The 288,358-nt window shown below is 45.4% G+C and overlaps 4 protein-coding genes across 7 annotated transcripts in view; 2 read left to right on the forward strand and 2 right to left on the reverse strand.

The window, feature by feature from the left end:
• The first annotated feature begins 1,338 nt into the window (after positions 1–1,338).
• On the forward strand, positions 1,339–5,539 carry LOC146205914 (uncharacterized). The gene is made up of 11 exons (XM_084608236.1): positions 1,339–1,459; positions 2,449–2,593; positions 3,246–3,379; positions 3,442–3,549; positions 3,684–3,813; positions 3,894–4,036; positions 4,119–4,242; positions 4,308–4,477; positions 4,559–4,603; positions 4,683–4,836; positions 5,311–5,539. The coding sequence occupies exons 1-11, from the start codon at positions 1,339–1,341 to the stop codon at positions 5,537–5,539; spliced, it is 1,503 nt and encodes a 500-aa protein (XP_084464362.1).
• Positions 5,540–21,724: 16,185 nt separating this feature from the next.
• On the forward strand, positions 21,725–30,075 carry LOC146205915 (uncharacterized). The gene is made up of 4 exons (XM_084608238.1): positions 21,725–21,932; positions 28,249–28,326; positions 28,455–28,596; positions 29,871–30,075. The coding sequence occupies exons 1-4, from the start codon at positions 21,725–21,727 to the stop codon at positions 30,073–30,075; spliced, it is 633 nt and encodes a 210-aa protein (XP_084464364.1).
• A 35,912-nt stretch (positions 30,076–65,987) lies between these two features.
• On the reverse strand, positions 65,988–197,630 carry LOC146205916 (eukaryotic translation initiation factor 4E-binding protein Mextli-like). Of its 4 annotated transcripts, XM_084590578.1 has the most exons (19): positions 197,475–197,630; positions 195,993–196,146; positions 194,668–194,826; positions 188,182–188,348; positions 185,345–185,526; positions 185,160–185,221; positions 176,715–176,786; positions 173,980–174,040; positions 169,757–169,811; positions 169,516–169,689; positions 152,579–152,635; positions 152,288–152,403; positions 114,875–114,968; positions 106,538–106,613; positions 102,295–102,380; positions 102,042–102,227; positions 71,922–71,991; positions 66,222–66,306; positions 65,988–66,156 (listed from the first exon to the last, which is right to left on the reverse strand). In XM_084590578.1, exons 2-19 carry the CDS (start codon positions 196,126–196,128, stop codon positions 66,045–66,047), a joined length of 1,950 nt encoding a protein of 649 aa, XP_084446704.1. In that variant the 5' UTR covers positions 196,129–196,146; positions 197,475–197,630; the 3' UTR covers positions 65,988–66,044. The 4 variants fall into 4 exon arrangements, with proteins under 4 accessions (XP_084446704.1, XP_084446706.1, XP_084446708.1 ...); XM_084590580.1 differs by lacking the exon at positions 176,715–176,786; XM_084590582.1 differs by lacking the exons at positions 65,988–66,156; positions 66,222–66,306; positions 71,922–71,991 and adding an exon at positions 94,654–95,899.
• Positions 197,631–240,213: 42,583 nt separating this feature from the next.
• Positions 240,214–288,358, reverse strand: part of LOC146205917 (protein APCDD1-like) — a 214,952-nt gene continuing 166,807 nt past the window's right edge. Inside the window, exon 6 of the mRNA XM_084590583.1 lies at positions 240,214–243,085. Within this exon, the coding sequence (XP_084446709.1) occupies positions 242,339–243,085 (747 nt within the window). The 3' untranslated portion in view covers positions 240,214–242,338. The remainder of the gene's footprint in view (positions 243,086–288,358) is intronic.

Here is a 288,358-nt window from a genome sequence, read left to right on the forward strand (position 1 = left end):
CATGAGGTCGTGCCAGCTGGTTGAGTATCAATTTAAGTCCGACCCGCCTAGTAATGCAACTGCGAGTTTATCCTTGCTTACTGGTAGCCCGGGATCGTTACAGCAACATTAACTCCAGTGTAGTTTAAGACGATACCGTTAAAGGCCTCGTTCACCAAAAATCCGGTGTCGGCGGCCGTCTGCCGGCGCTTGAAGGCGGTAGCTGGCAGCTGACATGGCTGGGCACTAACTGGACGTAGGGTTGCATGAAATTACGTTTGACAGGAGATGCCAACTCGGACCTCTCCCTTCATATGGGAGGATGATATCAGAATCAGCCTGTCAGGAGCGTTCCTTTCACGTTCCCCCAGGCCACGCAAGCACGTTCTTACGACTTTGTTAAAGCGGGGCTTTATATGTGGATTGGTAGCCTACGCCATCGCGTTATACCTTTAAAGGCGGAGCTTAAGTGTCCCCCATAATTTTGAGGCTCTGCTCTGAATGCACTGATCTTGTTGTCTGATTAATTTTACATGCGAATTCATCGGGTGGTAGCAGATAAGGAGTCCTATATATTACTGAAATTGTCTATTGTACTTCAGCGGAGGGACATGAATATTTTTAAGGATAATTAGCTGACCAACCAAGTCCTATATGCGGTAAAACTAACACGCGAAAACAATTAGCCTGAGGTGAAGTGAAGGAAGATGAAGTTGCGCGTGGAGGCAGCGCGCGCCGCCCGTGACGCTTTGCTGGCAGTTCGGTGGTCGAGGACGAAGAGGAAGCCGCACTAGTCTCGCGGATCGGCCTGGTGCGCACGCTCTTGGAACGCTCGAGGCCACCGATCAACGTCTGGCCCCACCTCAGCCTCCAGGCTGCGACTTCTAGAGGTTCCTCAGTCTAGGTAAGGTGAGTATAGTCATCTCCTTCACCTAGCGCATCACGCCGAGGCGTGCAGTCAGACCTTTTTAAGCGCTGTGCTGACTTCTTATCGCCATCGTTCTAGCGACACGTATGCATTGAGCGGTCTTTGAGGCAGGAGCTCATCCGCCCGCTTTTCTTTAATATTGCTCGCTCCTTGGACGCTCGCTGCGCTCCTCCTGCTCTCCTATCACAGCAAGATCGCGAGCAGGTAATTTTGTTTGTCGTAACCTGGATTCTTTAACTCTGTTTCTCAGCACTCTATCACCAGGCTTCGGCACGAACCGGCGAACGAGCGTCAGGAATCGACGTCCGATTATACCGCTTCTTTCTTGTAGCCGAATAGCTAGCGAGGGCCTGTAACCTGGGGACTTCTTGTGCACCATCTCAGGTACGCGTCATCACCTCGACCGTTGCTTCGAAAAGACAGCGCATGACATGAAGCCCATCCACGCCCTCCTGCTAGCCATGGCGGTCGCCACGAGCAACGCTGGCCGCTCCCTTTTTGAGGATGTCAAGCGGCTCGACGCACTTGGAGTCGATGACAAGACCAAGCCTGCGGGAGACGCACTTTCACTTCGTGAGTTACCTTCGCCACTCACTCTAAGAAACGGAAGCGGCCCTCGTACGGGCAAGGCAGCTTGAAAACCCATGAGTTATGTTTCCAGGGGAGAAAAAAAAAAAACATCGGCAACCGGAGACTAGACACCGCGGACCGAGTGGAGCTTGATTAGCTTTCTCTGCCAGTTCGAAAAAACGTCCACTGGGTGGTCAGTGGGTAACTTTCGTTCACCACTACCTAACATCACGCTTTCAGCAATCGTACGGTTTCGCAGTCTTGAAAACGTTGTGACGATTTCATTAACGTCACTCAGTGTGAACAGATGACGCCATGCGTTATAACCGATTGTGTCACACTTCTCGGTATGTCCACGAGACACTAAAGCATTTCTAATCATTTTGAATTTGAATTTGGAGAAGATGGTAGCTAGTTTGTCGTAGCTGATCGACAGCCACGCACCCCATTGCGGGAAGTTTTTTCCCAATTACTGTGTCGCATTGCTTGTTAGACAGCTAACGTTAAAAGTTGCATCGCGTCCTTTGTGGAAACACCCCAACTGTATTTCATCAGGATGAAGAGGCCTTGCTAGGTTAGTGACACTATGGAAAATACACAATGCCTCAAGTGTATTATCGATGACTGCATGGTATACGTCTGGTGAGCGCATGCATGAAGTGTTCCCAACCTGTCAGGCACTTTTCTACTTCCGCGAGAGACATGTAACCAAGAAGGAACAAAATCACTATACGTGTACTTCATGCTCCCACCCCAATAAAATTACAGCCGGCGAGGCAAGTCAGGGGCCAAATACTAAAATCATCTTGCGTGTAGCAATAGCTCGTGGCTGACGCGCATCCTCACTTACTGGTCAGTGCTCTTAACACGCAGCTTTGTCTCAATGAAATGGCAGAAATTAAGGGGTGTACAGCATAACTGTAACAGTAATGAATCAATAACTTCTTTCTTTTGTATTTATTTTTTCGTTCGTTCTGCAGGAAGTGAACACACAGAAAAGCCGGGTGCAAATGACTGCGACAAGAACAAATTCAGGGAAGGCATCAATAACTGTGAGAATGGGCTGAAGCCTTTGGAAAAGTACTTAACCGAGAAGAAAAACGACGACTCCTGCAAGTGAGTATCTTTACCAACCATCAGTCTGAACGCGCTGTACATTTGAAGTCAGCGCCGGTAAAACTTATTTATACCTCACTTGTGCGTGTATGGGTCGGAGAGATTACGCAGCATGTAGTGTGATTAGTGCCAGTGACTCCAAGCGGAGAGGGTTCATGTTAGCAGCATTCAAGCTTTCTGAAAAGTACACCGAGTGGTGACACGATTTGTGCTAAAAAAGACTCGTGTGAAGCATCCCACACACGAGATAGACCGTCAGCTAACTCACCTAGGTTCGAAAACGATAGAAGATAATATGAGTGGTCAGGCTTATCTAATAAATCAATTGAAAACAAGAACCTCATAAGTTATGGCAAGAAAGTACAGCGCAGCAGACAGGAAGGGACTACACCAAACGAGCTGCATATAGCGCTTGTGATCTATGGCCAGCCTCTGTCTGCTGCGCTGTTTTTGGACTAGGCATAACAAACTGGCCAACTCACTACATTGATACGTCAGAACTATTCGCTGTTCGTTGCGATCAAGCTGAGACGGGACGGCTACTTACTCGCGAACAGACTACAGTGCACCTTGCTTGCCTTGGTACCGTTGTAAATATATATATATATATATATATATATATATATATGCCACGTCGTTCTGCACTTTTCAGGTTACTGAAGATCTACTTGTCCTGCATTGAAGACTTCCAGCTGTTTTTATCCTGCGAGAACGACCCGGCCTCGCAAAGAGAGCTAGCTAAGGCAACCAGTATCATCGTCAAAAACCGACTGAATTGCACCGAACGTATGTACATAGTTTCTAAACGCTAACAACGCTTGCTAATCTGTCTTTTTCCCCTCCCTTAGTGGCCTTTTTGACGGCAAACCTGACGTCCAAGCCCCCCACCCAGAATGCAGCTGTTGTGGTGAACAAGAGTACGCAGACAATGACAATGCCAACAGCTGTGACTAAAGGTATGCACTGTTTCTTCGAGAGAACGAGTCGAGCGCTGTATTTTGGGGCGGTCATTGGAGGATTGTAGCTGTAGGGAGAGTGGGTCATCTGCGAGCTAGAAAGGCTATACGAACGCTCTTATAACTCCGCGCAGTCCCCTTGGTGAGCAAGAAGTGCAGCGAGCGAAAACTCATGCGTCGCATGGTTGATTGCCTCAAGTCTATGAAGGGCAACTTGGAGCCCTTGCTGGACAACAAAAAAGCGAACCAGAAGCTCATTTGCTCGTAAGCAATTTAGTCTTCCTACCAAGTTTCTACAAGCGATTGGCAGAAGGGTATAAAAATGGAATCTTTATATTTCAAAGGCAAACCGAAAACTTCAAGTCGTGCGTGAACATTGCTCTCTCCCACACGGACTGCAACTCTGACGAGGAGGTACTGGACCAGACGACGCATTTCATCGTCCATGTACTCTACGAGCACCGATGGGCTTGCAAAAACATTCAGAGTGAGATGATAACTCCGCGTAACCACTGCGCTTGCCCTTCGGGAAGCAGCGGCGTCAAATCCCGGTTTTCATTTTCTTTCAGCGAGCGATAAGAAATGCGAAGAGCGTTCTTTGGTGCTCAAGCTCAACCAGTGCGTCCGCCTGCTGAACAGGACCGTTGAACCCATCCTGGAGGACAAGGAAAACAACAGGCTGAACATATGCAGGTGAGTGACAGGGCCACGACATCTTTGGGGGCAATTTTTCATCTTCCTCGTTCCTTCCTTTCCAGGGCAAGCGACACATTCCTGCTTTGCGTCAACGAGGCGGTTTCTGAGACAGCGTGCCGTGAGGACTCGGAAGTCATGTTCCACGTGTCCCATTTCGCGGACAAAATCCTGCGCCACCACAAATGGTCCTGCGAACAAGGAGCGGCCTCTTCGAACCAGCCCAGGATGGAGAGTAAGTTTCAGTGACTGTGCAGTGACGTGCACAACAGGCCAGTTGCGCACCTAATATGCGTTGAATCTTCGCCTTGCCCAGATCTTCGTCAGAAACTGGATGGCAGTGGGGCAGGAAACTTAACTGGTAAGGCAAATAGAACCAAATTATGCACCGAGCTTCAGTTTTCAAGCAAATATCTCACGATATCTTCTTTGAACCGCAGCACTCCGACCATTTGGTGGAGGAATACCCATGTCCCTGACCCCCCCAGACAAGTGCAACTTTGAAGCTGTCCGGACGTCCGTGGATACCTGTCAGCAGTCCGCCTACGACCAGATCAAAAAGAAGGGCATCTCTCAGCCGAAGCACCTCTGTGTGTAAGTTTCTTGGCAGCGTGTATTCACACCCTTCTCGTCACTTCTCTTACGTTGCTCGAATGCAACTATCGCCAGTGGTTTAGGACCGATTTCAAGAGTTCGAAGAAATTTTAAATCTCATAAAACAGAGCAAAGTCAGCAGCAGAATGAGTGCTACGCGCATGCTCACAATTCGCACTTGTTTTAAGGTGTTTACGAATACTGCGTTGAAGCCCTTGCTATATTTTGCGGCAACCTTAGCATGATTGCTAGACAAAAGTTATTGGACAATACTTCATTTTACTGTACCTATGCTTTCATGTCAATGCAGTTTCTTATTATTCGTTATCAATGTAAGAAACCAAACTATGTTCGATCAGCAGTACTGCTGTTCTCGCCCGTATAACCACGATCCGCGGCACTACATTCCTTCAGCGAGGCCTACCAGTCACGTAAGTACCTATAGCCAACTAACTTCTTCTGCCGCTCCTCCAGAGAGCTGCGAATCTTCAAGGACTGTTCCATCGAAGCAACGAGGAAGCACGGATGTGCCACTGACAAGAATGCCGAGACGTACGTGTACGACCGCGTGAAGGATTCCTTCTACAAGTACCTGACCGACTGCCGCCCGCTGTGGTCTGCTGCTACACCGCTCTCTGCTGCGGCCAGCTTCTGGGCACTCGCCCTCGCCGGACTGGTGGTGTTCGCGCAGGGGCGTCGCTGAACAACACGCGCCCGAAGAGGGACGGTGCGCAGACAAGCGCCGCAGCCTCACCGCACCACTTGGAAGGAATAAACACCAAAAAAAAAAGAAAAAAGCAGTAGTTGATGCGTCGATTTTTTTTTTTTTTTTTTTTTTTTTGCATCCCGCTACATCGGCGCCACGCGTACGGCGACTTGTTCAACTCTCACCCTCACACCTTAAATCCTGTACGCTAACGAGCAATTCATTACCCCTGAGAGCTTTAAAAAAATCCATTTAGCGCCACACCAAGCGGCAGCACTATAGTCTGCTTGTAACAGCATGCTAGCAAGGAGTTTGCAGTGTACATTGCGAGCACAACGCGCATAGTTTGTCGCTTAAATCGTGACGCTAATAACGCAGCTCTCGCAGAGAAAGGATGACCACCGCTGTGAACACCGTGGCTGCGACAAATGACTACGGGCATGGTTCTCTAAGCATAGACGAATGCAGAGAACAGCATGCGATAGCTTCCACAACACAGGACCGCACATTTGAGGCTCAGTATAGAAGCTTCTAGAAAGAGAAAAATGCAGAGGTTCAACTGTCTTTAAGCCAAGTTTCGCGAGCGTTGGCCGTCAGTCGGAGTCGCTTGCTGCCGCTTCGATCTTTGCTCGCTTCCGCGCTGGTTAAGCTTCTCGGCAACGTGATAGCAACGGGTAGTCTGGCATCTCGTTGTTGGACGGTGCCGGCAGCTTGTCGGCACGGCTATGATTTCTGTCTTTAGTAAGATGGCGTATATGTGTATGGCGCATTGACTTAGATTAAATGAAGGAGCGGCGCAGCTGGAACTTCATGAGGATAGGATAGGATAGGATAGGATAGGATAGGATAGGATAGGATAGGATAGGATAGGATAGGATAGGATAGGATAGGATAGGATAGGATAGGATAGGATAGGATAGGATAGGATAGGATAGGATAGGATAGGATAGGATAGGATAGGATAGGATAGGATAGGATAGGATAGGAAATACGTTAATTTCTCTAGGAAGGTCTTCTGCTATGTAGAAGAACAGGTTCATCTTCCTTCTTTTCACAGGGTCGGTGCCCCTATTCCAGGGCTCCGCTGAACTTGGCTGCTCGCTGGGCGTGCTGGATCAGACCTAGTTGGCAACCCAGATCGCCGCTGGAGGACCGGCTCTCCCACTGTTCCGCACTCGGGTGCTTAGGAAAGCTATCGTTATTTCTGCAGTCCCACGTGATGTGGATATGATGAAGATGACGACGACGATGATGGTGATGTATTAGTGGCCGGCCCCTCTACAACGGGTGGACATAAACGATGTGCTCTGGTCAGAAGAAATAAATATAACAAGAAAGGAAAAACAAATGAAAACCACTAGACGGAAAAGAATAAAAGATAGTAGCGAGGTAACAAAAAAAAAAAAAAGAACTGGCAATGGCTTAACTCAGCTAAGCCAGGATATACTAAGCGAAAGCAGTGGCAGTCGTGGATGGGACCGAATCGTTTCTGTGTTGTTGTTCTTGTCGCACCTTCTTCTGCGCCGTCTTGCGTCGTCGCTTTAAAATCTCTTTTCTCGCTTTTCGGGAGTTTCCATCGCTCGTTTAGATCTCTCAGCTTCATTTATCCTACGTGCAGCTTCTTGACGGCGAGCGGTGTCAGCAGGATGGCTATAGATTCAGCTTGTAGGAGAGCGTAGCAAGCACTCGCACTAAGCGTTGTTGCCTCAGCCATGACATAACTCAACAGCCGCCGCAATTATCAGCGTATATATATATATATATATATATATATATATATATATATATATATATATATATATATATATATATATATATATATATATATATATATATATATATATATATATATATATATATATATATATATATATATATATGTATATATATATATATATATATATATATATATATATATATATATATATATATATATATATATATATATATATATATATATATATATATATATATATATATATATATATATATATATATATACACGCCTTCGCAAGTGAGTGGCTTCTCTACGGCTTATATCGCCCGCTGCGGCGCAGTAGCTGAAGAGGATCGCGTATGCGCAGTGAGGCGCACAGCTAAGTGATGCGGCAAGGGCCACCTGCTTGGTGACCGAAAATGTAAGGAAATATTCAGGACTCCGTACGAGGTGAAGAAGAAGCAATGGGAGCGAAAAGTCAAGGAGAAGCCAGCGCACGACGACAACAGAGGGCGACCGAAAGTCAAGCAAGAAGGAGGAGGAGACTTCCGCGTTAGAGAAGACTCCTTCCCAAGTTTGGAATCTACCACCAACGAGACGCCACCGCAGCAGCGAGGGCGTTCCAGTTCTCGCTCCATGGGACGCTCCAGGTCTGGGTCCAGGAGACGCTCGAGTTCGAAGGACGCGGCCAACCCATGGACCAAGCGGAACGCCAGCGGAGACCGCAAAAAAGTAAGCTTCAACAGCGGGGCCTCCCAGGCTAAACCTAGGAAAGATAAGAAAGACGAGGAAGTCGAAATTCTTAAAAAAGAAATTGAGGAGCTTAAGGGGGTGATTAAAAAGCTAACGCAAAATCAAAATTCGAAACAGCATACGGAAAAGCAAGGGCCTCCCACTCCCGCGAAGCAGCTGCCACCTGCTCAGCCAGTCGCCCCGCCACAAGCAGCGCCACCGGCGAAAGGGGATGAGCAAATGGCGACTGAGGCGTCTCGCCCGCCCCCGGTGAAGCGCAAAATTAATGAAACCGACCCGTTTCAAGCGCTCGAAAATAGGCTTGACGAAAAATTGAATTCATTCATGAGCCAAATGACCCAATTCATGAACCAAATTCAGAGCCAGGTACAGGCACTTGCAGGGGAAGTGCAAAGAGTTCGAACTGAACTCGTAGCCGTCAACACGTGGCAGCAGAATGTCCAGCAAACGCTAACCCAGCTGCAAAATGGCCAGGAAAACCAAATTTGGCAGTGGAACTGTCGCGGCTTCCAGCGCAAGAGAGCGCTACTGCAGCAATACCTTCCATTCATAACTGAGACCCCCCTCGCAATCGCCCTTCAGGAAACAGGGAAGGGAGCCAAACTAATGGGATACCAGGTATTCAACAGCGATAGAGGCGTGAAATCGACGGTGGCGACCTTTGTCAAGCGCAATGTAGCGGTGGTAGAACACGATTTGAATTCGAGAGATATCTAAAACGTATTCCTCGAGATATTAACGGGACGAAAGAAGGATCCCAGTCTATTCCTTCTTAACATTTATAGCTCACCCAAGCAAAAGAAAATTAGATTTAGGGCCCTTATGCGCAAAGCCATCAAGGCGGCCGGGAATAATCCCTTGCTGATCGTTGGTGACTTTAACGCCAGACATCAAGAATGGGGCTATGCTTTACAGGACAGCAAAGGTAGGCAGCTATGGGAGGACACGCACGAGCTAGGTCTCACCCTCCATACGGATCCCGATCATCCAACGAGGACGGGTAACAGCGTATGTGCGGACACATCCCCAGACCTGACATTTTCAAAAAACTTACAGGGCTTAGACTGGCAAAATTCTGAGCAAAATTTTGGCAGTGACCATTTCATTATCGTTTCGGTCCTCAAAGAGGGCGTCAAGACGCACAAGGCGTGCCAACCGGCCGTTACAGAATGGGATCAATTTAGAGAAATCAGGGCAACCGCGCAATTAGAACGAATTGAGAACATTGAGGAATGGACAGAGGCACTCAAACGCCACGTTGGTGAGGCGACAAAGACGCTGGTAGGAGACGACGCTCCTGGTATAGCAAATAGCCGACTGCTCCACATGTGGGACGCTAAACAAAGCATGGAACGCAGGTTGAAGAAACAAAAGTGGAACAAGAATCTTAGAAGACGAATCGCGAGGCATAACAAGGAAATTGAAAGCTACGCGATCAAACTGTGCGAACAAAACTGGCTCAGCAGATGCGACGAAATGGAGGGAGGCATGAATCTCTCCAAAGCGTGGGGCATGCTCCGGCATCTGCTGGACCCAACAAATTCAAAAACTCAATCGGGAATAAGATTGGCAAAAGCAGGCACACCTTTGAAGGTGACGATGCGGCGTTTATGAATAAGTTAGTAAAAACGTATGTTGCAGACAACCAGCGTTCCCCACTCCCGAGCTACGGTGGCACGCCCAATGAGGCGCTTGACACCCCCATCACGGAGGCAGAGGTAAGGGCGAAAATTGTAAGACTAAAAACTAAATCAGCCCCGGGCCCCGATGGGATCACCAATAAAATGCTAAGGAATCTAGACGATGACTCTATTAGTCTACTAACGGAATTCATTGGAAAAGTTTGGGAAACGAGCCAGTTGCCAGATCAGTTGAAAACGGCAAACATAATACTAATACCCAAACCGGGAAAACCCCCGCAATTGGAAAATTTGAGACCGATTTCCCTAACCTCATGCGTAGGGAAGTTGCTGGAGCACGTAATACAGACAAGATTAACGTGCTTCATGGAGCAAAACAACCTGTGGCCGCACGAAATGGTCGGTTTCCGACCACACTTGTGCACGCAGGACGTAATGCTCCGACTAAAGCACGATATCATAGACTCGCGATCGAGAGATGCCAAAGTGATCCTGGGCCTAGACCTCACCAAGGCCTTCGACAATGTCAGGCACGAGGCTATCCTCGAAGGGCTCGAAGTGCTCGGAGTAGGGGAGAGAACGTACAACAACATAAAAGACTTCTTATCGGGCAGAAAAGCCTGCATGATATTTCAAAATTTAGAATCTCCTACTATAGAGTTAGGAAGCAAAGGCACACCGCAGGGCTCAGTGCTATCGCCTTTTCTATTCAACGTGGCAATGAGAGGCCTCCCGGGTAAACTTAACCAAATCAAGGGGCTAAATTTTAGCATGCATGCGGACGATATTAACCTCTGGATTAACCATGAGAGCGATGCGAGTACGGAGGAACGCCTGCAAGCAGCGATCGACATCATTATCGATTACGCGGCTAAAAGGAGACTTTCGTGCTCCCCGCATAAATCTGAGTTGTTCGTTTATAACCCAAAGTACCTCTGCTGCAAGAATAGCGGGGAGTTTCATATTCAGGTGGAGGGCAAACCGGTGCCAAAAGTAGATCAGATCAGGATTTTGGGGATGGTCATTCAATCCCACGGTCACAACGGAGAGGTCCTGAAAAAATTAGAAAGTTACGCGATGCAAACCCTCGGGCTCTTGAGGAGGGTCGCCACTAGAGGAAGAGGCCTCAAGGAGAGAAATTTATTAAAACTAATCCAGGCATACGTAATAAGCAGAATCAGTTACGCCACGCCCTACCTGGACATCAAGGCCGGCGAAAAAGAGAAGTTAGACTGCCTGATTCGAAGATGCGTTAAGAAGGCGCTAGGACTGCTCATGGGTACCTCGAGCGAACGACTGCTCGAACTCGGGGTGCATAACACGTGGGCAGAATTGGCGGAGGCAGTGCGAGTCTCCAAATTAGAGAGACTAAGCACGACCGAGACGAGCAGGGTAATCCTTGCAAAAGTAGGCCTCAACCCAGACAGGGGAGTTCAAAAAAAAGTCACAATTATTAGTGAAATTAGGAATGCCTTGGTAGTCCCCCCCCCCCCCCCCCCCCCTTCCCTAGGAATATGCATCCAGAATTTAATGTCGAAAGAAGGGCCAAACGAGCTGAAGCTCTAGAGCGACGGTTCAAGAATATGGGAGCAAAGGAAGTAGTCTATGTTGATGCGGCAAGTGGCAGAACAGGTGCGGCGGTAGCTTCGGTAGTCGATTGCCGAGGGGCACCGGTATCCGCGGCAGCCATCAGAGGCCGCAACATAGAGACTGCGGAGGAAGTTGCGATAGCGCTAGCTTGCGTAGGAACAGAAGCCAAGTTCATAATTAGCGACAGCAAAACTGCCATTCAAAATTTTGGGAAGGGGAGGATATCGTCGGAGGCGGCCAAAATCCTCACCCAAAGAACAATAAATAGGAAAATTCAGTTAATTTGGACACCCGCTCACGCTGCCGTCCCTGGTAACGAGGCGGCTCACGAGCTAGCCCGAGCTCTCTACTTCCGGGTAGCCGTCGAGCCCCCCGAACACTGGGCATACGACGAGCGTCTGCAAAATTACGGGGAAATCATCGACCATTATAAATTCGGACGTAGACTGGTACCCCCGCCAGATGTTAGACTAAACACTCTAAGAAAAAAAGGTGTGATCTTACCCCTTTAGGGGGGTAAGTCCACTGACGCACTGGGGAGCCCCTTTGGGTGCAAAGTTACACCCTCGACGGGGGCTTAAGTGTAGGTGGTGTAAAGTTTACGCTGCAACGAGGCTAACGTTATGCCATGTGGTGAAGTGCAAGTATATGCTTCTGAGGAGTAACGTTGCCCTCTCTCAGAAGGACTTAAGGTTAGGCCACGAAAGTGCAAATATATGCTCTAAAATCTGGTGCATGTTTGCTCCCAGCTGGAATAAGGTTATGCTTAATCCTAAGGCGTAAACTTACCCTCACAGGGTCTGTATTTATGCCAGCGTAATGAGCTTACTACAGCACCCCGTGAGTGCACCTTTGCACCCTATGAATGGGCGTAACTTTGCACTTTTACGGTCATATTTATGCTTCGTTTGGAAGGGTAATATTACCCCCCAGAGGAATAAAATAAATCCATACAATAGTATGTTTTTACACCCTTTTAGGGTAACGTAGTTTTCCTTCAAAGGGCACATCTGCGCCCTTTTAAATATACTCTAGGTGCACACTGGTACGCTAGTAATTTGAAAACTACCACACTTCGACTGATTGTGCAATCACAAGACGTCGCCGCTATCGAAGCGATACGAGACATCCATTTTCTTTATTTGCAATGGAAGCGACCCCGTTTGGCATATGTGTGGTAATGCTGCCTCCGCTGCAATATTAGACAGCCTTAACATACGCCCTATACAAAAGAAAAACGTTTGGCGAAAAAGTGTATGACGTCTTCGTCAGCCGGTCACAGACGCCCTCACTTCCGCAATGTTGGTTTCTTCGTGCTAGAGCGACATATTGTGACGGGCCATTCAGGGTGCAGTTTGCACACCGATATTATTACATGAGGACGGAAGGCAGGGTTTCACTTTTTATTGCGTTTGAAAATGGCAGGATAACCGAGCAGTCTTTTGTCATCGTCGTGGTTGAATCCATACACCAAAGGAACCTGTGTGAGAGAAAAATGAGATGGTGAGGGAGTACACACTTTCAAAATGGATACACATGCAAGCAATGGAAACACCTCGGCGACTAAACTGCGGCGACGTGGCAAAAAAAAAAAAAAGAGAAAAATGGAAGCGTGTTGGAACCGCGTCACGGCTGCAGCTACCGCAAGCGCTTTCTCTTGCATGGCAAACATTTTTCCAGCAGCGCACTCTTCTTGTGGCCGCCAAGCGAGGAACGTCTGATGGGGCGGGTTACCGAGGATCGCTCCTATTTTTTCTGCACAAATTCTTTCGCAGTAGTGGTGCCGACCTATTTTCCAAGCAGTATATTTAAGTGCGGGGCTACTTTCAGCTAGCATGTGTGTGTAGGGATGCTTGAGGCATCTGTGGACGCACCCTGTTATATCTTCCACCTGCACTTGACCTGCTTCATCCATGACAGCCCTGCATTCAACTACTGCACTACTGCTCAGAAAATAAGCCCACGCAACTATAGTAAAAAAAATTTGCTGGAAATATTCTCGGGAACCTCGGTAAGCCATCCCGTCAAGGGTACTTCACCTGGTGGTCACAAGAGGGGTGCGCCGCTGAGAAAAGGTCCGTTATTGTACAGCAGGTTAGGGCGTCGATAACTGGAAAATCGTGGAAAATCACGCTCAGAAATCTCCTCCATTTTCGCAAGCATGGTCATCAAAAATGGTAGATGAGGGGGCTTTGTGAAATCGCAGGAAGCTACTGCAAAAATGTCCTTTATGAGACATATGAAATTAACCTGCGCGAACTGGCCTAAAGTGCAAAGATGTGCGCATTATTCTGTTAAGCGGTTTTACTGCAGGAGAGAGGATATGGCCAGATAACTCTTGAAGGACATGTCCCAAAACTAGACCAAACTTAGGTGTGCCTAAATAACAGTGCGATGAACAAGGAAACACACAGAAGAATGGACGGACACAGGCGCTCAATAACAAACTAAATTTTAACATATATTAACATGCATAAAGGTGTGCAGCCAAGGTGATACTGTGCGATCACCGAAAACAGTCTAGTAATCGCCCTGGCCCACCTCTTTATGCATGTCAATACATGTTTTGCTCGGCAATAAAATTTGAGTTGTTGTTCTTCGTCTCTCAAGTTATCTGTAACACTGCAAAAGGCAGAGGAGCCCTAGAATTGTGCTCCTATACTGTTACTCCCGCCAGTTTGGTGGCGAGAGCCGCGTAAGAGCACAATTTGCCTATTCTAGTGCGCGTGATCCTGCTGCAAGCATCTTGTGAGACGAAGTAGTGAGCGCCAGTGTCCATCCATTCTGTGTTTCCGTGTTGTTCCTTGCGCTGTTCTTTAAGAATGCAGTACCGACTGGCCCGGCATCTCGCACTTGCAAACTTAGATAACCACGAATATTGATTACGTAAGTGCAATAAGAAGTAAATTGTTACGAGTTTAGTTAACCACCAAATTAGCTTGATTAGCCGATTAACCTGTATCCTGATGCAAACAATTGCAACTTGAAACCATTTCAATATTACAAAAAGCAGTTTTAAAACTTCTGGCTCACCTTCGCTGAAACACATGGTATATGTATGGGGGGTCACTCAAATGCAGTCATGCTTGCTGATCAGATTGGGACCACTTGAACCTCTGACTCAACACTGTGCTCACTATTGCGACGCATGCTCATTAAATGAGTACCGGCTTAAACCCACAATAAGGGCAGCAAGAAGTTTGAAAAATGAAACTTACAAGCACCATGTGCCGGTTTACGTTGACCGCTGCCGCCGAACCTGCTGCTGTCGCCCATCATTGGCATGCGTCATGGAGTCCGAAGCTGGTCTTCGTGACACGGCGCCACCGCTGCAGCAACCTTTCAAGTCCATACTTGTTCTCACCGCTGGCCCAGGGAATCTTTTAACGTGCCCTCTCCTCCGCTGCTGCTTTTCGGCAGCCCAAGACTGTGGCAGCACTAGAAGATGCGTACCTCTTGCTTTATCCAAGCTCCACGTCGTCGCTGATTGCAGAGTCGTCGTGAGCTGGTGCCCTTAACAAAATTCTGCCGCGTCAGTTAATTTAAGGTTACGTCTCTATAGGGGGTAGTTCCCTGCAGTGACAACGAAGGACTTTGCTCGCACATATCTATTTGCATGTTGAGTATGATGCAAATATTTACAACTCAAGGGCAGTGCAGCCCATAGGCATGAGACCGTTCGATGCTTCCGCGTCCGGACAGGACATCGCTTCTGCTGGAATGACTCGTGGCCCCACGGAGCCTTGAGAGGAGTATGTGTCCAGAGCCACCACGTGCTCGCCGTCGAAAAGAGGCACGCATTTTGGGCTCCCTGGGCCCTGCCATATTGTTCACAATGAACAGTCTTGTGTACCCCGCGTAGGCACTGTGGAAGCTACAGCCAAACTGGTTTCCGAAAGTCCGGCGAAAAATGACTTCACGCTGTGAAGAAAAGAGTTCCGGGGAGCAACAGGTTCTTCTGATTGTTCCTTACCGCGCCTCCGTCATTGGCGCTTGAGATTCAGTGTCCAAAATTCCCATGTTCACTGGAGGGGCAAGCTTATATGTACAAAAGAGCGTGCGTCACCTTTGCGCTGTGTCATACGGCGAGCAAAGGAATCAATGCCCAGTTTCCTGAATTCTCGGAACTAGAAAGGATAAGTGACCGCGTGCAAGTATCACAGGCTGTACGTGGCTCCGCAGGTGGCCAGCTAGCTGGTCTTTTGTAAGTTTTCCACTCAACTTATGCTCGAAGGTATCGTGTCGCACAATGCTGCTGCAAACACGTGTGTGCTGCATTGAAAAACGCGAAGCGCATGGTGTGCAGCGTGGCGGAAAACATGCATGCGTCGTGTTTCATCACGAAAGCACCCGAGAAGCTATGATTGCAACCACCCGACAGCGTGGTGCAGCAAGTACGAAACACGCCGAAGCACTGCGAAAAGAAAGAGCCCTGGTAAACTAGGAACAATAGAGCTAGCTTTTGGGGCAGTTTGTGCACCTTAAAATTGTAACAAAATAGAGGTACCAGCTGAAACAAAAGACACAAAGGACGGATATAAAAGAACCTGCTTAAATCGGAGCCAATGAAAAAATTATGAATGATGATATGCCAAAATAACGTCTCCTGCAATATTAATGAAGAGCACGACGACACGGTGTACGCATTCTGTTTTCTTCACCTTCCAAACTGATTAGCCTATACTTGAAAATTGGACAAAAAAAAGGAATGAAGACGGGAGCATGTGTGTAAATCAAGCAAATGAAAACCTTGGTCGAGGCAAGATGGGTTATTTACCGCATTCCGATGACCCGTAGAAAAGTGCGTTTATAGGATAGACAGGCAGGTAGGTGCCTCAACTGCGTTTGCATAAACATAAGAACTCTCTAAAAGAAGAGAGCCAGGAATATACAGGGCACTGTACAATTACCAGCGTGCTGTAGAATGCTCCTCCCAGCTAAACCGCAAAATCCTCGCAGCTCAAACTTCGCGCAGAAATGGCATTTTGCCGTTAGTATTTGTATTACTAAATTTTTTTGAAGAACTTGCTTGCTTCGATCAGATGAAGTCGAATGTTCCCATTATATGCGGCGGCGGCGATGCAAGACAAGCCCCTGCCTCAGCGATAGCACCGGCATCGCCGCCCCATACGACGGGAACATCCGACTTCTGATCGAACCAGGCAAGAACCATACCACCGACAAAATCCCATTTCTGCCCGAAATTTGAGCTGCGAGGATTCCACGGTTTAGCTGGGAGAAGCATTTTACGGCACGCCGGTAATTGTGCAACGCGCTCTATTTGGCAGTTCATTGCAGCAGGAGCAACGAGATGAAAAAAAAAGGAAAAACGTACCGACGTTCGAGCGTGTCATCATTTTGTAGAAGGAAAGGACCGGACGAGGTGTGTGTGTATATATATATGCACGCATGCATGCATACGTGTGTGTGTGCGTCCATTTGCAAAATAAGAATGTCCGACTGACATACTTTCTGCGGTACGGTAAATCAGGGTGAAGAAATCCTTATTTTAAGTGTAGCTGGTCGCATTTAACAAAAAACGAGTAGAAAACAACAACTTTTGATGAAATTTGTCCTCGAGTGTCCCAGCTTTCAGCTGCCCATCAGCCTGCCTCTAGTTAACGCTATGAAATAAGTAATCTAAAGCCAGGATGACACCAAAGCCGTAGACGCGATAGCGCCTTTAACACGGAGTTTTCATTCTGCGAATGCTTGCCGTTAAGAGACGCAGAGTTTGGCAATGTGATTAACGCCTTTAGTTGGCTTGATTTGGGGGAACGGAAGGCGCTGTATCTGTCTCACTCGGTGAACGCTGAGCTTTAAAATGAAAAGCATAAAACCGGAGGTAGAGCCGCCCAAATATTTAACTGGCGTGCGCATGACGACCTCCTATTCTGTGCTCCTGCGCCTTAATGCGGACAATACTTGCCAGAAGATCAAGATTACGCAAGAGCTTGGTGAGCGCTTTCTTATACTTGAACTTTTCGCAGGTAAGCTGCTCTGTAACGCTCAGAATCACAGAAAGTGCTGCCGTCACGAACGTCAGTTAAGATTTTGGCAGCTGTACATATGTCGTTGGTTCGAATCTCTGTCGCAAACTAACCTTCAACATGACTAGCAGGTAGATGCTAAATGTGACGCGAAAAGGGTATGACACCACACTGAAAGCTGTATAAAGAACCGGTTTTATCACGATTTTAATATAAATCAGAGCATATATTTTTCCACGAGTTGCGAGTTTCGGCGACGACCATGGCAATGGCGATGCCTTTTCGACCGAACGAGCTGCATGCGTTTCAGGTAAAATCAAATATGTGCATAATTTTGTTGCTGAACATCCCCCCCCCCCCCCCCCCAGCACCTCTTTCTCTCTTTTCTTTTAATCCACCTTCCTTCTTCCCCTTACGGTGTGATTCAGGATTCTATCAAGTGTGACAGATACTGTGCCTTTTCTTTCTTTTAAGAAGCTTAGGAAATACGTTTGCACAACGGCCCGTGACCGCTGTGCAGTCGGAGCGGCTCCACTAAGCCTGAAACAGGCTGTGTACTGCCAGAGCATTATTCACACAAGCAAAACAAGAAGTATCTGCTGTTTCATTACAATTTAGAAGCAGTTTTGCAGTCATGACGTCACCCCACAGAAAGCATGACACACCTGCAGCTTGCAGTTCGTGACCGGAGAGAGGTAAACATGGAGAGGGACCCAAACCACGCGCGAGAAATACGGTGGCGAGGGTGGCACAAAAGGCGTCCCCTCTCTGAAAGCGACGGTGCGGGAACCAGACATGATGGGACAGAGTGCTGCACGAGCGCCCCATCGCGACATGTGCCCAAACTAATCACACCGCTGTCTAAGGGGCACGAACACACACACAAACACACAAACGCTGGTAGAGAGGGTAAGTAGGGTTACAGTAGGGTGCAAGTTTTCTAAGAGGGGGTAAGTGAAAAGGAACCTGCTTCCAGCAGGTGCAAAGTTACCCCCAAAGCCTTCTAAAGGGGGTAAGTGACCATGCTATGCCCTTTTTACCCCTTTCGCACACCCTTTTTTCTTAGAGTGAATAATAGAGAAGCTGTCGCGTGGAGGCGGCTACAAACTAATACGTTCATGAACCCGGTCTGGGCGTTTCACGCGCTACCAGACTTTAGGGACAATGATCTCTGCAAACACTGTGGGGCGAGAGGGACCCTCGACCACATAATTTGGGAGTGCCCAGAATCTCCAGGGATAGGGCAAAATATTACAAGTAGAGAAGCCTGGGATACCCTGCTGCGAAGCGCGGACCCTGCGATCCAGCACCGCACCGTCCATCTGGCGGAAGAGGCCGCAAGAAGCCAAGGGCTACCTGCCAGCCTCTAATCCGCGGGCGCACGACTCCCCGTTTCCGATGGAATTAAAAGTTGTACAACCAACCAACCGCGGAAGCCGGCGATATGTACCCGTACGAATGAAGTTTGCCAGGTGTATGAATAAGAAGAAGGAACGCGATGTAGAAGAAGAAGCGAAGCAGAAGCAGAAGAATGGAGTGCCGTCCACTCCGTGCACCACACGTGCGAAGAAGCGAGCGGCGAGCATGCCGCGCGCCGCTACCGCTAGGCACGCGGCTGAAGGTCAAACTGCGGCGTAATGCCTGTGGTTGTTTCGACTCCTAGCTGTCCTAGCGTCAGGCTCTATAGATTCAGGCTCGGCGCACAATGGTCACAGCGGTCCACCACTCAGATAGGCGCTGCTAGGTAGCAGCTACAACGTTGGTCTCCTGCTGAGTGCGGCCGTAGTAGTTGTTGTTTAACAAACAACATATGGCACATACCCACACAGGGGGATCGACCAAGAATTGGGCAGCAGAGAAAGATTTTCATCTATACTTACATTAAAAAATAATTGGAGGGGTAGAGCAAAAGAAACGGAAAGGTGAAAAATGAAAATTCACAACGCACACGTGCACGTGGATGGCGTACTGGGCGTACCTTTCACTATCCTACTCCTCCTTCTCCTCGTTGTTACGGAAGTCGAGCGCCTCTGGGAGAGTTGCGGCCTTCACGACGTTCAATGCACAGCACGGGAGTGTTTGCAGTCGGAACTTGAAGACGACGATGTTTGTTTTGGATTTTGGATGGGTACTGAGGCTTCCCTTTTTTACTAGGTGGACCAGAAAGGTCCTAGCCAAGTCAATTCCCTACTATGACGGAGTCTGTCCCGCCATGGCGCAACGCCACCAACACTATTTATCTAGTATGCCTTATCCAGTTCTCAAGGCGTCGTTTGGTTGCCTCCACAGCCACAGCCCTCTCATCCCGCTGTGTCGCATCACTGTCCACCGCAGCGTCTCCTTGCGGCTATCCAGACGTGAACCCCAGCACCTGCGGCAAAGTTGACCCGCTAGCGACGCGAGATGACTATGATGATGTTTGCTGCCAGAGCGAGATGAATCAACATGCAGCGCACTAGAGTTACAGCGCACGAGTACGTGGCGCCATATGTGGAAGACATGAAGTACTAGGGGTCGGAATAACGCGAAACTCGCAAATGAACGCTATAAAGCTAACGCTGCAAAAACATCGCTACAGTTGTCTTGCAGCTAGGTCCCCAACTTTAAATTTTTTTTCCCGCCCTTGCCCTTTTAACGGCCAAAAATTAAACTTATCTGCTGACCATGCATATTCTCCGTCCCGTGCTATCGTAGCCCGTTCATATATTTTTTTGCCGCTTCAGTAGTAGATATGATGTTACTGACTGCCTAGGCTCAAGGCCTCTAGGAGAACCAGACTTTCCTAACGGTTCCTTAAAATGTTATAATGCTCATGAAAATCTGAAAAGAAAAATACATGAAAAATAACTAAAATTTATTATTTTTGCAGAAGTTACAACAGTCACAATACACGCTTATGAATACGTGTTAAGAGCCCAAAGCTTGGTCTACACCTCCTCATGAATATTCCTCAATGGAAAGGAAAACGAAGAATGAGGGCGCTCGAGCTTGAGGTTGCTCTAAAAGAGACAGAAGCCAGACGTGTGAGTACTTCTTGGGCTCTCGTTCACACCATTAGTTTTAACCGTTTTATTTCACTCTGAGAAACGTCAAAGAGCTCGATGAGTCTCATGCGAGAAAACACTGAGATTATGTTCGATTTATCCAGCGCAGGCATTTATTGTGCCCTGCGACACCTTGCACAGCTAACTAGCGTCAGTGCAACTAAATTTTCTTTTTGTTCCTTCTACACCTTTCAAGCCAAAACATATTATCTGTAGCGACGTTGCGCTGGCGAAACAATGGTTTCATTCCATATAACCCGCCGGGGTGGCGCAGTGGTTACGGCGCTCGACTACTGTTCCCAAGGGTGCGGGATCGAATCCCGGCCTCGGCGGCCGCTTTTCGATGGCGGCGAAAAGCAAGGCGCCCGTGTGCTGTGCGATGTCAGTGCACGCTAAAGAACCCCAGGTGGTCGAAATTTCCGGAGTCCTCCACTACGGCGTCTCTCATAGCCTGAGTCGCTTTAGGTCGTTAAACCCCACAAACCAACCAACCATCCCATATGCATCACGTGACCTTTGACAGACTACTTCGCATTGGGCAATACGAAAGACAGACACGAAGGCTTGAATCAAGACACAGAGCGTCCTATATACCATCGGTAGCGCTTCGTACAGGTCGTTAAAAGCGATTAGAACAATAGATAACGTCGCTCTTTGTAACGCAAAGCAGAGTCCAAAGCGAATACTTGTTAGTTATTACTTTGTTGAAATGGTTGACTTCGTAAAAAGTATTTCAAGTGATGTCCTTTCCAACAGCGCTTTTTAAACAGTTAACATGTCTGCATTCATGTCGAAGCATATCTGACACGTCTTAAACGGAAGTGAATGAAGAAAAAAAAAAACTTACATACTGATACTGATAGTATACTGATGATATTGTAGGAAATAGTCACTAAGTGCTACCAGGTTGCTGAGAACAACAACAACAAAAAAATTGCAGGCTGCAAGACACCATTATCATTGTGGGGACTGACCGCATCCAGACCTTTAACGCACGTCTCATTTTGCTCTCCTGTCATATTAAGATATTACAGGGCATTCATGGGGCTTTCTTCATGGTCCTCACACTTCGGTACAATTCGACTAACGAAAGCTAACGAGGTATGGCACTGCATATTGTTTGCCTCCAACAAACCAAAGCAGAGAGGGGCGTTTACGAGCACGAAGATAACAAAAATTATGAACCATAAAAAAAATTAGGTCAATCTACGGAAGGAAAGCACATTTTTAATGCATTGTCATTGATTGTCGAAGAAATATTGAGAAAAAATCCGCGTAAACGAAAGCCCTACATTGACCTACACGTCCCTTGCTCAGACCGAAGAAGCGTGCGAGCCATGAAATTAATGTAAAACAAAACAACGCAGCCGGGACTCAAGCTGAGCACACGAGTGAAATGCGCCTTTACATTTCGTTGCAGCAGCGGCAAGGGCCGGCATCGCGACGCCATGCGATGGCGATTCGCGCTGCTTTCTGTGGCCTGGCTCCAAGGTGTGGCGTGCCTGAAGCTCTTGAGCGGCGCTGCAGACAAAGGTGCAGCGGCCACGGAGTCTCCGATGCACGCTGGCAACGACGATGACGAGTATTACCTCGAGGACACGGGCGAGAAGGAGTACTACTACTACGACCAGGATGAATACTACGAATACTTCCAGGGTGAGACGCAGCAAATCCGAGGCCAGACCCGTGAGGCTGTTCGCACACGAATACGGTTCTTGACATGGTCATCGCATAGGTGGTAGTCATGAAACGAGCTATAAGCTGCCCGCTTTAGCCTGCTCGGCTCGTGAGTCTCTGACGCCCGCTGTCAAAAAATCTTGAACAAAAACTATGGGGCAGACTTAAGCTCCGCCTTTCAGGATATGACGCGATACTTTTAAACACTAAGCTACCACGCTATCCAGCTACAGGCCGTGGGTGACCACCCGAAATGCAGCCGTACGAACGTCTCGGCGTGGCCTATAGGAGTAGCGTACCTGGTTCAGCGTCCAAAAGCACTGGAAGGTGGATTGTTATTTCACCTTAACACCCCAAATGAGCAACGCGAGTTGGTAGCTCCTCCCAGCTTTCTGATATCACGTGGTCTCGTCAAGTCGCATTGAAGAATGAGCGCCTGGCCATGCCAGCCACTCTATATACCATCCGCCAATTCCATGCTCCTGATTTTTTGCTCACGACGACGATGCGGCATTTTCTGGTGATCGGTGAAAAGCAAGGACCTCTGCCTGCTTCGGTGGCGCAGGTTGGTACCTTTTGACGCGATAGCGTAAGCGCGCCGTTTTGCAGAAAATCAAGCGTCGGCGTTGCCGCTGTTTTCATCGTTGTCGCCGTTGGGAGCTAAAAATCACGAGCATGCCCCCAGCAGGAGGTAGATTGCAGGTGACACGGCGGGGAACTGATTGGTAGGCGTGGTGAACTAAAGACGACCAGGCATATACGTAAAGCCCCACATTAACAAAGTCATACGAACGTGCCTGGGAGTAACGTAGCTGGCTCGTAATCCAATTGTATCGGAAGGTTCCATTCCCACTTCATCCTGGTGTGCATTTCGGAGAAATAAAACCAGCGGAAGGACGCAGACAAGAACACCGAATCAATCCGATCTTAATTCTTATGAGAAAGGTCTTAAGCTTTAGCCCCTTGTGCTTCAAGCGTTAAAGGAAATGAAGCATGCATGCTTCGTGAACTTACGTGGGGTAGAATGCATCCTGCGCAGTGGACCTATATCTCTCTAGTTTACTTTTGCTGCGCCCTAAACGTTTCTCCCAAAGATAAAGAAAAAATTTTGCGGACTTAAGCATGGCTTGAGCCTAGTTATACGAGCGAAATCTCTGCTCAGCATTGTTTCGCACGGTTCAGCAAATTTGTACACTGTTGGAAGCTTCGACTTAAGAGTAAATGTGATAGCGCCTTTAGCGCCATCTTTTCATTCCGCAATTCTTTTATTATTTTTGTTCAAGTTAGTTTTTGGGGAAAGGAAGGCGCAATATCTGTCCCGCGTTTTTGGGTGGGCGCCTACACTTGATTAGGTCAAAGCCTTTATTTTGCAATTTCCCTATACATTTTTGTTAAGTAATTGGTTCACAGGAAAAGAAAGGCGCATTATCTGCCACACTTGTTATGTGGACACCTGAACAGCGCCGTAGAGGGAGGTTAAACCAGCTTTGGGGGAGATGAAGGCGCAGTATCTTTCTCACTTTTCAGTGAATGCCTACACTTATTAGATCAAGGTCATTTGGTCCGAGTTAGACGAAATATTGCACCCCGAGTGTAGGGTCAGAGTTAATCTCTAAAGGCAGCGGCCAGGCGCGTGTAACTAAGCGATGACCATGCTGCTGGAGCGTAAGCCCGTCTTCTTTACACGATTAGAAGCTTGCGCTTTGAAAACATGTTTTTGGAGTGAAGTGCATACAACACCAAGATATCAAGATCTAAGCGAACAGAGCCAAACATTGGCGCTAAACTTGTCATCTCCGCAGTTGTAATGTAAAGCCTTTGTACTGTGTGCACACAGCTGCTGGCTTCCACTTCACGTTTGGTAGCCACCACGCTACTGCAGAGAGCTGTAGTATTCAAAAGCGCCTCCGAGTGCTTCGTGATCACGACATGATAGCTCTACAGGTTGCTTGGTTTCATTTTTAAAGATTTTGTATATTGTGGAGTTTAACATACTGGAGTGACGCGTGGGTCGTCAGGGCGCCACAGTAGAGGGCTCCGGAACAAGTTCGACTTCCTGCGGTTTTTCGACGCGCGCTGACATTGTACAGCACTCGGGCGTTTCTGTACTCCGCCTCTATCCGAAATACGACCACCGCGACCGTGATGGAGCCCGCGACCTTGAGACCAGCAGCCGAACACCAATCATACTGATCACAGCCGTCCACTGCTGCTTGTCTCTCAGTCTACATGCGCCGGTACGTTAAACTCTACATGTCATATCCCACACCAAAAATGTGGACTGGAGGACTCCGTTGGCGCCAAGAATGAGATCGTCCAGAAAATACCCTGGTTTATGGAAGCCTGAAGCTTCGGCAACTCTGACTGTACCTTTTTTTAAAGCTGCCTTGAGTTCTTTTATTAGACGCCACAATGTTATTTTATTTTTTATTTTTACTTTTTTTTTCTGGGGAACTGCTATCTCTGTCACGCTATTTATATATGCTATGGCCTTTTTAGTAGCCCCCACTTCCTGATCCTTTTTCTCACTTCCTCGTATACATGCTTCGAATAAACACTGTCTCCCCCCCCCCCCCCAAAAAAAAAAAAAAGTACAGGAGAGGGAGAAGGGTATGGTTTTGTTGTGGCGTCTACAAGTATCTAAAAGATAAAAGCGGCGGGTTAACGATTATACTGGCACCAGGGTTCAATTAGTCTGGGTCGAGCCGGTTCCGCACTGTACTGCGAAAGGGCGTCAAAAAGTTAACTTCACACAGATGAGGACCGTCTTTTTTATTTTTCTTGCTTTCGTGGATCAAGTGTCGCAGGCCGGAAGGTTTCACACTTTTTACGGTGACAGGAATCAAACAATGCGCGCTCATTTAAACGAACTGTTCAAAAAGGGCCGCGGTCTGTGGTAGCTTCTACCTTCGAGGCATTAACGCGAGTATAATGCTCCGAGACATAAGCACTGACACCCCACTTGTAGCATGGATTGTATCCATAGTAGTCGAACGCGAGCGCTTAAATTTAGACATAATTGCTAATACTGAACTTCAAGAATTCAATACTGCGTTTTCTTTTCCCTGCAATAAATTGTTCGTAGGTTATTAGCGTTGTGGTTTGCTTCGCTCCAGATTTCTCTTGAATTACAGATTGCCATGTCTTTTTTTTTTTCTTGCTTTTCTCGTATTTTCTTTCGACAGCAAGTTAGCCTTTAACGCGTGCGTATAGTATCGGGTAATCTTATTTTATTTGACTTTGACTGTAACTCCATTACTTTTCATTTTATTAACCTGACTTTGCTTGCTAAATCCCTCTTACTAGTTTCAATATATTGACTATCAGCTTATAGAGGCTACTGAACGGCGGCTGAAATTCGCCTCATTGCCTCTAGAACGTTTACCGGTGCTGTGGCAAAGGAATGACGGCGATAGGCAGGTAAAACAAAAACATTCGCGCTCGCGTCACCTTGTAGAATTTTCATTTATTATTGTCTCTCTGAAAGTGCACAGCCTTTTTGGATCCTGCAGGGCAAGCGTCATAGCGACTAATTGACAAATCACTTCGTGATTAAAATTTACAATTTGCCACCGTTAGGAAAACAGCTATTACCCAAGTTGTTGGCCTACTATTTATTGTTTTTGTATGTTACACCTCAAATCCTTCGTATTAATGTGTGCTGTCTGTCAAATGTTGTGTTGACGACGCAATATACTTTTCTTGCGTGTGAGGAGACAGAGGGCAGAGTGGTTGATGAATTCAGTCTCTTCCCAAACGCAACATGGTTGAATATTCTCAAATTTAGCAAACGTTTACACGTACTTACGCATTGCGCGATGTTAACTGTAGATTGGTTTGCGTCTTTGAAGTGACCGTCATAGATTGTCATGAGCTGCTTGAAGCGCAGTTTATTACGCGAAGCACTACTCAAACCATTCTGAATCTCAGTATGGGAGATTTTCCCTGCAACTTACTGCCGATTTTACTAGCACTGAGTAGACTGCACAAAAAAAAAAAAATCCTTAAGTTATATCTTCATTGTGAACCTTCATGAGTGCAAATCATTATTCAATAATAGTGGCATTTGTTGAGGTAAGAAGCTGGCATTTTATCGATACAAGCCAACTCGATTTTCTATCCAGCGTCCCCTTAAAAATCTAGGTAGGTGTATTCTACACACTTTTCAAGGTATGCCTGCGAAATGCGGTCTTGGTGTGACTGAATAAGTGCGTGAAATGCGGACAAAATTCAATTTCGCCCAGGCACATATTCAAGAAAAAGAGGGGAGGAGGAGGGTAGGTTATCCACCGCCAGAATCAAGGTATATTCCCTTCCCATTTTTTTATGGGCCATGTGTTTTTTTTTTTTTTTAGCATGCACCGTCAAGCCCCCCCCCCCCCCCCCCCCCTCGTTCGATTTAGCACAATAATAAAAAGTTGATGAAAACATGATTGCAAGTATAGAAACGTCCACTGAAAGAGCCCGGTGTTAGCGGTGAAAATATTGTTTATTACTTCTTCTTAGGTGGGAGCGAAGCGGAAAAACTGATGTAGCCTACGCGCTTCCACAACAGAATGCAAGCTGTGGGGGACGTCGGGATTTCACGCATCACACGCTTTAAAATGGGTCGGATCTGCAATTCTCACAGCCAAAATTTTTTCTAAATTTCCCGAATATTTCTTGCTCGGTATGTGAAAGAGCAACGAACAGTTTTAACAATGCTTGATTTTTCAAGAAAAAGTGCTGTTTTTTGGCGAGAGTTTCCTCTTAAGTCATTCGCAAAAGTGGCAGTCACATTCAAAAGTGTCGGGAGCATGCTTCGAAAAGGACACCGGATGGCTTCAGTATCATAAACCCTCAGGAAATTTCTCTACCGAAGCTCTGCGTGCCGAATTACGGTGCGAATTTTATCTCTGGTGCATATGGCAGTTCCACCGCAGCACTATCGCGTGCGCACACAACCGAATGCACGAAAACGAAACTGCCGCGAAAGAGAGAGAGAGAGAGAGCGTGCGCTGCTCTCTTCTAGCTAGAATCACCGGCGCTGTCTGCGCTCTGAGGCTTTTGTTTCAGACACCTGCCTTTCCATACCCGTGTTGTCTAAGGAACATTTTACTCGGGGAAAGTGCACCCGATTGAGTAATAGCGTGCCGCAGATGCACCCGCTCAGCTGCAGGGAACTAAAGTCTGTTCGCATTCTTGTTTAGCACGGCCAACATTCGGCTGCATCGCGCTTTTTCGCTGCTCCGTCTTGTGGGCCACGAGATGGCAGCGCCTGCCGCGGCTATCGCAGTGGCCGGCGCTTTCACGCACAACCGACCACTATCGTGTGCGCGTTTTCTCTACACGGGGTAAGCTCAAGTTCAATTTATGCGACAAGCTTCACATCGCGCATGTCAAGCTTGTGAGCGCTGTTTAGAAACCCCACAATTTTTTTTTTTTTTTTTTTTTTTTTTTTTATCACGGTTTCCCGGCAGCAGAAAGCATCTGGGATATCGAAAGTAAACGCGCGGTACAACTCAAATCAAAGAGGAGATACTATTCACAAACTACGCAAACTTTCGAATATGTCCTGAAGGCTCCGCCTTCTATAAAGAACAGATCCGCGAGCATTGCCCTCGCCCGACGAATGACACACCCACAGTGCACGTAGCTTTGAAGACTAAAAGGGGCCGCGGGAGGCCCGCATAACATGTCCCTACTTCCTGGATACAATCGTGGCAGCAACGCGCAGGCAGCATTTCAAGGTTTTAATGCCCTTTTGGCTCAGGTGTGGCACAAAAGTGAGAAGAAAAAAAGAAAACTTATGCAGCAGCATGTAGAAGGAATTGTTATTTGGCGTAGCTTGGCACGACTGGTGCAGCACGGACGTTTCAAACGTGCCAAGTTTTAAGAAAGTATGGGAAGGAAAAGAAAGTTTGTCTTCCCGTGAATTTTGTAGGTAAGGGTCACGCAAGCCTGCTTTTGAATTAAATGCATTGGTCGCCAGTATACGTTGATATTGGCAGATGTATACGACATATCGCTGAAGATCTGAGAGAGCAATGCTACCAAGACACGTAAATGCGAATACACCTTTCGCGATCGAGATTTGGCTGCATCGGTGCAGTATTAGTGGCTACTTAAAGGTCATTAATAGCATTAAAGGTGTTTAGATTTGAAAAGAGGTGGCAGTGTCAAACTCGGTACCAAAGTGTAGCTACGACAAGGGACCAAACCTACGATGTGATCCCTGAGCGCTCTCATTAACGGTGCAGTTACAAATTGTAAACACCTCGTGACGCCATTATTTTTCTGCTCAATTCACTTTCAGACAGGAAACCAATTGCAGCTTTGCGAAACCGCAGACTGGAAAAATCTCTCAAAAAGCTCCGGCGCATAATTCAAGCAGGTCAGTAAACACCATAGCACAAACGCCTGCAACTTTTCGAAGAGCGTTACGTCAAAATGATGCTAGTGAAAGCAATCCTTCGAAATAAACGGATCATGTCAATATTTTGTTCAATTTGTTCTCTGCAGCGGCCGTACAAGGATGCAACGAAACGCAACTTATCAATGTAAGAAATCTGTGCGAGAGAAAAATGACCTTAGCTAAGAAGCTCCGCGACAGAAGACCACACAACAAGAAAGTCCGGTCAGTTCAATGGCGAAAAGTTTGCAGGTAATATCTTGTTTCCTTCTTCGAAAATATCTGGCTTTTATTTGTTGTTCCAGGAGCGGAGGGGCCGAGAAGTAGTAGTTCTTTGGTCAGCGATGGTTCACACCACTGCAGCCAATTATCTGAAGAAAAAAAAAAATTTGCATATGCTGATAAGTAATTAGGAGAACCTTATTTTTTAAAACGTCTTTATGTACTATTTGTTAAGTAATAATTAGCTAACATTGTATGATTAGGAGATACTTGTTTTCTTTTTAGACATATAACTGCATTTCTTGTTAATTATTATATCATTTTGACCCCTCCCCTCTGTAATGCCTCTGGCCCTGAGGTTAAATAAATAAATAAATAAATGTACACAGAAAGTTAGATAAAAATATACAAAGGCCTCCTTTGAACATTTCTGGGACAAAAACATGCCAGTCAAGCAAATTTGCCCCTTTTTGCTTTTTTAGGAAGAAATTAGTTTAATTGGTTCATTCTTTGACTTTTATATTCGCGAAAAATTAACCTTTTCCTAGGTGCAATTTTGTGTCCCTAATGGAGATAAACACGATTAATTATCTTGCCTGTGCCCAGGTGCGTAGCAAGCAATCTTTGCCGATGGGACCATGATAATTTCTTGTGCCAAATGGGCTAGCGGGCGAGGTCAGTCCCTTTCATTCCCCCTCCTTTCTCCCCTCTCCACCCACCCCTCCCCCCTCCCCCTTCGGATACTCGCCTGCGTGTAGAGCCGGTTTAGAATGCATTCGTTATTTTCTGTTGTGAATTAGCTGGACGCGAAAGCTGCGAGAGAAATCCTATCAGAGGTTTATTAACGCTATATAGCTTTCACTGGTTCATCTCCGCAGATTACTTACTTAGAAAACAAACCGCTTCACAACTACACAAATGGCTTAATTGGGAAACAACATTGGAAAATTCACCGGAAATATTCTTAGGCGTCGCTGCTTTCGAAAATCGTATTCGGCAGTGAGGTTCTAAGGTTGCCAGCTTCAGACTGCTCTTACATGTTACTCCAAACTGAGGCGAAAAAATAACTTAACAGTGACACGTGGCATAGAGGAAAATAGCGTTGCAGAGGCAATTTCTTGGCAGCGCTGTGAGCCGAGCCCGTTTGGATCCTGAACAGGCGTTCTGCTTTGAAGGCGGCTGATCGGAACTCTGCAAGTTATCTGAAATCAGTCTTTTGTGGAAAAGGAACGCAGCTTCTAGTGTGCCACGCAGTGAACTACAATTAACCAATTCAGCATTCGCACTATTTGCTTTCTCGACAGGTTAGTGACCGACTACGCAGACTGCATATCGGCCATTGTGCCCAGCGGGGAGTGTCCAGACATTGCTTTCAAACTAAAGACGGACGCCCAGCGCAGTGTCCACACCCAAGGGTTCCAAGTGTGTCGCTCCTCGAACGTGCGTCCATTCGCCTGTCTCGTCGTGGCAGCAGTCAGCACTTACGTTCAAACGTTGTTCCAGAATTAAAATTCGAGAACCAGACTGATTTATTGAGTAAAAAGGCCTTTTTTACTTCACGAACAGCTTGGTAGCCGAGTCAATGAAGAGGCCGAGCGCTCTGTGGCGTTTCGTAAAAGCAACATTTCACATTTACAGAAATATACATGTGCATATACATATATAATAGGTTGGGCTCCCTCAAAACAAAATAAAGCCTTCGGCGCTGCAGGCACAATGGGTTATTCAAGTATACTGGAAATTACAGGGGGACAAAGCAAAAAGAACTATCTACCGTCGGCATAGAGCCGACCGCCTAAGAATTTGAACACTGGTAGCTGCGTGCTTACCAGCAGGGGAGTAGCATGTCCTTCAACTGCTCTCGGAAGAGCTCTCCTAAAGGTGGATTCGAACGACGGACCATCAGCCTGTGGACTCTTGCGGGTCAGGTGTCACGTGACATTTCAATTTCGCTCCATGAGGCTCTCTCCTCGTCCACAATGTTTGTAAACGTAGCATAGTGGTGGCTACAGAGCAGTACTAGCCGCATGGCGAAAGACCGGGCGCGTCGGTCGAGTCGGTAGGTCATGATAAAAAAGGGTGCTGCAACGCACATATAGACCAGGACAAGAAAGGTACACAAGCAGCGCGTCCCGCGGCTGATTTTGTTCGAAAGAAGACGCATCCTCTACATTTTCAAATGTTGTATCAATTACCATGCGCAGACCAATAACCTGCCTTTATTTTGATATAAATTGATTGATGGGTCACTTAATAATTATTTCCTATATTATATATATATATATATATATATATATATATATATATATATATATATATATATATATATATATATATATATATATATATATATATATATATATATATATATATATATATATATATATATAAAGAACGCCTCTGCAAGCTCACGTGTTACCTTGTCACCGCTCCTCCTCAAAACTTATGTTTGCCAGCAAAAGCAGGCATGGCTTACATGTGCAGCATACGGTCATTGCAGTGGTAAATTTGACCCAGTCTTTTTTTTTTATTCAGCGAAAGCTGGCGTTTTCTTTAACAATCATTTAAACATCGGCTCGTCTGACTGGTGTATACCCTCCCAAGGTTAGCGAGACTTCATACACAACACCCGTCAGGCACCTGATGAAAGGAGGGGCATGACGCCTTACTTAGTCCACCACACACTTCTCGTTGGACATGATCCAAGGGCGAAATGAGGCCAACTTGCAGAGAGCAGAACAAAATGGACACAACATAGAGATTCGTCACGTTCTTCAAATTGTCGAAAACCCTGTGGACAGAGGGGGGAGAGGGTGGCACTGCGGGCCTCATTTCTTTTGAATGTCCTAGCTTGAAGCTTGTTTAGAAGCTTCTTTGCCACAACGATAATGATCCAAAGAGGAAAACAAGCCTTCGTCAACTTAATGTCCTTATTATTGGGACACTCATATTACACGTGTATGCAAGACTTAGACAAGGCGCCCTACAAGCAGTACGTTACGATGACCCGTTTCGCAGTCTTGGAATGTGCCGACCCGAACGGCAACAAGTCTTTTTGTGCTCATGGCGAGTGCATCGAGCAGACGGGATCATGTTATAATTAGGCCTATATCTAAAAACTATTGTTTGCCCTGATGTCGTAATTCGTGATTAAAGTTTGGACCCTACTCATGTTGTCTAAAAATCGATAAAAACCTCTTCCCCTCTTCCACGGTTACAGTGTGTGCCACATCCGGTTGATTTAAAAAAAAAAACACCAAAAGATCGTGTATATATCTAAAAACTTTCAGAGTTGTCTTGTCGTTCAAAAAGCGCACGAGATTACGGTCAGTCCTTGCCAGGAAGATGCCACTGAGTACAGATACCACAGACAAACCGAAGCAAATACATTTACGCTCAACAAGGCTACGACTGTTAAAAGCTAGAAAGGTTGCGTGATGATAAAATACGCGCAAAGGCATAAAATTGTTCAGCGTCAAATCGCAGGCGTTCTGAACACCTATCATAACCCCTCATTTAAAACAATACCAACGGTGCAAAACGGGTATCGTGGCGTATAGAAAAAAAAAAAAGTTTTCTATCTCAATAAAGAACGTAGAGCCCATAGATACGAAAATATATATTTCTTGAGTTTCTCGTAAAGAACGAGTCTTCCCCTACTAACAGTTTCAAAAACTTTTGAAAAAAACCCGCTTATTTCACGTTGACAGGTGCCCTTTAGAGAAATTCCTCCACTACTACACATGATGTCCGTTTCCTTCCTGTATATGCGAGGGTGTCAAAATAAACCTCTAGCGTTAATTACTCAAGACGTCGTCGCAGCCGTGAACAGTTGAGTTACCAGAAATCGTGGCCACACTTGCGTCTCTCCCCGCCGCGGTGTTGCAGTTTTTTTTTTTAATTGTTATTATTCTTGGGTACGCTACAGGAAAATAGGCAGACACTACTTGGACCCATAGCCAGCGGCTATAGTACACGAGTTGCAGGAACCCATTCGTCAAAGTTAGAGACATCAAAAGAAGGAACTTTGCAATAAACGTGAAGAAAGTTAGTTACCGCTTATACATTCGTAATACTACCAATGAAGAGAATAAAATATAAACGAAAACCTTACAAATCAACTTTGTGCCCAAATTACTTCTGTGCCCAAAATGTGGGATCGAAACTCTGCCGCGACGACCGCTTTTCGATGGAGGCGAAAAGCAAGGCGGCCGTGTGCTGTGCGATGTCAGCGCACGTTAAAGAACCCCAGGTGGTCGAAATTTCCGGAGACCTCGACTACGGCGTCTCTCATAGCCTGAGTCACTTTGGGACGTTAAACCCCACAAACCAAACCAAATTAAACTTGCGTCTCTACACTGTTGTCGCTATAGTAATTCCATTGTCCACTGGAAAACGTTCCACTACAAGGGCAGCTCAGGCGATATGCATATAACGCATCTCAGAATATTCCTCTCGGGCGTTTCTCCTCTATTTATCCGCAAGTGAGAAGGAAGACGAACAAAGCCGCGTGTCGTGGGTGCGCGCGCACCCGCTCCGGAGGCCTGGAACGGAACAGACTGGGCTTCGCTTTGCTCCGCCAAGGCTTCTGGTCAGCGGGCCCGATGACGGTGCCCACGGGAAAGCAAACGAGGCGGAGCGATGACCTCGGGTACACTCGTCGTTAACGGTAAGCAGTGCGGCAGCCATCTGGCCGGGAGCTCGTTGCAAGTGCGGCCTTTTTGCAGCAGCCTTGATCGCCATCTTGCTACCCGGTATCGTCCAGCTAGCACGCCAAATCAGGCCCATCGACGACTACTACGACGAGGAGACCTACTACGATGAAAAGGCCGTAGACGGTGCCGCAGATTTCAGCGAGGACCTGACGTTCGCGCAGTACGACCTAGGTGTGACACAAAGTACGTCCACTTTCCCTCAATTTCGTTCAGCTTTCTGGTTGTGGACATGCTATTCATGCTCATTAAGTGCGATGCCAATTAGCTTACCAGTCACCGAGAACGGACGAGATTTTTTTTCTCAGTCAGTGTTTTATTTCCTGGCCTATGGTATAAAGAACAGAGGTCTGATACAACTCAAGATCAAAGCGTCAGATGCCTCTCGAATGTGTTCCTATATAGAGCAAATTGTCCTGTTGTCATGATGTGGTGGACAATGCACCTTGCAGACGGCTAGCATTTGACAAGCGGTTGACCTCAACATCGTGGCAATAGAGAACAGTTAGAGGGGCTTATTTGAAACCCATTTGCCGAGTTGTTCGGTCGAATTAGATTGTAGAAGAGGAGGTAAGCCCGCGGGCTTTAAAGAGCCTCAGAAGCCTATTTTTCATATATATATATATATATATATATATATATATATATATATATATATATATATATATATATATATATATATATATATATATATATATATATATATATATATATATATATATATATATATATATATATATATATATATATTAATAATTCCGGCCTTGCGTAAAATCAAGCTCGGGGGCTGAGTCATGCGTGGTACATGCAGCTCGCGCAACGCATTAAAGTTCAGTCGCGGTCAGATTGTTTTTCCATAACACACGCACAGATGTCCTATTTATGAATTTGTGGAGGGCACTAAAAAAATAGGCATACTGCTTCAAAAAAAAAAAAAATACTTTGTTGCGTAAGCGATATCGACGTTATGTTCATTGTAAGCCTTCGATATATATTTATATAGCATATTTGATTTCCTTTTTTTATCTCGCATAATGTTCCATATTAAAAATCAGAATATGTTTTGTAAGCCAGAAGGTGCGGGCAAGTGGTCGCAGTTTGCCCATAGACAAATACACCCTAAAGATCTCATTAGCACCCCTTTAATGAAGCGAATAACGCTGAAGTTGTCTGCACGCGACTGAACACAAAGCAAGTTTGTAGCTTTAGATAAGGCAGCCCATCTGTTAGTTAACTTAGGGGCCCCACGCAGTTAGCGTTTTATGCATATGAGCTTGATTGAGTTAAAGGTGATGAAATAGTCCCACTGCCCGGTGATGCCCGTTTATTTTACGAATGCAGCCATCCGGGCTAGTTTCATTTGTCGATTGCAGTGCGTTGCCACTTATTTTGGATGTTTTGGCTGTGCTGAGTAACGTTATTTTCCGGTTTACTAAATGTTATTTGGTTATTGAAAGTTCTAACAAGCGATTCAGCATGCTGCTTTGAATTTTTTATCTTGCTCACTTGTAAATGTTCGTGGAGATAAGTTGTGGAGATCAAATAGGTTTATCGGGGCTTTGAACGCGCACAACAGTAGGGACTCTCCTGTCCCTGCTGTTGCGAGCACTGCTGTGCCGGTGGTGATTGAAAGGACTCTCCCACAAAGCTCAGCGACAGCGCTGCTTATATTAAATTTTATTAAGTTACTAAAACACAGTACTTTTGACTAATGATTAAGCATGCTAATTTGAATTTCGAAGCTTGCTTGATTGTAGCTTTTCGCTGGGCTATGTGGTGGAGTTCTGATAGCTTTATGGGGGCTCTAAACCCGTACAACAGGAGTGACACCCCTGCCCGCGCTGAGGCAGGAAGCGGAGTGCCGGCGGCTACCGGAAGGACTCCACCACAAGGCTTGGCGACAGCGCTGGTCGTTCACTGCGTGGACTACGAACATTGACAACCGTGGGTACACAAACGTTTTTTCATTCTCTCGTGCTTGAAAGTGCACATTGTGAGTATATATAATGCGCCCACGCAGGAACTGCGACGTCGCCGTTTGCAAAGAAGGACTCGACCACGTCCGAGTCCACCCCCATCACTCCAGCGAAGCCCGGCACACGTCGCGTACACGTCGCCAAGCAACAAGATGTGTCCACACCCACAACAACTGAGCGTGTCAGGACGACAACGACCAAAAGTGCACGATGTAAGTTCTTCGATGGTGTCAGAGCGGGCGACTACCGGGTTGACGGTGGTGGCTATTTCGCGCCAAGTTGGCTACTTCACGACCCTGTCTGGCGATAAAAAAATTCAGTTTGGCTCTTTGAATACTTTCTGGCTAACTTGAACGTTTATTTTGGCGCATTAGCTACGGAAGATACAATTGCAAGCGAATAAAAGCTATTTTCAAACTTTGCTGTCATTGTAGACAATGCGCGTGCGCGTTGTCCCCGCCAGTGGGGGCGCTCTGCATTCACGGACGCTTCCGCTCGCCTATAGTGGAGGAACGGCATCGACTTTGCAGCTTTAGAAACTTGCAAGGTTGTAGACCTCGGAACTAAAACATGAAGGTTCAGTTCATGCAAAAAATTAAGGCGAAATAAGCAAGCTGCACGGCCTGTATTAATAAATGTATACTATCATTTCGCCATGTTGCTCCAGCGCTTGTCAACGAAAAGGACCTAATAACTGCAGGGCGAGAAAATAATGACCACAATGAAGGATTCAGACGTGTCCGTCCATGAGCGTGTCCCTCCTTGTAAATGTCATTTCTTCGTGCTGCGGCTGTCCGAAAATTGAAACCGACTCGCTAAAGACCTCGTCTCAGTCAGCAGAAATGCGTTGAAAATTCAAGGTTATGGACTCAATAATTAAATTCATGCGAAATGGTTAGAGGAACAGTGTGACCAGTGCTTTCATAATCGTGAAGAAATCAATAACAGCGCAAGGACACAACAGCCGCAGCATTAGATGCGAACACGATGTTGAGCTGTCCACTGGTCGTTGTCATTTCAACAGACCAGATTCCGGCGCCCAGTATCAATATCACGGGGGTGTGCCGCGTCGTGCACTCCGAGGCGTGGCGGCAGGTCACCCTGCACGCAGACTGCCTCCAGATGTCGGACGTGAAAAGAACTGAACATCGCGTGGGCGAGCTGTACTTCATCCGGCAGTTTCGTATAGCCTCCGAAACAACGCACCTACTGTGGCACTACATGGTGAAGTACGTAACCAAGAGCAACCGCTCAACTGATTGTCAAGGTTAGTAAGTGGTTTTGCTAAGCGCCATCTTTGTGCCTCTCCTCTCTTCTCGTCTTGATCTAACTATTCGCTGACCAAACCTACTTGAACGTCAAACTGAGTCGACATATTTTTTTTTAACAGCGACTCGTAGAACTCGCTTTCTTTCTGCATGTCATAAATCTACACAAGCTTAACTTGGCTACATTTCTCGCACCTTGGCACCATGACAGGTGGCTTCTTCGCTCTCATTTCTATTGAGATCGCTTAGTCACACTCACATGTGTCCAAATTTTCGCGGGTGCACTATTACGGACCTGTGTTCCTTTTAATCCTCAAATTCCTGCTTTTATCTGTGAGATAAGGCTCACGTTATTTGGTTTTGACCGAACTGCATTTGCCTGTCACTTAACTTTCAAGAATTTCCGATGTAATTAAAATTCTGTCGGCCGAATGTGGCAGCTGATTACCCAGCCAAAGTGCCTAAGGTGGGGTTATCTTTATGCGGCACTGGTAAGTTGAAGCGCCATAAAGGAAAGAAATCGTATCATGCCGTAGATAGCAAACAGTTTGTGGGGCATTTATGTAACACGCATGACGTAGTATGTGGGCTAACTGAGCGTAACATATAATGCTAACCACAAGCACGCTCATATCAACTGTGCTCGATACAAAATGGCCATAGAAAAAAACGTTGCATGTCCTAAACTCATGACTGATCCTTGCTATTTCCAGGCGTCATTAGCGATACGAATTTTAGATACACAGCTTGCGTTTCATGAAGGCAATAATTAGAACGCTCGTTAACGGTGTGTGCTCATTCGATTAATTATTTTCTGCCTCCATCGCGCACATGCATGCCAATAAATTTTCAACATTTTCTGAGAAAGAGAGTTTGAACGTAATTTTCTCGCATATTGTAATGTTTCACTATATCTATCAATCTATGCGCAGGTCTTTCCTACACAGGCTTGCAGTTGTTCACTACTAATTTTCGAAAATGCACCACGTTGACATTCTACAGTAGCCCGACTTCGCCTTGCACTTGTGAGTGCGTGCCAAAATTAGAAGCAAAATTTTCCTACATATCAAAAGCTTGGCCATTTTTATTAATATGTTCAAAAACGTTTTTTATAGAATTCCACAGGTGCCTCAAAATTATTTAAAACTCGCCTCATTGATTTTATATGGCAATCCTAATTAGTCTGGAGCGCAGGATAAACTTCTGAAGCGAAATTTTCGTACGCATTGGAAGCTTAGAGCATATCTATCAATATGTTCGTAAAAGTACACTCATCCAAATCTTTAACTGGCGTGCGTGACTGTCGCATTTTTGAAAATTCTGAGCGCTACAGAGGAGTTAACCTGCAAAATGTCGAAGTATGAGCAAAGGCTGACCAAGTCCTTGCTTAATTTCCACCTTCCGGCAAGTTGTATCCGCCCTGGGGAACAAAAGCACAGAAAAAATTCTAGAGGGCACTTTGGACCACTAAAGTGCGATGAGGCGAAAGTCATTATAGCGCGGTGGATCGTAGCCCTTCACTACGGCACCTCTATCTCCCTCTCTTCTTTCACTCCCACCTTTCTCCCTTCTTTTACGGCGTGGTACATGTGCCCGCGGAGAATGTGACAGATACCGCGCCTTTTCTATCCTTTAAATCAATTTCAAACGCCGCTGATGCCTGCTGTAACAACACCTCCTAAACATCTGGGTGTGCTTCTGTTTGCTGTGTGATGCAGAGTTCGAGGAAGCGGCAAATGAATGGCGCCGCACGGACGCCTGGATCGGACGCTTGGGGGTCCAGTATCGTATATGCATGAATCGCCTGGTGACGTCATGACCTGTCGTAACGGTACATCGCGCGCCCCTTGTCGAACATAACCAGCATTTCATAGAACGCATCAAAGTTGACTGGTTTTGTATAATTCGTTTACAGTAAAAAAAAGGCGCAGTATCTGTCACTCGCGGAATCCCGCTATCATCCTCACTGTAGACAAGGGGAATTATGAAGACCGCTTCACGATCCGGGGCGTGGCGCAGTTGATATAGCGCTGGACTGGCGATCGAAGGGAAGGAGGTTTGATTCCTGGTGGAGACAAGATTGATTCATTTACTTTGAACTCACGGCCCGGTGATCTAATGGTTAGGGCGCTCGACTGCCGTGCCCAAAGATGCGGGATCGAATCCCGGCCACGGCGGCCGCTTTTCGATGAAGGCGAAAAGCAAGGCGGCCGTGTGCTGTGCGATGTCAGTGCACGTTAAAGAACCCCAGGTGGTCGAATTTCCGGAGTCCTCCACTACGGCGTCTCTCATAGCCTGAGTCGCTTTGGGACGTTAAACCGCACAAACCAAACCAAACCAAACCTAAAGATACGGAAAAGAATCCAACTCTTGGCGTCTTTCATGTATGCATTCACGAGCTTCTCCATTCCGTTCACGTTGAACCGTACCATAATGAAAGTGTTGCTTTTGGCAGTCTTAATTCCATATGTTACGTAAGCCACATATCTGCCTTTCTGTACCTAAGACGTCCACGTGAAAAGTGGGGTATACTACGATGCGTCATGGCCACCTCTATGGATTGGCGTGGCACCAGTGAATACGCCAAGATAAGCGTATAAGTTGATTGGGCAGCTTTCGTGTTGAATATATATATATATATATATATATATATATATATATATATATATATATATATATATATATATATATATATATATCTATATATATATATATATATATATGTTTTGTGTGTGTGTGTGTGTGTGTGTGTGTGTGTGTGTGTGTGTGTGTGTGTGTGTGTGTGCGTGCGTGCGTGCGTGCGCGTGTGTGTGTGTGTGTGTGTGTGTGTGTGTGTGTGTGTGTGTGTGTGTGTGTGTGTGTGTGTGTGTGTGTGTGTGTGTGTGTGTGTGTGTGTGTGTGTGTGTGTGTGTGTGTGTGTGTGTGTGTGTGTGTGTGTGTGTGTGTGTGTGTGTGTGTGTGTGTGTGTGTGTGTGTGTGTGTGTGTGTGTGTGTGTGTGTGTGTGTGTGTGTGTGTGTGAGTGAAAAGTATCGAATATACATGACATCCGTAGGGCGTGGGTTCGTTTCCCAATGGTGGCGAAGGCTTTCTGATCTAAGGTCAGAACAGATCGATGATGAGGCCTCTGTGTCCAAGCATCACAGGACACGGCACTGCCCATCCAGAGATCGATTGCTTCCAAGTGGATACCGGCGCTTTTATTCATCGTGCTATAAATGAGACTCAAGAACTTCGGCACAGACTGCCGGTGCTGTTTTACGTGTGTGGTCATGCGTTTGTCAGAAAGCATAGTAAGTGCCAAGCTAACCATTGCAGTACTCTGCGATGCTGCAACGGACTCTCGAAATAGCTACATTCCGTCTCCCTTAATCTCAATTTTCCGATCCACAGACTGCAGGCTGTCGACAGTGAAGACAACTGGATTATGCTCCCGCACCTTGGAGAACTCAAAGGTGGTGATACAAATACTGAGAAGCAAAGACCTCCCAGCTGGCGAGCCCGCTCATTCGTGGCACTTGGTTTGCAGGTATTCCGCGTACCTGCTACACAAAAGCCGCATAATATCCGCAGTGCATGGCAACTTGCCTTCAATTGTTGTTGATAATGATGATTGTTGTTACTTTATTCATAACAGTAATACAAAAAAAGGAAGAAAACTTTTGTGTCAGCCGTGGCATGTGCTATTGAAGAATGGAGCACCTCAGTTGCGGCGGGCAGAAATAAGGGGAACGACAGGGAAATAGGATAATGGTGCATTAAAAATGACAATAAAGTCTGTAAACGAACACGACGCCCACCCGCGAGCGTCTTATCTCAGTTCAGCTCGTCAAAGCGTGTGGGGGTCATCTGGTGTCCGGCTCGGGCGCGGAGTTCATCGAATTTCCTTTCCTCCCGTCGCGGAGGGGGAGGAGCGTGCTGCCGCTAGAAAGCTGGCAATGTTCTGGCCACTGGGATTCAGTGGCCAGACGTATGCCAACACATGTGAACCAATAGTTCTCTTTGAAAGCTGTGTCAAGCCACGGTGCATCAGTTCAAACTCTCATTGCTGCATAGGCGAAGCGTATGACCTCTGGAATTCGGTCATATGAACAGCTGGTCATTTTTTATATAGGCGTATGTCATCGCGCAATTAACCAACTAGAAGAGAGTAGATGCACCAGCACATATAGAGGGAATTTCACGCAAATTGAGTCAGAGTCTCTCAATGCATTGAAGGACTCTGCTTGAGCTAAGAATTAAAACCAAAAGTGGCGCGTGACAATTGGGTGAAACCAACGACATATGGTTTGCTGGTCATGCGCTCCTCGGGGAGTTCTTTTTTTTTATATTACGCTTGATTAGCTCATTACTTTGGTTTAAATATGCGAAATTTTTAATATTGAGTTTAAGGTTATAAGAGGGCTCAGGAAAAATCGATCCTTTAATTTTTTTTTTCTATACCAACGTAGTACCTTCTAGACGAACCCGTTTGTTTTTCCTACATCTAAAAACTCGCGAAACGCTGCAGAGCTCTCAATTCCTTTTGAAATGAACGAAACGTGCGCGCTGATCGTGTCCAAATGAGCGGCCCATTCCCACGTGTTGCACAATGATACATATAAAATGCGGCCAGTCTTCAGCGCTTTCTCTTGCTTTCTGTCAGCGGGGTAGCTCAATAACATCGTCTCAGTGGGCTGTAGGTGGCCTGCCCATCACTAATCGCTGAATACAACTCGCGTTTTCTATCTTCCGGCAAAATGTGCTGATGCACTTTCAAACTATCGTGAAAGCTGAGACATCGGCCGCTCACTTCAATACTGCGAGCGCTCACGCTTCGTTCATTGAAACGCGTTTGATAGTGCTACAATATACTTGCGCAAGACAGCAGCTACACTGTATTTATTCACATTTCGCGGTATTGATTTTTTTTTTTTTGCCGAAAAAAAAAAAACGACCACATAGGAGTTACAGTGAGATAAAGAAAAAAAAACTACCGATTGTTTTTTACCCCCTCTACAACTTAATCACGTTCGACAAAGAAAGCTGTTGGACTAGTTGGTAGCTATGAGAGGAGGAGGTGGTCGCACACTTGGCCCTAAACTAATGTCAAACGTTTTTTTAAATAATCAATTTTAGTTAAACAACTAATAAAGCGGAGCACGAAAGAAATGTTTGAGGAGCGCTTAATGCCGCAAACAATATATATTAGTTTCACCCAGCTGCCGGGCACAGCCTTTTGCTTTATTCCCTGACTCAAGTTACGTGAAACATCCTGCATCTTCGATATATGTAAAAACAAACCCTACGATGATGAATACAAAGCATTCGCTCAAGCTAGGACCCACTCGCATGCGCAGTACAAAGTCATTACCCCAGATGTTCAGGTTATGGCACTGCGGGAATCGGGAATGCAACGCTTCCTATGCGATGGAATCGAGCAAGCAATCATAGACGACAAGCACAGAGTTATAAAAGAAACAACACTTAGTCGGAGTTGGCTTCATAAAATATTTAATGGGGAAAATAGGAACCGACTGTGGCCCTGCAAGAATCAACCAAACTTTAACCTTTCTCATTTCCAGGCTACACTTTTTCTATTATACTTGAAAGCACATATTTTGAGGTTTCCAAAGTGTTTGGTTTAGTTTATAGGGTTTAATGTACCAAATCAATTGAGGCTATGAGGAACGTTGCAGTGGAGGGCTCCGGGAATTTTAACCGAGTAACACGTGAAGAAAAAAAAGGAAATTACGGGATATTTTGTACTCACAGTAATAGCGCCCTGATTACGGCCCCCTCCTACGCTAAGGGCGAAACCGAAGAGGTGCACACTTCTATGCTAACTGTCAACTCATTTTGACATGGCATTGTGTCAAGTGAATCGTCCTTTCTAACCAGTCCAAACAGTCATAGCATGCTCTGCCACCTAGCCGCGTTGGCTTTTAGAGGGCTGTGACCTGCTCCTTGGCATCTTGCAGGCTGGTGAAGGAGTACAAGTTCTGCGTGAGTGAGATGATGACCGACTGCAACGTCATCAAGGTGGAACGCAAACCCCATGTTCCGATGAAAGCGAAAACAGTGTCTTTTACCTTTTCCTACGCCCGCTCCGCCAGCATCTTCTCCACTTCCGCACTGTGGGCTTCGGCGTCCGGAAACCTCGCGCTCTGGTGTCTTGCTTTATGGATGCCGTGAGAACCACAAGAGCCCCAGTAGCAGCTTTAATAAACGGAATCGATGGCCAGAGGAACTTTGCTTCCGGAACGGCACATCAGATCCAAAAGTACCCTCGGGTTCTTATTATAGTGTGCGATGCTAAATTGTGAATCCAAGCTGCACCGCATCTTCTAGCGCACACCATGCGCGAGTTTTTTTTCATACGTTGACAGTCCTGGCGCAGATCTTCCCTTCGTTGTCCACAGGCAGACGGTAGTCTCAATAGCAATCAAGCCTCGTTTCGCAGCAATCAACTCATTTTGTTTCAGAACGCCATGAAATATAGACCGTTTTACCGAGAGCAAGCAGGAGAGGAGGAAAATACTTTCTAACCAGATTCCTTGCGCCGGCCCATTGTTGCCAGTACCGAGTGGGCTGTGCATTGGCACGCTTCATGCATAGCAGAACGGCCTTGCACCTCGGTATATTGTCGTTTGAGAGACTTAAATACCTTTATTGGCGCCAATTTTTTAATGGTAATGTCATCTGGACAGCAATGCGTGATTCCGGAATGCACAAACAATGAAAAAAAGCGCAAGGTGTTTGCGGAGAGCGTATGCGGGAAGCATGTATCGACAGTCCAAGTTCAGGTGTGATGTTTCTGCTTCACCACTTTCCAGTCTATCCTGATTAATTTCGCCTATGAACGTTTTATGTAAGCCAGATAGACTTAGTACCAATGACGGACTCACGAATATGATGCCCATTCCACTTCCTACGCCGTAGTAACCAGGCACGCCGGGCAGGCCGTGCCTGCCCCAAGCCCTCTGCGCCAACGATACGGTGGATCTCTTACCCCAGCGAAAGAAGAGCGTGCTAAAATCTGTTCTTCACTTAAACAATAAGCCAACAGCAAAAAATCTTTCTTGCAGATTTCTGACCCATACCGTGTTATTGATAATTGCAATACAAATAAATTACGCAACACATTGCCGCTGGTGCAGCGCGCGGGTCATCGTCTGTACACTGGCTCTGCTGCTAAGGCGTAACCGAAATTTACATCTTTCTTTTACTGATACTATGGGATCGGCGGTAAGGCAGTTCCATGAGAGACCATTTACTCTAGCGCTGAGCAATTACAAAGCGCCGTCGCATGTGCTTTCGATTCGAAATTAGACCTATCGGCGACTAGGGTGTAGCGCTTGACGAGAGGGTCGTAGTCCGCCGAGTGCTGCTGTATGTGCTGCGAATTTGTCGTCTTCGTTCATGGTGCAGCTGAGAGTGCAAGTTTTTCAACGTTTTGCTCAACAATACGTCGTGCAAACGATGCTGCGGGACGAACACTAAGGCTGCATAAAAACGTCGACGGATGCTACTTTAGACACTTCTTTTATGTGCTGGTCTTGAACCGTGGTTTAACGTGAAAGTATACATTGTTGAAGCACGACAGCTCGATCGTATATCGAAATGGGTCGCACTTCACGTTAAATCAATGCGGCGACAACTGGAAAGCGTCTTTCGTAATATCTGCATTCCGCGTTCGGTAGCTGCCCGTACGGTTCATTAGCTGTGCGTTTGTATGTACCGTTACCATTGCGATTATAAAATATAATTGAAAATACATCTATCATGAAAGATACAACGGATACACCCTCACTGCGGAAGTGAAGCGCAGTCCTTCGCAGTCACTCCGGCCGCTGGTGCTGTTTCCAACTGCTGCCGCCATGCCAAACGGATGCTCTACGGTTTGCTCGCGCGCTCAAACAAAGCACAAATAGCACCAAGGTGTCGGATAGCTTTTACGAGCACCGCGAAACAGTACTTTTATACTACCGCACCGCAGCATCAACACGAACAGCACAACCCAAGATGGCTGTGCTGTTCGGGAGCGGACTTTCCCAGTTTGGCTCATACGGGGCGCCACCATCAAACTAAGATGGCTGCACCCAGGCGTCGAAACTAAAAAGGTCAATCCCCCAACTTCTCGACGGATGCAATCATAATAACGACTACACTAATCACTTTAAGAAAGGAGGATATATCCTCAACCAGACAAGAAGCTTGACAAAAGGCAGCAGGTAACTTGGCGTCAACTGCAGACACGAGCCGCCTTTAGCCCGTCGAAATCACAAATGTACCCAACACAATTCAACATGTAAAGAATGCGGCGAGATAGCAGGATATGATCACATAGTATGTAGCTGTAAAACGCCGCCACCATTCATTCATTCATAAATCTTTATTCATAAAGATGACCTGAGGCCTATATGGGAAGCAGGTGCGTTAGGTGAGGCTGAGGGGCCCAGACTCCGAGATAGTGGGCACTAAGCTTGCGCTTGGCATCGATACTAGGCTGTACAGTCTTCGTATGTCTGGATGTGGTGAGCAGATGTGTAGCGGGCGCGGAGGCTCACCGAGCCAGGTCAGGTCCAGATCAAGTGCTCCAGGCCAACGGAGTCAGCAGGGAAATTGGTGCAGCCGATCCTGGCTCGGCACCATCTCAGGATGTCTGTGTGTACGCTGCACCGGCTCGCGCCTTGTGAGTGAGAACTTGGGCAGGGCGAGAAAGACAGGAAGGAATCGGAGGAGTAATGTCGGGGACACCACCGGTGGACCTACTACCCCTAGAATGTTTTCAATATAGTTATATATTTTTCAACAGAAGCGGAGTAGCGCTATTTAGATATAGCGAGCGCCACGGCGTAAGAATATTTAGATGTTGTCACTGACCGCCGGCCGAGGCGGAGAGGGTGTACAGATTGTGTTCGCCCTCTAGTACATGAGCCTAACGCAGCGGTGTAGGGGCGTTGAGTCACTGTACCAAGTAGGAAACCTACATGTTGCGCCGCGGCGCTCGGCTTAGGGTGGTGCCATCCTTTGAAGGGGCACTTGCCGCCGCCCGCTAAAGACCGGGAGGATGTTTTTGCAGACCCGAGTGCGCAATCACGTGACACAAAAGTGACATAGGGTCTACGTCACTCCTGCGCGCCCTATGGATGTTCATCTTTTTTTTTTCGTTTTACTGGAGTGAATGAGAGGTAGGCTGCAAGCTGTTAAAGCGCCGGAACGATGAGGCGCTTGGTACTTGGTCGTCGGAGCGGGGCTTCGAGCTGGAGGATGGGGAACGCCTAGCCGTCCTGCGAGCAAATCACACAGCAGCACGCACGTACGCCCGCTTTCTGAAGGGATGAAAGGAGAAGCGGGCAGGCTAGCCAACGTAGATATCATCATCATCAGCCTGACTACTATAGACTGTTTTCGCGGCGAGGAGGAAACTAGCCTCGAACCGGAACGCGCTGCGCGGCTCCTCCTGTCTGGTATGTGGGGACGCGGGGATAGCAGCGGGGGCGGCGGGGCATTCTACGGAGAAAGGGCACACGTTGCAGTCTTTTGCACACAGAGTGTCTTGAATAGCCGCAAAGTATCTAAGCCGATTAGCTGATGTGAGCGATGTGCTTTCTTTCCCTATTATTTCTTTTTTCGCCCCTTTCTTTCTTTCATTTCCCTGATCGTTTCATTTCCGCCGGCCGCAGTTTAACTGCTAAGAGCTGCCGCGGTTAACGCAATCTTTTTTTTTTCACTCAGTTGTTTACATAAACAAAAAAAAAGCAAACAAAAGGAGAGGATTAACAGACGATAAAATATTAATAGCGGTGGTATGCGCGTGTGTTGCTCTACACTGTTCCACTTGCAACTCACTCCATTGGGCGAAGACGAGCAGCTTCTGAATTTCAAGCCGCAACCGAAAATGTTTCGCTTTGGCAGCCTTTCGTGCGAGTTCCGAACACTGTGTTTGTAGAGTAGAGACCGAAAAAACTGAATACCCGTGCAACAACGGCAGACTCTGGGCAACAAGTGGATGATATTCCTTGCGGCAAATATTTACGAGATGCCGCCAGGTAAAGAACTATTTCGATTCAATCGCCTGAGGTTAATGCAAGTATGAAAGAACCTGTCCCACTTGAAGACAACGATATACTAATAAATTTGTTGCGAACTTATTTAGTGAAACAGTGCTAAAATATTTTTTTTAAACACGCATCTCGTAAGATTTTGTTGTCTATAATAAAGGAGAATATGATCATAGTAATAGCAGCGATTGCTTGCAGTAAGCAAACCTTGCGACGAGAAATGGACTATATAATTGTTGACAAAAGCAACTTTTGATGAGGTCATTATTGGACATAATTTAAGGTCACTATTTCATAGGTATCAATTGTCCATTTTATCTTGTATTTGGATGTCAGCATGACGGCAGCGTCAGACAAACGCAACTAACGCCCAGTCAGAGAAATTGCAGGATAGCAGCTCTCGCCATTGACAAGTCATCGCCACTCCCCGCACATACCAGCAAACAGGTGGTTGAGTCATGTAGGTAATGCTGAAATCCGAGTGCCTGGTAGTGGACGCTTGAACACCCTGCCTGATTGTCACCCAACAAAAGTAGCCAGGGTAGAGTAAATGGATCCAAAATGGATAATGGATATTTAAGAATAGAACCCCAGTGGAGGTGTGGGAACTTCCGCAGTAGCCGCTCAAGCAGTAAAGAGTATATGAATGATCGGTTGACCCAACAAATCTAGCGCGATTAGCATTGCTCCTAAACGTGACATGAAACGGCTACATTCGCTTTCTTTCTTTCCTCAAATTGTTACGGTAAGCCGTCTCTAGAAATCATTTAAGAATAAAAAGATCAAAAACTGCCATCACTGCCAGTGGTGCGCCGCCGCCTCTCTGTGCCACATAAAAGTTACACACTAATTGTAATCAGGCTTGTAGCCTTCAGCCGACCTGATCAGGAGCATAATTTTTTGTCATTTCTGACCGAATGGCTTCGCTGCTACTGAAAACTTTCTTTTCTTTCAGATAGGTACTTTCAGAAAGCAAAAATTTGCAAGCGAAAGCTCCACAATGCCGATTTACGCTACTTGTCGCCTGTTCCGCGGATGGGACCCCACATACCAGCATGGCGGTTGTTCACAGCTCGGCCGCTAGATGGCGCCACATACGCAAAATGGCATCGCCCATGATAAAACGGTCTATATCCACTGCAGGGCGAAGGCCTCTCCCATATTTCTCCACTTAACCCGGTTCTGTGCTAGCTGCATCCACTTGACCCCTGCGAACTTCTTAACCTCATCCGCCCACCTAACTTTCTGCCGCCCCCTGCTACGCTTTCCTTCCCTTGGAATCCAGTTTGTTACCCTAAGCGACCATCGGTTATCCTCTCTTCGCCCTACATGTCCTGCCCACGCCCATTTCTTCGTGATTTCCACTAGAATGTCAGTAACTTGAGTTATTTCTCTGACCCAATCTGCACGCTTCTTATCTCTTAATGTTACCCCTGCCATTTTTCGTTCCATAGCCCTCTGCATTGTCCTCAACTTAAGTACAGTTGAATCCCGCTATAACGAAATTCACGGTGCACGAAAAAAAATTCGTTCTCGCGGAACTTCGTTATCGCAAAAATTTGACGTGAAACGCAGAAAGAATTGTCCAAGCAGCAGCAAAGGCGTTTAATGCCAAAAATCTGTAAGCTTGGTTTGCTTACGCTTCACGGCGAGCAACGCCGTCACGCGATTTTCGCACTCGGTCAGCAAACCCATTGCAACATCGTCGTCTCGGACAGCAACGAAATTCCTGATGACATCAAAAGCGTCCATCACCTGTACGGCGGTTGCCGCAGCCGGCGCTTCCTGTACGTCGTCGTCTTCTTCATCGGAAGAGTCCTTATCATTCCGGGCAGCTTTTATGATCTGCTCATCACTCACATCTTCGTGAACAACAACACAAGCGTCAGCGCCGATGTATTCGTCGAGCTCGAGATTAGGCGGCACGGTTCCTATTTCTCCCAGCGTTTTCCAGGCGGCCGCGATCCCCGGAGCCGGTGACGCCTCTTCGTCGTCGTCTGTAACGCCTGGTGTTAGGCCAGCAGAGTGTACTGGTCGACCTTCGGCAAATCCGGCGTGCCTGAAACAGTTCACAATTACTGAGCGCCCCAGTGTGCTCCAGGCAGCAGACATAATCTGCAGTGCCACGTACAAGTCCACCTTCGTGTCTCGGCCGGTTTCAGTGTTAAAAAGCAGCCGCTGAATTAACCTCCCGCGGTAAGCGCGCTTCAGGCTAAGAATCACGCCCTGATCGAGAGGCTGTAAGACAGACGTGCAATTGGGAGGGAAAAACCTCAGCTCCGTGTTAGTGAGCTTGACTTCGTCGGAGTGATGCGCTGAACAATTGTCCAAAAGCAAGCAAACTTTACGGCCCTGCCGCTTCATGTCGCGGTCGAATGCCATCATCCACTCGGTGAAAATAGCGCGGGTCATCCATGACTTGTTGTTCGCCTTGTACTGCACAGGTAGGCTACGAGTTCCCTTAAAACAGCGCGGCTTGGCACTTTTGCCTATGACTAACGGCGGACGCTTGTCCGAGCCATCCATGTTTGTGCAAAGCAGCACTGTGATGCGTTTTTTGCTGTGTTTGCCGCCGTGACAGCGCTGCCCCTTGAAGTCGAGCGTCCTAGCCGGCAACATCTCGTAGAATAGCCCGGTCTCGTCGGCGTTGTAAATGTCTGCAGGCGCGAAGTTGCTTAAAATTCCGGCCATGTTACTCGCCTTCCAAGCAGCTGCTCCGTCCACGTCTGCTGACATTGACTCGCCGCACAACACTTTTCCAACGATGTTATGGCGGGCCTTGAAACGGTTTAGCCAGCCAATGCTGGCTTTAAAATCATCAATGCCAAGTAGGCATGCATAGTTCAAGGCTTTCTGCTGGACGATGCTTCCGGACAGGGGGACGTTGCTGGCTCGTGCTTCCACAAACCACGCATGCACTGCTTTGCCCAACTCTTCATGGAGGGGCCGCGTCACCTTTTTGTGCTTCGAGGATGTGCCTGAAGCAAGTGCCATTCTCACGCTGTCCTTATTGCCTAGAATCGTTGACAGCGAACTTGCAGGAATTCCGAAGTCTTCAGCAATTGCCGCTTTCTTCCTTCCGCTTTCTGCTTGGGCGATTATTTGAGCTTTTTGCTCAAGGGAAAGAGTTTTGCGTTTTTTCACTTGCGTTGCCATCGTGTCCTGCGGATGAAAACTCGTCGTTGTCGAAGAGAAAGGCAGCGAGTGAACAAGGCGACCACGACACAAAGCCAAAATGGCGGAACTGCAATCACGTGATTTCATGCTTAATGTGGCTTTGGATTTGACTTAAACTTCTCGCCAATAAAACTAGTTTCGGTTTCGATTTTGAACGCGAAAATTTCGTTGAAGCGGAAACGCTCTGCAAAAATGGTTCATTGTGCAGAGAAATTTAGGCCATTAATTCTTATAGGATACTCGCGGGGAATAAAAAATTATTCGTTGTCGCGGAAATTTCGTTGTGGCGGTATTCGTTGTGGCGGGATTCAACTGTAGAACCCTTCTGGTTAGCCTCCACGTTTCAGCACCATAGGTGAGTACAGGTAAGATGCAACTGTTGTATACTTTCCTCCTGAGCGATACCGGTAAGCTGCTAGTCATAATCAGTGAGTGCTTGCCAGATGCGCTCCATCCCAATCTTATATTCTTGATATTTTCTTTTCATGGTCCGGATCTGCGGTTATTACCTGCCCTAAGTAGACATATTCGCCTACTACTTCCAGTGCTTCGCTACCTAACGTAAACTGCTGTTCCTTCTCGAGGCTGTTGAACATTATCTTAGTCTTCTGCATATTCATTTTCAAACCTACCTTTCTACTTTTCCTGTCTAGGTCATCAATTATTATTTGCAGTTCATCGCCCAAGTTACTTAGCAAGGCAATGTCATCAACAAATCGCAGATTACTGAGGTATTCTCCATCTACCCTTATCCTTAACTGCTCCCATTCCAAGTCTGAATACTTCCTCTAAGCAAGCTGTGAATAGTACTGGGGAGATCGTGTCTCCTTGCCTAACACCTTCTTTATGGGAATTTTGTTACTTTCTTTATGCAGGACTGTGGTTGCTGTGCAGCCACTATGTATATCTTCCAGAACTTTCACGTACGGCTCGTCTACCCCCTGATTTCACAATGCCTGCATCACCGCCGATGTTTCAACTGAGTCAAATGCTTTTTCGTAATCAATGAATGCTATGTATAAGGGATGGTTATATTCCGAGCATTTTTCTATCACCTGATTGATGGTATGGATATGATCGATAGTAGAGTACCGTTTCCGAAAACCTGCTTGATCCTTTGCTTGATTGCAGTCTAAGGTTGTCCTGATTCTATTAGCGATTACCTTAGTAAATACCTTATACGTAACAGACAGTAAGCTGATTTGTCTGTAATTTTTAAGGCTCTTAGCGTACCCTTTCTTATGAATGAGGATAATGTTTGCATTCTTCCATGGTTCCTAGTTAACAGTTCCTAACTATACCGGCAATTAGTGCAGTGCAAACATGCTCTGCATGAGCTATCCAATGATATATGACCTGGTACTGTAATCTGAAGTTAAATATTTAATCACAGTTCATTGAATAACGGTAATTAACAAAGACCGGCAATTAGTGTATTGCAATCATGATGGATATAAGCTGTCTTGTGATATATAACTTGACATAGCCTAAATTTCAAGTGTTAATCACAATTATCTAATTAACAGTGATTAAATAACATTAACTGAACTACAGCTCAAATGTTAATCACCACTAGTTAGTAATAACTAAACCGTCAATTGGTGTAGTGCAAACGTGCTCTGTATAAGCTATCTAATGATATATGACGATTCTATAGTCTGAAGTTAAATTTTTAATCATAATTAAATAACAGCTATTAACAAATACTGGCAATTAGTGTATTGCTTTCTTGCTAGATACAAGCTTTCCTGTGATATATAACTTGGTGTTGTAGCATAAAGTTCAAGTGGTAATCACAATTATCTAATTAATGGTGATTAACTATAATGAACTAAATTTTAAATGTTAATCTCAATTAACTGTTAACAGTTCTTAACTAAACCGGCATTTAGTGTAGTGCAAACATGCTCTGTATAAGCTATCCAATGATATACGACTTGATTCTAGTCAGAAATTCAATTTTTAATCACAGTTAATTACCAAATGGCAAGTAATTAACAATTGCAAATAGTCAAGCGCAAATATAGTCAACGCAAGGTATCCAACGATATATTACTTGATATTGTAGCACAAAGTTCATTTTTATTCACAATTAACTATTTAACTATTTGTACCTACAATAATTTTATTGCTATTATACTCAACATAAGCTTTCAATTTATATAGCAGTCATGGTATTGTAGTTAGAATAAAGCACAACTACACAGTGGCCATGGATACGTTACCTATACATTAGGATATGATGCTCATCAACCAAGTATGATACACATTGAAACAATGCATTGGCTAACGATATTTTCTGCTAAGGAATGTCATTTTGGTATAATTACCAAGCTGTGATCCCCACAAATATCCATGTAATGTTCCTTATCAGTTAATTTGGCCAATTTCTTCTCTTAGCTCACCCTGGTTCTACATATACAAAGCGTGCCACTCCTAAGCTGGGGACCAAAATGGTGGCCCACCAAGCTTGACGGCCGTTTTTGGCCAAAATCGGCAACCCTGGCAGGAGATGTTACCACCCCAAGCCGGGTGCTGCGGCGAACCATGTAGGTTCCCTAGGGCCAAGGAGACCTTCCATGACAACTCAAGAGACAGTGGCCTTCTCTTTGAAGCTAGATCAAAATGTCTTTGAACTTGAAGCTACAAAGGGAAGTTTAATCAAGAAGAAACATGTGCTATATGTGGTAGATGCCCAGAAACAATTGAACATCTTATGCTGGAGTGTGACAGTATCCATGCGGACACAGTCACCTTAGGCGAGGCCCTGGGATTTAGAGGTAATAAAGGAAACGTGAATGAACCTGCGGTAGAAAGGCGTTTTAAATGCTGGTGGATAATAGTAGGAAGGGGGTGCATGGAAGCTAAATCGAAATTAAATAAGGGTATTTAAAGATAACCTGGATCTAAAAGTAAAGGTGCTAAACTTGTAGACTTGTGTAAATTAAAAAGCATAAAAAAGTTTGAGAACAGTGCTGACTATCTCTCCCCTCCCCCCTTTATTTCAAAGGCGACACCCTTAACATCCATCCATTCGCTTGCTGATCGGCGGGCGCGGCTAAGTGGCCTTTTAAGCGACGTGGCCGGCTTTCGGTTCCGTTTAACTATGGGGAAAAGCTACAAATACGGAGGACTTAAAGAGCGCGTTTGCTGGCGGAAAGCTTCTTTCTCAGAAACATGGTACAGAAACAAATCTGGGGCAAGAGGGGTGCGGCAGGTTGTCTGATATGTCAAGGTGTGTCATTGTATCCCCATGAATATTATACTGATCGGATCGTAAGAATAGCCGTGAATCCATAGTATACGCACAGGACAGGGGTATTTTGTGTAGAGCTTGTAAATGGATTGTGTAATTTAGAATGTGTGCCGAACAACCTGAAGCTGCTTATGGCGGCGAGGAAGTCAGTGTAAATATGAACAATATCAAATGTTGGTACGAGCGGAAGGAAAAGATTGTATTAAAACCTGCATTTATTTCAGTGCAGTTATACTCGACATTAGGTTTCCAACGATATGTTACTTCCTGCCGTAGCAAAAAGTTCAATTTTCGGTCACATTAACTGCAAATAAAGGACATACAATAAGTCCAATGCAATTATACCCGACATAAGTTATCCAATGATGTAATGCTCGTGACTGTTATGCTCGGCATAAGTTGCACAGGTGCTGCGGACATATTCTGTACACACAATCCGTACACGTCATCCATGAGAAAACTAATGTTACGCATTGAAGTAATGCTCCCCTGTGATTCAAAAGGCAGTAGTCGTGAAAAAAGTTCCCCGGTAAGCTGACACACAAAATAGCTGTACCCGGCAAGGTTTTGAAGCTCAAGAGTCTAAAAACAAATCCTCAGATCGCCCTTTGTTTCACTTTTGGATAAAGAGCTCGCATTTGCTGATGGTTTTATATGACTCTACCTTAACCTCGCAGGCAAATTTGGACCCCTAAAGTGCGATGAAGCGAAAGCCTCTGTTGCACGGTGGTCCGAAACCCTCCACTACCCCCCCAGCTCCTTTCTTTTTTTCACTCCCACCTTCCTCTCTTAAGGCGTGGTTCAAGTGTTCGTGGAGAATTGCGACAGATACTGCGCATTTTCATAGCTAGCCTTCTGGCGCACAACAAGCCCATTCCATCAATGTCAGCGGCACGCATGCAACGCTGGGTTTTGTTGCTAGCGGTGTACGAATACAAATGGGTGTATCGCAAAGGCAGCAATGTTTGGAGTACGCTGATGCGCTTTCGCAGTTGCTGTCGACAAATGATAAAGATATGCCTAAGATTACGTACACTTCTTCTCAAGTGTCGATAAACTTCCCTTGTCTAGTGACGCAATCAGGAAAGATGGCGTGCTATCGAAAGTGCTGATCTACACAAGACACTGAATTGTCCCCATCTTTGTATGTGGGCATGAGCTGTCCGTAGATCAGCAGTGCGTTACGTGGGTAAATCGTGTGGTTGCTCCTCACTGTGGTGTCGCCATGGTCATGTTCAATAGTCCACGACAACCCCCTTTATTCGGAAAAGCAGGCTACAAGTCTAGGCGGCTCGGAGGTCGGCACTGGCGTCTGCTTCATGTGGTCATCATGGGTTGCACGTGCGCCTTGTAAGCCCTGTCGATGTCAGCACAAGATGCGATCTGGGTTGACACGTTGCTTGTGCTACGGTCCCGTAGGATGCTGTTCCACAGTGGATTCGGACGGCTATCTTCGGCAGGATGCGTTCCCGACTCGGTGCCCTATGTCGCATATTATAGGTGCAGCGAACCTGGGATTTGTACGCTTCATTCTTGCTTCTGAACTCACTGTCATCCCACTTTGGCTTAAGCATTTTAGTTGTGGGTGGCACAGTTGTGTTGATGCGGCGACCATTAGAAGTTCTGCAGGCAAGAACCCTTCCTCTACTGGTGTGGCTCTGTGGGACAGCAGTTTATGCTGGGAGATTTCTTCAGGAGCTGCTTGGCTGTGTGTACTGTGCGTTCAGCCATGCTATTACTTTGGGCGTAGTACGAACTTGAAGTTATCTAGTCTGAGCACCATTGTTTCACTAGTTCCTTGAACTCGAACGGGGTAAACTGTGGACCATTGTCCGTGCAAACTGTTCTCGGCACTCAAAAACGTGCCATGATTGGTTCCAGAACACGGATGACATCTCTTGTAGTTGTGTCGTTTAGTTTCTCGAGCTCAAAGAATCTTGAATAGTAGTCTACAACTACGATGTAGTCTTTCCCTTCTATTGAGAAAAGATAAATGTCGATGGTAGCCCACGGACGTGCAGGCACTGTCTGGAGAAGAGGTTCAGTGAAAGGCTTTCTGTGTTCTTGGCACACCCGACATTTAAGCACATAATTTTCGATCTATTTTCCAACGCCAGGCCACCACACTGACTGTCTTGCTCTTGCACGACACCGAGTTGTGCCCTTCGACCTTCGTGACCTTCGTGAAGTCTTTCGAGAACTTCTAGCCTGAAGATGGGTGGAATGACGAGTCTATCATTTTTTAAACGAAGTGTCTAAAGGTACGTCCGACGTATCCATTCGATTCTCGTAAAGATACGGCGGACGTCGATATACAGGCTCATGGCTATATGCACGTCGAACACGGCCACATTCCGCTTGCTACGCGTGAATGAATCTTATCCTCTATGATATATCAGCTAGCCGCAACTCTCGATGAGGTGCTACGAAGAGTGCATCCGCGTTCTAACATAGATCACGGTCTTCACGTAGGGTTGTGTACGGCAAGCATCGCTGTCACGCACATAGCTGCAGGCGATGCTACGTACTGCACCAGCTCCACCAGCTGGCATCGAGATACGCACATTCACGAGCAGCGCTTCGCTCTAAACTGTCACCTCGATCTGCCCGTGATGCGAGCGAGCTATTCCTAGCATTTACGCTGTCTTAGGTCCTGCATCGACCTCCGAAGATCTAGCGCCGGCACAACACACACACACCTCGCCGTGCAGAACATTCGGCAGTCCGAAGTATGTATGTGAAATGACATTATGCTCGTTCCTCACATGCAGACCGAGGAAACAGGATGTTTCTAGCTAAATTCTTCGTTTAAATTCTACCTCAGAGCCGTGGCAGAAGACATGCCGAATCTACTAGAGGCCTGCGCTGCTACTGCGGCGAGCTGCACATCGACTCGTCGAGGGGAAGACCTACTGCACCGTACCGCAAGAGTGCACAACCGGAAAGCCGGAAGCGCGAATGATCCGAATTCCCTGTGAACAGCAATGTTCTCTGGTATTTAGGGGAAGACTAGACTAAAGTGCTTAGCCTGCATCTTTTTCTTGTCGTTGAATTTTGCGTACATGTAGTTTAAACCCCCGCATGCTCGAGGTTAGCGTGACCCGACTGAACGGCCGCGCAGCTTTGAAACGATCGGGATCGATATGCATGCATCGCCGGACTTAGGTACGGGGTAGAAAATGTGCGCTGCACATTTCGTTGCAGAAGCTGACTCTTGGAATTTTTCAGAGTGTGCCATGCAAGTGATCGTTGCTACAACCACGCATCCATGTTCCAACGGCTGGCCTACCCCGAGGCGCATAAATGTTCAACCGTGGACGTATCAATGATTGAAGAGAGGACAGATTTTCACAATATTGGGCGCGAAATCGATAGCTAACAGTGCTCAGTGTTAGAGAAATTCTGCCTTGATCATGCGCAATTTAGTGTTTCAGGTGTGGTCAGTTTGAACAGTTCGCCTGTCAAGTTAGCGGCGTCATCGATGGACCGGCGGAGCGATTTTTCACGCTACACCGCTGTCTTGCTAGAAAGCCTACCTAGGCGGCGTTTGACATTCAGCTGCTTTTTGTGGGCCCCGTAATTGAAAGCAACGCCTTCAGAAACACGTTAAATGTACAAAAATGTATTCTCTTCAACAGTTTCACTCCAGGCTGTCAAAGCATGCGGACGTTGATAAAACATTTGAGCACTCCAGTCTTTAGAAATCTGTAGAATCGCTTTCAGTTTGTAAAATTATTGGAATAGGTCACTTTCTGATTGATGGGACATAGACCCTCATGACAGCGCTGTCACGTGAATAAGGACCACAGCAGACCGAAAGCTTGTCTCATATAACATAGCTAACCTTACAGCATTGTGTTGATTTTTATGGTGCATAAGCGACTAATGCTGCCATGCACCAAGAACAAGGTTTAATGTATTTATTTTGTGTGTAATGACTAAAATGTTCTTTAGGATGTAGCTTGTTTAGGAACATTTTAGGAAATCAAAAATGCAGGAAATTTGCACGTCTCTCCTGGAATCATGCTGGGATGGAAAGGGATCTGTTGCAAAATTGTACAAAATGTTCTCGACTCTGGCGCACGTGTAAGATATGGTTTATTGTTAGTTCATCCCCACACTCCTTGCATATTGGTTTGTCCTCTTTCATAAGTATGAAGCTGTGTGTGAGGTGTGGGTATGTGTTTTGTGAAGATGACCTAATGGCCTCCATGTTGTGTTTTTGATTACTGCATGATTTCCATTCCTTAATGACAGGTTTGACAAGTATAGTTTGTAGTTTATTTCAATGTTTCAAAAATCCTGCCATTTCACTCTCACTTTTCTTTGTACAAGCTTGTTGTTATCTTCATGCAGCATATTCACCCTCTGTAATTTAGCATTGCGTCAAGGTAACCTGGTTATTTCTTTTCATCACCTTTCAAGACAGCTGTCCCGATTTCATAAAGTGTAGGGTTTCTGATTTCAGGAACGCCTTGGAAGTCATAGAAATAAATGAGATCCACAATCATGAGCTATCTAGGGTATGCATATACATGTCCATCGCTCAGTGGAATGGTGTCAGTATGCTGTTAGAACAGGCTTTGTGGTAACAGCAACCATTGTCTGAGGTGGTCCTTTAATGGGCATTTAAATGCTATGTAACTACAGGTACTGATAGAACTCTTGATCATGTTATGTGATGATGCGATCCTTGCATGCATATAGGTATACATTTCAGAATCTGCAGTGCGCCACTTGACCATTTGCCACCAGTTTGTGTGAAAATGTATTTTTCATGCATGTTAACCAGTATTTAACAGATGACCCCTGTGCACAAGCCAAAAGTGCCATGAGCCAAATGTCACGAGGCCGCACGACATGGCAGGAGCTGTTAAGTCAAGCTTACAAAGTTATATTTGAAATATGTTCTGGGACGTTTCAGCTCCAATTAAGAAAGGTTGAGGCTTACAGAGGTCTATGCCAGGTTGTCTATCACCTAACAGGGCAGCCTACGACCGTATGCTAATGAGTATATCTGAGATAACAGAGACATGAATTAAGGAATTAGTAATTATGTTTGTAGCAAAGGGCATGTAAATTAACGGGAATCCACTGTGGGATCTGCAGACAAGAACCATTAACGCTGGCACACCATACCCTTACAGGTGGAGATTAGGAGTCTCCCTAATTTTTTTTTCTGCTCAAAGCTTGTCATTTCCCTTGTTCTTCCAGATGAGGAAGATGTGAAAATGATAGCATCGAAAATTCCCGAGACCATCGTTAACAAGGATGCTGATCCCAACAGCGTAAAAAGGAACTTCAGAAAAGATGGGTGACTAGTAATGCTGGCAACAGTTGAAGCTAAGTGGAAAGGCATGAAATTGAAATGCAACATATGTAGAGATATGTTGCGAGACGACCAGTCTGTGGTGTGCGACATCTGGCTCCGTTAGTTTCATCAAGTGATTGGCCAAAGCAGATGGGGCTTGTGGTTTTGTGATAAGTGCAGTGTAGTAGCATAGATGCAACCTTGCCCATTAATAATTGGAGAGGAGTAAGTGCATTGTTTTGTTTTTGTAAGATGTTCATGGTTTCCATGCAAACATGAGAAATTTTTTCCTAGAGAATGTTTGCTGAAATGTGAATATAATGTGCAATAAAACTAGTGTTTTCTTGCTATTTACTTTTCCTTGTATACATTAGTTCTGTGAAGAAAACCACCGGCTAGAAGGAAATGTAATGGCATGCATTTTGATACTTCGTCCCGTTGTGCTGGCTCAGTAGTTAAGAGTGCTTGGCTGCTGAACCGAAAGATGCAGATTTGGTTTCAGCCACAGCAGGGGCATTTCAATAGAGGCGAAACAATAGGCCGTCATGCACCGTGCGGTGTCAGTGCATGTAAAAGAACCCCAGGTGGTCGAAATTATACCGGAGCCCTCAACTATTGTGTTCCTCATAGCCATAGTTATTTTGGGATGCTAAACCAGATATATATCACATCATACTCTGAGTAAGATGCTATTCATGGTCAGTTAATCATACACTAAATGATCAATTTTTTTCTGCATGGTACAGCAGCTGTTGTGCAATTTTACTTGAGCCTTCATGAAGAATATCACACTGGCTCCACATGGCCTTCTGTTGACCCTTGATATGCGTCACAATCACACACCCGAGTATGTATTTGTCTAAGGGCACCTATGCATGCAAGGAGGGGACTGTTACTTTCCATTTGTCAGAAGTGAAATGCACGATCCACATCATTTCTGTAATTTAACTGCCTGCTATTTGAACTGTCCAGCATTGATGCAAGTTTCAAAGAACTGCAATTAGCAAATTAATCCAAGCAGGAAACCATGCCAAGAACTGCTTCGGTTTCATCCTTAACAACTGTTTGAGAACTAAAATTAGCCAAATGTTGCAAGACATAGATGAGAGGTTACAAAATCTAAAAAACAATGCAGCCTACCTGTGGCATGTAGGGTTTCACATCCTAAAGTGACATATGTAGCTATGAAAAATACTGTAGTGGAGAGCTCCAGACTAATTTGACTGCCCGGGCTTTGTACTTTGCGTTGACATATTGCAGGAAACAGAAGCATTTGCATTTCACCTGCACCAAAGTGTGACTGCCATCACTGGCATTAAACATCACCACATTGGGGCAAGTAGCCGAACGTGCCACTAAGATGTCGCAGCGTCTACGTACATGCTATACACATCAACCTTTCTAGCATTAAAGCTGTCACATGCATGGCAGATATTCATGTTCAGCTTTGGACTGACAAGTTTAAAAGTGTACTATTTGTGTTTGTCTAGCATGAAAAACAAAGGAAACTAAAGAAAAACGAAAAAAAAAAGAACATATGTTGAAAAAGCACTAGTCATTAACACATAAAGCATATTCGTTCCTTTATTAATGATAAAGTGGCCTTCAACAATAGTACAAAGCCTGAACATTTAGGAAGGTGCTGTGCCAGGCAGCTATTTTACAGAAACCTGAACCATTTCACCTGTAATAATGCGCATCCCGGCGGTGTGGGCTGGGCACTTATTTTTCGGTCCACTCCAACATGCAAAAACTGCATCATGTGCATTCCCGTTTTCCGAGTTTTGAGCACTGTAGTGCAGGCTAACAAATTGTCGATGACTTATTTTCGTCTGATTGTTGCACAGTGCGTGTAAATAAATTACCACTGCACCTAATAAACACTGACATGCACGTTCAACATCGCCGATCATAAACGAACACACTGATGTCCGTCCGGACATCGGCGCACTTATCACAGCACTCTTCGTAGTCTCACACAGCACTCTAGTAGGACGTAATCCGTACATCACAGCATCTCACGGTAAGCACAAACCACACCTCCAACAAACACGAATGACGCGATGCTTGGGCTAGAGACACGCCGGCGGCACCCAGCTTTTTCAGCGCCGCTTGTATATGTACTACGTAGAACTTGCAGCACCAAACGTCAATGCGAGCAGAAAGCGATGCGTTACGTGACGCATCTCATCACAGATGGAAGTGACGAAACTTTGAAGAATCAAAACTACATAACTACATAACGACCATCGTAGACGTTAATCCACATGACAACGAGGACCAAATGAGCAGGCGTGCGGGCCGCGGGCTGGCCGTCAACACCGCGATTACATGCGCTTGTGCTCTGGTCGTGCTTGCCACCCTGCCGCGGTCCAACTCACGTAAACCTATCATCATGCCATCACGTAGTATATCACCCATTCTAGGCACTATTCTTTGTAATTTCACATTTGACGCATGCAGTATGTAGTACATACTTCTTGCACCTCGCACGTACACCTCATACCAACTTCGATTTGGCTACATATGGCTACCATGTTGTTGCTACCAACGTTACTGGTTGCTACAACCACATCTGGGGATCTCGGATCCGTCCGGCTTTCCCGACGGATCCCAAGGCCCATGTCGGAGAAAAATGCGCTGGGTCCGTCGGAAGAACCCTACCGATCGGGTCCGTCCGCCGTACCTCTGAAAAATATTTTCCGGATCCGTCCGTCGTATCCCGAAGAAAAACGCACCGGGTCCGTCGGACGTACCTTTAAGACCATCGATCGGGTCCGTCCGACGTACCTTTAGCCACAGCCTTTTTTTAAAAGTAGACCTTCATAGTGAAAGTTGACTTGCCACTTCTGCATAACGCTTGAGGTCTGGTGCTAGACTATGTACCGAAGGCCATTCTGTGGTGCATAGGATCGTCACTGTGTTTAGCGTAGGGTCCGCTTGGATGCTTATCTTAATTTTGTCTAGTATCTGATGCTAGCAGCTGCTTCAAGATTAGGGCTTCAAACTCTTCCACTGCCCTCTCGAGGTCTCTGTCGTCTTTAACTGGGCTCTGTTGCGGCTATCGAGACAATAGGTCAATCTGTGAACAGCTCGACTCCTGGTGTGAGAAACTGTATTGGCCTCGAGATCGAGCAGAGTCGCCACCTTGCGGCTCAGCGGCGAAACCTACTCAGTGTGGATGCGTTTTCGCGTCGCGTGCCAGCCCGCAGTGATTTACGCGCGCGTGCGGCGTGTACAGGAGTGTTTTTGTTTGTTTCGCGGTTCCTGTGAGCTTTTGCTTACTTAAATGCCTCTTGCAAAATAAATATGAACAGTCTATAACCCCATGCTTCAATAAAAAATATATATAATTGTCCTTATCGAGCATTTTATGCTTGGATAAGGACATCATCCATCGCGGTCTTCGGCGCTTGAGATCCTTTGACATGCAGTGTCTCAAACGAAGTGGTACTGTCGTTACCGCCGTCTCAAAGCAAAACAGGTCGTTGCTGTCAATAAAAGTTAATGCAAACGCTCAGAAACCGCATATTCCAATTTCTGTTTGGAATACCGCAGCTACTAACATATGCCACCGCAGACTGCTTCATATAGCAGAATGCAGTTTGAACAGACCACTCTATGCCTACTATGCCGTCTGTATGCACGATAGAGTTGTGTGAGTACTTTTTTTTTTGCCTGCTTTTAAACCTCTGTCGCGGTGTGTCAATGGTAAGGGCGCTCAACTGCTGATTTCGAGAATGGGGGATTCAATCACAACCGTTTCGAAAGGCGTTTCTCTGTTGTGGGATTTGACGGCAAAATAAAAAAATCCCACGCGGTAAATGTGGTGTTAATAATAAAAAAAAACGACACCAATACCAACCTCTGCAATCATCCGTCATAGCCGATTCCGCTTTCATGCGTTAAACCCGGGCCAATGTGCATTTGCTGTTGTTGAAGGCTTCTGTGCATCCGTATAAGTTTTAGTGAGCACATTTTGCTTTAGAGAAATGCTCTAATGTTTGGGAAACATATTCCCTGCTCCTAATTGTTACCCTAAATATTACATAATACACCTAGATCAATGTACTTTACTGGTAGCCTATTATAATCATTATAATCCCTTTTCGTCCAAGTGCTGTCTTTCGAGCAAACTCGTCATCTCTGACAAGGGGAGTAAAACAGCTTCATGCCGGCTTAAATATCGGTGTTTAATTCGGGAATAAATACATTTTTATAGTCGCATGATAAGATGGCCTCCATTTCTTTCGGAATAGTTTTATATCCGGCATCTGTTTTGTAAGCAACCCTAATATTTTACTTCGCATAAGATTCGGTCACTGCTAAATAATTAATGATAAAGAAATTTTCAGCCTGTAAAATTGCTTCCCAGAACATGACAGTCCCCATGCGCAGTTTATAACGATGTCTTCGCAGCGAGTAATTCGTAGCTTGCACTTTAACGTTACTGAAAATTAATCGCTGATTACTGTAAATTCTGTCAAGTGGGTAAAAGTTCTCTCACACGGTGAAATTTATTCCCATAGCAAAACAAAATAATTACACTACTAATTTAACATTATATATTAACATCACACACATCAGAAATCCCTTATACTTTCCTCGGTTTCAGGAAATCATTTACAGTTAGTGGCGCATGCAGTAATACACTATCACATTCTATGACAGTGGCCACAAAAAGCATCTCGGCGAATGCAATCCACTTAGCGCTGTACACGTGAACAATCAACTTTCCTGTGCGGCGAGGTTTCCTGTATATTGTCGGCGTGATCTCATTTTTGGGGAATACTTGTGCGTGGTTGTCTGGGCCAGAGCTGATGTGCACTCAGTCTAAAGCAACTCGCCATGCAGAGCGCTGCTAATGCTACATTTAACCTGCTTAATCCTCGAGTCAAGTACGGTATAGTGAACCAGGCTGCCTCGATTCAATCTAAATTACTGCAGATCAGAGCACGAACCTTGTATCTGCGTGGGCTTGACGCTAAATTCGCCGGTCTCACTCGCATGAGACACGTGCAAACTGTTTAAAAGTCGATAAGAAAAACAAAGCAGTCATAAGGCAGGCCCAAGCATTAGGCGCGTGAGCGCGGTACAGCGCAAGAAACGTACAAAGTAAATCTAGAAGAGTGGCGGTTGCGTGCTTTGTTTTCCTAAAATCCGCTCTTCTTCTGCTGCATTGGCGAAATCCTTGGATTTGTTTCTGCAATATTGCAGAAATACTGCAGAAGACACGTTTACATCGCCAACAAACCCGCCGTAAACTCGGAAGCAGACCTACGCAGCGTGGGTTTCTGCGAGCGCCGCCGGCTGCCGATCCACACTGCCGGAGTGATGGTGGCGCCACCTCTAGGTCGATCTCGCGGCGAATAATCATATTTAAGAAAGCGCATGCGGAAGCGCTGGAGTCTCGGACTCAGTTCGTCCAAGCGCTTGGTTGTCAGCAGAGGAACCAGAGGCTTGTTAGCTGTTTTGATGTGAAATGATGACCCAAGAATTGGTACTTGCGGAAAAGTTCACATGCCCAGGTGATAGCTAATGCTTGCTTCTCAATTTATGCATACCTCTGTTCCGTTTCCGACATCGAATGTGTGCATATGCGACTGTCAGCAGCCTTTTTTGTGACTGCTGCAACAAAACTGCACCTACGCTGTAGGACAATGCATCTACTGACAGCGTGTGTAGCCTCCTTGTTTCGTAGTGCACAAGAACTGGTGTTGCTGATCTGCGGTCTGATCACCCAGTGTATAATGGCACAGCAGAAATAGTAGTTCAAACCCACAAGGAGAAACTAAAAAAAAAATGCCTGCAAGCATCTATGATGAACTAGAAATTCACCAATTTAAATGTTGTTAAGGTTATTAAGTTCCTCATTAACATCCTGCAGTTCTCAATTGAACTGTCTGTACAGTTCTTGCCAGCATGCAGAAAATAACAATTGATATACTATACAACCTTGCTTATAGCAAAAAAAAGTCATGCACCATTCGTAATTCTCTCAATGATTGCAGTAAATGAACCAGACACGAGAGATCCAACTTCCATAAGTTGTAGCCTTGTAAAACATCTCCTACGTAGTATTTGAGTTCACAATGAATCCAGCTAAGTTTTCATGCCATTCAGAACATTTCAACATAACAGCCTATTTGAACCTCTACTAAAAGCAATGAAAGCAGACCATGCATTGTGATCAACATGCCAATTGTCACTAAGAGGCATGCATTTAAAGCTAGAATATATCAAAGTTGCTTTTAATTATGGGGCATACTAAAGAGAACAAAGATCATTTTGCTCCACAGGAAAGAAAAGGCACAGTATCTGTCACATGTTCTCTGGACACCTGACCCGCGCCATAAGGGGAAGGAAGGTAGGAGTGAAAGCAAAAAGAGAGAAAGGGGTGCTGTAATGGAGATCTCTGGAGTATTTCGACCACCTGGGGATCTTTAATGTGCACTGACAACAGATACAAATCATATTGTTACGAAGCAGCAAGCCGATGAAGACAGGAGACAGAACATGACCGATGACTATGGTAGATGACGTTTAATGAATGTTCGTAGGCCTAGCGCGAGCGCTCCTGCCCGCGCCACTGCCCGCTTCTTCTTCCTTGTCGTCCGTAACATGACCCGGGGTCACCAAGCGATCGTCCCGATCGTGGACGAGGAAGTTTAGCGATGTTAATGATTTTATGGCATGATGATGGGCGTGTCTGGATGCTTGAAGAAGAAGAGGAAGAAGGAAGAATAGAACGGCTTGCCGGTACGATGTATGATGCGTGGGTGATCCGCCTCCCTTGGAGCTGTCAACCATCTGTCACCAGAGTCCATGGGGCCAATGGCTCGAGGTCACGTCGGGCAGCTTGGGCGGGGGTTGCGTGTTCGTGTCCATCGGTTCCTTCGGGTCCTTCATATTGGTTCTGATTGGTATGTCTGTTCTTGTCTTCAGGTCCGGGCTGGGGGCTGGGCGGTGGTAGTTGTTCAGGTCTGGGCTTGAAGGGCTGGGGCGAAGCTGCTCGGTGATGTCCCTGGGCCCTCGGTGATGTTCCCGGCTTGAAGATGGCGTCGATGCTCCAAGGCGAGGATGGGGATGCTGTACGCCGCACCTCCAACTAAATGTTACGAAGCAGCAAGCCGATGAAGACAGGAGACAGAACATGACCGATGACGATGGTAGATGACGTTAAATGAATGTTCGTGGGCCTAGCGCGAGCGCTCCTGCCCGCGCTACTGCCCGCTTCTTCCTTGTCGTCCGTAACAATATCTTCAATTATTTCTTTACCGCACCTAGACCTTTTACACTGATTGGTTAGCTTCCTTTCCATTGTGTACATCTTTAGGCCTGAGGCGCCATACTTGTGGGTCAGTATGCTGACACGCCTTGGCCACTGCTATACTCCGAGTCATGAGCTGCAAATTACAAGGCTGATCTTTTTGAGCACAAGTGTGCCACCATCCTTGCAGGGGCCCTGTAGTCACTTCCTTGTCAATTTTCTGCTCTCCTTTTAATAGGGATGTTGTTTATCATACTCTGAGCATCATACACACCTGCTCCACCATTAAATTAGGAACTCCAAGGTCCAGTACAGGAAAATCCTGTGGCGGCTGTAAGGCAAATGATCACTGTGAATGTAGTGTTAGCACGCATGCAGTGCACAGAGAGAACGACCGATACGTTCAGTGTCATCAAAAGGTCTTTATTCTTCAAGCCCTGCAGTGTCGTCAGCACCGCAAGTTACTAGTGCCGCAGCCTAAAGCACTGTGAGCACTTCTGGGGCTCAGCAGTTAGATGGTGCATCATCGAGCTCAGCAAAATAAGACAGCAGAAAACACTCCAGAGGATGATTGGCCTGAAAAGAAAGCAATAAAATGTAAAAATGAAACTGTGAATGCATAATGCGTGCACAAAGCGTACCTCGACTGAAAAATATGGCGAGCTTCCAGTTCTCTTGAATGTCTGGGTCTGCACACATGCCCCACAACAGGCGATGCTTGACTGGCTGCAAGGCATGTAGGTATATCATACAATGTCCCTCTGAAAACACTTGAGTTGCATTGCTAAAGTGCATGCAGCCATAGCATAGAGCTGACAATTACTATATACTCTGAACACATCAAGAAGAAAATTTTCACTTGGTGCCACTAAATTCATTTTGTCCTGATGATAACAGATAACATTGCAGTATCTTAGAATACAATAAAATAACTGCATCTCGAAATGAAATAATACATGTCGAATGCAAATTTCTAGGAATAAAATTTCACTCAGCTCTAAAATTGATAACTAGTATATATACAACACAGATGATTATAGATTAAAGCTATATATGGATTGCTAAAATTTTATAAGCACAATGGATGCTATGATTTCATCATCATCATCATCAGCCTGATTATACCCACTGCAGGGCAAAGGCCTCTCCCATATTTCTCCACTTAACCCGGTTCTGTGCTAGCTGCATCCACTTGACCCCTGCGAACTTCTTAACCTCATCCGCCCACCTAGCATTCTGCCACCCTCTGCTACGCTTTCCTTCCCTTGGAATCCAGTTTGTTACCCTAAGCGACCATCGGTTATCCTCTCTTCGCACTACATGTCCTGCCCATGTCCATTTCTTCTTCTTAATTTCCACTAGAATGTCGTTAACTTGAGTTATTTCTCTGACCCACTCTGCACGCTTTCTATCTCTTAATGTTACCCCTACCATTTTTCGTTCCATAGCCCTCTGGGTTGTCCTCAACTTAAGTAGAACTCTCTTGGTTAGCCTCCACGTTTCAGCCCCATAGGTGAGTACAGGCAAGATGCAACTGTTGTATACTTTCCTCTTGAGTGATACCGGTAAGCTGCTAGTCATAATCTGCGAGTACTTGCCAAATGCGCTCCATCCCAATCTTATTCTTCTTGTTATTTCCTTTTCATGGTCCGGATCTGCGGTTACTACCTGTCCTAAGTAGACATATTCGCCTACTACTTCCAGTATTTCGCTACCTAATGTAAACTGCTGTTCCTTCCCGAGGCTGTTGAACATTACCTTAGTCTTCTGCATATTGATTTTCAAGCCTACCTTTCTACTTTTTCTGTCTAGGTCATCAATCATTATTTGCAGTTCATCCCCCGAGTTGCTTAGCAAGGCAATGTCATCAGCAAATCGCAGATTACTGAGGTATTCTCCATCTACCCTTATCCCTAACTGCTCCCATTCCAAGTCTCTGAATACTTCCTCTAAACAAGCTGTGAATAGTACTGGGAAGATTGTGTCTCCTTGCCTAACACCTTTCTTTATGGGAATTTTGTTGCTTTCTTTATGTAGAACTATGGTTGCTGTGCAGCCACTATATATAACTTCCAGAACTTTCACGTACGGCTCGTCTACCCCCTGATTTCGCAATGCCTGCATCACCGCCGAGGTTTCAACTGAGTCAAATGCTTTTTCGTAATCAATGAATGCTATGTATAAGGGCTGGTTATATTCCGAGCATTTTTCTATCACCTGATTGATGGTATGGATATGATCGATAGTAGAGTACCGTTTCCGAAACCCTGCTTGATCCTTTGCTTGATTGCAGTCTAAGGTTGTCCTGATTCTATTAGCGATTACCTTAGTAAATACCTTATACGTAACAGACAGTAAGCTGATTGGTCTGTAATTTTTAAGGTCCTTAGAGTCCCCTTTCTTGTGAATGAGGATAATGTTTGCATTCTTCCATGCTTCCGGTACCGTCGATGACACCAGGCACTGCGTATACAGGGTGGCCAGTTTTTCTAGCACGATATCCCCCCCGTCCTTCAGCAAATCTGTAGTTATCTGATCCTCTCCAGCTGATTTCCCCCTTTTCATAGTTTCTAGTGCTTTCTTGACCTCGTCCTTCGTCACTGGTGGAACGTCTGACTGTTTTTCCCTGCCGCCAATCTCATTACGGTCCTGACTACTTTGGCTACTGTAGATATCTGTATAGAACTCCTCGGCTACTTTGACTATCTTGTCCATATTAGTGATGACGTTGCCCGCCTTGTCCCTTATCGCATACATCTGGTTTTTGCCTATGCCCAACTTTTTCTTTACCGCTTTAAGGCTTCCCCCGTTCTTTACAGCATGCTCAATTTTCTCCATGTTATACTTCCTTATATCGGCCACCTTGCGCTTATTGATTAGCTTTGATATCTCGGCCAGTTCGATCTGGTCTGTTCGATTGGAAGCTTTCATACTCTGCCGTTTCTTAATCAAATCTTTCGTCTCCTTAGACAGCTTACCGGTATCCTCTCTAACTATCCTACCACCTACTTCTACCGCGCACTCAGTAATGATATCTCTGAAATTATTGTTCCTTGCCTCTAGGGTAATGTCGCCATCCTCAGTTAGAGCTGAATACCTATTCTGTAGCGAGATCCTGAACTCTTCTGCCCTCCCCCTCACCGCTAATTCGTTGATGGGTTTCTTTCTTACTAATCTATTGCGTTCCTTCTTCAGATTTAGGCTAATTCGGGACCTCACCATCCTATGGTCACTACACCGAACTTTCCCGATTACCTCTACATCCTGCACAATGGTGGGGGTTGAACACATTATGAAGTCGATTTCATTTTTAGTCTCTCCGTTAGGACTTTTCCATGTCCATTTCCGGTTCTTCCGTTTGCTGAAGAAGGTATTCATGATTCGTAAGTTATTGCACTCTGCAAACTCAACTAGTAACTCCCCCCTGCTATTCCTAGAACCAATGCCATAGTCACCTACTGCTATGATTTATTTATGTTTAAAAGCAGTGGATCATTTCTGAAATCGAGCATAAGTAGCAAAAGTTCTGTGCAGTTTTGATCACCCAGCTTTGTTCGGTGATAGCATGGCAACCCCAAGATGAAGTGTGAACACTAGCATATGGTCATCGGCCAATAACAGAATGGCTGAAATCACTATCAGTCCTCTGCTTCTAAAGGGTAGAACGAGAGAAAGAAGATGGCTACACAGTATGAAAGAGCACTGAACAGGGGTAGAGGGGGAGCCTCAGTTCGCAAGTTGAGCCAACATTTTGACAAGTTGACTTGTTTCCATCTGGGCTACACAATCATCACTGGTGGGGTTTAAATACCCTTTTGCTTCTGAAGAAAAGCTAGGCAGGGAGGAGGGTGGGAGAGAAAGAAGTAGGTCAAGGAGTGAAAAAATGTTCCTTTAGTGTGTATTTCTCTGGCTGGAAAGGGTAATCTCATGACCTGAAAAAGAAAATAAAAAGTAGCTGCAACAGGAAAAACTACTATGCCGAGGGGATGATCACTTAAAGCAGGTACGATGCTAACACGCCTTTCTTGAAAAGGGACAGGCATTCCAAGGGCCGGTCCCGATAAGGAATATATCTGCAGGGGAATTCAATTCTCAAGACCTTTCCACAAGGAGGGGAGGACAAAGAAACAGAATAATAACAGGTCAAGTGAACCACACCTGCCAGTTCTTGAAGAAAAGGGTTCAATGGGCCAACCAAAGTAGGAAGTGATAAGATGGAAACATGCTTGGAAAAACATGTGCAGCTTATGATATTGCAGGGGGGTGGGGGATAGAGTGTAAACATGCTATGAACAAACTGAGCTGCATTCTAAACTGTAAAATTAACACTGTGTGTGATTGTTTTCCCAACTATTGTAGTTATGGTGCAGAGAGAATATATTTAAGGGATTTTAATGTTCCTTTCGATATTTATTCCTGTTGTATACACTCTTATCCCCCTTCCGCAATAGAATAAGCTGCACGTGTTTTTTCCAAGCATGTTTCGGTCTCCTACTTTGGATGGTCTTAATTGAACCCTTTTCTTCAGGACCTGGCAGGTGTGGGCCACTTGACCTGCTATTATTCCGTTTCTTTGTCCTCCATTCCTTGTGGAATGCTTTTGAACATTGTTCCCATGCAGATGTATTCTTTATCAGGACCCTTTGGAATGCCTATCCCTTTTCAAGAAAAATGTGTCAGCATCGAATCTGCTTTAGGTGCTGACTCATTATCCACTCCGCATTGTAGTTTTTCTGCTGCAGCCGCTTTTTATTTTTCAGGCCACAGGATCGCCTGTTCCAGATATTACACACAGAAGGAACAGTTTTAAGGTGAAAGCCTTTCTATAGCTCATGGAACGAAATTCCGTGTGCGTGAATAGTGCGCGAGATCTGTCATATTAAGAAAGATTCCGTGAGATGCGTTCTTGTCCAGTGTTCCTGCCATCTGCAATCCCACACTTGAACATGCGCCAAGGAACGCCGCGTGACAGATGGGATGATATGTACCATCCAAACTAACACTTGCCAGAAAGTGTAACAGATACTGCACCTTTCTTTTCCTCTAAACCAATTGTAAATATGTAGCACTGCAACGAATGCCAATGAGAGGCAAATATAGAAGGTTAGGCTTCTGCCATTTTCTTAAGAGACATCTAAGAGACCCTGTAATTTTTTTCACTCCTTGACCTTCTCCCCCACCCTCCCTTTCCCCTAGTTTTTCTTCTTCGGAAGCAAACTGTTTTCACTTCATGACCTTCTCCCCCACCCTCCCTTTCTCCCTAGCTTTTCTTCTTTGGAAGCAAAAGTGTATTTAAACCCCTACCAGTGATGAATAAACTACCTAGATAGAGAAGTCAATTTATCAAAACGTTGGCTCGACTTGTGAACTGAGACTCCCCCTCTACCCTTGTTCAGTGCTCATTCATACTTTGCTCCTAGAGCAAATTACCCTTCAACAAACGTTTTTATTTTTCACAAAACAAGTATGAAGTAGATCCAACATGCTCAAATTACCAGAATAGTAACAGCACAGCCTCAAAGAAGGAATGAGAAGTTTCATACGAAACTATAGCGTGCCTATTTGCACGAGCTACATGTGTAACAATGAACTAACTCATCATTAGTTAATGGACCAAACCAGACTATATTTATTGCTGCAACAGTGCTTAAGAAGTGTAGATTTCAATTTTATACTATCACCTTTGTTGACAGACTCCAGCCTACAAAAGCCCAGAGCAGTGATACATGTGAAGAGACATTTATCATACATGTGTGCAACAGATGAAAAAGAAACCTAGCCAGAATGCATGTTAGTGTAAAGTGCAGGGCATGGGTAGCATTTGAGTAAGCTCAAACAGAGATCAAACCAACAGGTTTTTCATTACCTAGCATAGCTCCACTAAACACCCACTTGAAATCATGAATATATAAACTGCTGCAATTCAAGGTGAGACAATAGGTAACTGGTATGCAAAGACCAAGTACACTTGAAGAGCCTTTGATTGCCTAAAAAGTGCAGCATAAGAGCCATACAAAGATGTCTAAGGTGAGATGAAGCCAAATTTAGAAAACTGGAAGGTGCACATTGCAAACACTCTCCAAAAAATGTGACATCTGACAAAAAAAAGTTCCCATTCTGCTGTGCTGGGTTTGATAGTGATTTTGGAAAGCCGATGTTAGAGATGTGGATGACAAGAAATTTTCTATAATTACTCTAAAGCTGATGAAGAGGTGCATGCTGTTGATGGTGCTGAAGCTGGTATGTTTTTTGTTTACATGAGGAGAGCTTAACACTTTACAGCATTTATAATTTTAAGTATTTTTCATTCTTAACACCTTACTGCAGTCAAGTATACGTACCAAGCAGTGGGGTCCAGTTTTTCACTCTGCTGCCAGACCGAGAAACATGGTTTGGTGACTGGGTTGGTGCCTTTTCATAAAAAAAAACATTGAAAAATCTATCAGTACAAATACTAGCAGTCATTTTATTAGTCACACAACACTTGGGAAATATAACCAAAACTAAATTTAAGAAATCATGCACACAATACTAAAGTTGTATACAGTTGCACAGTTACTTATTCAGAAGCAACAGACATGTAAAGAATACTCCACAAGTAAGAGCACTATATATAGCTGGGTACAAAAAAACATTGTCCTAATTAAATACTGTTATTTACTGAACTGCAACAAAAAATTACACTATAAGCTACAACATCACGCCATAAATAATTGGATAGCTTATGCCGAGTATAATTTCACTGGACTTATTGTACATCTTAACTGCTGTTATTTAGTTTTGCAACTAAATTGAGTTTGCTTTTAAAAGTGATGCTTTTCTAAGACTGATACCAAAATGATATATGCTTTTTCCAAACAAAACTGAAATCGAGCGCAAGAAGCTCTTCACGATGTTCTGTTATAGTTCGGTCATGGTGTGTGCAGTGGCTACGGTGCCAAATTTAAACTGCCCGTTCTGTTACATGTCATGCCCTTTTCTTCGTTCCATCGCGATCAAAAATGCCGATCATGAAGTTCTGGTGTTTTCTTTACCTTGTGTTGTGATGTGAATGTACACGACGTAGCGTAATGCCGGCTGCAGTTCGAATTGAACTCTATAACCACTGCACACATCACCACCAGACGACAGTAACGAGCTTCTTGCACATCTCTAGCATTCAGTTTCGGTTTCGTACGGAAAAAAGACATCTGATTTCCTTGCGCTACAGTGCATTAGAAACTAAATTTTTCTTCATTTCAAAACTGATATGGCATATGTGAAGGTGCATCCAGTGTACTTTCCTTTTCCATGTCTGGTAGGAGGTGAAGCTCGACGCCAATGGGCGTGCGCACTGTCACCTGCACCTGCAGGCCGCAGCTAATGGTGTGCTGCAAGCGGTAGCCGGCAGGCATCAGTTCGCTGCACGGAGCGTGCCGCTAGCATAGGTGCATCGTATCGTGTTTTATATATCAGATTACTGATATATAAAACTATTTCGTGATACCTTTTGAGTTCGATATATTGAGGATCGACTGTAGCTCGACAAGAGCTTCATTCAAGTTGACTGTCAGTGAATCGTGGCTCGCACTGTCTACACACCTCAAAAATATACCAACGCACCTTCGAGACTGCTAACAACGGCTTCGGACGCTCATTTCGAGGCGGTGAGCATCTGAACGCATTTACCAGCGCTACAATATGGTAGCGCAAGACTGCAGTCATGCATTTCTTATTTAGTGGGCTTTAAATAAATTCAGGAAAAAATGATCACTGAAGAGATACTTAAGTCGAAAAATAGTCTCTTTTAAACCTCTCTACAACTTAATGAAAGGCACATGGTTACAAAAAATATAAAAACTGAGGGGCACTGTATGATGGCTAATATGTCACTGGTTTCAGCCAGCTGTGGTACTCCACTTTTAAATCATTAGTTCAATTGAATTGAAACACCTGTGTCTGCACACACTCACACAGGTGTCCTGGAACTCCGATTACGGGAGACTGGAATGGCCTAGGGAAGTCCCAAAGAGATCCTAAAAACGAAGTGAAGCAACTTCTCTAGGACGTCCCGAACAATACCACTGTGGGACGTTTGGAGTGTTTTGGGAGCTTATTGGGACATTTATGCTTTAATTGGTAAATTGTTATTTGAGGCACTGCCTTTTACAGGGGCTTTATAAGAAGCATACAATTATGTCCTTCAAAAATGCTGCTTCCAGTTCTCCCTGAACTCGTGTTCTGAGCAGACTTAACATGCCATCTCTGTGTTGGGAATGGGCAGGGTTGGTGTGAGCAGAATATTGAGGTAGAGTTGAATTTCAACGAAAAAGTGGCAACCATGCTGGAGTCACTATTCTCAACATTGTTATTTTTCGTGTGGAATGCATTTAAATTATGGCCATTCAACACTGTTGCAACCTGTAATTCAGTTTTATACGCATGCTTAGTCCTGGGGTGTTTTAGCCACACAAGAAATGTTACTATGCATAAATATATATATTATACCTTAGTCACATGGTCACTTCTGGTGTCATGTCGATTGAAATGGAACGCAATGTAGATTCGGCACTGCTACACGTCGAATTCAACTACGATCGCTCATGATCCGGCTCCATCGCCTTAACCATGCTCGAGCTGTCATTGCCCCTTTCTTTCGCAGACATTAATCAAATACACGCCTGACCACGTTCGCCACTTTCCACGTGTGCTAGTCATCTGGTGCCGTCGGCGTGCGCAACGACATAACTGCTGCTCATTCACAGCTGTGGCCAGAAAAAGAACAAAGTAACAAATCACGATGTTCAGCATCCACACAGTGCCACCTCTTGTGTAGCGAGCTAGCTTGATCGAAATCGAGTGGGTGCGTGTAGCATGGTCTATCTCGACTGCGCTTGAAACGTTAATCACGATCCGAAGCGCCCGTGTGACAGCTGTATTAAAAGCATACACTCCTATATCTTACACACACACGTCCACCAGTTACAAAGCTGAAGGAGCATGTGCATTTCTCAAGTACTTCTATATATACTCCTCCACAAGGGCATCCCGGTAAGTGCAAAAACTGGCCTGCAGACCAGCAAAGTCCTATAGGTAAATTATTTTCGTGAAGTTATCTTATTTGCAGTACAATTAATCAGGGTCACATGCATTGTTACTTGAGACCTTCATTTCTTTGTCAACAATAAAGCATTAAACTAGAGCTGTTCTGTGTTCTTCACAGGAGTTGGGCACAATGCTGAACTATCGCAACATATGCTTTTCTTTGCAAACCTGATTCAGATCGGACTTCACCCCTGATATCACGGTATGCTGCTTGTATTTTCCATTAATTAACAGCGCTAATGAAGTTATGAGCTTACATTTGCTATTGTATGTTCTAAAAAGCACAACGAAAAAGCAATCCCGGGGAAGCAAAATTGAAATTTTAGCTCGCAATTAAGTCTCGTAGTGGGGACAGAACTTTTTTTAGTGACAACAGAATGCCTTTTGCTTTTGTCATTAATAGCAAAATTGTGCAACTCTCGTTCACTCGCTTTCAAGCAAGATGGTGCATGATCCCAGAAACTGGTTGGTTTATTAATAGGGTTTAACGTCCAAAAGCGACTCAGGCTATGATGAACATCGTAGTGGAGGGCTTAGGAAAATTTGACCACCATGGGATCTTCAACGAGTACACAAGCACTGAACTTTTTGCCTGCAGCAAAAAGTGACCACTGAAGCTGGGATTCACTCCCGCATCTTTGGGGACAGTAGTAGTGCCCTAACCACTGCGCCACCCCGGCAGGTCATTCATTCCCAGGTCCCTGTCCTGGAATGTATTGTGTGGTACTAAAGGGAGAAGTAAATTGAACATCCCACAGATCCTCCTTTGGAGGTTAGAACATATCCCTGAAGGGAGCTCACAGGGACATCTTATAGATTACTGTTAGGATGTGGGGATTTAAACGGGATGTCAAAGGGAGTTGGCATATGAGCACAAACGGCATTTTGCAAAACCACACCGGAAAATAAGTTGCAGTCCTGGGGAAGCGCAACCGAAATTTTAGCTAGCAATTATCCAGTCTCTTAGTAGGGACAGCACCTAATTTAGCGACAGTGATGAACAGAATGCCCTTTGTCAATATTAGCAAAACTGTGCGACTCGTTCACTTGCTTTCATGCGACATGATCCCAGATAACTAGCTAGTTTATTTATAGGGTTTAATGTCCCAAAGCAACTCAGGCTGCTGTGAGGAACATCGTAGTGGGCTTTATAGGGTTTAATGTCCCAAAGCAACTCAGGCTGCTATGAGGAACATCGTAGTGAGCTCCGAAAAATTTGACCCCCATGGGATCTTTAACGTGAACGAACATTGCACAGCACACGTATGCCTAGCTTTTTTCCTGAAGCAAAAAGCGGCTGTGAGGCCGGGATTCAATCCCACAACCTCCGGGACAATATAGAGTGCCCTAACCACTGCACCACCCTGGTGGGACATTCCCAGGCCACTATACTGGAATGTATTTAGTGTGGTACTAAAGGGGGGAAGTAAATAATACATCCCATGAAGATCCTCCTTTGGAGGTTAGAACATATCCCAGAAGGGAGCTCGCGAGGCATCTCGTGGATTACTTGTTCGAATGTGGAGGTTTAAACAGGAGGTCCCTGAGAGTTGGCTGAGCACAGTATGTTGCAAAGAATGATAGCTAGCTTTAAATAGAAACATATTTGAAGGAACCTCAGGAACAGCAGACAATTACTGCAAAACTCTTGGAATTATAAATTAAATTTCATTACCCTTTTAATTATGTTTTGTGGGAAGTCCCAAAGAGGAGTTTGATGCTGTGAGCAAAATGATGCACCAAATTTTTAAAACCAAGATTTTTTCTAAAGCCTTGCAGGAAGGAAATATGTGCAAAGACTGAGACCCGTCCAGTCACGGCTGCTGCTGATTTCATTTGCTCAAATCACGATTGAGAGCAGCACTATTGTGGCACGCATCTCCTCCCCCTGGGACTCGAGCACTCTATCCCCCACCTCACCTTACCCTGCAACCTAGGTGGAGAAGCTACATTGCACTCACGGAAATCCACCCCCAGCAAAGGGGCTCTGCAAAGCAGTGCGACACCTTCAGACAGGTATGTACAACTCACCAGCCCTTTAAACATAACACATCCTGGGTCCTGCAACCCCAAAAGCAAACCTTGTGAGAAGGAGGCAGATTTCCACTACATGGTATAGACCTATTGAAACACCTGATGACCCAAACACAGAGCCAATTATTGAGGGGTGGGAGGCATGTCCTATACAGCTGCAGACTCAACTTGGAGCCCTCGTGGCATGCATGGATTGCAGCGGCAGCAACTGAGTCCTGGACTAGGTACCCCACCTTTATTCCTTTCCCTTATCTCAATAAGTTTTTCAGTCAGCCTGCATGCCATCCCAGTCAAACAGTTGTTCCCAACTGGAAAATTTCCAATGGGCACCATGTGATTTTTCTAGTTGTTTTGCCCCGTTTGACCAGTTGGCACCAAATAAAATTTGGACAAACTGGGATCAATGTGCCCCAGGCAAAAAAAACTGCATCCTGGATTGATACAAAATATACCTCCTGTGCAAATTAAAATGTTCGTGAAACTTTGCATCTTTGCAATGTTCAGGTGACATGTCAATAGGGATGTACATGGGAGGTGCTAGTTGATATTTTACAACACACGTAAGTTCTGAAATAAATCACTGAAACAAGCTACATATATATCACACAAGCCACAGACACATTGCATAGACAGGCACATACTGAAACATACTTTGTACACGTGTAGTATGCTTTAGAATTTATTATATACTCTAGTTATTAGACCTCAGTGGTGAAGCCAGAGGCATTTGCCCTCTAAGCATGGATATCGAATTTATTTATACTGCGGTGGATGGCATAAGTTGCGAGTATAGTTCATTAGGTAAAATTACTGACCTCTATTACAAAATCAATACTTGTTCTAGCCTGTGTTTATAATGAGCCACAATTGCCAAATGGAACTGTTGAAAAACCCTACTGGAACCAGTTGGATTCATATTCCATTTGAATCATTTTGAAACCAGTTGGAAAACCATTTCTTTGATAAAGTCCAACTGGCTTGAGCAATGGGAGTGGTAATCCCAACTGGAATCAAATGGAACCAGTTACACACCATTTGAGTCCATTCGGAATCTTGAAAATCAAACTGCTTTTTCGACTGGAACTTTCTTTGCATTTCGCTGACTTTGGACTAGAAAAAGATGTAGTCAAGAATTTTTTTATTGCAAATAATGGATGTGGGTCTCTGAAGGTGTTCATCCAACTTTGCAAATCACATCTATTGTCTAAAGTCAACATTTAGTGATTTAGAAAAACCAACTTATTCAACAAATTGAAAACAAAAAAAGCCTATGGTGTGCAACATGGCTGGCAGCTGTCTGTATGTAAATGGACTGCCTGGCCAAACACAATAAATTTTTTAACCCTGAGCTCAAATTAGCTGACATACCTAATATGCATGCAATGCGTACTTCTTTATATCATATACACACACATACATACAAATCTTGCACGCAAATCGATGTGCAGAATGCTTTAAAACATTTAGCTACGCCACTGGAAATCGCGCATCCTCGACAGAACAATTAGTGGCAGATGGACTGCATTGCTGACCAGTCCGAAGCATGTCATTTCAAGGCTTAAATTTCTAGACAGAATGGTAGGCAGTGCTTTTAACCTGTTTTATACCCATATCTTGCTGCAACCAATTGGCAACTGCTTTGTATGTATTTGACCTGCAGACTGCCCACAGCCTTCTACAGTTGCGTCCATATTTGCAATATATTTTACTATAAAGCCGTGCACTAGCTCCATCTAAAAGCATTAAGTTCACCCAATGCTATACATCCCCAAGTGTCCCACTTATCACTTTAATGCTAAAAAAAGTAATGTAGCCCCTTCAGAGGCAGTGTGTACAATTGTTTATATCAAGGTGTATTTCCTATTACATATGGCTCAGTGTGGTACAGTGAAAAGGCATGAGTACACATGGCACCCCAAGGCTGCTGTCTCACATAGCATTGCTATTTTATTTAATTTCAAAGTGGCAGTGCACAACTTATAATATATATATATATGCATTCTGGATCTTAGAGGGCAACTGCGGTGTTTTTATTTTCATCATTTTGTGCTTTTAGTTGAATTACATTCCTCGACATGTGCTGACTCCAACACAAAAAGTTTTTCGAAATTCCAACTAGAAGTATTTTTAAAAAAGAAAAATAGCAAATCGAAACCGAAACTGCTTTCCCGGCCAGAAACGATGTCCCAGTTGGTGAAATGGCGACGTCACACTCAGTATTAGAAAAACACTCGTACGTGTGCTGGATAGTGAAAATAAAGTATGGAAATCATGACGTACTGCATAAAATGTGTGAGGTAGTTCAATATAAGCCTCATAATTTCATAATCACGCGGGAAGTGGACAGTAACGGCGGTATACTGTTTGCGACATCAGAAACTCAGTGTTGCCCGCAGAAATACTCTCAACTTAAGCCATGAAAACGGCATATTTTAAAGCCGTGTTGCGCGTGAACGGATTATTGCACAGTGCCCAAATTTTTTAGAATGCATCAGGACGGAGAGGAGCATGTATGGTAAAATTTTTACTAGAATATTCAAATGTCAAAAAACCTCCAGAGTTGCCCTTTAAGAGTACTCAGCAGCCACCATAAGGCATTGACACCGGCTCAAGCTTTTTTGGCCGGAATAGCCAATGGGAACCTCAGATCAATACAGAGTGAATTTGAAGAATCTACCGAAATTGTGATCAGCAAGGCTCTCCATCACACAAAAGCAATTTGTAACTTTTGCTCTTATTTACTACTTTAAAAAGAGACTGCAGCAGTTTCCCAATGTGCTAATACTCAAGATTTTTTAAGTAGATTAGTTGATCATGTCTGTGAAGTTATTTTTTTCAATTATGCCCAAACACCTGTGCAATCGCCGACTGAAAATGCACAATTCAAATCTCCTGTGCCCCACGCGACTACTACAGAGGAGGAAAGCAGAGAGAGAAACCTCACTTCTCCATCCATAGTCACATTGAAGAGCCGGAGGCATTCAGAGCCAACTGAGACAGCTTTTGGCGTGCCCTGTTCGTCTTGCATGCACTGCAGGTATACAAAACACGTCAGCTTAGTGTTGTGCACCTGATACAACACAGCTCTGCATGTGTTCGGATGCACGAACAGCTGTGGGTGCAACGATGCCATCTTCCATCGTTTCTCGCAATGTCAAAAGCTCACGGCACAATGCGACGCTGCTGAGAGATAAACTCAAGTCGACCAAAGGAAACATTCTACTCGAAGAATTTTGGTGACTTTCACTATGTGCAGTTTGTTCCTGATTTCTATAGGGCTTTGTCAAAAAGGCATGGCTGAAACATGACGCGGTTTTTTATATTTTCTTGCACAAAAGTCTTGCTAGTCACCATTCCCTAGAACCACATCAAAGGAAGGGCTTGTACTTCTGATTGTAGTTCTATTGCTGTATGACTATTCAGGTCTCTTGTATGTGAACCGCCGCATTTAGCATCGATTGCAATCTGTTCATGGACGGCAATCTCATGATGGGATGGGCACACAGCATTGGTGCATAGTTGTACTTGAGTCTTCTTTTTGCGCAAAGGTAAGTGCAACAGCTTCTGTGCTAAACATCGAAGTCATCAGCAGCACAAGAAGATGATCAGTTACGAACGAGCAAATGATTAAGAAGAGCCCACTGCTGTGCCGCAGCTAGGTTGTGATTGCTTTCAGAGATCCTTTTCAGCACTGCACGTGCCCAATATGTTTGTGGAATCCTTATGGAAGCATTATTAGAAGGTAAGGCATGTACCACTCAGCTGAGCATTGGCACATTCAGGCATGGAGTACACTGAGCGAGGTTTCCTTCGATGCGTCCAAGCAAGCAATCATCAAAGTTCGTATATGGCCTCGTGATTTTGAACCCCTTGCTGGCTCGTCATTTTACATAGCCCTGTATCACTGCCTTGTCGTGGCGGAGGGGCTTGCGAAACTCAATGAAGTCGTGAGCTCTGCTGTGTAGGGCCACCCAAGATAGACAGGTCACGGCAGAGTTCTGACAAAATGTGATTCACTGGAGAAGGTAATGGCAACACACTCCAGTATTTCCTGCCAAGAAAACCCTATGGCCAGTCACAATACTATTAATGATATGGCGCCAGAAGATGAGCCCCCCAGGTTGGAAGGCGTCCCACATGTTACTGGGGATGAACAAAGGGCGATTCCTAGTAGCTACAGGACGAATGAAGCGGCTGGGCTAAAGCCAAAAGGACGCTCAGTTGTGGATGTGTCAGGAAGCGACCGGAAAGTCCGATGTTGCAAGGAGATATATCACACAGCAACATGGAATGTAAGATCTATGACGCAAGGTAAACTGGATGTCGTCAAGCGAGAAATGGACAGATTGAACATTGATATCTTGAGTATCAGCGAGCTCAAGTGGACCGGAATGGGAGAATTTAACTCCGGCGACCATTATGTCTTTTATTGTGGGCACGAATCCAAGAGAAGGAATGGGGTCGCTCTCATAGTAAACAGAAGAATGGGCAAAGCAGTGCTAGGGTACAACCCCAAAAACGACCGAATGATTTCACTTCGGATCCAAGGTCACCCTTTCAACATAACAGTTATCCAAGTCTATGCACCGACCACTACTGCTGAAGAAGCTGACGTTGAGAGATTGTATGCGGACCTACAATGCCTTTTAGACCGCACCCCATCATCAGACGTCGTTTTTCTCATAGGAGACTGGAATGCTAAGGTCGGGAGTGAAGAAATATCCGGAATTATAGGCAAGTTCGGTCTTCGCGAGCCAAATGAAGCTGGGCAGAGGCTAGTAGAGTTTTGTCAAGAAAACAACCTGACCATAGCGAATACTCATTTTCAACAGCACAAGAGGCGCCTGTACACATTGACTTCACCGGATGGTCTGTACAGGAATCAGATCGATTATATTCTTTGCCGGAAGAGATGGAGAAGCGCTATACAAGCAGTAAAAACAAGGCCTGGGGCCGATTGTGGCACCGATCATCAGCTTCTTGTTGCCAAAATTAAGCTTTGATTGAGGAAAACGCAGAAAACTAGAAGGCCTTACAGGTATGATCTGGATCAAATTCCATTAGAATATGCTGTGGAAGTGAGGAATCGATTTCAAGAATTAGGTCTAGAAGACAGAGAGCCTGAAGAGATGTGGACTGATGTTCGTGATATAATACAAGAAGTTGCTACTAAGGTAATTCCAAAGCAAAAGAAATGCAAGAAAGCAAACTGGTTATCTGAAGAGGCTTTGCAAATAGCTGAGGAAAAGAGGATGGCAAAAGTTATGGGGGAAAGAGAAAGATACAAGGTTCTCAATGCGGATTTTTAGAAAATAGCAAGGAGAGATAAGAATGCCTTCCTGAACATACAGTGCCAAGCAGTTGAGGACAACAGCCAATTAAGGAACACAAGAGCTCTGAATAAGACAATCAAAGATATCAAAGGAAGCTTCTGTTCTAAGCTGGGCGTGATAAAGGACAAACGAGGCAAGGACCTCACTGAAGCCTCAGAGATAAAGAAGAGGTGGCAGGAATACACATAAAAACTGTACAAGAAGGACCCGAATGTGCAAACCCAACATAAGACGGTTGTGATTAGTGATCTCGAGCCAGGCATCCTGAAGAGTGAAGTTGAATGGGCCTTAGCCAGCCTTGCTAAGAACAAAGCTAGCGGAATTGATGGCATTCCAGCTGAGTTGCTTCAAAACCTCAACTATGACGCTGTTAACATTCTGCATACATTATGTCAGAAAATTTGGACAACCCTGCAGTGGCCACAGGATTGGAGGAGGTCAGTTTACATCCCCACTCCAAAGAAAGGCAGTGCCAAAGATTGTTCCAACTACCGCACGATCGCGCTTATTTCGCATGCTAGCAAGGTGATGTTGAAAATCCTCGAAGGTAGGCTGCAGCAGTATGTGGATCGGGAGGTTCCGGACGTGCAAGCTGGGTTTCGCAAGGGCAGAGGAACTAGAGACCAAATTGCCAACCTTCGCTGGATCATGGAAAAAGCAAGAGTTCCAGAAACCTATCTACTTCTGCTTTATTGATTATGCAAAAGCGTTTGACTGCGTAAATCTCAGCAGATTGTGGCAAGCTCTCCAAGAGATGGGAGTTCCAATTCACCTCATCTGTCTCCTCAGGAACCTTTATGAAGGACAAGAGGCCACAGTCAGAACTAGGCAGGGTCTTACTGATTGGTTTCCGATTGAGAAAGGAGTGAGGCAAGGCTGCATACTGTCGCCCTGCCTGTTTAACCTATATGCAGAGTGGTGCATCATGAGGAAGGCCGGTCTGGACGAGTCCTCAGCTGGAGTGAAGATTGCTGGAAAACGTATCAACAACCTTAGATATGCGGATGATACTACTTTAATGGCAGAAAGTGAAGTGGAACTCAAGAGACTTTTGATGCGCGTACAAGAAGAGAGTGAGAAGTTTGGGCTTAAACTGAACATTAAAAAGACAAAGATCACGGCGTCTTGCCCTATCAAGTCCTGGAGCATCAATGGACAAGAAGTGGAAGCTGTGACAGATTTTCTCTTCTTGGGCTCCAAGATTACCTCGGAAAGAGACTGCAGCCATGAAATTAGGAGACGCCTGCTTCTGGGAAAGAGACCAATGGTTAGCCTTGACCGTCTAGTAAAGAGCAGAGACATTAGTCTGCCAACCAAGATCCGTATAACTTGCGCTATGGTCTTTCCAGTTGTGATGTACGGATGTGAGAGTTGGACTGTGAAAAAGGCTGACCGCCGAAGAATTGACGCATTTGGATTGTGGTGCTGGCGAAGACTCTTGAGAGTTCCTTGGACTGCCAGAAGATCAAATCAGTCGATATTGTCGACCATAAACCCTGACTGCTCATTGGAGGGTCAAATTCTAAAGTTAAAGCTCAGCTACTTTGGTCATCTGATGAGAAGAGAGGAGTCGCTGGAGAAATATTTGATGTTGGGAAAGGTTGAGGGTCGCCGGAGAAGGGGTAGGCAGCGAACGCGATGGTTAGATGGCATCCTCGAGGCACTGCAGATGAAGTTATGTGATGTTAGGAAGATAGTGAGAGACCGGAAAGAGTGGCGTGACATGGTCCATAGGGTCACGAAGAGTCGGACACGACTGAACTGAACTGTATTGTTTGGGGATGAAAGTTAAATATGAAATGAAAACGAGGCTCTTGTAAGAAAACACAGCTCAGAACATGGTTTCCTCATAATGGTATGGGTGCAGCGGAGCGGCAGCTTGACTTTCAGCATACGTCAGCCGTCAATCCACTAAACATATTGTGAGTGTACAATAAAAGGGAAAGGTTCTCCAAGTATGCTAAATGTCCCATGACTCAAGCAGCATTCTGTGTGTTTGACTTGGTCTCAAGCACAATAGCTGTCAATGCTTCGCACGCATCACACACTTCGGCAACCACGCTTCATTTGCTATTCATTTGTCTGGTGGCAGCAGTGTACTGCTTCACCCTTTCTATAAAATTTTCAGTCTCCCCCAAGTATGACAGCTGGCACTCAAAGCAGGATTTGGTGCACCACACCTTGGGCCCTTTTTTCACAACAATGACTTTTCGGGCGGGGGGGGGGGGGGAAGGCCTGAGGCGGAGAAGACGGCTAGTGCATTGTTTGCTGCCTTTCCTTCCCAAGAACATGTGTGCCAAGGGCCATGCAGTTTCTGCTAATAATGACACATACTACTTTTCAATATGCCTTACTCTATACTGAAGCAAGGCTTCATGCAAAGTCTACGCTCACCACAATTAAGTGTTGTACTGTTTGTGGGCGCATCTGGTAGATACATGTGGTCAAAAACCCGATGGTCATTAGTGTGGAAAAGGCGCACCATAATGAATTTCAAAAAGTCGCAGAGGGCTATGATCAGCATGCAGCGCAACAACTAAGCCGCATCGGCAGCTTTCCCGGTTCTCAAAATGTTGTCAGACGACGGCCAATCACAGGCGACGGCGCGACCCGCGGTGAGCTCCGTCGCACGGGCTGTGCATTTCTGCTGGAAAAAGGCTATTTCTGCTCTTTTCTGCCAAATTTCAATCCAAGATTCGAGTTCAAAGCATGAAAAATGAAGTTTCTGCTGAAAGCCCGATGTTTGCAAAAAGTGCCGGACAGATGTAACAATCGGGCATACTAGACATTGTCACTTAAATGGTTTGGTTCGTGAGGCTTAACGTCCCAAAGTGACTCAGGCTATGAGAGACGCGTCAACTAAATGGTTGGCCACCTTACGACTTCGATTAATTGGACCTCTTTTAACAGACATTGGATGTAGAAGACAATCGGTTGTTATGAACAAGTTAGCCTTGAATTTTGGTACTTGGGCTTGCTTGTAAGAGACATATTAACATCAAATGCACCATCCATCGCCAGTTCGTTATAGCCAGTGAAACCAAAGGCACATACACCATCATTATTAACTATAACTTCAGCAAACAGCACAAGCCAGTCAGCTATAAAATTACTAAAAATGTACTTGCTGTGGAAATGAAACGTAGAGCTCTTCAGGCTTGCCCTCAAAGAGCGCAAGCAAGACTGCACATGTGAGAGCGTTTGAGCAAGCCTACCGAGCACGTGTTGGGTTCTCCAATTAGTGAAGCTTATCAAAAAGCACCACAGGTGTGTCCGCTAGTCTGAAGAATGCAGCAGATATTGTTGATTAAATTACATTTAGTACAAATGACAAATCTACGCAGTAAATGCAAAGAAAGCCATCAGCTGGTGCCGCTGACGTAAAGAAGCCATTGTGCCTAGAAAGTGATATACCCAAGGTTAAAACCAACGACATTAAAATAGAAGTGGTTCTGCTCTGGTTGCTATTCAGACAGTTTCAACTCCACTCAGAAATAAGCCATGTTTTTTATTTTCCGTCTGAGTATTGGCATTGACTGTTACCCATTGTCAAACAAGCATAAATGTCTGATATTTCTGCTGGTTATGTTTCAGCCTTGGCTGCACCTTGGTTTTAAGCTGGCTTTTATGATTTAGTTTTTTTTTTTGAACTCCAGAGTTGCAAATTACTAGTTGCAGTGTCACGTCACATCGCAATGGCACTTTGCAATCACTTTGGCCCACAGCGGCCATGAGGCTGTTGGCCCGTTTTTCAAGCTGGAAGAAGCTTGTTGAAGAATAGCATGAATGCAGCCATGAAGCAGACCAAAATTTACAATTATCTCAATAGCAAATGTAAGATGCAAAGCATGTGGTGGACCAAGCAAATGCAATATGTAAATGACAGCTATAATAATTATTTTACTACAGGATACACCCTTAATTTGCACATATTTTAGCCATAGGATGCTTAGTCAAAATAAGGTCTGGTTAGAAAATGGGAATGTGGTACCCTGCTTATAGGGGCCTCTCAAAGAAAAGACAAAAACTGCTCCTCAGTGCATATCTGTTATAAAGGGGGTTCAACTGTACTTCATATCATTCTAGGGTACTTCAAATGAAGATTCTTTGGAAATAGACCACAGAATTGGTAGAAGCAATAGAGAACATCGAGCCGCTGCCAACAAAAAATGAAACCCCGGTGAAGTGGATCAGGACGAAATTCTTACGGGGTAAGCTCTGCGTGCAGCTCCACCCTTGAGGCCACTGTCCACCCTCCGGTCGAAAATATTTTCTTCCCCGTGACTGTGAGGCTTCGCCCCCAGAACGCAAGGCCGAAAATATTTTTTGAGAAGAGTAACTAATAATGCAGTTACAGCCACTGCAATCTCTTGATTCTGTCGTATTTCTCTCCTCCCGTTCCCTTGCAACGATTTTTCACTCTCCCGCCCGGTCGTCTAGCCTCCACAAGCCAAATTCCCCTTCCTCCTCCGCGTTTGGTGGGAGGGGGGGCGTGGCACTCTGCGTGCGCGAAAACGATACGGGCGAGGGAGTGCACACCGCTGCATTCATTGCATTCAGTGTGGCCGTGGCGAGGGAAAAGCGCGGTTGTGCACGCCCATCCTTCACCTGTTAGCGAGACGGACCAATTGGATGGACTTGTACAGAACGGGGAAGCTGGTTACCCGAAGGGGAGGATGGGAGAGCTTTGATTTGCATTTTCGTTGCTTTGCGGCGCGCCTATCGCTGTAGCATTTTGCACAGGCTATCTCCGGTACCTGATCGAAGCATTGGGCTCCTTTGTTTAAAAAGTCATACCCTGGACAGTGGCCCTTTAAGTACGTATGCCACCACCTTTTTGGAAGAAATCTAACTTATTTTCATATTTTGAAGTTTGATTATTCAAGAATGCTCAGAGAAAAACTTTTTTTAACTCGAACCATCCAAATGTTATAGGCATTTGCAACCCCTTCAGCACGCATCCGAAACTAATAACTACTGACTTGACAATATGTGCAATTTCACTCCAAAAATTGCTTCGTATGCCTATTTCTATATATTTTCTTGCAGTATGTTCTTAGTTTCAGGAGCATTTTGCGAAACTTGATACTTCTAATGTAGTTCAATATTTCCACTTGAAGGCTACAGAGCAGACCAGAATTCCGTTTACATTTATCACATTTGTTTTGTAAGTTGTCTGTGTTAGTCTGATACAATTAGCTTAGTATTGTTTAGCAATGTTACAGTAATCCTGTAAAGATGGTTATGTTCAGAGCAAAACAACGATGTCAACGCAAGTGTTTACATAACCAACACATCAAGTGTGAGCCCAATATGGGGCACGTGGACTCTTGACGAGAACAGCAAAACTAGCCAAAGTGGAGAAAGACTGATGTTACACTTAAGGTTCATCGCTCGAAGGTAACGGGATCATAGACATTGAGATCCTTTCACCATTACCTGATCTTTGGCCTGCACAGAATTATACTGCTTAAAACATACCAGGCACTATACCAGAATGCAAGAGGACTTCACTAAAACTCGAGAAACGCGCTCGCTGTGGTGTCTACTTTATGTATGGCATTACCTGCGATTCCTGCAGCTATGAATTTTCATTCGTCTTGAAAAAAAAAAAAAATTGCCAGCTGCATAGACTTTTTTTAACGAGCGGAATTCAGCATTACAGTCAGCTGAGGATGCAAAAGAGGACAGAAAAAACAAACATGCTTTAGCTCGCACAGAAAGAAGACTGCTGCTTCTAAGGAGGGCCCAAGCTATGAGCCCGGTGCTTTTTATGCATATTGCGCATTTTGTAGACATTTGTTTCAAATCTTTAAGCGCGTTTTTCTCAAAACATGCATCTTTGATAAATAGTTACTCGAGCAGTGATAACTTCAGTTCTAATGAAATCTGTGCAATGAAGCAGAATGAATGAAATAATTGGTTCACAGGAAGGGAAAGGCGCAGTATCTGTCACACTTGTTTCTGTGAACACCTGAACCACGCCGAAAGGGAAGTTAAAGTGGAAAGAGAGAAAGAGGAGCCGTAGTGGAGGGCTACGGAGTAATTTCGACCACCTAGGGATCTTTAACGTGCGCCGACGTCGCACAGCACACGGATGCCACTTCGTTTTGCCTCCATCGAAATGCAGCCGTTGTGGCCTGGTTCCAACCCGGGCACTCCATCCAGCATAGTAGTCGGGCGGCTTACCACTGCACCACCCCGGTGGGGCATTGAAAACTAGTGGCAATTTTGTTTTGTGGTTAATTGTATGAAAAAAAAAAACTGCCAGTTGTATATCAGTATTTCTACGATAATGCCCTTTAGTAGAGGTATGGCAGGTATTGAGGTTGACTGCGCAGATTATCGACATCTGCATGAAACTGCTAACTTAATTTTGAATCACACCTCCTATTTCGGAGTTATGACTGTTGATGCAATACCCACATTTCAAAAAAACAAATTTTTTAGCCAAACAAGAACTGTATCTTTTAAACAAAAATTACCAATTTTTTTCTTATAGGTGGTGACATACCTTAAAAGGCCTTTGCAATGCTACTTGGGATAAAATTCTAATACAAGTAATACATAGAGGTGTTTTGCGAGTAGTTGAGTCAGGTTTGATAACTTTACGTGGAGCTGATAATTTGTAAATCATTTTACAACAGTGGTCCTGGCGACCACTCGCTGACAAAGCGTGGTGGGGCGTAGTCTTGCGCGCCAGCAGGGACTGAGCTGAGGGGGGAGAGCACAATTTCCAATCCCCCACATGTTCGGTGCTAATGAAGCCGGCTTAAAAATTTGTGTGTTGCAGAGAACTGATGGCATACATACTGCTAGTGCGAGTTTTATAATTTTAGTAAATAGCTTTTCATGGGCCCTTTAACCAAGTATCATCTACTCGAGCTGCTTGATTAATTTATGAAGTGCTTTTCAGAGAATGATATGCATGGCAGTCTAGAAATTTCCAAGGATCCATATGTATTGGCGAGACTAGAATGCTGTGCATTGCTGAGGCAACGACATCCAAACAATTTTTCAAGCTTTGAGCAGCACTACATGTCTCTGGCATCGATGCTCCGCATAATTCCTCCAAGAGCAAGCTTTGGAAAGTGGCACTAGTAATTGCTGTTGTCAGAAGTAGGTCTAGAATTGGAACCCCATTTCAGAAAGCAGTATTAAAAGATGGTGTCCTTTATACGAAGGGTCTCCACAAGCAGTTGATGATAACAAGCAAAACCAATAATGAATTAAATATTTGTCCACTGCACTGGGTTGGATGGCAACAACTACTGCCCACTTTAATTTCTACTTCCTTCCCACAAAGGTGCTGAAACACTGGTTGTTTCATGGTTGCTTACATAAATGCGGAGTTTTCCTCAGCTGAAGTGCTGCAGAGGTCTGCTACTACGAATTATACCATAAAAATTAGCAGCAATCGAAGCAGGCAAGCTGAGAGGCTATAAAAATGCCTGATTATATATTTCTGCAACGTTACAACTGACTACAACTAGTTGTTCCATTGTAGGCGGTCATAAGGTGCAGCGGTGGCGTAGCGGTAGAACATCCGCCTCGCATGCAAGAGGACCGGGGTTCAAATCCCGGTGCCGCGCAATTCTCCTCCGGATTTAAAAAAAAAAAGGAAGAAAGAAATCCGCGTGTCGATGGAATTGCATAAACAGGTTTGGGGTGCGACCTGATGCCGGTGAACACCTCCGGCAACGCACTTCCTCACCAGAACAGAAGTTGGCCACCCTGGTGCAGTAAATGGCCGCAACCTCTCATGATAAGCTCCACAAAACCCCGGCCCTCAGTCACCAGCAGCTGCGGAACAACTGACCACGGCGGCGTTCAGACCTGTGACGCAGCAGGGGGTGCTAAGAAAGCCTGGCTCCACTGGACAGGCCGCCATTGGAAACTGACCCTGGCAATGTTTAATGCTAGAACCCTAGCTAGTGAAGCTAGTTTAGCAGTGCTCTTGCAGGAACTAGAAGGTATGAAATGGGATGTCATAGGGCTTAGTGAGGCTAGGAGGCTGAAGGAGGCATATACTGTACTGAAGGATGGGCATGTTTACCGGAGAGGTTTACCGGAGAGGCGAGAACTAGGAGTAGGTTTCCTTGTCAATAAGTATATAGCGGGTAATATCGATGAATTCTATAGTATTAATGAGAGGGTGGCAGGCATCGTAATTAGGCCTAATAAGCGGTATAAACTGAAGGTTGTACAGGCCTACGCACCTACATGTAGTCATGATGACCAGGCAGTTGAAAGCTTCTATGAAGATGTAGAATCGGCAATGCGAAAAGTAAAGACGCAGTATAGTGTACTAATGGGCGACTTCAATGCCAAGGTAGGGAGAAAGCAGGCAGGAGAGAAGGCAGTTGGTGACTATGGCATTGGTTCTAGGAATAGCAGGGGGCAGTTACTAGTTGAGTTTGCAGAGCGCAATAACTTACGAATCATGAATACCTTCTTCAGCAAACGGAAGAACCGGAAATGGACATGGAAAAGTCCGAATGGGGAGACTAAAAATGAAATCGACTTCATAATGTGTTCAACCCCCGCCATTATGCAAGATGTAGAGATAATCGGGAAAGTGCGATGCAGTGACCACAGGATGGTGAGGTCCCGAATTAGCCTAAATCTGAAGAAGGAACGCAACAGATTACTAAGAAAGAAACCCATCAACGAATTAGCGGTGAGGGGGAGGGCAGAAGAGTTCACGATCTCGCTACAGAATAGGTATTCAGCTCTAACCGAGGATGGCGACATTACCCTAGAAGCAAGGAACAATAATTTCAGAGATATCATTACTGAGTGCGGTAGAAGTAGGCGGTAGGACAGTTAGAGAGGATACCGGTAAGCTGTCTAAGGAGACGAAAGATTTGATTAAGAAACGCCAGAGAATGAGAGCTTCCAATCCAACAGACCGGATCGAATTGGCCGAGATATCAAAGCTAATCAATAAGCGCAAGGTGGCCGATATAAGGAAGTATAACATGGAGAAAATTGAGCATGCTGTAAAGAACGGGGGAAGCCTTAAAGCGGTAAAGAATAAATTGGGCATAGGCAAAAACCAGATGTATGCGATAAGGGACAAGGCGGGCAACGTCATCACGAATATGGATAAGATAGTCAAAGTAGCTGAGGAGTTCTATACAAATCTCTACAGTCACCAGTGACGAAGGACGAGGTCAAGAAAGCATTAGAAACTATGAAAAGGGGGAAATCAGCTGGAGAAGATCAGATAACTACGGATTTGCTGAAGGACGGGGGGGATATCGTGTTAGAAAAACTGGCCCCCTTGTATACGCAGTGCCTGGTGTCATCGACGGTACCGGAACCATGGAAGAATGCAAACATTATCCTCATTCATAAGAAAGGGGACTCTAAGGACCTTAAAAATTACAGACCAATCAGCTTACTGTCTGTTACGTATAAGGTATTTACTAAGGTAATCGCTAATAGAATCAGGACAACCTTAGACTTCAATCAAGCAAAGGATCAAGCAGGGTTTCGGAAACGGTACTCTACTATCGATCATATCCATACCATCAATCAGGTGATAGAAAAATGCTCGGAATATAACCAGCCCTTATACATAGCATTCATTGATTACGAAAAAGCATTTGACACAGTTGAAACCTCGGCGGTGATGCAGGCATTGCGAAATCAGGGGGTAGACGAGCCGTACGTGAAAGTGCTGGAAGATATAGTAGCTGCACAGCAACCATAGTTCTCCATAAAGAAAGTAACAAAATTCCCATAAAGAAAGGTGTTAGGCAAGGAGACACAATCTCCCCAGTACTATTCACAGCTTGCTTAGAGGAAGTATTCAGACTTGGAATGGGAGCAATTAGGGATAAGGGTAGATGGAGAATACCTCAGTAATCTGCGATTTGCTGATGACATTGCCTTGCTAAGCAACGCGGGAGATGAACTACAAATAATGATTGATGACCTAGACAGGAAAAGTAAAAAGGTAGGCTTGAAAATCAATATGCAGAAGACTAAGGTAATGTTCAACAGCCTTGGGAAGGAACAGCAGTTTACATTAGGTAGCGAAGTACTGGAAGTAGTAGGCGAATATGTCTACTTAGGACAGGTAGTAACCGCAGATCCGGACCATGAAAAAGAAATAACAAGAAGAACAAGATTGGGATGGAGCGCATTTGGCAAGCACTCGCAGATTATGTCCAGCAGCTTACCGGTATCGCTAAAGAGGAAAGTATATAACAATTGCATCTTACCTGTACTTACCTATGGCGCTGAAACGTGGAGGCTAACCAAGTGAGTTCTACTTAAGTTGAGGACAACCCAGAGGGCTATGGAACGAAAAATGGTAGGGGTAACATTAAGAGATAGGAAGCGTGCAGAGTGGGTCAGAGAAATAACTCAAGTTACCGACATTCTGGTGGACATTAAGAAGAAGAAATGGACATGGGCAGGACATGTAGTGCGAAGAGAGGATAACCGATGGTCGCTTAGGGTAACCAACTGGATTCCAAGAGAAGGAAAGCGTAGCAGGGGGCGGCAGAAAGTTAGGTGGGCGGATGAGATTAAGAAGTTCGCAGGGGTCAAGTGGATGCAGCTAGCACAGAACCGGGTTAAGTGGAGAAATATGGGAGAGGCCTTCGCCCTGCAGTGGGTATAGTCAGGCTGATGATGATGATGAGGCGGTCATCAACAACCTTTGCAGCATTGAGGTGCCATGTGTACAAATGTACACATCATACAAATTTGCTGTGCGCTTAGTAAACATGTTCTCATTGATGTCATTCAGTTTGGCTCCCTCCAAGAGACAATACAGTCGAACCCGGATATATCGAATTTTGGTTATATCGAACTCACGGAATATTCCCTTGAAAATCCCATGTAAAAGTATAGGAAAGCCGCGTCATATATCGAACTCAATTTCACCGGTCGTTCGATATATCGAACTTTGCACCACGCACTGGAAAGTGTGCCTTCCCCAAAGACGATCGCATCACCCTCGGCTGTTTGCCGCGTGACGTTTTCAAGCCACGCGCGGAAGGAATGAGAGGGTACAGTTCGGCTAGGGCAGCGCCGCGCCCATTCCCCAAAGGCGCGCGCATCTGCGGTTATCGTTTCCCGCGCGCCAGCACGTGACGTTTGCAAGCCATGTGCGTGAATGAACCAGAGAGAACAGGTGGGAACGAGAGGGGAAAAACGCGATAGAGCGAACCGCAAGGGTGTGCCCATTCTTTCGCCGAGCTCTCTCCTTCCTCTTTCCCGGCCTTCGTTCGCAGTAGCACGCGCTACGCATGCGCCAAGCCAGCTCAGCTTGGCTCAGCCCGTTTTCAGACAGAACGTCGGACGCTTTCTCCAGCGTACGCGTGTTGCGAACCCTCTGCGCGCGGCGGCTGACGTGGCTATGACGCCTGCGGAAGTTAAGCGGCAATCTTTTTTTTTTTTTTGCGAGAGTCGTTTGTTCTTATCGTTGTGCTGTACGCGCGGCGTAGCGTAAGATGTGGAGTTACGAAGCGGCTTTTTTTTTTTTTTTTTTACGGGAGTCGTTTATTCTTGAATGTATGAATCAACGAAAGCACGCGGTCAGCTGCGATCATGACAGCATTTGCAGCTACTTTATCACGCTTTCCAGTGATTTTGTGGCAGTAGACTACGCCCGCCCCAAACGCGGCGTGATAAATCTAACCAGGCTAATGCAATCAAGCCATCACGGGCAGTCTGCCAAGTTCGCTCCCCGCCGCCCCCAGCAGGAGCCATCAAAAGATAAACACGCCGCGACGTTATCTCTTTGCAAGCTGCCAACAAATGAGCTGTGGATGAGACGACCGAAACCGAGTGAGACATGCAAGCGATAACGTTGGCGATTTCTGCCACGGCGACACAGAAACCTTGTTTCGAGCTGCCGGGGTGGCTCGTACGGCAGGACACAGTTCCACAAGTTGGAAATTTTTTGCTCTGTCGCTGAGATCGCTTGTATGTGAGCGAGCTGGCCTTAACGCTTTTTTTTTTTTTTGCCAAATTCTCGAGTGCAAAAGTGGAGGGTGGGTTCATTATGAGTGAGTTGATAACGCGACAAATACAGTATCGTTTTTTCGCATCGTAAGTGCCGTCCCAAGCCGATTTCTGTATATCGATTATCGATACATCGAGCTAATTCGCTATCCCCTTCGAGTTCGATATACCCGGGTTCGACTTTATTTGAAGGAATCTTTTCCTTTGCGTTTTTTTTTTAATTTGGGCCTGAAGGATATAAATGCATGCCAAACTTAGTTGCCTTAGTACTTTTTCCCCGATTTAGGCCTAGTGTAGTGGTAAGACGCCGCTAAACAGATTCCTCATTGTGGCATCCACTAAAGCTTAGTCAAGGTTTTAACAGAATCCTGTCTGGCCATGGAGACGCATAGTGGTTGAAAACGTTTTTTGGCAAGCATATTTTCTTCAGCCACCGCAAATAAGCAAATGTGCTCTCATTGCTGTGAACAGAACATTCACGGTATGTTGCTATTAAAGGTGCACACAGTACCAATGTATAAACGTTCACACAATACCTCTATGAATGAAGAGAAACGATTCATTTCATGCAGTTCCCTCAATGCTTTTGATACAGCAGCACCACAAAGGAGAACTATGAACTAAGAACACAAATGCATTCACACATGAACACCCACTTTTATTTGTTGTAGATTTTGGAAGACTGCAGCCATAACTAAAACCAGGTATGGAACCCTGGTACCGATGGACAGAAACAGTCATTAGCATAGGCCCTTACCACAACTCTCTTAACGATTTTCACCTCACACTAGAGAAAAGCTACTAGTTTATTCACGAAAGCCCAGCTCATTTCAAACCGAGGTATTTTAACACCATTCAGGAAAAACAAAGATTTCTGCATTGTGAAGCCAAAAACAATTCCACAGATCATGCTACAGTAGTAGTATATACTCAGACCAACAGCTCTTGTAAACAGTGCACAATAAAATCCACCAAGTTTGTCACAGACCAAACCACAAGGCTCCTAAAATAATACCGTTAAGATAATAGCAGCCTAAAGAAGACAATAAAGAGTTGTTCATTTCTTAAAGCGAAATTTGAATGAAGATTGTTTTTAGGTACCCATACCACAATCTAGCAGCAAAACCAAAATTTGCGTTGAATGAGCCTTATTCACTCTGAACTGGACACAAGAGTGAAACTATGAAAAGCTGGGCTCATCAAAAGCCACAAGCCTATCTCGTTTAAGTGCACTAGTGGTTAAAAAGTAAACATAAGAGCCTCTAGAAACTACAGCGCGCATATATATAAATAACGAGTCCCTCACTTCAATTTTCTGCTATATATATATATATATATATATATATATATATATAAACATGAACGACTTGACACAATGACACAAGATAAAAAAAAAACTTTTTTTTTTTGTGTGTCAATTCGCTAATGTTTATGCTCTACCGGACCCATTCGAGTTTCCAACCTCTCTCTCTCTATATATATATATATATAGTGAGTAAAATGAAGCTGAGCCAATTTTATTTCGAGGTCTGCCTGCACATGATGTAGGTACACCGGTATTCTAAACAGAAACAAAAAAACACATAATTCAACATTCATAGTTCTATGACAAAAAAAAATCTTTGTTCAAATGACACTCCGGACTAAAGGAATGCAGAATACAAATAGTTTGAGGAACAAATGTCCCAACAAATAGTTACCACAGTGAGCACCAAACCTCGCTTCAGTTCTTTGTTCAGTTAGTGAAGCCCAATATCCTAAAGGCCTTTGGTAGCAAGCTAACAGCTTTGGAACTATGATCAGCCCTGGTGAGGACCCTCAGCTTGTGCAGCCGTGGTCGAGTATTTTCTCTTGGCATAACCATCAGTCTTCGCATGATGGACCTGTGCATCAAAATTTGCTCAACAGACAACTCCTTTGCATATAAGAAGTATAAGAAAACAATGAAAGCATTCTAACTGATGCAAGAAGCTCTCTGGTGCATAAGAATGCTGTAGGCATTATCAGTGTAGATATTGGACACAATGTATATGCCAGAAGAATATCAAACACCTACTCCGGAATTGCTCAAACTTTTACACAGCAAATATGACAATCTGTTCACATTTTCATGAACCATACAAAGCTTCTTGTTGCCATCAAATAGTGGTGTGTGTAAGGGCATGAATGCTAAGTACGCTGACCAATCCACTAGATCAGCCATGCTAAACCATAGCCACGCAGGTCCCGAGACACAAATATGAAACTGTAAAGGCAGTAGCCTTCCACGTACAAAATTTCCCCAGAAATAATCTACTGCCTACAAATTATCAAATATTTCATGAAACAGTTTGTTTCGAAAAGTTCAGGTGCCTCCTGACACTACTCCAGAGCACAATTAGGGGGCATTATCCAATATCTTGGCGATATTTGAAATTCAATTACAAATTATTCCGAAATTTGAACATTTCAGCTCACACCATGCTTTGAAATTGCAGTGCTAAATTATTCTGACATCTACATACTTACTGCAGCAATCTCCTATATAGTACAAATTTCAAATTGGCCAAGATCAAGCTTTATGTACATAACAGTGCTTAGGGTAGAGATAAGAAATCTAGGTTTTTATGTGAAAATGAGATATTATAATTAGAGGTGTGCAATATTTGAGATTTTAAATAGTTTTTTAATAGTATTTGCTATTCGAGAATTTCAGCAGAGAGTTATTCGAGCGCTTGTCCTGTTTTTTCTTCACTTCGTCCCCGTTCGCGCCGTTATCTTTTGGAATATGTATCACCAACTCTCCCGCCTAGCAGTTTGAATTTAATTGCCCAAAGGCTCAGAAATTATGAATTTCTAACTGGCAGCGCAACATCACGACATTCCAACTTGTTCGCTCCCCAGAGAAGCGACTGTCCGCATGAGGCAAAGCCCACGCGGTGATGCACTAGCGAATTTTGAAAGCTGCCGCTGCCCGCTTGTAGGTCAGAAAACGAAGTGCAATACTACATAGTCCATCTAGCCTTGATGCAGTCGACAACTGGCTATGAACCTGACTGGCAGCAATACTACCATTTTATGTATGTATACACATGCGTACAAAAGGGACCCGACCAATCTTTGAAGAACCGAGTAAAGGGGCAAAGATGCAGCCCATGTGTGCTGTAGCAGCAGTTTCACGGCGACTACTTCGATTTTCACTGGAACTTAAAAACTACGCATCTTAGGGCACAGCGGAAAAAAAAAAAAAAAAAGATTACAGGGTCCCTTAGATGTCTTTTAGGAGGAGAATGGCAAAAGTCTACCCTTCCTCACCTATCATTTGCCCCTTATCGGCGTTCGTTGCAGTGCTACATATAACTTATCTACAGGAAAGGAAAGGTTTGGATGGTACACCATCGTTCATATCACGTGGTGTTCCTTGGCGTGCGTTAAAGTGGGGGATTGCAGAACGCTAGACAAAAACATACCTCTCGGAATACGACATTTCGCACACAAAATTTCGTTCCATGAGTCTAGAAAGGTTTTTGCCTTAAAAAAATGAAAGCCCGGTTCCAAGCTAGCCTGCACAACCACACCATACACAGTCCAACCCCACACACTGGGTACCTAACGGGATGTTTTTTTTTTTTTGTTGTGGTTCACAACATTTGCACGGTTGAGGCCAATCACAGACTTGAAGTCTGGTGAGATCAAAACGAGAGGGATAAGTGGGCTATGAGCCATTGTAAATGCTGCATTTTTGGCCGCAGTCCACAACAGACACCTTACCTTCAAATGCCATGAGGAAGCATGAAGGACTGGTCATGCTAGCATTCATGCTCAGGTTGCAGTCATTCTGGCCCCTTTGTAAGCTGTCTTGCTACATTTTGGCAGTGCATTACCTCACTGTTAATTGACTGCTCATGTCACCCCTCCATTAATGCCACCATACAACACTTCATGACAGCACTCAGTAAGCTACCTTTTCATATGTGAGCAACGAGTCAGACTGTGATATTGGACTTTTTTTTTCACTCAGAGCAATCATTATCAAATAGCTGTAAACAAGGTATCACTACTTGATTCCTCCTTATTTAATGCCCGATAGGCCTAACATAAGTAACAAATTATGGTGATGATGGGCAGAAGCAATTTTTTTTTATAATATCTGCATTTCTTTTCCGTTTTTTGGAAAAATATATTTTAGAGCACAGCTCTTTGGCGCCTGTTACTGTGTTTCGTGGCGTCGCTGTCGGTGTTGTCCCTCGTAACCAGGTTCTGCACTGCGCACCGCCGCAAAGGGCTGACAGAGTGGAGCAGGAAAGAGTCTGCTGGCATTGTATGCTCCCGGCATAAAAGTGGATTCTGCCTAGAATGCTGGTGAACTTTGATGCATTCAACGAAAAACTGGCTGTGTTCGATGCAATGCTTGGTAGTTCGCACCATCCGAACCGAAACGCACAGCCGCTGCAGTTCTTCACTGCAAACCGCCTGCCTGTATAGTTTATTCTCTGCCAGTTCTTTCTAAGCCATGAACGAGGCAACCAGTGGAAGTCCTTCGTCGGCCGCTACGTACAGTTACTCTGCCTAGTGCCACCACCACCTTTCCTGTTGTAGCTCAGGCCACATACGCATTTAGATCAAGAACTGTTAGTGGAGTGTTGCTTGCTCAAATGTTTTGCCTCAATCTATCGAAAAGCTGAAAAAGCTGATGAGCTGCACTCAAATTTCGCATTAGAAAGTAATGCAATCATCGGCAATTTTTTAATTTTCAACTGTGTACAAATTTTCAATATTATTCAAAAATATTTTGTTTGCAACCAATTTTCATTACCAGCAGGATATGCTTTGCCCACCAAAATTCGCACACCACTAAAAACTTCCTTTCTTCTGGTTACAATTTGTAGATTTCATCTGTAATTTAACACAGAATTCGAAAGATATACAATTTGATTTGCCTTCTGTGCTACTCAAACTTGCTTTCCATTCAATTTTTTGGCATTTGCACAGCTCTAATTATAATGATATACTATCAATCAGATGACTGCACTTGCACAGCAGCACACAAATAGTAAGGAAAATTGATGCATAAAGCTTCACAGATCTCTGGCAGAAAACATTGCCTTCCAGATTAATTATTACAAAGCGTGCAGAGTTATTGAAAAGAAAAATGTGAACACTATGCACTGCTTTCAGACTAGGTAATCCTCTAACACAACAATGATCTGGACAAGCTGCCTTGAGAGCATATAATCATGCACAAGAAGAAAATCAGAGAAAAAAAGAGAATATTACAAAGTCCTGCAAGGTCATTTAATGCGAGTTTTGATCTTCAGTAAATGCGCTTTAAAAGGTATTAACAATGAGGTGCTTTCATACTGCATAGCAATAATCTTCAGGTAGTACTTGAGTCTTCCACCTCTGACAAATCCAAACGCGGTGGTGTGGATGAAACTGGAGAACTTGACACAAAGTCCGACACAGAAGCCTGACGCATCATCCGTTGCCGGAACCCATCAGAGTCAAAAGGGGTGATGTGCTAAGACAAGAACAGAATCAATCATGACAGTGTTGCCACTCATCACCCTTCCCTCAAGGAGTGCAACCTTTTCTCTCTCAGAACATTAGCCAACATGTGTGCCAAGCTACCGTGCAGGTCACAAGTATGGGACAATACCATATCGAGGTGCTGGAAGGGCGCTGGGACAAAAGGAGTAAACAGCCTTGAAAAAGAAATAACAAAATGTGCATGCTTTACCAATACCACTACAGACATAATTACCACTGCCAGCTGGATGCAAGCTTCAAACAATGCGACCAGATGCACAAAAGCCAACATGCAATGAGACCTAGCAGAAGCTACTAAACGAGACCTGAGCTATACATTAGACGAAACTATCAGCCAAGAGTGAAAGCTACATTAAAAATGCAAAACAAGCATCTCAAGGTGCACAAATTATATTTGTCATCGCAGCAAACACAAAGCAGACATCTAGAATGAACATACATCAGTTCTAGGATTACACAGATTACAAGGAACGAAGTTGCTAACACGGCACAATTAAGCTACTTATGCCATGAAGCGGACATGCGAAGCGAAAAAGACAAGCTGCCTTCTTGGATAAGCAGACACTGTGCACCGAGCAAGCAAAAAATTCAAGGAAATAAACTCCACAATGAAGCAGAATCAAGAGGCCTACTTCTCCTTGATGCAGGCCAGGTATTGGGTAGCCTCGTAATATCCAACAATTCAAATGTAAAACATTCCATGCTTAAAGATTTTTTTTTTTTTTTCATAGTAAGGCCTTTAGTCAGATACAGCAGACAGCATGCAATAAAGACATGAAGCTGGGATTCTAGTCTTGGTTTTACAGTCTGAAGATGGTTCCTCTTAGGGTTTGCCAACAACAACAGCCCAGAGCAGTGCAATATGTAATGCAAGCAAAAAATGCCTTTTGGTAGCAATGGAAGCATACATCATGCAAAATGTACCTCCATTTTAAAGTCCCAGAAAAAAACAAACACCCCACAGTCCGCTAACAACTAAACAAATCATCAGAAATTGCAAGTTTTGAATAAAAGAAAAAAACAACATATAGAGATATAAAAATGTCAGCTCAACATTCCTGCTTTCAAGCTTTTAGTTAAAGAGCAAATGTCAAGGCATTTATCATTAAATATGCCAAACCCAATGCTGCTGTTTAAAAGGTGCTAATGAGCAGGAACAGTAAGGTAATGATAGTTACAAGTGCATTCGAATGTGGCAGTTTTAAAGGAGAGCTCACAAGCTTTTTGGCTTCAATTCTTTGGACATAGTGTGCACATGGTGAAACAAGCAATAATGCAAGACAGCAAGGCTCTTAATCACAAACCTAGCACTGGATATTACTTGGCAGCCTTACCATATTTACTCCAAGGTCTGCACTTTGAAAAATATCTCTAATTACTTGAGCCAACCGGACTGCCCTCAACTCTGCAAACACATCCATCCACTTGGCCTCTGCTATACCCGACTACAAATCACTTCCCCTAATACACCATTGTCACACTCCCAAAAATTTTAAGCTATCTGTGGAACACGTGTTGCCCAAGTCTATTTCCCGGTGTGTGGCTACATTATTTCATATGCCCCTTTTGTAGTCCATGCTGCTTTCTATCAATCCCGCTCAGCACTTCACAAAGGAATCAACGTTCAAGCCAACTATTTTACTTTGTCTGTATAGGCTTTCCACCAGGTGCTGCAATTCAGCCTTTCATTTAAAGCATATGTTATCAGCGCGTCAGATATTACCAAGCTCCTTATTAACATCCTGTAGTTCTCAATTCAATTGTCTGTGCAGTTCTTGTTAGCATGTAGAGAATAACGAGACATACATACAAGCTTGCTTATAGCAAAAAGAAATGTCATGCACCATTCGCTTGTATCTCTACGACTGCAGTAATGGACTAGACCACCCAGACCCAACCTCCGTAAGATGTAGCTTTGTAAAACATCTCTTGTGTGGTATGTGAGTTCACCATCAATCAAGTCAAGTATTGGTGCCATTAGGCCCATTTTCACATAACTGCCTATTTCCACCTCTGCTAAAAAGCAATGAAAGCAGTACGTACATGGCGATCAACATGCCGATTGTCACCAAGAAGATTGTGTTTAAAGGCCGCGTGTATCAAAGTTGCTTTTAAATATGGGGCATACAGAAGTGAACTAAGATATAAATCAGATTTTTAAATTTTACTCTTTTTTTTTTTTTGTACCTCATCAAACCTTACACGAGCTTGATGGGAAGACAATGCTAGACCTTTTACACTTATGGATTGGTTAGCTTACTTCCTATTGCATACATCCTTTAGGTCTGGGGTGCGATTCTTCTAGTGGCTCAGTATTATGCTAACCTTCCTTGACCACTGCTATACTCAAGAGTCATGAGTTGTAAATACGGCTGCAATATTTCTGAGCACAATTGTGGAGCCATCTTTCCACAGTCCTGTAGTAATTTGCTTGCCAATTTTCTGGCCTCCTTCACAAAAGCATGCTGTTTGTCATACCCTGACCATCATACACACCTGCTTCACCATTAAATTAGCCACTTCAGGATCCAGTGAAGGAAAATCCGTTGGCATCTGTGTGGCTAGTGAGGACTGTGAGCACTCGAGGAGAAACTCTCGTGAGTAGGTTCGGCGGTTTAGTTGTGGATTGTCTAGCAGATCAGAAGAATCTAATGAAGCAGAAGGCACTTGCGGTCGTTCAGCCTGAAAAAAAAAATAAATAAGCACAAACGAAACTGCAAGTACATACTAATGCACGCACTAAGCATACCTTGGCTGAAAACTCAGGTGAGCTTCCACATCTCTTGAACTGCTTAGACTGTGCCGATGGCTCGACAACAGCCAATGCTTTGGTAGCTGCAAGTCGTGTAAGTATATCATGTAATGCCCATTGAAAACACTAGGGTTATATTGCTAAAGTGCATCCAGGCTATAATAAAGACAGGTGACATTTATGAATACTCTGACTACATAAAAAAAAAATATCACTAGTTGCCACAAAACTGATTTAGCCTTGATAACAATAACAGATGATACTGCAATACCCTAGGATGCAATAAAATTAATCCATTTTCAAATGACCTATCTGTCAAACGGAAATTTCTAGGCATAAAATTTCATCGAGCTCTAAAATCGATGACCAGTATCTACCTTATATAAAGCCGCGTTCAAACTACGTGCGCATCCGTCGTAAGTATCGTATTTATCGCAGTGCACATAGCGGCTGGAACTCCCGTTTACGTAGCTTGCAACCGCGCATGTTCACACTGGGTCGTTCGGTAAGATGCGCTCTTTACGACCGGCCAATCACCGCTCTCAACATGTAGCCGGTTAGCGAGCTGCAGATAGCAGATGTCTGGGCTCTTCAAGCTTAAAATGAGATATGAAAGAAAAGACTGGACACACCAATAAAATACGAAAAAGAACAATGGGTGTATTAACAATTAACCACTCGATTACAAATACACTTCGTTTCGCACACGCACGTTCACACAGTTTTTAAACATCTGCTCACTGTGCTGACGCACCACTCACTCCTTCGCACATTTCTTCACGCGCCTGCTCTCACTGTCGACGCACCGCACACTCCTGCTCGGTGTCCCGTGATCACACTCTCGCACCAAAACAGGCGTGCGGTCCGCCTGCATCCCTGCTTGCAATTTTACCAGTGCCGCAGAGCGATCTTGGAGAAGGGCCGGGGCAGTGACTCAAAGGTCATACTACTGACTCCAAACAACGAGCCGGGGCGCGCGGCAGACACGGAAACATCCGTGGAACCTCGTCCCCCCCCTCAGAAAACGCTATTTTCTTTTTCTCTTTTACGGTGAGCTTCTTGCAAACTTCGACGAGTCCACGCCAGCTCCAATCTGCGGCCCGACCGCAACGTCGCCCCGTATCAGCCTTTTGCTGCAGGCCAACTGTTTCCTCATTTGTCAACGGAGCCAATTGGCTGCGAGAATGCCCTGGGATGAAGCGGGCATCCCCCGCCTCCATAACCTCACTTTTCTAAACTAAAGGAAACATTTGCTTGTTGAGAGCTTGTTCGCACACGAAAAAACTGATTGAAAAACCATTTACAGCTTTGACTCATCGCACTGGCAATTTGCAGCCAAGCATCGTTTTGCACTTCTCTCTGTGCGATTTCAGCTACTGGTAGTAGAGAGCCGGCCTCTGCCGAACCTTTTAGCAAGGCTGATAATTCCACAGCGAAAGAAATTCTGCACTGCACATAATCAAGCTGTGGACTGACACAATCACCGACACAACACTGGTGAGCCGAGACACTGCATAGGAGCGTTGGATGACGTCGCCTAATAGCTGGTTTGCGCACGAAATCTGGAAGGACCAGAAGCCCTGTGACCGGAAATAGAAAACCGAAACGGCTGTGCATATTGGTCGCGCGGACGTATCTGTGCTAGTCGTAAAAGTCGCAGGTCCTCTGTCATTTACGCCCATGCTAGCTGCGGATGTTACGCATCTTACGCTTAATGCGACAGCAGTCTGAACAGACACATTACGTTTTTTGCACTTACGATCCTTACGAACGATATGTGCGTTGCACACGTAGTCTGAACGTGGCTTAACACATGTGGTGACAAATTTAAAAAATATATATATACATGAGGGATTGCAAGAACTTCACCAGAACAATGGATACTATGATTTAACACTGTTGATAAGCCGTGCAGCGTTCCTGTTATCGAGAATAGGTAGGCAACTGATCCAGACTGTGCGCTAGACCATCTGCGATTTAATTATGGCTGATTGATCAAATTATCATGGCTAACATTACCCAGCTTATTTTTCGCGAAAAAAGTTTTTCGATTCGTGGCGCCATTTGAAGTTTGCAAGCGATGGCAAAACTTAGTTGTAAAAAAAATGTAAAAAGAACATTTGTACGCATGCCTATGAAACTTAATTCCTATAATTATGACATGTTGCGCTCTTATGCCAAATAAAATGAACGAAGTTTGTTTCATATTTTGTAAAAAATATGGAAAAGACGAAACAAAATATATATCTGTTAATTTTTATTAAAACGTATGTTCAACTAGTAGCCAATTCAACCGCTTTTCCAAGTTGTCAACAAGGCAAAAAAATGTAATAAAATTACTCCAAATTCAAGAAACCCAAGATGCCTAAGCAAAAAAATCAACTTTCAGAAATATTATGTTTTAAGCCATATTCAGCAGTCCATTACTTAATGAAGTGTTCCTAGTAAGAACATTAATAATCTTTGTTTCTGAAAACGTAATCAGAGTACATTTTCATTGAAACAAAAAATAATTTTTCAAATTAAGTCTACTTCAAAACCGACAGTGCTCTGTGCTTGCTCTTCACTGTAGTGCATACTAAAGCCGACATCAAGAAAACAAACAAGTACTCTGCACTATGCTCCAAGTGTAGTCTTCTTATATTTGGCTGACTGAAGTGTTCACTTTTATCTTGCCCCTCTCGGGTGCTGAGTACAACATATGTACTAAGCACCCTTTTAACAAGACAAAGGATTGATGAAGTGAAACCCATGCATCCCTTTTATTGGTAGCGCTCTAGAAAATCGTTCTCAGAGGTCGCCTTTACTTTTGTTGAGTAACTTCTTCGGGTACCCAGAGGACTATGACAGTTTCGATAAGTTTCCTCTGCCCATGTGAACAGCTCATAAGGCATTCTTTTTATTCCTGTATTGAGAAGGTGCACCATCAGAGAAGTAATGAATCTTTTTTTAACTTCTGGAAGATCAGTTTTCAACTTCCTTAGCGCTTACTTCTGAAATTACAGCACAGCAACTGTGTTGTGTTTTGGCGAATCTGAAACCACCTCAGTGAAATGCCTGCACTGTTCTCTTATGCATGTATAAAATTGTCAATGCTGAGTAGGCATGCAGAGTTCACGGCTTTCTGCTGGACGATGCTTCCGCTTAGGGGGAAGTTCCTAGCTTTTGCTTTAATGAACCACGCATACACTGCTTCGTTCAGCTCTTCATAGAGTGGCTGCGCAACCTTTTTGTGCCTTGAGGACGTGCCTGAAGCAAGCGCCTTCATGTTTTCTTTGCTTCTGAGTATCGTGGATAGCGAACTTGCAGCAATAAGTCTTCAGCGATGGTTGCTTTCTTCCTTCTGCTTTCTGCTTGGGCGATGATTTGCATTTTCTGCTGGAGCGAAAGATTTTGCGCTTTTTCGCGTGCGTTGACATCGTGTCCCGCATATGAAAGCTGGTTGTCGTCATAGATACGGGCAGTGAGTGACGTGACCACGAAACAAGGCCAAAATGGCGGAACTAGTAGAAAGACAATCACGTCATTACATGTTGACTGTGGCTTTGGATTTGACGTGGACTTTTGTCTAGCCAGTAAAACGTGTTTTGGTTTCAATTTTCCCCTTGAAAATTTCATTGAAGCAGAAATGCGCTGCAAAAATGGTTCATTGTTCAGAAAAACTTAGAGCATTAATTCCTACGGGATACTGACGGGGAATAAAAAATTGTTTGTTGTCGCTGTGTTCGTTGCGGCGGAATTCAACTGTACAATGATAATAGGTGAGTTGTCCTTGGTATGCAAAGCCCAAGCACACCTGAAGAACCCTTGTTCGTCTAACAAATGCAGCATAAGAGTAATACGAAGATGTTATAGACGAGATGAAGTCAGATTTACAAAACCGGGAGGTACACATTGCGAATGCCTTCCAGCAAATGTAACATCTGACAGAAATTTTCCCATTCTAATGTGCTGGTTTTCACAACGATGGTGGTGCTCTGTGCAGCTGCCCAGCGATTGCTGTCAGAAGATGGTGTTAAAGCTTTGGATGAGAAGGAATTTTCTAATTACTTTAAAGCTGGTGAAGAGGTGCCTGTTCTTCACCCTGGCTTAGTGACCTGGGAACTTTTGCAACAAATGGTGCTGAAGCTAGCATGTTTTTCTGTGAACGTCAAGAAAGCTGTGCACTTTGAGGCATTTAATTTCAAACTTCATACTCACCATTCATGTTTAACACCTTACTCCACTAAGCTATACGTACCAATCTGTGTAGGCAGGTTCTTCACTATGCTGCCTGAACGAGAAACATGCTTCGGAGACTGGATAGGCACCTTTTCCTAAAGAAAACGTTCAAAAATCTATCAGTATAAATGCTAGCATGCCATTGTATTTCTCAAACAATGGCAGCAAATGTAACCAAAACTCAAATAAAATTGGTTCATAACACAGGCAGACAAACACAGGAAGGAATGAAGTGACAAGACGTTCCTTCCTGTGTTTGTCTGTCTTCCCTATAAACCAATTTCAGAATGCACCAACTAGTCCGCAAAAACTCTCTCGCAACCAAAACTAAATTTAAAAATTAATCCACACAATACTGTAATTGTACACAGCTGCGCAGTTACTTCCTCAGAAGCAAGAGCCATGGAAGGAACACTCCACATGCAGAAGTCCACAAGGAAGAGCACTAAAGTTGGATACTCAGTCAGTTCAGTTCAGTCGTGTCCGACTCTTCGTGACCCTATGGACCATTTCACGGCACGCTTTCCGGTCTCTCACTATCTTCCTAACATCACATAACTTCATCTGCAGTGCCTCGAGGATGCCATCTAACCATCGCGTTCGCTGCCTACCCCTTCTCCGGCGACCGTCAACCTTTCCCAACATCAAACCTTTCTCCAGCGACTCCTCCCTTCTCATCAGATGACCAAAGCAGCTGAGTTTTAACTTTAGAATTTGACCCTCTAATGAGCAGTCAGGGTTTATGGTCGACAATATCGACTGATTTGATCTTCTGGTCTGGAAGTTGGATACTACACAAGAACAAAATGCAAATGCTCCTCAAAAGGCACACTAGTATGCTAGAAAGCAGCTGCTGGTGGCTGCAGCAGATCCCAAGGTGCTTTACCATATTTCTCTTGCATTGGCAGCATGAACATCTTTCAGAAAAAAAAAAAAAATGTGTGAGAATGCGCATGGATGTGAAACCACAGCCACTCTGGCAGCATCTACTGGTTCCCAGTCCAGAGGCAAAGGTTAAAAATTAGAAGTGTGCAAATATTGAAAATTTCAAATCAAGACTTGAGTATGTTTGTTATTCAATTTGTATTTGAAAACTGATATTCAGAATTCGAAATATTTGAAAATTACTGAATACATGGCAAATTTTCCAATTCTCCGCAGTTTGATCACACTGCACACTTAACTGCAATACGCGACCGAATGCAATGTACAATGAAGCCTCCTCAAAATGCAACGAGACCCTTTTAATGAGACAGACTATCCTCTCTTTTGAGAAAAGGGCCTTCTCTGCAGTGCATGCACAGCAAAACACTTGACGAAGCTGGGAAAAAATATCGCTCTCACTTCAGTTTCATCTAAAATGCAGACTAAAATCAGATAAAATCTAAAATGTGACAAAAGTACTGCGATACAAATGGTTTTCAGCAGTTTTTTAAAGACCACCTGAAAATTCAAGCTTTTGGTTAACTTGGACGTTTTTTTCTCGTCCTTTGAAGGCCGAATTTACGAGTTTGCTACATTCAGCAGCAATATGACAGCTCCATCCTGCTTCATGTAGGTTCCTCCTGCACAAAAAAACTAGTACAGTTGAACCTTGATATAACGAAATCCTACTTGCAGCCAAAAATTTTGTTAAATCGCGAATTTCATTACATCAAGGTTCTCATGTTTTAGCTGTCCAAATAAAGTAACAGGTTCGTGGAACGTTGCTAGTACATGGAAGCTTGTAAACTGCGAATTCAGGAAAAACAAGGAAGCCTAGCAGTAACAGTGCTAACAAGGTCCCTAGATGTTCTTTTATATATCAGGAGTATAATGAGTGATAGCAAATGGACGCGAACGCATCGTTTTTCTCTGCATGCACAAATCAAAGAGCAGCACAGTGCTTGGTATTCAAAGCCACCGCCAGATGTCGCTACTGGTGGCATCATCCAATGTTTGCAAAGTGGGGCTAGAGTCTCTAGATCAGCTGATCTAGGGACTTTAATGGGGACGCTGTCGTATGTTTGCATAGACCACATAGACCACGCTGGCGCGGCTACATTGGACAATCGTGTGCTCAGGCCTCATGTACGGGTACCCTATTACTTGAGTAATGAACCTACCTCTCACTTTTGGCGCTGAGAACTTGAAAAAAAATTCAAGAATAAAAAGTGTTAGTCACTAGCGCGTCCCTCCGCTTCGCGCTGTTGCAGGCCACATCGCATTTTTTCGCAGCGGGCCAAGATGTTGCAAAGTGGTAACATCATGGTGGGTCTCTTGATATTATTAGCTCTAGGGGTCAGGTGGGGTGGAGGTGGTGAGTAGAGGGGAGCCAACTTGGCAGAGTGCCAGTGGCCTTGACAGGAGAGCAGGTGGTGGATTGCTCTGCTTGCTTTATCATGCAGCGATTGGGATGATAGCAGCAAACACCTTTTGTAGTGAACGATGCCAAATTTAAGCCGGCATATGAGGGGGTACCCAAAAGAAACCGAACTAATTTTTTGGTGGGCAGCGCTTTCATGGTACCGTTTTTTGCTGCTAGGAGCGCATAGACTGAACATTCCAGAGTCAGTCAGTCAAGTGGTGTCGCTGAAGGTTAGACGTACTACTTTCAACAGAGTTTATAGTGACAACAGTTTTCTGTGAGCGTCGTTTTTGCAATGGGTGATTTTTGTGAACAGCGTGTGGCGGTGAAATGTGCTTTCTACTTGAAAAAAATGGAACAAATTCTTGAAATGTTAACAACGGCGTACAAGGATGATGCTATGGGGAAAACTCAAGTGTTTGTGTGGTTCTCCAGTTTCAAAATGGGTGAAATGTCAATTGATGACCAACTGCGTTCTGGTCATCCTTCCATGGCCCGAACACATGAAAATGTTGAAAAAATTTGTGCAATCATCAATATTTAACCAAAATTGGTATGACCCCTGTTCCTCACCCTCCATACTCACCGGACCTTGCCCGGTGTGACTTTTTTTGTTTCCCAGAATAAAAAAAATATATGAAAGCAAAGCGTTTTGCTGATGTTGCACAGACAAAGAAAAAAAACGATGCAGGCACTGTCAAGCACCACAAAAGATGAATTTAAACAATTTTTTGAAAAGTGGAATGAAAGTTTAAACAATTGTATTAGTGAAAGTGGAGAGTACTTTAAAGGAGATTGAAGGTTTGGGCTTCAAATGTGAATAAATAGGTTCAAAAGGAAATAAGCTTGGTTTCTTTTGGGTACCCCCTCGTAATGATCACGGCTAACCGCATGCTCTTGATTGATGGGTATAAGGATGGATGAATTTCGCAAAAAAAAGTCTAAACTTTTTTTCCAGCATATTGAACCCTCCCCTCAAACTGACATCAATTTTTCTTTACAAAAAGTGGCTTCCTTATGCGAGCAAATGTGTTTAGCGCTTTGGCGTTCTGACTGGCCAGTGACATGGCGTGGCACATCCAGAAACTTCCGCACCGCAGGTTTTGTATGCAGATGACAGGTAGTGCAGCGGTATGCCCTTATTTTGTTTCGCTCGCAGATTCCAGGCTGCTGCCAAAAACAGTGCTAAACGGGCAAGTTTAGAATGCGATCTGTCTTGGCTAATTTCAGTTCTCATGAGATTGTCATGGTGGCTGATGGTACATGCATGCGATGCATGAGGACTTTATTAAATTGCAAAAAAAAAAAAATACATGGTTATCAACAGGGCACATACTGGGGAATAAAAAAATTTGTTACATCAAGAATTTTGTTACACTGAGGTTCAATATATCGAAGTTCGATTGTATATAGAATCCTGTTCCTGTATACATAGCTATACTGGATTTTTCAGTAAAGCATACACTTCTGTGCAATTCTAGTTTTAATTTTATCTGCAAACACCAAACATGATGAACAGTCTGCCATTTTTTAATTCCCCACCCCCCCGCTTTTTTTTTTTAATTTATCAGATATTCAACATTGGGATTAATTTTTGGTTTGGTTTGGTTTGTGGGGTTTAACTCCCAAAGCGACTCAGGCTATGAGAGACGCCGTAGTGGAGGACTCCGGAAATTTCGACCACCTGGGGTTCTTTAACGTGCACTGACATCGTACAGCACACGGGCGCCTTGCTTTTCGCCTCCATCGAAAAGCAGCCGCCGAGGCCGGGATTCGATCCCGCGTCCTTGGGAACAGTAGTCGAGCGCCGTAACCACTGCGCCACCCCGGCGGGGCGGGGATTAATTTTTATTTATATTTAATCCGTATTGAAAAATTTTAATATTCTCACATCCCGAGGAAAAAGGTTTAATTTGTAGGACTGAACATTTGAAAGCAACATTGTCTATGGGAGATGCCATATACATAGAGGGCTCCAGATATTATGCGATTTTTGGAAACCACCATTCTTACTTTTATGTTGTTAATTGGGTTGTCGTGAATAAGAAGCGTTAGTCACAGCCAATACGACCCCAGATCAAGCCCAAGCATTAAAAATACGCCTGTACTCTTTGCTTTAATGTGGCTAAATAACATCACTCTGTAGTGGCCAATGAAAATGCTACAACAGCTGAACGTAGTCCGCCCAACGACTTGCAACATTTAGAATATTGCTCCGCCTGACGTCAGCGACTAGCAGTGTGTGACAAATAGACCGGCGGATGGCGACTACCAATGTGAGCTCGCAGAGCAGCAACGTCATGGTGACGCAGGAAGGCTCTTTCTGTGCCGTGAGATGCTGCTGACCTGGCTGCGTCAGCCTGCCATTGCTGCAAGTCAATACGGCCTGTGCCAGCTACCAGAGTCAGAAAAAGGCTTTAGTACTGTTTCTTCGTGTGCATAATAAGCTCTTGGATACAGGACTGTCATTAACGAGTAAATTGTGGAGATCTTTAACCAATACTGTAGTGCTGTTACAAGTGATAATTGCGATACAAGTGAGTTTTTTCATACAGACACATAGCTGCTGCTGCCAAGTGTGATCGCCTGGCAGATGCTAGTTCTGCTGCTGAAGGCGCCGCGCAAATCAAGCTCATTCCTATTTTATATTAGATGGGTTTGCGTATATAGTGGTGACGAATTTAGAACCTTTGTTACACCGTTGGCTCGTTCCGAAGTGCCGTCCATTGCATCTTTGATACGAAACAGGCTAGGTCTAGTGACGATTAGGACATGTAGAAAGCAGCACAGTTTGCCGTCTGGCGCGTCTGGGGGGGACACCGTTGCCGAAATTGTCGCCCTTGTGCAGGCATGCTCTTTGTGCAGTCCTTCCCAGAACACTGCTGTTTTTTGTATTTTCTGGTATGAATGTGAAGTGCATCAAGCCAAGCAGTGCTCTGACATTCCTGCGCTGTGACTCCGGTTGTGGGCTGAGCATGAGGAAATCTGTTCACCGTGCTTTCTGTTCCGTGTTTCCCTGCTTGCACTGTGGCAGAGGTCATCTTGGCTTGCAGCGATGGCAGGCCAGCGCAGCCAGGTCAGCAGCCTCTCACAGCACGGAAAGAGCCATTTTACGTCACCATGACGTTCCCGCTCTTTGCGCTTGCATTGGCCGTTACCATCTGGCGATGCGTTTGCCACACGCGGCCAGTCACTGACTTAAAATGGCTCTAGCGTTTTCATTAGCCACCACAGAGTGATGAGGTTTAGCCTAGCAAAAGCAGAGTACAGGCATATTTTTATTGCTGTGGGCTTAATTTGGGGTTGCATTGGCTGCAACTAACACTTTTTTATTCAGAACTAGCCAGTACACAAAATAAAAGTGAGAATGATGTTGACTGCACCTTTAACATGCACTGACACTGCAAAGAACTTGGGTGCATTGTGTTTCCCCTCCACCAAAATTCCCCTGCCATAGTTGCCATCCTTGGGATCAGCAGTCGAGTGCCCTAACCACTGAACCATGCTGGCACGGCAGTAAAAATGCATTGCCCACATCAAATTCGAATTAGTTAAATTCAAACAGGCTAAGGGATGGTGGTCAATGTGAAAGTGAAATGTAAGCCAAAGCTTACAGAGATTTGTCACAGACACTGCATGGAGACGCATACTCATTTATGTGGAACAGTTAAATATGGGCTGCCAAGTTTAAACATGATAATGAGGAGCTTCAAGACGAACTCTGTGATGGTCGACCACACACCAACATCCCAAGAAACTACTGATGAAAATTCTGGACATGGTTAAGAATGACCGATGCATCACAATCAGAAAAATAGCAGTGGTATTGATGATATTCAAAGAAAGAGTTCACCACGATGTTTGTAATACATTATGCTTCAACAAACACAGCATCACCAGTTGGGTCCCAAGGCTGTTGAGCCCATACACAATGTGAGAAAATGACTAAACAAAACTCAGATGTTCAAAAACATATTTGAAATAGACCCTCATCTTTTTATTGAGGATTTTTTTTACTATGGATGAAATGTGGGTTCCACCACTTCCAACCCCAATATAAACAACAGTCTATGCAGTGGTAAGATTTCTCATCTCCAACAAACCAAAAGGCAAAGATGGTCGACTCTGCTGGTAAAGTATCAGAGCCAATAGCCTGGTACTCTAGAAGTTTGCTCACGATAGATTACCTTGAAGAGGTTCAAACAGCTACCAATGATACTTTTGACAACTTGACAGCACCATCTGGTCGTTATAAAGGAACCATTTGTCCAAAAAAAATCAGCGCTATCTCAGGGGGCAGCAAAATAAAACTAGAACTGCCTAATGACCCTCTAAAAACACAATATTCAATAACACACCCTTTGTGTTTTGAACTTACACAGTTTACACATTTAAGCATGCCAGCTCCAACCACAGAGATTCAGAAGGTATAGTCATGATTGAGAATTCAGCGTGCTGATCTTATTTTGAATGACTACGTGATTGATACACACACGGCTCTCTCCAAGGCTATTTGAGCAGGTGCAGTATCAACCTCCAGCTGTGCGATTAGAAGAGGTAATCCAACGATGTCACGAGGAGCGGCCACTTAGCATGACTGTTATGCATGGTGCAGCCACCAGAGGCAGCACTGGCAGGCCTTTCTAGTCACTCATTTTGCATGTGCTTCTATGGGTGTGCCTGGCACAAGCACTTGATTTCGATGCGTATAACTTCTTTTATGTTGGCGTGGCATCTTTTTAAAGCAATGCTCAAATTTTGTGCTAGAATTAGACTTGAGGACGCATGGGTGACCATGAAATTGATGCTGATAGGAGCTGCACCTTTGGCGCTAGGCTGCACTGAAATCTTTAGTTTAGGATAAGGAGGAACACTTTATATATTGGTACTTGCTTAAAATGCTCACGAGTGCCACATAACGTGCACTAAGTCCTTGATAAGCATCCAGAGCTGAAAACATTAAGGATATGCTTTACTCTAGCTCTCATGTGTGAGAGCTAGAGTAAAGGCTGAAGGCTGTAATACTATGTTTACTCGATTCTAAGCACACCCTTTTTTTCTTCTCAATTGCGATGCAGAAAGCGGGGGTGATTTGATTTGAAACTGCGAGACAGAACTCACGAGGACAAACACCAGAACGACAGCCCAACATTTCGGACTCCACAGAGTCCGAAATATCAGCTGTGAAAATGTACACGTTCTTATGGGGCGCATGACGATTATTGAATGAAGCCGGAAATATCCGGCAAGTCTGAATTATTGAGTCTGAAAAATCAATTGGCTACTGCATAGCATTGGATGCACCTGCGATGGCCGCTCCACGGAGGCGAGCACATCTTCAGCTTGAGTAGACTATGCATTTCTCTATGGTTGGGAACAAAGTTCACATGCACAGAAAGCAGTATGAATGCTTGTGCCTGCTGAGAATTAGGCATTTAGGTAATAAAAACAGCCATATACAAAAGTTCGGGCATTTGAATCCTGGCTGAGGCAACAAAATCTCAGTGCATGTGTCGCTGGTTCATAGAAGCGCTAGTAGAATCAGTGGAAAGGACGGTCCCAGAACACATGCTGGCCTGGCAGCAGCTGCCTCTCTCACCACAGTGCGGCTGTGCCATCAGAGCCTCGCTCTTTCTTCCAGTGCTCTTGAGCTCAAGTAAGGTAAGTGCAAGTTGTACTTACCTTTTGTTATATTTACAGAATAAACAACAAAGTATGGCAAAGGCAGTTAAAAAGTGATATAAAACAATTGCCTTCAGCCTCTCAATCCACCATAGACAATTATTTGCAATACAAACTTGCATTTTTAATTTGCAATTTATAAAAGGCAACAAAGCCTGAAGTCTCAAGAGACGCCTTTTGTTAGTCATCCAGTGCACATATATCCATTCCTATGAGCAGTTCTAATGAGCAGTCTGCTTTTTTTTTTTTCTGCTGCAATTCCAACATTGTCCTTTATAATCACTATTACCATGCAGGCAAATCACCTCTTAGTGTACATTAACTTACCATAAGTTCTTGATCAGCATCTTCCTTGTAGGTCTCCTCGTCACTTGAGCTGCTAGTTTGGCTGCTTGGTGGACCACTGTGTCTCCTTACAGCACTGGCAAAAAGCAAGCATTTTGTGCAGATGAGTGCTTTTCAGAAACCTATATTCAAGCTCCAGAACATATGCCCAGAAAGTTAAGCCAGAGCTGATTCAATCGTGTAATGCCTAGGTATTGAATATTTCAAAGCATAAAACTTTAGCTTTAAATTTATCTCATTTTGACGACTTCTGAATCTCTAAGGGCAATAAATATGCATGTAAATATGCAGGCGCAGGCACATATAAGCCTGAGCAGAACTCAAGACTGCTCTATCTGGCAATGCAGCATTTTGGCCACAAGTTTTAGGGTGTTACACCTTGAGGGTTACCTATGGCATCACTTTATCTTCTAACAGGCCTCCTGCTTCTCAGGCAGCTGACATTAAGACTGGTTTGGTTTATAGGATTTAAGGTAGTCTTCGTCAAAAGTGTAGAGCCCAAGGGGTCTGCTTCTGAGCCACTTTGTGCGCTTTGTAATGCATTTCCACTGTTCCGAATCTCTTGACAGCACGATTTTTCGTCCTGCCCTCTCCAATGGGAAGGACCTCCATTAATGCTAAATGCGCACCATTACACGGCTCAGAAGCAGACCTCCTGGGCTTTACACTTTCCAGAAAAGCTGTACTTAAGAGATTCAGGTTATGAGGGTTACTGTAGCGGAGCGCTTCACTAATTTCAACCACCTGGGGTTCCTAAACATTATCTGACATTGCAGGGTACTTATTGGCTGTAACTGCACACACATCCTTGGGATCAGCAGTCGAGTGCCCAAACCACTGAGCCACAGTGGCGGGGGCTTTGGTAAATTTTTGACAAGACTATCTGCAAACATGTCAGCAAGCGACGTAGCTTAGCAACAGGAATGAAAATCCAGATTTTTACACTTTTTATCACAAATAAAGCACCAGACACTAACACTCAGGACTAAAACAGGAGGCCAATTACCAATATATTAAGAAGGTGAGGGGGAGATGCTACCCTAAAAAGAGCTTCTGAACCGTTTGCTTTATTTCATTGAAACTTGCATGACTATAGTTGCAGGATCCCCGATGGCATCACCTCTGCCAAATTTCAGTATTCTACAGCAAGGATGAATATTATGCAACCTATATGCATGGATGACAGCACTTGCGAAGGAATACCATCACTTGGAAAAGGAAGATAATATTTGCAATGTTTTGCATTATGCAGTTTTAGGAATGCTTGGAGCACACTGGTGTACGGTTATTTTGCTTTTTTTTTAGAAGAATAACACCACCCCAAGAATGGCACTGGTTTTTTTCTACTACTTTAATTCATGAGCTCAATTTTTTTAGGACGTAAAAAACTGAAAATAGACAAACTAAAAGCACAGTTCCTCACAAAACGCCATTCCAGAAAGCTCACTAAAATACTAATACATATTACGAAGCAGTATTGGAAAGACGGCTTTCGTAAGTTGACAGTTCAATAAAAAAAAAAAAAAAAACCAGGAAACGAGAAAAAGTGAACTCTGTAGATTAAAAATCACTTTACTTTTAAGAGAAGATGCTGCTTGAAAAAAAAGCTACTTAGAACAATGAATTCCTGTTTCCTGCACTGAATACTGTTTCCTGCATTTTTGAGATCACTAATTAGTTTTCTTGTAGCATGCAGTTTTTCTTCAGTGCTGCTAAACAAGCATACAACAAAGATCTCTTATGCACATGCTTTCGTACAGAAAATTTTCACTGGCATTGAAGAGCAACAGCTTATTTTGTAGCTTACTAGCTGCAGAATGCCAATAACTAGCAAAATTAGGTCATGACAGTGCTAGTATGATAAAAAGAATAATGATGAGATTGTCCTTTTGCTCTCGTGGAACCTCTATAAACTAACAATAAAGACACAAAAATTCTGAGTAGATATCTGCAAGCTACGCATGCCGAAGAATATGCGCGCCAAGTTTCATTATGATACGACAAATAGAAATATAAAAAACCCTGTCCTCCAACTTGAAAATTTGCTCAAATCTACAGACAGAGAAAAAATTCATTTCAACGTTTCAAAGTTCTGTATTCAACAAAACGAGATAGAAATTGCATGAAATTTGGCATGGAGGGTCACACATGGGCTGCACAGCAATTATCCCCCATCATTAGAACACCTCAGTACTATAGGCTAGCCACCTTCTTGCGTCTTGCGAGCAGCGTCCTCTATTCGAGCCTTCTTTACCATGCTGCGGTTGGTGAGCACGTGCCTCAGCAGTCTGCCAAGTAGGCATCTCCCCCCCCCCCCCCCCCTCCACTAATTGAACCACAAGGCCGCAAAACTGTGGCCATTTCAACAGCAGTCCAGGACACAAATTTTGTTTCAGCATACAGCAAACAAATTTTGTTGTTCAGTAAGCCGCTTATATATTGGCAGCAAAGCAAATTTTCTAGAGAGGGATGCATAACCTGGTGGCGGCTGTCCAATGGCTTCAGCTCGCCTCTGCTTACACCACTGGGTACATTTGATTATCAGTCCCAGACTGTCCGGGACTACTTGCCGACAGCTGTCTGGCGTTCAATTTCTTCGGGCAGCCCAGGAGCACCATCCACTAGTAAAACTCCTGGGCCAACTGCAGCCATACTGAGTTAGACTCCGAGAGCATTCCGAGTACTTTTCGTGTTCCTGCAGACTGTATTGTGCGCTAAACAATGACACAAGCTCCAGCACTGCATCTTCGCTTCCTTGTCTAATTTTTCTGCAGATGGAACTGTCTAAAGCCCTGAACGTAGATTGTTTGTTCACGCTGTCAAGTTCTTCACCTGTTTTGCAATCTTTCCAGCGTGCAGGTCTGAAAGCATAGCAAGCGAACCTCTGTGTACTGAAGCAGCTAACGCTTATTGTAAATGTCTTTTCAAACGGCTTCGTTAGCTTTCAAATGCAGTGAGCTGGGCGCTTGGAGGAACTTCGCTAGCAGCAACGGCAAACCAACCCTGCACCGAGTTCTGCAAAACGCTTCTCATTCAGGCATGTCACGCTCAGTTCCCAAAAAGCACCGATTGACTGGCACATCTGTTATCTATTTTTAGTGTTACACGCACACCAAAAGATAAACATGCCTTCGGTGTCACTGCAAAAGAACTGAGTCATGGTGACATGATGGTTGGCATCGTCTGCTGAAAAAGCAAATGATGGAAGGAGCTTGCAAGGTCATGTGACCATCAAGCTACTTTCTGTAGAAAGGAAGTTGAGACCGGTCAGCAAGTAGTCCGAGACTAGAAAATCAAATGTACTATGTATCACCCTCTGCGCAACACTTGTGGCTACTAGCCCCATCACTAGAGCACGAATGCAGATATGATGCCTAGATGTTGCAGTACATAGCATGGACACCTTCTCTGTTGCTAGTTGCTGCCATTCGGTAATATGCCTGCAGTTTCAGTATCATAGGGTCCTTCAGCTTCTCTCCACGCGGAATAGAGGTCTGCCGAAGGGCTGTCCAGAAGCACTTTGCAACATTGTTGATGCAGTCCTCTTTCTCTATGGTTGCAGTGCCACATACCTGAGCCTCAAATATGCCTTTCTGTCTCTGTCAATCAGAAACGTAGTGAAGCACAGTGCGGTCTTGTACAACAACGTTCTCTGTCAGATGGCTGCCTCCTTTTCCATGGCATGCGACGAGTACTCCACATTTCTTTCACACAAGGGCCGGCGAACGCCTGCCAAATCTCTTCTTCAGTATTCAGTATTTTGTGCCAACTGCATGCCAAGCAATAATTTGACAGAACTTCAAAATCGAGGCACAGCCCACTACCAAGGGACACAACAGTGGCCACACCATTGGGACTCTTATAGCCCCTCTTTTGCTCTGTACCGTCAACATGATAGTGGTGTATGCCCTACTGATTCTCATCCCGATTTTACAGGCAGCCTTCAGATTTTGTGCGGCAGCATTTATGGACCCTGGATGCACTATTTTTGTTACTTCATGGAGTGTCTTCTGATGCACCGGTTTCGGAAGGCAGATAATGGCACAAAACTGCACAAGCTGATCGCAGCCAGCACCAATTGCGCGGGCGGCTACCACAGCTTCCGCATTAGTAGCAAGCTGTCGCATGTGCTACCGCTCTCGTAGCTTCGCTCCATGCTTCCATCAACACTTGCTGCTGCATGCCTCGAGCTGTTTCCCCCTGCCACCACACGCCTCGAGGTGAATGATGTTGGCGCTCGCCACAAGCACAACAGGAAGCGTCTGAACGGCATCAGCACATCGAGGTCACACACTACCGCACTGACAGAGCTACCACTGCTTCTTTTTCATTTCTGAGGAGCCAATCTTCTTCTCAGAGGCACTGACAAAGTTCAAGGTAGAGTCGATCTCCTCAGCGTCGACCTGCGCCTCCTTCTTTTGAACTTAAATTCAGTATTTAACTTCTGCACACGAGTATTGCGCTCTTTCAGACTGATCATGATTTCAAAACTGAAAAAAAAAAAAGCGTAGAAGTGGCAGTGGCAGTCTTGCAATGTTTGCTGGTGGCAGAAAACCAGGACAGCCTGTGAGCAGGCTTCACCGCACAAACGGTCACCCACAGTCAATGGCGGCGTCGAAATCGCACCACATAATCGAAGTACTCAGAACCGGCTGCGAAAGGAGTTTTTTATTCCCAGTAAAAATACAATATCGACGGCCATTGCACATGTGAGAATAAACCTCTGCCTAGCTCCTCTAAATAACTGCCATGGCATGTAGAGAAGCTGCCATGCATGTCAAGCGGGCAAGGATGGCCAACTTACGTGTCAACTTTTGGTTTCTCTGTCGACCGCGACTCATTGAAACATATTTTTTTAGTAATTTCTGGAGCGAATATAGATTTCATTTCTCTAGACAAGATAGCTGAATGCCTAAACATTGAGATTAAGTGAAAACCAAAATCTGAAAAAAAATTTTTTTTTTTTTCGACCCGCACCTCCCTTTAATTTCAGACGTCCAAAGTTAGAAAAAACATACAGCAAAATAACTAAATTTGGCAGAGATGGTCCCAGCAGTGATATAAACTATCCTGGCAAGATTAAGTGAAATTGAGCCACATGTTCAAAAGTCCCCCCTTAAGTATTCACAGTGCTCCCCACTTTGCCACACAAGAACATACAGATGGCAGACAATCTCCTATACTCACTCAAAAAGAGGACTGCAATAAATAAGCACTGGAACAACAAGACCTGAAGTTCTGATGGTACCAATGATCACTGCATCATTTGTAAAGTCTAAAGGTGGGAGGCCACTCTTGGAAATTGTTTTTTTAAATCAGCAAAGAGGACTATAATAACTTTTTTTTTCTTCAAATTAAGCATGTTTTATTCAACTTAGCTAAGCATTTAAAATACAACTATTGGTTCAATTTTTAAGGAGGTAATTTTCCTGAAAAATATGTTAAAACCGCTAGTCACGCCAGCAAGGATAATTAGCAACTGGAAAAGTGAATTGAGGAAAGCTTTGGCACTTATGTATCTGAATGTGTGACCTGAGCTACAGGATATATGTAATGCAATGAATGTTCAGAAAGTAATCTTCGAAAGACTGAACAAAATGAAAAAAAAAAAAAAAAAAAAAACCATCCTCGCCACATTTTTTCAAAGATAGGCTGCAAATTAAATGATTTGATAGATTTCAATTACCCTAGTTAATTTCAAGCATCTGTATATGAGGAACCAGTGGCCAAAATTTTTCAATATATTCATTCAGAAAAAAGTTACATTTTGCGGAAGAAGAGGTGGACGAAAATCTTGTTTCTAGAAAAACAGACTTTTTAAAAACATTAAAGATGTGAAAAACAACATATAGAGCTCTAAACTGCAACAGGCTCATAGCTGGGGCCCTCTTGAGATGCAGTAGTCTCCTTTTGTTCATGTCACTGCCCTTTGTTTCTTCCTAGCCCGTTTTGTCGCGTCAGCTCATTTGCGTACCCTGGTTCAATACCAGTCTCACTCAGTATACCCAGGGTACATACACTGCCATTGTTGAAGTGTGCTACAGCATCATACAGGGCAAACAGAATGGTAGGAAAGCTTACATACACCTTCTTGGGAGTCCACTGCCATATCAGCCCACTGAAGCACTCTACTGTATTTTGTGTTTTGCCATGTAGACACTTTGATAGGAGCTCGTCTGAACACAGATTACTGTACACAACTTTCACCCTCTTCAGCACATCATTTGGAGGCCTTCTTTCCTGCACATAATTCTGTTGGCCAAGTGCTTCAGCCCATTTGTGCCCGCACCAGCTGTTCGGTCCAGGCGGGCATGGGCCGTGCCTTGGCTGCTCGTCAGTAGAACTGCAGTGAAAGAGGCTCGCCAGGGTGGCTTGTTTCATAGCCGAAAGGTTTCCCACATTAGCTCTTATGGCTACCCCATAGTAGTTTTACAGGCGGTCAATAAGGGCACCAGTTGACGCTTTTGGGCATGTCCAATGCATTCAAGCTTCTTGATGCTGTTATCTCCGTACATATCCTTTACAGTGGCATAGTTCTTGGCTTTGCCATCACCGTAGTAGTCCGTCCTGATACTTCAAGCCTCCTGTTTCTTGCAACCTCTCAAATATCCTGTACAGGCCAACAGTCTCCATACTGCCTGCACTACCATTATGGTTTGCATGGCAGGAAGTGTGGCTTGAATTCCACTCCTGGAATGAAACTTTTTGGGCTTAACTTGCTTTTGCAAGCTTTGCATGTGCTCGAAAGAGCCAAGACATTAATAACATTTCCTGTATCAACAGAAATCACTGACACACACCCATTCAAAGAAGGATGTCCACGCTTCAGCCATGTTCCATCGCCTGAAACACCGCACTCACTGCTCCCACCACACGACAAACTTCTGTAGCAGCATTATCCATCAACTCCGACGCTACCGTTCCAGCTACTGCCGAGAGCTAAGACGTAGGCGAAATGTCGCGAAGGGGGAGGCATGTTTATCACATTGCGAAATGTTGACGCACCTGCAAGGCCTTTCCTGAAGTGGTGCAGCGAGTACACCAGTCGATAATTGTTTTAATTTGCATGCATCACCTTTTTAGACGTGTCAAATGAATACCCGAAGCCACACTCCCCACACACCACTGCACAGGTAGAGCATATCCCTTGGTGGGCGCGCTCTTCGAGCGTCAGTGCTGTAATCATGTATTCAGGGCACGGCAGCACAGAAGAAAGGATATCAATGCCAACGATCTTGTTCCCTTGGAGTGTAGAATTTGGTAGCAGGGCTCCATACATTCTTGCAATGTTCACAAGCTTCTTCGCACTCGCCAAAACACCCACGTCTGGTGACTGAGAAGATGGATACTCCATAGTGTGTAGATTCCCAGCAAACTTGCGGTTACGCCTTTTCCCAGCTCGGAACTTGGTCATACTAGACAAAATACTGTCCGATTGTAAGTAAACAACAAGTGTTCTTCAAGCGTCAGTAATCCCCCTTATGGCCAATTTAAAAGATTGTAAAAGAATAACAAAATTCATGACTAAACTTACGAATACCAGTGAATGTTGTAGATATCAAAAACAAAGATATATGAATAATAATCATACATAAGAAATATTAGTAGCTTTAGAAACTGGTGCAATATAGTTTTAGTTTCAGAATACCAGGATGACTTTTCAAAAACTGGCTGTAACCCCCAAATTAATCATAATAGGACCAGATTTTTTGTTCGTTTTTTTTTCAGAGCGTGTACCTGAATGTTTGCAGATAAAAAAAAATAGAACTGAATTTTTTGCACAATAGACTTTTGAGTGTGACCTAAAAGGAACAGTACTTTAAAAACTGCCAATTATAGCTACATTCAACAAGGAAGGTAATAAAGAGCGCAGTAAACAACAGGCTTTTAAAAGTACTGCATTTTTGTGCTAGCTCTCCTTACACACACTATCAGGGTAGAATCTCCAGACAGATACAATCTGGCACCTCATACATACATTGTCCAAGACGTTCAGGCCAACATTGTCATCAAAGATGTTATAGAGGATTATATAGGGCATGCAAATTTTGTCTGATATGCATGCGCATCTTGTACTATTGTTACTATTGAACATAGTACTATTATGCTATGACCACCTCTTAACTTTACTCTCTGTTAGTCTCACTCATCCAATGTGGAAAGAATATTTATTTCTCTAGCCTACTTCTTCACCTCATGTCAAAACTCCCCCTGCTGTGATGAAAGTTTCAGCCACATGATTCTGAATAGTTTACTGGCCATGAATAGTGAAGCTAGAAGTCTGCTTTCAAGGTTAGAATTTTTTCAAGATTTGAACAAGCAATTAGTTTCTACTAATTCTCAACAGAATACAAAAGTGTACTGATGGATAAGTAGTGCTAATAAAACAAGCAAAAACAACCAAAAATTAAACTTTATTGACATTAAAACACACAGACGTGCGATATTCACAGAAATTCAAACTAGTTACACGAGGCAGCAAAAAAAATGCTTCATACAGAAAATAACAAAATTGCACATACACTGCATTTAAACAAGAACAGTAAACAGTTAAAAAAACACAGCACACAGGGGTGGAAGCAGGCTTGTGCATTCTGGAGCAGCTCAGAGAGCAATAATAAAGGCACATTGGAGCAGCTTTGGAGCAACAAAGCAAGGGTTTTGAAGCACTCGAATTACAGTAAAACCTCAATAATTCGAACTTCGTTAATTTGAAATCCAAGATAATTTGGTTTGCTGCGATCCCGCATTTTCCAATGTAAATCTGACCGGATAATTCGAACAGGCGGCCTGCGCCAGCCCGATCGATGTTTTGCCGCAAACCCTGCACAACGACGGTCCTATGGAGCCCCGAGGCAAAGTCACTCAACGATGATTTACAGGCGATGCGCCCAGGCTGGAGCACTCTAGGCACAAAAATCGGTCCACAGTGCAGCTCGCGGACCACCGAAACTCGCGCCTACAGAGGAGAAGACGTGCTTCACTGCAACGCGGCGGGCATACCACTTTTGTCACATGATCTCAATCCCACTCCACACCTCGGCGTGTTTCCCCCTTTCTTTCCACTGCGTCAGCAGCAGCACGTGTTCTGCGCTGAGACTGCTCTAGGGGAGACAACCTGGGCCAGGGGACGCTGCGCCACTCTATTGCGTCAGCCCTCTATATGGAGGCCTTGGCAAAACCTCCGCAAAACACGGCTGTGTTGTTTGCTCCATGCTGCATTGAAACGCACATGTTCCCGTCTGCTCCGCGCTGCACTCGAGCGCGTGCTTACGTGCGGTTGTTGCTCTCCTCTTACCTCGTTCTGGCCGCTGTCGCGTTCCAAGAAAAAGGGGAAAAAAAAAAACCATTAAATTTCGGCGCGCTTTTTCATGCAACTTGTGTGGTAAGCGGTAATGGGGTGGTTGTCGAGCCTTTTTGTTAAAGTAGCTTGTACTACTCGTATCTCGCACTGTGGTTGTTCCTGCCGGTGCCGCAGCGGCCATTGCGGCACCGAGCCGTCTGCTTCGAACAACACATATATCAATCATTCTATCCTCATACGCAATCCTGCTTCGAGAGCTCAAAACTGCGTACTCACTCGAGGAGATAACTGAACAAGGGATTGCACAGAGTAGCTGTAGAACTAAAAAGACAAAGGTTCCCATGGAGAGATGCCCCCATCTGCATAGAAAGTGGCCAGGCATTTCCTCACTGCTCGTCTCGTGGAGAGAGAGAACTACTGCAGGAATGGCATGCCTCGGCTTCTGGTGAATGACCGAGGTCTTCAGGAACCAATGACCGTAGATAGGTCATTGATTTGAGACAGCAGCACTGGAGCAACAAACTAACTGCCCCTGGCCGCTGTCGGCAAAACCCAAAGGGTAAGGTGATGTGTTTTCTGCCATAGTAAGGAACACGTAAAAAACGAGCCGAAGACAAGCACCGCGGTGCCAGTAGCAAACTGTGCAGTCATCACAGTGCTGAAGCGAATGGATCATTATAGATGGCAACGTTTACTTTCATTGGTCTTGTTGGGGATCGCCTAAAACGCCTGTCCCCAAAGAGTTGAATGATCCCCTTTCAAGTGAGCAGACACAAAGGGAAGGAAATCTCCCCAAATGCACCTGGAGCACTCGTCACTGTGTAACGCGTATCAGTAATTCTCCACGAGAAGACTGCACCCATCATTTTCTGAACAGCAGGGACAGAGACATCAGGCCTTCTGCATTATTCTTTACTCTCCCATACCCTAACAACACAAGCCTTGGGTCCCTCAAAATATCTATCGCTTGCCTCTCGCCTTCGAGTAGCGAATCCACGTTTATATATAATTTTTTTGTTTACATCTCAGAGCCTGCCAACAAGCACATTTTGAAAACAATGTTCCCAACTATCGTTTTTCAGGACCTGAAGCGGCGCGCAGTGACGATAGTCTATCAGCTAATCATAATTTTTCGCTTTCGAAAGCACAGATAAAAAAAACGCGTTTCCAACCAGCCTCTGTCAGCTGGAGAACCGAAAAAAGCAAAAATGAGAGACCCCATTGGCGAAGAGTGCTGGCGTTGTGCATGTCTCTACACAATTGTTCCCCCTCCTCCTCATTTCCTTCTCCTGCTCTATGTGCACATGCTGCCACGCCTGGTATGCACTCCCGCGCGAACGGGCTGCGCAAGCTCCACAGACAGCCGAGCGCTGCGCGGCCACCGCTGCACGTAGGTTTCGCCTCTTCTCTACCTTCTCTCTATTAGAAACCAAGCGCTGCTGTCACGGAGCAAACTCCAGCTTGAGTTCCCTCTCTCCCGTGCCTTCGACACTGCAAGTACACGCTAAGGTCTCGCCTAGGCCATTTCTTTGTATTGTGCACGGTGGTTAGATATCGGCTACTGTGCAGTTGTTCTTTTGAGCTGGTCGGAAGTGCTTGCTTTGCGACTGTACTAGTAAACGAAGTGCCAAAATACAAGACTAACGCTGCAGAAGTTCTGCTGGATCTAAGAAGCAGGCAAGAATGCTTGTTTTAAAGGTCCACTGTCCACCCTCCGGTCGACAATATTTTCTTCCCCGGCGACTGAGAATTCGTCCCCAGAACGCAAGGTCGCAAAATGTTTTTGAAAGGAGAAACTAATACCGCAGTTACAGCCACCGCAATCACCCGATTCTGTCTTGTTTCTCTCCTCCTGTTCCCTCGTAAAGGTTTTTCACTCTCCTGCCCTGTCGTCTAGCCTCCACAAGACAAATTCCCCTTCCTCCTCCGCGTTTGGCGGGAGGTGGGGCGTGGCACTCTGCCTACGCGGCAAAAAGAAAAAAAAAGAAAAAGGAAAAAACGGGCGAGGGAGCGCGCGTCGTTGGATTCAGTCCGGCCGTGGCGAGGGAAAAGCACGGAGCGATAGATACCCATCCTTCGCCCTCAGACAGCGAGACAGACCAATGGACGTCGTTTTCGACAAATAAGTCATAGCTGCGGCTGAACGGGCCAGCGCAGGGAAGGGGGAAGCTGGCTTCCCGAAGAACATGAGAGAGCTTGGATTGGTATTTTCGTTGCTTTGAGGCATGCGTGTCACTGTAGCATTTTGCACAGACTATCTCCGGTACCTGATCAAAACACTGGGCTCCTTTGCTTAAAAGGTCCTTCCCTGGACAGTGGCCCTTTAAGGCCAAGTTGGCTAAAAGGCACGGCGTGCCCCTCTTGACGTCCACAATACTGAGCAACAAGTCTAAGATACTAGAGGCATACGGCAAAACATATTCTTCGAAGCGGTCACGAGTGCGGGCTCCCGCATATTAAGATGTCGAATCTGCCCTGCTTGGCTGGCTGCAGAAAGCAAACACTGCCCACCTTCCGATCAATAGAACGATACTGCGGGAGAAGGCCAACGACCTGGCTCTGCAACTTGGGCACGAAGAATTCAAGTGTAACGGATGGTTTAGCAGTTTTAAAGAACGCAATAATTTGGCATTTCTGACCGTCTCTGGTGAGAGCGGCAGCGCTAACGAGAGCGCTGTCGAGAATTGGAAGAAGCATACTTTGGCACCACTGCTTAGCGAATACAGTATAGACGACGTTTACAACCTTGACAAGACTGCCCTTTTTTATAAGATGCTGCCAACAAAAACATTTTCAGTGAAGGACACCGCATTCAAGAGTAGAAAACAGGCCAAGGGCAGGATTACTGTGCTGTTCGGCGTGAACATGTGTGGTAAACACAAGCTGTCGCTACTGGTTGTGGGGAGGACGGGGAAGCCTCGCTGCTTCAAAGGAAGATTTATCGGCACCACATGCTCAATCGCGTGCTACTTTGCGATGAAAATGGCAAGAAATACTCCATCAGCCTCTTTGGAGCCATATGCCACATGGTGTACACTTGGAAACAAGTGGAGCCCACAATGACCAGGCTGTGTTTTAAACACGCTGTTTTCTTTTTCAGTAAAAACATTGTTGATGCCGATGCAGACTACTGATATATGCTTGACGAATAAGGAGCAGAGTATTGCGACCCCATCAGTGCATTCTGTGCAGAAGATGGTGAGTCCAACGCAGTCGGCTTCACCAAGTAGCTGAACTTTGAGTGGTGAGCAGACAGTCTACTCCGACTTGGAGAGTGAGGTTACTGCTGGTGCGAATAAACGCAATGACAGCGATGAGCCTCCCCAAGCACCTGCTCTCAGTTATTGGATCACTAAATGTTATCCAGTTTTGTTGAGTACCACGGTGGAAGTTCTGAAATGTTTCACCTAGTTGACGAACTAAAGAAGACCTTCGGAGCCGCAAACTACCGGACGCGGCAAACCAGCATCCCTGATTACTTTAAGGAATTTAAAATATGCCGAATAAAAGTAGCGCGTTCCTGCAACAAATGTTTTTGCTTGAGTCGTATTTCTTGGTGTGTTCGACTAATTCGATAACCCGCTTAATTTGAAGATTTCTTGCGGCCCTGATGACTTCAAATCAGGTTTTACTGTATATTTCAAAGAACGCTTCTAGACTCAAACACTTTTCATAATGGTAATTTTTGCTTCCTGGCATGTAATTATCAATCCAATTTGATTACTTAAATTTTTCACTCTGTCTCTGACAAGCATGACAAACAGCCAAAACATGTACAGATCATTAAAATAACACTACTGACATCAGCAACAATTTGGAAGAGACTAGCAGCAAGTGGAATGCTTGCTTTTACACTTCATAAGTGAACATCAAGTCTGAATTTAAACTTCTGACCGACTATTTTGACTGTATATTTCCAAACATGGAGTCTACCACTTTGGTGCGCTCAAACACCAAAGTGGTAGAGCACCACCATTAGTTTGGAGAGGACATGAAAGAGAAGCATAGTTACACTACGTATCTTGCGCATATCCTTTCTGATCCTACATTTATGCTGATAAATTCTTGGGCACTGGTCACTAGTGCCTTAAGGAAGGATAGATGGCACAGTACAGTAGTCTTTCCCTCCTTCAGATTCTTTACTTCATAGCCTTCTGCCAGTGCCTGTCCACATTACTGCTTGAGAAATGTTAGGGCCTCCTTAATTAAACATGCTGGTACTGTATAGCTTTCCAGCACTATGAGAACACCTTGTGATTATTACCCAAGTGGCATCAGTTCAAGTATGGGTCTGGCATTGGCATGACAGCCTTGACTGTGAGGCGCTTGCTTGTTTTCCCAGCAGAGCCATTAGAACAACTCGTGTAGCTCTTTGCAGCCAGACAAGTTTGCGCACGGCTCGTGGTAGTTTTCAGTGTCTGCCTTGCTCGCTGCTCTTGCTCCCTCACCACTGGTAAAAAAGTGCTACATCACGTGCACAGAGCATTTTTTTTGCAACCAATTCTCCCAATTGTTTGCAGCTTGTTCTTAATATGCTTGTGAAAAAATATTTATTATTCTCTGTACTTTACTAATTTAAAAACATTTTATATGTATTAGGTTCAGTGCAAGATGCATTATACATCTGCCACCGGTGCGCTGCCATCGTTTCGACTATGGCGGCCCTTACACCACGTGCATGCAACTCACAATGTGCCATCGCGCCCTGCTGCACTTGGTGGTGGTGGTCAGTCGCTTAATCGAATTGCATCAGATCTCAATTTTTCTAGACAATACTATTAGAGGTTCAGTGTGCGACAACACAGTGTTCCGATAAATTTGATGGCAAAACATCGAGGCAGCTGGGCATTTTTTTTAGCAGTTTTGAAGCAATATTGTGCTTTGAAGCAGGATGAAGCAGGAAAAGCAGTTTGGAGCAGAATGGAGCAAAAGGGGCAGCACTTCCACCCCCGATTACAGTAAGTTTCAATAGAAACATTTCAATATCAAAACCTGAATAGGCTAAATGCCATTTCAACACTACAGCAAAGCTAATTTCACTATCTTTGGCTTAGTGACTGCACTCTCTTTCCCATAAAATGCTTGTGAACCGCTCCATTTCATGGCAAATGGCAGTCCGTCAAACAGCGCCTGTAAGCAGCAAATTTCGCACTTTAAGTGTTACACAAAAGAAGATGAATAAACTTGAACACAGCACCAAAACTAGAACGCATGTGCAAAACATTCGTGCATGTCTAATGCCAGACGTAAGTTCCTGTGCTGTAACGAAAAACAAGTATACATGACACTGATGTATGAGAGTTGTTGGCCTAAGATCTCCTACATTCCTGTCGCCAATCCATTCTTTTTATAGCTGTTTGTCAAACAAGTGTTCAGGCACTATCAGGCGAAGCCACGAGTCCAAAACAAGCCAAGAATCCTCAAGTGCACTTATGTCACTTCATTTTCACATACAGTCGAGCCCGCTTACAACAAATGCTCCTCTAGTACAAACGAATAGGATGAAGATCACAATGTATATCAGGGCTTTGATGCCAAATCTCAGATGAAATGAATGCCTGTGGACACAGGGCCTGGTTATAGCGAACATGTAGGCACCAAAGCCCATTAGTTCGGTGCTAATGAAGCTAGCTTAAAACTTTTTGCACTAAAGAGAGGATTAATGGAATATCTATTGCTGGTGCTCGTTTTATAATTCTAGTAAATAGCTTTTCATGGGCCTTTTAATGTGCTTGTATTACCTCACACAAAACGCTGCCCAGTTATGTGGATGCATATAAAGCCATACGGATATGCTTGCATGGCCAAGTATAGTCCTAGAAGGTTTAATTCCCATCAAAGGAGAAGCCTGAGTTGGCAGTGCCATGTGGTCTAGTGATGTTACTTAACCCACCAGGCATTGAGTACCCAGCTATGCCACCTGCCAGAGCCATGCCCATGATTTTTAGCTCATAGCGCTGACAATGCAGGACTTTCTGCAGAAGAGGGCCTTTAATGCTACCACGTTAAAATACAAAATAGTCTCCCATGCAAGCACAATTGAATGTCAAAATCACTGCAGGACTTGGCCATGTAGGGAACAAACTCATGGCTAGAAGAAGGGTAACAGATTCTGAGGTCAACCGTGCTACCTGCCCTGTCCAGCCCTTTAAAACAGGGAACCCCAAGAATACTTTTGTGACAAACCATAAATTTCTAAATTGTAATCTGCGGAGTTTAACACCCTGAAATGACACATGTGCTACGAGGCACTTGTGGAGTGCTTCGTAGTAGAGTGCTCAAAATTAATTTAGATTAGGCAGGGTTCTCTGACGTGCAACGACATCACATAGTACACGGGCATTTTTGCATTTTGCCTCCATTAAAATACAACCGCCACAGACCAGGATCAACCCTGCAATCCCATGATCAGTAGCTAAATGCCAAAGCTATTAAACCACCGTAGCTGCTGGCAGACCATTAAGATCTTATGCGTTACGTTCCTATAAAATTGATAACCATTAGAAATGGCTAACTGCTAGCAGTGGAACTGTGGCAGGGTGCTGCACCTTATAGCTACAGTGGAATTGAGCATTGAAGAATGGTCTTAGGGATACCCAAATTGAGGCCTGTATAGATCTCTATGACCACCATTCTACTTTACATCAGTGACTGTCATTTCATTTATAAATGTATCAGCACCATCAACATTGTTCAGCTTGCGACGGTCATGTTTATCATAAGCTAGATCGACTGTATTACCGAGATTTCATATCAAACCTAAGGAACATAGAGCAGAACGATGCAAATCTGATCCACAGCCATCTTCAAGCTTAAAAAAACAAAAAAGCAAAGCTAACCTAATGGCCTCCAAAACACAAGCAATAATCAAAATGCCTAAAACCTTTAATAAGACATCAAGTTCAAGCAAATAAGAATGCTGTATTAATGCTTTAGAGTTCCTTCACATCTCAACATAATGTTAAGCAGAATAAAATTTTAAAACTCATGCACTGCACAGCACATCAGAACAACACAAAGTTCTGCACAGTAAAACAAGATTCAAATTAGCTGCAAGAAAAAAAAAAAAAAGTCGAAACAGAAACAATTGGACTTATCAATGTATTAACAGGAACAAGCACAAACCCAACTTACAACAATAAAGCATATTTTCTACTCATTAACTGATAAAGTGAAAACATTTAGGTCATTTCTTCTGCTTGCTTTTCTCGGCATATGATAAGACAACCTAAGCCCCCATTTAGAGTAAACCCATAGCTGAAGGAAAATTATAAATAGTACTCATGTGCAATGCTTACAAAGTGATAAAGCGTTAAAAAATAACAAAAGGTTGCAGTAGTGCCTAGTGACTGCTACCCCTGAACCTTTTCCCTATTAAAAGCACAGCACAACTACTAATCTTGACACTCATGCAATTTACACACAACTTAATTGAAATGTTTATAAAGGCAAACTTATAAGTTTAGACCCCAAATCTAAACTAACCAACAATACCTGATTGTTGAGCAGTATGTTGCAAAAAACTGATCTGTGATCCCTTTGTCCAACTTTTTCTCTCTGCTAAGTAGTATCATTAGCTTGCTCTCAAGGATCACAGTCGCTTCCTACTGCGCACGTCCAAAACAAATCTTAAACTACGAGAGGAAGAGTGCCTTGCCATTTCTTACTTCGGTTCCAATCTCACCGTTTGTCTCCTGTTCTCAAACATTTTTTTTGCATCAACACTTCTTAGTTGGCACTTGTAAATATTACCCTGCCTAGACCAAGTGTATGAAAAATCTGTTACATGGAGTTTTTGGCACATAAGTAGCCGCGGCTATCATGCGTCCCACACAAGGTTAGATGGTGATGAAATATTAGGTTGAAAATGGCATACATTTAATGGTACTGGCAACTTTTGGATCATATTGTCATAGTATGGCTAATGCCACTGAGTGGAACATCAAATATGAAAGGCTCTTAATGTGAATCAACTGTCAACTTACAGGGCTGTTTATGTCTGCTTTTGGAAATACTTTTAAAGAAGTAGGTACCTAGAGATAAAATGTGCTCCAGTTTAAAGAAAAACAGATGCCAGACCCCCAAGTTATGCTACTAAGCCCAGCAACATTGGCACAAGCTTTCTTAGGCATATTTTATAAAATTGTCTTCCTGGTGCAAAGACAATGTTTGCAGCATGGCAATGAAATATCTCTTGGCCAAACCTTCAATCTGTGAACTAACATGTGAACGACTGCACGGTTCAGATGCCACATGATGAATGAGGCGAGCTCAATGACGACAACTTGCACTGCTTCTACGAAAATCGAGCTAGACAATAGGCGTCCACCTCCACACTTATGCGGCAGAAGCTGGAGTCGCTGGCGAGGTTAATCATGGCAGTGCCAGTAGGGCTGCAAGCAACTACTGCAATGCTGGTTCCTGCCGCTGGGAATGTTCCTAGGAACTCCCTAGCTCTAACCATCTCCACCTTTTCACTGCCCCAAAGCCCTAGGTTCAAACTGCCCTCTCGCATATATGAAGTGGATCCTTCCACCACCCAACTTCGATGCACATATTGAAAAATCCAAATTTGTAGCTTTCTAATGTTATCCTGGCAAGTAAAGACACTCTCCCTCTCACAAAGAAGTTGTATATATATATATATATATATATATATATATATATATATTATATATATATATTATAGACTGCTCTCAAGCATTTCAAGCAAGTTATAGGCACCTTGGAAGGGAACTGAATTTTGTTTTGTATTTTTTTTAGCCATCTGCAAGTCCTAGGGATTTTGTTAGTTATACTGCTATCTCCATTGCACTGGTTAGGGCACGTAACTACAGAATCCATGGACGTGGGTCTGATTCTCACTGTAGCAGCCGTGTTTCGATGGCTGTCTTGTGTTTTAGCTCCGTGTACTGTGCAATGTCGGTGCACATTAAAAAACTCCAGGTGGTTGAAACTAACGAGGAACCTTCCACAACAGCAACCCTCGCAGCTGATGACAGTTTGGGACGTTAAAACCCAAATAGCATACTAGGTACACTTATTTTTTACCACTTTCTGGCACAAGGAAAAATTTCACGCAACACCTAATGATATTTATGCAAAGGTAAGGGAACGTCACGACTTGACGTTTTTTTTTTTACAGTGCATAAATCAGAACATGATGTTTACACCTTAGAATCTTACCCTGGAATGACCTTTGACTAGGGGGTGTGCGAATAATGAAATTTTCAAATACGAATATGGTACAAAAAATCCTTTAAATATCAAATTTTTGATCAGAGAACAAAAAAATAAAAGCAGCTTGCATACAGAAGTTTTGCACAGAAGTGCATGCCCTACCAAAAAATCCAGTATAAACGTACAATCGTCAACGTAACGAAACTTTATGTAAAGAAATTTGTGACATATAAAACATTTTTTAAAATTTCACAATGCCTGCCCCTGAAAACCATGCGCTTTTTTCATAATTTAACGAAGTAATTTTAGGTTGCCCTTTCAATTTAACGAAGTCCTCGCGCATCGCATACAGGTACTAGCAGCCACCTTGACAATCGCATGAGAACTAAAATTTTAGCCAAGACTGACCACATTTTGTATTTGCCCTTTTACATGCCAATTTTGCCAGCAGTATGGAATCTGCGAGCGAAACAAACGGATGATGACAGGAGCGTACCGCTGCGCCATCTGTCGTGTGCATACAAGTTCCGCAGTGCGGAGGTTTCAGGTCACATCACGTCGTATCATACTGTCCAGTCGGGACAGACGGCACTTTAAGGAGGGGAAAGAGTTCAATTGTTTTAGCTAAAGTCGGCCATTCTTCATCCCACCGATCATCAAAGAAAGCCTGTGGTAAGCTGAGATCATGACGCAGCTTGTAGAATCGTTCACTTCAAGCGCAGTTTGCTGCTATCACACGTGGCAATAATTTTGTAGCAGTGAACGGCGCCCCCCCAATAGCTGCGTGCTAAAGCAAACATACTGAAAACCATGCTCGCACAATAGGACGAGTTCAGCAAGCCACCGCCCGCTTTATTGTCAAGGATGTTGGCACTTTGCCAACCCCACCTGACTCCTCGAGCTAATGTCTAGAAAGACACCGTGATGTTCTCACTGCGCAGCATCCTGGCTCGCTGCCGTGGGTTCATTACGTGAATAAATACAGTACGGGTACGAGACCTCAGCAAAAGATTGAAACACCCAAGGTAGCCACGCTGGGGTGGGCGATGCGAATGCGAACATATGATAGCGCCCCCGTTTCCTTAGATGAGCTGATCTCGACTAGTCCCCGTTTGCAAACGTTGGACGATACCAGTGGCGACATCTGGCAGTAGCTTTGAATATTAGGTGCTGCGCTCTCTTTGCGCACAAAGGGAAAAATGATGCGTTCGCATCCGTTTGCAATTATTTATTATATACTCCTGAATAAAAAAGAACATCCGGTGCCCCTGTTAGCATTACTACGGCTAGAGTTTACTTATTTCCTGAATTCGTTATCTGCAAGTTCCCATCTACTAGCAGTGTTCCACGAACCTGTTACTTTATTTGGACAGCTAAAACTTGGGAACCTGAATGTAACGAAATTCCCGATTTCACATAATTTTCGTCTGCATGTAGACCTTCGTTATATCGAGGTTCGACTGTACCATTTCTGTACAGATAGGACCTGCATGAAACTGAGTGGAGCTGTCACTTGGCTGCTGAATCAATAAACTCACGTTAATCCGGCCTTTAAGAAACCAAAAAGAATGTCTGAATTAGGTGAAAGCTTGAATTAACAAATGGGCCTGAAAAGGCTGCCACAAACCATTTGCATCATCACAGTAATATTATCTAACGAACAACTGTATGATAGTTGTCTCTGCATCTGAGAAAAAAACGATGCGAGAACAACATTGTTTTTTTCTTGGCTTCGTCTAGTGCTTTGCTTTGTACACACAGTCAAAAAGTTCCTCTGTTTCAAAAAGGAAGGTCCCCTTGATAAAACGGTCCCATCGCATTTTGAAGGTGCTTCACTACACAGTCCACACAGTCAAAGATTCATGTAAAGCGCGCAGTGCAGTTAAACTGTGGCGATTTCAAAAATTTTGTTCATGTATTCAATAATTTTTTAGTATTCAGAAATTTAGAAAAATCAGTTTTTTGAGTATGAATCGTATTCGAAATTTCGAATATTTACACACCCCTATTGTTCAAGACTAGTTTACATAAATTCGGTTTGGTTTGGGGGTTTTTCCAAATGTCCCAAAGCGACTCAGGCTATGAGACAGACACCGTAGTGGAGGACTAAAAATTTCGGCCACCTGGGGTTCTTTAACGTGCACTGAAATCGTACAGAACAGAGGCGCCTTGCTTTTCACCTCCATCGAAAAGCGGCTACTGAGGCCGGGATTCGATCCCGCATCCTTGGCCACAGTAGTCAAGCACCGTAACCACTGCGCCACCCCGACGGGGGTCCATTCACATGCATTCCACATTCTTCATTAAATACACAGTATACTAAACGATCATGTAAAAATTTCTTGGCAGGCTCTACCGAATCTTTTCAAGTTCAGACCTACTTTCAGCAATGAGGTACAATAGTGCAAATGGCTAAATTAGTCGAGAGTGTACAAATATTTCTAATTCCAAAAATGAATCCAATATATTAGTCACAAAGTTCATGTTTGATTCAGACAACCAATATCGAAATTTTTCATACATTTCCCAACAACTGAATGCAACCAACTATCAACACCTGATCCGGACGAAATCACAATAGCAAATTATCTGAAGATAGAGCTGAAAGGGTCAGTAAAATAATCGAAGTAAAGTTTACTTTCATCATTAAGCGTGGTTTGTAATTGCTCAAAGTTGTTTTCGCTTAAAGCTCATACTTCAAAAAGTGCTGCTAGATCTTAATTTAATCCTTTTACTACCATGTCCTCAAACAAAAATTATAACTCTGCTGTGTATGCAAACTTCTGCCTCTTCATTCTCTTGTCTGATGTCTACTGATTGGACCAGTTGCATAACCTGTAGCACGCATAATCAGATGGCACAGGGGCTGCTTGCACAGGTTAACTTGGATGGGCTGCTATGTAGAGGTGTGACCAGCAAGACAAACAACCATGCCTACATTGCTCCAATCGCATAGTTCACTTTTATGTCACTTATCTGATGCGCAGGCAACAGCCAGCATGACAGTGATCAGAAGGTCCCACTGCTAGGAAAACCAATAGTCAAATGGTGCATCAGCCTGTGTCAGCCAAGTCCTGCTGTGCGCATTTTCGGGTGTTGCTTGGCGCATAGTCACTCTCTCTTGTTTTGTTTTAAAGGTATCTCATTGAAAGAATGCATGTCACTTCTGTTTGTGCAGTTGTTGTCCTCTTGGAGCACATGGAAGCTGTGCCACTCGTTGCATTATTCGTAGTTTACGCAGTTAAGCGTAAGCATTGCAGTAGGGGCATGTGTTGAAATATTACGCGGCATAATATCTGTTCAAGAGGCTGAGGTGCGGAACTATACTAGTTCCGCACTGCAATGTGATATTTGAAGGATTTTTTTTTTGTTTTCTGCTATTCATATTTGAAATTTCAATATTCGCACACCACTACTATTCGCACACACCTCTTGCCTTAAGCAGGAACTTGTGTTATGCCAAATGGCAATGCATTTGTGATTAAACCTCTCATTATTCCTTTGTTTGGCCCAGCAATGCACATGAGTCCTCTTTTGATGAAACCATGAAGCAAGCACAGCGGTAACGCTACCACACATTCTACAGTGCTCACAAGAACACTGTGACACAAGACAAATTCAGTCAGTGCACAGTACAATATCCTAGGTACCCCCAGAATACAAGTGAGCCTTCAGATGAAATATTCCTTAAATGGAATACTTGGTGTGTGCACATATTGATCTAACACAGTCGAACCTTGTTATAATGGACATGAATTTAGTGCAATATAGGCTAATATAAAGCAAAATAAAATTTGAAGCTCAACAGCTTAACGAAGCAAGTTTTTGTATTCAAATGGCTCAAAATGCATAAAAGAGTCGAAAAAATACAAGAAACGCAATATTTCGATCGAGGGAAGCACCTACAGCACAAGTGTGCGAGTCTCCCACATGGCCGCATGCTGTGTAATCTAGGGTTAACTGAAGGAACTATAATCAGCAGCCTAGTGGCAAGTCATCGTTTGAACCATCGCCTCATCGCCACGCCAACCATATGGCCCCTGCTACCACTTCTATTGTGTACTGGAACTGGGAGGTGTGTCATGCACAAGCAGAAAATGGGCCATATCAGCGATAAAAGCTCAGGGTGGCATGAGAGGGCACTACGTGCAGAAGGAGAGCTGTGAGCACGAAGAAGACAGCTTGGTGAGCTGGCTTGTAATTCTGCTTCGTTTAAATGCCTCAAGCTTCCCCTGATGCATTAGACTGTGCTAGTTTGCACCTAATGGTCACAGCAAACTGTGGCCAGCGATTGTGAAAGGAAAAGTGCACGCAGGAAGGCAGAGACAGCCAGTTTTAAGGATATCGAATAAGGTCACAGTAAGAAATTTCTCTAAGTATAGAAGGAATTAAATTTCTTATATGTTAACATATATCATCATTATTATGATCACCACGGCCTAATGACCCCCCCCCCCCCCCCCCCCCCTCCGCCCTTTGCGCTCAAATGTATAAGGATTGTATGAATACGAAACAGGCTGCCATTTTTTAAATTTTTGCAATTTTTGTCAGTGGTTTTCAGATCCATTGTTTCTGCAATTTCGTAGTAAGCTTTAATAAAATCATTAACATAATTTCTAAAGCCCAATACGGAGAAATATCACTTTCTCCCCTTTGAACAAAATGATGTGCGAAGCAGGCCACCAGCAGCTCATTCTCTCTCGCTCTATTTCTCTCTCCACCGGTGCTTGAATCACTATAGAGACCCCCATCCGATGGAGCCAGACATTTAATTAAGCACTGATGATCGCCTTGTTAGGTTATCGGAATATGCCGTACGGGATATGAGGAAACGGTAGTCAGCACAAAAATATGCCTCGGCAGTGTCTCTACATACTAACAAAGCTATGAAAAGAGCGCTTAAAAGGAAGTAAACCAATGAAAAGGCAATACAGCAGCAGTTCATTGTAGAGTTAAATGGCAACACAAAATGACTGCAATTCCAAGCGTAGCAAACTGGCTGAAATATTTCATTGGGAACTAGTACAAGAGTAAAAAAAAAAAAAAAAAAAAAAAGGCTACTGTCCGGCATTTTTCAGCATAAATGTTCTCCAGGAAGCTGTCACAGCTAGGAGCTTGGGCAATGTAATGCCATGAATGAGCTACCCAGTGATGGGGTACCATGGGAGCGCTAACAATGATTGCTCTTCTTTGCATAGCAGCCATCGCAAAATGCAGCATATTACAAAGCATGCCTCATCGCTTCCCCATTTTCTCAAGCTCGTGTTACATCATGGCACAATCGCGTCGGAATGTAATGTGAACTTGGCAGCAAGCAAATATTTGGCAGAAACACAGCCAGAAAATGCCTCTGCACCTACTCACTACAGTGGAATCTTGTCGATATGATTCTCACAGGAATTGCAAATTAAATCCATTATTCAAAAAAGCGTATTATCCAAACACAGAACCCAAAAACATCGCGATAAGAAACGTACTCGGCACAGAGCCTCCGTTTATTACCATGCTTTGATTACCTAGTCATTTTGCACTAAATTTTTTGTTTTTCAATGCGTAGGAGCAAGCATTTCTGAAACTGATAGAAATGAGTGGTGTTTCATTGCTTCGCTCTGCACCCATGACAAAGCTGCAAAGCAAGCCTTAAACATGGTGCTCTGCAAGGTCAGCACTGCAGATTGCAACAGCGAAGGCATGAAACTGAGAGACCAGTAATGAAAATTTTGGAAAAAAAAAAAAACAGGGGTGGGGGGGTCAATACATGATCAAATATTACTAAAATATTGGCCACGAGCACTGCCATTACTGCAGCATTCGCTCCCCACTAGCACTTTTCCACTGCTTCTAGGAAAAAAAAATTGAAACCACGTGAATTTTTAATATATTTCCACGATCACATTAGCCATATGTGTGCTCACTGGAAACGATAAAAAAAAAAATTATTAGGCAAAAAAAAAGGAAAGAAAAATTTATTCAGCAGGATTGTATGAACATGCTTTGGTGTATCGCCTGCATGAAGCTGTGCCTTCCTACCAGTGCTCGCCGCAACGAGGTTGCCTCATGAGAAGGGTCAGCCAGGAAGGTGCTTTGGAGTGCACAAGCGGACCGTCTGCATTTGAGCATACCGTATTTACTCGCATAATGCCCGCACCCCCAACATTGGGCGTCAAAAAGTTGGATTTTTTTTTTACTCGCATAATCATCGCACCACCAATATTACCACCAGGAGAGAGTCGTATGCTAGTAGTAACAAGCGCCTACTTTTAAGCGCTACTGAACCTAGCTAGTATTGTGTGCATGCATTACCAGGCGGCGCTAGCGTGCTCAGGTCATCATCATCATCATAGGTATGCTCGTCTTTCCTTTTTTTTTACTTCCATGATGCTCGTAGTCGCCATTTTGCGAGGTGCGCCTCCGCGTCGTCATTGTTCCTTCGTTCCGTCCGTGTTAACTTGCTTGTTCCACCGTCTACAGTCTTCTTGGTGCCGCATCACAAGGGGGCAGTATGCAAGTTATACAGCTGCTTTAAGCTGAAAACTTTCGAGTACGCGCTACAGCATAGCAACCACACTGCCAGCAGGCACTTTGGCGTCAACGAGTTCTGCGTAGTACACTACTGCAGACAACGATTGCAGTGCCGACACGGACTCTAATGAAGTCTCGGATCAAGAGTAGAACTGTATGGTCTGCTGTCAGCATTATACCACGAAACGCGGGGAGTGACATTGAGGCTACGTGTGGCAAATAAAGTGCTTTTGGCGACCTTGTACTTTTATAACAAGGTTAAGTGTTGCTTGAAAGTAATGTTTTGGTTGTATTTACTGTAAGGGTGCGTTGAAGCTCAGGTCGGTGTTCAGGTCGACCGTTTACCTAGCGCGTCAGTCTCTTGCGTCTTCGTCTTTTGTCTGCCGTCTTCTTTTTCTAGCACGCGCCTTTCGACGTACGCTCGTCGTCTTTGTCATCGTCGACAATCACCGAGCGTTGGTGTGACACTACAATTATCCCCGGGAGAAAAAAGAGGCATCCTGCCGACTCATGGTGTGGACACAACAGGCGGGTCGTAACAGGGCTTGAGGCGGTCAACGTGCACTGTTTCACGCCCGCGGCGACGCATATCCGGTGTCGGTACAAGCGGTTCTATAACGTAGTTCACCGGAGAGGTCTGGCAAATAATCCGATATGGGCCATGGTATTTGGAAGCAAGTTTGGTAGAGAGGCCGGAAGGGGTGGCAGGAACCCAAAGCCACACGAGGGAGTCTGCGGTGTATGAAGGAGCTGGACAAGACGGTGCGCGAAGGAACTGCTGGTGACCTTGGTTCTGGGTTGTAAATGAGCGGGCCAACTGGCGACATTCTTCTGCATATGCTGCTGCTTGAGAGACGGTGGTCGCTTCGGAGGTATCAGGGCGATAAGGAAGTATCGTGTCCATAGTTGAGGTGGGTTCACGGCCGTATAGAAGAAAAAAGGGGGAGAAGCCGGTCGTGCTTTGTATGGCAGTATTATAAGCGTACGTGACGAATGGGAGAAGCCGGTCCCAGTTTGAGTGGTCGGACGCGACATACATGGCCAGCATGTCACTTAAGGTGCGGTTAAAACGTTCTGTCATGCCATTTGTCTGCGGATGGTAGGCCGAGGTAGAACGGTGGACAATGCGGCACTGCTGAAGAAGGGCTTCAATGGTCTCAGAAAGAAAAACACGGCCACGGTCACTGAGCAATTCTTTAGGTGAACCATGGCGCAGGACGAGATGGTGCAGGACGAAAGACGCAACGTCTGGCGCCGACGCAGAAGGTAAGGAAGATGTTTCTGCGTAGCGGGTAAGGTGGTCAACAGCCACGATGACCCAACGGTTACCAGCTGGAGTGACTGGTAGTGGCCCGTAAAGATCAATACCAACACGATCGAATGGTCGGCTGGGGCAGGGCAAGGGCTGCATCGGAACGGTGGAGTGGTGTGGAGGGTTTTTGCGGCGTTGGCATTCCTGGCATGCGCGAACGTAATGACGCACGAAGCGGTACATACCCTGCCAGTAATAGCGGAGGCGAAGACGAGTGTAAGTTTTCAACACTCCGGCGTGGGCACACTGAGGATCGGCGTGAAAAGCGGCGCATATTTCCGAACGGAGATGCCGAGGAATGACAAGGAGCCACTTGCGTCCGTCGGAAAGGTAGTTTCGGCGGTAAAGCATGCCGTCGCGGATGGAAAAGTGACGAGCTTGGCGGTGAAGCGTTCGTGAAGCTGGGCGCAGAGAAGGTGTAGATAAAAGCGTGAGAAGAGAAGCGATCCAAGGGTCTTGCCTTTGTTCATTGGGCATGTCGGCAATTTCTAGCGAAAATGAGTCACTTATGGTGATAGCTGTCGAGTCAGAGCTACATTGAAGAGGTGACCTAGACAGGGCGTCGGCATCAGAATGCTTACGGCCTGACCGGTAGGTAACCTGAATGTCGTACTCTTGTAAGCGGAGGGCCCAACGAGCAAGACGGCCGGATGGGTCTTTAAGGGTGGACAACCAGCAGAGTGCGTGATGGTCCGTAACAACAGAAAAGGGACGACCGTAGAGATATGGGCGGAACTTCCCAATGGCCCAAATGATGGCCAAGCACTCCTTTTCGGTTACAGAATAATTCTTTTCGGCCTTTGTTAAGGTACGGCTGGCATAAGCAACAACGTACTCTGGGTTGCCGGGCTTTCGTTGTGCAAGGACAGCGCCGAGACCTACACCGCTGGCATCAGTGTGAATTTCGGTAGGCGCCGTAGGGTCAAAATGGCGGAGAATCGGAGGCGACACTAGAAGGCGCCGAAGTGTCGAAAAGGCCTCATCACAGTCGGATGTCCAAGACGAAAGAATGGCGTCACCGGCAAGGAGATCAGTCAGCGGCGAGATGATCGAAGCGAAATTGTGGACGAAGCGACGAAAATACGAGCACAGCCCGATAAAACTACGCAGCTCCTTTAGGGAAGTTGGGCGTGGAAACTCAGCTACTGCACGGAGTTTCGCAGGATCTGGACGAACACCGTCTTTCGAAACAACGTGTCCCAATATAGGAAGCTGGCGAGCCCCGAAGCAGCACTTTTTCAAATTTAGTTGCAGGCCGGCATCAGTCAAACACTTTAGCACACGCTCGAGACGGTCCAAATGTGACGTAAAATCTTTTGAAAACACGACGACATCGTCTAGGTAACAAAGACAGTCATGCCACTTGAGTCCGCACAGGATTGTGTCCATCATGCGCTCGAAGGTGGCCGGCGCGTTGCACAATCCAAACGGCATGACGTTAAATTCATAGAGACCATCAGGTGTCACAAAGGCGGTTTTTGGTCGATCGTCAGCTGCCATGGGTACCTGCCAGTAGCCCGAGCGAAGATCCAGAGATGAAAAGAATTCGGCACCTTGAAGGCAATCCAGAGCGTCATCAATACGTGGAAGGGGGTATACGTCTTTTCGCGTTATCTTGTTCAAACGCCTGTAATCAACACAGAACCGTATAGAGCCATCCTTTTTCCTCACGAGAACAACTGGAGAAGCCCAAGGGCTGTGCGAAGGCTGGATGACGCCACGCTGAAGCATGTCATTAACGTGCTCGGTGATGACTTGACGTTCAGCAGCCGATACCCGATAAGGGCGCTGGCGTACCGGGGCGTGCGTACCGGTGTCGATGCAGTGAGTGACTACGGATGTGCGCCCCAAAGATGTCCGAGGAAGGTCGAATGAGGAACGGAAGCGCTGCAGCAAGCTGACGAGCTGGTCGCGTTGATCTGCTGAAAGGCTGGCATCCAGACAGCCAGAAAAAGCTGCAGTGGAGTCGTCGTTCGGTACAGAAGCGGGCAAGTCAATAGTATCGAGTTGCAGTGGGGTTGGGTCTTCTGAGACAGCAGATGTCATAGCGTCATCAAAGGACTCGACATGACCAAGACGTTCTCCCCGAAGAAGCGTTGACGGACAAGGCGACGGGTTAGAGACGTATATGGCGCTGTAGCCACCACAGAAAGTCAGAAGGGCGAAAGGCAGGACTAAGCAATGGCGACGATTAGCTGCGTGAGTCGGAGTGAACAGAACTGTCGAATCAGAAAAGCCGGCGCAGGAAACGGGCACGAGGACGGTAGAGCAGGCGGGGATGTCAGTATCTTCGGCCACAGTTATCTTATCGATGTAGAGCGGTGTATCAGACGAGGCGGCCGGTGAAAGCGGAGACAATTCGATGCTGGCTCGGGCACAATCAATAATGGCATGATGACTAGTGAGAAAGTCGCAACCCAGAATCAGTTCGTGAGAGCAGTGAGGCAGCACAAAAAATTCGGCGACGTACAAAACACCCTGAATGACAATTCGAGCTGTGCACGCCGCAAGCGGTTGAATGCGATGTGAGCTGGCAGTTCGGAGAAAAAATTTCGAAACAGTCGTCGTAACTTTACGAAGTCGGCGGCAAAGGTTGGCACTTATAACAGACACAGCGGCGCCAGTGTCCACAAGAGCGAGAACTGCGACGCCATCAACAAACACTTCGATAACGTTGGTCGGGGAAGACGGAGGACTTTCACAAGTAGAGGAAAACGCAGTTCTTGCCTCCGGAACTGCGGCTGTTAGTTTTCCTCCGGGCCAGCAGGAGAGCGACGGCGCAGCGGCGAGAGGGAACGACGGCGGGGAGACGGCGATCGACGGGAGGAGTGGGAGGAGCGGTCAGGATAAGATGAGTCCGTAGAAGTGCCAGCAGGGACAGGGGGAGGGGAAGGTTCAAAGTTTGAACTGTAGTTGTAACTGTACAGGCGGGGGCCATTGCGGTATGACTGCGTGCGCTGGCGACAAAGCCGGGCGACGTGGCCAGGAACGCCACATGAATAACAGATTGGGCGGTTGTCGGAGGTCCGCCATGGATTGTTGACCGGACGTCGAGGAGGCAGATAAGGGCGGGGCGGAGGTGGAGGCGGTGGTAACGGCGCAGCATACGCGACAGGGCAGGGTGGTGGTCTGGCGGCGACAGCGGCGTACGTTAACGGGGCTGTCACAGGCGCAATTTGAGAACTTGGCGGTAAAACTTCTGCAACTTGCTCCTGGATGGTGCGTCGAAGTGCAGAATCTATCGATGGGGTGGTTGCGGCAGAAGCAGGGAGGAGCGATAGTTGACGAGCCACTTCCTCCCGTATAAAGGCCTTGATCTCAGGAAGGAGGGAAGGTGGTTCAGAAGTGAGACTGCATGCTGTCGGAGGTACGAATAACCGATCGTTCACGAGAGAACGCCGGGTAGAAGCTCGTTGCCTTTTGAGGACGTCGTAACTCTGACAGAGCTGAACTACCTCGACGACGGTTTGGGGGTTTCTGGCCGTCAACATGTGAAATGCATCGTCGGAGATTCCCTTCACGATTTTGGTGATCTTGTCAGCTTCGGACATGCAAGGATCAACACGTCTACAAAGATCCACAATGTCCTCTATATAGCTGGTGAACGATTCATCGGGATTCTGGGCGCGGGCTTCGAGGCGTTGTTCGGCGCGCAGTTTGCGCACAGCGGGGCGGCCGAACACCTCGGAAAAGCTCGTTTTGAAGGCCGACCAGGTGGGTAGGTCGGGTTCGTGGTTGCGGAACCATAAATTTGCTACATCGGTCAGGTAAAAGAGGACGTTGGCTAACTTCGTGGTGTCGTCCCACTTGTTGTAGGCGCTTACACGTTCGTAGGAGGATAGCCAGTCGTCTACATCTTGGTCGTCGGCGCCACTGAAAAAGCTGGGGTCACGCTGGCGAAGCCCACCGGAGCACAGGATGGTAGGGGAACAGGTGGGATCAGTCGAGTGTGGAGTGGCGGTCTGGCTTGTTGCCTCAGGCATAGCGGATGGCCGAGCGAGTGTGCGGCTGCGAAGCTCCAGCTTGAGAGGAGGGAACGAAGAGCAGCCTCCACCAAATGTAAGGGTGCGTTGAAGCTCAGGTCGGTGTTCAGGTCGACCGTTTACCTAGCGCGTCAGTCTCTTGCGTCTTCGTCTTTTGTCTGCCGTCTTCTTTTTCTAGCACGCGCCTTTCGACGTACGCTCGTCGTCTTTGTCATCATCGACAATCACCGAGCGTTGGTGTGACACTACATTACAATAGCTGGCCTAAGAATCCTGATTCACACCTATTTAAATTTGCTTTTAGTGCTTCAAAACATTAGCTCAAAAATTTTCCCTGCATAATTATTGCCCCCCCCCCCCCCCCCCCCAACTTAGCATCACGGTCCGCGAAAAAAAGTGCGAGCATTATGCTAGTAAATACGGTATTCCAGAAAGATCTTTTTTTGCCATGTGCACCGAAAATGCTTAGCTCTAACCAAAGTCGAATATTTAGCGGAATCCCCCAAGGTGGCGTAATTTCTAGTAAGGGAGTAATTACTCATTGGCATCTACCTAAGCACAGCCATACGACTGCAAAGGAAAGCTGTACAGCTTTCCTTTGCAGTCGTATGGCTGTGCTTAGGTAGATGCCAATGAGTAAAGCTTTCTCAGAAACTTCGTAGGTAAATAAAAATTTGTCCTGATCCGGGGATCGAACCTGGGACCACAGCCTTTCTGGGGCAATCGTTCTACCGAGCTAAGCAGGAAATTCCTTGGGGGATTCCCCTAAATATTCAACCAAAACTATTCCCACTTCGAGTTATTGATCAATTCACTCTCGCCCTACCATCTGACCTGCTGACCGTCCTTGTCAGCCCATTTGGTAGAGCAACTGCCCCAGAAAGGCGGTGGTCCTGGGTTCGATCCCCGGACCAGGACAATTTTTCTTGAACTACGAAGTTTCTGAGAAAGCTGTACAGCTTTCCTTTGCAGCTGTATGGCTGCGCTTGGGTGGATGTCAATGAGTAATTATTCCCTTATTAGCTATAACCAAGGCGGCCTCATAGAAGCAACTTGAAAGCATAGCAGGAAGATGACACAAAAGACATCAACAAGGGCTAATATGGTCGGTCTGCGCAACACCTGCTAAAGGCTACTCACACACTTGCCATTTAACTACCTTGGTGTCAGCTATAAAGGGCGTTCCAGGAGCGATAGTGTTCAATGTTTAATAAGCAAAATTTTAAAATCCAATTCTGAAGCCGTTCATGCATTGTATAGTACCATCCAAGAAAAAAAAATGTCATAGCGGAAAAACACTGCTGCATACAAGCAGAAATATTCCGAGAAGCAATGGTTGTTTGGTTTGATTTATGGCGTTTAACGTCCCAAAGAGATTCAAGGCTATGAAAGACTACGTACAGTCGAACCCGCATATAATCGAACCTGGATAATTTGAATTTTGGTTATATTGAACTCATGAAATATCCCCTTGAAAATCCCATGTAAAAATATAGGAAAGCTGCATCGTATATCGAACTCAATTACACCGGTCGTTCGATATATCTCGAACTCCGCACCACGCACTGGAAGGTTCGCCTTCCCCAAAGACGATCGCATCACCCTTGGCCGTTTGCCGCATGAAGTATTCAAGCCACGCGCAGAAGGAATGCGAGATGACAGTTCGATGACGGCTAGTCTAGTGCAGCGCCGCAGGTCGTGCCCTTTCCCCAACGACACGCGCATGTGCAGCGCTCGATTGCCGCACGCCAGCATGTGACGTTTGCAAGCCATGTGAGTGAAGGAACGACAGGGAATCGGTTTGGCAAACGACCGGTACGGAGCAGACGCAGCCAATGCAGCCGTGGTGTTCGGCAGAGAGGAAACAATGCGATAGAGCGAAGTGCAAGGGTGTACCCATTCTTCTGCCATGCCTTCTCTCTCCTTCCTCACTCTTTCCCAGTCTTCGTTCGCAGCAGCACGCACTATGCACGCGCCAAGCTAGCTCGGCACATGGCAGGCAGAACGTCGGACGCTTTCTCTAGAGTGTGCTCTGAACCCTCTGCATGCGGTGGCTGACATGCGATGCACGCCTCGTGTCATTGTGCTGAACGTGTGTAAGCTATGGCGACTACAAACGTTAAGAAGTGGCACATCTGTTTTTTTTTCCAAGAGTCGTCCATCCTTGTCGTGCTGAACGTGCTGTGCAGCGTTAGATATGGCAGCTGCGGACATAAGAAGCAACAAATTTTTTTTGCGAGTCGTCCATCCTTGCATCCATGAATTAACGAAAGCATGCGGTCAGCTGTGATCATGACACCGGCTTTTAGCATAGTTCGCTTTAAACGGCATCTGCAGCTATCACGCTTTCCAATGATTTTGTGGCAGTGGACTACACCCGCCCCAAGCGAGGTGTGATAGTTCGCTCCCCTGCCACCCCCCCAGCAGGAGCTATCAAAAGATAAACACGCCATGATGTTATCGCTGCGCAGCATCTTGGCGGGCTGCCAATAAATAAGCTGTGAATGTGACGGCCGAAACAGAGGGACGCGTGACCGACATGCAAGCGAAAATGCTCGCTATTTCTGCCGCGGCGACGCAAAAACCTGTTTTGAGCTGCCGCAGTGGCTCGAGCGACGCAATTCTAACAAGTTGGAAATTTTTCACTCTGTCGCTGCCGCTCGTCGCCGAGTTCGCTCAATCGCTTGCATGTGAACCGGCTTTGACACCTTTTTCTTTTTTGAAAATTCTCGGGGGCAAAAGTGGAGGGTGGGTTCATTACGCGAGTGGGTTGATTACGCGACAAATACGGTATAATTTTCCACGATTGTAAGCGGCGCCTTATGCCAATTTCTGTATACCGAATTATCAATATATCGAATTATTTTGCGATCCTCTCTGAGTTCGATATATCCGGGTTCAACTGTAGTGGAGGGCTCCACAAATTTCGACTACCTGGGGCTCTTTAATGTGCACTGACATCGCATAGCACGTGGGTGCCTTGCTTAGCCCGTAAAAGTTTTGATAAATATGCAAGTTGTAAGTGTATGATTGGAGAGCACACATTTAAAATGCAGAAACAATGTAATGCTTAGTTTAAACATTTAACTGTCTGTGACGTGACATCTATTTTTAAAGTGAGCACCAAGAAATGGGGCAGTATACGACGGCCTTTATCACCAATAAACTGCCTAAAGGTACTGAAAGAAATAGTCCTCCATTTTAGATGTACAGTCGAACCGCGTTATAACGAACACTGATACAGCGAATTATCGGATATAACGAAGTAAAAGCAAAGTTTGGTTGGCTGTGCTTTATTTCTATGGGAGTTCTATCTGTATAACGAAATGAAAAACTGAAAATTTGACACTAAATCGGTTATAACGAAGCATATTTCGTATTCACACGACTCAAAATCCGCAAAGAAGCAAAAAAAAAAAAAAAAAAAAAATTTTCAATACGCTAAATTTCGGTTTTATCAATCGCCTCCACCTAAAATGTGTTTGAATCACCCGCGCTTTCATATGCCACGCCATCTAGGGACCGCGAATGAATCTAGCATCAACGGCTGCCTGGCATGTGACCGGCACGTGATCGAACCACCTCCCGTGTCGCCTCCACCTAAAATGTGTTTGAATCACCCACGCTTTCGCACGCCACGCCATCTAGGGACCTCGAGTGAATCTAGCATCAACGGCTGCCTGGCATGTGACCTGCACGTGATCGAACTACTGCCCGCGTGCCCCTGCCCCTACTTTTCGCCGACCCGCGCGTGTGCTCACTTTCCTCGAGGTCATGCCATCGTCTTGCAGCATGGCGGCGCCGAAACGCAAAGCAGTTTCTCTTGAAACAGAGATAAAAATATTCAGGGCGGTCGACAGCGGTGAAGGTGAAGGTGAAGCGGACAATTTCGACAAGACGACATGCCGTCAACTGGCGGTTCCGAATGTTACGTTCGAGGACTTTATTGCTGCCGATGACAACTTGGCTGTGGCGCCCGAATTGACCGACCAAGAAATTGTCGATCAGCTGCTTCCTACAGATGATGCTACGAGCAGCGATAAGAGTGAAGAAGGCGAAGAGCGAGCTCTCAGCAGCGCCGAGGCCGCCGATATGGCGAGGAAATTGAGAAGGTACCTTGAGAACCTACCTGTGGCCAAATCAGCTGACATTGGGGAAGCGCTGCACAGTGTCGATTTCGTTGAGAAATTTATTCTATCGAATAGTGTGAAGTGCCGCCAAATGAAGATTACATCGTTTTTTTAAATAAATCAGTTCTACGTGGCCTAAATCCCGATTTGTATGCTCATTTTTGCTTGGCAGTGCAAAATGAAAGGTAAGGTTTCGCGTGCTTATACCACGCTTTAAAGAAAAAAAAATGCTTTTTTTTTCTCAGCTCTGTGCTTTCCATTTTAGGGTAGCCTTTACTTGGGTTTATGAACAGAATATTTTTGGAGGAATTTGTGTGTACTTTTACAACGAATATCGGATATAACGAACGAATTTCCGCGCAAAATGAGACTTTGTTATAACGAGGTTTGGCTGTACCACGATCACATTTCATGTCAATCAGCATTTAGCAGAGCATGAAATAAAGCTTGCTTCTTCGGACAATCTGCAACCACTACAGCGGCGCGCTAGAAAGTACATTAGTCTTAAGACTGACCCATCTAACTATCAGTTCTCTTTGGTAAACACTGCACCACAGCACTGCCATAAAGCAACGCAATTCAGCAGGAGACAATGAAGAAAATGACGTACAGAAGCAGGTGCCGTGCGTATTCTCGCTGTGCTGCAAGCATTACTACAGCACTCCTCTGACTGCTAGCACCCTCAGTGCTCTTCATCACTATCAAATCGCCCTCATTGCTTCACACCTTGGACGACACATTTCTCAATATTCTAGTACCATTTCTGCAGACACGCGTGCAAACCAAGCCCAAGTTCACGACTTCATCATTTCTGTCACACAAAATAGCAACACGAAAGCACAAAGCAGGTTTGCTTAAGGTGAAAGTGAAGATTAGCAGCACAAGAAAAGGAAGTTGTCGCCAATTTCAGTGTTGCACTTAGCAATCTGTCTAAATGGAAGGAAGGTGATTGAAGACACTCTCAAAAGGCACCATGAGGAACAACCAAAAATGCGTTAGCCCTTGTGACCATGACAACAAGCGCTTTTGAACGTTACATATGAGGACTTCGCCTCTGCACTAACAACTTAGCTGTGACGCAGCAGCACCTAAACTGAGAGACCAAGAATTCTTATCAGCTGATTTCTGCAGGAAATTGAGGGACAACCTAGAAAAAGTTGCTAATCAGCTGACGTCGAGAAAGTGCTACAGTGTATTGATATGGTCGAAAACTTCATCCTCTCAAATACCGTCAAGAGTCGCGACAAAAACTGAGTTTTTTAAATAAATCTGTGTGTGCGTGGCCAGCACACCTATTTGTGTGTTCATTTTTTCTTTCCAACATGGAACAAAAGGTGAGCTTTCACATGTTCATATCAAGCTGCAAATTAAAAGTTGTGTGTCTTTGCACCTTTGTGTTGTCTGTCTTATGGCCTTTGCTTACAGACTTCTTAGGAATCGGTGCGCATAAGACATAATGAATTAATTTTAGCCAAAAATTCAACTTTGTTATAACGAGGTTCGAGTGTATTCATGATGGCTCACTTTTGATGCCCATAACTCCATGCTCTCATTTTGACAACAGCAAGTCCTGCCTCGCTTATGCTGTCTCATCGCAACTTATGTCCCCTCAGAAAGCTTACTGAATAAAATCAAGCGACTCAGTTCACAAAAGCTCCCACTAGGGCCGATATTCTAGAAGTGTCTGCTAAAGGAAAAGTTTAAATGGGTGTGTGTGGCTTGAACTGGGCACATTCTCCTGCTCCAAAACATGGCAAAGGCTACAAGGGGTGTCCTAGGTCTCGTTGACAGTATAGCATGCCATCATGGTCCGGCCGCAGAAGATGACAGCCCCAGCACGCCTGCCAAGCATGCGCAGATTGGATTTCGTGGCTCCTCAACTGAATGCAGGAGGCGCACTGTCCCGTTCCCGCCTGGCTGAGCGGGCCCTGCCAAATATATTTGTGGAGACCCGACAACGACTCATGTCTGTGATTCATCTCCGCAAATTTGGTGACGATGGCACGCTATAACAGCATACAAACTCCCACAGTTTAGGAACAAAAATGTTGCCCTTCTTGCTTTCGTATGTTCCAAAATAAATCGGAAGAATTTAGAGCAGCCGTTTCACAACATGCACAAACCTGCACCTAGCTCCAACGAACAGGCGTGGAAAGAAACAGACATTCCCTGTCTGGGTATTCCCCAAAATTAGAGCCTTGCCTTGTTCCCACAAGCAGACTCATGGCCCCTATCCCAACCAGCAAAACACAGATGCCCCCAGCTCAAGCTTTGGCTCAGTGGTATTCAGTCACATGCCATTGTGCATGGGTGTACAATAAAATCTTCACAATTCGATGAGAAGGGATGTGTTACAAGGAATAGCAAGACTTGAGAGTTGGTACTCTGTTATTACAAAAGAAAGTGTACAAGCATGTGACCCCCATGGAAAGTACCACAACTGATTTTCTATCCTTGTGACCAGCCTCGTATCAAATGCAATAACAAATGGTACCCTCCTGCTTCCTCATGCTCACACCTTTGCATAGGGCCATACATGTGCCACCCCTTCTTACATAACCCTGCTCAACATGTCTGCACCAAACAGAAGCATAGGTTTTGTTTCTTAAGGAAGTGTAGGTCCGTGCATGCACGATTTCGGTACTTCTTAATGAGCACTTATTTCACTAGATAGTGATCCGTATTTCAGCAAAAAAGAAAAAAAAGAAACAGCAGAAAAGAGCAGAGAAACATTGAGGGTGGCACACCCAACCATACAGCCTTTCTTTTTTCCGTCTCTTCTACGCCATTTTGTTGAAAAACCGCCAAATTCACAAGCAAAATTCTAAACAAGAAATAAAAAGAAAATGATTATTCGCATGGAGGCTCCACAATATTACACTTGAAAGTTCTCCCTTTGCTCAGCCTTTCACCAAACATACAAACAAAAAGAAAAGGCAAATGTAGCAAATAGAGCACACTCACAGCCCCTGCCAGGACGTTGCCTCAGTGCATAGGTCAGACGTTCCACGGTTGTTGGAAAGAACTGGCTCAGGAGACACATAAGATCCTTGGTTGGATGGGGAAAGCCCATCCCCTATCTGCAAGGCAATGTTTTTTCTGCTGAAATGCCGTCCCCAAACATATATTCTGCTTCTAATCGATTCCTCCCATTCTTTAAGATGTACGAAGGCATGCGCACAAAACTTCTAAAATTCCCTGAAAACACAACAGGAAGCTTTCAAGAAGCCAGAAAAGCACAAGAGCAGCACTCACTTTATCAGGAAACTCGCCTTGGCAGGAAAAGTACTTCTCCAGCGCCAACTTGGCCGTCTGCAAAAGACAACATTGCAGGCACTCTCACTTGTTGAAAAGACAACAGAAGTAAGCGGTAATTACAACTATCCCCTTGTGACAAAGTGTCTGTGCCTGTGAACGCAACTTTTCAACATTTTTCTCGAAGCACCTAGTGTTTCCAGGAAGTCAGTTACGCCAGATACATTTGGAATCACTGCTAGGCAAAACTTCTATGGAAGCGGAATGCAATACTTAAAAACCCATTACTGGTGAATTGGATATCAAGTTTTCTTTCATATTGCAGGCAGTATGTCTCAACTCTTATTCATCTGAAACTGCTGCCATACCATCTGGCATACCTCAAGGATCCGTGCAGAGGCCACTGATATTCTTATTTACCGCAAAACATTTTTTCTAAAATATGCATGCATGCCGATGATTGTGTAGCATACCGGTCAATTAACTCACCTGAGGATTATGAGCAATTCAATGCTTCATAGTTATGATTCTGCTCATGAAGTGAAATGTGGCAAATGCAAATAAATTTTCGTAAATCTGTCTCTACGTCATTCTGTATCCGTGCAGTGCCATCTTGCTGCAATTCATTCAATGGTGAATCTTTGAAACATGTCTGAATACAAATATTTACACGTTATTTTTTTCTCCTAGTTATGGTCAAAACACATTAACACAATATGCAACAACACAATGAGGAGGCTAAGGTACATGAACATCCATCCTCTTTCTGTTGCCCCCCAGGAAACTAAATTGGTCAACACTCGCAAACTTTTAGTGTGGGGCAATAATTTGGAATCCCCGTAAATGAAGAATATATTAATAAGCTTGAGTCAGTTTAAAGCAAGTCAGTGCAGTTTATACGTCGAAGGTATGGCAGGAACTTTTCACCATCATCAGCTATTACTACTTTAAGTCTTTCCATTTTAAGTAATTGTAGCTCCAATGAGTGCTTTAAGTATTTTCACTTTATTGTCCATTCATCTTGCTCTGCTCTATTGAATGAATACCTGCAGTTTCAAAACCCTCATCTACAAGGAGCCATCTTGTACGTTTGCCTTTAGCCTCACCTATTTGTGCATGCACAGATGCTTTCAAATTTAATTTCATCCCTGTTGTCCTTGAGCGCTGGAATTCTCTGCCCAGTGATGCATGCTCATTGTCATTTTGTCATTAGAGCAGTCTTGCCTTATTTTAACATTGCTGGTAATTACAGATTATGTTGGTCACTTGACACTGCTGCTAATTTCCGATTATACTGCTGACTTATTAATACTGTATGGCTTGCTGTTGACAGTAGATTATGCTGTACTTTCTTTTTCCCCAATACTGAAATAACCTCAACAGGGCTGTAGTATATGTAAATAAATAAATAAAACAGCAGGGCTACTTTGTGCCTGGACATAAGAATCACTTATACAAATCAACAAAGATACTTTGCCAAGCTGCATGGCACTAGCTATAGAGTGCTGCCCTGTGCTGTCGCTTCTTTCTTTGCTCACATTGTGGAATGTTTTACTAAAAGACACTACCACAGGTTTTTTGTTGCAAAAAAGAGCTTTGATAAAAAAAATACTTATTTGGAAATAAATTCATTTTTTTTTGTGCGTGCGGCGTGTGTAAATTCCTGAAATTTTTGAGCCATTCCATATTATTTTTGTGTAAAAGAGGGTTCCAAGTGTGCACATAAATTTTCAACTTTTCCTGACAACAGTAAACTGTGTGCCTGAAAGGGCTGTAACTGGAACACTATGAGTGGGATTCAAATTTGCAAGCTACACACAGCACACTAACACAGCACACTGACAGAATCTCAACATGATCATGGCTAATACAAACTGCACAGAGTAAAATGTGTATAATTTGGGATGCCCCAAACAACCTCCTGCATCACTACAGAAGATATATATACAAGAGCTATGACTACAGCTTCGAACACAAGCACTGCCTGCATGTCACCCCTGCTATGATCGCCAGTCGTGCAATACGCCATGTGCAGCGCCTATAGGGGCGCCACTGAAAGCCGCGTAGCAGTGGCCGTCGGAACCCGAGGCGGGCCTCATGCGGCAAGCGTGGCCGTGGTGCGCGCGTGCGATCTGCCGTTTGTGCGCGTCTCGCGGGCACTTCCGCAATGACAGTGCGCGCAAGGGGATCGCACTTTATAATAGTGGACATGTGTTCGATATCACGGCCGTCTGGAACTACGTCGCTTCCACATGCACCAAGTGTCTCCTACAGACGCGTCAACACGGTTGCGTACGAAGTGGAGCTCATTTTGAGTGCCCCGCGTTCTTTACAACACCACGCTAATTCGTTCATTCCTTGACCTATGAACCAATGTTCTTTCTTTGCTTAATGGTACATGCTTGCTTCGTTTACATGCAATATATTGCTACAGTAAACTAGGCACCGTCGTCAACACTGCGAGCGGTTTCGTACCGGTGCGACCGCAGGAAAAGCCAGCGAGCTTGCAAATTAGCATTCTGAGCATCAGAAAAATAGCGCGTATTGGGCTCCTGTAGCAAGAGTTCAGATTTTTCATGCTTGGCCTTTACCACTGCCTGTACAGCATGGATTTCACATATTCGGTCGTAAAAAAGGCAGAGGGGGTAGATAATTTCACGGTGAGTGAGATATCAGCAGAGATATCTGAAAAGTTGCATCACAGGTTAGCCAAGAGCATATTAGATTTAAATTTTATATCCTATTTTATTATTGTAGTATCATCTTCATTTCATTTGTATCCCCCTCGCGCCTAACTGAAGGATTACAGCGCGCTTTATAACAAGCTCTAGAGCTCTTAGTCTGAACAGCTAGTGCATTGACATGTTATGCTTTCTCTCTGGTCTTTAAAGTAATTGCATGACAAGTTTCAAAATGCATATTGGCAAATATCTGTTCAATAACCCGCCGCAGTGCCTCAGGCTACTGAGGAGGATCTAGTTATCGGGACCGAAGTCGACCGCGCCGCCCGCGTTTACGTGGAGGCGAAACGCAAAATGCAACCGTGTGCTGTGCGATGTCAATGCGCGCTAAAAATCGTCTTTCTAAGTGTTTCATTCACAGAAGGTGCAATGACAAGCAGAAAACACTGAAAACATAGTTATCACTCAGCCCTTCCAGACTGCAAATTTAATGCCTTTTCAATCGAATGACGCTCGTTCAAAATATTTGTTTGCTGCTACACGAGAAAATATAATGACATTTGATGAAAACGACATCAGGTATCGAATGAGTTTGCGGTACTCATCCGAATACGATCAACGAGGAAATGTGTTATGTTCGCACCAGAGACTCTGTGAGAAGATACACCTAAAATAAACTACAAAAGTGCCACCTGCATCAAATACTACTGTGCTCGTATAATTTTGCAGCTAGTCATCTCTGTGAAATATGCTGAATAGCATAGTAAAAAAAAAGGAAAAAAAAAACTGCCACCCATCGCTGTCAGCCAACCCGTAGCCACCACACTCAGCGCGGGCAGAACAAGTCGCTCCTGCTGCCGCGGTCCGTCGGCGCCGTGTCTCCGAGGGTTTCTTTCGCCACCTTCAGAAAAGCGTGCTCTGTTCATCTTAAATAATACGCACTTAGTTTGAGGAAGGAATCTAAAACAATTATCTTTACTCAGAATCGCTGTTATGTAACGAGATTTGGAAGAAGTGAAAACAGCAAAACAAGCAAATTTGAGCTTTTAGCAGCTGCCGCCGGTGTGACGCAGCTCATTCGATTTCGTTCTATAGCTCCGCTGCTAAGGCGTCGCCGATGTTACACCTTCCGTTTACTGTAATACAATTTGTGAGACAATTGAACTGATAGTAAGGCAGATTTATGAATAGAAAATTTACTATTTCCAAAGCACTTCCAGCTACGGCTTTTATTCGAAGCCGTTTAGGCGTTTAGGCCTAGCGACGACTAGGGCCTAGCACACGGCCAAAGCGCCATCGTCGGCCGCCTTCGCGGGCAGCGTCATTGAGGTGAGCTTGCAGCATCCGATGTGGTAAGCGTTACGAATTCGCCGTATGCTTTTTTGATGAGGCTAAGCTCGAACATTTTTCGACGGGCCTTAATACGCCAAGCGAACGATCTGGCGAAAACATACGGGAGTCAACGGGACTGTAGTATGCTGCGCCGTAGGGCGATATTCGAATGTTCTATAAAAGCGCCGTCGGACAGTACACTAAATACTGCTGGGTTACGTGTTGCTCTTGACACTTGCTTTAGTGCTGAAAGTGTAAAGTTGTTGAACGACGTACGCATTTCGCAGTCGAGCGAAGACGTGCGTACCTTCCGTACCATTTCGTAAACAAATGCCGCCGACACAGCCGCTAACTTCGCAACTGTTAGTCCTATCAAGAGGTTGGTTACAAGGTATACAAGACATGAATGGCAATTTAAAGGCTGCTTTCGTTTACAGCACAGTCATCTTCGCAACATATTGAAGGCACTCCAATACTGGCGTATCAATTAGAGTTATCATAATTTGGAAATGTCATTAGCTTTGGTCGTGTAGACGCGCGTTGAAAAAATGACATTAACCTGAAGAAATGTCATTCGGTGTGATTGCTTGCTTTCTGCGTCGAACAGTCGCGATTGACGGCCGCCGTCGTTCTCGTGAAGCATCACTGGAAACTAGAAACGTGTTCCTGGCAAGATTTTTATGTGTGTTCGAAATCCCAACTACGCAGCAATTCTTCCTTGACATTGCTAAAGGTTGACAGCGGCCTTATATCTGTTAAACCGCGACCAAAGACGAAAACACAACGCACGCGCATAGACGCTGACATGAACAGCGCCCGACTGAGCCCGCCTACGCTTTGCGGCTTTGGCGACAGGTGGCGTTGCCGGTGTTTTGCGCATCGCCTATACATGCCACCAGCAGTGAGTGGCTCGCCCATATCCAAAGTCACGACCATCATCACGCGGTACATGCCATGCGCCATGGCCCGTGGTGGTAGCCATTGTTTCTCTGTATGGTGGCCTGCGGCCTGCACATTGCCAGCATCGCAACCGCCAGTTGCACAGTATGCATGTGTGGTGAGCAGTGGCCATATAGCCATAAACATAATCCGTCAGATGTAAAGAAATCTCCATTATTGCATTTCCAGTGTTCCTGCATATGGACTTTGCTTTGAATGCTTGACATTTGACAACACAAATATACTTAGACCCCATGAGATTCGTACCCCTGAGATTTTACTACACTGACAACAAATAAACTTCAAAATGGCACCAAAGAGCCGAACGGCCCCTTGAATTATTGAATGCTCCTTCTGTCTGAATTCTAGCCCCGATGCACTTCATCTCCAATAACCTCATCAGGACTAAGAAGCCTGCTCATGGTATCTGATACGAATAGTCTTCCAAATTAGGTAGTCAATGCACAATCTTAAGAGAAATCCTTAACCCAACCCAATCCTTAACCCAACCCAACCCAAGTATAGGAAGGCTGCATGGTATATCAAACTCCAATTTCACCGGTCGTTCAATATATCGAACTCCGCACCATGCACTGGAAGGTGCGCCATCTCCAAATACAATCCCGTAACCCTCTGCCATTTGCCACATGACATTTTCAAGCCACGTGCCGAAGAAACGAGAGAGAACCGATTCGGCGATGGCCTGTCTAGAGCAGCGCTGCGCCCTTTCCACAAAGGCACGCGCACCTATGGTGATCGTTTGCCACGCGACGTGACGTGACGTTTGCAAGCCATGTGCATGAAGGAACAAGAGGGTACCGGCTTGGCAACGGCCGGTATGGAGCAGACGCAGTGCCAATGCAGCCATGATGTTGGGGAGAGAGAAAAAAAATGAGATATAGCTAAGCACGAGGATGTGCTCATTATTTCCTTCCTCCCTCCATGGGTGTGCGGAAGCATGAAGGAAAGAAAAATTCTTTCGAGCTTTCTCTCTCCTTTTACTCCCTCTTTTCCGGGTTTGTTCGCTGAAGCACTCACTACGCATACACCAACAAGCCGGCTCAGCACGTGGCAGACAAAACATCATGCCATCACGGGCACTCTACCAAGGAGCTAACGCAAAAGTACTATAGTCAAACGATAAACACACCATGACGTTATCGCTGTGCAGCATCTTGGCGTGCTGCCAATAAATGAGCCGCAGACTGCGACAGCACGAAACGGAGGGGCAAGCCACCAAGTAACGCTTTTTTTTTTCTTTTTTTCAGTACCAAAAGTGCGGGTAGGTTCATTATGCGAGTGGGTTGATTACACGAAAATACGGTATTTTTCACGATTGGAAGCGGTGTCAAGCAGATTTCTGTATATAGAATTATCAATATATAAAACTATTTCACGATCCCCTTCAAGTTTGATACATCAGAGTTCGACTGTAGATGGTAACGTTCACAGACTTTGCTGGTACTAGCTTATATTTACCACAATTTGTTGACTGCAAGCCGCTTCTATCTTGGCCTGCATTGCACTAATAGTATACTGTCACCTAGTCGTGACAATGCCGAGGAAAGACAACGAAGAGACTGGTGTTGCAGTTAAATTAGCTCTTTATTGGGCTGCCTTGTGCCTTCAAAAGAGCTAAGCAACTCAGCGGCGGCGATAATGCTAAGGCAAATGTACTCGTCGGCCGTCGAACTAAGAATGTTTGTCGCACCCATCAACGCTCAACTAAAAGGCGGCGAAGGAACATTTAGATAAAGAAAGCCCTCAAATGGAACTAGCCTAGTCCAGAACATTGTAGAAACACATGCGAGTGGCTAGAATCTTTATACATCTTGGTCCATCTTGCGTGACAAAGAAAGCGATAAAGGCATTTCATGACAATGAGCATGAACAAACAAATAGTACAGAATCAATTAGTGCGCTACAATTGAAGTGATAAGGCAGCGCGTCGGTGGCTGTTGAAAAAGAACAAATAAACATTGGAATGGTTTGCGGCAATACATACATAATATGGATGAACAAAAAAAAGAAGACAATTAATTCTAACAGTAAATTTAGAAGATGCCACAAACTCCTTACATATGCTATCTTTATGGATTTAAAATGAGCAACGGATCGCATATTGTAGATACCACTAGACAGTTGAAACTCTGCAGCCAAACCTGCATGCAAAGGAAGACACTACCCCTACGCTGACAATATGTTCCATGAAAAGGCTCCTGAAGAAAATGTGAAGAGCAGGTTTCTCCCAACGGTCGTTTTGCTACCCACCTCTCAGGCCGACCGCCCACTTTTAAAAGCACTCTCTCAACACCACCCACTTCTCGGGCTTCAAGCTTGCTACACCTGGGAACAACTTTCTGTAACTGATCACTGGTCACATCACTGGTCTTTTAGTTTCATTTCATGATGGCGTCCCGCCATTCTAATGCCTACTCATATTTTCTTCCCTGTCATCTACGTGCGTCCTCTGCTCTTTGAGTACTCCGAACTGCTGTGGTTTGAGGATGCTTCATTGCGCAGGTCGGGCCACTTCCCATGCAGTGAAGTGTCCCCATAACGCAAAGGGGCTGTTTGTAATTAATCACCACAGCTACGGCATTGCACTGCAAAAAGGCCTGCAGTGGTACTTGGAATTTTGAAGCAATTCTTCAACATTCCTGACCATGTGCGCAACAAAGCATTTGATGAATCCACAAAAAATTGTCGACGTCAAATACCTTTAATCTCAAATGTATGCACAACCATATTCCAGGTGTTCATTAAACAATATTGGCGTGATACAGTTTTCTGCGGTATTTTAGGGCTATTTGGTAATTCGAACATTCTTCCCGAGGGCCTAATTAACGTAATTTTCCTGTATTTGAAAAGAAAAAAAGCTTAGCAGCTGCCTGTGCTGTTCTTTTTCCTGTCAAGACGCCTGCTGTGTTGTCATTATTCAGCTTATAGACTGTGCAAATTATACTGTTTTTAATGTTGTTCTTTGCTATTTTTTGCACAGCCAAAGAAATTGCATACCATTCAGCAGTGAACATTACTGAATATTGAGGCCACTTTGTTATTTTTTCGACTACAACGTTACCAACATAAAATGCTGTTTTAAAACCGATGCCTGTAATATATGTTAATAAGGTGTATTAATGTAAGATCACATACACAAGGAGAACTGTAGGAAGTTGGCAAAGGATCAGGAAGTGTATCCAGTATGTTTAATTCATTGCGGAAGAGGGGTGGTCTGATTTCTCAGGGTTTGTTGTTAAACAGTGTTCTGGATGGGCACTTGGTAACTACAGTCCAAACTCAATTTAACGAAAGTCCCGATTTAACGAAGATATTCTGATCCCCCTTACGACCCATATTTTCCAATGCTTTCATTAACTTGAAATAACGACACAAATTTTGCTACCTGTCCAGATTTAGCAAGTTTTCTGTCATAAAATGAAGGTTAAAAAGTCTATTGTTGGTCTATGTTGTAGAAAACGCCCAAAAATGTATTGACTGCAAGCCAACAGTAACATCCTGTCACAACTCTGTACCACTTTAGCCGAACTGCGTGGTGGAAAACGACAGTTATATTGATTTGTAATCACCAGATTTCGCCAGCAGAAAAAGCCTTTAGTGTCGAGCCGGTGTTGGCAGTGTGGCCGCATGAAGACACTCAGTCAAGTGTTGGGTGCTCTTGATCTGCTGTGACAGTTTGCCAGAACACACAAAAAAATATGTGCACTTTTTGCTTACAAACAAGCAAGCAAGCAAAAATCAACGACTTCACTGCTGGGAAAGAAATCTGTAGTCCCATGGGACCCTTCTTGCCTTGCTGCTTCTTTCATATGAACTATCGGTGTCAGTCGTATACACAGGCCGCAATTTCACTGAAGCAACACAGTATAGCGAGCAAGTTCGTATTGCATTCTGAAATGATGTAACAGTGTAAATTCCCTGGTCCTTCGTTTGAGTTGTGCTGTTGAGTCATTTCTAAGTGCAATTTCATTTTTGGTGCATTTATGCTTCCTAATTATGATGCCGCAGTACTTCTTTGATGCCACTACTATGCCAGATATAACGATATATATCACATACCAATCAAATTCTTATGATAGATGCAATTTCATTTTTGGTGCATTTATGCTTCCTAATTATGATGCCGCAGTACTTCTTTGATGCCACTACTATGCCAGATATAACGATATATATCACATACCAATCAAATTCTTATGATTGATCAGTTTCCACATTGTCCCTATATTAAATAAACCATATATAACGACAGATTACCGGCGGGATATCAGATACAATACTTGTCTGGTCACCCGGAGGACATTTATCATAATTTTTCTTAATTACAGTTAAACCTGGTTATAACGAAATTGTAAAATGTCCGAGACTTTCCGTTACATCGAGGTTTTCATTAAATGCAGTTTGTGTGAACGCCCATAAGTACAATACAGAACGAAAGCCAGATTAAGAATTGATGTAAGGAAGACCGCTTTGAAAGTGTTCACAGTAAATCAGAATTATTCGAAGTCATAGAGGCAGTGAAATGCTTCGCGATCGAGCCGATAGCGCGGCGTGACTGCGGCGGCAGCCTTCGCCTCCTTTGCGGCTCACGCGATGCGTCTATGAAGAAGCGAGGAAAGGAAGTGGAGTGAGAGTAAGTCTGGGGGAGGGCGCATGTGTTGCTGCGTTGTCGCTGTTGAGCGCGCGCTCGCCCGCCACCGTTGTCCCTGTTGCCCCACGAAACAGACTACGCCTAGCGTCGCCAGCCCGCTCCGCTGTCGACTCGCGCGAGAGCCCTCATGCAACTGCGTGGCAGCAATGAACGCGCGCTGCTCGCCCCATGTCTTTTCTCTGTTATTTTTTGCCGCTTTAAGCATGAACTATTGCAGTGCCGTGTTCTGACAGCGAAAGCAGCGAAGACTGCTGCGTCTGCCACGGAGATGCGGCGTCGGCGTTAAAACACGGCGCATTGTATCAACTGTGGTCACTCGTTGCTATAGTAGGCGTTCCTCCCTTCAGTTCATGTTTTATTGTCCTGAAACAAGCGGGGTTCTGCCAAATTTGCAGTAACTCGGCACTAGCTAAGAGACAGTCGGCGCCGAGAGTTCGTTATATCAAGGTCAACCGCTGTGACATGTTCGTTACATGGAGTTTTCAAATACACGCTCTTCAATAGGGGCGACACTGCGGTATTGAAAAATTTCGTAACATCAAGGAATTCGTTACATGGAGGTTCGTTACATAGAGGTTTAACTGAATTTATAAAAAAATTGCCGACGATTATGTTACTTCTTAATGCGAAATTTGAGCGCAGCTAATCACTGTTTCAGCTTTTCGATAGATTGAGGCAAAGAATTTAAGCAAGACATGTATGTACAATTACAGACAACTTTTAAGCAAGCGGTTCGCAGTGGTGAACGGCGGCGGCTATGTGTTTTGGCTTGGGCAGTGCACATATCGAGATCCGCCGCCACCGGTCCGGCGCTTTGATTACCGCTGCACAGGGGTGGCATAGGAGGAGGAGTGAAGAGAGCAATTAAGTTATCGAGAGGTCGCGGGAGGCAGCGCGTGGGCCTATAGGAACGTTGCGCGGCAAAGGGATAGCAGCGACTGACTGATGCCGCTGATGCCATTAGCGAGTAAAGTCAACGTGGCTCTGCGTTTCGGCTTGGGATGCATGCACCGTGATCCGCTGATCCGGAGAATACTGTCGCCGCCACGCAGGAAGAGAGGGGGCGGGGACAGGAGCAGCGAACGGTGGTGGCAGGAGCGCGCGCAGCAATCGGAGAACACGCGCGGTCGCCGTCACAGAGGAAGAGGGACGGGGGAGGATGCAGTGGCGAACGGTGGCAGAAGGAGCGAATGCTGCTTAAAGCCCCGGCTGCGGAGCTGGTTACGAGGGACAACGGCGACGGCGACGCAAAACACAAGAACGAGCGTCAGAGCTGCGCTCTAAAACTAAAATACTAACAAGAGAATCACGTGTAGACAGCATAGGTGCCGCAAAAGGACCAGCGTGGCTACATCCGCAAAGGAGTATGCATGCGGTTAGGAAATATGTGCTATCACTATCGCAATCGCAGCTTGTCACACGGCCGCATCGCCATCGTTGACTGTCAGTGGAAGATGGCACAGACCATGAGGATGGCAATAGCTCTCGAGGTGAAAAGCAGATTCATCAGGATTTCTGGCAACGTTTAAACGCTGGAAGCCTTACAAAGAAATACGACATTCGCAATCTGCGATTTTTTAACGATCATCAGTATAGGGGAGCGCACCTGAAGTTTGCTCCCACTACACCAGCGCCGCCTCCTCCTCTGGCAGTCATTTCTGAACGACTGGTCGGGGACGTCGCCGGGGGAGCACATTTAACCACCCACGTCCCGAGTGGTACGCGCGCTGCTCGCCCCGTTGGCACCCTCTCTCCTTCATTGTATGCACGCGCCGTCTCACTCGCAGGTGCACAAAAGAGATGTTGCTAGTCGCTGCGAGTCTGGCCGGCATTCCAAGGCGTTCAGAGAGGGAAAAAAAGGTTATTGTGTCCAGGGGTGCGAAATGGCCCCTCTTGGTTCTTTTTATTAAAATCACACAACAGCACCATGCTTTGCAGTGCCACAGAATACTAGCTGTGCAAGTGCATTTTCCACTGCTTGTAAACCGCTGCTTTGGAGAGCATAGCCATGAATGCTAAAAAAATGTTCGCGATGAAACTTCCTTGTCACACAGTTTACGAGTACAGAGAAAGAGGAGACGCACCCATAATTTTTTGCCATGAACGGCCTCCAACTAGACCAGACTTCTATCCAATTGAAAAAGTATGACATTATTTATTGCAGAAACATTTATTTACCACACTTTTGCACGGAATCGTAGCATTTAGTTTAGCATTTCTCCATTATTGTTATTTACTTATAATGTTCACGCGGCCGAATGCAGTTTCGAAAAAAGAATTTTGAAGTCAAAACGTTTGTCATCCACATCAGTGAGCATTCGCTCTGCAGATAGGTTGTCTTGAGGGTACGCGTGCGCTGTGATAACATGAAATAAATAAGCAACCGCTTTTCTCTATGAAACTTATTAATCAAGCTTACGACATTTTTTTTTAACCATAAGCGAGCAGTTGGTAGACATATTCGGCGAATGGTCTCGTCTTTCTCTTCAGCCTCGCATATCGCCTTCAGGACTCCTAATTTGCGTTAAAATAACGGTAATGTTCATTACTATTAGCTCAAAAAATATCAAAATCCAATCTATTAAGTCAGCGAAGTTCCGTGCACCAAACTGAGCCATCGAATAAAATTTTGCATTGTGAAGATGACTATGTAAAAAATAGATTTACTTTCCACGTTGTAAACTGTTTTGCCACTTAATTGCTTGCAGCACTAAAAGCGCCGTTAACATAATGGCGTTTTCGTCAATTTGCCTCACGGAGAGGACATGATCCACAAGTGTTTTTTTTCGCGTTTGCACTGAAAGATTTTTATAATTCTCTGAAGAATGCGCATGCGTAAGCGCTCACGCACCCATGAGCAAGCACGCGACTGCATAAACAGATCTGCAGCAGCCCAGCACGTGCAGAACTGACCCCTTTCAAGAGCCGCTTGCGCAGCTGTTCAATGGGAGGGGGAACCGGCCTGCCCGGTCAATTATCGGGACGCCGCTGAAGAGGGCGCTTTTCACTGGCGCTTGCAGCGCCCCCCTGAGAAGCTGCGGTCCCCTATTGGGTATGTCCTGCAGTTCTTCCAGTCGCTGATTGGTTTCGTGCACACAAAAGGACTGCCGCCAGTGTACGCACTACTGGAAGCAACGCTCGCGGCAATTGTCAAGCTTCAGCTGCCACTCAAGCGAGCACTAATTTTTGACATTTTTAAGCTTGCTTAAGTTATTTAAGACTATTGATGTATCCTAGAATAAAGTGTTTAGAGATAGCTGCTTGCAATGACCAGATTACCGTGAAAACCGGAATATAGGTCGAATTTTTTTTTCAAAAAATTGTGGCGAAAAGCCGACCCTCATCTTATATACCGGTCATTGGCGGAAAAACTATGGATGTCTTGCAACAATGGGCGGCTGAAGTCAACAGCCTCCATTACATCTCCATCACCATCGCCAACAGCAGCAGCGCGGCGTGGCATCGCCATTCTGCGTTCCCATTGTCTGGAGCTAGCCACCAAAGTCTAGACTTATTCTGCTAAAAGCCAGCTTTTGATTTTTTGCTTTAAAATGAACGGAAGCCGACGACAATTCACAGTTGTCTTCAAGAAAAAGGTGAGCGATTGAGTATGCGAAGCTTCACGGTAACCTGGCGGCAAAGCGTGAATTTGGAGTAGTAGTATCCGAAAAGAGCGTTCGGTACTGGCGGAGTCAGAAGCTGCGTATTGCTACTTGCAGCAACCAGAAGAAAACATTTCGTGGGCGGACTGCACCGTATCCAGAACTAGAAACCAAGGTTGCGGATTTCGTCCGGTAGCTGCGTGCAAGGTCGCTGCCTGTGACTGCCGAATGCATCCGCGTGAAAGCGGTAGAGATTGCGCGTGCCTCTGGAGACGCAGTTCAAGGGCTCGCCATTCTGGGTGCGGCGCTTCATGAAGAGGAAGGGCTTTGCACTACAGCGCCGTACTTCTGTGTGCTAGAAACTGCCCGAAGAGTTTGAACACAAACTCATCGAGTTTCAGCGCTATGTGATTGCGCTCCGGCACCAACGCGAGTACATGATGGGACAGATCGGAAACGCCGACGAAACACCTGTGTGGTTCGATATGCCCTCAAGCCGAACTGTTTCCGAGAAAGGGACGAAGCAGATCAAGCTTCTAACTACGAGAAACGAGCACTCGCGATTCACTTGGATGCTCGCATGCACAGCCGATGGGAAGAAGCTGCCCCCTTTCGTCATATTTAAGAGAAAAAAATTGCCGAAGGAGGAGTTCCAACGCGATGTCATCGTCCGGGCCAATGAAAAGGGCTTTATGAACGAAGCGTTAATGCTGGAGTGGATCCGGCTCGTCTGGAAGTGGCAACCTGGTGCTCTCTTTGAGCGAGCGAACATGCTCGTTCTCGACTAGTTTCGAGGCCACCTCACAGCCGACGTAAAACGGGCTCTGTGCGATGGCAAGACTGATCTCGTGGTCGTACCTGGTGGGCTGACGTCTGTGCTGCAGCCACTAGACGGTGTGCTAAACAAGCCTTTTAAAGATAGGGTGCGCGAGCTCTATAATGAATGGATGCTGGGCGACAACCAGACCACCCCCACCGGCCGCCTGCGACGTCCACCGCTTGTGACTGTCTGTGGTTGGGTGTCCTCGGCGTGGAAATCTCTGCCCGAAGAGATGGTGCTAAAGGCATTTAGAAAATGCAGCATCAGCAACGCGCTGGACGGCACAGAGGATGATGCTCTGTGGGACGTGGGCAGTGACAAACACTCGTGATCCGACTCTTGTTCGGCTCTGATGACTGAGTAGACCAACGCTTGCGCACTTCGTGTCTTTTCTGTGTACCGTACACCTGACCAATTTTTCAACAGTATCGCGCGACCATCGACCCGCATGCTTGTCAGCGCCTTTTCAACGGTGCTGAGTGGCAAAACAAACGAGGTACGTGCATGTGTACACTTGTGCTTAGTACTCTCGCTTCTTTCGCTGCTCCGTGCCATGATGATAAGGTGCTGACAAACGCGTGGGTCAATGGTCGCGCGATACTGTTGAAAAATTGACCGGGTGTACATACAAGCAGCATTTAAGTGAAAATAAATACTGTTCCCACTGTGCAACCAGTTGAGTCGCATTTGTTTCAAGGTAAGGGTGTCTTTCGGTACTTTTGCCATGAAAAAGTCTCTTTTTCATTTTTATATTCCCTATATTCCGGTCCGACCTATAGTCCGGTTTTTACGGTACTTACCCCTCTCAATGACTTACCCCTCTCAATATGAAACCAGTTTCAAAACGCTCACCGGTTAGGGCTGGCCAACAGGGGTGAAGCACGGTGAGCATTTTGAGACTGGTTTTGTACTGAAGGCAGCGTGGAATCTGATCCCACGAATGCAACACTGACTCACAAGTGCACGAGAACTGCAAACACACTTGTAGAAGCAGTCTGTTCCCAGTTACAGCTTGCATTGCACAGCAAACCAGTTCCAAGAACGAGTGCAGCCAAGCAGTAACAGCTGCAGCATGGCTGAGATACGGTGGCTAAATAAGTAGGTGTGCCGAACGGTGGGGTTCTCGTAAACATTTTTTTCATAAGGCAATGGTGGCGCCACCAGCAAAAGCTCGACTCACGATCAGTGCCACCCACTGTCACCAGGCATGACTGAAAGAGACTCACTGCACTCTTTTCAAGCGCAAATGAGTTTATTGCGAACAAACTGGATACCCGGAATTAGATAGGGACGTGGAAATATTACAGCAGCAGATCAGCATAGTTTAAAGCAGTTTGTTATGTTCAGCTCCCTTTTTTGCGTTCACCATTTTTCTGGTAAGCAACTACAAATGGTGCTACGTTACTTCCTCTTGATATATATATTTTTTTTTCTTGAAATGCCACGTGCTATCAATAGACCAAATCAAAATATATTAAAACAGCACTCAACTTTGATCGCAAATAAAGTGACTGAACGTGCAAGCTTGTTTTCTAAAATGATATCTAGCTGAACTACAGAAAGTGCAGTGAACGACACGTATACAATAATGTTTTCGAGACACCAAAGTCATACACATACAAGAAAATGTGCCCATGAGTCATTTAAAGCGTCAGTCTCAACATCACATTCTTTTTTGCACATTCTCACACCTTGCATCAGCCCTTGCACAGACGGTGGCTCAGAATTTTGACGCGCAGTGCTCCAGAAGTAATACTTTTACCAAGCCGATACTCTTCCCTCTTTTTCTGCAAGTCAGAAATGCACAAGCAGCAAAATCTTGAATCAAGTCATGTGTCTAACTTTGGGGCAACCACAAGTCAACACCATCAATCGGATATGAGGGACATTTCGCTACCACATTCACTTGTACTTGCAGCTACTGTCTTTTCCAGCACTGCCTCATGCAGGCCGCAATTTTCCTTTCTGACAGCCTTGCTTCTGCAGCAGCCTGTCGAATTCTTCGCCTTTCATTTAGCAAGCACCTTCCTTCACAGGCAAACAACAGCATTGGGCAAGACAGAAGGCACGGCATCTTTCGTTAATTATGGGTATGACCATGGGAGGCAAACATCGCCTTAAATTATAGTGTTCTACAACACTGTACTTCTATGACAAATTGTGTAGTCCCGTTCGATAAACTGTTCGCGAAAATGACACTCGCATACAACGGATTGCGGCTGCAGCCTTGCCACGCTATAGAGGAAGCTCCCACCTTTTGAACAGTTCGGAAACGCATAGCGCAGAAAACAGCCAAACGCCAAACTTTTGGCCCCTTTCTCGTTTAGCGAGATTTGCAATGGTGCGAAAAAAGTTGTCTTTTTTTACGTCTTCATGCCAATCACTCCTTAGAGAAAATGCACAGTACCCGCTTCCCTACGGCACTTGCAGGCAAACCAAGACCGACAGCAAAGAAAGGTAATTCCGTCATTTGCTTATTGTTTCAAAGCCAAACCAAAAAAACAACCGGCAAAAAAGGTGATTGTGTCACTTGCTAATTGTTTCAATGCCAGACCACAAAAGTGTGAGTTTCAGATGCTATTTCATGTTACTGAGTCTTCAAAAAAAATATTAAATAAAACTGAGGTTAGCAAAACACTCGATCTAATGCGACAACTAGCAGACGATGTGCCGACAGCACCAGGCAGAGATCAGCAGAGCCAGTTTTGTAGTCATGAAACAGAGGCACACAGAACTATGCTTTGTACCTTGCCAGTCGCCACACCTAGTCATCTAGCCTCCATGGCTGAGCATTTAATGATCTGCCCATCACCCACGATGGTGAGGAAAAAACCCCAAAGCAAAAACCTAAATGAAAAAAAAAAAAAAAAAAAAAAAAATGAAGACAAGCTCACCCTGATAAGCACAGCCTTGGGTCCACTGAGACGAAGGACCTCTCTGCCCACAGTGATAGTAGTGGTGTATTCACCCACACTGGCATCGCCCATGCTGTAGCTGTGCACAAGGGATGGCTTCTGAGAAGACTCTTTAGTACCCATGTTGTAGTTGGTAGTCTCATCTCCCATCTCCTGCAAAAAATAAACAGATTCTCCCTATGCCTTAGCCATACATAATGTTTGAAAGAAATGAGCTTACCCGAACTGGAGATGCATTACGTCGAATGGTATCTTCAATCAACTCTTTTGCTCTCCTGTCAAAAAAAAAAAGCCATTTTAGCAAGTTCTCAAGGCTATAATGTACAGGCTAACACATAGCTATCAAAACAGACACACTGCTTCCTACAAAAACAAAAGCATCCATTCTCTTCAACATTTTTGTGCAATTGCTGGAATACACCTAAGACATTACGAACGTTTAATATGATTAACTGAACTGGTAAGCAGCAAGCCCTTTTACACACCTGTTAACCTGGCAAGATCGAAACTCGTGAGATTTTATTTGCTCCAACGAGTGGGATCATTCAATTGGTGGGAGGGAGATCCGCCCACATTTTCAGGTGGTGGCAAATGAGTTCTTTAGTGGGGACCTTGCAATAGGACAATTATAGCTTGAAAAATCTGTCGGAGTAGTTTTCAGCAAAACATGATCTAGACTGATGGCCCCTCACTAAAAAACTCAGCTCTAGTTTCAGCTTCAGTTTCAAATTTCCTTTGGCAACATGAGACGTGCTGATGTTGCATCCGCAGGTTGTGCAAAATGTTTGCCTTTTCTTGATCTCATAAAGCACAGAAATTCAGAAGTATGAGACTTCAAAAACACCTGCAAATATCTCTTCTCAGGTTTTGATAGTGCCATGACTTCCAAGTACAATTAAAACTTCACACTGTGCACTGCACACATTAAGCGTAGTTACATTGGCCTTGGCTGGGATTGGATCAGCTGCTTAGCCAATAATGCTGGTGTTGGTAATCATGACGCAGCTGCAGATCATGCGGTGCCGGTTTCACAAAAACTATTCCTGCGTGCACAGTGACAAGTGATAGGGACATATATGTCAGCAGTAGTACAATTGGCAAATCAGGAGCCCTCTGGGCAAATCGGGAGGGTTGGCAGATATGCTTTTACATGCACTGACGACAAGAGTACCCAATTTGGCAAGCCATATAAAGTGTATCTACAACATTTCAGCACAAATGGATTAAGCATTATCACCACATCATGAAAAGTAGTCTCTAAAGGGGAAAGGTTCATTGTAGTTGAGGCACGGTGTCCAGGTTGGTGTTGCCTGCATTGCTGCAAGTGGTTGCAGCACAAGCAGTGCATATGAAATCTAGCAACTGTGCTTAACATATTTTTCTCAGCAGCACACAGTATCGTGGCGGCACATACCCCCAGCACTGAAAACATCAGGTTGAATAAAAATTCCACTCATGCTCGAAATTTCAAATGTTCGCACAACGCTAAGTACTCTTTAACAGGGGTGCACAAACACTGAAATTTTCGCATACGAATTGGATATGAATATGGGGAAAAAAATACCATCAATTATCGAATATCTATTCAGTGAAAAAAAAAAAAAAAGAAGAATAACAAACATTGTTTGCAGTGTTTACTTCAGAATTCCCATATATAGGCAAATAAAGTTAAATTATAATTGCGCAGAAATGTATACTCTACTGAAAACTCCAGTTTAAATTTTATACAGAATTCCTAAAACTTTTTTCCGTACAGAAAAGACCTGCATTGGAGCTGAGCTGTTGGAAAACTGGTTGGAGCTGTCATATCAGTGGTAAATACAGCGAACTCTCGTTAATTCAACTTTCAAGTAACAAGGAAGTAATAAACCAGAAGTGGGCCTGAAGAAACTGCTCAAAACCATTTTCACCACAGTAATTTTATCTGCTGAACACCTGCATGATGGTTGCCTGCATTTGAGATGAAACCCAAGTGGGAACGACAATTTTTTCCCCGGTTTCATCAAGTGCTTCACTTTGCGCACACTGTCGGCAAGGCTCCCTTCAGAAACCGGCCTTGTCACATTTTGGGGACACTTCACACACAGTGAACACGGTCAGACATTGCAGTGCAGCATCCCTAAAATGCAATGGGGCTGTTTCGTGACGAGCGCCTTCCCGGCACTGCAAGTGCATGTGGTCAAAAGCATTGCATTGAAGCGTGCAGCGCAGTGAAACTATGGAGAATTAGAAAATTTTCGATGTATTCGGTATTTTTCGAACATGATTCAAATAAAGATATTCGATTCATATTCGAAATTTCGAATATTGCTACCTTGAACGTACGCTGCCGGGCGACCCACCCCGGCAGCTTGTGCACTGGGTCACGCACGATATGTCTGCGATAGGACGCTACGTGCGTGCGGCATACAGCCATCTAACTATTTTGTAAACAACTGTAGTGGCCGCTCGCGTGCAAGCATTTGTGGACAGTGCTTGGACACTTGCGTGCGAGCGACGCGAACTCATTGAATTTTTGTATTTTGTAAATAATGTACAAAGCTCCCCCTGTCCTTTCTTCCTATCGCTCCCCTCTGTACTTCCCCTGGCTATCCTCCCTTTTCTTCCCCACCGGCCGCCGCTCAGGTGCTTCAGATTTCTAGATAGCAGTTGCCATGGCCGGCAACACGTTTCCTTCTTTTTGGTGTTGTATTTAATAATAAAATCATTACCACCTACCACACCCCAGCTTTTTAACCTTCACAGGCTTCTATTTTCGCCAAATAAAAGGGGCTACATTAAGGCTGTCTTGTCAAAGCCACCCAGATGAGGTCATTTTTGTGCTCCACAGCTTATTTACATCTCAACATTTAAGTCTGTATTTAAAATGTTATTTAGTTAATGTTGACTATTTATTCAAGTAGGCAGAAAAGAAAAAAACACTTGTTAGAAGCAGATAAATGCTAACATTTCCTTGATTTCAATTTAGAAGAATACTTACATTTTTAAAAATACTGGTTCATCTGGGACAACCACTACACAGCACTCAATAATAGTATTTAGTAGCTTGCCCCTTGAACATGAGTCTTGTAAGCAAGCCCTCATTAATTCAATACCAAAGGGATCTTTAAAGAAGACCCAGGTGAAACATTTCAATGCAAGAACATGTTACCTTTATATTGAGCAAAATCTGATTACCATATACATTCACATATAAGAGGCAGCCCCGCAAAGGGCAGCCCTTGTTGGACGAAAACTAAAGTTTACTCAAAATGAAGTCGATGCATACCCACCCACTTCCTGTGGAGGTATTGTACAAGTTTTCAGAATACCATGTTCCTTTTCCCTGCACTGTACAGGGGATAATTTAATTTGCCTTCGCTTGTCAGCGCCATACTGTTTCTCTGATTGGCTTTCAAAACTGTCAAAAGTCAGTTTAGGAAGCCACTTTCTGCGCAGACATCAAAATGACATGACCTTGAAAATTGATTTTTGCCACCTCACCTAAGGTCTCATCATTCTGATGTACATGCAAAAAGTGGCTTCCTTTCTATGCTGATGACTTTGCACCACAAGTTAGCTGCACTTATATCAAGGGAAAGGTCCCTCCACAGCCAAAGAAGATACTGGAAACACGTCAGGATGACAGAATAGTATGGCTAATAATGGCCCTCCCAGCTTCAAGGAAATGAGGGAGCTTTTAAGCTTGCCCGCAGTGTGACCTTCCAGGTAGGCTCTAACCCTCAGTATAGTCCGAGCAGAGACAGTCTTGTCAGCTATAAAGAGATTATTACTGAGCACTATCGGTTAAACAGGGTAAAATACTCACCGGCAGATAGGACACTAAATAATAACCAAGAAAGCATCTGGAGACTCTTACAAACAAGGACTTTTCCGAATCCAGCTACCCTCAGCCAGTGTAGCCAGAACAATTCGCAGATAGATGCAAACTATGTCAGGATAAGGCGGATCTGGTGACATGGAAGTGTCCAGAAATCGAAGATATAAATCAAGACAAAAAGTAATTTCAGGAGACTAATGCTGAGCTCACACCCTGACACTCAGCTAGGAGTAATCCGACTGGCCGAACACGCTGCCCGGGTCCAAGGACTCCAGGCCATCATATAGAAGGATAGGTTGTTGCCCATCCTGTATCTGTTGGAAATTAGTTTTACTACCACCACCACTATAGACACCTTGCCCCTAACTTGCATCAAACCCTACACACACTTTTAATCTTTCACAGTTCTTCCTCTTCTAATCCAAGGAGTAAGAGGAAGCATTTAGAATACCTTCTGTAGTAAAGCAATGTTTATGTGCATTGTGGCACAAAAAAAAAGGACTGCAAGGAGAATTTTCAACTGACCAAGGCATCGCAACCTCTAGTCCTTATATGCAATGTTAAATGCATAAAGTTGCTGAACTGCGACAAGTGCAATCGCCACAGCTGAAGAATTTGCTCACGTTATGGTCTCTTCACTTGGCCCAGTAATCTGCACGAGCCTGTCCCGTACGCCTGGATTCACTGAAACCACAAAAAGAATATTGTCAGCCAAGAATCGACCACTGCATAACCTTGACAGTTCAGACGCATTCTAGTAACCACTCTAAAAGCACAGAGTCAAGATTAAATGCAAGAACACTCGGGCACAGTACTACCAAACTTGGCATGCAGTGATGCCAAATAAAAAGAGTTGAAAACTACAAACTAAACAAAAGGCTCATGCCATCCTGTGCAATAAATGCAAGCACTTCCCTGGCCTTAACCACTGAGAGAAGACAAATCTTCATTAAAGAAAAGAAAACATCTACAAGCACCAAGTTCCAACTACAAACAAAAATCTCAATAAATTCCTTTCCCAGACTTTTGCCACACACACTACTTACTTCAGAGAATTTGTTTCACAGGATCTTGATGCAAAAATATGCCAAAGATTTGCTACATTGCTCCTAAACCACACTTGAAGCAGAGGTCATAGCCGATTGAGAATTCACACAATAGCCCAAACTACCAAGCAGCCAGCATGCATGTGCAAGGCAAGTCATTTGAACAGCAGCCACCTGTCATATATTTTGGCAATGCGACAGCATCTCAATGACACAAACGCGCATGAATAATGAACATAAGGGCTGTACAGGTTAGCAGTGATAAATGCCACAAGGCTTAGTATGTTTGCTACTAGTGGCTGCTAGATGACTAGTGCAAAGCTATGAAAAAAAAAAATTAACAGTATAATGGTAACAAGTATTCCCTTCAACAAAAGGCACGACTTTTCCAGAAACCTTAACCAGAATAGAGGCTTGAGAATAAAACAGTGGCTTAGCTGTTCCCAACATTTGTGTAGCATGCCAGCCCATTTTCTGCAGGTAATTGCATAAAGCAGAAAAAAAAAAAAGCATGACAGCAACTACGATCAGGTGCTGCCTGCCTCAAGTTTAGTAAAATGCAGTTTCAAAGCTTCCGGTCCACTCAGGACCCCTGTGTAGCCATTAGACCTGCCAGCATGATAACAAAGGGTATGGCAGGTGAAAGGGAAATTACTATGGCTTAATCATATTAACCACAGCATGAAAATCTAGCCAGGTACTGGCTTACAGGCCTCCTTTGAGGTGCATTTTTCTGGAATTGTATCTGACTATAATCAGAAAAATAAACCTCTAAGTTTCCTCCGATTTTGAAAAAGAAAGCAAACATTTGTCTATGAGTTTAAGCAAAGAAGTTCGAATAGTATGACAAGACTCAAAATATGGTAAGCCAAAGATCGAAGTGCTGTGTATAGCACAGCATTGTCTGAGTGAAACTTCACGTGAGGAAGACCATGTTTACTCCAAAAGAGAAAGTTCCCTTTACTCTCCAGAGATTTAGAAGACTCGAACTTCTGTAGGAGCAGCAGTTGTAAGCAAATACAAAAGCTCCTCAAACTGAGAATGTTTGAAAATGACTATACGAGGATGTACACTAGGATACAGCCTCACGCTAGAACTTCTGAACACCTCATTCAAGTCAACCGAAAACAACGCCTACTGGAACACTGTTTATGAATGTACCCAGCTGACCCACATTATGCTACCTATTGTTGCCAGCATGCTCCTTTGGCCACATTCTTCTAGCATGCAAAAATGTACTCAACTAAGCGTAAACAATGGCACTTTGATACATATTTACCCCTACATTTAACTTTCAAAAACTGTATTGGAGTCCATGATTCTTCTCTGTAACAAGATATTAAAGCGAACCTCTTTTTCACCATTACTGCACCATTAAAGAACCATTCACTAAGAAAACATACAAGGATAAATGCTGCTCCCTATCATATGCGATCTCCTTGTGAATGTTTCCTCATATGGCAGTTACTTAAACTCTACAGAATCCACACCAAATTACCAAAAAACTTTCCTCATGCAGTCCATTTCTCAGGTTTCACCCCAATACAGGTACAGGCATATTAAATATATTAAAAAGCTGTAATAGTACACCTTGTTCTTAGCAGTAAATTTATTAAAGGGTGACATTTTTACATCGAAGATGAATTCCTTTATCAGACAGCCCATTACTTTCAACATTAATATTTAGTTGAGCCAAGAAATGCTCTAACCTGAAGTCTGAAATTTTTGGGTTGATATGGCAGGGCAATAGTATAAACTATACACAAGCTTACTAGTGGCTTAACCAGGAATTTTATGCAAGTAGCACCAAGAAATGTGCTAATACTACACAATGGACATCTAGCCATCCTCAGTTCACTGTAATAATAAGACATTGCATCAAATGTAAAAACTGACTACCCAGAAGACTGCTTTTATTACGCCAAGCTCAGAGTGTACTAACGGTGAATTAGAAGTCTGTTGCCAGAGGAGCACTTTTGCATACTTTATGCAAATACAAAATCACTTGTTAAACAATAACCTCAGCCTATTCACCACATCAATAATCACATCCTTTTCAACTGGCTCAGCAAAAAGCACCAGCTGAATGGAAGGAGCTCAGTCCACAAGCTGCCTTGAACCAAGTCAAGGCTGACTAGCAGCAGTGTAGCATGCCAAGGGTTTCATCAAAAGCATAGCATGACAAGCTAAGGGTATCAGCAGCACTAGTGTGCAGGCTAGGGGCACATTCCTGCGGTGAGAGGAGCTCAAGCGCCGGTGTGGGAATAGTGAGTGAGTCAGTGGGCAAACTGCCACGCCGTGCAGTACGTCACCTCGCTGGAAGGAGATCACCGTGTCACTCAGCTCTTCAATCATGTGAACACGACGCCCTTTGATGCCCATCACTTTTTCCAATGAGGACAAGCAGTGTGTTTGGAGGCAAAGAAACAAAAGCACAATCTAAATCAGACAGTGCTAGAAGGAACTTTTGGCTCTCATCAGATTCAGTGCACCAAGTGAGAAATGAGCAAACCAACTGAAGCAGTGGAAGATGTATATAGATCCATGTTGCAGTAATAAAGTACTCAAGCTCACATTAATTCACAAGTTACAGTGGAGTCTAAGCAATTCAAAATGCAAGCCTCAAGTTTATGCAAAGCGTTTTAAAGGGTCACTAAGGACAACTCCACCTAATGACTGTTCAGTAAAAATTGACTCTTTGGCTTTTCTGGCTAGGATGACATTTGTCTGGCAGCAAAAAACACAAGAGAAAGTCGCATTTAAAATCTTTCCCCCAGTCAACTCAAACAAGCGATGCCCATACAAAAAGGACGTATTGCCAGCACTTAAAAGTGAATGCCAACAAAGCGCATCCTCTGGGGGATCTGCATCCAAAAGTCAAGTGCTGATGCGAGCATTTTACTTGCGAGGCTAGCTGGTAGAGGCAATACAATAGAAGCTCCAGTTTCATTGTCAATAGATGATTTGGTTTGGTTTGTGGGGTTGAACATCCCAAAGCAACTAAGGCTATGGGAGACGCCGTAGTGAAGGGCTCCGGAAATTTCGACCCCCTAAGGTACTTTAACGTGCACCGACACTGTATAGCGCACAGGCGCGCCTTACTTTTCGCCTCCATCGAAAAGCGGCCGCCACGGCCGGGATTCGATCCCGCGTCCTTGAGCACAGTACTTTGTGAATAGAATGAGGTACCATAACAGTACAGGACAATTTCCACTTGTCCTCAGAGTCCTTTAAACATACAAATACTCAATTATAATTAAATGATCATAGGTGATTCGCTGAAAGTGCCGAATAAGTTAAGATCAGCAGCAGAACACTGAACCACCTACTCCGAAAATGTCCTTCCTAAAGACCTTTCCCAGACGCTAACTACGTGTGGAGTTATAGAAGCCAGAATATTTTGTTTGGCTCCACTTGTAACCTGAACATGCCCACTTTGTTACAAAGCTACACTACTATCTCTGGCAATTCCATATATATTATCAGTTGTCATAAGGTGCGTGTTCAGATCGAATGGTTGCAGATGTTGGTGCCACCCTGACTTGCATAAATTTTATGGCAAAAAAATGAAAAGAAAAAGAAAATTCTCACGGAAAGGATCAACCTCAGCTGTAGTACCAGTATAGTAATGTAGGCTGCAATATATTAAAAGGGTTTGTATTCACAAGGAACTACATGTGTACTGTGTATATGTGTATGTGTGTACATATAGTTCAGCCATTTCACATTTTCAACCTTTGCAATGTGGATAACAGGAGCAAAATTAACTTTATCAGCCTTTTTCTGCTCGTTTTACAAAGGTTTCTTTTTACACGTTCGAGCTCAACGTTTTTTAAGTAAAAAGAAAACTATGAAAATTTTTGCGCAAGTGCCTACAAATTAACCATGTATATAACATTCAGTTTGGGGCTAGACTCAGCTTTTTCCCATCTGTTCACTGCTGGAACAACACACACTTGCATATTAGTTTGAAGACAGCTAGAACGCTAAAAGAAAGCATATGATGCTGGCAAAAACTACTTTGATGCCTTTTCTCCTATCTGATCAGCATCCCTCATAACAGCTTCAAATCAAAATTGCATAAAATGACTTCAGTAAAATAAATTTATGCATATCTTCAAGCTTTGTATTTACCATATTTATGATTGTGAAATTATGAAGTTATACATACACTCTATAAAACAAACTGAATAGTTAGATTAGTTATTGTATTCATGAAATCAGTAAAAACTGGTAAAATACCTCCTCTAACACTGCTTTTAAGAAGAGTGATTTATGAAGTCTTCAAAGATAGCAGATCTAATCTAATTTGAAGATGGCTCTTCGTATAGTGAAGATAGAATTTTTTTTTTATTATATACGTCGAGACATTGAAAGTATAATAGCAATGAATCTCTGAAATTCTGTCAAGAAATGTCCTTACAGTTCTAAAATCCTCAAAATGAAAAATAAATGCGTGCCAGTCCTAGTCACAGGTCTGCATGCAAGAAAATTATGTAGTGCTACAAAGATTGATCAAGCTGATCAATCTGATCAATCTCCTTCAACGCTTTTATTACTTTACTCAATAAATCCTCAATACAAAACCAAAATGTAACCCCTGCACCGTTTGCATCTAAACAAACCCACATATGTACTCGTCATGCACTAACCATTCACTTTTCTGTTCCCAAGAAGCCTAAAGACGGATACACAATCGTGACCCTTCTGATATCTCATTGAATAACACTCTGGTAGGGAGTGGAGAGTTGCCACCAAAGAAAGGAAATATAGAACACAGCTTTCTGGTAAATTTGTGATCAGAGTATGCACACCGCATAAGACAGCAACATACTATCATGAGGTTGACGAGCATAAATAGCACCTCCATGCATGACGACTCCCAACTCTGAAGAGGAATTATTTAGCTACCTTCTATCAAACAAGCACAAAATCCAACCCTAATGCCAAAATCATGCTCACATGAAAGACTGCAAAGTGACCCAACAGATTATTACAAACACAAGAGACATGAAAAGAGCTTGAAGACAAGAAACTGGCACCAGTCATCGTGCAGTTTCCTTCTTTAATACTGTCTTGTGGATCATTTACTTTTCTTGTATACCTAACACTGCTTCATTTGTTTTTACGTTCAGAAAACAAAAACAATTTAAAAGACAGACAATAACAAAAGTAGCACATTATCATGACAAATCATGTTAACCATGCCAAGTGCACTTATCGGTATACAGTTGATCCCAGATATATCAAAATCTAAGGGAATCTCGAAATAGTTTGATATATTGTTAGCAAGACTTACTGGTAAACTGCAAACGTAATAAAAATTAGGGCACTTAATTCTGTGTTGCCGTCAGCAGCGAAGCAGGCCACGTGAGCACCACAAGCCTTTGGTTAGCTAGGCTGGCTTCACCACATGACAACCAGTGCACCGAATGCCGATTTCTCTGCATGGCAGAAGTGTTGCACTAAAAACAAGCACGGCAGATCATAGGCCACTTTCAAGCCTACTCAACATTCACTTTGCCAAGCAGTTTTTCAGCATTAGCACTGATAGCAGGTGCCGGTGACCGTGCAGACGATCTGACTCCGTGCACGAAGAGTCATCCTGGAAGTGCCACTTGCAGGAGCACGGCGCATAGTTCGATATACTGAATGTTCTGCTGAACGGAACTTTGAAAAATCCGACCAATACTGCTGTACTTTTACATGAGATCTTCAAGGGGATAGATAGCCTGAAAGTTCAATATAAGCAATAATTCAATACATCCCGGGTCGACTGTACTATTTTTGTCCTCACAGAGCGGAGCAGGAAGCAAGGAAGAAAGCTCAGGGAGCAACAACTCTGGAATGGCACAGCACTGAGGATCTCATTTTCAGTCACTCATGAGTGCAATATACTACGAGCTCTCATTGACATCACCTGCAGAGTAATGTAGCCTGTACCTGCCAATATTAGCTTGAGTTAAAAAAGCAGCTTGTTCAATGGAAAGAGTTTCCCTATATGTACATTCATACCTCAATTTTAGTGTCCTTTTTGTTCCTCTAGAAAAAAAAACATTACATGCTGACATTAAAGGGCAGCTCCAGAGGCTTTTCAAGGTCAAGATAATCCAATTAAACTTATACTACATGTTCTTTTCTCATTCCAGATTACTTGCAGTATTCTTGGCAGCTATGTGACATTTCATACTCGCTTAAGCAATTTTAAACATGCCCTGCACATTAATATCAGCTCCCTGCTTTACCAGCCTAATTCTGAGGCTTTTATTTCATCACCTCGGACATTTTATGAAAGAACTCGTTATGTTGCTACTTCAGCTATTCAATGTAATTGTATGAGTTTTTCTGGCGATTTTCGTGGTTTCACAACCACTGCATCACACAAAGAACCTGGTCTCTCTTTTAAAATGGTTCCACTTGGTGTAAACAGCTTGTAGTGGCCGAGAGTGCTGACATTAGGCGATGTGACACCACTGCCGATTTATAATCTTCAAAAACCCCTGGAGTAGCCATTTAAGGCTAAGTGAGATCCTGAACCTAATAAAGCAACTTTACAACCACCAGACATGAAATCAAAGCAGATGGCAGTTCTTTTACACTAAATGTGTCCAAGCTTTATTTTTTTGAGCCAGCAAAACTTGAAAGGTAAAGCATAAGATAACACACATTGCACCTACACCAGCCAATGTCACGCAATTACATGCATTATCTCATACCTAAGACTGTATATGCTCATAAATAGATAAACTGAACTGCCCTGAGAGACACAGTAAGTGTCCTTATATGCTGTACAAAGGTGTACACTAATTAAAACAAAAGGTGCCGTGCCTATTCTGTTCCCTACCACTTTAATAGATTGCCAAATGAAATTGTACAGTTGACGTCTCTCGCTCAAGTTAAGCGAGAAGCACAAAAATGGTTTTGTAATTCTATGCAGCATACTACGTGAAAGTGTTTTTGCCATGTACTATATTGTATGATGTACCTTAGTTTATTATTATTTATTTTGGCGTGCAGCACGCGCCCGTCAATTGCCGTGGCCCGCCCACAAGCGCTCCTGCGGGCACGAGAATGTAATCTGTAGTGATGAAGGGTAATAAAAGTGTGTGTGCGTGTGTGTGTGCGTGTGCGTGTGTGTGTGTGCGTGTGTGTGTGTGCGTGCGTGCACGCGCGCGAGAATCTTTAACCAATTTAGAGTCTGACATACCAGTAATCCATTTACCCCCTTCCCCCCCCACATCTAACCAGATAAATAACAAACTGCTCTTTAGAATGCTTTCTTAAAAACTTTATCAAAGATTTCACTTTATTACACAATGGTGTCAAGTGCAGTGAGCGCTAATATGTTGCCTGCTAACATATATATGTATATATATATATATATATATATATGATTTATAGCACTTCCAAAATTAAGGGGACTACACCTAACAGATGAATGCATGGAGCATGCATGCATCCCGTGAAAACTGGATGAGGATCGTTTTCCCTTCATGTCATATCCCCGCAAATCATAGAACATCTATCTACAAAATTGGCCATCCCTAATGCAATTATACGTAAAAATTCCTTTTTTCAGAGCTAAACTGCCTAAAATTTACTATTCCAGCACAACACACAGGGCCAAAAAGTGAAGGTAGCACAGCTGGTTAAGTGATGCGACTGGCTGGAGCTGCACAATGCAATCAAACAGGTTGTTCCAAGACCCCTGCCCACTCACTTGCTATGACAACAAGATATCTTCGGTTACAGTAAACTCTCGTTAATTCAGCCTTCACGGCACCAGACAAAATGTTCTAATTAACTGAAAGTTTGAATTATCGAAACTTGAAAAAAAAAAACAGCTCAAAATTATTTGCATCGCTGTAATGTTACGCGATGGACAACCACATGGCAGTTGTCTGCATATAAGAAGTAAACTCTCGTTAATTCAGCCTTCACGGCACCAGACAAAATGTTCTAATTAACTGAAAGTTTGAATTATCGAACCTTGAAAAAAAAAAGAAGCTCAAAATTATTTGCATCGCTGTAATGTTACGCGATGGACAACCACATGGCAGTTGTCTGCATATAAGATGACACCCAAGTAAGAACGATGGTTTTTCCCGATTTAAGTGCTTGGCTTTGTGCACATTGTCGGGAATGTTGAAGAATGTCAAAAGCACAAAGGTCTCCACTAGTTTTCACAGTGCTACACAATAGTAGAAGGCACCATCGCATTTTGAGGATGCCTCAGCACACTGTCAAGGCGGTGAAACGTTGTTCTGAAGACACGCAATGCAGTAAAACTGCGTGTGACAAGTGCATGGCTTCAGTGTATTGGAGGCAGTATGTGGATGCACGCAAAAGATATATGTATGTGTAGGCGTTAGAACAGTATGACGCAATCCTGAAACAAATAAAAAGTGGAGTGCCAAGCACCGAAGGAAGCGGCATGACTAAATGATATGCACATCCGGTCGCAGCTGTGGGATGGCGTGAAGTTAGGGAAAGGGAAACAAACTATGCGACAGAGCTTTACCACTCTATTTCGGAAATGGTAAACTTGTGATCGTTGACTGCTATAATGCAAACGAAGTGCGCCTGTATCACTGCTCCATGCAATTCAGGTTTGAAGGGGAGGGGGGAGGTCTATTTTTATGCTCAATGGTTGCGCAGGTGTATCTCAAAGCAACGAGTACACCGGAGCGATACCGTCCATGTCCGAATTAACAAACATTCAACAGCATAGAATCTGCCTTTTTCACAAGGCTGTTGTGCGCATGCGCGCCCTCCCCTGATTGAAAACAAACCACCAGCCCCAGCTGCGCATGCGCAGTTCATGGCCTCTACGATTGGCGCAGCGGGAGCTAATCTCGGGGGCCATGTGTAGTTCATATTGGTGCGAAGCGTATACAACAGATGGCGGTACCTGTCATGTACAGACATCGCCATTTTGCAGGTGGCTGCGTCTCTCAACGACGCTTTGAACTAGTAGCAAACGAATTTTCAACCACTCCCAGGGGGCGCCATATCTTGTGAAAAAGGCGGATTACATGGGTGTCTGCAGAGACTGCACTCCTGGTTCAAATTATCAGAATGTGAATTAACAGGAGGAGAAGTAACGAGATTTTACTGTATTAATTTTTCTAGATATCGACACATTGCCTACATGACATCTGCAATGTACCCTCACCCTAAGATATGAAACTTTCCTCAAACCACTGCAGTGCCTGAATGCTAACAAAACTACCACATTATAAAGGACTGGCTTTTGTCCCATGTGTGTTCATACAGGAGCACAGGAAAAGTTACAACAATGAACTTAGCAAGCAGCATATGAAAACCAATGTGAACAAAAAGAAAGTCGCAACATATTGGTGGAAGTACAAAACATCACGGAATTGACAAAGCTGCATGATATACAACATTTTTACAAGCTATCCAACACCTTAAATCACAGTTGTTAATAGTGTATCAAATAACATTCTATAACTTTCTTTTTCATCTAGGTAAGTTATAAACTACATTTTCAAACACAAGAACCATTTCTTTTAACTTTTGGTACAGTGTGAAACTGCAAAAAAGTGAAGGAGCTGTGGATGAATGCTCTAAGTTGACATTTTCAGTCTTAAATTCAGCACCGATGATTTAGTTAATGCAGCAAACTGCTTATGTACTTCTAAAACTTCTGATGCTTCACAGCCTCACTGTACAAGAAGAGTGCTTAGCCTATCTTTCTTTTCTGCATGACAATAATCACAATTGCCAGTACCACCTAGCTCAGACAAAAACAGTCTTGCTTAAGTGTTTCAAGAATGGCTTTATATTTTCCCTAAGAGCACTGACAAAATCTCCAAACTTAATTCCTGACAGAACACTATATCAAACAATACTGTAAGGCCTCAAAAGATATCCAAATCTGCCTAAATCTATACAGTTGATCCCGGATAAATCAAACTTCAAGGGATTCACGAAAAAGTGCTTGGTATATTGACAACCAGCTATACAAAACCCAGCAATAAACAAGATAACCTGCAATCTAGAAGTGCAGTGCACCAATGCCAGGTACACGTGGTCTGCAGTGACGCGAGCCCTGAAATGATGCACCGCCGGCCGGCATGGCAGCATGGTGCTCACTAGGTGTCACTAGTCCTAGCCTGGTATGCACAGAGGCCACCGCAAACAGTGCTTTGCAACTAGCCACTGCCTGGCATACGAGGCCTATTAGCATTACCAGAGCACTATAGGCATAACAATCTTTCCCTAAAATGAAGGCACAGTTCATTTTTGCTACGCCTTCGGCAGCACTGCAAGCAAAGCAAGTCTGTTGAGAAACACTACCAGCCTTCCCCACATGACAGCTGTGTAGCATGAAAAATGTCCTTGACAGACAAGGCTCCTAAAAATCACTTGCCACATTCTTTAAGCACACGGTTTTACGGCGTCTTTATATGTCTAGTGCGGCCACTGGGTGTTCAAGCCTGTGCCCTCAATGTATATAGAAACAGTGCCAGTAGGAGAAGCGCCACTTGCCCTTCGATATGAAAAATCTCTCACTTTCTTTTAAGGGGTTTATCATAAATAATTCAATTTATCTGGGTTCAATATATCGAGGATTAACTGTATAAGGTTTAAAAAGAAATGTGCTTTAAATAAGGCAAAGTTTTCGAAGTGGATGAAGCACAGCCGCAGTCTGTTTAAGACAAGAAAAAGTGAACATGGCATTAAGATCATAAGCTGCTATATTTTACTAGTCAAAATAAATACTTCCCTACCTTTTCCAGAGTCGGAGTTGCGAATGACAATCTCGTCTTTCAAAAAATTTCGGCCTGGAATCCTGAATTGAAGATAAAAAAGGCATGTATAGTCTAAATCCATCAATATTTAATTAAACTATGAGAAAAGCATGTTAAGCTGCAACAAAAATAGCAAAAACTATCAGACGAAGGCTGCCACTCACTTTGCTGGCTTGCCAAATTTTCCTGAACTTTTTAGGACTTCTGTAGGCTGCAGTGACAGAGGCGGTGATGTTGCCGGTGCAATGGGTGTCAGCGTGTGCTGCTGCTGCTGTGGTTGCACTTGAAGCTGAGGCAAAAAGCCCATCTGGGTTGACGTGGAGTTGTATGTGCTGAACTCATGACCCTGAAGAAAGTTAACAATGACACCCGTTACGACAGCAAGCCAAAATACTGCTGCATAAAAAAGAAGAGGCCGACTTCAGGAACAAGTTTCATCCGCTTACTTAAAGAATTTCAATCGAACATCTTAAGGTCTATAACACTACAAGCTACTGCCATCATGTGGAAACTTAATTTTGTTGCTATTAATATACCTTAAGTAGCAAGGTAAAAAGCTGCCTAAATAAAACTAGGCTTGTTGCGGGCACACCAGCTGCAGCTGTCAATTATGACCAACAACTCCTTCCCTTACCACATCTTCACTATAGTATAGCCTCCGATCTAAACAAACAGCAAACTGTAATTTGCTATTGGTTTTCAAGCTACAGCTTTCAAATTGCACATGGTATTCGTCCTAGACTTGCAGACTGGGTGATGTAAGCAACTAAGAGCTTCAATCAAGCCCGGATGACTCCTCTACGCTAAGAGTGAATGGTAGTGGATAGTTGTGCAAGTTGGCATGATAACTTGCTACCTCTGAGACAACTTACTGAGTCGCACTGAGCTCACTGAGGGACACAGAAGGGAACCATCAAACTAAGGAAGATGGACAAGGAACATTACAAGCATTTTCACAGAAAGCTGGCTGCATTGCTGGGAAAATTGCAAATTAATGTCCCGAAATCCTTCCATATATTCAAAGCGCCGCAAAAATGGACCACAGTGATGTTATTTCTACAGGGTCATTGCTATCCAACCAATCATAGAAGCAAGAACCGCGAAGTAGGAAGAAACAGACTAGTCTGTCAGTCACGTGAACGATAAGAGCCTGCTGCTACACCAACAACCCGCAGCCTCTGCCATCTCGCTATGCTTCCCTCTCCACCAAAGGGCAGATGCTCACTGTTATCTCCACTGCATTGCAAGCGCTTGCGTCTCATTGCAGCATGCTTGCAGCAAGAATAGGCTCCATGGGTGTGAAACAAACTATGTCATAAACTTATCGAGCTCAGTAGCAGACTGCAGAACAAACTGTTGATCACACCTGCGCACGTATACACTGGCAAAAATGACGCAAGTGCGTGCCTTCTGTGTGTTGTGTGCTGTCATGAAGTGGACACCGCAGCTGGGATCGATGCCACGTCCTTGGAATCAGCAGTCGAGCACCCTAACCACTGCATCACCGTGGGGGATCGGCAGCTCAGGGGAGGAAGACTGCCGACACTATATTGCTCTAGAGCACTATGCTCCCAAAAGGGGGCAGTGGATCCAAGAAATTTTAGGTAAAAGTCATGAACCGAACATCATAATTTTTTTCAATAAAAAAAAGTAAAAAATGTGCACATAGATGGGACCCCCACCCTGCTAAACAGCACCCCCTCCCAAGTGAACCCCAAAATCAGTCCCTGATAAGGAAGAAGCAAGATTTACTGTGCGCTATAATATGGATGCCTGTAGCCACTGTTAACCCGATTTTATTAATAAAGAGTGATTCAAGAAAGCAAACGAGGCATCCTACCATTCATTTGCCCCAAATGAAATTCACCTATACATGTGTGGTCAAAAAACCTCAACCGGCCAAAGAAAATTACCACAACCACTATAACACTTGACAGAACTGACTTTTCCCCCTTAATTTGAGTTTTCCCTCAAGCTTTTAAACAGGGGTTCTCAATCTTTTGAGCTTGAGAGAACCCCGATGGCTTTCAAAAGATGGCAAGGAACCAAAGTCTGTGCTTCAATCTGTATGTACACAACATGGCTGTAAAAGAGGGGCACGTAGACACGTGGCACTTTAATGCCAACATTAATTTAATCAGTAATGACTGGCTGGCAGAGTCTGCATCTATGGAAAGCAACAGTAGTGTCTTCCGAACAAGCACTACAACTTTTCACACCACGGTTACTTTGCCAAGGGAGCCCCAGCCCATGTCATAGCAAGGCTTTTCATGTCTGCACTGTTGAGCATGCAGGTACCACGTGGAAGATGGGTGTTAACACAATAGGGCTTGACAAACTCGTGATATCTTGGGTACAAGTAGGGTTGGAATGCTTATGCCTTTCAGTTTCCTCTTTGTTATGCAGCTCAGTCAGTCAGATGGCTTCATCTGCCACCTCTGCAGTAGCTGGTCTGAAGAGCTACATCACCCCCAAGACAGGTTAAAAAGAAATTTAGAATTGATTACAGCTACTTGCAGCCCTTTTCATTTGAACTGAATTCAATTTATTTGGTTTATTCTGGCTACAGAAATCGAAGCAAAGGCAAAAGGCTAGAAGCCTGAAAAAGGCCTTTGCTCCGTATGCAGATCGGCACACAGAGATCACACTCGTGTATTACCTCAATTGCAAGCACTAATTACTTTCATTCAAATATGCCTAGTAAACGTTTATCTAATACATGAGGGATAATCTTGGATAGTTGGACATAAAAAAAAACGTGAAAATACATGTCAAAAAATTTTCTCTGCAAAAAAAAAAAAAAAAAAAAAAAAAAACGTGTTCCTTTTAAGTCAATCAGACATTGATGGTTGCCATAGCCACACAATCCACTACATAACGACACCATCAGCACAAAATGAGCATTTCCGGCTTTAATTACTTCCCGCGTAAAATAGATAAGCTGTGCGCTCAGTTTGCAGAGAAGGGCTCCTTAACGCTAGCACTCGAGCACGACACTTACCTCCAGTTCTGCAAGCTTGCGCTTGTAATATTCCGTCAAATTCTCATTGCACTTCCAACCCATTGCACGCAGTTCAATCACTTCAAGGAGCCTCAGGCGACCAACTACATCAAGTCTCTCTTCCCGTGACGCATTGCGCAGAGTGACGAAATAGCAATCCAACTGATCTGAAAAAAAGAAATAATATTGATTACAGCTACTGCACCAGCCTACATAATAAATTAAGCGTGCAGAAGGACCTGGTTGGTTGGTGTTTGGGTTATATGACACGTAAGGAAACTGGGGGCAGGCTATCGTGTGCCAATACAAGGTTAGAAAAACCTTAGATGTGCTGTGGGCTACTAGCTTTAAATGTCACACTTAAGTCTATTGCATCCCACCTAGGAGTATGAGTATAGCTTTCAGCTCTATGCATGAAAAAAAAGCATGTTTTACCGCAACCACTTTTGCACATAGTTAATAAAAGAGACATCCGTGTTTCAAAGTGTGAAATTGCATGTGTAATTACTAGTTGTGTTGCAGGGTACAGGCAACACAAGATGACTCTTAATTATTAAAACATTCATGTTGACATAACTTCCATTCATCAAGAGTCGGCTTTACCAGGTGAAGCTCATTTCATTACATCCAGAGGACCACCATTTCTTTATTACTTTCCTCTCAGCCAACATTAAGCAATGTTGAATATTTCAGAGGTGCTGGCACGTTCAAAAGTGCTGAAAACATAATACTTATGAGCAATGAAATCACACAATGAGAACACAGCAGGCCTGGAAGTTGCAAATAGATGCACAAAAGCAAATAGTATTATGTTTTCTCAACAAATTTTTTACTTAACATGCAAAAAGTTCTTTCAGTCATGAACAAGTGTGCTACGTATAAAGATGCTATTCCACGACTAGTGTGCAAGCTATTAAAAGCAGTATATGAAAAAAATCTGTGGCCTGGCACACCTACTGTTTACTTTGTTGCGGTTCCATCAATTTTCCTATTCACATGGCAACAAAATATGCTTCAGCAATACTTTGAAAAGATCTCGACAGGTTCGCTTTCTCTTTTTTTTTTTTTTTCACTGGGAGTCGACGGGATGACATGACAAACAGTCTGCATCTTGATGAAGCCGGCCGGACTTGTAAACGACGGAAAAGGTATATTCTTGTAATCGTAGAGCCCAGCGCCCCAAACGGCCAGTAGGACCTTTGAGAAAGGAAAGCCAGCACAAGGCATGATGGTCTGTTATCAGAGTAAAAGGGCGGCCAAACAAATAAGGGCGGAATTTTGTAATAGCCCAGACAAGCGCCAGGCACTCTCGCTCTGTAATAGAATAATGTTGTTCAGGTGTTGAGAGGAGGCGGCTGGCATACGCAATCACCCTTGTATGGTCATGTTGCCGCTGAGCGAGTATAGCTCCTATGCCATGGTCACTTGCGTCGGTGCGGAGTTCAGTATTGGCAGATGGGTTGAAATGGGCCAAGACGGGTGGAGTAGTGAGGGCAGCAATAAGCTTCGAGAAAGCTGCAACTTGTTCAGGCCCCCAAGAGAATGAAACGTCTTTCTTGAGGAGGTGGGTGAGAGGACAAGCAAGGGCGGCGAAGTTCGGGACGAATCGTCGGAAATATGAACATAGGCCAATAAAACTTCGAACATCGCTGGATGAACGCGGAGTGGGAAAATCTTTGACGGCACGAATCTTGTCAGGGTCAGGCTGAATGCCGGAAGCATTGACCAAGTGACCAAGGACTTTGATTTCTCGGTGACCGAAGCTGCACTTCTTGGAGTTTAGTTGAAGTCCAGCGCAACGAAAAAGCGAAAGGATTGTAAAAAGACCAAGGAGATGGCTTTCAAATGTAGAAGAGAAAACAATTACATCGTCAAGATAACACAAACAAGTGGTCCACTTGAAGCCTCTGAGCGAAGAGTCAATCATGCATTCGAAGGTTGCTGGGGCATTGCAAAGGCCAAAAGGCATGACTTTAAATTAATAGAGGCAGTCAGGGGTGATGAACGCTGTTTTTTCACGGTCTCTCTCGTCGACAGAAATCTGCCAGTACCCGGAACGAAGGTCGATGGACGAAAAGTAGCTGGCTCCGTGCAAACTATCAAGCGTGTCGTCGATGCGCAGAAGAGGATATACATCTTTTTTGGTTATCTTATTCAAATGACGGTAGTCAACGCAGAATCTCCAACTGTTATCCTTCTTCTTGACCAACACAACAGGGGATGCACAGGGGCAACTGGAAGGCTCGATTATGTTGTTTGCTAACATCTTTTCGACCTCCATTTGAATGACTCGTTGCTCAGCAAGCAAAACACAATAGGGCCGCCTGTGACTAGGACTGGCGTCCCCGGTGTCGATGCGGTGGTTGACAACTGTAGTTTGACCCAATGGGCAGGTACCAAAGTCAAAAAGGTCACTGTAGGTAAACAAAAAGCTCGTGTAACTCAGCGGTGAATTCAGGTTGGAGATCAGCTGCAATCATGCTGTTAAGCGGATCAGGGAGCGATGTGGAGGACGAGGGAGTGTTGGCAGGGACGGCAGTTGGATGATCTGTAGACAGAGCTGAAATGGCACAAACGATCATCGGGGACAGCGCAGCTAATGAAATTCCCTCAGGCAGAACATGAGTTGAAAAGCTGAAGTTAAGAACAGGGAGAGTGGTGCGGTTCTGGGAGATGTGCACAATTAGATGAGGAAGGGTGACGTGCCGCTGCAGCATGACATCAGTAATGGGACAAGCGAGATAGTCGCCATCTGGGACAGGTGGAAATGGCGACATAGGGATGTAAACGACAGTTTCAGAAGGAAGGCGGCTAAACTGTGCTGATCGAAGGCGGGGTGAGCAGGAGGGGTCTTGAGAGCAGAACAGAAGGTCCAAGCGAAGTAGGCCGGTAGAGCAGTCAATAAAGGCAGAGTGAGCTGCTAAAAAGTCAATGCCGATAACGTCGCGGGGGCATTCGTGTAGGATGGTGAACAACAATGAAGCATGACGGTCAGCAATTGTAACTCGCACCGTGCACATGCCAACCACAGCAGTAGGGCTACCATTGGCGACGCGAACTATGGACGAGACGGCTGGTGTAAGGACTTTCTTAAGGCGACGGCGAAATGAGGAGCTGAGAACGGACAGTTGGGCGCCTGTATCAATTAGAGCAGAAACGGGAACTCCATCCACAAGGACGTCGATACGGTTATTTTGTAGGGCCGGGGTCAACAGAGGTTTTTCAGTCCGGGTCATAAATGCAGCGTCACCTCCGGGAGCTGCATTGGCTAGTTTTCCTGTAAGTGGCCAGAATAGGACTGCGACGAACTGCGGCGAGGAAGAAGAGAACGCGAACCTCGTGTGTTTGCGGGGATGGTAAACGGTTGGCAGCACGGACAGTGAGTGGAACCAGGGTCAGCACGGATCTGGTCGGGGCGAGGTGAGGAATAGTGAGGGGCATAGTCTCCGCGGCGGTCGACATAGGTGAACTGACGAGATGGCGTGTACCAGCGGCTATGGCAGTGACAGGAAATGTGGCCAACGCGAGAACAAGTAAAACAGAAGCGATTGTCATGGGTACGCCATTCATTTGGGTTGCGGTACCGATATCGGGGCGAGAAACCGGCGTTTGATGAGGCAGTAGCCATCACTGGAGGGGCAGGTCCTGAATCCATGGTGTCTGTGGCGCTGGCAGAAGGGAGGCCCCTATTCGCAACCTCTTGGCGAACAACAGCCTTAATAAGTGATATAGTAGCCAGGGTGTTGTCGGGTGTATGCGACAGTGAGGCCGCGGGAGTCATTGCCTCAAACTCTTGGCGGACAATGCGTGTCAGTGCTGTCGTTAGCAGGCGGTCAAGGAGTCGGGAGATCAATACAGGAGGAGCTAGCAGCTGTGTTCGGCAGCCGGTCGAAACGGTGAGATATGCGCCTCTGTTTCGCTTGTTCGAATCGTCGGCACACCTGCAGCACAGAGTCCACGGTAGAGCAATCCCTGCACAACAGTAGGTTGAAGGCATCGTCAGCAATGCCTTTTACTGTATGGCCGACTTTATCCTCCTCAGGCATGCCTTGGTAGACTTTGCGGCATAGAGACAGGACGCCTTGGATGTGAGATAAGACGTTTGGGCGTGAGAGGCGAGCACTTTCTTGGCGGCGATGTGGCAGCAAATAGGCTTTCCGAACAGGTCGTGGAGCTTCTGTTTGCAGATATCCCAAGATGTTAGGTCGTCTTCGTGGGTTTAAAACCACACCCGCGCGGTCCCAGCCAAGTAAAATATTACATTCGTGAGCATGTGTGGGATCCCACCTGTTGTGCTTGCTCACACGCTCGTATAGGGCTAGCCAGTCGTCTGCGTCGACGTCGTCGGTCCCACAAAAGGTTCCGGGGTCACGAGGGTGGGCCATGACAACAGCAGGTGCGGCGGCTGTAGAGGTAGAGGAGTCTGTAGTCATTGTGGTGGTTCCAACGTGGTGGCCGCTGCGGAGATCCAGCTTGTGACAGGGGATCGAATAGATTCACCTCCACCAAGAGATGTTACGTGGAAGATCTACAGTCCGAAAGCTGTCCGCACAAATAACGTTAATGAGAGTACCGATTTCCCAACCCTCAGCGTCGTCTTCTCGGAGTCTGTTGCACTTCATCCTCATCACGAACAGCGAATACAGCTAAGTAACAATATTTTATGTGGGGCTAAACGTCTGGAAGTGACTCGGGTAGGGCTGTGTGAATACTGCAATTTTAAAATATAGATATGGGAAAAAATGCCTTTAAATGTCAAATCGAATATCTGATCACGGAGAAAAAAGTGGAACATTAAAGAATAGCAAACACTGTCCATCTTACTAATTTCAGAATTTACACATTTGAAGACTAGTATGGAAAAATACAATATATATTTTACACAGGGTTCTATATACCAGTCTTTTGTACAGGAAGGACCTGCATACAATACTGTGAAGCTGTCATATGTTGCTGCATACAGTGAAAGTTCCTATATTCAGCTTTCAAGGACCAGAATGAATGTCCGATTTAACTAAAAAGCTCGAATTATCGAATGGCCAGAAAAACTACTGAAAACTGTTTGCACCACAGTGATCTTACCTTATAAACATCTGCATGATGGTTCCCTGCATTTAAGATGAAACCTAAGTGAGAATTAAATTTTTTTCCCAGTTTCTTCAAGTGCTTCGATTAGTACACATTCTCGAGAAGGCCCTTTTTCACACAACAGCTCAGTCATGTTTTGAGGATGCTTCATTGCACAGTCAATGCGGTCAAGCATTACGATAAAGCGTGCAGTGGTGTGAAACTGTAGTGCACTGCAACGTTTTCGGTGTGTTTGGTTTGGTTTATGGGGTTTAATGTCCCAAAGTGACTCAGGCTAAGAGAGACGCCGTAGTGGGAGGGGCTCTAGAAATTTTTACCACCAGGGGTTCTTAAAAGGGCCACAGTGCACCCTCTAGTCGAAAATATTTTCTCCCCATATTTACTTCTCCCCGGGAACGCAAAGCAGCAAACATTTTTTGAAAAGAGTAGTGCAGTTACAGTCATTGTGATCAACCTATCCTGTCATGTTTCTCTCCTCCTGTACCCTAACACAGGGTTTTCCCTCTCCTGCCTGACCATCCAGCCTCCACCATGCCTCCGTAAACCGAAGATCGCTTCCTTCCTCTTTCGCGTTTGGCGGGAGGCATGGTGTCTGTCGGAAGGCTTTAGGAATGGCGTAGCACACAGAACAGTCTCGGAACAGGCGCACCGCCTGCGTGACAGTGAAACAGGCAAGAGAGAAGCGCATAGCAAGTAGCTCACACAATTAGTGGTCTCCGCCCATCCTTCATCAGTCAGAGACGGACCAGTGAATGCAGACCTGGGTAAATTCTGGGTATTTTGCAGAGACTATGCCCGATAGCTGATCAAAGCTTTGGGCATGTTTGTTTAAAATGCCATATCCTGGGCAGTGGCCCTTTAACGTGCACCATCGCACAGCACACAGGCACTTTGCTTTTCGCCTCCCACTGAAAAGCGGCAGCTGCGGCCGGGATTCATTCGGAAGATTTCGGATATCAGTTTTTCGAATAGGAATTGAACAATAAACATAGTCTGTTAGTATTTGAACTTTCAAATATTTGCACACCCCTAGGCTTAGGATATAAGTATGCTATAGTGGAGGACTCTGGATTAAGTGAAAGCACAAGGGAATCTCTTAATGTGCACCAACATTACACAACCCATGGGCACCTTTTGCATTTCGCCTCAATCGAAATGCAGTCACTGCAGCTAGGATTCATATTCATGTGAAAATGAAAAAAAGACTAAGTGCACATAGAGGCTACCTCCACCTACAGTCAACAAAAACAGCATGTAATATTCAAGATACATTCTGTAAATATATATATGCCATAAAACTTGTTTGCATTCTTCAGTTTCATGAATACTATGACCTTACCAAAATTGTAGCACCACCTAGTTTTCACATGAAAAAGCCGCAAGGCAAAAAGTTCATACCTTTGAAGGAGGACTCCATGGAAGCACCCTTCAGTTTCAGAAGATCACAAACATTTGCAATTAAAGGCAGTATGGTAGCATCATAGTTTCCATTGTTCACCGAGATATGGAGCATTTCAATCTCCTTGAGTACATCTTCATCAGTAACGGCACACTGAGCTGTAAACGCATTCAAAAGCTTACTTTGTGCAAACAAGTACATTTATGGCAACACTTCTGCACGTGAAAATGACTTAACACCTCCACATAATTAGGTAAATGACTGACAATGTGTGTTAATGACAAGCTACGAAAATTGCATTTACTTGTACTTTTCATCCCACACCCTCCCTCCCTCAGTGCAACGCTTTCAACCTGACATGTTGTACACAATTTTTTAGAAAATTCTGACACTACGCAAGTAATTTTAGTGCAGACAGAAGTAGGACTGCACAACCTAACTTGCCATTTAGTCACAAAAGTAAGCATAAATTTGCATGCTGGTTAAATTTCAGGGTGGCTCTAAAATGACATGTAACACTCAAAGCTAGCAATGAAATACATATGGTAAACGAAACCACAGGCAGAAATCTAATCCCTTTTTTTTTTTCACCACTTAGCAGAGGATTGTGTAACAATAGATGAGGTGGAGGGGGAGGGGGGGGAGGGGAAGGGAGCTGATAAAAGCATAAAGAGCCAAAGAATAAGAAAATAACCGACAAGTACAATTCTAGATGGCATATCAAATATCCCAATCAGCCTTAATGCTTGACAACATGCATCAATGTTAAGTGTTAAACAGAAAATGTCTGTGACTATCATTTTACTTCAACCCATTTCATTTTGTATTTACTCCTAGGTGTGACATGCTGCACTCGCACTGTTCATGATTAACAAACAAAATGTGCAAGTGCCTACAAAAGCTTTTAAAACCCACTGCTAGATGTACATGAAGCACACTGCTAGATGTACAGCCACACATTCAAATATGCCTTGAGTAGATTGCATTAGGTATTCAGTTCATGGCTGCATGCTTAGACTGCACAGCAATCAAGCCTTGTTTTAATTTTTATTTTCTGAACACTTTTGTAAGCATCTATACTATTTTTATAATTTGAATCGTGTGTGAAGTAGCATTCTGTAAGCTGCACTATCAGGATATAGTAGAGAATATTTGCACAGCTCAAACTCCATGCTACTGTCTGCCAACTTTCCAAAGCGTTACAGGAGCCCTGCCTACCTCAAAATAGCTGCCAGACATTCAAGGAGGCATGCGGTGTCCCTATGTAAAACACTACATACAAGTATTTTGCTCTGAAATATTAACAGCTGACACCATAACTTACCATTGGCGTCAATCAGCATAGTCACACTCTCTGCTGGACTGAGTACAGTTGATGGAGACTTGTCTGGATCAGAGTTTAGCCGCAGCGGGCGGGGACGCTCAAGTTTTCGCACGCCCTTAGTGCTTTTAGCTGACATCTGGGTAAAAATTTGTACCTCCACAGGAGATAAAATAAGAAGACTGCTTTAAAGCATACTAAAAAAATGACTTACATGAAGTTTACAAGACAAATGCAATCACTGGTTTCAAAGCAGTGACTGGTATTTTTTTCTCTGACCTCTGACCATACACATGAAACCACAAAACTGGTAGCAGCAATATTTATCAGGAATAAGTGGAGGTTTTATGACGCAGCAGCTCAGGGCCATAACAGCAGCAAATCAACTGAAACGAGAATATATCCAAGGGCTGCAATTACAGGACTATGATCAAACTTCTGGATTAATTAATGTTTCCTGAACGCGTTATATTAGCAAATGAAACGTCGAACGACTCGCCAACGGTGCGGTTGAGATACGGTGAAACCGTTGAATTCACGCCAGTGTAACTTGTGAAGTAGCGAGGACGACGACGAAGTGAGGAGACGAGGAACAAAAGATGATGAAGACAGCAAAGTAGAGCAAGGCGTTCGGTCGAACGGCAGTGTTTGGGCATTACTCCGTTCACCCAGTTTTTCAAGCGCATGCTGGCACGGTGACAAATGTATACTATCTCAAGTTGAGAACTGCATAAATACTGCGCTGTCAATAAGTTCGAGACGCCGAAGGATGATATTTGAGAGCAGTGAAGCAACAGCCGATGATCTGCGGCTTCTTCCAAAGCACGCGGAAACTGAGAGGTAAGGTGGACACTGCAAAGCTATGCTTTTGTTTTACACTATCAAGTTGAGAACTGCATAAACACTGCGCTGTCAATAACTTCGAGGCGCTGAAGAAAACGAATAATTGAGTCCAGTGACGCATCAACAGATGCTTTGTGACTTCTTCCAAAGCACGCGGAAATACAAGAGGTAAGGTGGACACGGCAAAGCTATGCCTGTTTTACGCTGCACTGGTACACAATGTTAGGCCTAGTTCACAGACACCTCGTGTTGAAAGTTAGGTGAGGTTACTACAGCCGACACTAATGTCAATATTTCCAAAGAAATTCCGTAGATATATTTCTGTCGCGCAGTGAAACCCTTTGCCCCTCAACCTGAAGTACTACACAACGTGAGCACGTCAACAAACAACACGTATGCAGAGGAAATTCAACCTTTCTCCGAGTGAAGCACTTTCGCTTTCGATAGAGAAAGCTCAATTGATAACAAACTAACACAGGCCGTACTTAACACATGAACGGTCGCTGACCCAGACGCCTCTTGACACATTTCAAGATTGTGAAATGGTCGCCATGCCGACAAAGATTATACGCTCACGTAAAAAATGGAAGCAAAATTGGATCTAAGCGCTGATACATAAAAAGAAGTATTTTGATGTCATACCTCTTCTAAGAAAAGCTACAGCCACCACGCGAAATAAGGACCACTGTATTCAAGCTTTCGTGGGCGCTGGCACCTTAAAACGTTGCTTGCACCAACCTTGCACGGATGCACCAATAAACCTCGGTTGCACCCCTTCTTTCCCTTTTTTTTTTTTTTTTTTTCTTTTTTTTCAGTCGTAGTGGCACAAAACGCCTGGTGGTGGCGGCAGCGGCAGTGCATGTGCTAAAAACGAAACTAATTTGGGTAGCAAGTCGCCGTTGAAAGTTGAAAGCTTCACTCGCGTTAACAAGCATAGATGTTGACAACCGTTTCAGACAGCGGCGGATCCGTAGGAGTGACGGCTGGGCGAGCGACCCACCCTACCTCATCATGATTGGTGCGTTTTTAGCGCACTGAAGTGCGTGCGCCCGCGCACCCTGGCCCTGGCCAAAACCACAGCTGTCTGCGCGTTTTCTATATATAATATAATATAATATAATATAATATAATATAATATAATATAATATAATATAATATAATATAACTGGTTCATAGGAAGGGAAAAGCGCAGTATCTGTCAGACTTGTTCTGTGGACACCTGAACCTACCTGAACCGTCTGAACCGCGCCGTAAGGGAAGGGAGGAAGGTGGGAGTGAAAGTGGAAAGAGAGAAAGGGGAGCCGTAGTAGGGCTACGGAGTAATTTCGGCCATATGGGGATCTTTAGCGTGCGCTGACGTCGCACAGCACATGGATGCTACTTCGTTTCGCCTCCATCGAAACGCAGCCGCCGTGCTCGGGTTCGAACCCGGGAACTCCGATGTGTTTTCTGTATCACGAAGCTAGTGCAGTACATCCTGTCGTTTCTTTTTTTTTTTTTTTTTTTTGGGGGGGGGGGCAGTTCGCAGTTGCATCGCGAGGGGGGTGCGGGGGGTGCGGTCCGCACCAGGAGCAGCGCGGGGGGGGGGGGGGAGGGCAGCTGACGGTCGGAGGGAGGAAGGGATGGGGAGCGAAATTAATTATTGTGTAAAGACGCGCATTGCTGTCGCTGAGACACTGACCGGCAAGTGCAGAACGAATTATTTGTTTTTCATGAGGAGTACTTGAAAACACGTGTTTAGTGTATGCCAGAGACTCCACGCCATTTAAACGTTGGGTCGAGCCTGTGTACATAATATAATGAGCAATATGAGCAAAAACACGCGAGCGCATGGCAAATATCCTCGAAACCTACTTTGCTGCGAAACGGAAGCTGATTGAAAGGCGCTAGCGATGATAAGGCGCTTATGGAGCGCAGATTGCGGACAGTGGCGACTCTAGTTCTGCGCTTAATACCGCTGTTTACTATCTTTTTTTTTTCTTCTATGTGGGTGCGCGTGTGTCAAGCATGTTCTAATCGAATATTTTCTGGTCAACGTTTTAAATGGCCCACATAGAAAAAAAGGTTAACAGCGGCATTTGTCGCAAAACTACAGACAGCACTGTCCGCTATCTGCGCTCCATCCGCTAGCGGCCGGTGCCTTGCAGTCAGCTGCCGCTTTGCAGCAACGCTGGCAAGGCGGGATCGGGTGCCAACAGTTAGCGGAACCGCGGCGCCCTTTCTACTTTGTTTCTGACAGCGGCAACAGCGTAACGGTTTCGAGGGCCATGTGCTCGAGTGTTCCTGCTCATGATAGTACGCGCGTGTATCCTGAAAACACCAGCATGAACCCGATACCCACCGGAAACCCCTGCGCGGTAACGTGTTAGAGGACACTCGTCGGCAGCCGCGCCGCCGTATCGCCTCTGTTTGTGTATGTGTAGTTCATTCTCCTTTCCCAAGCGAGGACCGCTGGCAGTATATCTCTCCGGTAGTCTTTTGTCTTGTTGATTCGCCGCATCGCCTCTTTTTGTTCGTGTGTAGTTCACTCTTCTTTCCCAAGCGAGGACCGCTGGCAGTATCTCTCACCGGCAGTCTTTTGTCTTGTTTATTTATCGTCTTTCTCGCTACTCGACCCAATCACACATCCACCTCACACTTTCAATGCGCCGAAAGGCACGGAATGCCTTTTGCTCAGTGGAATGGAAAGTCTGGTCACTACAGAGGAAGTAAAAGGGAAGTTGCCATCCGGTGCTTAAAAGCGGAGACGGAGAAGCAGCTAGATGGGGAAGGGGGAGGGGGCGCTTCCGTACCGGGTGCGGGTGACCCTAGCGGCGCCACTGCCAGTTGGAATAGAAAATTTAGGACATACTGCTACGGCCAGATCTAGAATTAAGTTAATTATTATTGCCGACAGAGATTGTGGAAATAGGGAAAAGAAGTCAGCATATTGACACTCTAATATATTTATTTAGAAGACTAAAGTTTACTCTTTGTAGAGATAAACCCAGGTAGCACCGAACATTAGAATAATGTTACAAAATTATCTAAGTTGCCTGAAGTTCCCTAACATTCTTTCATATATCTCTAACATTACTAGAACATTCGAAAGAAACATTATGCTAAAGTTGACTTTTTAATGTTACAATAATGTTATATAATGTTTCCAGACAACACACATACATCCCAGGGGCATCCCAGGGATTCCGATTATGTGAGCATGGGATGTCTTGGGGAAGTTCGGAGAAGTCTCACAAAAATCCCCAAAACATCCCAAAGGATACAAGAAGTAACTTCCTTTGGACGTCCCAAACAATACTACCGCGGGTCACGTTTGGGGTAATTTGGGAGCTTATTGGGACATTGTTTAGGAGGTTTTCCTCGGCTTGTTATTCTAGGTCCTGTCTTGCAGAGGCCTTGCAAGAAACATGCTATTATATGTTGTCTTCCAAAAATGCCATTTCTAGTTCTCAAAATAATTCTGAGCTCTTGTTGGTGTTATAAGCAGACTCAATATGCCATCTTTAATTTGTATTGGAACAATTAGGACAGGAATGGCGTGGAAAGGATATTGAGGCAGAGTTGAATTTCGACAGTAAAGTGGCCACCGTGCTGGAATTCACCCTTCTCAACATTTCTACCCAAACACGCCAATTCCCAGGGACATCCCGTTTAAATCTCCACTTTCCACATCCTAACAGAATAACCCGCTGAACGTCCCTACGAGCTCTCTTCCGGGCTATGTTTGAACATCCAAAGAAGGATCTCCGTGGGATGTTTTGTTTCCTTGTCCTTTATAAGACCATGCCAAATACATTCCAGAGCAGTTGTAAGGGATAATGCGCCTGTTGCACGGAAGCGAGTGAACGAAAACCACACAAATTCAGTAAAGCAGAAATCTGGGCGAGTTGGTGAATGTTCATAGCGCTTGTCTGCATCGTCCTTACCGTCCGTGTGTTCTTCGCGCTATTTTTTGCACCACACAAATTCTCTTGAAATGTCAAAAACAAAAGGCATACTGGTTGTCATTAAACCTAGAAACTGGCGCCGTCCCTGCTACGATACTCAACAGTTGCTAACTAAATTTCGGTTGCACTTTTCCAAGAGTCTATGTTGGCGGGTTGCAACTGATTGTTCGTTGTTTTTTCAGAGCACGTGAACAGCGAATATAAGCTCATAATTGCACTAGATGATGCATGGGAATTGGTTCCTTTGGAAAATATATAAAAGGCGGCCACGAATGATGCTGCATTACATGCAGCCTACCATGGCATGAGAGGTAAGATTCAATGTGAATCATATGTACGCAAAAAGAACCATCGCGACGTCCAACTTCGTGGCGCCCAATTAGCACGTGGTGCCTAACATCTTTGAAAAACAGAAAACAGCTCTAACTGATGGCTTTATTTTTATTGTCGGCAAAAAATTAAGAGGCTCAATTAACAGAATGCTGCATGTGACCCAGACTAACTGTACTGCAAAAAAATAAATAAGTATTCAAGAGATTATTTTATGGTTGGTTTGTGGGGTTTAACATCCCAAAGCGACTCAGGCTATGGAGACGCCGTAGTGGAGGACTCCGGAAATTTCGACCACCTGGGGTTCTTTAATGTGCACTGAAATCGCAGAGCACACGGATGCCACTCCGTTTCGCCTCCACCGAAACGCAGCCGCCGAGAAGAGATTATTTTATATAGTTTCGCCCATATGCAGTCTAATACCTGCACATACCAAAACACCCTTGTGGAGGAGTATATATAGAAGTGCTTGAGGAAATAATAATCATAATTGGTTCACAGGAAGGGAAAGGCGCAGTATCTGTCACACTTGTTCTGTGCACACCTGAGCCGCGCCGTAAGAGAAGGAAGGAAGGTGGGAGTGAAAGCAGATAGAAAGGGGAGTTGTAGTGGAGGGCTACGGAGTAATTTCGACCATATGAGGATCTTTAGCGTGCGCTGACATCGCACAGCACATGGATGCTACTTCGTTTGTCTGATATCAAAATGGTGACTCATGTATGAATTGCTAAATGTGAATGCGTGCGTAAGTCTGAAGAGTGCTAATTTGTCGATAAAGAACCCGGAATAAATAAAAAAGTTTATCCTGTGTTGTTACATACATAGTATGCAACATTCCCTGTGTGTTTAAAATGGCACCCAGTATACTAGGCATATGCATTGCAGCACGCAGTGTTTAATGCCCTCGAATATTACTTCTGCAAATGGGCATTCATGAATACGTAAGAATGTTTTAGCCAAATATTATACGTGCTGATTCAGCCAATATTCAACTCACTTAGTTCAACACAAAATAATTATAAATAGAAAATTTGAGAATGGTCAACTCCAGCACGGTGGCCACTTTCCATTGAAATTCAACTCTGCCTCAACATTCTTCCCCACCAGCCCTGCCCCAATTGTCCCAAAACAAATTAAAGACATCTTGAGTCTGCTCATAACACTAGCATGAGCTCAGAATTATTTTGAGAACTGGAAAAACAGCATTTTTGGAAGACGTATAATTGCATGCTTCTTACAAGGCCTCTGCAAGATAGGGCTTAGAATAAAAACCAAGGAAAGCCCCCTAACAATGTCCCAATATGTTCCTAAAATACCCCCCAAACATGTCCCACGGCGGCATTGTTTGAGACGTCCTGAGAAAGTCACTTTTTGTTTCATTTGGAATGTTTTGAGGATTATTGTGCGACTTCTCCGGACTTCCCTAGGACATCCCAATCTCCCATAATCGGAATCCCTGGGATGTCCTTGGGAAGTGTGTGTGTTGTCTGGGTAGTTATAATTATTGTGTGTGGAACTCAGTGAGTTGAAATATGGGCTGATTGAAGACGTATATTTGGCTAAAAAATATTACGTACTGATGAGTGTCTGCAGAAACAATACTCGGGGGCATTGAACACTGCATGCTGCAGCCTGCATATTCCTAGTACTGGATGTAGTTTTAGACACACAGAGAATGTCCCATGCAGTAGAAATTTTTTAATTTATTGCCAGTTCTTGACAAATCACGCACATTTTAAACTTATGCACACATTCACATTTTGCAAAGCATACAGGAGTCACCATCATAAAATTAACGATTTCCTCAAGCACTTGTATATATACAGCGCGTTGCACAATTAGAGGCCCGATGTAGAATGCTTCTCCCAGCTAAACCGTGGAATCCTCGCTTCAAATTTTGCACAGAAAGGGCATTTTGTCGCTAGTATTTTTAATACCAAATCTGTTAGGGGTACTTGCCTGATTCGATCAAAAGAAGTCAGATGTTCTCATCTTATGCGGTGGCGACGATGCCAGACGAGCCGCTGCCACAGCGATGGTACTGATGCCACCACCTCATGCTGGTTACAACTCTGTAGCATAAAAAGAGGGGGGAACGTTTTCGGCAGAAGCTTTGAGTTGTAAACAACATGAAGTGGTGCCACCAGCACCATCGCTGTGGCAGCGGCTCGTCTGTCATCGTCGCCGCCGCATAAGACGGGAACATCTGACTTCTTTTGATCGAATCAGGCAAGTACCCCAAACAAATTCGATATTAAAATATACTAGCAACAAAATACCATTTCTGTGCAAAATTTGAACTGCAAGGATTCCGCGGTTTAACTGGGAGAAGCATTCTACATCGCGCCTCTAATTGTGCAACACGCTATACTTCTCCACAAGGGTGTCCGTATGTGCAGGTATAGACTGCATATGAGCAAAGCTATATAAACTAATCTCTTGAATAGTTATTATTTTGTTTGCAGTACAGTTAATGAGGGTTACATACAACATTTTGTTAATTTAAGCTCTTAATTCCTTCCTTTGTCGACATTAAAAAAAATAGCTGGAGCTTAGCTTCAGTTAAGCCCGGTAGGTTGCGAACGCAATAATAGCATGGCTACGCTATAGCTCAGCACGTAGTGTAGCCAATTGTGGTGTACCATGTTGACCGTATGATTAACACAGGACACATATGTAATGTACTGAGATTAATGTAATTAATGTAATGGACAGCGTCCATTACATTCCATTCAGAGTCGCCACCAGTTGATGACAATTCAAGAAAAGCGCGACGCGCTCGTCCAGCTGCATCTTGAGCACGCCCTCGAGCGAGACGCTGTTCCCGTTCTTCATCTGTCTCTGTAGCCCGCTGTAGTTTCCTGGCTTTATCGAGATGGCGTGACTTTTCGTTCTGTTTATCAAGATGCATAGGGAGTGCCTCAGCTGAGCAAGCGCGAGCATTTATATACCCATCGTTTTCCTCCTCCTCCTCTCAACTGCGAAAGAGGTGATAACAGCACCTCCACTCGGTAGCAGCGCAGCTCCAGCTGCAGCGCGCCGTGCCTACCGACCGCCGCCATCCGATGACTCGACTTGGTAGCCCATCTCTCGCAGCTGGTATGACGTCACAGTGACGTCATCTCATCCGCGGCGCGCCGTGCCTACCGACCGCCGCCACCGGACGACTCGACTTGGTAGCCCATCTCTCGCAGCTGCTATGACGTCACAGCCATTTGAGGTCATTAAAGGTCAAACGTGCCTACCGACCGTGGCTACGCGAAGGGGTGAGAATGGGAGTAGCATTGCTTTCACAATAATAAAGCGATTAGTTAGACCTAATGTGTCTTTCCTCGTCTTTCCTTATATCACAAATTTTATCATACCTTTGATCCTGAAACTACTCCAATCACACGTGTTCATCGCATTTCTCGTAACTCTCATCCTAACGCCGTCTATCCAATGACAGCCCGCACCGATACATATTATGTCTTTTTTTCTTGAAAATAGGTCGAGACTGGAATGGCCTTCCATCCGAAGTGGCAACCATCACCAACTTCAGCCAATACAAAAGCGCCATCGGAAGATATTTTGTATTCATATTAAATTTCATAGCCCACCCCTCATGTAATGTCCCCGGATATTTGAGGAATAAAATAAATAAAAGTTGGGCGCCACGTGCTAGTTGGGCGCCACGAAGATGGATGCCGCGATAGTTAGGCGCCATATTTAACGGTTGCAATTTAGATATGCCCTCTTTGTGAGCGTGCGATTCACATTGAATCTTACCTCTCATATCATGGTAGGCTGCATGTCATGCGGCATATTTCGTGGAAGCCTTTTAATTATATATTTTCCAAAGAAAGCAATTCCCATGCATCAGCTATGCAATTATGAGGTTACATTCACTGTTCATAATCCCTGAAAAACAACAATGAACCATCAGCTGCAACCCCCCAACATACTCTTGGAAAAGCGCACCCGAATTTAGTTAACTGTTGAGTATAGTAGCAGGGATGGCGCCATTTCTAGTTATGATAACCAGTATGTCTTTTGTTTTTGAGATTCCAAGCGAGATTTGTGTGGTTCTCGTTCACTCGCTTTCATGCGACAGGGTGCATGATCCCTTACAACTACCGTGGAATGTATTTAACACGGTCTCATAAAGGACGAATAAATGGAACGTCTCACGGAGGTCCTTCTTCGGAGGTTTGAATAGAGCCCAGAATGGAGTTCGCAGGGACGCTCTGCAGATTACCCTGTTAGGATGTGGGAGGAAGAGATTTAAACAGGACGTCTCTGGAAGTTGGTGTGTTGTTTGGATTTTATGTTGCATTTTAAATAGTATTTTATTGTTACAAACAAACGTTATACTAGTATTGTCTTCTAAGCGTTAAAATAGTATTTGGACCATAACCATAAAGCAACATAGAATATATTTTTCAAACACTAAGTCCCAGCCCTTCTGCCCTTTTCCTTCCAGTAACCACGTTTTTTTCAAAAGCACTTCTTTGCAACGAGAGCTTTGAAATGATGCCCGCCATAGGATGCAAGCATATAGCCCTATATTTTGTTATAAAGTTTTGATTATTATTCATTCGCCACTATGACTCGTTGCACAGACATCTGCAATGGATATAAAAGCTTGAATCTATGATATTTATTCAGAGGTGAGTGTAGGAGTTGTGCTATATTGTGGTCTTTGCAAAACGAGCAAGCTGCGTACCATCGTGAGCGGTGGGTTACATGCTCGTGGAAGGTTGCTCTATCTACATTTTCATGAATGTTACAGTTAAGTCGTATAAATGTTAGATTTATATTGTTTAAATGTTTACCGACACATTATACCAACCTTAATACATAACATTGCTGAAACATTAGAAAAAAGGACATGTAGGAATTAGTCGGCACCCAATGCTACACAGCCAAGCATAGCCCAAATTAGGACTGTGGTTGGGCTGCCCATGAAGTTGGCCAAGTTGCATGTATTTTAGATATTGCATTATCATGTTTCCACAAATGCAGCAGAGCGAAGTTTTTAAATAAGCCTGGGATGTCCCAGGATTCCAATTACAGGAGATTGGGATGTCCTAGGGAAGTCTGCAAAAAAATCTTAAATAAATCTCCAAAACATACCAAATGAAGCAAGGGACTTCTCCAGGACGTCCTGAACAATATTACTGTGGGACATGTTTGTGATGTTTTGGGAGATTTTAGGACATTATTTAGGAAGCTTTCCACAGCATATTGTTATTGCAGGGCCTGCATTTTACAGAAGCATATAAAATTATGTGTTCCTGCAGAAATGCTTTGCTTCCAGTTTTCCCTTATAAAAATTCTGAGCTCGTGTTGATGTTCTAAGCAGGCTCAGCTTGCTATCTTAATTTGTGTTCGGACCAAGCAGGGCCCGTAGGAGCAGAATATTGAGAGAGTTGAATTTGAATGGGAAAGTGGACACCGTGCTGGAGTTGACTATTCTCATCATTCTTTCTAGTTATTATTTTTGTAAACTCATGTTGAAATTATGGGCTGATCAACACGTGTATATATTTAATTGAATAAAAAGAAAAATAAACGCTGTCGCGCAGAAGCATTTTCCGGGATGTTCAAATTGCTGCAACCTGTAGTTCAGCGTTATTGGCATGCCTAGTCCTTTGGTATTGTTTAGGCACGCGAGGAATGTTGAAAATTCTGTATAACAATATATATATATATATATATATATATATATATATATTAAACACACACACTCCAAATTCTTACGCGCACATTCACAGGTCACAAAGCAGAGCAGTCACCATCTTGAGACAAGCTCAAGTGCGCATCTCAGTTGTACTTTTATATATACTCTACCACAAGGGCATCCCTGTATGTGCAGGTATTAGTCTGCAGGACAGCAATGTGACATGAAATATACTCGTGAATTGTTATTTATATTATTTACAGTACACTTAATCAGGGTGATATGCATCGTTCCATTAATTGACCCTCTTCATTTCTTTGTCGACAATAAAAGTAAAGCGATTAGTTAGAGCTGTTTTGTTTTCTGCGTAGTTGGGCGTTAATTTAGTTGGGTGCCGCAATCAACTATCGTAACATGCGGCTTCTTTGCAGATTTGTGATTAATATTGTTACCGGGAAACGCGAGACCAAAGTGATGTGCACACTGACAAAGACGACGATCAAGGAACGCAGGCACGACGAAGCGTTGAAAAAGAGAACGACGCTGAGAGAGCGGATTCTGCACGGCTACCGAAGTCTTGCGTCCAGTTCAGCCCATCGCAGTGCCGTCACATTAAGTACATCCCCGTAACATCTTGGTGGAGGTCGCGGGTTCGACACAATCTGACGCTGGATCTCCGCAGTCGCCGTCACATCGGAACCGTTACGATGACAACCGACGCGGCTCCATCAACCTCCGCAACTCCAACTGTCGTCGTAGCCCACCCCCGTGACCCTGGCACATTCTGCGGTACAGATGAGGTAGACGTCGAGGACTGGCTTTCGCTTTATGAGCGTGTTAGCCAGCACAACAGATGGGACGCCACGCTGATGCTGGCCAATGTCATCTTCTACCTTACCGGAACGGCACGCGTGTGGTTCGAAACACACGAAGCAGATATACCCTCTTGGGATGTTTGCAAACAAAAACTCCGTGACCTGTTCGGAAAACCGGTTGGCCGTCAACTCGCCGCCAAGAGGGACCTCGCCACACGTGCCCAGACATCTACCGAGCCTTATATTACGTATATACAAGACGTTCTGGCCCTCTGCAGAAAAGTCGACAAAGACATGACAGAACCTGATAAGGTGGGGCACATCCTCAAAGGCATAGCCGACGATGCCTTCAATCTTCTACTCTGTCGGGACTGCTCTACGGTTGACTCCGTTCTGTAAGTTTGTCGACATTTCGAGCAGGCCAAACACAAACGCATTGCACATCGCTTCAATCGGCTCCCCAACACTGCCCCTAGCTCCACGTGCGAGGATCTGCCGACCCTAAGGCAGCCTTCCAACACTGAAAATGTGACCCGCATCGTGCGTCGTGAACTGGAAGCGCTCGCTCCTGCTGCATCCAACCCGCCCTCTTCGGACAGTAACCTAGCGACGATATCCCTCATTCAAGCCGTCGTTCGTCAAGAGGTTGCTAACTTGGGCGTCCCCTATAGCCACAACGTGGAACCCCCCAGTTCGAGCCCCATCCCTCCCATTGTCGCCCACGCTGCGCCCCGCAACACCTACACGCCACGCTACCGATACCGCAATCCTGAGGAGTGGCGCACCCCTGACGACAGGCCGATCTGTTTCGCGTGCTCACGTGTTGGCCACATCTCTCGCCACTGCCGCAGCCGCTGGACATCATCACCTCGACGTTTCCCTTACGTTGACCGCTACTCCGATTACGGTCACCGCCGTTTCACGCCTCGTTATGAGCCGCCCCGCACCGATAACACTCCGCCTCCTCCTGTGTCCAGTCGCTCTCCTTCGCCGCCAGCCCGCCGTTCCCGTTCACCTCTTCCTAACCGCAGTTCCTCGCCGTCCTCTGCCGGCCGCTTCACGGGAAACTAGCCGATGCAGCTCCCGGAGGTGACGCTGCATTGGTACCCCGACCTGGAAATCCTCTGCCCATTTCTTCGCCCTGTAACCTCCTCTCCCTGCTCGTGGATGGTGTTCCCGTCTCTGCCCTCATTGACACTGGTGCCCAAGTCTCGATCATGAGCTCATCATTTTGCCGCCGCCTCAAGAAAGTACAGACCCCCGCCGCTTCGCCCACCGTTCGTGTTGCCGATGGCAGTACTGCTGCCGTCACTGGGCTGTGCACTGCCCGAGTCACCCTTGCCGGTCATCACATCCCTGTTTTGTTCACCGTCCTCAACCAGTGCCCTCACAATGTGATCCTCGGCCTTGACTTTTTAACGGCCCACTCTGCCCTTATCGACTGTTCCAGCGGCCTTCTTCGTTTGGACTTACCTGTCTGCTCAGAACATCCTCCATCTACACCCCGCCTTCGCTCCACCGAGTTCGCTCGCCTGCCCCCTGACTCTGCTGTTTACCTACCTCTGTCACCTTTCCCGCCTGTGCCTGACGGTGACTATGTTGCTTGCCCTATCACCGAGGTCTTTCTTGACCGCAACGTCGTTCTTCCTCATCTCATCGTACGCGTTACACAGAACAACACCTACCTTCCTATCCTGAACTTCAGTCTGTCACCCCAAGTTCTCCCCGAAGGAATATCCCTTGCTACCTTGTCTCCTCTCACAGACTGCACCATTTGTGCACTCACTCCTGGCCCACATTCAAGCGTCCTTCCAACACCCGTACTCCCCACCACAACTACCGACCCTATTTCCGCAATGATTGCCTCTGACCTCAGCCCCGAACACGCTCAGGACCTGCACAACCTTTTGTTATCCTTCTCCGACATTTTTGACTTTGCTGCCGGTTCTCTGGGCCAAACATCAGTTGTGACTCACCGCATTGACACCGGCGATTCAAAACCTGTACATCGGAGGCCTTATCGTGTGTCCATTTCTGAGCGCCAAGTCATCCAGCAGGAGGTCGACAAGATGTTGGCCAATGATATCATCGAACCTTCGAACAGCCCCTGGGCTTCTCCTGTCGTGCTCGTTAGAAAAAAAGACAACAGTTGGCGCTTTTGCGTTGACTATCGACATCTGAACACGATTACAAGGAAAGATGTTTACCCGCTGCCGCGAATAGACGATGCCTTGGACTGTTTACATGGAGCCCGCTACTTTTCCTCTATCGACCTTCGTAGCGGCTACTGGCAGATTTCTGTTGACGAACAAGACCGCGAGAAGACAGCTTTTGTCACACCCGATGGTCTTTACCAATTTAAGGTTATGCCTTTCGGACTTTGCAACGCCCCTGCTACGTTTGAACGAATGATGGACTCCTTACTCCGCGGCTTCAAATGGACGACTTGTCTATGTTACTTGGATGACGTCATTGTCTTCTCGCCCTCGTTCGAAAGCCATCTTCGTCGCCTTTCTTCCATCTTGGCACTTTTCCGCCGTGCCGGACTTCAACTGAACTCAAAGAAGTGCAGTTTTGGTCGCCGCGAACTTAAAGTGCTTGGCCATTTGGTGAATTCCACCGGCGTGCAACCCGATCCTGACAAAATTCGTGCTGTCAGTGCTTTTCCATCTCCCCGTTCACCGCGTGATGTCCGCAGCTTTATAGGACTGTGCTCTTATTTTCGCCGGTTCGTCCCAAACTTTGCCGCTGTTGCTCGTCCTCTCACCAATCTCCTGAAGAAAGGCGTTCCTTTCTCATGGGGACCAGAGCAGGCTAACGCATTCTCCACCCTCATCGCTGTTCTCACCAATCCTCCTGTGTTGGCCCATTTCGACCCGTCTGCCCCGACGGAACTTCGCACCGACGCCAGTGGCCACGGGATTGGTGCCATTCTTGCACAGCGACAACGCGGCCAACACTGCGTGATTGCCTACGCCAGTCGTCTCCTGTCATCAGCGGAACAGAACTATTCGATTACGGAACGGGAGTGCCTGGCTCTCGTCTGGGCCGTTGGAAAATTCAGACCCTACTTGTTTGGCCGACCATTCACTGTAATTACCGATCACCACGCCCTATGTTGGCTCTCTTCCCTCAAGGATCCTGCTGGCCGCCTCGGCCGCTGGGCACTGCGCTTGCAGGAGTATACCTTTTCCGTTGTATACAAATCAGGCCGGCTCCACCAGGATGCAGACTGTCTGTCCCGTTATCCCGTCGATCCCCCTTCCTCTACTGACCACGAGTCGGACCCCTGTGTGTTCTCTATATCGGACTTTTCTCACATAGCCGACGAACAGCGCTTGGACCCAACCCTCAGTTCTCTTATCGACCGCCTCCGCACACACAGCCGTGACTCTTCCCTCGCCCTGTTCTTCCTTCATGGGAATACGCTATACCGCCGCAACATGCGACCTGATGGTGCTGAGCACTTGCTCGTCGTTCCCCAACACCTACGCTCTGCCGTTCTAGAACAAATGCACGACGCCCCTACAGCTGGTCATCTTGGCCTCTCACGCACATACGATCGCGTGCGCCGGCGTTTCTTCTGGCCTGGACTCTACCGCTCTGTCCAACGTTATGTAGCCGCTTGCGACCTCTGTCAACGTCGGAAGAAACCCCCTGTGCTGCCACCTGGACACCTGCAGCCGATTGCTATCCCGACTGAGCCATTTTCTCGTGTTGGCCTTGACCTCCTAGGGCCCTTCCCCGAGTCCTTATCAGGAAACAAATGGATCGCTGTGGCCACCGATTACGCCACGCGGTACGTGATCACTCGCGCCATTCCAACCAGCTGCGCCACAGACGTTGCTGACTTCCTTTTGTACGACGTCATACTACACCATGGTGCTCCCCGTCAACTACTTACCGACCGTGGCCGCTGTTTCCTTTCCCGAGTTGTTGAGGAAATACTTCGTTCTTGCTCCGTTCGGCACAAGTTCACCACTGCGTACCACCCTCAGACGAACGGCCTTACGGAGCGTATTAACCGCACACTCACCGACATGCTCGCAATGTACGTATCCGACAGTCATCGCGACTGGGATATTAGTCTGCCATTTGTCACCTTTGCATATAACTCTTCGCGTCATGACACTGCTGGGTACTCTCCATTCTATCTTCTCTTTGGACGAGACCCCTTACTGCCCTTCGACACTTTGCTTCCCGCCGCTGGCCCCGTCACCACCTATGCCCGCGATACCATCGCCCGAGCCGACGCTGCTCGCCAGATTGCTCGTCACAATCTCACCGTCTCTCAAGAAGCTCAAAAACGCCGCTACGACGCTCACCACCGCGATGTGCACTATCCTCCCGGATCTCTGGTGTTGCTCTGGCTTCCGTGCCGTCGTGTGGGGTTGTGTCAGAAACTTCTGCCCCACTACACGGGTCCTTACCGTGTACTACGCCCTGTGACCGACGTGACCTATGAGATTGCACCGCTCCACCCAAAGTCACCGACCGCTAAACCCACTTCCGAAATTGTACATGTCGCCCGCCTCAAGCCATATTACTCCCCCTCCACACCGCACGACTAATACGCACCGGGACGGTGCCTTTTGCCGAGGGGGGTAGTGTTACCGGGAAACGCGAGACCAAAGTGATGTGCACACTGACAAAGACGACGATCAAGGAACGCAGGCACGACGAAGCGTTGAAAAAGAGAACGACGCTGAGAGAGCGGATTCTGCACGGCTACCGAAGTCTTGCGTCCAGTTCAGCCCATCGCAGTGCCGTCACATTAAGTACATCCCCGTAACAATATTAAGCCCTTTCTACGAGTGAAAATCTCGCATTGGCGAGATTTGCCAGTGAGATGTGTCAGCGAGATTTCGCGCGTGACAGACAATGCGCCTTCCCTGTAAACTAACTGTAGAACGCCGGTGAACTCTGATCCGTTTAGTGGAACGCTTGTGTTGAACAAGGGGCACGTAATGTACCCTGTGCAGCAGCAATGCTCAGGCTTTCATGTTTCTCCACTGCAGCTTCTGCAGTACTCTCGGAATTCTTTGGATCTTAACCCTCATATCGTTGTAAGCTGCATGTAATGCAGCATAATGCGTGGCCTTCTGTATTTCTTCTAAAAGAGCCAATTTCCATGCTTGAGCTAACGCAATTATAAGCTTACATTTGCTGCTTATGTACTCTGAAAATCCACAACGAACAATCAGTTGCAATCCCCTAAACTATGTTAAAAAAGCGCTACAGAAATTGTTGTATTATAAGCAGGGTGCAGCGCTATTATATCTAGCTACAATTGGATGAACAGTATGCCTTTCGTTTTTAGAATTAATAGCGAAATTGTGCGGCGCTCGTTCACTCTTTATTGCGACATATTGATGCCAGTGGGATGAAGACAAGGAAGAGAAGCAGAAGACGACGAAGTTGCCTTCTCGCGCTTGGACCGTACGTCCCTCAAATTTGTCAGTACTTACATAACTACATAACAGCTACGGACAGATTCCCCTGCTAATTGCATTCAAAATTTACAAAACTACAAATTTTTGCATCATATTTTTTCATTCAATAACTTTTGTGATCTTAAACCTTTTGTTTTTGTTTAGTTGTCAATTACTTTATTACACTAATTCAGTTTGTGTAGGACATTTGGCAGTCCACACTGAACTCTGGCCAATCCCCCTTCGTGGGTATGTGCCAAATATCAAGGAAAAAGAAGAAGAAGAAGAAGTACGTCCCTGGACTTCGCCTTCACCGGGCTCTTTGTGTTACCGGCTCTGCGGCTTTCACACGCCTTTTTGCCGACGTGAAACCTGTTGGAGAAGTGCTGGGCAGATCTTTCATGTACCGGACGCCCCTTTCAAGCCGCGACTGCAATCAAGGACGCACTCCCAGGATAGAAACGCCTGTTCACCAGGGCAGCCGGCGACTACGTGGTAGGCTAGCTCCCGAATTCGGTCCGCTTCCTGATCTACGGTCTACAAGCACACAGACTATCACTATAAACACTCAAGAGATAGCTGCCAATGTCCTACTTCACCAGCGAGACCCCCCTCGCTTTCATGGCCTTCCCCATGAAGACGCCAAGGACTGGCTGGACCAGTTTGACCGGGTGGCCACGTTTAATGCCTGGGACGCGAACGCGAAGATGCGCCATGTCTACTTTGCCCTGGAGGGCTCGACGAGGACCTGGTACGTCAATCATGAATCTCGCCTGCAAACGTGGGATGCGCTCGGACCGTAGGTCCCTGGAATTCGCCAACACCGGGCTCTTTGCGTTACCGGCTCTGCGGCCTTCACACGCCTTTTTGCCGACGTGACATCTAGTGCATGATCCCAAACTGCCTGGAATGTATTCAGGATGGTCCTAAAAGCGAAGTAAACCGGACATCCGGAGATCCTCCTTTGGAGGTTATAAAATATCCCAGACGGCGGCTCGTGCGGACATCCTGCGGATTAACCGGTTAGGATGTCGGTGGTGGGAACTTAAACGGGACGTCCCTGGTAGTTTGGGTGTTGTCTGGGGAACGTGCATTTTTGTTAGCAAAATTATGGTCTGACATTTGAAACTTAATGCAATGTTGTGCACTGCTAAGATGCACATTGTCTACAAGGTCGGCCCCTGACCTTAGCCCAACCTCGGCCCCACCTTGATACCCACTTTTTAGCAGGTCGGCCAGGCCGCTTGTCTACATCGGGCCTGCTAGTTCGGCCGATCTAAGATTGAATATCCAAAACTGCAGAATCTGCAGTGGAGAAATGGGGAACCCTGAACGTTGCTTCTGCACATGGTACATCGCGCGCCTCTCGTCGAACACACACCAGCGTTCCGTTGAACGCATCAAAGTTCAAAGGCGTTTATAATTGGTTTACAGGAAAATAAAGGCGCAGTATCTGTCACTGGAAATCCCGCTACTATCATCATCACTGCAGACACGGAGAATTCTGATGTGCGTTTCACGATCCCGGACATGGGGGAGTCGGTTAAAGCGCTATGCTGGGGATCCGAGGGATGGAGGTTAGATTCCCGGTAGGGACGGAATTTTTATTTTTCTTCAGGATAACTAACAAGTAGAATCCCGCGGTAACCCGCGGAATCTCATAAAGGAGTGGGACACTTCTGCAGACGCTCGCTGCTAACGCACAGACAGGCTGGCGAGCTTTTGCCAAGGTCAGCAATGCAGTGCGTCAGTTTGGGTGAATGTATGACCATGGTCTTCTTTTTCAGTTGGGTATATAACCAACTAAAATTGGCCGATGGCCGACCATCGGTAAACGACTGAGCAGAGATCAGCAGCCGGTACTGTCGACCAGCCAATGCGGGCCCAAAGGCGAGCTGCCAATTACACTAGTTACTAGCCCAAAACTTTTCAGCCAACTATCGGCAAATGTTAGAGAATTAGTCGGCGCCTATTGCTCGGCTGCCAAGGATGTTCCAAAGTAGGGTCATGATTTACTGCCCACGATGGTTGGCCAAGAATACTTTGAGCCAGCCATATATTGGCAAATGGCAAGGAATTACTCGCCACCCAATGTTTGCAGCCAAATTTAGCCCAAAGTATAGCCGTGGTTGACTACCCACGAGGTTGGCCAAGTACCATGTATGTTTTTAGCAAATGCATATTTTCGCACAAAGTCGCAAGAACGAAATTTTGAAACATTATCAACAACATGATCATGCCCTCTTTTATTTTTTCATTTTTGCCGTCCCAAGCTTAAAATGATGAAAATAATTTCTCTCAACTTGCGAGGGTCACTGACTGAATGAGCGCCTCATGTGGGGATATATAAGCTCGCTGAAAGTTGCTATTGTCTGTGCGTGCGCACTGCGATGGTGTTTTGCTTTGTAGTGTTTCTTTGGTTAAGTGCTAATTATTGCTAACTACAATTTTGTTTGCGCTTTGCCAACACAGTTTATGATAGGAGATTGCAACTTATTTTTGTTATGGTTTTTTAGAGCATGCAAACAGAAATTGTAGGCTCATAGTTGCGTTAGCTGAGACAGATTGCCTCCTGGAAAATATATAAAAGGCCATGCAATATGATGCATTACATTCAGCCTACCATGATATGAATCAATATGAATCACAAGTTCGCAAAAAGGGCATATGTAAGGATGGCGCTGAACTAGCCTGTCAACCCGCTTCTCTGAAGAACACGAGGGTTCTAACTTATCGCTTTATTTTCCTGTCGCGAAAATTGAAGGGGCTCAGTTAACAGAATGTTGCATGTGACCGTGATTAACTGCACTGCACATAAAATAAATAACAAATTAGGAGCATACTTTATGTAACTTTACTGATCTGCAGTCCAGTACTTGCACATACTGGGACGCCTTTGAGGAGAAGTATATATAATAATTAAGATAACCACATGTGCTTGTGATAAGAAGGCGAGTTCTCAATGCTGTAACCTTTCAATGTGTGTAAGAATTAGGAGTGTGTGTTAGTTTCTAATACATTTTATGCGTAATGTATCATTCCTTCTGTCTAAAACAACACCCCAGGACTAGACATGCAGATGAAACTGACTTAGAGGCTGCAGCGGTGTTGAACGCCCCAGAAAATTGCTTCGGTGCATGGCGTTAATCGAATATATTATTATGATTTTTTCAGCCAGGACAAAACAAGCTCACAATTATGTTTATAAGGTAGAACTGGAAATAGAAAGCATTTTTGAGGACATAATTGCATATGCTTCTTACAAGGGCCAGGGCCCTGCAGAAGGCAGGGCCTCGAATAACAACGAAAGTCGAGTGCCATGACAAAAGCTTCCTAAAAATGTACCAATAAGCTCCCAGACACCTCAAACATGCCCTAGAAAGCTTTGTTTGGGACGTCCTGAAGAAGTATCTTGTTTCACTTGCTGTTTGGGGATTTCTTTGGGATTTCTATCGACGTCTCTACGACATCGCAACATGCCATAATCGAAACCCTGTACGATGTCAGTGCATGTTAAAGAACCCCAGGTGGTCGAAATTTCCGGAGTCCTCCACTACGGCGTCTCTCATAGCCTTAGTCGCTTTGGGACGTTAAACCCCACAAACCAAACCAAACCAAACCTAGAATGTACCAGCTATGCCGGTGTGTTGTCTGGGTATGTCATGTAAAAACGAGTCCAGTGGCGGACGTATAGCGGCTTTTCGCTGTGCATATAGGCCAGGACATCCGATCTCATACTACGCCCAACTTCGGCTGATATTCGAACTCGGTCTTCGAGTTAGGATTGTGGTCGGATGTCCGTCGGGCGTCACGTGCTTTCTGGGTGCGAGTGATTGGAATTCGAAAATCGATTAGGATTTTCTTCTTTTTGAGATAGTTCTAATTAAATTAATTTGGCCATGTTGTGCCGATGGGGTTATCATACAGTATCCCACCGTCAACAGGGTTGTGCCAAGGAGTTGGTTGCGTAGCGTTCGTCACCAGTTTCGTGAACGAGGGCTGTCAGCTCCCTGGACGGTAACGATGAATCCGAGTCGGCGCTGGTGAGATGAAGAAAAGCTTTATACGCTATTTACAGGCATTTACACAACGAGATCGGCTCTGGGGCCGAAGGCTAACATAGCCATACGCGACGGTTCTCGTGCAGCGAAGGCCGGGGAGATTCCACCGCGTCCGCTCTCTCAGGGGGCGAACTGCTCCCGATGGACGCTAGTGACGAACTCACTCTCGGAGTCTCGAGCGGAAGCACTTGTCTCCGTAAACCGAGAAGCCGTTGACGCTCAAATGGTCCAATCCGACGGCAGCACATTCGCAAGGCTAATGGGAGAGCTTGCTGCGCTCTTGCTTCAAATATGCCGCGGAGCGAGAAGGGTTCCACCGCCTGGGCCACGGCGCAGAGCTCTCTGGATGCTCAGCTCATGTTGAAACACATCGTTTCTCTCCCCTTGGCATGGCTCGCCTCTAGTGGAACCGTGCTTTGCAGAGCAGTATCCGGATTTGTGAAGGAGGCGTTCGCCAGAGAAGTTGGGCGTCCGGCTGAATTTCTGGGCGGCTTTGGCTGGGCACAACAGCACCCCCGCCATCAGACAATGCGCTGGGAAAACGAGCTGTTTGCATGTGGCTCAGATGCCGGGCGCGCTCGTTCGCCAGGTTCCTCCAAGCTCACATCCAGTGTCCGGGTGCCACGTAGCCTCACGTGCCTCGGGTTCCAGTCGCCACGTCAGCACCTCTGCCGGCAGCCTTGTTGCCGGGGCACGTCGACCAACTTCGCTCGGGTCGCTCCGATGTCCTTGCCTCTCGCCACTGGTAGTGGTAGACTGCTCTGCGGCTCGCAAAACCGACCGACAACAGGCAACACCCAACACAAGCAAGTACCCTCGGTCACCCGTCAAACACCGGAGGCAAAATTTCAAATTCAATTAGCTAAATTGTTGTCCCCTTTTTGCTTCTACTACAAGAAGAGACATGTGTATAGGGACCGGGCAGCTGAATGGGTGGCGCCGCCTCTCGGCTCAGCGCTCATTGGTGGCATGCGCCGGCAGGGCCGGCGCATTGCCGATGCATTGGAGCGCGCTCTTTGTCGTTGGTTTGTGAAGAAATTGGAAATCCTAATGTTTTGATGATGTTGTGCGTGAATATATCCTCAGGAAAGCAGAAAGTTTGGCTAGTTGTGTGAATATGTCCGGTAAAACGAAGTCTGGCCAAACAAGGCTGGCGAAACGTGGTGCGTTGTTGGCTGCACTGGCAGCTACGCGAACTCGTCGGATGCTTCATTTCTAAGCGTTTTCACACCAGCATGAGTGGCCGGTGACCTAAGCACGTTTCTTTGAAAGACAAAGGCACGCATTTACGTATTTGGTTACTGTGTTCGTGGAAAGTGTCGGATTTTTAAATCCTTCCCTAGGAGTGAAGGATTTAGGAGGAAGTACACAAACAGCGCTCGTTTGTGTACTTCGTTCGTCCTCGTCTTTTTTGCGCTGTTTACCCTCAATGGACTACCTACTTGCCCAAGCATCTCTTTTAGTTAGCGAGCGAACCATCAGAGGGATTTCTTTAACAATAGAACATCCTCTTAGTTGTCAGTGGCTCATCTTACAACACATTGAACTTCCTGCGCTGGGAGAACGCCTAAATAAGCAAAAGCCAAATAATCCCAAGGTCCCTCTTTCCTAGCAGGTGTGCGAAAAAAAAGGGCCGCTCATAGCAGGGAAATTAATTTTTTTTTCTTTTCGCAACCTCCGCAGCATGTCGACAGAAACGTTGCATATTCTTCAAACAGCTGGCGGTGGGATAAGCTGGCAGGCGTGGAGGCAGGATGACAGGCGCCGAACTTGAACGGCGACTAGACCCCAGGTTCGCAGGTCGTGGCGCAACCCCAGTCTTCTGCCTTGCTCGTCTTCTGTTCGACCCTTTCGTCCGCTGCCTGCGCTTGCTCTCCCCTCCGCTCTCCGGTTCGTTCGCCTCCTCTTTTAAGCCCTTTCGCTCCATTGTTGCGCTTCCTTTTCACGGGTTGACCGGTTTCCGCGGCCACCGGCTGCCTTTGTTAGCTCCCCCGCGGCTTTCGCCCATTCGCAGGTTCCATCCCAAGGGAGTATATCGGTGGCTGTCCATATAGACCGTTTTATCATGGGCGCTGCCGATGATAATGATGATGATGATAAACTGGTGGCCATGCCCTTTGAAGCGGGTGGACACTCACACAGTATCCGGCCAGAGTGAAAAAAAAGAGAAAAAAAAAGTTACACACTGAGTGTCGGAGTTACACACACACGCGCACATAGGTCACATCGGTCACTCACACAAGCACACACACAAGCAGTAGCTGCCACCAAACACCCCCTATCGGCGGCGCACAGTCTTCCACCACTCGGCTAGGCGCTTCTTGGTGGTCTCCACAGCTCCCCCTCTGACGCTGCCGCCCGCGTCCTCTTCCTGCGGCTTGCTTGGTAGATGGGGTCGAGAAGCCAAGCGCTTTCAGGAACGTGGCTCCCTCTTGTTGTGGCGGCTTTTGTGTATGTGGCGTCATCTAGCGGCCGAGTTGTGAACAACCGCCATGCTGGTACATGGCCGGTCTCGGGGGGAAAGCGCGCGCTCTTTCTTACGCGCCTCCTCAATCGCCGCGGGAACAATGGGAATGTTTCTCCTTGAGTTGCGCTCTCCGCCACCGCAAGGGGCGCGACCTGCTCACTGTTCGCTCCGCGTCTGCTTCAGCGGCGGCGGGTGGCTTTTGCCTGGTTTCGCGCTGTCGCTCGCAAGTTTCGTGGTTAGTGCAGCCCCGACATTAAAGAACACAGAACGTAGATGATGCAGCGGCATGTCGTCAACGTACTACACACGTGAAAGGATATAAAAAAACTGTCGTTCAGCAAACGCTCGACAAGCATGGCATACATTGCTGCATGGTAGCTACTTTTGTCCATTTTAGTCCGAATTTTTCCCAAGCCTGTAGAAGAATAGTAACAAAAAAAAAAACTGAATGAGAAGTGATGCCATCGAAGCTTCCTCAAGGCTAACATGACAGCAACTCGTCTGCTACAGCAAAACCGTCTTTAGCGCTAGATGCGAAACCATTCATGTAACACCGAAGATGAAAATAATTTCATAAAAATGTAATGTAAATTGCGAAATGCTTGCATGATATAAAAGATTAGTATAACAGACAAAGTAAACGTTGTAGGGTTGAGTTTTAAATGTTATTACAATTCATATATTAGCCAATGTGTGGTATTATACACATTATTTTAATTTTGCAAATAAACATTGTTTTAATGAAATTTTTACATGATATTAAGCTTGTTATGAAAGCACTAAAAAGTGGTTTGATAATCATGACACCACTTGTGCTCGAAGTGGTAAAAAGAGGCCAATAAATGATGAAGGTGATACTCGATGTAATGACTTACAAAAGAGTTCACCTGCTATATCGAAAGTATGCAAGAAACTTTAAAGCGTTAAAGAAGGACACTCTCACTGAAGACTCATTTCAAGCCCTATATAGCGACCCATTGAGGCTCTCTCCGGGAAAGTAAGGTTAATGTGCGAAAGGGAATGACATATGCTAGATGCGAGGGCCGTAACAGCTATAGCGGCACATGACTACATTGTCAAGACAGACGTTTCATCTGAGAGCAAAATCAAAGCACTGAAGGAAGTGATGGCATCTCCTACCATCCCATTTCCCACTGTCGCATATTCCGGTTTACCTTACGCCGCTGAATATATTGTTTAGTTAATCAACTTCGGGAGTGACGCTTGCTCTATTCTTCTTGAAACTAGCGAAAGAAGCAGCCCCATGTGGTACGCTCTTCAACGAGGACAATATTCTAGTGAACTGCATTATCCGAAACCAGAGCTTGTTGCCCTATTGGACAAGCTTTTTTTTTTTTTTTTTTGAAAAAGCTGCCGTGCACCTACTACATACAAATGTTCTCGAAGTACTTAAGATCCTGATTCAGTCAGCATTTCAGAATTCAACACTGAGTTGCCCGAAAGGAATTGACAACAGCTATGATATTAGGTCCGCTTCTTTGATATTTGAAACATTTCTCAGAATTCTTCTTCTCCATTAATTATACCAGGAAAGTGACAGAAGACCGAGAGGCCAACTCCTTATGTGCACAAGCCGTGCAGGAAGATTTTGAGACTGAATTTTCTAGACGCAGGTCGCGTTTTGATGAATTGATTAACATATAGTGCAATGTGTAACTTTGAAGGACAATTTTTTTATTGTTTGCCGCTCTTTTCGATTCTGCTTAACTGTTTATGCCGATTTCCTTGATTAAAAGTAGTCGCGAGACTACATATACATCTTCAGTCTTTCAACTGACTGATATGTTTTGAACGAAGCTAGAACAGCCCACTCCACTCGACAAGTGAAATTTTTACTCTATGAGTAAATTTTTTGTTCTTTACTCTGAATCTGAGACGCGCCATGAATTTTTCCTCTTCTGATCTAAACGAAAACGGTAGCGGTTGACAGAATCTCCACCCAACAGTTCACCATGCACTCACGTCAGGTCGCGCTACACCTGCCTAAAACATTCAAAGGCACATTGCATAGCCTGGTAAATTTAGTTTTGTACAAAACAGGGGTAAAAAATGTTGAAGTGTACTCGAAGCTTCATTCGACCGTGCACGGCCGCACTGACGAAGGAGCGCGCGCGCGTGAGCGGATTGTTGACTGTATTTTATTCCTCGTACACGATAAATATTCGATATTGATTACGGAGTTTGTATAAACCATAAGGGGCGAAATGTCAGGACCTGCCGGTTGCAACTGACGCGGGCGAAGCTAAAAGCGAGCGCGCGTTTGCCTTGCGCGTGAACGGCTGTAGCGGAGGAGCAGCAGTGGGACGGTGGCGACCCCACCGAGGCGCGGCGGGCGGTAGAAACAGACCCCATTGGAGAGGCCGTAAGAGAAGAGAAGCGCTTTCTCCCTCGAGACCGGCCGTGGCTGGTATGTGGGGTCCCATCCGCGGAACAGGCGACTAGTAGCGGAAATCGGCATTTTGGAGCTATCGCGTGCAAATTTTTGCTTTCTGAAAGTACCTAGCTGAAAGAAAAAAAAGTTTTCAGTAGCAGCGAAGCCATTCGGTCAGAAATGAGAAAAAATTATGCTCCTGATCAGGTCGGCTGAAGGCTACAAGTCTGATTACAATTAGTGTGTAACTTTTATGTGGCACAGAGAGGCAGCGGCGCACCACTTGCAGTGATGGCAGCTTTCGATCTACTTTTTATTCTTAAATGATTTCTAGAGACGGCTTACCGTAACATTTTGAGGAAAGAAAGAAAGCGAATGTAGCCGTTTCATGTCCCGTTTAGGAGCAATGCTAATCGCGCTAGATTTGTTGGGTCAACCGATCATTCATATACTATTTACTGCTTGAGCGGCTACTGCGGAAGTTGCCACACCTCCACTGGGGTTCTATTTTTAATATCCATTATCCATTTCTGATCCATTTACTCTACCCTGGCTACTTTTGTTGGGTGACAATGAGGCAGGGTGTTCAAGCGTCCACTACCAGGCAATCGGATTTCAGCCTTGCCTACATGACTCAACCACCGGTTTGCCGGTATGTGAGAGAAGTGGCGATGACTTGTCAACAGCGGAAGCTACTATCATGCAATTTCTCTGACTGGGCGTTAGTTGCGTTTGTCTAACGCTGCCGTCATGCTGACATTAAAATACAAGATAAAATGGACAAATGATACCTATGAATAGGGACCTTAAATTATGTCCCATAATGACCTCATCGAAAGTTGCTTTTGTCAACAATTATATAGTCCATTTTTCGTCCCCGCCGGGGTGGCGCAGTGGTTACGGCGCTCGACTACTGTTCTCAAGGGCGCCGGATCGAATCCCGGCCTCGGCGGCCGCCTTTCGATGGAGGCGAAAAGCAAGGCGCCCGTGTGCTGTGCGATGTCAGTGCACGTTAAAGAACCCCAGGTGGTCGAAATTTCCGGAGTCCTCCACTACGGCGTCTCTCATAGCCTGAGTCGCTTTGGGACGTTAAACCCCACAAACCAACCAACCATTTTTCGTTGCAAGGTTTGCTTACTGCAAGCAATCGCTGCTATTCCTATGATCATATTCCCATTTATTATCGGCAGCAAAATCTTACGAGATGCGTGTTTTAAAATATATATATATATATATATATATATATATATATATATATATATATATATATATATATATATATATATATATATATATATATATATATATATATATATATATATATATATATATATATATATATATTATCGCTGTTTCACTCAATAAGTTGACAACCAATTTATTAGTATATCATTGTCTTCAAGTGGGACAGGTTCTTTCATACTTGCATTAACCTCAGGTCACAGAATCGAAATAGTTCTTTACCTGGTGGCATCTCGTAAATATTTGCCGCAAGGAATATCATCCGCTTGTTGCCCAAAGTCTGCCGTTGTTGCACGGGTATTCAGTTTTTCCGGTCCCTACTCTACAAACACAGTGTTCGGAACTCGCACGAAAGGCTGCCAAAGCGAAACATTTTCGGTTGGGGCTTGAAATTCAGAAGCTGCTCGTCTTCGCCGAATTGAGTGAGTTGCAAGTGGAACAGTGTAGAACAACACACGCGCATACCACCGCTGTTAATCTTTTATCTTCTGTTAATTACCTCCTTTTGGTTGTTATTTATTTATTTATTTATTTTTTTGTTAATGCAAACAACTGAGTAAAAAAAGAAAAATGATTGCGTTAACCGCGGCAGCTCTTAGCAGCTAAACTGCGGCCGGCGGAAATGAAACGATCAGGGAAACGAAGGAAAGAAAGGGGCGAAAGAAGAACGGGGAAAGAAAGCACATCGCTCACAACAGCTAGATTAGGATCAGCGTCCTGGTCGGAGGGGGAGGAGGAGGAAACTTCCCGGAGAGAGAGCGCGCGGGCGGCGGCGTCGGCAGCCTCGTTTCCAGCCAACCCCTGATGAGCAGGAACCCAAATAATATATCGGGTAGCGGGGTCCCCAATGTAGGAGCTATGTTGAAGTATTCGGTAGGCTAGATAAGGGGTCCAGCCCTGTTCGACATTCCGACAGGCCCCTCGCGAGTCGGAAATTATATATTTCGAGTCAGAGTGGGAAGCAGCCAATGCTATGGCGACCTCCTCCGCATGAGTTATGTTGCGGGCCCTGAAGCTAAAGGCCGTTTCACATGGTGCGACGCGCACGGAAAATTTCGGCCCAGTCGCAGTGTCGTTGCGGCGCAAATCGCAACTGCCCTTTCACATGCTTGCGGCACCAGCGATTTCTGTCGATGCGGCACGAGCGGCGGCACCATCATATTTTACTAACAATACAGGTAGAACACGCGTAAGATTAAATGTAGTATTTAATTTATATCTTTTATCAAAATATAAAACACTTTATGCAAAATAGACATTTTTAACTTTTTCGTTTTGTACGCAACTACGTACAACAGTCACATCAGGCTGAATTCCATAGGCTGGCGGCTGTCTCGTTCGCAACGATCGCTGCGACGGGAGCGGCGTGCGACCAACATGTTGGAAGTCTGCCGCAGCCGCTCTGCGACGGAAGTGGCGGGCCCTTCTGTCGCTGTGCGGCTGAAATCGCACTCTGCTGCGGCGAGAATCGCATCATGTGAAACGGCCTTTAGACCGTTGACTGTTTTCGCCTCGTGGACGACTGCGGCCGTGTACCACCCCCCATGGTGCGGGCCAGACGCGTTCACATAAAAAACGCCGGGTTTAAAACCATAATGGCGTGCCAGGGCTTCCGCCCGCGCCAGGCGTCTGCCATCATGGTCTTCGCGTGCCATTTTGGCGGGAAGAGGGCGTACGCGGAGGGCGCATCTCCACGGCGCTGGAATGCGTGCCCGTTCTTCCATAAGTGTCGTAGTTTGATGTGGAGCCGGGCAAGAAGGCGGCGGCCCGAATGCGTCTGCGACAAACGCGTATATTGATTTGTGAGGTGCGCTTCCCTCAATTCCCTGAAGGTGTTCACCATTCCCAGCGCCATGAGGCGCTGGTTTGAGGTATTCACCGGAATATCGAGGGCCCGCTTAATGATTTTGCGGAGAATGACCTCGAGGGCATCCTCATCTTGCTTCCGCAGGTGGAGATATGGAGTCCAATAAAGGATTCGACTGGTTACGAAGGCGTTTGCCAGCCGCAAGGCATCCTTGCTTCGTAACCCCCCGCGTTTATTGGAAACCCGGCGGACCATGCGGCCCACCTGGTCCCCCACCTTGCGGAGTTTAGCCAATGTGGTGTCTGGCTTGCGGTGTTGGTGAATAAAGAGTCCCAGTACTCGGACTTCTTGTGTTTCTGGAATTGGACCTGATTGAAGAGTAAGTTGAATTTTAGTAGTGCATTTTGGAGAGGGGCGGATGTGCACAAATTCCGATTTCTGTGGGGAGCATTGAAGGCCGCAGCGGCTAGCGTAGCGGTCTACTATAGTCGCCGCCTGCTGCAGGCTGGCCTCAATGTCTCCAAGTGAGCCCTGTGTAGCCCACAGGGTGATGTCGTCGGCGTACAGAGCATGCTGCACGCCCTCGACAGCATCCAGCTGGGCCGGCAGGCGCATCATGGCCAAATTGAATAGCAGGGGAGAAAGCACTGCGCCTTGCGGCGTTCCCCTGGTACCTAGGGGGAAGGGGCCGTATTCGTTATCCTGAATGCGGATGTAAGATTGGCGGTCTGTGAGGAATTGGCGGATATATTGGAAGGCACGGTGGCCACACTTGGTTTGACTTAAATAGTGAGAATAATTTCATGCGTTACATTGTCAAAAGCCCCCTTAAGATCCAGGGCGAGTACGACCCTGTCGTTATGAGGGTACTCGAGGGGGTCAAGGACTTCCCGATGTAGTTGAAGCAAGACATCCTGTGCGGATCTGTGTGGGCGAAATCCGTACATGGTGTCCGCGAAGACATGTCGTGTCTCAAGGTACTCAGACAACCGGTCCCGCACCATCGTCTCCATAAGTTTGCCCACACAAGAGGTAAGAGAGATGGGGCGAAGGTTGTCCGTGTTTATTGCTTTGCCGGCCTTTGGTATGAATGTGACCACAGCGGTTTTCCAATCAATGGGGAGTGGCGTATCTCCTCGCCATATTGCATTGATGTAGTCCAATAAAGTTGTATAAGCTGAGTCGGGAAGGTTAGCTAGTAATTTAACAGTGATTTTGTCCCGGCCGGGTGCAGTACCACGTTTCATTTTGCCCAGGGCTGCCCGTAAGTCGTGGAGCTTAAACGGCTGATCAAGCTCAGCGTTCTCAGAGCCTGCATAAGAGTACGCCTACCCACGGGTGTCCTGTATGTTGCACAAATATCGGTCCCTGAGTTTGTGCGCGAGTTGTGTAGCATTACCAGAGAAGGTGTGGATTACACGCTGAAGATGTTTTTGTGTTTCTCTACGGGTCTTAGTTGGATCAATGAGGGAGCGAAAGAGGCGCCATGTGTTTCGGCTGGACATTTGACGCGCTGCCGTGTTGCACCTATCCACCCAGTTAGAGTCGACGTCGCCGCCGCTTCAACGCATTTGGCAGCGGTCGCACGCCGGTGTCCGCTAGACCCGTCTCTGGCTTCAGCTGCTGGATAATCTGCTCCAAATTTCGACCGGAGCCACAGTCACAACAGGGCCATCCCATGAGGTCGTCACTTCTTGAGCTGGGCGGCGAACGCTCCACTGAACAGCAACTTCGAAGTCACTTGTTAGTGTTCTCGTATTGCATGTTGGTTTCAGTGTTCGATCTCGACTTCGTCGTGTGCTGAGGTCGCGGGGCACACTGTTGTCACAATTTGCTGGGCGGCGGTGTCAGTTTGGAGTCTGGTCCTGTTGTCGTTGTGTGTAGCGGTGGCGTCAACAGAGGCTCTGTTAGATAGATTATAGGGCGAAAGCACGGGAAGTTTCAGTTTCAGCTGTACTTGAGGCCCCACCCGAGAGCTGTTCGAATCTGCTCCAATCGATTTTTTTTTTATCACTGTGAAAGCAGTGTTAGCCATTGTTCAGTCATAGGCTCCATCACACTTTGTTGGCTGGCGAACTTGAACGACCCGTCGGGGAGCCGTGCTCGTTGGAACCGCTATACCGGACTGAGCTTGAATTACCCGCGCTATGGCACGTATGTAACCCCACGGAACAGCTTAGCCAATAAGAGTGACAGCACAAACAAGATCGCTCAAGATTGTGGTCGGTGGTGGTGAGTGTATGAGTGCTTCGCTCAAATGCATCCCTAAACGCGGGCGAACTCGGGTGGTAAGAAAAATTCCCGCGAAACTCGGCAGTAGGTTACTTTATACAATGCGAGATGGCGCCAGCAGCTGCGTCCTCGTAGTAACTCTACGTCTTCGTACATTCCTCAGTATCTCGTTTCCTCTTCTTCTTTTTTTTTTTTTTGTTTTTTTTTTTTGCGTGACTTCGACAAGCGTTTTGAGAAAGCACTCAAAGGATTCTGCTAAAGAGAAAGTTCATCTGTCATTTGACACTTTCTTGCAGGTAAACAAGACCGCCATTCTGTTCTGTGTCTGCAGTACCATTACCCATGCCTGATCGCGCCCTCTGCGGCTCAGCTAAGTACCTTTGGAACAAGAACAATATTTCATGACGTCTAGCTGCATACGTGACTTTATTTCAAGGCTCATGAAAAATAAAATACTGGTCCTGCATACACCAGTACTGCGTTCACAAGACCACGCTTGAACGAACTTTTCGAGACATCTCGCCTCTGAGACCATCAATAATCGCCTAGACTGACATCCGGCATTCGCGACTTTTATGCGATAGAGCTCAAGTGCAGATGCGCTCCTTTTTGAAAGAATACTTATCATCATATATGTAAGGGGGAACAGCGCAAGCTACACACGGACAAAAAGGGGAGGACGAGACACACACAGTCCTCCCCTTTTTGTCCGTGTAGCTTGCGCTGTTCCCCCTTGCGATGCCCGCAAACGTTTTGTTCAAGATCATATATGTGCACACAAAAAAAAAAAAAAAAAAACGTGTTTACGAGTGTGCTATATATGTTATGTTCAGAGCACAGGTTTTTATATCTTACAGCTGCAAAATTAGCAATGCACATTTTTTCCCATGTGCCTTGTTCTGCCTTTTTCATCTGCCTTGCTCGATCTGGCGTAGCCTTGCATAGTAATTAGCTACGGAAGTAACGTCAGGCTTCGCAGGTGAAAAAGTAAATAAAATGCATGTAACGCAGTTCTCCAACTGGGAAGGAGTACTATAATATGTGTGCTTCAACAGTGCTTCCGGCAAGCCATCGTCCATGGCGCAATGTCAGGCTATAGGGCCGAGGTTTTACTTTTCTCCCGTTTTTACGAGTCGTTTTCAGTCCTGAAATGCAGAACAAATAAACGTCTGGGCAAAGTCTATGATATACTAAAGCCGGCAGATAATGTTTTCTCCAGTGTCGCCAAGCATAACCTTATCGTCGAAGTATGTTGGAGTGACCGGAAAGTTTATTGAAAACACTAGGCACGATAAGAAAATGAAAATAATTATTTGGTATTTGTTTTTACTAAGCGTTCCGTTTTAACTCTCCGCTCCAGCCAGTTTGGTAACGAGACATGCAACAAGAATGACTTTCATTACCAAACAAAAAGAGTGAATGCAGAAACAAGAAAAAAATTCATACTCAATGCTTTATTTATTCTTGTCTTCGTTGTTGCTGTTGCTTATACGGTTATCTGTGCTCAATGTAGCTACATACCGTGAACTCAGGGTATTTCTACCACCTGGGGTTCTTTAATGTACACTTCATCGCACAGTACAACGGCACCTTACTTTTCGTGTCCATCGGAAAGCTGCTGCTGATGTCGAGATTCTATCTCGCATCCTTGGACACAGTAGTGGAGCGCCCTAACCACTGCACCACCATGGTGCTAAAATACGAAGCGCTATCGCGTCTGCTCTTAAGGTGCAACTTAAGCGCCCTCCTACTTTTGTTGCGAAAGAAACGGTACGCTAGTCGTCGAGCCATTTCGTGTGGCACAGCGTGGGCCAAGCTGCGCATGCGCGAGGAGCCGCGTGACGTCAGAGGCAGCAGCTGGTGTGTCAGAGCTGCCCTGCTTCGCCGCACGCTCCGCAGGTGCCGGAGAAGTGACTTTATAACCACAGCCGGCGCCAGCTGCGCATCACCCTCTCCGTTGGTTGTGCGGAGAAGAGGTGTGTGTGGTGTATATATAGCTAGGAGCGCGCGGCTCCCCTGATGGGGCTGGGGCAGGTAGGTCACCGCCGCTTGCGGCGGGGGCTAGCCTGCCATCGAATTTTTATCTGTTGTAGGCCGTCATTGCACACGCTACCGCTTCGGTGGTGGACGAAGGCTGTTGTTGCGGCGCGCGTCTTTCTTTCCCTCTTCCTCTTCTTTCTTCTCTATTTTCTCTTCTGTCTGCACGAGGCAACGGAGGTGACTCAGCTACAGAGCCAGTAGCAAGCCCGTGCATTTTCTTTTCCTTCTTCCTACAACCACAACAACAACAGAATCGACCAATTATGGAGGAGAGCCCGACCGCTGCTCAGCGCGCGCATAGCCTAAGCTCTCCTAAGCGTAGCCATGCAGCTGTTGCTTTCGCAGCTCAACTAGGTTTAACCGGAGCTAAACCACTGCCAATTTTTTTTCGCTGCCATTCGTTCCGCTTCTTCGCTTCAAGCACGTCTCGGTGGAACTATACATGCTCTTAGTTCCACGAGCTCAGTCAGCACGGAATATAATCGAATGCTATTTATGCCACCACTTCTCAAAGTCCCCATGAACGACGGCGAGGGGTTGCGGCCTCAGTCACATGCCGCTAGAAATGGGTCGCTCAGAAGCAAGCCGGATCTTTTGCGGCTTTTTCAAAAGAGCGGTTGAGCGACGGCTCACTAAAAGTGAGCGGCGGTTCTTTCGGTGATCCAGCTCTCTCTTTCAGTGATCCGATTCGTGCCGAAAGGTTCCTTAGGAGCCGGATTTTCTCCTTGGTGCGACTTAGGCGCCATCTATTAGCGGTGCAAGAAAGCAACTGCCCTCCCGCATGGCCTCCGAGATTACCCGCAGGCGTGGGGGGTGATCTCGAAGGCTATGCCTCCCGCCCTTCCTCGCAAGAGCTGGAAACATCCCCTTGCATCCTCTCGCCTTCCGCTGTCTTTGAACCACTCTTTCAAAAGAGTGAGAATGAGCGGCCGGGCCGCTCTTTTGTTGCGGAAGCAACACTATGCTAGTCGCTGAGCCATTTCGCGGAACCCCCGTTGAGCCAATCTGCGCATGCGCGAGTGACGTTCCACGGAGAACAGCTGGGGAGCCGCCGCCGACCCGCCGCGCTACCTGCGCATGCGCCAGGAGGAAGTGACGTCACACGGTGCACAGCATCGACTCCTCCATGGCATGGTTATCAGAGGAGCCGCCGCCGCCGCCGCCGCGTTCGCCGCCATTGGTCAAACTACAGCCAATGTCTTGGAGAGCAGTCTCTCAGTGAGCGGTCAGGAACCATGATCGGCGGTTCTTTTGGAGAGCCGTCATTCAATTAACGGTCAGGAACCCTTCTGCCAGAGTCGGGTCTTCTGCTTGCTGTGACTTCAGCGCCTTCTATTAGCATAACGAGAAAGCAACTCCAGTGGGCAGGTATGAGTGGATCGAGCCGGTATAGAAAATAAAATAAAAAGATCTGCCACCTGCACGATCCTTCGCACCGCACGCCGTCGGCTGCCATCGGTCGGAGTGCGGTCGGCTGCATCACCGCCGTGTCGAGGCTCCGCACCGGCGACCTGCCAGCCGCAATGCGGCGTGTATGCTTCGGGTGGTCACCGCCACTTTTGTGCGTCTTTGGTTTTGCTTTCCATGCTTGCTATGCGTAGTTTTCTCAAGCTGCATTACAACAAGGCGCATGTCGAATGCTGGGCGCCTTCTGCAGCCAGCAGAAAAAAATCCGGTTCGGTCAAGAACAAACAGCATTGACTACAGCGCGTCATGTGCTCTAAACGGGAAACAGATGTCTTGAAAAATTAAAACCACACCTCACAGCATGAATGGCGAGCGATGCGGCTTGAAGTACACGCAAAATTAACGAATGAATGAATGAATGAATGAATGAATGAATGAATGAAATATGGTCAGCGTGTGTATGTGGTGGCATAAACAGCAAAGTTGAATAGGTTTGAGTTGGGGACCAGGGAAGAAACTTGTCGCCAGATAGAAAGGAAATTAACAGGAGAATCCGGGGGGTTGAGAGCCGTGGACCTTGAGAAAAACTTCCGCAAGGTTATTGAACAACAGGGTTATAAGAGTATACGAAAAGCGAATCAGAGAAACAAAAAAAGGGTTTAAAGCGCATACTGTATAAAAAAATAAATAAAACGATGCATTTCCGTTGTACTTTAGGCCCCTCCTGAATTCATTGTTTCCGGGAATATAAGAAGTACTTCGATTCAGTTAATCTGCTTTGTCTATATTTATAATTCACTATTTATATCTGTTTATAAATTCACTATCTATATTTATTAACAGTCAGTCCACACGATATTTTGGGCTATATTTAGAAACTGATGGCCCCTAGTACCTATTAGGATTAATTCTCAGTGTAGTGCATGATGTTCAAGGTTATTCAGATAAATTTGAAACGATAGGGCAAGAAATGAACTAAATGCTCTTTTGGGGAATGGGTGCACCACCAGTAAATATAGGGGACTTAAAGAGAAAGAAACGCATCTAAAAAAAAAGGGGACGTTGCTATTTACTGGAATTTTGTAGTCACCATGAAGGGAGATAGAATGGAGGCACAAATATTTCGACACTTTCGTCGAGTTTCGGGCGGTCGAACGGGCGCGGATCAGTGAGCGAGAGAGATATAGAGACAGAGTCGTGTTTCTCTCTCCAATAGACCACTGTTCGCTCCTGAGCAAAACAGATATAAGTGAGCCGGTGAGCCGTTCAAATGAGCCGGCTCAATTTAGTGGGCTGAGCCGTTCTGAGCCGCTCGCTAAACTGAGCCGCTTTGCCCACCTCTACATGCCGCATGAATGAAGAGATCGTTGGCGATTTTAGGCAAATTTTACACATTTAATTTACCCGTTCCTATTACGCCTTTAGGAGAAACTCCTTAAGGGGCGGAGGCATCGCTCTAAAACTCCCTTTCTGGAAATGTTTCAAGACCAAGCTATGCATGTCGCAAGGGCTACATGAAGGACGACGATCATTTAGTGTGACTTGTGAGATAGACCGTGGTCCCGCGCAGCGTCGCGCGGCGTCCTCGTGTGCGCAGAGAGTTGACAATTAAAGTGAAGGGCAGTTCAACTGTTGCTCGCCCCAGTTTCCGACAGTCCCATTTACCTAACAGGGCACACTGAGAACTTTCTTTTTTGGAGTTGATTCACGACTCCATCAGAAACCATAGACCATACTGAGCGGTGGAAGAAGCAAGAGAGCACAGTTTTATTGAAAGTACCCAACTGTGACGACTGCGACGCCGAGCCTCTCGTGCAGAGATGTCAGTCGAAAAGGCGTATATGCCATACATTCTTGTCTACAGCGTGCACGTTCAGTAATCGGTTCAGTAACAACGGCACTTCTTTTAATATTCAAAAGATGCGGTTACCGGTAGACACATTGAAAAATATGTGGTTTCTCTGATATATGTCACACCAGCTGCTATACTATGCACCTTAAACATCATCACTCCCATACGTTGAAGCAAGCTGCAACGCAGTATCAATCGCTGAATGCCTGTGGGCATTGCAAGCCTGCTTTTTATAGAACCCACCATATTTATGCAGACTGGTTTCAAACAAAATGCAGGGCGTTACATTTTCCTCAATGCACAATAATTAGAATACCTGAATTATTTAGAAACGAAAATAGGAACCCCGCCGGGGTGGAGCAGTGGTTACGGCGCTCGACTACTGTTCCCAAGGACGCGGGATCGAATCCCGGCCTCGGTGGCAGCTTTTCGGTGGAGGCGAAAAGCAAGGCGCTCGTGTGCTGTGCGATGTCAGTGCACGTTAAAGAACCCCAGGTGGTCGAAATTTTCGGAGTCCTCCACTACGGCGTCTCTCATAGCCTAAGTTGCTTTGGGACGTTAAACCCCACAAAACCAAAACCAAACCGAAAATAGGAAATGTATTTTTTTTGGTATCCTCTTAGACGAACATTTGAAATTTATCATGCAGACTGAATCATTATGCAAAAAAGTCGCCTTTGCTATTAGGGTGCTTATTCAAACACGTCACTACTTTCAGCAATATATACTTCGGGAACTTTGTTTTGCATTTATTCACTGTCTCTTAACTTACTGCATATCATCTTGGGTAACTACGTATCTCACTCATATGTCAAGCATCCGTCATTTGCACAGTTCGAATACTTGCCTTTTCCCCATCCACTGCACCCATAAACCGAAATCTTAATATCCTTCCTTTACTGAGTCTGCTCCACCTAAGTTTAGCCACTATCGTGTACAGTACTCATAATGGTGACATTGGAATTACTCCACTTCCTTCATTTTTCATCATAAACAGTAATCTGATTAGATTTTCCCAAAACGAAAATTTACCAATTTCCAGAGTTAGCACTAATTATGGCAAGCAAACCCTTTTGATTTCAGCTATCGCAAAATGGAACCTGATCATGCGTTAGAACATTTCAGTCGTCCAGTATTTTCAATAATAACACCAAAGTATTTTGTTCGCAAAGTTATAACCACGATGTTAAGAATTTCTTCTTTGTTTTATTGTTGTATCGTTGCTCTTGTTGTTCATGGATTTTAACATAATTTAATGTCCTATTTTTGCCATTTTGTGCATTTGTTTTAGACATTTTGTTACGGGATGTCTTCCTGACAGCTTTGCTTTGGGACCTCCTTCTGTACCAATTAAACAACACTAATTTTCGTAATACATATATGACAATAAATACCTGAAAGAAAAAAGCCTGAACTGTTCAATTAATGTTCACAATGCACCTGGATGAGGAATCTGCCTGGCCAGGTAAACTCATGTAAAAAGCCCCGAAGCTGTTAAATCATTTCCTTTAATATGTTGCATTACATAATAAAACCCTACAAATTGCTTATCATGGCAACGGGAATATTATACGTTGGAACGACTATCAGCGCAATAGCGTTATGGGCCCCGTGTCGCAGAAAAACCGGTGTCGGCGTTGTGGTTGGGACGCGAAAGCCAGCAGAAAGTAAAGAAGCAAGAGTTCTGTGGAAACCCTCAGAGTTGAACACGGTTATGCCGCAGTGCGAGGCGAGCACGCAACCACTCCGCCACCGAGCCGCTTTGCTTCTCCGATTAAAGCTGAACCTAATATATGCATTGCCTTATGATTGTCAGATAATGTTTTGGTGCATCATTAGAAAGAAACTAATTACAGAAGTAATAGTTAAGCGAGTAGCAAAGAACATTTCCGCTATGCTTACCTGCGATGCGGCGCACACTAGAAAATTCCTTCAATCGTACAGTGCTGTCGCAACAGATGGCGCGAGCCGCCGCTAGATTCAAAGCTTCATCCATCCATCGTCTTCAAGGCATTGGGGTTTAAGGACAACGGAGAAAAAACAGGCTACAAACTTTAAGCGGGAAAGTGAGAAGAAATAACCAAACGGAGGTTATCTGATTGGTGGTTAAAACCAAGGTAGGAGTAAAATTTCACCCTGCACTGAATAAACAAAAAAAAAAAAAAAAGGAAAGGAGTGGTGTCGTTAGAAAGTATGTCGTTGTGAGGCTGAAGAGCATGAGAAGGCTAGGCGAACGGGGTCCGATAACGCCATCGCGTTGACTCTTAAAGGCGAAGCTTAAGCGTCCTCCATTTTTTTTAACGATACGATTATGAACATTCAGTGCAGGGAGCATATCACGAATAAATCATTTTCATGACATCTAAAATTTAAGAGCTGAACACGTTAAAGCAAGTTTACGTCATACACATAAAGGTAGTAAATTGATATCAAATACAAACCTCTCCTGTAATGTTATCACAGCGAGCACGAACCTGGAAAGTAGTGCTCGCGACCTAAACTCTAAACTTATCTCTGAATGATCATCTGAAATTTCGCCAGGCCTCAGTTTAAGCATTCATTAAAAAAAGGGGTGGACTATCACTATGCGACCCTCCGGGTGTTTCGAATGAGACATGTACGAGTCCGACGCCGCACGAAGTTAATGATCAATTAGATAAGCGAAAATTTTAAATCTCACTGACGATACTTTCGCGGCCATTATTGCCGTACTAAATGCCATCTGAGCCGCCTAGTGGAGTAGATGCAAGGAATAAATCTCAATCTGCGTGTTAGACGTAGGTTTTTTTTTTTTTAATCCATTTTTCAGGAGTCCTCACATGTGATCACAAGGGGAGATCAATGTTCAAGGGAAATTTCTCGAAGGGGTGCGAAAAAGTGAGAAAAAAAAATGGAGGCAAGCTGTCTCGAAGTTTGCTACTAAAGCGGCATTGCGAACAATCTCATGCAATTACTTTTCGAGGCAAAAATTGATTATCTGCCTCTGTCTGGCTATGTTGAGGTTTTTCCGCCAGCGAAAGGTGCATTTATCGCAGAAAAAAAAAAAAAAACCTTGCCAGTTCCTCCAAAATCATGACGTCCTTGCCATAATGGAAGTGCAGCCACTGCTTTGTGGATGACAGTTTAGCCTAGCCTCAGTGATCCGCAAAAAATATTGGTGACGACGTAGGCGTTTTACTTAGAAATCCGCCGCTGGTACGCGGCGCCACTTATTATTCGGCTTTCGGTCATTCCAAGCTCATAGATGCCGAAATTCATGTTTTCAGTGAAGGTAGTCTCTTTGTGACAAGAACGCAGTATCCTCTTGAGAGAGGTCATCTACTATGTGTCTTCGATGTCTTCGTTAAGACTCGCACTCGTTTACGAATCTGACCAAAGATGAAGTTCCGCGAATTGACTATGAGCGAAACCGACAATCTATGCTAGGAACATATAGTCAACTTCACTAAGCCTGATTTTCTATTCCATTCTTCTCTGTTGGATTCCCGTACAGGCAAGCGAGGTGTGGCTAATCAAGCCGCCGGGGGGTCTCCGGCCTCGACTCCTCGGAGCTACGGGCCCCGAGAGCAAGCGCATCCCATGAGCTCCTGCACAGAGCGCACAACACTCGAGGCCGGGTTGACTTTTAGGAAAACGTTCTTTATGGACGCTTCGGTACACGAGTGAGTACACGGTGCACATACAGGCGCGATGAATTTGTCAACCTTGTGCTGCTGGCTGTTCCACGAGGCCTGCCGCCGACGCAGCAGCAGCAGAAGAGAAGATCGGTCGTTGCGAGGCGCGCTACTAGACCGACTGGGTGCTGTAAGAGAGAACTAAAGGCGACACATCAGAATTGTTTCGCGCAGCCAGGGCGTGCCGTGCTGCCAGAGGAGCTGCAGTTTGAAGCATCCGAGCCAGCTCCTCCGCTTTGTGCTCAAGCAGGTGGATCTCATGGACATATTTTGGCTATGATGATCCTATGACACCGTTTTACACTACAACGCGACCACTAGACACCAACTCGAGACATGTTTGCCAACTACATGATGTGCAGCCGAAAAGCGACAAGTGACGGCAGCCACAGCGACCGTTAAAAAAACGGCGCCCCGTATATCCTTCGTCTACTGAATTACGTCGTTTGCGTATATGTCCTTGCACCGAAAAATCGTGCCGAATTTCTGCTCCGATGGCCGCAGTGCCGCCGCTATGCGGCGATTGTCAGCTTCGTGCACGGAAGGATAATGGTGGCCACCAGCTGTTTGTCGCTTCTGGGCTGCTACGCGGAAAGCCGCACTGTCGTGCGTCGACACGCTCCGACACGAGACACCTACATTTAGAGTATTGATGGACACACGCACATACACACACCTACCGAGACGATAGCTTTACAGTGGCACGAGCACACAGCACCTGGGCGAAATTGGGAACACATTTTGAGGTTGCGTCTTCGAGCTCAGGCCGAACATATTTGTTTAGCTCTATAGCGGTTGTATATATTTTTTTGCGTGCCTCCTGTAATGACGTGGGAAGTCCAACAAAGCAAAATACAATCAATAAATACACACACTTTTCACTATAGAGCACGAAGTTAAACATAGCAGAAATACGTGTAGATCAATGCCAATGGTCAGGAAAGAACACGCATTGCTGCCATGCTTCTAGGTTCGATTCTTGCGCTAATTATGCACGACGGAACGGCAATGATTATCAGGCTCGAAACACTAATCAACACTTATAAAATACGATTCGCTAAGTATAGCTGACGCAGAAAAATACTCTGCACTTGATCATGTGAATGAGGAACGCTGAGAAGATACCTGCAAATCTGAGATGTCAATCCGTTGGAAAGGAAGCGCGAATTAGGCAACATTTCTTGATCCAATATATAACTTCGTGGTACAGGTTTAGCACACTTCCGCGGGTCAGGGTACTGTTACCCAAATGCAAATCTATTGTTCACGATATGTTCGACTGGCAGCACATGACTAGAAATGGATCATTAAGATATGCCAAGATCTTTGAATGAACATAAATGCCGGCACCAATCTGTGGTAGGTTGTTTGTGGCAAGAGTACTTTGTTATGAAGACAGCGACATGTTTCAGGAACCAACATGTGTCTTGAACCAGAAGCAAAATTTAATGTGCGCTTAAGTCGGCTGTCAGCACTTTTGTAGTTTTCTGTTCAGCGAATGCGGAGTTACGTTTCTATATTTCGTGACCCGTGTGTGCCGTGCACACAAGCATAATGCGTCAGTGGCGTTACGTTTCACGGCGTATACACATAAACTAACCACAAAACACGGTCAAGCACAAGTGACGACATACCCTTCCAGATACGACATCAAATGCACACGCAGTCACTCATGAACAGATGCGTGGATGGCCGCTTATCTGCCCACATGACACTAACACAGAAAAAGCTTACAGCGAGCGCGTGACCAAAGCTGAACAATGTGACGCCTCGGGAACCACCGGCGCACACAAGCTTGAAGCCTGGGACATGCGTGATTATCAGTATCGATATGAACGCTCTGATTAAGCGCAGAATAAACACAGTATAGAACAGGAGGCAAAACGAGGCAATACTTAGGCCTCTGGCCACTGCCGCAGAGGGGGTAACCACGATTCCTACGCTGACTCTGCGGCCTCCTTTCCATCCTCGAGGCAGGGCTGCTTCGGGCGGCCGCTGCAACACTGCGTCCTCCTTACATTTACTGTCACTTTTACATCGAATAACATTTGTAGCGGTAATAATGAAGAGAAGAACGGTGACAATATTTGCGGTAAGTATTCCACGAAGAGGGCAATGTTATGAAATGCGTTGCCCATCTGTGGGAAACTTATGCGCCGATGCACCTTACCAAACACCACCGCCGACATTAATCTGTGGCCATTCGATCTGACATCTTTCGCAGCGATAATACTTTCTTGAAAGATCGAGCACACTACACTTGTTATTAAATACTTTGACTTCCAATCTCAGTCAGCAAATCTTTGCGAACCTGTCAAGCGAGGCGAAAGGAATGGTGTCGGTTTGCGCCGAACAAAAAGAGCGGTTGCGCATGTTACTAAAACGGACGTCGTTACGCGTGTCGCCTTCACTGAGGGCCAACAGAAGTTGGCCTTCATGCAGAGGGTACAGCGTTCTAATCACTATAGAACGCGGTAACCTATTGTCATAAGCTACAAAGCAGAAAAAAAAAAAAAAAAGAAGTGCAAGTATCGCCATCAGCGGCCGATTTCGCAAGTAAAATCTGCGTGTGACCACCGATTTTTATGCGCGGATCGCGGAGGGTGCGTTACATCGCCATTGACTCTTGAAAGCAGCGGCAACCCATTCCTTTTGGTCGGGAAGCACGTCTCGAGTCTGAATCGACTGGCGGGAATATTTTTGCGTGCAATTTTCTGGCCGAGATGTACGTCTTTTGCTGCCGTTCAAGCGTCAGCACGCCGGAAAGAATTGGAGAATTGGATTCTATACTGAAACCAATTTTCGCAGGGAGTCGTCTCTAGTGTCGAAGCTCTGACCAGTCAGGATCGATCGAAACAGAGTGATTCATGTTTCGTGCTCAAGAAACTTGCAACGTGATGCAGAGAAGGTGAACAAGACCACAAATGTTGCGGCTCGCAACGACAATAGCAGTGCTAAACGATGCATCTACGAAGTTGCTACCCCTGCTCTCGGGGAAAGACCATTCAAAATATCTATTTTGGTGGAAATAAGGATATCAATATTTACTAGCGTTTCGAGCGTTCAAAGCCAAAAAGACTATTGCTTCTTTGAACCGATATCTTGCTACAGGAGCGTTCAAACGCCACGCGCTGATGTAAAATTTATTTTCCCGACTGTACCATGACTGAGAGACAGTGCAGCTTGCACGGTAACGGAAAAGGCGAAACGAGGGAGAAGGTCGGGGGGGCATGTCTCAGTGAAACACGTGAAAAGAGAAGGAGTTAACTAAGCATCTGCTCACGCAAGGTAAGCTCACCCGACATAAAAATGTCAGCTTGTAAGAAACGAGCCCGGAATGCTCGGAACCAGACACAGACAATACGTCCCATAGCAGAGCGGGCCCTTGCACAGCAACACTATACGAGGGGGTTAACACATGGAGGACAAAAGGACACACAAACGAATGCCTAATAACTTGTTGCCAAATCAGCCAGATCGCTTTTCTTTCCACTCAGTCCTTTCAGACATGCCAGACAACAGAGCACACACTGCAACTGCGGTGGCCTGCAGTTGCTACAAAGCGAGCTACTCACTACTGATATGAAGGTCATTGATTGGCTACCAAATAAATGGCCTAAGCACACAACAATCAAGCGTTTCCCTAGGCATATACACTTTGCTCGCCACCCTAGCGGTATACTTTGAGCTGGATATCGAAGCGCCACGCGAAGTTCTCTGTGCGCCTTCAAGACGCGAACAGTGGGCGGGCTCTCGAATCGTGGGCCAGGCCTTCTTATACGTGCTAAGCGCTTCTAGACTACCACGCAAAGCTACACCAGCCCACTGCGTCTGTACAAGCCAAACAAGCTGGGCCAGACCCCTGTGGGCCCGTTCTACGTACTTTGGGCTTGACGTCTTACCTTCGGCTCACAGAATCGGCGAAGCTCGAAACAATATAAATTAGCAGCCGATGCTGCTCGTTACCCAGGACATTTGTATTTGACAAGGGTGACCGTAGTCTCTACCGTTGCCTGCCTGAACTCGCAAGTGGAGGGTACATTTACAAAAAAAAAAAAAGTAAATAAATTACATCCGCCTGCATTAAAATGCTTTTAAGGTTTTATGGCGATTAGATTTGTCAGAAGCACGTTGAGCGATTCTGAATTCAAGTCATTCTCAACAGTTCATCGCTTCGGGCTCAGATAGTTCGTTGCCAAAATTTTCAAAACCATTCCACTTCACGCTGGCAGCGGCTATTCTGAATCACGTTAACTTTGTATCATGCGTTCTTAAATTTGCAGTAGTAATAATGCAGACAATGTCAATAACAACAAGGCCATGCGAGGATGAGTCTGTTTTTTAGCTAAAACCCTGGAGCTAATGGCTTACAGAGATGGAAAAGAAAGGTGACATATACAGCCCTCAAAAGTGTGCACACAAAACAAGAACGGTGTGCACGGAAGAACTGTACATGCATTAATTCCCTGAAGCCTACCTGCTGTGTCAGACACCACGCGAAACCACGAAAAATAAAACTAGAGCGAACAGTAACAATATAACGGTTTAAATTTAGTCCCAAAGCCGTCAGCTCTAATTTACACCAAACGTATTCGCAGAAGGTATGTGTGATAAGCATAATTAAGAAGAAAATCGAATGTGACAGCGCGCGCTGCTAGGACAGATGTGACCAAGAGCCGAATGTCACTGAAAAATGTTTTCTTTAAATATGCTTTCGGGGTCACTGGGACAGCGCTGAAACTCAAATGTGAAGGCCTAATAAAATTACATCCAACGGCTTTCTAAGTCTATTTTATATATCAAACAGGAATGCGCCTAGCGCGTCATATTGTAAGCTCCTCATCTAGCGTTGCGCAATAACCGAGTTTAAGCCAAGAAGCACATTCACACAGCAAAGTAGTGGCATTACGAAGCGACAAATTCCCGATTGGGTTGCGTTTGGTTACTTATCTTCGGTGATACTGGTCAGTGGCTATCTCAGTCACTACTCTACGGCTTCGCAATGAATTAAAACCAGCTCTGATGCTTTTGTTCAAACAAATCAATCCGTGCACCCGATTGAAGCTCAGTGTTCTGCGGTCTTCGCTTCTTGCAAATGTGCCCTCAGCACGCTATAACTTTTCTTGAATGCTTTTCTTCGCTATAGAAAGGCCGTTCACACCATAGTATCTTATAGTGGGACCAGTATAGCGCAGCTAATGCATCAGCTTAAATTATGGAACCAGTTTATATACCTCTGGAGCTGTGTTTTAGTATTCGTGCTTGTTTAGGATTCTCACAGACAAGAGAGTGGCTCAATTTTGCGAACTCTGAACGGAATACAGCTTTAGAGTATGAACTCAATCATATACAATTTTTCGTGTTAATAAGATGAATCGCTCGAAAGGCATGCCCTAGAGTGTACATATCGCATATCACTAAGTAAAAGAGCACCGTGATTGTCATTAGTAGGGGCGTCGCATTTATAACGACATATCTTTTGCTGAAGGTTGTGTGCTTTGTTTTTACTGGTCCATGCTGAACGTCTCGAGGTAAGCTAGTGAACGACCTCGTTTACTTGGCCGTATCAGGGGGAGATGACAAATCTGTCCACCAGATGTGGATGGGCCGCAGTCTTACTTGCCTTCTTGTAGCAAGTCACGAGCGCAAAAGAAGGACCTAACGCCAGCAGCCACGCGCCCGCAGGCAGTGTTTGACTACAGAAGGCTACGCGATCCTGCCCGCGCCGGGTGGGTAAGGACCAAGCCCTAAGCACAGTGAGAACATTCGGCCGTCAGAAGAGTAATGTACGGACAAGTGGCAGTGCATTCGCATCCATGAACGACATCCAAGCACATGGCGACATTTGCTGTTTGCCCTGGTTTTTGGCGCGGCGGGAGTTTTAGTCGTCGACGGGACACGGTGGAGACAGGCGGGAAGATGCGAGCACTCGTCGTGGGGCCGAGAGTCGCTCTACGATTCCAAACATTGTACTGGCTCAGTGCTCAATGCGAGGATAAAGCCTTCGACCCGTCTGCACCTCCGGTCCTTTCACCAACGACGGCCTCTCTCCGGGGGCTCCCTCGCAACCACTCGGGCCGGCGGACCGGCCGCGCGCGCGCCCGAGAAACGTCCGTCGCCCCGCCGGTTGCGTGGCCACGCGTCGGTCAGTCCCTGGCGGCCAGCTGCAGCGCAAGCACCAGCGGCAGCCAACAGAGCAGCAGCGGCTTGACGGCGGCCCCTCCGGAGACGAGCGCCAGCGGCCGGCCGGCCAATTCGTTGCTGGGCTCGGGCAGCGAGCGGCACTGCACCAGCGGAGTCTCGTAGGCTGTGGCGCGCCGGTCGGGTCGAGAGGCTTCGCCGTCAGTGTCAGCGTGGCCCAGAAAGAGCAGCGCATTGCCATACACGTCGAGCTCGTTGTGCGCCACCTCGTAGGCTGTGCTGGGCACCAAAACGCCCAGCAAGCGGCAGCCGCCCGTAGCCGTCACGTCCTGCGTTCGGCGCAAGGACCAGCGGGACCCGCAGCGGCCGTCCTCCGCCGCCGAGTTGAGGTTGGTGACGATGCCGCGGTGCTGTGGCGTGATCTGGGCCGCCAGCGTGCGCAGGTTGACATTGGTGGCGCCGCGCAGCCGCTGCGACGGCCCCGCCAGCTCGTAGCTACCCTGGCGACTAAGCAGAAACCAGCGCTGCTTGCAGTTTGGGTCCCGGTAGTACTGGAACCAGCCGCTCCACGAACCGTTGCCCGGATGGAAGAGCAGCCGGCGGGCCAGGAACAGTCCGAGGGGCTGCACCTCGCAGCGCAGGCTCAGCCACTCGCCGTTCAAATGTACGGGGAGCTTGGGCTTGGGCGGCAGCTGCGGAGGCGACAGCTCGGCCCCTTTGGCCACCAGGTGGCACACGTGACAGCCGGCCGCCTGGGGGGAACACATGCGATCAGCGTGACATGCCGGGACAGACATAACAAAGACGCATAAAATCAACGGTAAGGTCCAATTAGACAAACGGTCCAATTTGGCAAGTCCTCACATGCGGACGCAAGTCAATCGCCCATAAGAGCGAGAAGTAACTTTTGTATGATAGGCTATTTTGCGCCCAAACACTAAAGCACGATCTTTATCTTTCAGGGTTTTAGTACAGAGCGGTTTTAACTACTGGGCAACAGGTTAGGCGCTAGTACTGGACAGAAGAACCATAAAAACGACATTCAAAATCATCAAGAATTGTGAAGGAATACAGGTTCAGGTGCTTTTGCTGCTTCACCTTTTCATATTCATCAAAGCGTTACGCCTTGAAGTTCTTATTGAGCTCAATTGAAAAGGCTACCAGAAAATTAAAGTACAGCAATATGAAAAAACATCCATGGCAAAGGACTGGTGTCAAACACTACGCACTGTTTTCATTAGAGCATGCATAGGTTAGGAAGTGGCTAACGTTGATGTAGGTACAAGCTGTATGATCAAGCTGTCATCAAGTTTTGCACTTTTGTTCCACGTGAGTCGCATGCGAAGGTATTCAGCGTGCAGCAACTGCCGCAATAGCGAGCCGCCTAGTCTGCATTATAGGGGTATTTCAACCCGATGTCTCGGCACTTCATTTGAGAGTGTTCGATTATTATGAAAGGAAAGACGGTGATAATTAACACACCTGGTACATAAAAAGCGAACTATCATATTCTTTTCGCCTGTATTTTCTAGATCGTAGCAGGACACATTTGGGTCTGCAATACTAGCGTCCCAGTCACAGCCATGTCTGGCGCGCGCAAATAATGGCCGTGGTGCATTCGCAAGCGAGTACGACACGACGCAGACCCGACAACGACACCGACGGTCGGCCAACTCGTCGGCCAACCGTGTCTGCGGCCGATCAAGCTGTCACACTAGGCCGACGACGACACCAACAAGACCGAAAACCAGATGTATTCCCAGTGTGACAGGCTTTGAGGCCGCGGACACCGACAAAACCAGTCTGCCGACTGTCGGTGACAGAGTCTTTCCGAGATCGGCCGCCGAGCAAAAACTTTCTCGAAACGCAAAGCCGACTCTGTGCACCACGCCGACGGCGAATACCTTTCAGCACTAATATACGTAAAAAAGTAGAATCAACGCCTAATCCCTGACCAAAACGCGAGCGTGGGCCGCCAAAGTATACTCGGGGCTGCCGAATGCGCGTGGAATATCAACGGCAGTGAATTCAGGGCGCATATATTTGCGGCGCGCGCTGGGACCGTGAGCAAATCTTTTCGCGTTTTCAAACAGCACAGAATAGTGCAAAATGAACATAGTGCGTGAGAAAGAAATTATCAAACGAAGCGATTATTTTCCTGAAGCCAGCCTAGAGCTGCCGATCCTCCTGCGCACTTCGATCGTTGTGTTTACAGTCATAACGTCTAGTCGCTGCGTCGCTACTTCACAAGCCGATTTCAACGCTATGTTACGCATCACGCAATAAATTCTTGTTCCATAATTCAATGTGTTTCAAGAATTGTGCGCGCAAAAAGCGCAGAACTTGCGTTTACACTGTACAACAGAACCAACAGCAGTCGTGGTCCCGCGGCCAGCCCTGTGAAATCCGCCGAAAGTTTTATCTGTTACTGCACAACACGGCATGATTCAAACTAGCTGCAGTTTACTCTCAGCAAGCTGTACAGTCAGTTAAGCGGTAAACGCTCCTACTGCCTTCGCGACTTTCACACTGCAAGACAGCATATTAGCTATCTCAACCTCTCAAAGCACCGGTTAAGCCTAGCTTTTGTGGTGCAGTGGTTAGCGCAGCTGGCTATCAAACAAGTGGTCGTGAGTTCGATCCCAGGATAGATATTTTTTTCTTTTTTTTTTGTTTTTTTCAGCTTTTAATATACACTGTCTCTTATTCACCGTGGACAGCTTTTATTTTTTGAACACTGACGTTCTGATCCGGCAACCAGAGCCGTAAAATACTGGGCATTATTCAGTCTCGGCCCATAATCACGACTGTTGAGGCGCTTGTTTTGGTATGGTCGAATATATGAAATAGAATTAAAATTAAGCGTTCCTTCATTTAGTAGTTCCGAGAATAAACCAAGAAAAATAAGATGGAGAATAGCTACAGAAAGAAGAATTTAGTATGCTAGAAAAAAAAATAAAAGGATTAAGAAAAGGAACCTATAATGACACGAGGAGAGAGTGAGAATGAGAGGGCCTAGTCGGTGGGGAGGTTTCGCACGTTGTCTGGCTAGTGTGACATAGGAGTTGGGCGACCGTCGGCCGACAGCCGTCTTGCGAGCGACGCGCCGCCGACACCGACTGTCGGCCGACTGTTTCCGTCGGCGCAGTGTGACATAGATGCAGACATCAGGAAGACGCGCTGTTGGCAGGCCAAATCGGCGTCATGTCGTGCTAGAGTGACAGGCCCTTTAGAAGTACGCAACAAATGTTCGACTATGGCTGCTAGTGAGCACGGGATATTGCTTGAATCTGTAGCGTCACACGGAGTAAGGAATAAAACGTGCAAGAAAGCCTAGCACTCTTCTGCAAAGAACTTATACGTGAAAGAGTAGCGCCAGAACGAATAAAAAGTCCATATAGCATATAGGCGACGCATGCCCCATCCCCTCTTGTATTCTCCACGCCGTCGACATCTGTCGCCTAAACAAAGCATATTCAGATCTATTCGACCAGTGAGCAAAGAACACCCGCAATCTGCAGAGTACCTCTTGGCGTGTCGTCTTAGGCTGAAAGAAGGGGGCGGGGCTGGACGGCGCACCAGCGGGAAGTGCACGCCGGGCGATCACCGCGCTCTTGCCTCAGCGCACGCCACTTGCCGTCACCGTAGAGAAACGAGGGTTTAGACATCCCCCCCCCCCCCCCCCCCCCCCAGGAGTTTTCGAAGAAGAGTCTATGACAGTCTGCCATCGGGAGCATGGTGTTCGGGAGGCTACGCACTGACCGCAGCAAATACTCCTACGAACACGCATAGCGTTAAACAGTGCGACGTTACGGGAACGCGGACGCGACACTCGAACCACAAACCAAAAGCAATACTTATATATTTTTGTGAAGGTTAGGCTAAATTTGTTCTTTCTTGTGGGAAAGTACTCACCGCATTCGAGAAGGAAAAGAAAATCGAACTATATTATTGATTATTTTTAGTTTCTTACCAGCGTGTTAATTGGTGTGGTATGGTATGGTATGGCATGGTATGGGTATGGTATGGGGTATGGTATGCTATGTAATAAGGGAGTAATTACTCACTGGCATCCACCAATGCCAATGAGTAATTACTCCCTTATTACAAATCTACTCCACCTTGGGGGTTTCCCCTAAAATATTTGACCAATGGTATGGTATGGTATGTGCGCGTTACGACGTGGCTACGACGAACGCCAGAATGTAGGGCTCCGGATTAATTTTCACCATCTGAGGTTCCTTAAGTTTGATTGACATGGTGTGCACAGTAAACGGGCACCTTCTTTTGGCCTTCACCAAAATGCGGCCGCCGCGGCAAGGATCGAACCCGTGTCTTCGGCCCCAGCAGTGCAGCGCACTAACTACTGAGCCACCGCGGCACTGCAGGATTCGCGCGCGAGCGTGTCAATTGTTTTATTCATATTTCTATTCTTTTTTTCAAGGCAGTGAATAACCTCAACGTCGGCATGCGGTTTCACCGTTCTTGATTCGGACAGTTATTTTTACCATACGTAGGGGCGTGCTCAAGGGTGCATAAAAATACAAGGGGGAGGGGTTAGGCTTGGCGTTTGTCCTGTCCGCCTATATCTTTTCTTTTGAGCATCTGTACAGCTCAAATGACTCCCGTCTAAGTTGATAAATAACGATATAATAAGCAGTCGATTCCGCTTGAAGAATCCAACGTCTGATTTATTACAAGCAAAAAAATAAGCAAAATATATTAGTAAAAGAGAAAAAGGCGCACAGAAAAAAGGTAATAATAAAGTAATAGCTGCTGCGTTACTACCTTCTTACGGCCTCTTAAAAACGGGTAGTATTCACTGGAAACTTGATGCTCTGGTTAATTATAGCCCCTGCCTTCAAAATTCCCCATCTGTTGATACCGTGAATAGAAAATGTTTGATAGCATGCTTGACCACAATATTGAAGAATTGATAACTTCAGCACTATATTTGCTGCCGGTTTTGCACAGATTGAAATGTGGAGTAGCAAGTTGATGTGAATCGGGCTAAGTCATGCGTAAGAAGCAAAGAAAAACATCGATTTTTGTTCTTTCCTAAAGCCCATCAGAAATAAAGATACGATGAACTATTTGTGCCTGAAAAAATAGTACGCTTTAAGTATACATGGCTCCGTAATTGTCATGCGACTAAACATGCAATTTGCGCCATCATGCTCATGCTAACCCTTCCTGATTATGTGAATACCAATTGCACTTCCTTTGTATCTGTAGGTACTGTTACTACCTTCGTCGTAACTAATCCCCAGAAATTCTGGAAAAGCTCACGTTTTCAACCGGAAGCTGTTTTTGAATAAAAATTTTATCGCATAGCGTAAGATTGCACTTTGACAGTCATTATGAAACTACAATTACTTTGTATTATGCATTCTGTTATTCCCACCTAAGCTACTCCCTCTTTATCTGGGGCAATAAAACGGTATCGAATGTCCTAAAACCGCAAACATTGCCAAAGAAAATGTATCGCGCAATTGTAAACTGGTCGTATCGCCTACTAGACACATTTATACATTAGAATATTGTACCTGTCTAGAAAATATTTGACTACACATTTGCACGTTTTTATAAATCAATGATTAAAAGGGTGAATCGTTTTTTTTTTTTTCTGAATTGTTCCAATTAGATGCCGCCACTGATCATACGACATCAGATTGCAGAGTAGGTTTGCATTACCAAAGTGCAGAAATAACTATGGGTTTTGTATGTTGAGCTTTATGGTGCCAAAGTGCCTAAATACCTCATTCAGTGACCAAGTGAATATTATGTCTTTGTCTGCTATTTGAAAAAGCTTTATTGAGCAATCTATGCTACAGTGATGTCAAGTATTTGAACGTACTGTGCCACCCTGTGTTATAGCTTCAGGGTCTTTTGCGTTTATTATTGCTGCCGGTTATGGCTTAAGTTTCGGTCAACCTTGTTCTGTAAATGCACTTGTATTCATCTTTTTTTTTTTTTTTACCGGTCTTTGTTTTTACCTTGTGCCTACTGCTGACTAGTAGGGGTGGTGAGGGACCGTCAAGCGGTGTATAATTCACTGCTTTTTTTTTTCACCATCTCCAGTTTTCATGTAAAAACAGAAATAAAAGATTGATTGATTAATGAGATCATCCCTCCGGATTCTTCTACTTTTTTCTATATTTTCAAAACAGTACCCGATTGATTTTCGATGCGAGCACCGAGCAAACTTGAAGAGCAATAAGGCCCTATAAACAATTTCTTTAATTATATTTTTTAAATAGGAAATATTCTAAAATTTCATTAATATTATGGATACCAAATATTGGCATGCTAAAAACGAATGAATGAATGAATTTTCAAGTCACCTGAGAATCAACAGCCCTCGTTTTTTTTTTCTGCTTTTTTTTTCTTTTCCTCTTTACAATACAGGTACAGAGACTAACAGCTAGCGACCGCTGTTGAAACAATAATAGCAGGACCTCACAAATGTAATGCGGGGGGGGGGGGGGGGGGGGGGGCACGAGCAAAACTATATATTTTTTTTTCTACCTAAAGTTGCTACGTCACATCTGAAGGCTAGACCATTTTCCCGAATATGTTCTTAACAGCATCTTACAATATTCTAGTTGTATGGTTTTAACAGCGTCTTACAATATTCCACAGTTGTATCACATATATTGCGAAAAACTCGCCCCATTGTTTTTCTACGACAGACTGAAGTACTCTGCGCTAGCGCAGGTCAAACATTAAAAGAAAGATTATTGCTACGCGCCAGAAAGTAAGCCTTTTCCAGTCAGTATGGTCGTAACAGTATCTTACAATTTTGAGAGTTGTCCCCGTTATAAGAGTAAATGTTCCGAAAGCTGGACTTGTATATGTGACGCGCATTAACCGAACTCCGAATTAGTAACTTTGACTACTCCTTTTTAAGCGCGTATTGTGAACCCCGAACTCGTCGAGCAGGTGCCTATACCACACCCAACTACAAAAGGCACTTTCGCATATCACGGAAAGTGCGCTAGGATGCTGTGGCTAGGAGTAACTTGGCGAGAGTGAACCTCGTAAAACGTTCGTAAGAAATAGTAGCTATCAACGCATGACAGAAAGCGATATCTCGTGGTTTCGGGCGGACTTACAGCGAGATTTCGGTTATAAGACACGAAGCAAAAAAAAAAAAAAAAAGAATATGCTTTTATGTTAGTGCATGAAATAAGTTTCAAGTTTAAGAAATGGGGCAGGAAGATAGAATTCTTGAAGAACACTAGGCAATTAAATATTTGAATGCGCACCACTCGCAAAAAATAGGCGCATAACAGCAACACAGGTTTTTTTTTTTGTTTTTTTTTTACCCTTAATGAAAACGTTTTCATGAATTTTGCGAGACAGGAAACCACCGAGAACATGAAGTTCCGCCGCACCCCAATGTATCCCGTAAAACTAGCAGCCTAATCATACGAACGTGCCTGCGTAGCCAATAGAGGTAGCTTACATAACTCGGGGTCTAATGGTCCTCAGTTCGACTTCCATCTCACCCTCCCATCTCGAAGAAGTTACCCTAATTCGTAGCTGCTGCCAACTCAACCATGTAATGTGATCTCTTGACGTCACACAACCAGCTGACCAATCAGTGCCCCGAAATGCCACCTGCCAGCTACCACCTGCCGGGTGCATGCTCGTGATTTTCAGACCACAACTACAACGCCGACGTCGGATGTTCTGCAGGACGGGGCCTTTAACGCTGCCATGTTAAGAGGTCCTGACCACGCCACGAAAGAAGAAAACGACTAGCCGCTCTAGCGGTTTTGTAACACGTTGCAATTATTGGACAACAACAACAAAGGCTGCATCTCGTAGAACAAGGCCGAATGGTATAGGCCTGTTCGGTAGTTCATTTTCAAAGGGGACTAGCTACCAGTTCGGAAACAAAATATACGCAGACACACAAAATAACACTGCAGGACACATGCTGAAATAAGAAACGAACCCGTCCAGTAACAGCCACGCATGCGTCAAGTCAAATTATCGCGCGAGCGCAATCGCTTCATTGATGGTGTTCGCGATACAGTGCATTGCGAGTAGCATCGCTTAGCATCACCACCGTTCTCACCCCTCGAAAAGTTCTTCCGTGCGCCTTAGAAATTCGCAAGGAGTTCCTAGTTCTAAAGCGAAATCGAAAACTACGTGTTTTACAGACGCTGATTCTTTGCGCTGAAATGGGCTTTCGCTGCCTGACGCTAAAGATGAAACTTAATTCACTCCAAGTTCGCTTCATTGCCTCGCCTCCTCCCGAGCTTCGTAATCAACTGCTAAAAGCAAGCCCGCGAAACACTAAGCAGTCAGTCGTTATCATTTTGTCGAAATGCAGTCAGCTGCTCAAGCAAGAAGCCGATGTTAAAAGTTTGGAGCATAATAAATACTCATTCACTACAAGTGAAGGAAATTAACTGTAGGACTGGCGTATATATTTTTTTCTACGCCTTTAAGATGTTGACACACGCTGTCTGAAAGAGTGACAGATATGTCAAGTTAATTACCCTATATATGTCAAGTTGTCAAGATATGTCAAGTTAGGTATCCTATATCGAGCTGCACAGGTGTTGCGTAACGGTTGCATTAATTTATCGTTTGTAGGTAGCGAGCAAGTCGCCCTGTAATTTTTGGCCGAATAGAAGTATTATATTCCTACTACTACCACCATGGGCACTTGGTCTAAACACTTCTAAGGTAGACTGGACAAGAAGTGTTTAAGCCAAGCGCCCATGGTTTGAATTTTACAATGAGCGTACCCTACAGTTTGACACCATGTTATTCTTTAGTGGTTCACAGGTTTGCTACATGTTCCAACCTAGGTCCAAAAACAAAAATTGAATTTTAATTCGGCCCACTCCAAATTGGTAAAAAGAGGCATCATAAAAGCATGCCTTCTTGCTGCCCCAGATAAATCCGGTTCGCACAAGGTCCGTGAAAGTCGAAGTGCAGATAACTCGCATGACGTAGGCGGGTTTTCCTATGGAACTGGCTGAGACCCTGATAAAGAAGATAAAAAGTGATGAAAAGACAATGAAGGTTGAATCTTAATGAAACAGTCTGAATGTTCGCAGATGATTGCAAATTTATAAAGAAATGAAGTCACATGACGATCAGGTAAATTTAAAAAAGACAGTTGGTCAAATAGCAAAATTATGTCGAGGGTGACAAATACTGAATCTCAAGAAGTGCGTTGGTGCGTTGCACTGCGCTACGTTCACCAGCTCACGCACTGCTTAATAAAGGTGGTAGTGACGTCGTAGTCGCGCTAAGAGCACCGAACAAGGTCGGCAAACTCTGCAAGTTTGTGAATGATGCCACCAATAAAAAAGTACGTGCTTTGCCCCAAGAAATATAGGAACCCATATATGACCTGCAAGACCAACGTGGTGTACAGGATCCCGTTATCATGTGGGAAATCTTACGTTTACCAAACCGGCCGCTGTATTTAGCGTCAGGCTCATGGAGCACAAGAGGCTTGTAGACGCAGTATCAGGATTGGGACACTTGGCAGCGCATTGCAAACGGTGCAAACACGAGGAAAACATTTGCTCCCCCTGTTACAGGGCTGGGCAAGATACTTCAAAAAAATATCTTCGATACCGATACTCGATACCTTGAAAAAATGTATTTCCGATACCGATACAAGATACCGAACCGAAATCGATTTCCGATGCAGATACTCGGCACTGTATCTTCGATACTTCGATACATCTCTGAAATCCCAGTATGATAAAGGCGGTAATATTAGCGAAGCTGGAAAATTTTACCATGCTTTCTAGAACTTTCAGTGGTACCTATATCGCAGTCTTTGTTTCCATGAAAGGGCTTAGACGAATCCGAAAGGACGGATGTATTGAAGTTCCGCTGTCTGGGCAGCTGGCCTTCTCAAAATTTCACATTGAATTGAAGCCATGGTTACAAAGCTTCCACAAGCAGTCTAGCGAACAATTTTTTTAAGCTAGTGTTCTTCATACGAACCACTCTGTGAGCACTTGGCTACATTCAATTAAATCTGAAACTACTTCTTTTGCTGCTTTCCATTTCATATACTGCACGTTACTGACCCGATGGCCCTCTCCGATTTCTTTGCTATAAGGCTCCGTGCTGCGTGCGCTTGGGGAATTGAGCAAGTATTTTGATATTAGTGCGATAGCAGTCTTTTTAAGCTCGCATTCTGTGTTAAAAGGTAGAGGATAACAAAAATAAAATGGTGGAATGTTTTTATTAGCTCCGAAATAGCCCCGAGATGTGGGCGTTCTGTAAGTGGGGCAAATAAGAAAAGCCTGTATATATAATTCGACGAGCACGCCGCACTGTTACATTTGATGAAGGGGCCTCTTTACCAGAAGATAAGAGTGAAAAATAGCCGCGTCGACTCGAGGATCTTGAAGTATAGTGAATAAAGTCAAGATTCACTGGCGTCTCTTGAGAACTTAGTGTGGTTTAGATAAAAGAAAGAACTGTTATTTTTAAGAAAGAGTGGCTAATATGACGTCAATAAATTGAAATATTTCGAAAACATTTTAGCAGTTTATTGATTTATGAAACAAGGGTATCCTCACTGGTTTTATTCACGTTTCGCTGAAAGGTTTTTTGGCAAAAAAAAAAAATTGTTTGACCATAGATTTGTTCTTCCCGGCGCAGTGTTTGTTTCGAATCAAACGCTGTAATCTACAAGAACGGCGGTTAGCCGACTGCATCGTGGCCGACTGAGGCCTTAGACGCTCTTGTTCTAGCTGCCAAGCAAGGCCGACATACAAAGCTCAGGGGTCTGGAGAGCTAGGGTCGTGCATAAGCTGTGTTCGTCAGCACACTGAGCACGCTGCTTGACAAGAATCACATGCCTCAGAGACGGAAAAGGAGGCGGATTCCAAAGGGTGGGAGAGCAGCTAGGGATGAAGTGCGCGTGATCCCTACTCCCTGTTTATCTCCTTTGGTGTTTCTTTGTCGCTTTTATTCTTGGTTTCTGCGTGTCTGTTAATGGCTCAGCGGCTTCGTGGTACGCATTAGGTGCTCACAAGTAAACGACCTCATGAGCACCTACTTGCCATTAGCTGCTTCAGTTTTAAAGAAAGAGAATATGGATAGATGGAGGCTAAAAAGACAGGGCGTTTGAAGGAAACTTCGAGTAGGAGGGAAATCAGAATGCACTGCAAGCAAAGATGCCTCCCGGCTTGTACTATAGTGCCTGAGCAGGCGCCGTCAACCAAATGTCTGATACACAGTGGCTTCAATATTTTGCGGAGTATCGAGTATCGTTAAAATACACGATATACCAAAAAATGTATTTTCGATACCGATACTCCGATACTTTCCTTTTAAGCACTCGATACCTGATACCAATACACAAAATGTATTTAAAGATAGTATTGCAGATACATGCATCTTCGATACTGCCAATGACTGCCCCTGTATCAGCTGACGCTTGTTATCTCTGTAAACGCGGATCAAAAAGAGCGTGAGATACTTGAAGCTTTCCTTATACACGTGGAGATGCAGTCATACGTCAGTAAGCCAAACGTTTTTTTTTTTTTTTTATTGACAAAAAGGGAAGTGAAGTTTTTGGACAGGAGGGTGCCGTGGAACCTGCGGTTTAACTTTTGCCACCTTTGAAGCACGAGCGTGTTTGCCTACATAAACACGTAATTATTTGTCAATAAACTCTGTTGATGTATAGCGCTTGTAGTGTCTGTGTTCTCCCTTCGTCCCTGTGATATGCGCTATAGAACTATGTTGAATCTAAACGCCAACTCGCCCAGCTTTCCGCGTTAAATGCGACAGTAAGATGTATTTATAGCATCTCCAGATTTATGAACAGGAACAACTTGATTGTCCAGTCTCTCGGCTCTTCTGTGTTTTCAAGGGACTCAGGAACATATATTTTAAAACCCACTCCTCACATCTCTTGAGGAATAGATTATGTATATTATCTGGTCCGCTAGATTTCTTTTCATCACGATTGGGAAATAGAACGAACACTCCTGATTCACTTAATGTTCGTCTAATTCTAGCCTACGCGACTCTATTTGTGATTCTAGGTGAGGCATATATTTGTCGTAAAGCGTGAAAACAGTTTGAAAATACTTGGTAAATTCATCAGTCTTCTTTAATGCCTCGTTCAGTGGCACATGTCCTTCTTTGTGTTTTCTAGAGTTAAGCTAGGTATCTCCAAAATTTTGGGGCAGCGGTTTTGATGGATTTACTGAGAGTAGTGTTTGTATATTTATGTTTTGCAGTTTTAACTGCTTGATTTAGATCATGTGGGATATCGCGAATCTATTCACTGTGCGTTACCAGCGATTTGGATCGTTTCAGTTGGATCGTAGTCGTGATAGTTTGCTCTTCATATGTGTGATGTCCTCAGTTTACCAAGGATTGAGCTTTTTTACAGTTTTTACTTGTTTTGGAACACAAAATGATAGGCAGTGTTACACTCCACTTTGAGCTTAAATGTCAGCCATAGATCATCATCTGACACCAATGGATGAGCATAGATGGCAGCAAAGTCTGAATAGAAGAAATCAGACATCAATAATACCAACACCATCAGCATTTTTCCAATAATAAAATCGTATTTCTTTTTTTTTTTGGCATAAGCTAAAGCAGTCATCGAAAACGAACGAATGGTGGCTTTGTGGTCTGATATTCCATCATGTATTGCGCATGAAAGTGCACCCTGCGCTAAACTATTATTTATAAATGTTAAGTGAGTGATACTGTCTCGCCGCTGTAACACGAGTGGGTTCCCGCACAATTTGTTTAAGGCCGAAGACAAATGCAACGTCAAGAACTGCATCGGCACTAGTTTGATAAATGGGTTCCGTGCTGAGAGATTCCCACGCTATACCGGGAAGATTAAAAGCTGCGGTAAGAATTATTTTCTTACATTGATTAAAATGACGTTGCATGTAATTTGATAAAGAGAGCAAGACATCTACGCTGCTGCTTGGTGGTCGATACATAGTGCGAATATAAATCAGAATATCATTACGTAAATCGTGCACCAAATCGCCTCTGCGCTTTCGACGTCTGGTAAGGGCATAGTATACATGCCGTTCCCAATTAAACTCACGACACCACCACCACGAGAATGCCTATCTTTGCGCAAAGTAAGATAACCTGGTGGAAAGATATTGTTAGATACGTGCGAAGACAGCCACGTTTCAGTGATGGTTACTACATCTGGACAGTATTCAAGAAGGAACGCTTCAAGGGGGCTCCACTAATTTATTTACTGTATTCATAGCGTTGGCTATGACTATTCGACTGGGTGGGTCCTTTCGTGGTCGCTGTCGTGGGCGAGCGTTTTTCTTTTTTTTCTTTCTAAAGCCGCTCAATATACAGCAGACACGGCATACTGATTCGCTCAATTTATTTAGCACCTTACTTCGCAAGGATAAATTAATTTAAGTACTCCATTCTCCCTCGAACTATATCAGACTGGAACAATCTGCCCAACAACTGCATTCAGTCTTTGAGTATGACAGAAGCACATTCTGAACTGCATATAACAGCCATATCACGTTTTGCTTTTATTATTTAGCTTTTATTCAATGCTTGTACCTTAACCCATTGCATTTTTTTTTTTTTTTTTTACAATTCCTTCTGCGTGTTTCAACGGCGCTTCCAGAGGAACGGCTTTTCCATTTATGCAATATGCTTGCTATAAACGTTTTTTTTTTTTTTTTTTTCTACCATGTGCTCCCCTCCTGCTTGGGCTGAGGCCTGCAGTATTCTGCAGATAAAAATAAACCAAAAATAAATGTTTTGCGATAGTAATGAATTAATGAATTGGCATTACTTCTAGAGCACACAGAGTTCAAAAGCAGCCACTAACACTCAGACGAGGAGATAATAAGAGACTAAACCTGGCCGCACTGCGACACGACCTATTTTCATTTGCCAAAAACTGGTGAAAGCGAGTGATAGAAGGTTTTCATCGCCATCTCATCCATGGTTCCCGTTACCTTTTCTGGGATATTGCCCACCCACAGCCCTCCTCTCCCACCGCTAGGAGACGAAGGGATTGACAGGAAACATTTAAAAATTCTTCCCCAATCCGTGAGTAAACGCAGGTCGCCTCACAAGACCGGGACCTCGCGGTGCGAAGGGAAATTCCCGTTTTTGCAGCACGACAAGGTTCTCCTGAAGCAAAATGAAGCCGCATTAGGCGGGGGCCCAGTCTCCTAGCTACCATTTTCTCGCTTGGCGTGTCCGACGTGTCACTCAAATTACCATTATTTGTTGTTCCATGCGTGAAGCTGGTTAGAAAATGGGCCCTTTTCCTCTGCTGTTAATGAAACCCTGAGCTACAGCCCCTTTAGCCCCCGTATTTTATTCTATAGGGCGCAGCGCAAATGCTAAAAGCGTCTAGATTCTGAGTCTTCTTATGTTAGATCGGAAATAATTCTTTTAAATTTTGCTAGCAAGAAAATGTAGAGACCGTAAATTAAATTGGTTACTGGTAAATATTTAAGTACAAATCTAGCGAACTGTATAAGGAGACACATGGGCACTAAAAGTCAGTTTCATGAAGATTCATAAGCTGGTTAGGATACCCTTAATAAATCAGCTGCCATTTTGGCGGACAATGGCGCCAAATTTGTGAGCACTGTTGTATGAAACAGTTTTTTGTTGTAACGTGTTGTTCGCCAGCGTTCGGTGAGATGCTAGCAGCCATCCTGACAGTTCTCGAGATGCACTGCGGTACTTTCTCCTCCCTGGTCTTGTCCAGCGAACCTACTGCGTAACACCTGTCGTCAGAAATGCCACTGTTGTGGCGTGAATAAGAAATTGAAGCTTCGCGGCTAAAAAAAAAGCCCCTTTGCGCGGTGAAGAAATACGGAGCTTAGTGCGCTTAGTGTGAGAAGACACAACTATTGGACGAAGAGGGGGGTAGGAGGGCGGGGCATTCTCCTGCGCCCCCATCCTCATGACCTCCACATTTATTCCTGTCTTTTTTGCCTTACTTCACGTAGAGGCCACGGTGCGAAGCCAGCGCTATAGCTTTTAATTAGCGGGCGAGGACAGCCCAGTACCCCTCGTGCTGGGAGTGCGAGGCCTTCAGTAAAACAGAACCAAATGAAATAATTGTATTGATCTTGTAATTTTAATGGATCAACTCGAATTTGAAACATTGGAGCATCAACACAAAGCGTGAAGAATGAGGCATTAACTCGGCACACAATGACCGTGGTGCAACGGCGACTATCAATCATTCCTTCCTAAATGAAAACAGACATCGGGAGTACGCCGAGCCTATGGCATCAGCCAGAGCGGATAGCGAGCAAAAATTATTAAGAAGCAGAACACTGTTCGCAGCATAGGAACAAATTAATAACCTGTGAATAATCAGCTTCGTCCTCATTTATGCTCGATCCTAAACGCCCTCTTTCGCCTACAGTTATAAATTGACGTTCAAAAAAAAAAAAAAAAATGTTACCGCGGCAAGTATGATGCACATGTTCAGTGTAGTTTCCGTCGATGGTGGCGGCACCTCAGCAGGGATAAGAGCGGGTATCCCTTATTTGTTCCCTTGTCGGGCGAGTACACTGTGAGCAACTGAAATCATCGTTTTCGTTCCAAACAGCTAGCTCAATGCGGCAACTATTTGTAGGTCAACTTCAGGACGGTATGCATATGCCCGAGGATGACTCTTGTAGCTCGGCACCCAAGAATTTGTGCATAATTTCCACCGCACGCTTCGTCATCTTCGCATTCGTAGCAATATATGGTATAAGTGCCCGGCTGCTGCGCCCTATGGCGCGGATTCGATCTCGGGCGCGGCGTGATAGAAGCAAACTGCAAAAATGTTCATGTACTGGAATTATGAAGCGCTTTGAAGAACCCCAGAAGATTTAAAAATGTTTGGGGCCGTCAGCTGTGGTACACTTACAACCCTTTAGTATTAGTGTAGCCTAATAAACATTGATTAAATATTAATAATCGTGTAACTAATATCATAGCTTGATATTCAAATGGTTCATTGTTCTTCCATCGGTCGACAAACGAGAAACTCGAATTGCCAATAATTTTCAAAACTAAATATAAAAGAACACTATAATGACAATAGGGTACATCAGCCTAAAGATTTTCTACCCATTCTCAATGCATATCGATGTGACGAATTTGACACTTGAGAAAGAAATAACTATTTAATGCAATACTGACTATCTCCATTTGCATACGCAGTCTAGAAGGCCTATAGCGTTTCGTCTGCGTGGATATTTGCATTTAGCACAAAAACTTTTGCGCCTTTGTACCCATGACTTTCGCTCCCACGATTAACTGCAGGAAGGAGACGCGAGAGACATGAAGGTGCTGTGTTTGAGTCCTTAACGTTCTCCCACATTCCTCTCCTCCCAGCGTTCGGGCCACGTGCACCACACTGCTGGCGCAAGCGGAATTTAAGTTGAACCCGCCCCCAAACAGTTATGATGAGGCCTTGGCATGGACTCCGAGCATGCAGGGACGTTCCTTACTCGCGTGTTGGGCGAATTTCGTGTTTGTAAACGTAAAAAGGGCGGCTTAGACCAGATGCCTTATAGCGGTAAATTTTTTGTGTGCAGTTCCGCAAAACAAACTTGGGCGATGCTCTGTAAAACAAACTAGAGTGATCTGGCCGCCCGATGATAACCAGCATACGAGGCAGGCGAGGCAAGCGAGGCAGCTGAGGGTCGCGGTAAATCTGGAATAGCTCTTTCGTTCGAGCGCCCCTTGATGGTCGAAGATAAAAACGTGCATAAACATTGGGCAGGGGAACGACCCTGCCATTGAGCTAGCTGTAAACAGGTGATTCTTGTGTTTTAATGTACGGCTACAAATCCCGAACACGTGCATTAACGCGGAGAAAGAGGCAAAAAAAAAAAAAGGATGAAAGCTTACTTAGCTCTTCTATAGGGAGAGGGGCTACGGTGAAACTAAGCTCCAGTTCTGCATACAATGCCTTGAATGCCCATGCGCCGACAGCCTATAATGTATATAAGTATAACAAGTAAACCCATGGTCTTTTTTTCTGCTGTTACATGAGCAGCACTGTCACAAGAGAGGCTATCTTTCGTACGAGGAAGAAAGAAAACATTCCTGATTGTTGATTGTAAGTTTATATTGACTTGAAAGAGACCAGTAAACCACTTTCTTCCCGTAAATCTGCGGCTAGTATTCGCACTGCATCTATCAAACAACGCTTTCCATTAAACCAGCTTTCTTCGACCTCAATGTTAATTGTGGAACAACTGCGGGATATTGTATAAGGTAATGTTACGCGCATGTTGATGGAAATTGTCTAAGCTTCCGATGCACAGCAATTATCTGGCGTTTAATCTTGTCCTGAGAAAACAGATGAGATGCGTTTTTGACAATAAGTAGCAGAGCACTGCAAACGTCCCAATGGAGGATCTGTGGATGTGCTGATTGTTATAAGACAGTCTTTTTTTTTAGGACTGCTGCAGCTGAGGCTCTAAGGGAGCACTTCAGGTGAGGCTCAAAGGAAGTACCTTTGCAAGACAAACAGAACCACCTTTGCAGGCTGCGAGGTTCTAAACTGGGTTTGGGCCCACTGCGGAGGAGGGGCGCGCAGCGGGGTTTATGGAGCTTCTCCCAAACGCACACCCCTGGAAAAGCCGAGCGCCAGGCCGGGGGACGCTAGTACCCATTTTTACCGGTGGGTGTCCGGCGGTGGGTTTCGAACTAACCACCTCCCGCAGCCGAGACAGGCGCTCTAACCACTAGTCTTACGATTTGCGGAAAAAAAAAAAAAAAAACCCTCCTCTATTAAAAAGGTTTATGTCCAAAATTTTTGGGTATGGTCCAGACCTTGAAGAATCATAGTGGCGCGATGACTGGGATAAAAAAAAAAAATAGAAGGTCTCCTAGATGTCTCAATTCAGAGGAGAATGGTGGCGCAGTGGTTAGGGCGCTCGACTACTGCTCCCAAGGACGCGGGATCGAATACCGGCCTCGGCGGCCGCTTTTCGTTGGAGGCGAAAAGCAAGGCGCCGGTGTGCTGTGCGATGTCAGTGCACGTTAAAGAACCCCAGGTGGTCGAAATTTCTGGAGTCCTCCACTACGGCGTCTCTCATAACCTGAGTCGCTTTGGGGCGTTAAACCCCACAAACCAACCAACCAACCTTGCTCTCCTATCATTCGCCTCTCATCGTTTGCCTGTTATCGGCGTTCGTTGCAGTGCTACATATAAATATATATTGGTTTACAGGAAAGGAAAGGCGTAGTATCGGTCACACGTTCTCCGGCAAGTGTGTTTGGATGGTACACCATCGCATCTGTCGCTTGGCGCGCCTTGGAGCGCGTTCAAGTGTGGGATTGCAGATGGCAGGAACGCTAGACAAGGAGAATACATCTTGCGAAAGCTCGTGCAGATTCAACGCCTTCTAATAGAAGGCGTTGACAGACCTCGCGCACAAATCTCGTACACGGGATTTTATTCCATGAAGGCTTTTGCCTTAAAATCGCGAAAAAAATTATTGCGTTGTGCAAGAAATGTATATCAGGCATAACATTACGTGAGTTTAGAATGCAATACTGCATGATCTGAAGGGCGTGGATTACGCTCATTTCAAGGAAAGTTTGGCGGTGCATGTCAGTAATAGTTAGTGGGCATTTGATTTAGCTTCATTAGTTAAAGTTGGCTTTGACGGTACTGTTAACTGTGTTCGCTGAATAGTAGAATAATATAGTATTATTTTGGCACACGCGCGCAGCAAATGCTACTGGTTGTTTACAAGGCAAAACGAGGTGGAGAATTTTGGTACACGTAGTCAAAAGAAACTCAACGAAGGTTGAGGGGAAGCCTCAGTCCGCAGGCTAGAGAAGTCTCAGCTGAGGCCGTATCAACCCTCGTTCAGTTTCTTTTGGCTTGGTTGTTTCCACGTCACTTTTCACCTATTAGTACCGCCGGTTTGTCCACCCATTCTGGTTATTACCGAGGAAGCTGCGTCTCTTTCATTTATCGCTCGCTTTAAATAAAGCCGAAAGGACCATTGCCAAAGGTTTTCAAGGTTTCTTTTCTTTTGTTCTTCTGAAAAACTTTTTTCCCATCACGTAATAAAGCAGAGCCAAGAAGACAAAGTTGTTGAGCGCCTTTTGTGTATTTAGCAACATGGCCCTGCAGTCTTTAGCTCTTCTTACGCGCAACTCATGCAGACACAAATGCCTTTGTTCAAGAGCGCTTGCAATTCCCGGGCTTTTGTTGCTCAGCGCTTTTGCGATGCCTGCCTGCCACACTCCTTATAGCCGAGCTGCCAGACTCGACGGTTAAGTGGCTCGTTGAAAGCCCCGACTTGTAATCCCTCCTTCGAGGGTCTGTCTCTTCGGGTACGTCGTTTGGGGAAAATGCCCAGCAGCGCTGCTGTCGTGTGCCGGCGTTGTTCCCCTTGAGCCCGAACCCACCCTCAACCCTCATGGCTGCTGCGCACACCGGGGTGGCGGCGGTCAGGCCCAGTTGACCTCCGAGGAAGTTTCAATTAAGTGGAGAAATTGAACGGGGAAAAGGGAAGACCAGATAGAGCGGATCCTTGGGACGCCGCTCTAGAGGAAGGCCCGCGAGGAGAGGGACACGTCCGGGGGATATCGGCGCGATCCCCGTTGGCGGACCGGCGCATCTCCTGCCCAGCGGGGCCAGTAAATCAAGAATGGCCGAGGTTTGTAAAAGCCAAGCAAAGAGGAGCGCTGTAACGAACGATGGATCAAAGAGATTGAATTTATGGCGCCTTTGTGGAGATTGCCCACATCGATCCCTACACAGCCTCTGCTATAAACTGAATAGCATCGCTTCGGCGGCGGAGGTTTCATCTTTTCGGCCGTCGAGTAGAGGCGGCGTGCGATAGGACCCCAACGCCGCTGAAAAATGAAATCAATCTCCGTTTCTTGCCTGCCGGAACAAGGTAGGGCTCCTCCTCATAGCAAGCTGCGGCGCCTCTTCTTTTTCTTACTTCACGCACTGTCCCCCTCCCTTCCCCGGCACACACAAGCACATGCGCGGCGCCTCCCCCGCATCGCAAACACACTATAACAGCCGCCATGACGGCGCTAGAGCTGACCGTATCTTCGGCGCCGGCCGCGCTGAAAGGAACCGGCGCAAACCTTGTTTACCACGAGAATGAAAGCAAAAGAAGCGAGCTCGGTGGCGACAGCGAGGTCACAAAAGCGAGACACCTCGCGAACGCGCCGAGTCTCATCGGCCTCATGCACAGTCCAATGGGGTCGTGTAAAATTTGCACCGTCCTTGTCACTTTTGTGTGTGCACGTGGAATCCTATTATACTTCATGAACGTTAATGTTGACACGCAAACGCGCGTGTGCACACAGAAATATATATATATATATATATATATATATATATATATATATATATATATATATATATATATATATATATATATATATATATATATATATATATATATATATATATATATATATAAACACCCGATACGGAATATGCTCAGAGTGCCGCAGAAGAGGCGTGAATGTTGCACCGGACAGCGTGGCGCAAGAGATCGCACCACGTTATAAATAACCACATTAAACGAGATTTTATGTGCCCCGTAGCGCTGGAGGTAGAGCAGTAGCTGCTGTTAAATGCCTTATGTTTGTTTGCGTTTGACCATAGCCCTCTTGCAGATCATATAGCTGTGCAGCGAGAATGCAGTGCACGCGGCGTGTAATGCATGCAAGCACCTCAGCTCCCTGGACGATGGCCGCACTCGCTGCACTTTGCGCTGTGGCAAGCTCGGCACTCGTTGCTTTTCTGTCGATGTCAAGGACTACGCTGGTGAAACGATTGCAGGCAACGGGCATTCGATGGGAGCAGCCGAGATCTCTTAGTCATCGCCACTCAGCAAGCGTGGGTGAGATTATTGCAAGATCGCTCCGGAATCGCCGGCGTAGCAGACTAGGTAGCATATAGAGCAATACCGAAGGCATCGCAAGAGAAAGCGTGCGCATAACTATATGTTTCGCTAGCACTGCATGTATAGAGGGCTGAATTCCGAGTGTCTGTATTTTGAGAACATTTCAAATGGAGGCGAGCTTCCTTGAAGCACAACACATAAGGCGTGAAGGACGCGGCGATGTCTCAGAGATCACAGCGAAATACACGTCTGCGTTGACCATCGTGCCACTGTACAAGGCCACTTGCACGAAACAAGGCCACTTGTTTTTTTTTTTTTTTTTTTTTTTTTTTTTTTTTTTTTTTTCTTTTTTTTTTCTGCCACGAGCCAGCCAAGCATGAATTTGGGCGTTTCAGCAGGTACACAACGGTCATCACGGCAACTGGCCGACATTGAGAGAACAGCGGTAAATGAAGGGAGCAATTACTAACTAACATCTGTATCAGATTAAATGAAATATTCTATGAGAGCAAACAGTTCCAGTTTAATTAGGCCAGTTAATACCAGTTGTAGAAAATTTCCTTAAACCGTTTTAGCCACCCAAGATATTTTCACCTTGAAAAATATGGGTGATATTTCTTTACAACGAGCTAGCTGCAGTGATCTAGCGGTAAAATAACCATGCTCTTTTAAGTGGACGAAAATCAAGTCGCTCGTGTGCTGTGCGACGTCAGTGCACGTTAAAGAACACTACGTGGTCTAACTTTCCAGAGCCCTCCACTGCGACGTCCATCATAGCCTGCGTAGCTTTCGGACATTGAACCCCATAAAGCAAAGCAATAAAGCAAGGCGAGATAAACCATTCCGGCATAGAGGGAAATTCCGTAAAGCTATTTTTGTTTTAGTAATTTTCCAGCGCACCTTAAGCTTTCCGGTGATTCACGTACTACATTTATACAAAACATAGGGGGCTAAATAGCAAATTTTATGCAGAAACAGCTTGTGCAGCAGACTGCCTTCCTCGTGTGTCGTGGTTCCATGAAATTAGCATCTATTTGTTTTCGAATGGGGAGAAACCACGGCAGGCACAACAGAGCTGTGAGGGCTGACGAAGAGCGATGTAGAGGTTTTGAACGACATTTTACTTTTAAAATGTTGGTATTATTGTAGGGAGCTTCTTGAGAAGTCAGGGAGTCATTTTTGCAACGCAGCCGAGTGGTAGGCGGATGGGTGTCTTTATTTGCTTGGTTTGATTTGCGGGGTTTAACGTCTTAAGGCGACACAGAGTATGAGAGACGCCGTAGTGGAGGGCTCCGGAAATTTCTATCATCTGGGGTTCTTTAACGTGCACTAATATCACACAGCACACGGGCTTTCGCACCATCAAAAAATGCTGAGCAGCCTATTCTTAATCTACATCTGAAGAGCTAACCTAAATCGATATAGCAATGCAAGATGAATTTATAGAATTCGTTCCCCGGTAACTGCGAAACGCTATCCTGCGTGATGTAACGTTTGCCGCCAGAAGAGCACTATCGAGTGACTGCTGTCGAATCGAGTTTCTGGTAAAACGTTGCGTGATCATGCCTGCAAGTCAACAACGCGGCGATTTGTGTTTAAATTCGGCGGCCTTTGCAAACTAAGAAAGAAAAAATATCCGCGCCATAATCGGACTGCTGCCGCTGCAGCGCGCCTGGCGGCGAGCTTCACCTACAGCAGATGCGTTCCTCTCCGCGAGCGGCGCCCCTGTCGGTGCCAGAGTTCCGTTTGCTCGTTGCCTACAACCGCTGCTATGAGCAGTGTCCATACCACAATTTTTACAATTTTCTCTGAACGCGACAGCTTTTAAATTGCAGCCAAATATATGAACTTTATCTTATTTGCGCAGGCTACCGACCCCTGCCGGACATTATGCTCATAGTGTTAGCACTGTTCAGGCTGAGATAAAGCGAAAGTACTTTATTTTCGGATAAAGTTTCTTAGGCCTACTTTTTCTCTTATTTTTCAGCGTGTCCAATGCAAGCACTCCTGCGATGCATGCACTGTGCACAATGCATACTCTTGCCATGTCTCCGTCTTGTGCACCGGCAATACCGGTGGGTCGATCCGACGCAAGCGCGTAGTATTAAACTCTATTTCCCCTTATCATAACACTACATATCAAAAACATTTCTTTACATTCACCTGTATTGTAACTTTCTATTTGCACTTTCTGAAGGCTCGCCGGGAATCTTCAACGCCTCTCGCTGAAGGTTCTTCCCCGAGATCTACTTAGAAGCGCTGCACAGCGCCGTAACCGTCAAGGAAAGTTCGAATAAAACCACTTCAACACAAGAGTGGCATACGGTGCACGCACGCCGATTTTTTTTATCTCCGTTCCTTTCCCCGGCCCACTTTCCCCATCGCCCTTCACCTTCCGTGGTATCCACCCTCAGGCAGCGCATTCCTCCTCCGTCCACGGTAGTCGCTGCCATCCTCTGGGCTCTTCCCGTGGCAGCCACCTTCAGGCCTTTCCTCTTCATGTGGAGAGAAAGATTCATTCTTTCCACCTTGCCACCTGCCAATCGTGGTAGGTGTTTATCCGAGATTTCACAAACACACCGCCGATGGGCACTTTTTTCCGACCTGTGACCTGTAATCATGACGTATTTTCACGGAGCCAGGATAGCTGTATCCAGACAGAGCTTCAAAAGGGTATTTTCTTGGTACAAGGCAGGTTCAAGGACCCATACCTGTGGTCTGTAATGAGAACGCATTAATAAGAACGATAAAGCGGCACCACGAGCGCGGCTGAAGTATTGGGACGGTGGTTGGCATCCAGCACTTAAGAAGGCGACTGCTTGAAGACGTGCTATGAACGTGCAACGAAAATGCAAGTCGGAGTCGCTCTCCAGACATACCTATAGGTTCAGGTAGAGGGAGAAATGGGCCGGAAAATGTCGAAGAAGAAGGATGTCGGGAAGCCGGTATGTTCAACGCCAACGACATCGTCTTGAAAGGTATTATAGGCACTGGTGTAGCCAAAGCATCTGCCTCTGTATGCAGATGAACCAGACGGGGCATAAGCATATTACCAGTTTGAAAGGTGAAAATGACGACGACGGTGGTGGATGACGACGATATGTGGTGTTTAACGTCCAGGAGCTGCAACTGGGCTGTGAGAGGTGCCGTAATTCGGGGCTCCGAGTTGTTTTAGACTAAGTGAGAGGTTTTTATTTTTCACTGAATTCGCGCAGCACATAGTTTTTGCACAGCGTTACAGCACGAAATAATCGCTTGACGCGAGCATCGAATGTACAGATGGCTCCGTCAGGCCGGGCGTGAGCGATCGTGGTCACTCAAGACCATTTGCGCGTGCGCTGTTGGCGGCTGCCAGTAGCGGTATATAATATCGCTATGCATCCCCTCCCAATTTCCTGCGTCGGTAGTATAATGTCTAAAGTGACGTCGGTAAATTCATTAGCGGCCAGAGCTTCCCACAATCAATGGGATAACCTTCCGAACAGTGCCTGATCATCTTTTTCAGAATTTTATGCTTAACTGCCGTGATATCGAAGTGGAGATGGACAGTGGGCATATTCAAATACATGCCATCTACCTACATTAAGGCTACGTTTGTTTGCATAGGAGTTTACAAACGTTCGCTACAAACCTGGTCGTGATAAGTACACCTCATGTCTTTGTAACGAAGTCTAAGTCTCTCTTTTTTCTGTTTGTCCGTTTCCCGAAAACTGACCGGCGAACATTTCCGTTGTGGAGTGCAACAACGCCTGCCCACGTGTTCCTGCTCAGCAGCTGCGGGTAAGGAAACGAATGCGGATGATTTAGGTGCTGGCGTTCGATTCGTTCCTGACACGTTGCACGCCCTCTGCGGAGCATGATGAAGCGACCCGCAGCAAGCGTGCACCGCATGCAATCTCGCGACACGATGCAGCGCGGCGCCGCTGACAGCTGGCCTGATGAAGATTCACCTGCGCCCAGAGGAGAGCGCGGCCTGCCGTCGATGCATCGTTTCCGGGCGCGGATTGGGCAGTGCGGGTCTTTCTTCCGGGCGCAGAGAACGCGGGGGCCCAAACCCCGGCCAGCGGCTAATTAGGCGCGCTGATTACCCGCGCAGCAGGTTTATCCCGGAGTTTCGTCACTGAACGGAGTTGTGGAATCCACTAATTCTGGCTACCTTCAGCGTACTCCCCGTTTCGCTCAGACGCCGCGACCCGTACACCGTGCACCCGCTCTGCGGAGAAATGCGAGTCACAACGCTCCGACCTCGACTGTTGATGAGGGGCGCCGCTGGGCTTTGTTTGGCCGTCCGCGGGCGGGCGCTCTCCTCTCAGTTGGCGCATCTCCTGCTAGGCTTTGTTTGCATCCGAAGAGTTCGCTGTGTAAGAGTTTCATCGAACGCGAAGCATGCGCATTGGATGAGCGTCTTTTTTAGCAGACAGAACTCTTCCTTACTATTTTTTACACAGAAATAGATACGACGAATAAGCACTACAACGGACTTTACCGTTCAGGAGAAATCTCGTCCAGCAGAGGTGACACACCAAGAGTGGTTTGGCTGCGAAATTTTAAGGCGAACGCCTTTAATGGCTCATAATGTCGGCATTCGTTCGTCCAGTCACTATATAGCTTACAATGAAATGACGTCATCAGAAATATAAAAATATCTTCAGCGGGAAACGAACCACCATCCCTTGGATCCCCTGCCGAGCGCTTAAACCAACTGCGCCACGCCAGGGGTCGTGAAATTCGCATCATAATTCGCCTTGTCTACCATGAAGATGATAGTAGCGATGGCAATGACGCTGCAATTAGTGATAATGACAATGATGACATTAGTAATGATAATGACGGTGCATTCAGTAGATAATGATAAGAGCAAACATGATACACCGTGTGCACCAACAATGCTTAGGCTTTCGCATTTCTGCAGTGCAGATTCCACAGTGCTCTCGGAATTGCAGAAAACACCATACCGTGCGATGATAGCTCCGATGAGTCCGTAAACAATGGCATTACCGCGCTGCTTAATTAAGTCACTTATTTTCTCCCATAATCATGCAGCAAGCAAGCTGCAGGGTAGAAGGAAAGGTTAAATATTAATGTTTGCATGAGGTCAGTGCAAAAAAGCAAACAGCAAGGGCAAGAAATACAACTTGTAAAGAGATACATATGAAAGGATCGAAGAGTAATAAGGGAGTAATTACTCCCTTATCACGAAAAGCTTTAGGGCATGTTTTTTTTGTGTGCATACGTGCGTGCGTGCGTGCGTGCGCGCGTGTGTGTGTGTGTGTGTGTGTGTGTGTGTGTGTGTGTGTGTGTGTGTGTGTGTGTGTGTGTGTGTGTGTGTGTGTGTGTGTGTGTGTGTGTGTGTGTGTGTGTGTGTGTGTGTGTGTGTGTGTGTGTGTGTGTGTGTGTGTGTGTGTGTGTGTGTGTTCATCGCATCGACAGAAAATTTGTGGCGTAATTATTTTTAAAGAGGAAGATAATTTATTAGAAAGTAGAAGAAAATACAACCACGTACTGTACTAAAGTGGAACCCGAACCCATGACTTCTGCATGTCGCGTACGGTGCGTTACTAAGCGAGTTACGGCGGTGGCTGTCCAACAGCCACCTATACCTCTGGACGCATTTATGTTGCCTGCAGGCTAACACTGACAGCGTTCGCTGGCGCCTCCCTTGACCATAATGGTGGCCATGGAAAGTCCTGCAATACCGCGAATGCAACGAGGAACTTGACCTAAGGGCGATCATATGAAGCTGGTGAACACTCTCGCGATTAGGCCATAGGCAACATCGATACACTTTAATACATTTTGTTTGAGACATCCTTGAATTCTATCACATCACATCATGAATATTATAACTTCCTATCGGGTGGCAGCGCTGCAACCAGTCTTCAAAATACTGTCTGTAACTGAGATACGTCCCAAGCGAGCATCTGTGATCGAATTCCTTTCGGCGGAAAATAAAGAGGCTGGACAACCTGAACCGTAACTCAGTTTGTGGGCTTAGCCATGTTCTCGATCGATTCTGCTGACAGTTGTGAGTGCCTTTTCTTCATCGTTCTAATGGGTTATCCCGCAGGTACACAATGATTACACGACCGATTTCCAACTTACTAACACTGCATCAAAAGAAAAGCAGTCGCCTTGCCATGATTTCAATGACAGTTGGCATCGTTCGTATGTACATAGTAACAAGCCCCATCTCCTTGCCATTGTCCGCTTAATAGGCTAACTATAGAGAGAGAAAAAATACGAGCAAAAATGGCATCCGAATAAGCCATTATACATTATTGCCAACAAACACTCGCGATCGCTAGCAGGTTGCGGTAATCGATCATGTTGTTTTATCCTGTGTCAAAGTAAATTACCCTTTGAATACATTAGTTCAAAATTTAACAGTCCCCATTTTCCATCCCAGCAGCACCAACACGACAAGAATAACAAGCAGTAAATTTAGTTTGAAACTTAAGCTATGCATCCCATTCCGTATGTATGGTTCTGTACAAAAAACTATTAAAGTGGAACGGATTCACGGGTTGTGCGTATATTGGCTAAGAAATTAATTTTCTCGGAACAACCGCACTAACTACAGCGCTCGACACACGAAGGGATCCTGAGGTAGCAGCGCAAAACGCGGACGGGAGCACAAGACGAGAAGACGACACAACAAGCGCTCGTTGTGTCGTCTTGTGCTCCCGTCCACGCTTTGCGCTGTTACCTGAGGATGAAAAAACAACAAGCCCAAGCTGCTATTCTGGCTAAATACGAAGGGATTTTTTGTTTATTCCAGTATATTGCATGGTAATACTTGATGTATACAGCAAAAGGCCCAAAAGCCGAATCTGCAAATAGGGTCAAATATAACTGCATAAAAAGAGTTGAATAAACCAGGGCATTGTGAAGAAAAATAAAACCTATTTATGTAAAGAAAGTTTTGCATAAGACATATTTAATATCGCAGAAATATGACTGAATTTATAAAGTGCTTACTATAGTTACATAGCATAGTAGAGAGAGAGAGATAGAGAGAGAAAGAAAATAGAATAGAAAGGCAGGGCGGTTAACCAGGCGATGCCCTACAGGCTACCCTACATGTGGGAAGTAAACGTAATAGGAGCCTGTGAATACTTTTATGAACCCGATAAATTGCTTTTTGTAATATTTCGAGTGTACACAGCTTTAAAGCTAGATTTTTTTAATGACTGTGCCAGCCTTTGAAGATTATGTTTTTAGTTCTCATAGTTACGTTCTCTCTCATTACCTCTGTTGCAAAAAGAGGCTAACTGATTAAAAATAAATAGCTAACAAACACACCCTTCGCGTGACAGTGTTAGCTCATGCGCCAGGGGTGCTCACTTAGTTTCACTTTCTCAGGTGTATCTTTTTTAATCGCGGGCAGAGGTAAAATATACCACCTTCTAAAGGAAGTTTGGGGCGTTTTCAGTCTCGGAGCATATCGCTTTTCGACACAGTTCCTGCAAGCGGGGAGATGTCCCCCCCCCCCCCCCCCCCTTCCCTCCCGATATGCACTGTAGTCTTAGCGTGCCATCATTTCTAGAACCAGGGCTGTCGTTGACCGCATCATCGGCTTACTGTGTTGGAGAACTATTTGTCAGGCGCGAAATACCTTTCAGGCCCTTCTTTGCCTTGGGAAAATAACTTTATCCCCGTGACGAGACGTACGGCCTGTAAGGCCAGCAGGTTTCACCAGCCACCGCCACTGTTATGCATAGACTATAGCAAATGCGCTGCTGAAGTTCGGCGCCACTGGTGGAGACCACATAGAAAAATGCTCCTAGAAGAGAAGGCGGTCTCAACATGTAGATAAAATCCAGCGACTTTCGTGAAACAAGAAGCCCAGAACGCCAAATTTATGACACTTCTCGCACATCAGTATTTAATTCAGCATTTCATCCAGAATACGCAAAGACTTACCAAATGCAGTGCCATCCGAAAGAGCTTTTAAAAAAAAAAAACGCCAAAAACTCTCACTCGAAAGATACATCACCCGTGGTGCTATGATGCTTTCGTATTCATACACGTAGGCAGTCTTAAGTGTGCCTGGCGAATTTTTACCTTACGTCAACTCTCGACTTTCCTCGTCCTGCTCGCCCCCAAAAACTGAGTTGTTCATGCTACGTTCGACCGGCTCAAGATTGTCTTACGATATTTTTGTGCTACGCATGATATTGTCCAAGAAATAGCACGGCAAGAGTGTATCAAGTAAGTTTTTGTACGGACTGAAGCACATATATATTCTCGCGTTTACTAGTGAAAGTACTACAGTATGAACTAAGCGTTGCGGTCACACCGCTCATTGGCAAATCTCATTAAAATGCTGAGCGAGACAACCGAGTACATATTGTGGATGTGGTACAACTGAATGACAAGAAATGCCATCACCATAAAAATACTTTTACATCATTTTTTTAATTTTCTTTATAACAACTCTTTCGAGCGCCGAATATCGAGATGCAGACATTGAGTGAGGCCACCTCTTCGTCTGCACCAAGATTACTTTATTATCTTTAAAGTCGTCTATAGCTATAGTAAACAAAGAATCTTGTAGACATTGCTTGACCGATCTTCTCGGCAGTTGAATGATTGTAACAGATTTCTTTTATCAGTTTGTGAATTTTCACTTGCCGGAGAGGCATCGTGGGCTGGCGCCTGCCGCCATGAAAGATTACGCATTAATTTAGACCATCTGGTCATCTTAAACGAGCACTGCGATCAACATCATGGAAGGATTGCGCTTTGCTTTGGAGACCACAAGAGCAGCAGCAGGACGCAATAGCCACTCAACTAACACGCAGGCGCATTCGTAACTGCAAAATTGCGGAAATCGTACGAGAAGAGATCTTAGTCAAGCCTCTACTAATTCTTCAAGTTGATAGAATACTGCACAAGTGCTTGCAAGCCCGGCTTTATATGCTAGTCACGGCAACCATTCGCCGCGCCCTCTGAGAGATCCACATAACGGCTAGACATGGACCTTGCGCAATGTCTGACCGCTATACGTGCTGTTTTGCAGCTGTTTCCACTTAGTTGCTGCGATTCTCGCTACAGTAGATAGGCTGAGAAGTCTTATTATTGAATGACACTTTCTTCTTCAAGCAAAAAGAAACGAAGTAAACTTAGCAACTACGCACGCGTAATTTTTGAGTAACTGCGAGGCTGCCTTCCTCTTACTTGTCTACAATTCTTCGAGAAAAATACCGCGCGCCAGCACGAAACCCCGCAAACGATATGCTTTAATACCTCCAGGCAAAAAGGCTCGACAGGGCAGTTTTCTCCACACATATTCGAATGATAGAATGTCTAGTCTGCAGAGTAAGCATCGAGGACGATATGCCAGTTGTTGGCACGGGCTTCATATCAAATGTATTTTTTCGGCACATTGCAGACCGGATCTGCGTGCCGCCAAATTAAATTTTTCGAGTATCGATACAATAAAGCGCCAATTAAATGCTTCAGGAGTCCCTTCGAGAGGCGGAACGAAGAGAGTTCTTTCTGTCCATATGTAGCACCCGCCCTTCACTGCATCGGGCCGCGCACTCAGGTTCTGGAAAAACGGCGAAAGAAAGTTTGTGGTCACTGGGTGGCTCGCAAAGGCGCTTGTCCACTTTGTAACGACGTTATATCGCGTACGGCACGTGGAATCTTACAGTGTTCTTCAAAGGTTTCTTCGGTTTCTTCTTGGTTTTTTCACTGAGCAGAAAAGCAGCAAATAATAGAAAGGCAGCTCTAGACACTCCCATGTCGTTCATACCGTTAACAGCGCCAGAAACTCTGCTGGGACCTTACGGCTGGATGACTATCGGTCAAACACAGAGCGACCGGGCAACTTTTGAGGAGTGCAGTGACTCCACGTTCGCCTAGTTGGAGTTTAACAATGGGTCGAACATGACCAGCAGTCTACATAGTCGAACCTTCTTCCGAGCAATAAAATGAATGCTAATTTAGGGCAGAGGTATGGGAATCCATTTTCTACTGCCGTCGTTGTCGAAGGAGTTAGTCAATACATGACTGCAAACCGGAAATAATATTTTCAAAATTGCCTGTACAAGCCGCAAACCAACTGCATGCTGAGGCGAATATGAGACGTCCTAATGTTGCCCACAGCTCGAGCATGAAATCGTAGAAGCTCACAAGGATATGTGCTTAGCAATGAGAGGCAACCTTCGAGCACGTGCTGCGGCTTCGTTGCGGCACAGGTGGGCCAGAGTACTTACGGTGCGCGGCCAGCGGCCGGCCGGCTGTCACGGGCTGCACCGGTCGGCAAGCGCTCTGCGGCGGCGACGACCAGGTAATGACAGGCGTGCGGGCATGACTCCGCTCTATCAAGGGACGACCGAAGAAAAAAAAAAATTGGAGGGGGGCGATTAGAATATCTGGGTCACGTGCATGTTTTCCTCCGGCATGCGCGGATGTCGTCCACGCCTCCTTTCGGGAACAAAGCGGCGAGAGGAAAGGAAAAAAGGAAGGCGCCGAGGAGGCGGCGCGTGGGAGGAGAAGAAGGGCGCATGCTCTTCCCCCTCCTGTGCGCATCCTCTCCGACGACGTTTAAAACGCAAATCAGCCGTTCTTTCCCGCGTAAACGCGCTGGCAGAAGAAGGGATTCCTGTCCCACTGCCCCACATTTGCCCTCCCTCTTCCAACCGTCTCTCGCAGGCCGCCTCGTATCCGCCCTTCCGGGTTTCCCTCGCCGCGCGCTGCTCACGTGATCGGACCTCGCGAGGCAGAAAACAGCGTGCCTTTGTAGTAAGCGGCCGGGATAAAGCGCGGTGTTACGTAAACGGAGGCTGCCAAAAGACGGCGCCTGAAAACACCGGACAAACGGCCAAGGACGTTCTGTCCCTCCTTCTAGCTCTTTTTAAATTCTTATTTTCCGCCCGAGTGCCCGAGAAAGAAAAGATTTCTAAATTCGATTTTGACGACACACTTAACGTCGCCCTCACAGCCGCTTCAAAAAGACAAGTGCGATAGTGCGTCTTGACAGGTGGACAGAATAAGTCGCCCCTTAAAGTCTTCTTCTTAACAATATTGTCGCAAACGTTTACATCACAGAGCTGCGCTTTCGCGCTTGCCTTTGTCGACGCTTCCTTTTTCCGCCTTTTTGACTCTAGGGTCGAAGGCAAGGGGGAGATTGCTCGTCCTCCGGGTGCTTTTTCTCTAGGCACGCACGACGTCGAAGCCGCACGTCAGTACCGATACCGCGGCGGCTATTCGTGCGAAGTGGACCAGCGGCTCGCTGCCGTAACACGCAAAGTCTGCGGCTGTGCTCACCGTTCCAGCTGAAATTAGGAGGGAGAAGTATTCTACGCTGCTACTGCCGACATGTGGATGTGGCCGCTCTCCCTCGACCCGGAGAAAAAATGCAGTTTAAACACGAAAAGCGAGGGGTCTATGTGGACGACGGATTTCGGCAGCTGTCTCGCCAATGGCTGAATTTCCCTTAAATCCCCAGGGTGGTCGGCGGCCTCCTGAAGCTTCCGCAACTACGCTTTTTATTCTCGGAAGGAAACATGCTCCTTCTAAACTGGCCGAACCTCAGCACCGGGAAAACAATGGTCAAGTGGCTTGTTCTCTTTTGCGCCGAGGGTAGAATTGAACAAAACACAATCAGCAGTGGCCGTCCATACGGGACAGGCCGAGCAGAGACGATCTTCCGCCGAAGAAGGCGATGCCAACGCCTTCTTCGGCGTTGGCATCGGCAAAGTCTTCAACTCTAACGGAAATGTTTCTATTTAAATGTAGCCCAGAATGTCAGACGCTGTTAACAATGGTCTACAGTTCTGAAACTCAAGTTAGAGGATAACGAAATCTGCTGTTCCCTTCTGAAATATTTCGTGCAGCGACCAGTATCTGAATAAGCTCCGCACGAGCATCTGCATCAGCTCCGAATGTGCCTTCACTCCGCTCTTCGTTTTGCCACACAGAGATTCAACAACTTGAGATCATGCAGAGAAAAACACGTCGGAAGCTTAGGCGACGAAGTGGAGACGCCACCTTCCTTTTCATGTCGATGAAGATACCTCCGGACTGCGATCGCAACTCATGGCTGCACTAATCCAACTTCGTTGCTGGGCTTTACCCTCTATATGCCGTCCTGATGGCAACAGTACTGATGAAAACGGGAAAATGTCGACTGCTAGCCATCCAATAGGATAAAGTGCGCTTAGACAACAAGGTTGTATATATTTGTGCTGCACGACAATACACACTCTGTCCACACACACACAGAGGAAAAACGGCCGCGTCTGAGCTTTCATTCGTATATGGTGTGCATAATCAATGTAGTCGTGTTCCCCACCACGGCAAATGAATCCCCCGAAAACACAATCGCATGACCATTCGTTCGGAGGTCCCTGTCAAGGTCAAAGGCGGCCAATTTTTTGGCCCGGTCAGGCTTCCTTATCGAAGAGACAGCCCGCCGTAGCCGACTCCGCAGAACGGTCAGTCGAGAGCGAGCTCACCGACTGCATTGATTGCGACAGCGCGTCTTCTTTGCCTAATGGCTGCATGACGATCACCAGAGGCGTATTACCCCGAGGCTGGCGCCAATTATTTCAATTAAGCGCACACCAGGACGACTCAGTGTGGCCTAAAGGCGCCGCGCCAACTCTCGGCCGCCTAACGGATGACCCGGCGCCGCACTGTCAGTCGCGCAGGGGCACAAATTGCGAGCCGGAAAAGTGCGACAGTTTGGTCGGCCGTGTCGATCGGCGCCCGCTAACAAGGTGGCCCCGCCGCCTGTCCGAGGGCCACTTTCCAGCGCGGCGCCTCCTCCGCATCCCGCGAGCGCCGATTCCGTGCAGTCTCCTGCGCGCGCACAGCTCCGATGGAGAGAGAGGTCCTTGCTCCGGAGGGCTCAAATGCCACAAGATTTCTCGCGAAGGGAGTGCGGTCGTTAGACAGAGTAGGCGAGCCCAGCCGAGGAATGAAATTTATCAGAAGGAATCCATTGGCACTGCTTTTCGCTGTGTTCTGGCCCTAGATGGGCCAGAGAGCGGTAGAAAGTATTAGTGTCGCGACACATCTCAAGTCTTCGATGTACTAATAAATAACATAAAAATGTTAAAGTTAGGTTGCGCGAACTATATTATACATTAAAAAATGTGCCCTGCCTGCACAGTCATTTAAATAATAGGCAGTAGTTTTAATAGTAGCTTTACGATCGAGAATAAATAATTTCCTTAAAGGATACGCAGCATCAGTAGGGCTAACACGAACCCATAAGTGGCTGTCATCTATCACCAAGCTCTTTTACGTCTGGCTTGTCAGTGCAAAAACTACTTATCGCCACACTGCCGTAAGGACTAGTTTACATCGTTGCTCTGCAGCGGGGTGTTTTCAGCGATAACTTCCGAACATTTCTTAATATAATGAATTGAAAATAGAGAAAAAAAAAAGATATTTTTAGGAACGAGCTCTCAGCCGCGGAGAACACGATTGACTAAAAACTCTCCGAATCTTTCAGCTAATTAGCTAAAACTTACGACATACCTTTTCAATTTTCACAGTTGGGTGGTTAGTGGCAATGCCGAGTTCGAAGCCGTTTGGACTAGGCAATGCGGCTTTCGAAAAGAAGAAAAAAAGCTAGTTTCTAACGCCATGTGGCGGGTGGAAACTGGGCGCTTTTTTTCACACAATAGCGAAACTCAGCGAGGCTGGATAGAAGCGTGATATTCGCCGTGACGTGTGAAAATGAGTACGTTGTCCCAGTTCGAACAGCATGAGCTATTGTTCTATGTTATGCGCATTCTTTTTATTCGCTGCTTCCTGTAAAGAGAATAACATTCACTGCCAACCAATAGTCTTTATTTTTGAGAGTGACGAAGGAAAATAAACTGCATGACACGGCACAGCAGGCCAAGTACTTCGAATCAGGCGCCATAGTCGTTATCAACGCGCCACCAGCGGATGTGACGTTTCCAGCACGTTTCATGCCCGCCGAATGCGCTCGGTTTCGATATTGTGCGAAAAAAATTAAGCGCCGGATTTTTAGTGAATTTATATTAATAGTAATCGTTTTTACAGTACATTACTTCCGTCGCAGCTGAGAGTATGCTGGTGAATTAACCGAATTTTTCTACTTGAAACGCCCTATATTAAAGAAATTCAGAAAGCGCTCGCAGAAACACTCGATTTATGTCAGCGAAGCAACGGTATTCGTGCGCATGGGAGTGATTAAGAAATGTCTGCATTTCCTTTCGCTGACTCTGAACAACAGGCGAAAGAAGCAGTGTCGCTGATGAAAGTATTTACTTTCATGTTCCTTGACCTTCCATTTACTAGCTTTGATGCATTATGTCCTTCCTTTCGGGCAGGGCTGGGCAAGATATTTCGAAAAAGTATCTTCGATACCGATACTCGATACCCTGAAAAATTGTATTTCCGATGCCGATACAAGATACAGGATCGAAATTGAGTTTCGATACAGTTACTCGGTACTGTATCGTCGATACTTCGATACATCACTGAATTCCTAACATCATGAAGGTGCTAATACGATTAGCGGCATTAGGAAATTTTACCGTGTTTCCTGGAATCTTTATAGCATTCCTATAGCGTAGTTTTTCTGAAAGGACTTAACGAATATGCCTGCACGAAGTTATTGTTTGGGCAGCTCTCCTTGTCAGAACTTCACATTGAATTGAAGCCATAGCTGCAGTTAAGCGATTTCTTCCACGAGCAGCCTAGCGAAATATTTCTTTAACTAACGCTCTTCATGCGAACCGCCCTGTGAGCACTTGGCTATATATACAAATACAAAGGTTCAACATGCGTGCGTTTGGAGAACTGAGCAGTGATATCGCCATTAGTGCAATAACAAACTTTGTTCCGCTTTGTTCATATCTCTCTGTGTGTCTGGTTAAGCCTTAGCAGCTTCGTGGTACGCACTCGGTACTCAAGCACATGGTGAGCACCTAATTACCATTTTCTCCTTCAGTTTTAAAGAAAGGGAATCTGGAAATGTGGTTGACGCTGATGGGCCGGGCCATTTGTAGGGAACTCAAGCGGTACTACAAGCCGAGCTGTCTCAGGGCCTGTACTACCGTCTGAGCGAGCGCCGTCAACCCAAAGTTTCACAGCGGTTTCAAGTTTTCTTTAGTATCGAGTATCCTCAAAATACACGATACTTTAAAAATGCATTTCCGATACCGATACTCCGATACTTTCATTTTCAGCACACGATAACTAATGCCGATACACAAAATGTATCTAAAGATAGTATCGAGGATACATGTATCTTCGATACTGCCCATGACTGCTTTCGGGCAACATCCATAAACCACGTACATTGCTTATTATGACTATGCTTACTATGACTGCGCAAGCAGCAAGGGTGGCAACGAATAAGCCCGCGCTTTGTATTCTTATAGCTTCACGACTTTTAAACGCATCGTAGTCTCTAGTCTGCACACAAGTTGCACCTTTTCGTTCCAGCTGTACTTGCGCTCCTGAGTGCACCAAGAACGTTTCTAAACGTTTAATTTCTTCCGTTCTTTCCATATGCAATGTCGCAAAACGACACAGTCTCGGCTAATGAAACTAACATTTCTCCTGGGCAATCTTCGAATCACCGCTGATGAGGAAAACGCGCCAAAAGTTCCAGGTTCAAAGGTAATTACTGACACTAGTCCTGCTTGGTGTCGTTAACAAATATGGTCTAGTCCCACCACTTGTCCGCTGTCCATTTTGGTCGGCTTAGATGCCAGTCGAAGGCGGAGGTCTCGAGTTTGACTCCAGGACCAGATCTAATTTTGTTTTCGATCTACGACCCATCTGAGAAAAGTGTATAGCCAATGTGGATGCAAATGAACAATGCCTTCCTAATTCCGAATGCATTTCGCTAGCTCCCTTTACACCATCTAGTAATGAAACCATTGTCTTTTTACAAAACATAAAACCATCCCGAGGCCACGTTTGTATACATACACAAGAATAGACTATAGCAGCAATGAAAATGAGGCCAAATCATTAGCCCCCACCCTCCGGGTGGCGCCTTTTATCGTTATATAATGAAGCAGCAGGACAAAATGGTACCGCAACCAAACTGCTCTTATCTCGATTCTATGGAGACTACAAGTCCATTCTAATCATTATTTGTTGCGCACAAAGGTTTTGCACACATCTTGAGACATTGAGGCATAGAACGGCGTCCTAAATTGAGATCGATATACTTTTCCGAGAACAGATTACTCCTCACCTTATCGCTTCCACCGATATTCCGGCGAACTTTGACATAAAATTTAATCCAGCCTCTCTCTACTTTCTTAGCGCAAAAAAAAAAAAAAAAAAAAAAGTTAACTACGAATTTTAACTACGAAGAACGAGGTCAAGCTAAGTTTTCTTCAGATATATTGCAACTGCTTCTCCACGACAGCAGCATCCGTTAAAAATGATTCTTCTCGTGGTACGTGCATCTTTTGCACGAAAAAAAAAAAAAAAAAAACTCATAACAAGGAGAACCACACAAAGCCATCCGTGGGCTTTGCAGTAACCTAGCAACCGTGAATGAAAGACAAGCTCTGTAGGTATATTGTATTCTTAACAACGTCTTTTCTCAGCAGTCCGAGTCTTCTGCCTATTTTTTTGTTGTTTTTTACACTTCCGTCGCTAAAAGCTTTATTGCATCACATTCAGTTTACTTCGAAGACAAAGGCTGAATTTTGGACAACGTTAACATGGTAAGGCATCCGCTTTCTTCCGCATTGTTTTACCGAGGCAAAGGTATCTTGCCACTTCGTCACTGGGCTGACACTGAACCCTGGATCCTTTAGGCATCCTTATCTACCTAATTACATCACTCAAGCACGTGTTTACCGAAACTGATAGCAACTTCATGGCTTCCGAGGCAGTGTCTTCTCACACGGGTGTCTAGTATTTCCTTGGCGAACAGCAGACAAAGCAGGAACAACACCGGCCTGTGCTTCTGGTCTAACTGGACAAAAGACGCTGCACGACACTACTGTCAAAAGAGCGCAAACTCGTCAAGAAGCATCGCCTTCCCCGAAAGAAACAAAATACTAGGCCACCGAGCGGCGTTTTTTATTTCCTCTCCAAAGATCCCGCCGACGCAAAAGAGAGCGAAAAGGCAAGCGGCGAGAAAGATGAGCCGATAAGGCCGCGTCAGCAACCCGACACGTGGGTCACGTCCGACGCGGCCGTTAGGAGGCGCTCGAGGCAGGAAGGAAATGCCGAAACCATGACGCGCGAGAGCGCGTGCAGTACAAAAGCGTACGCGATAGCCAAACAGGAACACGGGCAGCAGCAAGGGCGTGCGTTTACTTAAAACATATGACGCCACGTCACCAACTTCGGGTCCCAGAGAATACACCCGCGACCCAACAATGGGATGCCCTTGCAGAGACTCGCCTCTCTCGACTATATAGACGCTCCGCGCGCTTTCCACGGTGACGCGAGATTTTATATCCTTTTTTCTTTTTTTTGTAGGCGGAACTCCACAAGTAGAGGGGACAGAAAGCGCGGGAGCCATATTACCTAAACGCACTTCCGTTGCCGGCATAGAAGACGCCGCCACGAGAAATTGTCTTGTGCTTGAAACGGCGAAGGCTCGTTTGGCATGCAATCGATCTTTTCACGGAGTCTTTATAAAAGGCTGGGGCCAAATCAAAGGAAGTCCAGGTTAGCACGAGCTGCTCGCTCTAAAGCGCGGCTCTCTTAAGGCTCTGACGGCACAGGAATCGTTTCTGCATGATTGGAATCGGAAGAGTCGAACGTGCACTCAGGTTGGCATCCGAAAGTTCTTATTCTCGCATGAGTTTCTCAATGACTAAACGTGAAAACTCCTGGCGGGAAATGGCTACATTGCGCTTTTGTTCCTTTTATGTATCCCCATTTTAGGGCAAGCATTTGGGACATTGAAAACAAAGGAGCGTGGCTGGCGGATACGGTGGAGGATTCGTAGTGGCAGTAGTACTGAAGCTGAAATACGCACATAAAAGCAAATCGCATTCCCTGTAAAGAAATAAAAGGAGGGAAGAAAAAAAAAAACTGCCTTCATAATTCGAACAGGGGGAGAATGTTCTAAAAGGTTGCATAGTTTTTTAAGACATATTTGGAGGATGAATAAATTTGAGGAGCGCTGCAGTTTCTGAAGCAGCAGAAGTAAGATACGAGGCTTACAAGAAAAAAAAAAAAGAACGAATGCCTATAAAACTTACCAGGCTAAGAGTCGAAAAGATGGCAGCCTTTTAAGTCGCAGATTTGACCAAACACTGGTGGGGCCACACTCTGTGTCTAGATTTTCGACTGATTCTTTTCATTAGATAGCCTTCGTTTAGTAAGTTATATTATAAAAGCTTTTAAATTTATTAAGACGACGTCATGGGGGATTGTAAGCCTACTTTATGTCTTTGTTGCCTTTTTCGCATCAGCATAAAATTAAGGGAAGTAAGGAGTATTACACGATTTTGTGTGTGTGTGTGTGTGTGTGTGTGTGTGTGTGTGTGTGTGTGTGTGTGTGTGTGTGTGTGTGTGTGTGCGTGCGTGCGTGCGTGCGTGCGTGCGTGCGTGCGTGCGTGCGTGCGTGCGTGCGTGTGTGTGTGTGTGTGTGTGTGTGTGTGTGTGTGTGTGTGTGTGTGTGTGTGTGTGTGTGTGTGTGTGTGTGTGTGTGTGTGTGTGTGTGTGTGTGTGTGTGTGTGTGTGTGTGTGTGTGTGTGTGTGTGTGTGTGTGTGTGTGTGTGTGTGTGTGTGTGTGTGTGTGTGTGTGTGTGTGTGTGTGTGTGTGTGTGTGTGTGTGTGTGTGTGTGTGTGTGTGTGTGTGTGTGTGTGTGTGTGTGTGTGTGTGTGTGTGTGTGTGTGTGTGTGTTTAACTAGATACAAAATTTTATCTCATTAGATTTTTTTTAACAGCACAACTCGGTCTTTGAAGCCTTCTTTAGGCAGGTTCATTACGGTGAGAAGGGAGACAGTGTGTAAACGCGGAATAATGCGACGTATGGCGATTAGCACAAAACAGCCGACACACGCATCCGCTGTCCTGTAAAGGGTGCATCACCTAATGTTCCTGCGCATGCGGTGAAGGCAATTGTGATAAAAAAGGAGGCACTCGGTTATGTCTTTGTCCCTCGACGTGAGCAAGTAAATATAATAAAATCTGCACTGAAACTCCACATTTAGTCGTATTACTGATTCATAATTACCATGCACATAGAGCGAAGCCACACGGTCACAAAAGAAAGCTCCACGAATGGTCTCAGATCCCTTGCAGTTTTTGATGGTTTTTGGGGTTTAACGTCCCAAAGCAACTCAGGGTATGAGAGACGCCATAGTGGAGGACTCCGAAAATTTCGACTACCTGGGGTTCTTTAACGTGCATTGACATCGCACAGCACACGGGCGCCTTGCTTTTCGCCTCCATCGAAAAGCTGCCGCCGAGGCCAGGATTCGATCCCGCGTCCTTGGGAACAGTAGTCGAGCGCCGTAACCACTGCGCCACTCCGGCATGGTCCTTGCAGTTTTTTTTTAAAAAAAAAAGGAAAGTTTGGTTTTTTGTGAAGACCCTTGACTGAAATCGACTCAACCGTACGGGATTATCGCAAACGAATCTTTGTCACGTTTTAGATTTTTGTTTTCCAACCGGATGATAAACCGCTTCTATCTCGAGCTCGTAACAAGTAAGCTAATGAGTAACCTCGAGTCGAGCCATGTCTCCAGGCATTTAGAGCTGCGCAGTGCGCATTCATATTTTAGAAAACAGACTCAGTCGAATTAGGCCACAACAATTGCATACGTAATTGTCGTGGCATAATTCATACCTTTACTGGTTGGTGCTGTCTTCAGGTGAATTAGTCTCTGCGAGCTTTGGCATGGGAAAGCTCATTTCGCAAGTTTGCATAGAAGCACCTCATCCTGCTTGAAACCGTTCGCGGCCCATTTAACATACTCTGAGGCACCAGTTCTGTGTTTGGTGACGATTAGGCCCTCATTCGTACCGGACTCGCGTCTAGCACGTGAGATTCTCGCTGTAATTTGCTCTAATCTCGAACTGCTGCCAGCATAATCGAGGGACTGAGAGCATCTATCAGCATGGTTGGCCGGGAAATCCAGTTGTCGGCAAGCAGACTGCCTCGAATTTGGGATTTAGCGCACCCTCAGTGACAGCCGACGACGCTAACACGGCCGTGATAACGCACATTCAGTCGTGGCTTGAATGGGCCCAGGTGGAGCAGCCCGCAGCCGTCGACGGCGCGCCGTTAAAGGCGGTGACGTCTTCGAAGACTATCGCCGATCCCTTCGCTGTTTGGTTACGCAAAAGGGCCCGAGGCTTAGGCTCCTGAGCAGACATCGTGGCATCTGACAAAACAGGGCAGCACGCGCATCCTGTGGGGAGAGGGTGGGCGGGGAGAGGGCAGAGAGGGGCTGGCGCTGTGCGCATTTCGATACGCTCCAGCGTCGACGATAACTTCCTCGATCCCATTTTCGCAGCCGACCGACAAAAAACCCCCGCCCGCCTTCCATTTTTCAAGAGCAGCCGGGGTGCGGGCAACGCGTGGCCTCATGAAAGAGCACTTCCTCCTCGGTGTGCACACGCGAGCAACCCCAGAATGCCAGCTAGGACGCCGTATATATAAAGAAAAGATGAAAGAGAAAAAGACAAATAAAACAGCCGTTAGGCATAGAGAACGAAGGCGGGAGAGCCGGGCAGCCCGTGCTCTCGTGGTCGAAGAGTAGACGTTGAAGAAATGAACGACAAGACAAGCAAAACACGTGATGGTGAGGGTTCCAATTTATAAATAAAGGAAAATGCGGCCCTCAGTAAGCCAGAAGGAAGACGGGCCCGCTCAGCATGCATGCATTTATAAGCCGAGACGTTCGCACCCTGGAAACAGGTGGAAGCTGCGTGCACTTTAGGGCGGCTAGAAAATGGGGTGAGAAGCAACGCCACAGGCGAGAAAGGTGCGGCAGCACCTACACAACAAGGCGCCACTCTCCACTACACCGCAAAGAGCGACCGCCGCCGTAGCATGCATAGAAGAAAGCAACATTAGAGTGGAAAAACGTAGATCAGGGGTCTGCATTCTGTCCGTACTAAATCCATTAGGGTAGCCCCAATAGACCCTTAAATAAGCCGTTGTTATGTCTCCGAAAAAGTCTGTGAGAGCGACCTAGTCCAATGCCCATACTCCTACTCTTGCAATTATACTGGCAGCTGATCGAAATTGGACGACGATAAAACGTGAATCGCACCCGATATGAATGAAGGACCGAGAGTTTTACGTCACGCAAGATAGCGCTGTGGCCCAAAGAATATTCAATGGGGGACAAGCGGCAGGCGCCACACGGTTGCTTGGATGTTTTAGCCCACAAGTGATATTTCGAGAAGACTGATCACTTCCGTTCTTATAGAATGCATCGCGGTACATAACTGCGTGATAGGTAGAACTATGTGGATACCACTCAGTGCCTCTATCTAGTGACAATGCTGATGCCGCCACACTCGCACCCCGTTCGGTCAGAAAACAGCGGAAAATTAATATTGCGCTCGTGTGGACAGGGCATAATATCGACGGCCACTTCGTCGTTGCGATGAAATAAACCCGAGCAGGGCAGCGGTGATAGCGGCCATAAGGAGCAGCGCCTAGCGGCGCGTTTTCACTTGCACGCGCTGCGGGTGTTGCGTCTAGTCAGCGTAATGAACTGGACGGAATGATGCGCGTGCGAAGCACGAACTGTCGGCGCATGCGTATTGGCTCCATTCCTTCAGTGTTGGCTCATTCCTTCAGAATGATGCGCGCGCATCATTCCGCCCAGTTCATTACGCTGACTATTTGTTTAATAAATAAATAGTCGGCGTAATGAACTGGACGGAGTGATGCGCGCGCGACACACAAACTGTCGGCGCATGCGTTTTGGCTCCATTCTTTCAGTTTTCTGCTCCTCACACCCACCTCGTTCCTTCCGTACAATAGAAATCAAGTTTTACGAACGCGGATGACGGAACGAAACGTGCGCTCGCATAAGAGTGCGGTGCCTAAGTCCCCTGGAACGTTTGTTTTGTTTTAGACCGGGCAGAAAATGTATCCTTTCATCTTCCTGTTTTGTTTACCGCCAGTTTTCCCGAAAATTTCAGGATGCGCGGCGCCTGAATTAAAAGTAAAAAAAAAAAAAATAAAATTCGGATGTTTATTTCGTGCAGCAGTATAGTAAAGAGTGGAGGAGCTAGGCGCCGAACGAAGAAAATGTTCGAACAATCGATGACCCATGCGAGCAGATCTCGCAGAAGAGCACCCCCTTCCACAACACCTCCTCCTTTTTCTTGTATCTCCCCCACCTTTTTGTTTTTCGGTTCGCGCCAGTTTTCTTGTCGCGGGATGATTGCCTCCTCCTCCGCGCGCGCGTCTTTGCGGGGGACGACGCGGCGGTTTTCAGCTACGAGCGCACCGGCGCGAAAAAACGGACGCGCTCCCATGAATACGCGATGATCAAACGGGGGCGCCAGGGCGCGCCGTTCGAAACTAGGGACGAAAAACGTGCGAACAAAACGGAATGTCGGAACAAAGAGGCCAAAGGGGCTTAGTGCGGAGGCGTCGATGGTGCTGATCATGCGGCTCGCCGAGCGTGGGTATCCTTGTACGTGTATAGCACTCGCTGCACCCGTGTGTGGGTTTTCGGATGTCATTTAGGCTCCGAACCGCTACACGCACTCGCGGTGCATTTTCTATTTTGCTTCGTGAAATTAATAATGCGATCCGAAATTGAGTTAGTAAGGTGGCTATTAAATGACCTTTGTAGCGAGCCAAAGAGAAAACGCCACACGTGAAAGTTTGCTTCATCACACGGCGTACGTACTTCGGCAAGAGAAGGAACAGCACGAACGACACGAGACGGTCAGGGAACGGAGCGTGCCATCCAGAACGTGTGGCCTTCTTTCCACGTTCTCTTGTTGCGGTTCCGACTTCGCTTGCATTTTTGTATGTATAGCGGCCTGCCGAACGTACGGTAGCCCCAGCTCTACGATTATAATTCAATCATCCTTATAAAGGCACGAGCTGGCAGTGCAAGAGAAGCCTTTACGACTTTCACCCGGCGTCGACACGCGAAAAACGAGGAGGCAGCGAGTAAAATAAAAGGCGGCCAGGAAGCGAGACGCTATCCGATAGAGCGTGGAAGAGAGAGCCGCAGTGGTGGAGGCACAGCGTGAAGGATGCGCGCCCTGTTCCTTATCTCATCGACTTTCCTCTCTAATTGAATTTCCAACTACGTTATATCGAATCCCTTCGGGCGCGCAAAAACAAGAACGCTTACGCGCGCCCAATTTCTGTCGAGTGCGCGTGAGCGTACGTGTGTACCAGGCGCAGGTTGGGCGTACATATTTATACACGTGCAGTGTATCGCTACACTTACGGAGTTCGCGGAGCGCCCACACAAGGGGTGGGAGCCGGCGGTACTAGAGGCTAAAAAGTAACATAAAAATAAGCACGAAGCAGCGGGAGGCGCGCACACGATCGGAATGCAAAACAAGCTAAGGAAGGGCGCCCGTGCAAAAAAAGAGAAAAAGCCTCACCTGAAATTTAAAAATGCTCTCAAAGGGGGAGTCTGTTCTTGTAGTACTATGCTTCGTGCGTTGGTTACCAGTGGTGGGTTTTGTCTTTTCCAGCGCACTACTCGTTCCGTGGAGAGGAACGGAAGAGGGGGGGGGGGGGGGGGGAATCGCACTCTTCGGGCGCCGCGTTGGTGGTTTCGCGTTATAGCGCACTTGGGCCCGCTGTCGCGTGCCGGCAGCCAGCCGCGTAACGCCTAGCGCGCTTTCTTTGTGCACAGATTTAGCGCCCCTCGCGAGTTTTAATTAGTCGCCACGCGCAGAAGCATCCGGCGCGCGCGAGCGCGCACACTCTGCACCGCGGCCGGCCGGCCACGCAATATCTCGCATTAGCTCGAGCGCTTCGTAAATCAGAGAAAACGACGAATTCCCGGGCGAGGCTTTTTATCGGGACGGCCTAATAAATCGTCATAAAGCCGCGCCGCTACGGTAGCGTGCGCCGATCATTACACTGCTCCCATGCGAAAAAGAAAGCAGGATGCTCTCGCGCACGCCAAGACTGCGAACGAGCTGCGGAGGGAAGCTGCCTCAGTATTTATGCGGGGTAAGACCGATGGTTGCGTTTTTGCGGAAACTCACGTCTCGGCCAGCCGGGAAACAAGAAGACGAGGTGCAAGGTATACGCTCACTATGTGCGCCTCCCGTGCGCGCTCTGCGGCACCGTGGGTGCAGATTTGAGATTTGGCGGCTACTCCGTTCAGCCGATGTTCCGCGGCGCGTTAAAAGAATAAAAAAAAAAACGACTTTAAAAATATTATACGGTATCTTCTATGTAGGTCGCGTGTTCCTTCATAAGGAAGTCGGGGAAAGCACGGGGGTAGGGGGCAAAACTTTGTGCGGGCCTGTTAGAGAGCTTAGCCGTGAAAAGCGCTCCTTTAACGTTCTCTCTGATCTTGTGATAAATCGGATTAGCGCTTTCCCGCAAAATTATTTTTGCGTCGGGGTACGATGTACATACGGTGGTGCTGTGGATACCGCCCTTCCTCGGAAGCTTTTTAGCAAGAAACTAATAACGAGGACGTCCGGATTTTGCAAAAAAGCGCCCGCGCTGCTCTGATTTAAATGAAACTCAGGACTTCTCGGCGTCTCCAAATAAGTGAGGTGCTGATTTTAAATTCGTTACGATGTCAACAACCGCGTTAAAACACGTCCACTATCCTTTAATGGGCCTGATTTGACTAAGTAAAGAAACATTGAAACGTTAATCTCAACTATTGATACTATTCGCAGTACTTGTTGTGTTTGCTTCTTACGTCTTACCTCCATGCGTGCGCGTATTTTTCTGAGCCGTGAAAAATAAAAGAAAGTACTTCTGAACGGGATCATGAGCGGGGCAGTTATACTGTAAATTTCACGTAAAACAAAAAGATAGGAAAATAAGCAAACATGTTTTCGAATGAGGAGCATGCTGAAAGGAACTTTGCAACACCTTATATACCTTCCTTCTATTGTATGTCAGCGCTCGAACCAACATCAGATAATGAGGTAAAACATGTGCCTTAGCGAAGGCTAGTTGTATACTGACGGCAGTAAAAGAGGGGGCTGTACAAGTGGTCTTTTATTTCTTAATTCATCTGAGCTAA

This window comes from Amblyomma maculatum, chromosome 1 (assembly GCF_055883805.1).
Source record: "Amblyomma maculatum isolate TAMU_Amacu chromosome 1, ASM5588380v1, whole genome shotgun sequence".
Lineage (NCBI taxonomy): Eukaryota > Metazoa > Arthropoda > Arachnida > Ixodida > Ixodidae > Amblyomma > Amblyomma maculatum.

Bases quoted from the DNA above. Each gene is read 5' to 3' on its own strand.
- LOC146205914 (XM_084608236.1), top strand. From the start codon at position 1,339: ATGAAGCCCATCCACGCCCTCCTGCTAGCCATGGCGGTCGCCACGAGC. The intron at 3,550-3,683 runs GTATGCACTGTT...AACTCCGCGCAG, and splicing joins GCCAACAGCTGTGACTAAAG to TCCCCTTGGTGAGCAAGAAG. The intron at 4,478-4,558 runs GTAAGTTTCAGT...CGCCTTGCCCAG, and splicing joins GAACCAGCCCAGGATGGAGA to ATCTTCGTCAGAAACTGGAT.
- LOC146205915 (XM_084608238.1), top strand. From the start codon at position 21,725: ATGCGATGGCGATTCGCGCTGCTTTCTGTGGCCTGGCTCCAAGGTGTG. The intron at 21,933-28,248 runs GTGAGACGCAGC...ATTCACTTTCAG, and splicing joins ATACTACGAATACTTCCAGG to ACAGGAAACCAATTGCAGCT. The intron at 28,597-29,870 runs GTAATATCTTGT...CTTTCTCGACAG, and splicing joins CAATGGCGAAAAGTTTGCAG to GTTAGTGACCGACTACGCAG.
- LOC146205916 (XM_084590578.1), bottom strand. From the start codon at position 196,128: ATGTCAGCTAAAAGCACTAAGGGCGTGCGAAAACTTGAGCGTCCCCGC. The intron at 66,307-71,921 runs GTACGTATACTT...CATGCCTTGCAG, and splicing joins AAACTGGACCCCACTGCTTG to CCAGTCAAGCATCGCCTGTT. The intron at 66,157-66,221 runs GTACGCTTTGTG...CTTTCTTTTCAG, and splicing joins CGCCATATTTTTCAGTCGAG to GCCAATCATCCTCTGGAGTG.